Here is a 209166-nt window from a genome sequence, read left to right as displayed (position 1 = left end):
TTTTTTTTTTTTTTTTTTTTTTGAGACGGAGTCTCGCTCTGTCACCCCAGGCTGGAGTGCAGTGGCCGGATCTCAGCTCACTGCAAGCTCCGCCTTCCGGGTTCACGCCATTCTCCTGCCTCAGCCTCCTGAGTAGCTGGGACTACAGGCGCCCGCCACCTCGCCCGGCTAGTATTTTTTGTATTTTTTAGTAGAGGCGGGGTTTCACCGTGTTCGCCAGGATGGTCTCGATCTCCTGACCTCATGATCCACCCGTCTCGGCCTCCCAAAGTGCTGGGATTACAGGCTTGAGCCACCGCGCCCGGCCAACATCTACTATTTTTAAATTTTTTGGTTATGGCCTTTCTTGCAGGAGTAAGTTGATATTTCATTGTGGTTTTGATAAGCATTTCCCTGATTATTAGTAATGTAGAGCATTTTTTCATATGTTTGTTGGGCCATCTGTATATCTTCTTTTGAGAATTGTCTATTCATATCCTTAGCCCATTTTTTGATGGGATTGTTTTTTTCTTACTATTTGTTTGAGTTTGTTGTAGATTCTGGATGCTAGTCCTTTGTCAGATGTATAGATTGTGAAGATTTTTCTCCCACTCTGTGGGTTGTCTGTTTACTCTGCTGACTGTTCCTTTTGCTGTGCAAGAGCTTTTTAGTTTAATTAAGTCTCAGCTATTTATCTCTGTTTTTATTGCATTTGCTTTTAGGTTCGGGGTCATAAAATCCTTGCCTATGCCAATGTCTAGAAGGGATTTTCCAATGTTATCTTCTAGAATTTGTATAGTTTCAGGTCTTAGATTTAAGTCCTTAATCCATCTTGAGCTGATTTTTGTATAAGGTGAGAGACGAGGATCCAGTTTCATTCTTCTACATGTGGCTAGCCAATTATCCCAGCACCATTTGTTGAAAAGGGTGTCCTTTCACCACTTTATATTTTTGTTTGCTTTGTTGAAGATCAGTTGGCTGTAAGCATTTGGGTTTATTTCTGGGTTCTCTATTCTGTTCCATTGGTCTGTGTGTCTGTTTTTATACCGGCACCATTCTATTTTGGTGACTATGGCCTTACAGTATAGTTTGAAATCAGGTAGTGTGATGCCTCCAGACTTGTTCTTTTTGCTTAGTCTTGTTTGGCTATGTGGGCTTTTTTTTTTGGTTCCATATGAATTTTAGAATTTTTTTTTCTAATTCTGTGAAGAATGATGGTGGTTCTTTGATGGGAATTGCATCAGATTTGTAGATTGCTATTGGCAGTATGGTCATTCTTACACTATTGATTCTACCCATTCATGAGCATGGGATGTATTTCCATTTGTTTGTGTCATCTATGATTTCTTTCAGTAGTGTCTTGTAGTTTTCCTTGTAGAGGTTTTTCACCTCCTTTGTTAGGTATATTACTAAGTATTTTTTTTTCTTTCAGCTATTGTAAAAGGGATTGAGTTCTTGATTTGACACTCCACTTGGTCGCTGTTAATTTGATAGATTCTCCTTTATAGGTTACCTGGTGCTTTTGTCTCACAGCTCTTAAGATTCTTTCCTTTGTCTTAACTTTAGATAACATGATAATGTGCCTAGGTGATGGTCTTTTTGTGATGAATTTCCCACATATTCTTTGTGCTTCTTGTATTTGGATGTCTAGGTCTCTAGCAAGGCCAGGGAAATTTTCCTAAATTATTCTCCCAAATATGTTTTCCAAACTTTTATATTTCTCTTCTTCCTCAGGAATGCTAATTATTCTTAGGTTTGGTTGTTTAACATAATCCCAGATTCCTTGGAGGGTTTGTTCATATTTTCTTATTCTTTTTCCTTTGTGTTTGTTGGATTGGCTTAATTCAAAGACCTTGTCTTGAAAGACTTTGTCAAATGTAAATATGATTTACATTTATTTTAATACCAATCACAAACAACAGCTCTGAATTTCTTTCTTCTATTTGTTCAATTCTATTGCTGAGACTTCTAGAGCATTTTGCATTTCTATAAGTGTGTCCAATGTTTCCTGAAGTTTTTATTGTTTCTTCTTCCTTTTGTTATTGTTTTTCCTTTTTTGAGATGGAGTCTTGCTCTGTCGCCCAGGCTGGAGTGCACTGCAACCTCCACCTCCTGGGTTCAAGTGATTCTCCTGCCTCAGCTTCCTGAGTAGCTGGGAGTACAACTGTGCGCCACAACACCTGGCTAATTTTTGTATCCTTGGTAGAGACTGGGTTTTGTCATGTTGGCCAGGCTGTTCTTAAATCCCTGACCTCAGGTGATTTGCCCACCTTGGCCTCCCAAAGTGTTAGGATTACAGGAATGAGCCACTGCATCCAGGCTGTTTTTCTTTATGCTATCTATTTCCTTGACTATTTCTCCCTTTGCTTCTTGTATTGTTTTTCGAATTTCCTTGCACTGGGCTTCGCCTTTCTCTGGTGCCTCCCTGACTAGTTTAATAACTAACTTCTTGAATTCTTTTTCAAGTAAATCGGTTATTTCTTCTTGGTTTGGATCCATTGCTGGTGAACTAGTGTGATTTTTGGGGGGTGTTAAAGAACCTTGTTTTGTCGTATTACCAGGGTTGGTTTTCTGGTTCCTTCTCCTTTGGATAGGCTCTGTCAGAGGGAAGGTATAGGGCTGAAGGCTGTTGCTTAGATTCTTTTGTCCCATGGGGTGTTCCTTCCCTTGATGTGGTACTCTCCTCCTTTTCCTATGGATTTGGCCTCCTGTAAGCCAAGCTGCAGTGATTTTTATCTCTCTTCTTGGTCTAGCCACCCAGCGAGTCTTCCTGGCTACAGGCTGGTACTAGTGGTTGTTTGCACAGAGTCCTGTGACGTGAACCGTCTCTCAGCTGTGGATACCAGCACTGTATTTGGCATGTCTCCTGGGTCCTGCAGGAGAAGTCCACTTCCTTCAGAGGGTCTGTGGGTTTTCTCGGGATTCCTGTTTTTTTTCTAGCAGTCATTCTGGAGCTAAAGTTCTCAATGCGAGCATCTGCACGCTGCTCTGTCTGTCTGAGTCAGAGCTACAATCTAGTCCTGCCTCCCATCTGCCATGATCATCCTGAAGTTTTTTTAAATAAAAAAAAAATGATTATTTCTTTTACTTTTAAAAATAGAGATGAAGTTTCACCATGTTGCTCAGGCTGGTCTTGAACTCATGAGCTCAAGCAATCTGCCCACCTTGGCCTCCTAAAGTGCTAGGATTACAGGCGTGAGCCACTGCTCCAGGCCAAGAATGAAAGTTTTTAGTGCCTCATAATGAAGACTTGGAGCTAATAATATTAAAGAAAACTATAAGCATAACAACATGGTCCAAAGAGCTGCAAGTGAAGGTGTCTTATATTGATTTATATTTATTTTGCTACCAATCACAGACCACAGGACTGAATAACTAATGTAATGTCCCAAACAAAAGCATTTTATAGTTTTATGACGATTAAGCTTTGGATGTCGTGCAGCCACATGGTTATAATATACTTTCATTAAATATACATATATATTTAATGACATATATAATATATAATATATTATATATATAATGTTAGTGAGAATGACAGGCAAACTATAAATGATTGGAATTTCCAAATCATAGCTGTTCCATAAATATTTGTGGAAGAAATGAAGGTTCTAAGCATGTATGTCTGGAGATGAAAAGAAAAAAAATTATAACAATTTCTAGCATTGTAGGTATGTGTATATTTTCTTTACTTGATTTCTTTTCTCATTGCATTTTTAGGTTGTTAATTACCATGAATTCATACTTATTCATACTTAATCTTTTCTGCTAGTGAAACAGCTTGTTAATGCTCTAAACACATAAATTTTAGAAAATGCTTATTAGCATTGCTCTTCCTCCAAGTGCCTTACATTTATGTTCCATGTTACAGTTTGCAAATTATGTTTTGCCCTTTGATTTGAACAATTCTCTTGATACAAGCAGGTGATGTTAGTTCTCTTTTACAATAAGGAGACAGAGTCAGAAATGTTAAATGACCTATCTAATCTTATATAACTAGAGATAAACTTTTAAGTTTCTGACTCTCAATTTTTTTTCTAACAACAATGTAAAGCAGCATTTCTACAAATTCAATTGTGATATTTCTATATATTTCTGTATGATTTTCTAAGTATTCACAATTGAGCATAATGTAGATAAAAACCATAGAATTTTATATTTTGTCGACTTTTTATGTAATTGGAAAATAGCAGGAATATTTATGCAAGGTTTTTCTGGTTAGGAATAAAATGTCTTTAGCCAAGGCATTTCTTTACAAATTAAAGTTTATTTATTTACTGTGTTGAGCACTTCCTTACTATGTGCAAGATGGTATGCTAAGATGTAGACATACATACACACACACACATACACACACGAATGTATCACACAATCCCTCTATTCTCTTACCTCAAAAGCTAGTCTGTTACCACATTAAGAAAAGGCAAGTGGGTGGGTTCCAAAGTGAGCATCTGAGGAGCCTGATTTAGAAAGAGGTTCTGAAAAGGAGATCTAGTAAGCAATCAACAACATTAGACAATTCAGGTTGAGGTGACACACATGTGGGAGAGCATAGTGACAGAGGATTTCCAATGTATGGGAGTGTCGTGGTGGACATTCAGCATTAGGCGATACTCACACGGGTCCTGGCAGGCACCGACTAGTGAGGACTGAAGTGAGATCATGCACCCAGCACAATCTGACTTTGTACAGCACTCATGAAATGTTAGTCTTGTTCTTTTCAATTTAATGGGAAGAACAATGCACATTACACATAATGTCATTGAAAATTATGAGATGAAAATATCTTGGGTAATATTTTAAGAACTAAACTATAGAAATCCAAAGAGATCGTTCTTAGCCAGAGTGATTAAGGAAAGCCTCATGGAAGATGAAGTGACTTCTATGCAAGTCAATTCACTTCCAGTTCAAGTTTCTCTTTGGCAAAATGAAATATTGCGATCATGTGGGGCCTAAAGGCAGAGAGGGATATCAGGTTTTGTACTGGGATCGATAATACAACAAATGTGGTCCAGGAATCACCGAGTCTGTAAATTCAATGAGTACTTTGGAAAATTTTGATGTCTAAAGCAATTAATTTTATGTCAACCTCAAATACAATTCCTAAATAAACAAACAAAAAACATATGGATCAACCAAAGTTTGCCAGTAGGTGCTTAGATACCTTTTATAAAATAGGAGTCAAAGTAAAATAAATACCTAAGAGTAATTATGCTTGATAATATATAATTTTAAACCAAGAGTACTGTATTACCCTATGCTGCCCGCTTTTTTTGTATAGCCTACCCAAACATTATTTACCTCTATTTTAAGAAGAGTTTGATGAGTTTTGGCAACTATATACTCATGTAACTACTGATACAATAAAAATTTAGAATATTTCCTTTACATCCAAGAGTTCCCTGTCCCCACTCTCAGACCCGGGCAAATATGGATTGACTTTCTGTCCACTGGAGGTTTACCTTTTCTAGAATTTCATATAAATGGAATCATATGGTGTGTACTTCTTTTGGTCTGGGTTTTTTTCCTTAGCATAAAGTTTCTGAGATTCATCCATGTTGTCACGTATGACAGTAGTTTGTTCTTTCTTATTGCTGGGTAGTAACTTATTATATAATGTACAATAATTTTTGTTCTTCCATTTGGCAGTTGATGAATACATTTAGGTTGTTTCCCTTTTTTGGATATTGTTGTTGATGCTGCTATGAACATTCATGTAGAAATTTTTGGGTGGACCTGTTTTCATTTCTCTTGGGTAGATGCCTAGGAGTGGAATTTCTCGGTTGCATTGCAAATGTTATGTTTAACTTTCAAAAAATCTGCCAAACTGGTTTCCAGATTGACTGTTACCATTTTGCATTCTCATCAGCACTGTATTAGGGTTCCAGTTGTTTCACTTCCTTACCAACACTTCATAGTCTTTTGAAGTATAATCATTGTAGCAGGTGTTTGTAGTTTAAATGTGCATTTCTTTAGTGACTAATGATGTTGATAACCTTTTCTAGCGTTTTGTGGACATTTGTATTTTCTTTCGTGAAATGCCTATTCTTATTAACTACCCATTTAAAAAAACGAGTTGTTTGTCCTATTATTGAGTTATTAAAGTTCTTTATATATTCTGAGCACAAATTCTTTGTTAAATATATATTATGCAAATATTTCCCCTCGGTCTGTGGTTTGGCTTTTCATCTCTGAACAATCTTTCAGAAGTGACTAGAAGTATTTACATTTTATGAAATACGATTTTCTTTTTTTGGTTGTTTGTCTCTGTGTGTGTGTCGTGGGGGTGGTGTGTGTGTGTGAGGGGTGGGTGTCTGCGCATCTTAATAAATCTTTGCCTAACCTCAGGGTTTTCTCCTGAAATTGTTGTGGTTTAGTTTTTTGAATTAATTAATTTTTTGAGTTAATTTTTTAATAGAATGTTAGGTAAAGGTCGAGGTTTATTTTTTTTTCCATGCTGATATCCTGTTGTTAGTACTTGTTGAAAAGATTTGTTTTCCTATCGAAATCCTTGGCATCTTTATCAAAAATCAATTGACCACTTTCTTCACTTTCAAAATTGTCTTGGATTTTCTAGATATTTTGCGTTTTCATATAGATTTTAGAATCACCTTGTACATTTCTCCAAAACAGCCTGTTGAGATTTTGACTGGAAGTGTTGGAACTATAGATCAATCTGGAGATGATACTTCCTAGTTTTAAACTGCAACACATTTTTAAAGATTCAAATCTTATAAGAAACTTTTCAACTTATTGTATTGATTTCACTCTCCCTCATCCCCCCGCCATTATTTTATTTGTTTTTCTTTTTTGCTTTCTTTCTCAAAGCTAAATAATTATTTTGACTGAAAAGCTAAAATCCACTTGCCTGCAATTGGGAAAAGTCAGTCTAAAGGCTTGAACCTCAAAAACAAGGTATTGCTTTTATCTGGTGACAGAAACTTGACTTGTATTCATAAATCCTCATATAATGGTCACATGATATAGGTTAAGTGTTTGTGTTATGGCATTTTACTCTCAGGATATTTTGAACATCTTAACTACATGAGAATCTCATTTAATGAGGGCCCATGAAAGACATTTTTATTATCAGTGCTAAGAAAAGTTGTACTTCTGCTAAGCAACCAGAATATTTTAATTTCATGGATACTGAGTATTAAAATCATCATATTTCATTCCAGGCAATCAAAAAATTTGTGGTTTAATTCCAGCATTTGTGTAAAAACTTATGATTTCCAGTACATCCACTTCACCCTTACCTTCTTCTTACTATCCTATTTGTCTTGTCCTGATTTTATTTTTCTATTTATGTTATATTTTATTATATGTACTTATTTTTAAAAACAATGTCAATTATTTTTAATGATATTGTATGTGTATACATACACACATTATACATATATGCAACACGTGTACACATATATGATTCCATTGCATCATTATCAATCTTTGAGATAATAATTATGCCCATTGTTTAGTAGGAACTAACTAGTTTTTAGAGAGAATACATTCTTATTTTACCAATCAACTTATTATTATTTCAGTAACTGAATATTTACTTATTTGAGATTTATTTATTTTATCTCGGCTCACTGCAACCTCCGCCTCCCGTGTTCAAGTGATTCTCCTGTCTCAGCCTCCTGAGTAACTGGGATTACAGGCACCCACCACTACGCCTGGCTTATTTTTGTGTTTTTATTTTTTATTTTTTTATTTTTATTTTTGAGACAGAGTCTTGCTCTGTCGCCCAGGCTGGAGTGCACTGGCGAGATCCTGGCTCACTGCAAGCTCCGCCTCCCGGGTTTACGCCATTCTCCTGCCTCAGCCTCCGGAGTAGCTGGGACTACAGGCGCCCGCCACCACGCCCGGCTAATTTTTTTGTATTTTTAGTAGAGACGGGGTTTCACCGTGTTAGCCAGGATGGTCTCGATCTCCTGACCTCGTGATCCGCCCGTCTCAGCCTCCTAAAGTGCCGGGATTACAGGCGTGAGCCACCACACCCGGCCCCATTTTTGTATTTTTAGTAGAGATGAGGTTTTGCCATGTTGGCTGGGCTGATCTTGAACTCCTGACCTCAAGTGATCTGCCCACCTTGGCCTCCCAAAGTGCTGGGATTACAGGTGTAAGCTACCACGCCTGGCCTCAGTAACTGAATATTTAATAGAAGTAGCCTCAACTTAGTTCTTCAATTTGAAAAGATCCTTTAGGAAAGAGGAAGACTATTCGACGAAGATGAATAAAGTATATTATTGAAGCTAAATTATTTGCCCTCCATTCCATCCCCACTTCCCACCTCCCCAGCTGAAGAGCCCTGGAACTGCTCCTTCATCAGCAGCACAAACTCCTGTCTCCAAGTAGCCCCTCACTTGCCTTACTGCAGGGCTGGTGCTCTCCAGCAGCCCAGTGGAGTGGTGGATGCGATTCTTTCAAACCCCAGAGACTTTGCTATCTAGATGCAAGATTAGAAAACTTTCTGCTCCTCATTACATCTTTCAGATCATGACCCACCCAATCTCTTGTGAAAAGGAATCCTATTTCTTTAAGGCTTATTCCATTTTATCTCTATGACCTGCTAATTTTGTTTGTCATTGTCATCTATCATTTGATTACTTTTCTTTGCTTGTCAAAAGCTTTGCACTTGATTCAGTCTTTCCCCTGCTCTAATTCCTGCCATCTTTGTGGGTGGTTTCAATATCCACAGTGTCCTTTCGATTCTCTGATTTCTCATTTTCTTACCAAATTCACCTTTTATGGCCTTTTCTACTCTCAGTTATCTCTTTCCCTGGTCAAATTCTACATCTTTTAATGAAAAAGAACAAAATTATCAATATTCCAAGTAAATGGCTTTGACATTGAGCACTCTTACCATAATGTCTCATTTTTCTGGATTGATTCTTTAGCTATTGCCACCTTGACAATCCTTCAATGATGGTCCAGTCCCCATTTCTATATCCTCTCCCTAATTAGCTTCCTACTAAGTTTATAGTTCATGGCCCATAATTCTAAGAATAATTTTGTCAGTGCCATAAACTGTCTTATCTCTCCTGTTTAGCAAAAACGAATGCAGTGTGACCTCCACTCTTTCATTTTTGTATATCTTAACCTGGATAACAGACCAATTTTGGAGAAAAATCACAAAATAGGGCATATCCATTCAATAATACTGGAAATTTACCATCATCAACTTCAACTGGACTTTCAACATGGCCCTAAAACCCTAGTGTGTTTCCCTAAGCAAGTTGCTTTCTTACTTGCTGGACTATTTTACATTTTATGTGCTCTACTTTATGCCTTAGACTCTTATCCCGTTTTCCCTTTTAACCCAGATAAAATCAACTCCCCACTACCTCACCCTCTTCTGCTTATCTCTTCTCATTCTAACCTGGTGCATCTGCGGAGAATCCCCTTCTCTTGTCTTCACCTGTTTTCCACCTTTGTGCAGGAATTCTCCTACTCTTGCCTTTAAAGAACCTTAGATAATGGATTCTCCCTCCTCTCCACTGTGTCTTCAACTTCTTTGCTTTTAATGAGATTTTCTTATCAACATTTTAATTTGATCTTTGAGAAAGCTCACCTTAAAAAAAAATCCTTCCCCAACTACACGGTACATTTTAACATTTTTAATATCATTAGCAGTCTTACTATGGGTAAAATCTACAAGCCATTTTGAGGTGCAGCCTCATCAGTGCTACTTTTCCTGTGCACTTGAACCCAATTGCATGCTAAAATATATTCAGAATTAACATCCTCTTGCCAGCAGGTGGCTCTGTGTCAAAAAGGGAAAATGAAACACAACAAAAATGCAAATCATGAGATCTACAATCTAAGATTTGGGCCCAGGTCCTGGTCCCTACTACTTATTCTTTTTATACTTTAATAGTTACTACAGGAAAGCTATTTACTATCCAGAGAAGAAGAGATATCCATGAAGAAACAAATTAATAAAAAACTAAAGCAATTCTTTCAAGATTTCAAATGAACTTCAGATCTATAATATGTGTGTGTGTTTTTTTAATTAACATAGCCAAAAAGATAAAAGGAGGAAAAATGGTAGGAACATTTAAAAGGACTACACACATATCTCATTTTAGTGAGCTTTGCTTTATTGATCTTCATAGATGTTGCGTTTCTCACAAACTGAAGGTTTGTGGCAACCCTGTGTCAAGCAAGTCTATTGGCACTAGTTTTCCAAGAGCATGCCTTGTTTAATTCTTGTAATATTTCTAAATTATTATTACATCCGTTCTGGTGATCTGTGATCAGTGATCTCTAATATTACCACTGGAATTGTTTAGGGGTGCCATGAACTGTGCCCTTATAAGATAGTGAACTTAATCAATAAATGTTGTGTGTGTTCTGACTGCTCTACCAACCAGCCTTTTCCATCTCTCTCGCTATCCTTGGGCCTCCCTGTTCTCTGAGACACAACAATATTAAAATTAGACCAGTTAATAACCATAGCCTCTAAGTGTTCAACTGAAAGGAAGAGTCACATGCCTTTTACTTTATTTTTAAATTTATTTTTATGGAGTCGGAGTCTTGTTCTGTTGCCCAGACTGGAGTTCAGTGGTACAATCATGGCTCACTATAACCTTGAAATCCTGGGTTTAAGCAATCCTCCCGCCGCAGGCTCCCAAGTAGCCAGGATTATAGGTTCACACTATCACCCCTGGCGAATTTTTAAACTTTTTGTAGACACAGGGTTTCACTTTGTTGCCCAAGCTGTTCTCAAACTTCCTGTTTCAAATGATTCTCCTGCCTCGGTCTTCTAAAATGCTGGGATTCCAGGCGTGAATCGCCACATCCAGCAGTGCCCCTCACTTTAAGTTAAAGGCTAGAAATAAGCTTAGTGAAGTAGGTATGTCAAAAGGCTGAAAGCCAGGCCTCTTGTGCCAAAAAGCCAAGTTGTGAATGCAAAGGGAAAGTTCTTGAAAGAAACTAAAAGTGCTACCCCAGTGAACACATGAATGATACGAATGTGAAGCAGTCTTATTGCTGATAGAGAAAAAGTTTGAGTGGTCTGGATAGAAGATTAAAGCAGCCACAACACTCCCTTAAGCCAAAGCCTCATGCGGAGCAAGACCCTAACTCTCTTCAATTCTGTGAAGGCTGAAAGAGGTGAGAAAACTGCAGAAGAAGAGTTGGAAGCTAGCAAAGGTTGGTTCATGAGGTTTAAGGAAAGAAGTTGTCTCCATAACATAAAAGTACAAGGCTAAACAGCAAGTGCTGATGGAGAAGCTACAGGAAGTTGTCCACAAGACCTAGCTAAGATAAAGAACGAAAGTGGCTAAACAACAGATTTTCAATGTGGACAAAACAGTTACATTGGAAGAAGATGCCATCTAGGACTTTCCTAGATAGAGAGGAGAAGTCAGTGCCTGGCTTTCAAACTTCAAAGGACAGGCTGACTCTCTTCTTAGGGGCTAATGCAGCTTGTGACTTTATGTTGAAGCCAATGTTCATTCATCATTCTGAAAATCCTAGAGCTCTTAGAATTATGCTAAATCTACTCTGCCTGTGCTCTGTAAATGAAACAACAAAGCCTGGATGACAGCACATCTGTTTACAGCATGGTTTATGGAATATTTTAAGCCCACTGTTGAGACATATTACTCAGAAAAAAAAAGATACTTGTCAAAATATTACTGCTCATTGACAATGTACCTAGTCACTCAAGAGCTCTGATGAAGATTTACAAGGAGATGAATATTGTTGTCACTCTTCCAACACAACATGCATTCTGTAGTCCATGGACCAAGGAGGAATTTCAGTTTTCAAGTGTTATTAAATAAGAAAAACATTTCAGAAGCTATAGCTGTCATAGATAGCAATTCCTCTGATGGATCTGGACAAAGTAAATTGAAAACCTCCTGAAAAAGATTCACCATTCTAGATCCCATTAAGAGTATTCACAATTCGTGGGAAATGGTCAAAATATCAACATGAACAGGAGTTTGGAAGAAGTCGATGCCAACCTTCATAAATGACTTTGAGGGGTGAAATGCTTCAGTGGAGGAAGTAGCTGCCTATGGGATGGAAATAGCAAGAGAACTAGAATTAGAAGTGGAGCCTGAAGATGTAACTGAGTTGTTGCAATCCCGTAATAAAATTTGAATGGATGACGAGTTGCTTCTTATGCATCAGCAAAGTGGTTTCTTGAGATGGAAACTACTCCTGGTGAAGATGCTGTGAACATTGTTGAAATGACAACAAAGGATTTGGAATATGACATAAACTTAGTTAAGAAAGCAGTAGCAGGGTTTGAGAGGATGTACTTCAATTTTGAAAGTTCTACTGTGGGTAAAACGCTATTCATCAGTATCACATACTACAGAGAAATTCTTTGTGAAAGGAAGAGTTAATGGATGCAGCAAACTTCATTATTGTCTTATTTTTCAGTAATTGCCACAGCCACCCCAACCTTCAGCGACCACCACCCTGATCAGTCAGCAGCCATCAACATGGAGGCAAGACCTTCCACCAGCAAAATCTAACTGCAGATTTAGATTATCATCAGCATTTTTAAAAAATAAGGTATTTTTAAAATTAAGGTATGTATACTTCTTTATACATAAGACTATTGCACACTAAATAGACTACCAGATACTCAGTGAGTATACTGTAAATATACATTCAAGTGTATGTAAAGTTTATGGAATATTCTAAATCCTTCATTGTCATTTCAACAATGGTCACAGCATCTTCACCAGTAGATTCCATCTCAAGAAACCACTTTGCTAACCCATAAGAAGCAACTCCTCATCCATTCAAGTTTTGTTATGAGATTGAAGCAATTCAGTCCCACCTTCAGGCTCCAATTTTAATTCTAGTTCTCTATGTATGTTGTATTCTCATTATGTGTAAACATAATTTTTGCATGTGCTGGGAAATAAAAAATTAATAAGACTAGCTTTTTTGTAATATTTGTTTTATTGTGGTGGTCTGGAACTGAATCCACAATATCTCCAAGGATGTCTTGTGCTGTTTTACACTGATTTTCTGTGGCTAGGTTAGAAAGGCTTTGAATATCGCTTCTATGTCCAACAAATATACATATCATAAAATATTAATAAAACAAATATCTGTATATGCCACCCAGCCCAACAAATAGAAGATTATCTAACTCTTGAATGTGTAAATGTGTGAGCCTTTTTTTCTTTCCTTCCTTTCTTTCTTTCTTTCTTTCTTTCTTTCTTTCTTTCTTTCTTTCTTTCTTTCTTTCTTCTTTCTTTCTCTCTCTCTCTCTTTCTTTCTTTCCTCTCTCTCTCTTTCTTTCTTTCCTTCCTTCCTTCTTCTTCTTCTTCTTTTTTTTTTTTTGACAAATTTTCACTCTTGTTTCCCAGGCTGGAGTGCAATGGTGTGATCTCGGCTCACTGCAACCTCTGCCTCCTGAATTCAAGTGATTCTCCTGCCTCAACCTGCCAAGTAGCTGTGACTACAGGTACCCACCACCATGCCCGGCTAATTTTTTATATTTTTAGTAGAAATGGGGTTTCACCATGTTAAGCAGACTGTTCTTGAACGCCTGACCTCAGGTGATCCACCCACCTCAGCTTCCCAAGGTGGGAATTACAGTCGTGCTGGGATTACTGGTGTGAGCCACCATACCCAGCCAATGAACATATTTTCTTTTTTCTCAGAGGTAATATTGTTCTGCTTTTCATGTTTATAATTTTTGCACCTTCTTTTTGTCATTATAGTTTTGCTATATATTATATATGTAATACACGTATATATGAAATCCCTAAACATATATTGTTTAGCGTAAGTGATACCACCCTATGTGCCTTCTTTTGTTACTTTATCAACATTTATGTATGTGAGTTTCTTCCATTTTGAGACATGTATTTCATTGCATAAATAAAGCATAATGTATTATTTAGTCATCACATTAGATAAGTAAAGAACTCAGAACTTCTGAAGTGCAACCAAGGGAAAAGGGGACTGTAAAAGGGATATTGGAGAAACAAGCTATAAATTTTGGCCTTTGATCAGCTACAGAATGAGGATTGTAATGGTTATATTTCATCTTGCCTCATGTATGTCATATGTATATGTAACCAATTACATTTTTACTTCACTTTTTCCTTTCCCCTGTTATTTTACATGGCATAGTTGGTAGTAGCTAAGTTTATAAATTAGTCTATATGGTACTGGATATCAGCATATCATTTCAAATAAAACTAGTGAAGGAATGAACTGTCACGAATTGCAAAAGATATGAGATTTACTCCACTTGCAAGTTAACAGGTTAACCTACCATAGTTTCATAGATGCTGATGGAAGACACAAGACTCCTGGGTCAGAGATGAAAGACAGTTTATTACTCACCAATTGCAATAGCCAGAGAATGAGCATTTTTGGTGTCAGTTCCCTGAGACCGAATTCCCAGGGAACTGACAACTCAAACAGGGCCAGATGGCACCTGTTCATGCAGTGAGTTTTGTTATAGGAAAGGGGCCCTGAGCTTAGTGAATCTTAATCTTTTATAGTGAACAGAAAGCATGCCTACTCTTTGCTCTGGAAGAGACACTATTTATATCATCCAAGGTTGTTCACTTATATACATATTCTCAAAAAGAATGAATATCACAGATTAGAGACATTGTTTTAAATTCTGACTTCTACCATTGACATATGACAAGGGAGTTTAGGTACCTCTGAGGAAGTATTACTAATGTATACTTTGGTGCCAGATGTATTCATATCCACTAAGAACTTCTTTCCTCCTTTAGACATCAAAATATTTTAATAACATCATTTGTAGTGAAAAATTGCAGCCCAGAAACACATGTTGCATTTGATTGTTATGTCTCTTTAGTATGTTTTAATCTGAAACTACTCCCAATCCATTTTTTACTTTTATGACTTTGATACTTTTGAATATTATGGCCATTTATTTCATAGAATGTTCTTCATTTTTAAAAAAGTGTTTCCTCATGATTAAATTCAGTTATCTTTGGTAGGATTAGCACAGAATGATGCTATGGTCTTCTGATTGGAAGGGAAGGGAAAGGAAGAGCGAGGGAGGAGAAAGAGGCAAGCATTCATTTTGTAAATTCTGATGGGTAGCAAATGCATTCCCTGAGACGAGGAGTTCTGGGAAAACTTCTATCCATAGAGTTCCTGAGATCTAGTTCTGACTTCTCCCATGACTGTGTGACCTTAGGCAAATTATTGATTTGGAAAATATTTTATAAAATGGCAACTTATTAAGTTCTCAAGGTCATTAATAAAGTAATAGGTATGGGAAGTTCCTATAGCCAACATTAAACATGACGTTTTTGCATAAGCAAATAAGTCCCTTATTAGTGTCATAGATTATATAAAAACTCACTCATAAAAACTATAACTACTTTGGTCGATTTTGATTACAAAAGAAAAAAAAACAGTAACAACTGTAGCCAATATATATTGCCTTCTTAGAAAATTTAGAATTGAACATAGAATGTTTATTATTTTTTTCAGTCTACATATGTGTGAACAATAAGCTTCATACTTACTTACCTTGCCTGGTTTACTCAGATAAGATGAGCAGATGCACAGAGCTAAATTTTTATGCTTAGGGACATAAGATATGTTTTATCTTCTGTACTTTCAAGAGAAAAATAAAGGCTTAAATAAATGCAAACTGAGGGTAAGGCACTGTGGTTCTTATTGCTGGGAGTCAGTCTCAAACCTAGCTGTTATTGGCAGTTGAAATATTTTCACCCTATGAAAATATGCTGATCCAGGTGTCCTAGAAATAGTACTCTAGCTTTAGGAGGATAAGAAAATACTGAGGCAAAAATTGCGGCTCCCATAACATCTTTTGCGTGAAGAATAAGGCAATATTTAATTATGTCTAAAAATCCTACAAAGCTGTACTACTTTTAGAGACCAGTAAAAATGAGCTACATATATTTTAAAATGAATTATGAGTATTGTTTTAATCTTCAGAAGAAAAATGTGTGGAAGTGAGTAAAATTTTCAATCACTAAGACTTTATTTCTCAAAAATAAATAAATAAAAATAAATAACACAAAAACACAATCACCACCATGGAAATCTATTTGGGTGGAAATATTACATTTGATCATACTTATTGACTCATAAAGACAAGATTTGGAGTTACAGCCTATTTGAGTTATAGCCCTCTGTTACTCTGCAGCTCTATGGTGAGCTCATTGCCAGCAGATGGTAAAGCACTTTATGTTCTTAAGAGATAACCAGCGAAGGAGATTCTACATTGCCTCTCAGGAATTTGTTCAGTATATTGCAACCCTTGCTGTCAGGAAACTATTCTTCATATTTAACTTAAATCCCAGAAGTCAAAGTTTAGATACGCTTTCTTGGGTTTAGTCCTCAGTGGAGAGATGGAGAACAGCTGGGAACCATCTGCATAATATCTCTTCATAAATTAGATGGCTGAGGTCATCCCACAGTGTTCTCTTTTACTGGATAATAGTCACATTCATTCAGCCTGTCTCCATATCACCTATTTTCAAACTCTCAATCATTTTAATTCACACCTGAAAATTATATGTTTTTCATGTTTCTCATAAATGGTGTACAAGACACTTTGATATTTGTACCAGAGTTGAGAGTAATTTCTTTTCTCTGCTACATATATTATATCCACCTTTAAATAATATGATGTATTTCTAATATAGCATTATCTGTATTCTTCATGCTGTTTTCTTCACAGCTAAGTCACACATTCTTCAACTTAAAATGTGCATTTTCTTCTTCTTCTGTGTTTGTGTCACTTTAGGAACATAAATCTTATTGCTGAATTGAATTAAACTGAATTCTATTTTTTCTGACTAAGCCAAATATCCATTGCAGAGTGCAAATATCTTATTCTTCTATTTGAAATGACCTATGATTTTAATTTATATGCTCTACATTCCATTCATGTGATTATCAAATACAATATGAAAAAAAAACAGCTTATTCAACATAGATCCCAGAAAACATTGGGCTTCCATGTCAATGTTACCTTTGATGACTGCTTCTTTTTCCTAGGAAAATATTTCCACTGAGCAATAACATTAGCTTAGGCAATCTTTAGGGGCAACACACATACACAGTCTGAGCAGTGCTGATTTGCATTACAGCTGCACTGAGTTTGTTCCTGTAGCATCATTTGCTTCGCCATTGTAGAAAGATCAGAAATGGCTCAGTGTGAGCTGTGTCACCTGGCTTCAGTGTATGCTAGCTTGCTCTGCAGCATAGTTTGGTAGGTGTATCTCACTCCTTCTTTTGCATGCCTCCAAACCATGGCCAGGAGCTATCGCCACCAAAAAATTTTCCTATCACCACAAAAAGCGATATGTGTGGAAAATTTGTTTATAGTCTTGATCAGAAACTGACTGAAAGAAGGGGCTGCCACAAACATGCTAAACTGTAATATTTCTGGGGTCATGATTTTCATTCCTGTAGTGATCCTAATTCAAGGTAAGATAAGCTATATCTATTCTAATCAGTTCTGTCATTCTGGTCTCCAAAAAAGTTAGGTTTGTCTCACAGGATGCTTTGTTTCTCAGAGCCATGCTGTGTCTTATTTTATTGTTCCTAAGGTGTTTTCTAGTTGATTTTCTAATGATTCAATTTAGTTATTTGGAGGGAAGTTTTCCTTTTTAAAAAAAGGTAGTGCATTGGCTCTTGACTGACAAAATTTTAAGTTAATGAAAAACACTTAATCAGGATTGGCATTTAAAAAGCTAAGGCAGGCCGGGCGCGGTGGCTCAAGCCTGTAATCCCAGCCTTTTGGGAGGCCGAGACGGGCGGATCACGAGGTCAGGAGATCGAGACTATCCTGGCAAACACAGTGAAACCCCGTCTCTACTAAAAAAATACAAAAAACTAGCCGGGCGAGGTGGCGGCCACCTGTAGTCCCAGCTACTCGGGAGGCTGAGGCAGGAGAATGGCGTAAACCCGGGAGGCGGAGCTTGCAGTGAGCTGAGATCCAGCCACTGCACTCCAGCCTGGGCGACAGAGCAAGACTCTGTCTCAAAAAAAAAAAAAAAGCTAAGGCAATAAAGTAAATTCTTTTTTTTTTCTTTTTTCTTTCTTTCTTTCTTTTTTTTTTTTTCTTTTTGGAGACAGGGTTTCTCACTCTGTCACTCAGGCTGGAGTACAGTGGCACAATCTTGACTCACCACAGCCTTGACCTCCCAGGCTCAAGTGATCCTTCCACCTCAGTCCCCTGAGGACTACAGGGCCTGCCACCACACCTGGCTAATTTTTGTATTTTTTACAGAAACCAGGTTACACTATGTTGCCCAGGCTGGTCTCAAACTCCTGGACTCAAGTGATCTGCTCACCTCGCCCTCCCAAAGTGCTGGGATTACAGGCATGAGCCAACATGCTCAACCTAATAAATCAATTCTTGATTAAAAATACAAATATATATACATATATATATATTTATATAACCTCATAGTATAAAACTCCACAATGTAGTTCTCCATTCTCTTCTGAAAGCTGACACACAGAAAATGTTCTATTTTAGGTTGGCTATGAATTAGATGATAGTTATTCATTGCTCTGAACAAAAAAATAGTCTGCATCTTTGAGTGTTCATTCAGAAATACATTTCAAAAAAATGACTTAAAATAGTTTCCAATTTGAATATTGTTAAATTTAAAAAATCAAAACCAAAATTTGCCGTTAGAAGATTTTCATTTAGACGTGTCTCACTTGAACTTGTAGTTCCCTTACGAAATTTGGAAATCATTCCTAGTAGCAGTTTTCAAACTTATTTGCTTGCCTATTCCCTAAAGGATTTTTCATTTATTTATTTGACAAATATTTCCTATGCACCCTCTATAGACAGGTGTTATTCTACATTCTTGGAATACATCAGTAAACAAAAAAAAAAAAAAAAAAAAAAAAAAAAATCAAGATCCAGCCTTCAAAAAGCTTACACTCTAGTAAGAAGGAACAGATCATAAGCATAATAATTAAAATAAATTAAATTAAATAGTATATTAGAAGGTGATACGTGCTATGGCAAAAGGAAAAAGTAGAATAGGAAAAAGGAAGTCAAGAATGCAAAGGCAGTGGGAGAGGTTTAGGTGGTTTGTAGTATTAATAAGACCTGAGCAATGCCTTAAAAGAGGGGAGAGGATGAGGCAAGTGGGAGAAGACTATTCCAGACAAAGGGAACTGACAATGCAAAGGCCCTAATGTGGAAGTTCACCTTGCATGTTCAAGGGTGCCAGTGTGTCTGCAGTGTGGTAAGGGAAGGGAGAGCAGAAGAGGAGGTCAGAGAGATATTGGGAGTCCAGATGATGAAGGGCCCCAGCGCCACTGTAAAGACTTTGGTTTTAACTCTGAGTAGAATGGAGGAGGGGGCCCTCGAGGATTTTAAGCAGATAAATAACATGATCTGAACTACATTTTGAAAGGATCATTCTGGTTGCTTTGAGAATAGACTGTATGGATGCAAGGGTGGAAGTAGGGAGACTTCTAAGGAGCTTATCGAATAATTCAAGTGAGAAAATGACAATATGTCAGAAGAGACTGATGAGAAGTGGTCTGATTATCAATTTTTTTGAAGGTGGGTCACATGATTTCTAGATGCATTTGATGTGCAATGTGAGAGAAAGAAAGGATAAAAGATGACTGAGGGCTTTTATAAACGTGTGTGTGTGTGTGTGTGTGTGTGTGTATAAAATAAAATATATAATAAGTCTGAAGTTCAGGAGAGTGGACTGGGCTGGAAATATAAATTTGAGAGTCATTCGCATATGGACTATGTTATTTAAGGTGATGAGATTGGATGAGATCACAAATGGATTGGCTGTAGGGAAGACATGAAGGACTGAGTCATGTGGCAGGTCAACATATTCAGGTTGGATTGAAGAGAAAGAAAAAAGTAGGGACCTGAAAAATAGACCAGTGAGGGAGAAAGCAAATGAAGAGTTTAGTCGAATGGAAAATCTATATTAAGGAGGAAAGATTAATCAACCAAATTAAATCCTCTAAGACAAAATTGGTCATTGGGTTTAGTAACTGTGACGTGTTGAGTGAAAACCTAATTTTGTAGCACACAATGAGTTAAAGAGAATGGGAGAAGAGGGCTGGGCACAGTGGTACATGCCTGTAATCCCAGCACTTTGGGAGGCCGAGGCATGTGGATCATTGGAGGTCAGGAGTTCACCTGGCCAACATAGCAAAACCCCGTCTGTACTAAAAATACAAAAATTTGCTGGGTGTGATGGTGTGCATGGGTAATCCCAGTTACTCAGGAGTCTGAGGCAGGAGAATTGCTTGAACCCAGGAGACAGAGGTTGCAGCAAGCCAAGATTGCGTCACTGCACTCCAGCCTGGGCAACAGAGTGAGACTCTGTCTTTAAAAAAAAAAAAAAAAAGGAATTAGGGAAAGCAAGTATAGATGTATAGATGATTGTTTTGAGGAATCTTGTTAGAAATGAGAACAAAAAGGGATTGTAGTTTTCTGAGGAAGTGAGGTTAAGAGGATATTCCTAACACAGGAAAAATGACAGCATGTTTTGATACTGATAGCAAATAATTGGTAGAGGGGAACATTGATGATGTAGAAAAGAGTGGGAATGCTATTCTCAGTTCTTTACAATGTTTTAAAGAGATGAGGTCTTGCTCTGTCACCCAGGCTGGAATGCAGTGGTGTGATCATAGCTCACTCTTCCCAGTTCCTGAGCAGAGAAAGGTTGAGACCTGTACCCACATGGAGAAATTGGATTTTGATCAGAGCATAATATTTATCTTTACTAACAGGAGGGAATGGAAGATATGGTTACATTTCTTTATGGGTGAGTACCTGTGGTGGGGAGAGACTCCGGGGGTGTTGCAGTTATTGGAAACGACAAGGCATAATAAAATATAATCGATAATCCTGGAAGTTGATGGCTGAGGTAGGATGAAGAAAAAGATCATTGGAGAAGAGGAGTTCAAAAAACTGAATTTGCTGACAGGATAAAATAAGGTGCTGTGGTGGCATTTCATTTTGTATACATTTCTGACATTCTGTTTGCTTTGTTTTCATTGCCTTTTTTGTTGTTGTTGTTGAGACAAGGTCTCACTCTGTTGCCCAGGTTAAAGTGCAGTGGTGTGATTTCAGCTTACTGCAAGCTCCACCTCTCAGGCTCAAGTGATCCTCCTGCCTCAGCCTTCTGAGTAGCTGGGACCACAGGTGTGTGCCACCACACCTAGCTAATTTTTATCGAGACAAGATTTCGCCACGTTGCCCAGGATGGTCTCAATCTCCTGGTCTCAAATGATCTGCCTGTGTTGGCCTCCCAAAGTGTTGAGATTACAGATGTGAACCACTGTGCCTGGATGTTTTTATTGCTTTCTCTTTCAGATGAAACACATTTTCCTTGCCCATAATTAGGGGAGAGAAAATAAATTATCATTAAACAAAAACAGTCATCCCTCTTGCTGTTCCTACTCTATGATATGTCTAAATTCAGAACATTCCAACATGGGCCAAAACACCCCATTTCTAACACTATGCACAGAAACATGTGTAAGAGAGGGAAACACATAAAGTTCTACTGTGGATTTATGGTGACTTACTTAAATGAGGCTTCACGGACAGCAATATTTTGAACTTCTTCTATTTTGGCACTCCCAGAGATTTTAACACCCTGGCATAATGTACATATTAAATTCAGGATGGCTGGGCTGTTCACCTCACTTTTATATAGTGAAAGGGAGGGTGGAAGAGGAAAATTGGCAGACTCCTTGAACACAGTCATATTCTCAGGCAGATCAGTTTCAAGGAAGCGAACATATAAAAGTTAAGAAAAGAAACTTGATTCCCTTAAAACTTTCCATGTTCACATCCCCTATGAGAAGTCTTCATGCATCCTAGTGTGGAGACTACTGATAAAGAGTTGAAAATTTAACACAATCTGGTTCATTAACATCCTGTCTGGAAATAAAACCTATCATGGCTCACAATATTCAAGATGAAAGTTTAGTTCAATTAAGGTAGAGGGCACATTGAAGAAAAAGCAGTTTGGAACTCTCTGGAAAGGAAGGAACATTCTTTTTCTAAACAAAGAACTGTATTACCTTTTAGAGAACATTTCCATTTGGTGCCCATTCTTATAGTTTATGACGCTGTATGGCACTTGACTAGCTGGAACAGTAAATCTAGGGATGGCAATAAACCCTCCCACTGGAGTAGGATAGGCCCAAGTTCCGTCTGTAGCAGGTGATGAGACAGATTAAGTCTTGCAGGAAAGTCTGGTAACTAAGGGTATCTATAGTCTTCAAACACAATTCAAGCAAACACCAACAAATGCGTTAGTACAAACTGAGGCACCTGGATATTCTAGCAGGTTGGTGGAGCCCAGGACAGAGTTTGCAGCAAGGTTATTTATTATTTGAACCATGCAGACAATTGTCATCAGAGAAGTCTATCCAAGTGTAGTAGGGCCTCCAGTCAATGAAAACAACAACCTGTAACTAAGCACAGTACATACTTCTGCAGCTATTAACAAGATATATTGGCAGTAGAAGGAAAGGATGACAACTCTCATTGATAAATGGGAAACATCTAGGGAAGACCATTTGTTTCCATTGAAATAGAGATTTATTTACCTCCCAGGACACCTCTGTTCTCAGCTAAACCAACTCCTCCTCTGGTTGTGTTTTAGTAATGGGGCTAATAGACATTTGTCTGAGTCTGTTCCTGCTGCTATAATAAAATACCTTAGACTGGGTAATTTATAATTGAAATTTATGTCTCACAGTTCTGGAAGCTGGGAAGTCCAAGATCAAGGGGCCAGCAGATTTGGTGCCTGGTAATGGCTCCCTGTCTGCTTACAGGATGGTGCCTCTCACAGTGTTCTTACATGGTAAAAGAGATAAAAGGGTCGGGTGGCTCTCTGAAGCCTCTTTTATAAGGGCAATAATTCCATTCATTGTTATTTTATCACTTTCCAAAAGGCCTCACCTCTTAATACCACCACAATAGGGATTGTTTCAATGTGAATTTTGAAGGGACATACACATTCAAACCATAGCTACTTGATATCAAACCAATATTCTACTTGAAAGTAACTGATGGAGAACAGATAGTAGCAAGAGCTACCATGAGTTCAGCAACACTTTGATATTTTACAACTTTTAAGAATATCTCCAGAAATAATAGCATTATTTAATCTATATTTGCAAATACTTTTTAAATTCTGAATAAAGGTAGCATACCCCTTATAGTCAGGTGGGCTAGAGATTGAAAGTCACCATTCTAATCCAGTTCCTTCCCACCTTCTTGTATTATCTTGCATCAAGGAAGTCCTATTCTTCACTGGTTACTCTTGAAGTATGTCCTCTATATTCATGATTCTGAAACTGGGGTTCCTGGGAGGATTCCAAGGAAACCATCCCTATATATTTCAAAATGTGGTAGTGAACATATAGGCTTCTTATAAACTGGTAATTCCCAAAGCTGTGTGGAAATTTCCCTAAACTGAAGTTGTCATTTCAGGAAAGAGACAATACGAAATTTATGAAAATATAATCTTTTTGAAGTGTTTAAGACTTGTGAATTAGAATGTTTTGTCAAGAGTTCCAAAGAAAATTATACATTACTCTGATGCTGGGACACCTTAAAAAGTCAGAATATAAATGGACTTGAGTGATATGATATATAAAAATAGGCATTTCTTCAGTTTAAGCTATAGTCCCACAGAAATGTTTTCCTTTATAAGAAAGAACTAAAGTTATAAAGTACAGAGGAGAAAAACGATTACCAGAATTTTCTTGTCTTAAATCAAATCACCACCAGAGAGCTATAAAAGTTTCTTTTGTGCTTTCCCAAGCATTAGTAAGAATGTTTATGGTTGGAAAAATTCATTTCCAAATATTTTTATGTATTTACTTTGCCATATGTTTGAAACTAGGCTTCTAACTGTCTCCCTGGATACATCAGTGAGTTTACAACAGTGATTATTTCCAAAGGAATCTTGGAGAAATACAAGAAAAATAATAATAAATGAAACAATACATGTGTGGTTTTCAAATGTGGACAGGTTTAATATAAATTGAAGTGTTTGGTTTATTTTCCCTTTTGTAAAACCTTAGGAACAATTTTAATTGTAAAAATTAACTAGAGATCACCTAATGGTGTGTATTGGAATTAAGTTGACATTGAGACATACATTAGACAGCCTAAAAAGTCTTTAAGCTAAATTTACGAATAGCCCTTACACAGGAAAAATTGCTGGTGCTGAGCACTGAGATTCTCATTTCCTTCCAGCTGCTGATCTTGAGACCTCACTTCCTCTTCTTCCTCCATCCCCATTCCTACCCTTTTGCTAGCTCAGATTCCTCACACCCATTTCCCCAGTAGTACTTCAGTGGAGAGTCTGTGGGAAGAGATGGCTGAGGACAAGCAAGGAAGGGAAGGTGACCCTCTGAAAGCTCTGCTTGTCCTTTCCATTCCACTACTGGGCTCATCTTATCTGCAGGGTCTCAGTACTAGTGTAGTATCTCCTGCCCCATCCAGAGCCTCCAGCTTATCCGACTGCATCACTTCCACTCTAGCTTCAAAGGTGAAATGCTCAGGATGGCTTTCCTTTCTGGAAAAAGAAATGTCTGAGGAACAATTTTGAATAGACGCTCTTACTTTAATACATTATGAGGAGTACCAACATTATCACTAAAATGGTCTTGTATTCTCCCCTCCTTTCCTTCCTTCCTTCCTTCCTTCCTTCCTTCCTTCCTTCCTTCCTTTCTTCCTTCCTTCCTTTCTTCCTTCCTTTCTTCTTTCTTTCCTTCCTTCCTTCCTCTCTTTCTCCTTCCTTCATTCCTCTTTCTTTCTTTCTCTCTCTCTCTTTCCTTCCTTCCTTCCTTCCTTCCTTCCTTCCTTCTTTCTTTCTTTCTTTCTTTCTTTCTTTCTTTCTTTCTTTCTTTCTTTCTTTCTTTCTTTCTTTCTTCTCACATATCCACTTTCATTTATTGACTTTTCATTAGTTTAAATCCTTGAGGGGTCCAGCATCACTCAGATTCTGTGTCCAATAGCCTTCACAGGAAGGTTGCTTTGGAATTTGGCACGAACCATGCCACTGTCTCCATGGGCCGGAGTAACCTTTCCCCAGATTACTCTGGTTTTGTTTGGTTTGCCATCAGGAGTCACTGTGTTGTTCTTTGCTTTATATACATAAACTCATCTCTTGCTCAAATAGAATTCTGCTTCATCTCGGGAATAAACACCTTCAATTTTAAGAAGAACTGTGTGCTCCCTTTGGTTCCAGCGACCCCGCTTATAGCCCGCAAAATGGCTTGGACAACAGCCTTCCAGACATATTTCCTTTTAGAAGTCCTACTCCCAGCAGGCCTCCCCAGGATCCAAGATGGTGGGAAAACAAAAGTGGTGTTGTATTTTCTTACAGTGTATAAGTTAAAGAAGATAAATAGGAGGCAGAGGAGGGAGTCTTCCTTATCAAAACGGAGGGCACGACTCGTAAAACTAGAGATGTAGATAGGTTAGAGTGATCACTTCACATAAAATAAGGAATGGTTAAGTTTATTAGTGGATTCTCTCCTTCCTCCCTTCCTCCCTTTCTTTCATTTTTCTTTCTTTCCTTTCTTTTATTATCTTAACAAATATTTACAGAGATCTACTATATACTAGGCACTGTGCTGGGTTCTAGGTTTACAATGTTTAAAGGAAATAATTATGCTGCATTCATCAGCATATTACAATTTTCAGCAGCTCAATAAAAAATGGTTTATTTCTTGCTTATGTCAAAGTCTTATTATGTGTTTTGGATATGCTGATTCAGAGCTTCTGGTCTCCTAGAAGTCCACCCTTGGATACTTCACACTTAACAGGCTCATAAGTAAAAAGAGCACTTAAGGAAATGATAGCACGTGATGTTTTGTGGCCAGGCCTGGAAGTGGAGTGCATGATTTCTACCATTCCATTAACCAGAACCCAGTTGTGTAGCTCTACCACAAGTGCAAGGGAGGCTGAGGAATGTAATCATCTCGTGCGAACAGGAAGAGAAAATGAAATTAGTGAATATCTAGCCAGTCTCTGCTACATTTGCCCTTGTGAAGTTTAAACCTATATAATCACAAAACAATGCAAAGAATGGCTCCTCGCACCTACTAGGCATTGTTTAACTAAATTTGTTGGATGAAAAAGTAAGAGTGACTAGAGGACACGGTGTGATGAAGTGAGATGGAGAAAAATAGTGGGAGTTGTGTAAGAAGTTGGATAGGTTTCCAGTGTTTTCCAATGAGGGATTTTCTTAGAAATTTGGGTCAGGCAATTCTTGGTTGTCTTAACTCCTCTTTTCATTACGAGCACTTTCACTGTGTCAAGCGCTGTTATGAATGCTTTCTATATATTTACCTCATGTAATCTTCACAACAATCTTATGAGGTAAATACTATTACTCTCATAATGATAAGAAAATTGAGGCACAAAGAAATGTAACTTTCCAGTCACACTCCAGTCATTGTGACAAGGAAGACACTCCAAATTTCCAAGTGCTGCTTAAGGATAGAGTACTTGTCAACCTGGTTGACAACATCTAGATATTGTTTCTCTGTTATTGGATTTCTAATATTGCAGTTGAAAACTCAGTTGATCTGTATTTTAAGATGATCTGTATCTTTTCTCTGGCTACTCTTAAGATCTTCCTTTTGATACTTTGAAATTTCTCTATAGTATAACATGTATATTTCTTTTCATTTATTCTTTGTTAGATTAGTTAGCCTTCTGAATCTGAGGATTGATTTCTGTCATCATTTCTGGAAAATTTTCAGCCATTATCTCTTTAAATTTTCTCTCCCAGTCTCTTTCTCTTTGTTGAACTTCAATTAGATGCAGGTATGATTTTCTCTATCTATTCCATACGTTTCTGATCTTGTTCTTTCATATCTCCTAGATCCTTGAGTCTCTAGATTACATTTGTTATAATTTCTTTAGCTCTACTTACTTCCAATTTATTAATTCTCTTTCAGTAATTTCCAATCTGCAATTTAACCAAAACATTGATTTGCTAATGTCAATTATTATATTTTTCATTTTTGACACTTCTTTTGATAATTTTTACAAATTTATTTAATAAATTTTGATAATAGTTTGCTCTTTCATCATACTTTCAATTGATTATTTTATATTTTTAAATATACTAAACACACTTATTTCATATTTTCCTTTGTTAACAATTCTAACATTTATAATTTTAAAGATTTTAATGTAGTAGCCTGTTGTTTCAGTTGACTTTCACTCATGGTGTCTTACTTTAATTTTTATTTAATAATTTTTTCTTATGAGTTGATTTTCCTTGGAACTTTGGGAGAATTATTTGTTATTTAAGTGTAATGTACCTTTTTTCAGAGAACACTACAATCTGGAATTACTTTAAATTTTTTATTGTGTTTTTTGGGGGAGGGGCAAAAATGTTATGAATTTAGGCAACAAACCCATATGAGGGCAGACTTGTGATTACAAATTATTAGGATAAATTTTCTTTTTTTTAATCTTCCCAGAATGTGGCAACTATCTTTGTCTGTGAGGACCATTATTTTTTCTTATTTCACCTAATATAGATACTGTCCTTTAAGTGTACTGACTTTATGCCAAGATCTCTGTCCCAAACTTGTATTCTGGTCAGGACCCCAGTTTTGTCTCTTGGTGTTATTAGTGGTCCGTTAAAGCCCAGTAGAGCAAGACAGCTGAATAGAAGCCTTCAGCGATCATACCCTGCCCCCTGCAGGAACACCAAATTGAGCAACTATTAACACAAAAGAGCACCTTCTTCAGAACCAAAACTCAGGTGAGTGATCACAGTGCCTGATGTTAATATACCAAAAATAACAAAACCAGAGGAATCATATTACCTGACTTCAAATTATACTACAGAGTTACAGTAACCAAAACAGTATTGTACTGGCATAAACACACACACACATAAACCAATGGAACAGAAGAGAGAACCCAGAAATCAATTCATACATCTACAGAGAACTCATTTTCAACAAAGATGTCAAGAATATACATTGGGGAAATGACAATCTCTTCAATATGTGGTTCTGGGAAAACTGGATACCCATATGCATAAGAATGAAACTAGACCTCTATCTTTCGCCATATACAAAAATCAAATCAAAATGGATTAAAGATCTTGCACAGTGAAACTACTAAAAGAAAGCATTGGGGGAAATTCTCTAAAACATTGGACTGGGCAAAATTTTATTGAGGAATACCAAGACAGCACAGGCAACAAAGCAAAAATGGACAAATGGGATCACATCAAGTTATAAAGCTTCTGCACAGCAAAGGAAACAATCAACAAGGAGACAACCCACAAATTGGGAAAAAGCATTTGCAAACTATCCATCTGACAAAGGATTAATAACCAGAGTACCTGAGGAACTCAAATAACTCTATAGGAAAAAAGATAATAATCTGATTTAAAATGGGCAAAAGACTTGAACAGACATTTCTCAAAAGAAAACATACAAATGGCAAAAAGGTATATGAAAAGGTGCTCAAATCACTCATCATTAGAGAAATGCAAGTTAAAACTACAATGAGATATCATCTTACCCTAGTTAAAATGGCTTTTATCCAAAAGACAAAAAATGACAAATGCTGGCAAGGATATGGAGAAAAGGAAATACTTGTATACTGCTGGCGACAATGTAAATTTGTACAACCACTTGGAGAACAGTTTGGAGGTTCCCTCAAAAAACTAAAAATGTAACTACTGTTTGAACCAACAACCCACTGCTAAGTATATACCTAAAAGAAAGGAAACCAGTGTATTGAAGAGATATCTTCACTCTCATGTTTATTGCAGCACTATTCATAATTGCCAAGATTTGAAAGCAGCCTTAGTGTCTATCAACAAATGAATGGATAAAGAAAATGTGGTACATGTATACATAACAGAACACTATTCAGTTATAAAAAAGAATGAGATCCTGTTATTTGTAACAACATGGATGGAACTGGAAGTCATTATGTTAAGTGAAATAAGCCAGTCACAGAAAGACGCACTTTGTATATCCTCACTTATTTGTGGGAGCTTTAAAAAAAAAAGTAAAACAATTGAATTCATGGAGATAGAAAGTATAATGATGGTTACCAGGAGCTGGGAAGGGTAGTGGAGGTGGAGGAGGAAGGGGAGATAGTTAGCAGGTACAAAAATATAGTTAGAATAAAAAAGATCTAGTATTAATAGCACAACAAGGTAATGAAAGTCAACAATAATTTATAATACATTTCAATATTCAGTTATTTTAACTAAACTTTTAGTTATGTGTATAATTGGCTGTTTGTAACCTCAAAGAAAGGATGAATGAGGAGGCACAGAATCATGGCCAAATAGAAGCCTCCAGCAATTGTTCCCCCTATAGGAACACCAAATTGGAAAACTATCCACCCAAAAAACACCTTCATAAGTACCAAAAATCAGTCCTGTGAACCAGCTATGTGAGCTACCCTGTTACCCTGTGGAAGGACTCATATTACAAGAAACTGAGGGCAGCCAACAAGTACCTGATGCCCTCAGTCCAACAGCTCAAGGGGAGCTCAATCCTGCCAACAACCATTGTATAAGGAAAATAGAAGTCTTCTCATCATAAAATAATTTTGAGGAAAGGATCCAATATAAATATAACATATAAAATGCAAAATCATGAAGGAAGTGATAATAAAGACAAGAATGTAAGGCTCACTCTCACAAATTACAGTGTTGGAAAGCTTATTTTAAAGGAGTTTTTGAATCTTAACACCAAAACAAAGTAATCCAAAAGAAAAAAGGATAAATGCCTGAGGTGATAGATACCCCATTTCCCCTGATGTAATTATTATGCATTGTATACCTGTATCAAAATATCTCAGGTACCCCATAAATATACACACCTACTATTGTACTCACAAACATTTTAAAAACATGGCTCACTTACCATGTTCTTATTATTTCTAATCTCTGAAGGGTTCTTTAATTCCTCTGCCACTATTAATCAAGAATTCTTTTTGAAAAGTATTTTATACAATATTGTTCAGTGCTTCCTACTAGAAATAATTTTTCTGAACATCAGACTACCATATTTCTGGAACCAAAGGTTAGGACTGGATATCTTATCAGACCTTAAAGTCTTCACCTGCTGCGTACTGTACGCCTGCTTATGTGGACTGATTATACAATATGTTTTAAACAATCATAAATGGACAACACATGAAAAGATCTCTGCAAAGGAGCCATAAATGGAAAACATTAAAAATGCAAGCACAGACAGACAACAAGGAAATTACGAAGCTGACTTTCTTCCTGCCCATCTTCGACCAGCTATGTTAAGAGATAAAAAGCAAATGATAATCTAATTGAATATGAGAGGAAGTAGTCTAATAAAATTAGTCAAACAATCAAGAAGGCCATTTGAGAGATGAATTTAATCTACTATCATTAGCAATAAGGTCTGTGCTAAGCAATAATTATACTAGATATCATACTAGATATTAGATAATTATAGTAATATATGATTTTACACAGAGGCAATACATATTTGCATGCTTTCTTTTTCCTTACTTTGTTAGTCATGGCTGATTTTTTAACAAGTTTGGAGACCACTACTGTAATCAACTGGATTCCTTTTCTGTATGCAATAAAGAGCTACAAAAGGTTTTGAGCCAAAGAATAACATAATTATTTTGCTATTTGGAAAGATTAATTTAATTGTGAAAATTAAGATAAATAAGAAAGAGCACGAGTGGGGTGAAGAAGACCAGTCTCTAATAATCTGACTTAATATTCAGGACAGCTTCCTTTTCTGTGTCCTCAAATACAGTTTGATGGCAATTTCCATCAAACCTGAAGTCTGATTGTCAGTTCAATTAAAATTACCATTAGTTATGGCATGCCAGTGACTTGGCTTTCTTAACCTTGCTTTAAAAATCATTATCCAAAACAATTTATATTAAAAAAAAAAACCTGTTTCATAATCATGACCCAAAAAAATCAAACTAGTGTTCAAACGTAACTTTAAAAGAATGTTTACCAGCAGACATGGAACATGGTACATAATAATTAATTGAATTGAATTTTGTTTTGAGATTATAATTGCTACAGCAATTATAGTTGTGTTGTGATCCAAACTAAGAGAGTGAAACTTGTAGAAGAAAACTTACCAATTTTGGAGCTTGTTTCTCTGTGAGATGGTTCATATTTATTCACACAATTTATGATTCCTATTTATTTCCTTTGAGGAGATAAAAATCAGGAGAGGTTGTGTGCGGTGGCTCACACCAGTAATCCCAGTGCTTGGGAGACTGCTTGAGCCCAGGAGTTTGAGTTACAATGAACTATGATGGTACCACTGCACTCCAGTCTGGGCGACAGAGACAGACTTTGTCTAAAAACAAAAATAGAAAAAGTCAGGAGACTAGGACAAATTTACAGTTATGTGTCTTCACAGCATTATAGTTAGGTAAGTACATGCAGATTCAACATGACAATCCTGGACCTTTTCCCACGTTGTTATGTACTTTTTCTCTGAGCAGCCAAATCAGGAAGCAAGGTTGTATCACTTTTATCACCAACGGTGTTGACACCCTGAGTTTCTTGCTCAGGGTGTCTATATTTTTTTCTCTGGAATAAAAGCAGTAATTGATGGAAGAATTAAAGAGATAAGAGAAAAAAAGATACTAAAAGGAAATGAGACTAGTTTGACTTTTTTTTTGTTTTTTTTTTTTTTGTTTTTTTTTAGATAAAAGATAAAGAAGCCGGAAAAAGAGTTCTCAGTTTGACTAAGCCTGTTTACATGGTAACACTGAGGGTGGTCACATTCTTAGTCATTAAATATTTTGGTAAGCTGAGAATGAAGAAAAGCAAACACAATTAAGGAAATCAAGAAGATATTTTACTCTCTGGCACAAAAAATACCAATGATTCTCAATCCATTAAATAATTCCAAATTAAAGGTTTTTCCGAAAAAAATTAACTTCTTATGAATTTTATAGCAGAGCAAAATAAGACAATTTAACATTAATGCACAACTGATGATGAAAAAGTAGCATTTTATTATCTTCCCTATTGCCACTTACTCTTGTTTTTTCTCTAAGGAGACCTGGGACCTGGAGTGAATCTGCAGGCCTGAATTTTAGGTCGGTCATTTTCTAACCAGTGCACTTGGGCAAGTCACCTATTCTTTCTGTGCTTGGATTCTCTTATTTATAAAATAGAGATTATAATAGTACCAACCTTATGGGGTTGTTGGGAGGAGTCAATGAGAAAATACACTTGAAATACTGAGAAAAGTATCTTAAAGGTAGTAGACAAGGTAGTCAATAAATGTAGGAAGTGTAGTCAGTAAATGTCAGCTACTATTATTATTTCTGAGACAATGGTTTTGATAAACTTGCCAATGAATGTGTTGTTCATCAGGGTCAAATGCCAAAGCAAACTTAATTGAATTGTGAGACAGCAATTCATTATTTATGCAAATTATTTTTTCAAAGGCGCTGAGACTGTAACTGCAGAGCACTGCATAGGATTACCTTTCCCAGAGACAACTGGCTATAGCACTGTGCTCTGGACACGATGTGTGGTCAAACCGAAAATTCTTTCCTTCCCTTAACTCTTCATAGGTTCTTCGCTTCCTCTGTAAGGTACAAACAGACACAAGAATAGGATTTGACTTGATTCACCCCTGAATTCCCAGAGCCAATCACAATACCGGCACTTTGTATAATGCTTACTAGGTGTTGTTCAAACAAATGATTGATAATGACCACATTTCTATTTTGCCTTTGAATTTTTTTCTGAGCACCAGATGCACAGAACCATCTATCAACTAGATATTTCCGCTTGAATTTCTCGCAGTTACCTCATGGTGAACCTCTTAGTGGGCTCTTCACTTGGCTTTTTTTTTGTCTTGGTGTCATGCAACAGATACCTAAGGCATGTGTTTTCATAACGTCACCGTTTTCTTACTCTCTCTGGGATTTGCTCTTTCCTCTCCTTTGCATTGCAACAGTTTCCTCTTGTCTCTTTGCACCCCGTCTTTAGTCTTTACAGAGCTCTCTTCCCATCCCAGAGTCCAATACATTCTCTTACAGAGCATTCTTTCTAAACTGCAAATCTAATAGTGACACTTTTTTTTGTATACAATCCTCCAATATCATCCATAAAAGATTGGCTAAAATTTTAATTCCTCAGTATAGCATAATAGGCATATTTTTTTCCTCCTATCTATATCCGGTTTCCCCTTTCCCATTTTCCAGCTTACCCAGACATCTTGGGTTGTTTGCAATCTCTGAAGAGTTCCTCTGCATTCACAGACTTGGGATTTTAAAATATGCTGCTCTCACTGCATGGAGCATTCCCTTTTCGCCTTTACCTAGTCAGTTCTGAAGTTTGTATCTCCTCCTTTGGGAAATATTTTCTGGTCTCTATATATTTATTTTCCATTCTATGCTCACCTCTACCACATTCCCAGTTGTATAACTGTCTTTTCACTTCCATGCACCCATTATTAGACTATTAGCTCTTCAGGCAAGAAGAAGGAGCATTAAATAGGGGGTCAGGGGAGGTAGCCTCTACTTTCAGCTTTGCAATCAACTCAGCTCTTAGTTCCATCATAGACAAAGTATGAATGATGCTGGATCTCAGTTTTTCTTTTCTTTATTGCAGGTCTTACCTAGATTATCTTTATATGGAATCTAAGTAGTTCCATAGAGAACATTTAAAAATATATTTGTGGTATCTTTTATTCTGTTGCGTTTCTGCAAACACTGATTTCCATTTGACAAAGTCACTTCAGCAATCCTTATTGGCTGCAAGTCATAATCTACAAGGAGACCATGACCCAGAAGCAAAGCAAGTGAATCAGAAACACCTTTCTGCCCTCTACCATATAATTTTCCCTAAGCAAGTATTGGAAAGGTTCAAAGCAAAACAAAACAAAAACAACTATGAGTTTTGTAATGTATGAACACAAGGTGTTAAGAGGCAAATGCCAAGAGAGGAAGCTGGATACAGGTAGGAAATTTATGAGGATGTGCCTGGATTATAACGTAAGGATTAAGAGCAATGATTTTAAAGACAGACTGCTTGGATTCAAGTTCATATTCTTTTCATTATTAGTTGTATAATTGTAAGCAAGTTCTGATCCTCAGTTTTCTTACTTATCAAATAGGAATAATAGTAGTAATAATAAAAAAAGTAAAAAATAGTAGTGGTAATAATAATATAATATTTATCAAATAATAATAGTAGTAGTAACAATAATAATACATAACCCATAGTGCAGTTATGAAAATTAAATGTATTTATTAATATGAAGTACTTAGAACAATGCCTATTGCCAGTAAGTTATGCTAGCTAGCTAAGAGTGTTGTTAAGAGGTAATAAAAGACAGTAACTTAATCAAACCACAAAATAGGGCCACTGTATTTATCTCAAAAGAAAAAGTCAGTGATGTTCTTAAGAACTGACATATTTGATTGGAGATCATTCAGTAATAATTGATTGAAAGATTAACTAGAATCCTCAGCATTAATGGTGGTATTCTACATAGGGTGCCTCTACTTATATATATGACTATACAGGAGAAGATGATGATATTTTTCTTTGAAAACAACCCAAACCCTTAAGTATCACTGACCAGGAATTGAAACATTACTTTTGTTACAAACCTTTGGAATTTAGTTGAATAGTGATCATTTTACGTAGATCAGATTTAAACACATATTTAAATTAATAAAATACCAGTAACCAACTAGAATTAAACTGTTCATAACAGAAAATTATCTAAATAAAAATTCAACAAAATGAAACAAAAAAATTCAGTAATTATGCATAGAGTCACTGCATAATAGCCTGTCTCACCACACACACACACACACACACACACACACACACACACACACAAAACCACATGGAAAACAATATCCTGATTCTGTGATGGATGAAAACCTAGGTCAGATTTACGTTAAAAGCACTTAGCCACTTGGCTTAAGAATCCTAGTTAAGATACTTGACAATAATCTCCAGGACCTTAGGACCATCAACTCTGTATTACGCATTGATCCCAATGGTCTAAAATTGAACATCATTTGAGCTGTGCACATACTTTGGCTTGAAGATGGACATTGAACCATTACTTAGTTTTCCATACAAACATTTTTTGTAAGGTTTGGACATCAGATAAAGCAGTCCAACATTTTTCAACTTAAAAGCAGTCATATGACATCTCTGGGGGAATAATTGGCAAATACAAATACAAGTGTTGAACACGTATGCTAGAAAGACAATAGGCATTTTTCTTTGAGCTTACAATAATGACTTTTAATTCAAAACTGAGCTCAGTTTGGACAATATGTTTACTTATTTATTTATTTCAATGAATCAGAAAGGACATGAGTTATATTTTCTGTATCCAATAAATGTTATTATTTAAAACTAAGCCAAATACATTCAGAAAGATTTTGGCAGGAGCTGAAGAATCACTGGTGTGGTAGTCACTCAAGGCTCAAACCCAATAACATATGATGAAAGTTCAAGCTCAATTGGGATAATATTTTTAAGTTCTGGTTTAACTCAGAATATATAGGGTTTTTTTTTCCCCCAAATACTTTTATTGTGATAAAATATACACAACACAAAATTTACTTTTTTAACCATTTCTAAATGTATAGTTTAGGGGCATTACACTGTGTACATTCAAACTGCTGTGTAGCCATCATCACTATCCATTTTCAGATCTTTTTCACTATCCCAAAGGATGAGTAGAATATATACACGTTTGGCTTTTTCCCATTTGATTCCTTATAAATGTCTTTTGGAAGAAACTCTTGATTACTTCACAGTTCCTTTAAAGAATGTGTATCTGAGTTTACCATATGAGTTCAATTTGTTCAAATGGATGCTTTGCTGTTTGTTTTTTAATTCTCTGCTTGGGATCACTAATAAATAGCCCTACTGCGCATAAGGCTTAAGGCAGTCCCAATGAGTACAAGGTTACCTTGGATTTTATTTCCACTCAGCATGAAACAGTGTAAGAATTAAAAAATAGTGTCAGTACTTAGGCACCTGAATGATCAATATTCCACTTCATCAAATAATTTTTGGATCTATTGCCACAGTGATCCCATTTTTTAAAGATATATCTTGAAAAAGTCGAAAGAAAGAAAACCAATGGTTTGAGGCTAAGAATTCAGTCCCTGTCTCTCTAACCAAGCTAAATAACCATACGTTTCATTTCAAGACCACTGGCCTCCAAATGTTAGGCATAGAATTAATAGAGCTAATGGATGACTGCTTGAATTTGGAGTAAAGCTTTATGTTTTGAGTCTAGCTTGGGACAGGCATTACAATTTTACTGAGTTGGCTAGAGGGTTAGTGAGATTACCTTGATACTGAATCTGACTTAGAAGTTAGTTCCATAGAGCCTGATAATCCACAAATGACATGGAGTGTAACACCCACAGAACTCTAGAACATCAGGGAAAACCAAGCTCCATGTTGTTTCTACTTCACAGAGACTTCTTAGGTGTGTAACCTTTGAGGGAAGGAACTTCGTTTATTTTGTGCACGATTGATTTCTGGAATAGTGCCAGGCAAATAAAAGGTACTCAAGAAATAGTTCTAGACTGAAAGAATATCCCACCCCACCAGTTCCCCACAACCATCCCCTCCAACATGCACACACATCCTTTGTTTACAACAGCATGAAGGTACAAATGAGGTCATGTTAACATTAATTTTTCCAAATTTAACAGGCTCTGTGCTCACCTTCTTGACTGACAGTTATTAGCATCCCTTTTCCAAAATCTTCAGTTTCTTTTGTAACATCCCCAGAGTATGTCTGACATGTGTGTAAGAACAAGTCTGGTCTGGTTCTCCTGATTTGCCTTCCTTGTTGCTGCTGCCTGTTACCTACAAGCATCCTGAGGGAGTGTCTCCTCATGATCACTGCCTTAGCTAAACAATGTGAGGATGGGGAAATGTTGCTGCCTGCAACAAGGGTGTGTGTCCTGATGCTTCTGCAACTGGGAAATCTTGGGATGGCAAATGGTACAAGAAATAGAATCCTCTCCTCATCCCAACTCAGCGCTACACTTTGACACAGATATCAAAAACAGTACTCACAAAGTTTTTATGAAAAGAGCCCCTTTCTCTGCTTCCTGCCACGCTGCAAATCTAGTTTTGAGGCCAGGCAAGGAGAATATAAATCTGTATATTCTTTGTCTTCCCATCCCTTCTCTTTCACTCACTGATAGACTGGTACAAAAATGTTCTCCTCCCATGCTTATGAAATAATTCAAGTCAATATCTTAGATGAAGGACTGACTCATTGACCCAATGCCTACAACCAGACACTGAATCCTAGCTTGGGATCTGCTGAGATACCCCATCAAGTTGTAGAGCAATTTGTTTTCATTAAATGAATCATACTTGTCATTGATAGAAAAGTTAGAACTCAGATGGACTTTGCATAAGTCACATATCCATCTCTGTGTTTGGGAAGGTGGAGCAATGTGATGGAAAGCCCCATTAGAACCCAGTGGAATGGGGAAAGTGGATGCTAGATTGTTGAGAAAATAATAAGACCCACTATTTTCTTTAATTAGAATTAATTTTATGATAAACTGGGCATGGTGGCATGCACCTAGAGTCACAGTTACTTGGGATGTTGAAGTGAGAGGATCGCTTGAGCACAGGAATTCAAGTCCAGCCTGGGCAACATAGCAAGAATCTGTTTATTAAAATAAAAATTTATGATAAACTAAAAAGGCATCTCTTTCTCATCTAATGGGTTTGAAATCAGATAATCACTAAAACTGTGACTAGGACATTTCTTTTTTCAAAGACTGGACATTAAAAATTTGGATTTACTAAGAGAACTACAAAACACCTATAGTGGGAAGTATCTTACACAATGCCAAGAGCATAAAAAATGTGTACAAATCCATGTGTTATCAGAAGGCAAAACCCATATCCCTGCATGTTGGGCATCTATTATTTGCTGTCCAGTATCATCCTCTGCCGTCTAGAAACAGCATCCTAAAACCACAACCCCCATTCCCAACCAAGTGGTTGGCGTAGGATGGATCTTTAGATCTGGAGTGTGTCTTTATTGGTTTTCCCTGATCACCATACCCTCCACCGCCACTCAGGACTCAGTGATCGGTTCAGAGATGAGCACATAACCCAGTCACCCAGGAGCAAGGTAGGGCTTTTGTGGGCCCTGGGTACTTTTGCCTATGTGGACACCTTCCTCCATACAAAAAATTAAAAATCATATTTTAAATAGAACTGATATAAAGATAAATATATTGATATTGTTAATAAAACATTTTCCTTGAACTAGAAGTGTTTTTTCATCTGATTTTAAAAGAAATTAAAACATTTTCATGGGCTCCTGAAAATATTGCAGGCCCTAGGCACTGAGCCTTTATGTGCCTAATGGCCTGAGCCTTACTGGCCTTGCAGTCAGCCGGTGAGATACCAGACGACATTTGCCAGGCCTCTGGGAAACAGAAGCCTTCTATTCTGCTGGATTTGGTGGCAAAAGACCTTTGGGCTTGCACCTGCTCAGATGTTTTCAACCACAAGGGGTAATCTGGGAGTAGCTGGAAGCCATGAAGAGGAACCTGGGAATGGCACTAACTTCCTATAAGCAGAACCAAGAGATGAAGCTGGTGATAACAGCATGAGATCAGGCAGCCATTTCTATACCCAATACAATTTTTTTAAATTTTTTTTCTGAAGTCTGTGTAATTTGGGGTTGCTGTTGAATAGGGTCCTCCCTGAAACAACTGCCTAATGAAAACTTAAAAAACAAACACTTTGCTTGTGCTGTTACTGTAGGCATATTATGGAAGAGGCTCGATAACTCCATTTAACCTTTTATGATGTCTTAGTGCAACTTCACTGCTTTCTTTTCATGGTTCTTTTCTTTCTCTCATTCATATTGGTCAGAGCGATTGTTCACAAACAGAAATGAACTCCTCTTACTTCCTTACTTAAAATCCTTCAGCGATTGCTCACTGCCTGGGGCACAAACTCCAGGAGGTTCAGTCTAGTGGGTTAGGCTCAGACTGCACCTGCCTCCCACCAGGATCACTGCTTTACGTAGAGATTGGAATGTCTTCTTCACTCTTACTTTTGTACCTTTAGTTGAACCTTCCTTCTGCCTGAATGCTTTTCTTCTTCCCCACACCTTCTCATCTTCAAGTTTTGGTTTAAGTGTTATATAGTTGTTGCTCAGTAAAGTTTATCAAGTTGATTATATCTAAACTCTAAAATTAGAGAGTTGAGACTTAGTTGGAATGCACTGTTCCTATGACTGTGTTTAAACATCAAGTTAAGGCTTGGTTCTCTCTATGTATATAAGAAATAGTGGGTAGAGCATGGTATTAGCAACTGACAGAGTTCTCAAGGAGAAAAGTTTACATGTAGTTTCCACAGGCTTCTTTCTTTCCATCATGCCATGGGAGACTTGCTATGGTCTGACCTCTGCTTGCTCTTCAGGTTCATCTACCAACGATCATTGCTAGAACTCTGGCCCTGATCAATACTAACTTACCTCAAAGGCATTATTCTATTGGGAAAACTTTCCTCCATCCTTAGCAGCCAATTATCTTTCTCTCTGTTATCCTTGAAGCTTTTTTGTTTTTCAGACGGAATCTCGCTGCGACGCCCAGGCTATAGTGCAATGGTGCGATCTCGGCTCACTGCAATCTCTGCCTCCCGGGTTCAAGCGATTCTCTTGCCTCAGCCTTCCGAGTAGCTGGGACTACAGGCATGCACCACCAAGACTGGGTAATTTTTGTATTTTTAGTAGAGATGGGGTTTTGCCATGTTGGTCAGGCTGGTCTCGAACTCCTGACCTCAAGTGATCCGCCCACCTCAGCCTCCCGAAGTGCTGGGATTACAGCTGTCAGCCATTGCGCCTGGCCTATCCTTGAACTTTTAATTAACTGTTAATATTGCAGATGCTTATGCCACATTAGAGAAATAACTAGCAAATTTGAGCCTGGGGTAATACATAAGATTCTCAAATCCAAAACGTAATTCAAAGACTCTAATTTATTTTATTTAGTGTCCACTAGTATAAACATGTCTTCTTTGTGCAAAAAGTTCTTAGTTACTGCTATTAATTCCTCTTCCTTGTCACTACATATGTAAACATTGCATTTGACTGAGACCAGTTTCCTACCTGCTGTTTTGTTTTGCTTTCTCTTGGCTGTTTTCTTTATTTTTATTTTCCATGGTCTTAATGTTCCCAAGGAGGCTTATCAATCTGCATTTTAAATATGAATAAAGCTTGATTTTTTTTCCTATTCTTTTAGATAAGAAATATAATGGAAATCGATTTATTCTCATTTCCTAGTGGACTATCTTTTGCACTCCCTGGGTGCATGCACCCCACTTTGGAGATCTGCCAATCATATTTCTCCTTGGCTGGCTATCTGTCTATTAGGCTTTTGTCAGTAGAAGACACTGCAGGGAGATGTCAAGGCTGGAAGAGGAAGAAGGGAATTGCTGTTTCCTGTTTTTCCCTGTTCGTTTGCTATACCTCCCAGTCTCAAGCGTCACCCTAGCAACACTTCTTCACTCTGTAAGAGGCAGTTCATTCCAGTAGCAGCCCTTGATCTCAGCTCTCAGTTCTTCCAACCCTTGTAGAACGAGCCTCACTGTGCCCCCTCAGGGACACTATCAGCAGTTGACCTGTGTCTCTCCTCAGAGCTGTGTGTCCCAGCCTCATGGGTCCCTCCTCAGGGGTCTGAGCTTCAGCAGCATGGGGCATCTCCTTCAAGCTTATAAGTTTAAATAATGTCAACTTCTTTTCCTTTGTTCGTCTAGGCCAGGAGTGGTGAGTTGCTTCCTGTGTATGCTCACCTCCATGGTATTTAAAGGTGCTCTTTGAAATTTTTAGTCCTTCAATACCTATTTAGTATTTCCTTTTCTTAAGTTTTCTTGGTTAAAATAACTGGTGTGGTCATGGTCTCCTGATTGGACTCTGACTGATCCTCTCTCTCTCCATGGTTCTTTGGAGACTGTCCATGGCTTCGGTGTCCTTATATCATGCTTATCTTGCCACGTGCCCTGGTTACACTGGATTCATGTTGACCTTAAAATTCCAAGTTTAGCCTTATGGTCAACAATTATCTCAAAATGACTGTTGTAGTTAATTTATGTGTCAACTTGACTGGGCCACAGGGTGCCCAAACAGTATTTTAGCTGTTTCTGTGAGGAGGCTTCTAGATTAACATTTAAATTGGTGTACTTTGAGCAAAGCAGATTGCCCTCCATAATATGGTTGGGCTTTATCTAATCAGCTGAAGGCCTCAGTGTAACGAAAAGACCAGCCTTTCCTGAGCAAGAGGGAACACTCCAGCAGATGGTCTCCAGACTTCACCTGCAACATTGACTCTTCCTGGCTCTACAGCACATTGCTCTTAAACAGGAACTACAACATTGGCTCTTGTGGGTCTCCTGGACTTACCACCTTCCACAGTCATGCAAACCAATTCCTTAAAATAAACCTCTTTCTATATCTGTGCACATTGGTTCTGTTTGTTCTATATCTATTGGTTCTGTTTTTCTGGAGAACCCTGAGCTAATACAATGACCATTAAGTATTTCATGAAGAAATGGCTGTTCTGACTTTGCCTCCTAGAACACTCTGCTACACTGGCTGATAACGGTGGAAGCTGCTATTTCTTTTGCCAACCTTAGCAACTATTTGTGGGCAAAGTGTTCTTAGTATACCTCTTTCCTTGAAAAAGAGCAGTATATTTTTCTCTAGGTTATTTTCTTTTTCTTTCTTTCTTTTATTTTAAATTGTCCCCTCTTTTTGTAAGTTGACAGGAGCACATTGATATTTAGAGGAAAATTTCGCAGCATTATATTGCTGCCGTAATGCTGCATAACAAATTCTCAGTGGCTTATAACAACAAACATTTCAGTGTCCTCATTCACAAGTCTACAGGGTAGCTGGGATGGCTTCTTACAAGAATGCCCTTCTTATGTCACATCACAGGAGTGGAAGAGGAAAATCCAAACTGTGAAAGTACAATTAAAGCCTCTGGTTGTATCACATCTAGTATTATACTCTGAGCAGAGCAAATTGCCTGGCCAAGTTTCCAGCCAAATGATGAGAAAATACACTCTTCCTACTGAGAATCCACAGCAAGGATAGGTAAATATATAGAATATATATTCTCTGGCTTGCCCATAATATCTATAAGAAGAAAAGATGAAAACCACAATAGAAAAAATACTCCAGGTCATTAGCAGGACATTCACAAAAGTATACATATAAAAACAAAGAAACATAGGATGTTCAGTCTTATCTGTAATCAAAGAAATGCCAATATAAAATATTGTGAGACACTTTTTAACCCATGAGATTGGAAAATAATAAAATGATTCACATCAGCTCATTGGCTAGAGAATAATGTGTGCAATCTTTCTGGATATCAATCTGACAATAGGTATTACCATTTAAAAATGCATATAGCCAATTACTCAGCAATTCTTCTAGGAATTGACAACAAAAGTGATTGTGTAAAGACGTATGTACAAAGATGTACAAAGGTATTTACTTTGGGGAAAAAAAATGACCAAATTGAGGAAAGTTCTTTGTTCTCTTGCTTTTTCCTGAACATCACCATTATATACATGGCAGAGCTAAATCAATCATTTCATCTGTTGCATATAATCACAAATTTTGTAGTGCATAGTAGACTAAACTTACCAATAAAGTAACAGATTTACAACCAACATAATAAATTCTTTTTCAGAACTAAAATGTGTTTTTGCTGTGAAGCATTAAAAACTGTCTCTACAGGAAGGAGAATGTGAGATAGAAACAGAAAGATAAAGTTGGAAAAAAAGGAAAAGAGGAAGGTTATCAGGCAATTCATTTTAACATGTTCTCTGGATTTCATTGCAGACCTTTAAAAAGGTTGAATTTTACAGCATTTTGTACATAGATCATAAACCTTTGGACCTAGTACACTTTGTCGGGAGTTTCTTTAGCAGATCTTATGAAACTGCACTGGAAGAAAACACATGCAGCGTTGATGCAGAGCGTTTTCAGGCATTTTCTAATAAATAATGAACTGGGATGGTCAGCCCAGGCTCAGAATTGTGAAGATCCTCCCAGTTGGGCAGGCAGTTGGTGGGGCAGCTGGCATTGGCGTTACAGACTATTGAGGATGGAACAGGTTCAAGAGCTCACCCCTCCCCAGTTTAGGCATAAAGAGATGATCAGACGGCACTATCCCCACCCCATTAGTACAGTATCTTCACAAAGGATTTTGCTGTTCATATCTTTTCTCCTCTTTAATGCTGTTCTTGATACACTTTTCATTTTATTTAACTTGCCTAAAAATGCTGGACATGGCAAATGGGCAAAAGACTTGCTGTAAGGTTTTTTCTTCCAGATCTTCCCACAAATTGATCCTTCTACCCATTCTACCCAGTTCCCCACCCTCCACTTCAGCCAACTGTCCTGAGGGGTGATTCTGCCTGACTGTTACATATAGAGAAAATGGGAACTTAAAATCAAAATGTGAATACGCAAGCTGCTCTTTGGGCTACCTGACAAAGGGTGACACAGAATTCAACAAATATTCAGCTAATATTTATATGAATAGAAATCATATTAATTTGTCTTGGACCAAATATTAACCAGGGCAAAACTTTTATCAGGCAGATGAGTCCAGACCACATTAGGCAGAGAGAATAAGTGTCAGAGAAAATGACTAATGGAAACAAGATAAGAAACACTTGATAAGTTTGACCCACATCATTCAGTTTCATTTGTATTTCTAAATTTGATTTTGTGTACTTGCAGTTTTAGAAAAAAAAGTAATATTTAAAAGTATTTTTCCCAGCCTTTAAATTTCAAGTTCATCAATCTAATAAACACTCAAGTAACTGGAAGTTCTAAACTTGTAGGAAAGTTTCCTTGACACTTATTTCTTTACCCTAGAGAATCTCCCCTTGGTGCAGAATTATTGTGGACCAAAACTTTGTGAAGAATTTTGGGATAGTTGTAATTAACAGAACTGAGTTTGATCACTAATGCCGCTACTTCACAGTTGTATGACTCTGCCTAAGTTAATCACTCTAAGCCTTAATTTCTTCATCTGTAAAACTGGGTCTAATAATATCTGCATTACAGATTTGCTGTGTGCCTTAAATAGCCCCACAGCAATCATGACTATGAAATAAGCACACCAAATATTTGAATTCACTGCAATGTTCTCAAATAAGAAAATCTTCAAAAATTAGATTATTCATCCATACAATGCTTTCCATTTACTTTCTCAGTATGAAAATAATTGCAATTTTTATTGCAATTGTGATTGTGAAGAATTTATAAGTCTTTTTTTGGCAAAGTTTTTTCCAAGCAAAAATGAACTGGAAACAGCAGGTAGAGATGTCTATAAAAATCCGAGTTGACAGAAACCTTGGAAGTCCTCCCTTACCTTCCACGGTTCATTATCCGAGCCAGAGGTGAATGCATTCTTTAGTGAGCTTTGGAGTGGAGTCTGATGGGAATTTGGTCTGATGCCAACAGTCATTGTTTTTCAAATGGCATGAATGACTGATACTTTAATTTTTATCTTAGAGCCTGTATTTTCTCTGCTTCCTGAAGATTCTCTTATTCCTTTTCTTTTTAAGACCAAGGGATTTGTTGGTGGGCAGCAGTGGGTGAGAAGAGGTAGGGAAACCAGGTTCTAGTGCCTTCTATGCTGACTTTTAACTAATCTTTTCATTTTTGACCTCAAACATCAAATTCACGTATGTGGATTTTGGGACCCAGGTATTTCATGGATCCTTCAAAGGTGCTTGGGATGGCATTGTTCCCTTCAGTGTGTCTGCCCTAAACTTAGCTCATAACTTTGACTATGCAGTCCATTCAACTGCCACTCCTCCACTTGCTTCCTGTCAGATAAAGGGTTTTGTTTGTTTGTTTGTTTTGTTTTGTTTTTTGAGACAGAGTCTAGTTCTGTCGACCAGGCCGGAGTGCAATGGTGTGATCTTGGCTCACTGAAATCTCCACCTCCCGGGTTCAAGCAATTCTCTAGCCTCAGCCTCCTGGGTAGCTGAGATTGCAGGTACTTGCCACCATGCCCGGCTAGTTTTTGTATTTTTTGTAGAGACGGGATTTCACCATGTTGCCCAGGCTGTTCTTGAACTCCTGACCTCAGGTGATCTGCCCGCCTTGGCCCTCCCAAAGTGCTGGGATTACAGGTGTGAGCCACTGCACCCAGGTTTTTTTTTTTTTTTTTTTTTTTTAATGTTTCTTACATGCTTTTATACCCTTTCTCTTTGTCCTTGTTTACTACACCTTTTGTATAATTTTACTGATCTTTCATGGATCTTGGGGAAGGAAATGAGAGTAACATGTATTGCCAATATGTCATGCTTAATCAGATGCTTTGAAAAGAGCAAGTTTGGAAATTTAAACAATAGGATTTAAACTTGATATGAATAATACAAAAGAGAAAAAAATCTTAAACTTGATATGAATAATACAAAAGAGAAAAAAACCTTTAAAACTTCAAGTAAATTATATAAGAATTGTGACTTGTTTCCAGAGATCAATACATACATTTAATTTGTGTACTTCCACTATATAGCTCTTAAGATAACAACAGAACATTTTAAAATATTTATTTTTAAAAAGCATATTTTTCAGGAAAATTGCTGTGTAATTTTATTTCTTGTTTATAAACAGGGCTTTGTAAATATGATCCAAAGAATGAGAACTGAAGCTAAATACTCAATCAGCTTAAGCTCAAACTTTACTTTTTGACATTTGTGGGGTGTTAAAAGATGCCTTTGACTTTGATGTTTTGAAAAGAATGTAATACTATCCATTTGCTAAGACTGGAAAAATGAGTCACGAACAGTCACTTCACTTTGGTAGCTAATTTGTATCAGAATATCATCTTGCTTAAGCTGTGTAACTAAAGAGACTTTGGTGTAGTTCAGAACATATGTATTTGTAATCTGCTGTTATAAAACAGAAACAAATAGAAATTTTAAACTTGATGTGAGATTACCACTATATCTAAAGAAATAATATAAAAGTCAAATATTTTACTCTGAACATTTACAGAAACACAGTAGCACTTGAGCACGAAGTCAATGTGACATACAGTTTCATATGAATTTCTATCTGTTTACAGAAAAGAAAGCCTGCCTTTTCAAATTGGGCCTAATAAAATGTCTGCAGCCAGAAAGGGAATAGCCAAATGGTCAAATCCATCTAAAGTCATTAAACAAAAGATGCTGCGATCTCAAAACCATGTGTCTGACATTTGTTACATGAGTCATAGAGTCTGTGCTAAAATGTAGGAAACATTCAAGTTTTCAGAATCACATTTACACATCATCTTTCAGTTGATGTCCACAGGGGACAAATTTTACCATTTATATAAGTTCTTCCAAATCGCAGACCTAGTGGCAATTCTGGATCTTGTCTCCAAATTTTGATGATATATTGTAATTGAGGCCTGTAGCTTCCCATGAGTTATTTAACTATAAACACCAACAAAATGTACATACTGCTAGAAAATAGACCATTTCCAGCCTTTCATGGATTGGATCGTAGAGTTTTAGAAACAGCTGTTATTTTCTCTCTCAATGGCTCACTTTATGAAGAGCCAAAGTATACATAGTAAAATTGTATCTTGGAGGCCAGAAAAATATCTTTAGCATAATTTTGCTCATTGTTTTCTAAACAAAATTTCTTGTTACGTTGGTTCAGATGAACAGTTTTTCCTTTCCTTACATAGCTATATTTTTTTTATATTCTTGTATAAGTTTGTGTTGTAAGGATTGAAGCTTCATTTAATTACTGCAGTCATCTCTTAAAATTCTCCTTTCACTATAGAATTCTCCTAGGAACAGTGCAGCAAATGTGAGCTGTGTCATTAGAAACCAAGATTTCTTGATTTTCTTGTAAGTAGCTTTCTTTCTTTGTATCACAGGCCAATCTGAAAGTATTCTTCCAGAAATTCTGTGTTTGATACAAAGGCATGCAAAGCCAACTTTTTTTTTTTTTTTTAATACTTTAAGTTCTAGGGTACATGTGCACAACGTGCAGGTTTGTTACATATGTATACATGTGCCATGTTGGTGTGCTGCACCCATTAACTCGTCATTTACATTAGGTATATCTCCTAATGCTATCCCTCCCCCATTCCCCCACCCCAAGACAGGCCCCGGTGTGTGATGTTCCCCTTCCTGTGTCCAAGTGTTCTCATTGTTCAATTCCCACCTATGAGGAAGAACATGCAGTGTTTGGTTTTCTGTCTTTGTGATAGTTTGCTCAGAATGATGCAAAACCAACTTTCAGAATAAAATGGTGAACAAAAGCCTCCTTAGGAGAAAGAATTTAGATCTTAAATTTGCTTGATATGTACAGTTAGGCCAAGGAAAGTTGGATAATCCCAAGAAAATGTCAGCAAATGATTGTAACCTGTTTCTTTTCTTTCACTCTAGTAATCTATATTTTGGAGGCAATCTCATGCAGTAATTAATCACAAAGACTCTGAAGACTGACTACTAGGTTCAAATATTGGATCTTCTGCTTGCTAGGTTTGAGAACTTGGCACTAAAATCTTGAGTGAGTACCAGGTACAAAATAAATGCAAATGTCTGTGTTTGCTATTATTAGCCCTCTGTGGAGTCCTACAAATTTTCTGACACCTTCTTATTCTCCAAAATTTCCTTTTTCTAGACTTCATGAGGAAAACACACCCCTTCAGATTAATCTGTTTTTGAAATATAAGAAAATTCCAAATATACGAATTCCTTTAATAGGTACATTTTGGTTGCCTCTTCTTGATAACTGCTAGGAAGACACTTTAATCTCGACAAAAAAAAAAAAAAAAAAACAAAAAACAAAAAACAAAAAAAGCAAAACAAAACAAAAAAATTCTCTAAATTATACTTTTGTTTGCATTGTCTTAGTACCTATAAATAGTAAGTCCATCCTGTGACCTGGGATTATCAGAATGGGTGGCCTGCCTTTGATCTGAGAGTCTCGCCTTTCTTGCTAGACTTGGGGACAAAGATAACTTGTGCACCTGTAACTCTCAGCCCATAAGTTCTGTGCCTTTTTGGACTTAGTTTCATTCAATTATCATGTAAGACAGAGAAATGTCTTCAGGGGAAAAATTATATCATGAAATAATAGAGTAGGAAGTGACTTCAGAGATCACCAGGATATCTGTTTTATTTTCCAAGAACTGAGGTTCAGAGAGGAGATATGACTCTTTTGGGGGCCACAGGACTGGGCACAGGCAGAGGTGGGACTTACTGCACAGTCCTTCCTCCTACAGTACAAGTTGTAATGATACAGAGGTGACATTAATTGATTCTGGAAAAATCTTGAAAAAGAAATTAACTTAATGCTCATTTTCTTCATTCTTGACAGAAAAAACATGAACTCTTGTGAACGAGATTCAAATGTCTGAGGAATTTTCTATCTATAAATGCTTTCATGACAAGGCCTAGTCAGTTATGCAACTACACTCAAGGGTGCATGCACCATTTGTGATGTTGTTTTGTAGGCATTCAATGCAATGTAGGCCAGTGCTTGGTTCAATGCCTGGCCCACAGGAAATACTTAATGAATTTTAGCTATTTATATTACTATTATTTGCCTACATATGGGAATCCTCTTTTAGCCAAAAGGCTAGGTAGTGAAAGATTTGCTCATAATCTTGGATATAATTACCATATCATTCTTCACAGTATCTGAAGAGGCAGACAAGAAAAATAGCATTATCATTATTGAAATCTGGGAAAACACAGACACTAAAATATTTGCAGGCATGTTTCAATTACTCAAGGAGGTTAGAAGTAGAAAAACATATTCTTTATTTCCTGTCTTTTCAACCCCAGGTTTAAATAAGTCAGTTTAACATGTTTTTAGTTTTTCAAATAACTAACTATACAAAGGAAAACTGTTTTATTAGATAAAATACACAAAAGTAAACCAAACCACTCTAGAAGCTGAGCAAAGGAAGTTTTGTATGCTGCTCATGGACACTTCCTCCCTTCCCCATCAACAGACTAGCTAGAAAAGGAGAAATAGGTTTCTTTGAACACTTCTCTTTTACCAAAATAAATAAAGAGGAACAAATATGTGGGCCACTTTTAAAAAAAGGTATGTATTTTTCCATTACTTATCAAGCAACTGCTTGCTAAGCAAGGCACTAAGTGACTTAAATGCACAAACTCGTTGAATCCTTTCAACTCTGAGTAGAATGATTTTTATCATCACCATTTTACAGATAAGGAAACTAAGGGAGCTGCCTAAAGTCCCAGAGCTTGCAAATAATGGAACTGAGATTCCTCTAAGTGGTCATGATTCCAGGATGAAACTCTTTAATCACTATCTTGTATAGTCACATTACTACACAGGTGGGCAAATAAAGAAAACAAGGACAGAAATGGACTATGATTTAATGTTGGATTTTTAACAGCAGTTAGGAATTTGCTAATTCAATACCACAGGATTAAACATTTTCCAACTAGAAAGCCCTGGAGAAAATGAAGATATAGTCATTAAATTATAATAGGCCTTCCAATAACTGTGTGGACATAATCATACAACTTGACACATTTATTCACGGGTATTTGTCATGCAGTCCAGTCTGGATGCACAACATGATCCTGAAGGGTGTGTGGAGAGCAGGGAACTGAGAGGTAACAATCTGTGAGGGGTTTTCACTCTGCCCTTGCCCTTTTCCTCCTCGCTATTCCAGTAGACACTTGGCTCCGTGCTCATCTCCTCAGGAGAAGATGAAGCAGGATGAAAAATAAAAGTTGCCTGACAGCTATTTCTCTTCCTGCTGTTAGTGTTCAAAACCTAACCACAGAAAAGGAAAGAATTCCTGAGCATAGATTGTTGAAGGGAAATGATCTTCCCCTCAGGTGAACTGCGAATAACATTAACAATTGATCTCACTCATGGATCCCTAACTATGGATTAGGCATACTTTGAAGCACGTATCTGTGTACTCATTTAATTCTCTAAAAGCCTATGAGGGAGTTATTACTAATATTGTTAGAATGCTCCATGAAGATTTGTTTTTGTCTGATTTTATTTACTGCTATGTCTTTATTTATTTATGTATGTATGTATGTATGTATGTAATTTTCAGACAGAGTCTCCCTCTGTCGCCAGGCTGGAGTGTAGTGGCGTGATATCGGCTCACTGCAACCTCCACCTCCTGGGTTCAAGCGATTCTCTTGCCTCAGCCTCCCGCGTAGCTGGGATTCCAGGCATGTGCCACCACACCCAGCTAATTTTTGTATTTTTAGTAGAGACGGGGTTTCACCATGTTGGCCAGGATGGTCTCCATCTCCTGACCTCGTCATCCACCCGCCTCGGCCTCCCAAAGTGCTGGGATTACAGGAGTGAGCCACCACGCCTGGCCTCATTTACTGCTATATCTCTAGCATTCAGAATAATATCTGGCAAAGATTAGGAACAAATAAATATTTATTGTAGAATGAATCTCCATCTAAAGGTGAAGGAGCTTAGGCACAGAGAGATTAAGTTACCTGCCCAAAGTCCCACAGCTGGTAGAAGACTAGGAGAGTTAGGGCATCCCCACCTGGGCTGGGAGAAGAGACGAGAGGACGGGAAAGCTGTGCTTCCCAAGAATAGAGGAGCCCTGGGACCCTCTTGTGCCTCCAAGGAGGTGGCAAGACAACAGAGAAGAAGTGGCTCTGTTGGGTACTTGGCAGGTGGAATCTCAGGCAGCATTGTGATTAAACTGCCACACTGGGCAAGAAGGTAGCAAAATGAGAATGCTACAGGAGCTGCAGAGAGCTCCTGGAGTGGAGGCCATGCACACAAGGACAATGGATGCCTCTAGAGCAGCCTCTGTTGATTGGTGACCAAGGATCAAGTGGCTGCTCCTTCCCCAATCTATGATGTGTTGCTCTGCTTTCCTCCAGCCAAAACAACTGGTCGTAAAAGAGAAAATTTTCTCTTACAAAATGAGAAAAGTGCTATTTTTTGTATACTTTTTTTTAACTGAAGCAGCCTTATATTATATATAAGCAGCATTATGTAAGGAAAAATATTAAATGTATCATCAGAAGGCCTAGGTTTTAATCCTAGCTTGTCCCATCAAAAATTTGCAGGCAATTTACCTAATTTCCCTATGTCTCAGTTTCCTCATTTATAAAAATAGAGATTAAAAATCATTGAGGTGAAGATAAAATGATTTTTTTAAAAAATATAAGTTAAAGTTGTCAAAGACAATAAATGCATTGTGTTAATTTTGTATAACTCCCACTCCCATCCCATTTGCACTTGATTTTGACACACATGTATCATTTTTTGGTGGGTAAAGGGCTACACTGTGTCTTCTCTAACTTTTTACAGACTAGTATTTATATTTACTTTCATTTCTGATGTTTATACTAAGTGGATGTAAACATATTTTGCAAAATTAAAAGCACTTTAGAAAGAAATATTACATGATTGATAGGTTGCTATTGTTGCCTGTGGGAGAATTATCCAGAAGTTGAAAGCCAGTCAGTCATTGAAATGTTTCATGGACAATCCTCAGGCTCAGTAAGGCCCAGGCAGGCATTTTGTTGGATCTTTTCACTGAGCTATCCTAATATTATAGATGAAAATAATCCCTTTACTAAGAAGTGAAAAAATAAATTTCTAAAATGTCTAGGCATTTGTTACTAAATTGTAAAAGGATCACAAGCAAGATGAATTGGAAACTTCTACACCAGCTTTACTTTAAACACTTCGGCTTTTCTGAGAAATGAGAGTAAATGAAATAAACCAGCAGTAATGCAAATTTACAGTCCTTGCAAAAATGTGAACTATAAATTAGGGTCAGTCTATCATCAGATGTATATTAGTGGTCATGACATGCCTGGCACTCCTCTTAGAACTGAGGAGACAATAGTGAACAAGACAGTGAAGTCCCTGCCTTTACAGAGCTTACATTCTACTGGGAGAAACCAAAAACAAACAAATGAAATACACGACATTGTTAGACACTGCCTTGAAGGAACATACAGCAGGTACAGGAGAGACTGTTTCTAAAATAGGGAAGCAAGTCATGTGCACATCTGCAAAGATGACTTCATTGCATTCAGGTTTTCTTATTCTCCAGGAGCCTCTGGTGTAAGACTAAAAATAAGTGAACATGTAACAGTGGGCATACATGTGTAGCTATAACTTTGACTTTACCTTGTATGCAAATGTGTTGGGTGAGTTATACCCAGATATCCTGTATAACCAGCAGTCTTTGCAGGCTTGAACTGCCTGGCATGCGTGTTTTATCTAAGAAAAGAAGGAAGAGCGTTACGTGGAAGGAAGTTGCCTGTCCTCTCATTGGTTTGTGATTATCACTTACTCATCATATAAACTCAAGGTGCAGTCACATACCCAGGGATACAGGACACGACAGACTCCTGAGAGACACAACACAGGTAAGTAATATTATTGAACTCCACATAGATAAGAAATGAGATATGCTTTACTCTTTACATTAGAGTTTTTATTATTCTCATATCCTGTTTGTGACTGAGTAACTCTCTTGTGAGTTATTTTCATGATTGTGCTCACTTGGACCTTGTCTTACCCAGAGCCTCTCCATATATGTGAATATGTGAAAATCAAATAGTCATTTTTAAGAGAAATATAGGTACAGAAGATTTTAAAAGACCTCCTCAAGTGCATTTTAACATAGAAAATATAATCAATGCTAGAGGAAAAATCCTGTCTTAATCAGGGTTTGTGACTACTTCCAGAATTTTCCCAAGTGATTCTTCAATCACTTGGATTGATGGAACAGAGAATTTTATCTTATGGCTCTTCACTTTCTTTCCTTTTGTTTAAAGTTTAAGAATTTTACTGGTAATATTTTCTATTATTTTAAGGCACATTTTGTTGAAGCATCTCCATGTTTTGGTAAGAATTGCATTCTATCATCATTTGGCTTCAGAGATAGTTGAAGGGATTTACCCCAGGCCAGGAATTTCAACTCACAGCTCCCAAAGGCTATTTCAGTGATTCCTCTTGCTTTGGCTTTAATACGAAACAGTCACTTAAAATGATATTTAGTTGATATTTGATTAAAAAAAAAATAGAGCTTTCAGCTTGCTAATTCAAAGTTAAACATCCAGTGCTTGATGGAAATCAATATCTTACTCAGTCAACAATAATTCTTCTATTTCTCTATTGTCCTATAATTTAACTCCAACCTGGCAACTTTTCCAGAACTGAACTTGAAATGCCCAGGGACACTGTGACATGAGGGAAATTAACATTCTTTACCACAAATGTTAGGGGTAATAAAAAGCCATTATTTAATGTCAGTATATGCAAGAAGTTCCCACGTGGACAACAGTATCTCACATGATTGCCATCTGAATCCAATTTTTACATTTCAGAACACCAGGATCTATATAATGGGAGTGTAAACATGCTCTAGGGCACTACATTTTGTATAAGTTTATTACTGGGCAAGTTAAGATCTACATCTTACACTCAAAGAAGAGCTATAGCAAATTCACAAGTAATCTTTGTTTCTATACCTCAAAATCAGATTATTGCACAATTACTAAGCATGTAAAAAACTGTCTGGACTGCCCAAATATGTTTGAATTATTGATGTTTCTTATTTAAGAGTAAGAGCTTAAGTTGGCTAACATTTTGTACTGAATTGTAGAATGGCTAATACTTAATTCCTTATTTGTAAGTTTTCTAACCAACAAAATTATTTCAAAAGTTCTCTTTTTTGAACTAAAAATATTTTGGCTGAAGTCTTTACTAAGATGTTTAGTATAGGCAGTGGATATTGATTAGCCTGTGTTGTCAGAGAGTTGAAATTGGATTGTTGTCATCTTTCTAGCACAGAAACTAGAATTTTTGAGACAATTTTTTACTGTGCTTTTACAGCAATATACAGAATAGTATATTGTTAAATTGTTTTATTATAAAAGTTTGTAATTTTTTCAATGATTATGTTAAAATTGCCTCTGAGAATGAATTAATCAGATGAAATAAATCAGCATTGTATTAGTTTTCACGCTGCTGATAAAGACATACCTGAGACTGCGTAATTGATAAAGAAAAAAAGGTTTAGCTGGGCGCGGTGGCTCATGCCTGTAATCCCAACATTTTAGGAGGCTGGCGGATCACTTGAAGTCAGGAGGTCCTGGCCAACATGGCGAAACCACGTCTCTACTGAAAACACAAAAATTAGCCCGGTGTAGTGGTGGGCGCTTGTAATCCCAGCTACTGGGGAGGCTGAGGCAGCAGAACCGCTTGAACCCGGGAGGGGGAGGCGGCAGTGAGCCGAGATCGCGCCACTGCCCTCTAGCCTGTGCGACAGAGCAAGACTCCTTCTCAATTAAAAAAAAAAAAAAAAAAAAAAAAGGAAAATAAAAAGAAAAAATTAGCTGGGCGCGGTGGTGGGCGCCTGTAATCCCAGCTACTCCGGTGGCTGAGGCAGGAGAATTGCTTGAACCTGGGAAGCGGAGGCTGCAGTGAGCCAAGATCGCGCCACTGCATTCCAGCCTGGGCGACAGAGCGAGACTCCATCTCAAAAAAACAAGAAAAAAGAAAAGAAGGAAAGACAGAAAAGGTTTACACCGGGCACAGTGGCTCACACCTGTAATCCCAACACTTTGGGAGGCCCAGGCAGGCGGATCACGAGGTCAGATGATCAAGACCATCCTGGCCAACATGGTGAAATCCCATCTCCACTAAAAAATAAAATACAAGAATTAGCTGTATGTAGTGGCACACGCCTATAATTCTAGCTACTTGAGAGGCTGAGGCAGGATAATCGCTTGAACTCAGGAGGCGGGGATTTCAGTGAGCCTAGATTGGGCCACTGCACTACAGTTCCACATGGCTGGGGAGGCCTCATCATCATGGCAGAAGAGGAAGGGATGTCTCACATGGCGGCAGGCAAGAAGGAACCAGAGCCAAGTTAAAGGGGAAATCTCTTATAAAATCATCAGATCTCGTGAGACTTACTTACTACCATGAAGTCAGTATGGGGGGGAACTGCCTCCATGATTCAATTATCTCCCACCAGGTCCCTCCCATGACACGTGGGAATTATGGGAGCTACAATTCAAGATGAGATTCTGGTGGGGATATAGCCAAACCATATCAAGCATTATATAAAGTTAAAAAAAGCTACAGGAAAGAAAGGAAGTACCCAAGATAGTACTTTAGAAAACACTGTTATTTCCCATGTAAAATAGCTTATTTCCTAATGCATATATTAATATTAAAAGTTAAATCTTCTGCACTGGATAGCTGTGTTCATATGAGTTTATATATGTAAGTTTCTATCCAGGGTATTTATTAGTCATTTATGTATGTGTTCTTTGAGAAACCATATAGGTTATTTTTCAAACAGAATTCTAAAGGAGCTTTTTATCTATCTGCTGAATTAGTAACTTTACACGATATACTTTGGGGTGTAAGGAAGTCAGTGGTTAATTTTAGATGCAAAGATCTTTAGATGTAAAGATCTTCAAACACTATCAGCTTTCAAACTTCATGCTTCTCTATCATTTCAGGAAACATGCAGTTTTCTCTACATGAGATTCTTAATACAATGACAGTGGAAGGGTTCAGAAATGAAGCTAACAGGAAACATGGGACCAGAATGATACTGGAGTTTTGCTATGCTAGTCAAATCATGCCAAGATAACCTAGATGTTATTTCTGTGTACCATAGAAAGTTGGGGTCTAATTATGCTTATTTTCTCTCTATTGTTTCAGAACCATTTTAGTCTAGTTTCTTTATGTCCTCACTCTATGTCATGTCTGTCCTAAATGTGAGGTTCTGTTTTAAGACAACACACCTCTGAACAAATATTGCATTACAAGGCTTTTTATCTAAGTCTTGCTCTCTGGTACATCAGGTCTTCCTCTTCTGTTCTCTTTTTTTGTTTGTCTTGGCTATTTTGGTCCTTAGCATTTCCATTTGAAATCTAGGATCCAGTTTATCTGTAGAATCTCTTGAATTTTAAATATAGACAATCATTTTGATTGCAAATGGATGGCTGTGTTGCTCCCTTCCTACAACTTACAAATGTTATTTATTATTGTCTTACATTATTGAATTAGCTAGGCTGTCCAGCATTATGCTGAATAGTAGATGTTACAGTGGGATTCTTGTTATTCCTGACATTAAAGAAAATGCTTTTATTGGTTCACCATTATGTATGATGTTTGCTGTTAAGTTTTCAGTAGAGACTCTTTATACGGTTAAGGAAGTATTCTATTACTAGTTTGCTAACAGGTATTTTATTTTGTTGTTTTTTTCATTTTGCTGAGTTTTGATCACAAATGAGTGATAATGTTATAAATGCTTTTTAAAAGCATTTAGTATCTATTGAGATGATAGTATGTTTTATGATAATTCTCTTTCTTTTTTTTGAGAGAGAGAGTCTCACTCTGTCACCCAGGCTGGAGTAAAGTGGCGCGATCTTGGCTCACTGCAACCTCTGCCTCCCAGGTTCAAGCAATTCTCATGCCTTAGCCACCTGAGTAGCTGGAATTATAGGCTCATGCCACCACACCCAGCTAATTTGTATATATTTTTTATAGAGACGGGGTTTCACCATGTTGGCCAGGCTGGTCTCAACCTCCTGACCTCAAGTGATCTGCCTGTTTCGGCCTCCCAAAGTGCTGGGATTAGAGATGTGAGCCACTGCACCCAGCCTGGTTTTTCTCTTTTAATGTAGTTTATTATACAGATGGATGTTCTGAGGTAACATCTTGCATTCCTGAGACAAACAGAAAATATAATCATGCAAATAACTATAGAAATGTCATGTAAAAAGTACAGCTTCATTAATGAGTTACAACTGTTGAAAGAATATTTTAAAAGGCAAGATAAGCATTTGTTAGCTGCTATTGGGCCTCTGCCAAATCTTAGACTTCAAGATATTTTTGCAGAGAAATATAGATAGCTACCAACCTATGTAGAGAATTTTTAAATGTCTTCTTTACTTGAGTCAAATACAATATAAAACAGTATGATTTTGAAAATTAACAACAATAAAAAACAATCACTTTGTTTTCATGCAGAATTCATCAGGTGGACACTGATATCTATGTGGTAGTTGATCAAATGAGAAAAGGTTATATGTTTAACGTTTAATGCTGTTAACTTTTTTTTCTTTTTTTGAGATGGAGTCTTGCCCTGTCTCCCAGGCTGGAGTGCAATGGCATGATCTTGGCTCACTGCAACCTCTGACTACCTGGTTTCAGCGATTCTCCTGCCTCAGCCTCCTGAGTAGCTGGGATTACAGACGCCTGCCACCACCCCCAGCTCATTTCTGTATTTTTAGTGGAGCTGGGGTTTTACCATTTTGGCCAAGCTGGTCTCAAACTCCTGACCTTGTGATCCGCCTGCCTTGGCCTCCCAAAGTGCTGGGATTACAGGCGTGAGCCATGGCGCCCTGCGTAATGCTGATAACTTTTAATGTTGTAGGGAGAAAATATAATTTCTTCATGCTGTGGAAACGTTGACTATGCCAACAAAACCAATAAAAAATTTTATATAGAATGCTTTTCAAATAGAAGCTGCAGGCTGGGCACAGTGGCTCACGCCTGTAATCCCAGCACTTTGGGAGGCCAAGGGGGTGGATCACCTGAGGCTGGGAGACGAACCTGAGACCAGTCTGGCCAACAGAAGTGAAACCCCGTCTGTACTAGAAATAGAAAAATTAGCCAGGCATGATGGCGTATGCCTGTAATCCCAGCTACTCAGGAGGCTGAGGCCAGATAATTGCTTGCATCCAGGAGGCGGAGGTTTCAGTGAGCCAAGATTGAGCCACTGCACTCCAGGCTGGGGGACAGAGTGAGACTGTGCCGCAACAAAACCAAACAAAATGAAACGAAACACCAAATAGAAACTGCAACTACTAACCACACTTTTTCCACTCTATAGGTTTTTAAAAATTGTTTTGATATTTAAAACAAATAGGTCCAGGAATTATAACAATTATGATTTTCCTGGATAAGAATAATCTCTTAATTATTACATTTTTTAATTAACTATTTTGGTGCTCTTAGACCTTTTCCATTATTTATTTCTAAGCTCAACATTTCTAAGTAACCTGGAAAACAGTTCCATTTTTCTGATGGGCATTTCATTTAGTATCCTAAATTTGAACTCCTTTATATGTATATTTTTCCCCCAAAGAAATTTGTGGCTGTAAATCATGGAATTGTTATTAGTTTAGTCAGTTCTTGTCTCTTTCAAGGACATTTCCCCACATATCTATACATGTGGTGAGTGCTACATCTCAGTTGGGTGTAGACTAGACTGGCTGATGCAAACTGGGCAGGAATGATTGGCAGTAGTACCTCTCTCGTTTTAGCAAGGAGCACCAGCTTCACTCCACAACATCTGGACACAGAAACCAGGGCCAGAAAAAATGGTTTTGCTAGGAATTACCATCACCCTCACTTCCTGAACCTGGGAGCTTCTAGATAGGCAACGAAACAGTTATTTCCAGGTCATCCCCTTCCCAGTAGACTCCAGGAATATATAAACTTGAAGTCAGGACTTGGCAACCTGGATTTTTATGATTTGCGTTTAACCTTTTATGTGATGTGATTTATTTTTATTTTTTGAGATGGAGTCTCACTCTGCTGCCCAGCCTGGAGGGCAATAGCGTGATGTTGGCTCACTGCAACCTCTGTCTCTGGGGTTCAAGCAATTCTCCTGCCCCAGCCTCCTGAATAGCTGGGATTACAGGCACGCACCACCACACCTGGCCAATTTTTGTACTTTTAGTAGAGACATGTTGGGCAGGTTCGTCTCGAACTCCTGGCTTCAGGTGATCCTCCTGCCTCCAGGTGATCCTCCTGCCTCAGCCTCCCAAAGTGCTGGGATTACAGACATGAGCTGCTGCGCCTGGTCTGTGATGTGATTTTTGATGAAACTTTGTTTTGAGGCTTGAGCCCAACTTTCCTTTTTATCTAATTAGTATCCATTAATATTCTTTTAAAACTTTCTTAGTAGGGAATAAACTATTTAAACTCACCACTTTAAATAAATAATCATCTTTATACACTTTTATTCATTTAGGTACCATAATTATTATCTTTAGTGTGCTGTATTCATAGTGTTTATTATTGACTACAGAATGAGATCAAAGTCATTACTAATGCTAATGATGAAATTTGCCATTGTGCTATGTACCTTATATGCATTACCTCATTAATTTACAAATCCATGTTAATATCACTATTTATCAAAAGTGGTCTTTGACATTCAGGGAGATTTGGCCGGGCGCGGTGGCTCAAGCCTGTAATCCCAGCACTTTGGGAGGCCGAGACGGGCGGATCACGAGGTCAGGAGATAGAGATCATCCTGGCGAATCCGGTGAAACCCCGTCTCTACTAAAAAATACAAAAAACTAGCCGGGCGAGGTGGCGGGCGCCTGTAGTCCCAGCTACTCAGGAGGCTGAGGCAGGAGAATGGCGAAAACCCGGGAGGCAGAGCTTGCAGTGAGCTGAGATCCGGCCACTGCACTCCAGCCCCGGCGACAGAGCGAGACTCCATCTCAAAAAAAAGAAAAAAAAAAAAAAGAAATTCAGGGAGATTTTAACTGGCCAAAGGCCAAATTCAAAGAATTGGATTTCAAATGAAAACATTTCTTTCTCAGTTGTTTGATCTTACAAAATTAAAATATATTCCACTACAAGTGCTTAAAGTCACTAACCATTTATAAATAATGAAAATGAAGATACAAATCACTGAAAACCCGTAAGATTATAATGACTGAATTAGCCGGTATTAGCAGGCATTTTGAAATGTAAGAATAGTTGGCCTTCTTCCTCTACGGAGGGAATGAAGGAAGATTGTCAGCAGAGTTTCGAGATGGGGTGTGTTTTGTGGTGCAGGTAACCCAGTAAAACCCAGGAGCATGGATGCAGTCAGATGCAGTCAGAGGGGACCACAGAGCAGTGTTTTCCTAGGCCTTGGATGCCTAGAGGGAAAGCCGCAGGTGAGGAAAGAGAGGCAAAGACAGGTTGGCATGGCACTCACATTCCTCTTGCGTGGGCCCAGCCCTTGGCTGTCCTTACCCAGATGTCCTCATAAACTCTGAGCTGTGTCACAAGAGCAAACAGAACAGGCAAAATATCAAATATTACGCATTACCAGTGACTGAAAGCAGGGCAGGATCTTCTTAAAGTGGGAAGTTATTTTGCTCCATGCTCTGAAGGTTGGTGTGTAGCTACCCACTTAATCTGAATATTTTTATAAATAAAGTTTGAATTTGGTTATTTCACTGTAATGTTCTAACTAGTGCCGAGAGAGAGAGAGATTCATGATCTGATTTCAACCAAGTTTCCCCATATGTAATTAGATAGTGATTTATAATTTTGGTTTTGAAATATCCTCTAATGTCTCCAGTTATCTCAAGAGATGCCGTAAAGTTTTCCAAGAAATTCTGAAGAAAAATATTGAGACATCTCTAGAGGGCTCTAAAAATCATCCCTCCCTTTTTCTTTTTCCAGAATTGCACCATGCCAAACTACAAACTCACTTATTTTAATATGAGGGGGAGAGCAGAAATTATTCGTTACATATTTGCTTATTTGGACATACAGTATGAAGATCACAGAATAGAACAAGCTGACTGGCCTGAAATCAAATCAAGTAAGTAGCACAAATAATAAATGTAGGAAAAATATGGTTTCAGGACCTTTTGTTTTTCCTCAGGGAAATGAAAAAAAAAATCAAGGTTTTCGAAGCTCATGTAGCTTTAAATTGAGAAGCAGCAGTTCAGACAAACTAATTAAATACTGTGTGATCGAGCAAATTTCCTATTAGAGGTGAAAACACAAACCTTACAGAAAGAGAATATAAAGGTAAACCAGTATAAAGCTTTATCAGATGAGAAGACGAGCTGAAATAAACGTGAGACTTTTTTTTTCCTGTTTCATCACTGGGACAGATGAAGTGCACAGAGTTTAGATTATTTTTCCAGTTTCACGACCCTAGCAAGTAGAACTGAGTTTCAAATCCACGTCAGTTTAATACCAAGCTCAAGCTATTTGCACTAGACAATGCCAAAACAACAAGACTAGGATGACAGGCGTATTAACAACGAACGGCCACAGCCTTTGGAAGCACGAGCTCCTTAAAAGTCATTGCCCTTATAACCATTCTTTTTCTTAGCAGAGGCCTCTTCTCTGGTGAGATAGCGTATCTTATTTCTTATTATCATGACACTTTACCATTAATATCCACATGTTTCTTCTGATATCAGAATTTGCACATGGGATTTTAAGATGGTGAATATATAATAGGTGAACATTACTTTTATCCACGAATTAATTAGACCAAGATGGATAGAAAGGTGCAGATATTACATGTAACAAATTTTACCCATTAGCTTTGAGATGTAAGTTCACTGAGTGCCTCATTCCCTATTCTATTTGAACTTTTCATTGTTATTGAAAATGGAATTTCTGTATTTTCTTAATATTTCCATAGATTTTCAGAGTGGAAAGGAATCTTAAAGTTCATGATGGTTAGAATGTAGTTTCAAATGTTTTAATAGACAAAGACACAATGTAAAAATTTTCTTAAAAAGGATAGAAATTTCATTTACACAAAACCCCAAGTGGGTATCATGATTTTGCTCCATATAGTTGTCAAAGATTAGGTTTCTTGTTGATCTGCCATCCCTTGGTGTCTTATTTACACGGTGTGAGATAGCTCACGCTCCTTCCACATTGTGGCTCAGAGAAAGTATGAAAGAGGGAGGGGACACACCCCTTTTAACAGCATGACTAGAAAGTTGCATATGTCACTTGGTAAGCCCAATGGTCACATATCACTTCAAGGAAAATTGAGAGATGCTGATTTAATTGTGGATAATCATTTGCACAGCTAAAAATCCAGAGTTTTATTACTCTAAGAAGAAAGGAAAGAATAGGTACTACTAAGGAGCAGTTTCTATTACAAATGTTACTTGGTCTCATCTGCTGTCCAATTTAGCAGTGCTCTCTGGTGCTTGAAACCTGCTATGACACTCCCTCTGCTAGAACCTAGAAAATCTCCACTCAACACTTTCTATCATCGGATACTTGTATTAAAATGTTCTCCTGGACAAATTTGGTAAATTGCACACACGAGTTTACATTTTCTCTCTTTAAAACGCTTTTTCTCTCCTTTAATAACATTGAAGTACTTTTAAAAAGGGCCGAAGTCCATAAAGACAAAGAAATAAAGCTTGAATGTAGATATGATAGCACACAATTCTGGAAGCTAAAAAGCAGGCCAAAGAATGGTAAAGTGACTTAGTAGGCCCAAAGTTCAAACGTAAACCTCGAGGAGGAGAAGGCAAGCTAAATCGCAGAGATACAGAAAAAGGCTCATGAATATGTAGTAGCAGATAACTCTAAAAGTTGCACTGACAGAGGACTGAGTGGAAAAATGTTGATGGAGAGTTTTTCTTGACCCCTTTGTCGGACTTGTGCTGGGGTGCCCCATTTACTTCACCCACTGCACTCAATCCCTTGTGGGAGGGAGCATGTGAGTGAGCGAGCATGGGATCCAGCTGAGCACTTTGGGCACTGGCAGGAGCAAGCTCTGCACGGGCCCTGCAGTGGCACCCAGGTTGGGGTACCTGCGACCCCTGAAGCTCCAGAATGCATGTTACAATGCTCTCTTAGCCCTGCCATCCACGGACAGCAGTGTGGTATCAGCTCAGTGGGCCTCTTGCCTCGTCGCATGGGGTAGCTGCCCTCCCCCAGCAAGAGCAAAGGGCCAGTGTGACAGCCTTTATTGTGTCCCTGTACTTGGTGGGTCCTGAGCTGTTGTCCAGTGTCCAAGAAGAACGTCGTCATCCAGACACTTGAAGGATGGTGAAGGTGGAAAATTTTATTAAGTGAAGGAAATGGCTCTCAGCAGAGAGGGGAGCTGGAGAGAGGACAGAGTAGGCAGGTAGTCTTCCCCTGAAGTCAAGTCCTTTCTCCTCCGAAGTCCAGCCATCTCTCTGAAGTCAAGTCAACTCTCTCCAGCTGAGCCGCTTCTCTTTCCTCTGCTAACTGAGTCTGGGGTATTTATAGGCAGAGGATTGTGGGGCGGGGTGGGCCATAGGTAGTTTTGGAAAAGGCAACATTCAATTGGTAAAAAAGCATTATTCAGAAAGAACCAATCAGAAGACAGCAGGCAAACAGGAATAGATTTTCTCATGCTGGGTCACAGGTTTCAGGCTTTTTGGCTTGAAGATGGGGTTTCCCTGGGGACCTGCTGTTGTGTACCTAGAATTTCTCTGCCTCCTGCCTCTATCAATGTGAAGAAGCACTGTGACCACCATATCCCTTCTCCTCCCTAGAATAAGCATGGAGGTTACTCTCAGGGGAGGATAGACCAGAGGCTTCTGGGACAACAGACATGTCTGAGGACACAATTTTATAATAAAGGTGGGATTCAATGGAAGTCTAGAAACTAAATGGTGAGATCCATAGCACCTTTCCCCTGCTCTACAATCAGAATGCTACAACCAGGCTAATATTCCTCAAGCAGAAATTGGAGAAATTCTCTTTGGGGAAGCTGATCAGCCCAAGCTAATGAACGAATGAGAGTTTCTTAATGAAACAGCCCAGCCCAATCTGTTGGCAAGCCCCTCCCATGCATGCTGAGCTTATAGGTAGTTTTTATTTCTTTGCTTTTTAAAACATAAATGGCAATCAAAAATCAATAGGTATTTGAGAAAAATCTAACATAACACATACCTAAACAAAGAAGCAGAAAAAAAAGCAACTCTGAGGAAACCAAGATGATTTAGCAAGAAAAAAAAAAAAAACAAAAAAAACACTTCAAACATTTTAAAAAATCCTCAGAGAAATAAGAGAAGATACTCTATACATGAAACAAGAACACTGTAATAGCAAACTAAATATGACCTGAGAAGGACTTTGTACTACTATATTTGAGTCCTTGTAGATGAACTGTAACCTAACTTAATAGGTAGACAAGATTAAAACCTAACTTAGGAATATACATCTAAAAGAAGAGCTGAGTCTTGGCCAATCCCAGCAGCCACACTTCAACCACTCATATACTGCTGAGTGTTCAGATTGTGTTCAAATAAGGCAAACTGTGGGCTGTAACCAATCCAGTTGTTTCTGTACCTCACTTCCAATTTTTGTATGTCACTTTTTTTTTTTTTTTTTGTCTATAAATTTGATCTGATCATGAGGCATCCCCTGGAGCCTCTGTGAATCTCCTGTGATTCTGGGGGCTTCCCAATTTGCAAATCGTTCATTGCTTAGTTAAACTCCTTTAAATTTAATTCGGCTGAAGTTTTTCTTTTAACAACAGGGTGCTGTCAAAAGAAATGTTCAGAGACAAACAGTTCTTGAAAATTAAAAATATGATACAAACACATCAATAAAATGACAGAAAATAAAGATATTTTTCCAGAAAGCACAAAAATAGGATGAATAAATGAAAAATAAAAGAAGAAAAAAAGGAAACTTGAAGCTCAGTTTAGGAGGTCCAACTTTCAAATAAAATTCTGGTAAGGGAGAACAGAAAATAGAAGGGAGACTAATTTTGAAAGACTGTTCCTTATACAATGTTGAAATCTGTCTCCTTATAGCTTTCATAGATTGGTCTTGGACTTATAATTTTAATCCATGGAGAAACAGATTACTCCTTCTTTTACAACCAAATAGTTAAAGAAACCTAGTTTCTTTAAAGACATCATGGAAAAAAAGCTATTGCTGAGTGGTCAGTTTAATACAAATGTTCTGAGTGAAGATAAAGGTCTTTGGCAGAATTTGTAATTGGGTCCCATTTAATTCATGCATTCATACCTCTACCTAGATAACAAATTTTGGAACTTCCTTGTTAGTTTCTCTGGTCATCATTGTGAATTTTAGTCCAACTTTCCCATGCCTGACTCTACTTCTTGATTTAGATGCCATTTGCTCTGGACTATCTGAGATCTACAATCACATCCAGGTCCAAAGGACAATTCTCTTTTCTTCCTTGAGTGCTCATTTACATTCCCTGATTTGCATTTCTTCACCACTCAAGTAGGTGTCCTCCAAACAAGTTCCTTTTACTGTACATCTGCCATTTAATGTGTGATACCTATGGAGAACACAGTGTTTAAGGTACAAGAACAGCACAGAGCAAAATGGGACCATCATCCCTGTCACAAGACTAGACATCGTTGTAAGACATTCTACCAAGATCACAGTAGTTACTTTGCCAGCCACATCACATTGAGGCCTCATATTTAGTGTAACAAAATTCCTTAATGGTTTTTAAGCTTTAGAATACTCCTATTGACACCTCCAACAACACTGGGATTTTTTTTTTTTTTTTTTTTTCTGGGATCAAATGAAGGACTTAGCATTTGTCTTCTTAAACGTCTTCCTGTTAGATGCAGCCCAATGTTCCAGTTGTGGGCAGTTATCCCAGGGTTGGCTTGAACACTTCCAGTAGCTAAAAGCTCACTATCTCACAAGCAAACACATTCCATTGTCAATCGCTCTAAAGCAAACAAAATTGTTCCTCATCTGCCCTTTATTCTACTACCCTTTGATTCTAGTTTCACATTTTAGAGGTAGTCAGAATAAGTCAAATTTTTCTTCTATTTGATAGTTCTGTCCTATCTGAGGTGGTTTTGTTCCACTTAGCTAGTTTTATTTCCTCCAGGTGAATAGTGCCAAGGTTCTTCAACCAATCCTCAAAAAACCAAGATTTTCAAACCTCTTACTAACTTGGAGACTATTCTCTGAGCTTGCTCTGATTTTTAATATCTTTCTCAAAACATGGCTCATAGAACTAAGAAAACAGCTGAACAAGGGTTCCAGGTGACCTCAGTTTGAAGCCTACTTTTACCAGGTGCGTGACCGGGGCAATTTATATAACCTCTTAACTTCATCCCCTCATTTATAAAATGAGATAGTTATCACCTACTTCATAGGGTTGTTGTAAGTGAAAGAAGACCTAATGGGCATGCAGAATATTCAGTACAATGCCTAGCACAAAAAAAAACCCTCCCTGCCAAAAAAAAATAGGCATTTTGATTCCCTCTTGTTCACATATTTTGCTTCAAATAAGGCATCCCAACTCACTTCAATTTCATTTGAGACTTTGTTTTGCTCACTGAAGTATCTCAGGCACCGAAAATAGTAGTTGGCACACTCAATACTTGAAGGTAAGTACTTAGAGGTATTTTTATTCCACATGTGAAGAATGATTCTCTTTTACTTATTTAGGTGTGCATATGAAAGACACTCGAAGGAGATACACATAGTTTATTCTAGTAGTTGTGTGAGGGTCATCAGAGTGTGATTGCACTTTATTATTTTCTCTCTTTTAAAATAATTTTATGTCTGAAACTAAGGCACTGGTTGGGAAAGTTGTGATCAATACACATGGCAAAGTATTATGTAGTCATTAAAAAAATGATGTTTCATTGATTTAGAAAGATGTTTAAAAGACATTGTGAAATGAAAAATGATTTACAAAAGATTATATGCATTATAATTTGTTTTAAAATATATATGGGAAATCAATTAAAATATTAAAATGGTTAAAACTATGTGACTGAATTATTTTTATTTATCAGTTTATAATTTTTCTATAATGTATATTACTTTGTGACAAAAATATAATAGGTTTAGATAAGAAAACAGTAGGATTTACAGATAAAATATTAATATGGTATCTGCTATCAGTCTGTCCGATATTTGTGCAAAAATGCTTGCTGCCTTGCTATACATTTCAAATAGTCCGTCATCAAAATGAAGCGGGGCTTCAAAATTAATGACTAGAGGTACCTGACACTCACTTCCTCAAAGAAGGATCAAAATAGCAAATAAATAACCGCACATCTAATAGAGCATCCAAGAGAGAAGACTGGAATTCAGCTGGGAAGTGATAGGAAACTTCTGAGGCACAGAAAGAAAAGGAAGTGAAGCTGCTGAGTGGGCTGGAATCAGCTCGAAGCCAGGAGGGCCTCCCCATTGTTGGGAAAAGGTAAGAGAGATATCCCCAGTGGTCCACATTTACTCCACAGACTCCTGCAATTCTAGTCATGGGAGAGCCCCCTTGGGCCTCATGGGCCCTGAGACTAGGGTAGGGAGTGCCCGGAGTCCGTGTGAGAACATTTTTCCAGAGAGAAAGTTTGTGCTGTGTCCTACACACCCCCTGAGACCCAAGTAACTGCAGCATGGTGCCACTTGGAGAACCCAGTCCCCACCAGTCTATATTTTGCCCTGGAACGCAAAAGCCCCTGCATCTCCACATCCTTGGAGCCATGCTGACATCCCCCTACAACCACCCAGAGGGCTGCAGCATTGCAATGCTGGCTTCACTCAGTGTTGTGGCTGGGTCTCCAGCACTTTAGCCCATGTGGTGTCCTAAACCTGGGGGAATGGACAGTGTTGCATATCACAGAGGCTGCTGCTGTAACATAGGAAGCTAAAGCATGCACTCTCCAGAGTCTGAGAGCTGCCTGCCTGGGGCTGGTGCCACAGACAGCAAACATGCCTACTCTAACATCAGGGCCACAATGTACCTGCATGTGCCTTTATGAAGCCTGGGGACCAGCTCACCGATATGCCATTCCAGGACCTGAGGATAGTACTGCCCCATCCATCACCACTAGCACTTACATGCACCATCTGGGGGCCTGAGGACCAGCCCACCCCTCCCACGACCACTGCCACTGGCACCCAAGCACATTATCCAGGGGTCTGGGGAACAATGTGCCCTGCATGCTGCCACCAGTGCAAACATGCACTATCAGGAGACTTGAGGACAGGCCCATCCTGTCACTGCTGCTGCCAATTCCTGAATGCATTGTCCAGTGGCCTGAGGATCAACCTTCTCCACCAGCCACCACCAGTGCTTCTGCACATTATAAAGGGGCCTGAGGTCAGGCCTGTTCTGCTTGCCACTATCACTGGGACTCACATGCATTGTCTAGGGGGCTGGATCTGCCTTGCCCAGCACTGCTGGTACCAGTGCATCCCATTCAGGGGCCTAGGAATCCACATACCCAGCCCACTGTAGCCACTGGTGCCTGAGGACCAGTCCACTTGGCATTCCCTTCCCTAGCAAAGCCTCACCACAGCCTCCACTAATAACTACAGCCTAAGCCACTGAGAAACTCACAGACACCACTGACACTGACTATAGCTGAAGAAATCATATGAAGACTACATTATTGCACCCACTCAGAATCAAAGCTAAAGTACCCTACTCAACCAGCACTATAGATACATCTATAGGAAAAAGGCTTTCCCTACAAAAATCAATCCATAAAATCGAAAGGAGTGATTATCATACCAGATGCACAGAAATCAACATAAAGACACAAGAAATATGAAAAAGGAAGGAAACAAGACATCTCCAAAGGAACACAATAATTCTCCAGTAACCAATTCCATAAAAAAGGAAATACATAAAATGCCTAAAAAAAGAATTGATAATAATGGTATTAAAGAAACTCAGTGAGATATAAAAGAATAAGGATAATACAAAGAAATCAGGAAGACAATGACCTGATTGAGAAATTTTAAAAACCCGATGGATATTATAAGAAATATCCAAACAGAATTCTGGAGCTAAAGAATTCAGTGAATGAAATAAAAAAAAAAAAAAATACAACTAGAGCATCAACAGTAGACTAGATCAAGCAGAAGAAATTCTGAACTTGAAGACAGGTCTTTTGAAATAACCCAGTCATACTCAAGAAAAAAAATAAAATGGAAGAAAGCCTGCATTACATCGTTTGGGACACCATAAAGCAACCAAATGTTTGAATTTTGGGATTTGGGGAATTCCAGAAGGAGAAGAGATGGACGAAGACATAGAAAACCAATTAACCAAATGAATTAAAACTTCCCAAGTCTAGCAAGAGATTTAGACATCCAGGTACATGAAGCTTAGGTAAGATTCAACATTAAAGTCATTAAACATGAAAGACAAACTGTCAAAACTCAAGGACAAAGAGAATTCCAAAAATAGCAAGTGAAAAGTATCAAGTCATATGTAAAGGAATCCTCATCAGACTAACAGTAGATTTCTCAGCAGAAATCTTAGAGGCCAGGAGAGAATGGAATGATATGTTCAAAGTGCTGAAAGAAAAAAAAAAAACAAACCTACCAACTAAGAATACTATGACCAGCAAAACTATCCTTCAAAAATGAAGGAGAGATCTGTGCCAAGATGGCCAAAGGTGAACAGTTCTGGTCTGCAGCTCCCAGCGTGATTGATGCAGAAGACAGGTGATTTCTGCATTTCCAACTGAGGTACCTGGTTCATCTCATTGGGACTGGTTGGACAGTAGGTGCAGCCCATGGAGGGTGAGCCAAAGTAGGGCAGGGCAGTGCCTCACCCAGGAAGTACATGGGGTCAGGGGATTTCCCTTTCCTAGCCAAGGGAAGCCATGACAGACTGTATCTGGAAAATCAGGACACTGCCACCCAAATACTGTGCTTTTCCAATGTCTTAGCAAACGGCCCACCAGGAGATTATATCCCATGCCTGGCTCAGTGGGTCCCACGCCCAAGGAGCCTTGCTCATTGCTAGCACAGCAGTCCAAGATCGAACTGTGAGGTGGCAGCCTGGCTAGGGGAGGGGCGTCTGCCATTGCTGAGGCTTGAGTAGGTAAACAAAGTGGCCAGGAAGCTCAAACTGGGTGGAGCCCACCACAGCTCAGTGAGGCCTGCCTGCCTGTGTAGACTCTACCTCTGGAGGCAGTGCATAACTGAACAAAAGGCAGCAGAAACTTCTGCAGACTTAAACATCCCTGTGTGACAGCTCTGGAGAGCAGTGGTTCTCCCAGCATGGTGTTTGAGCTCTGAGAATGGACAGACTGCCTTCTCAAGTGGGTCCCTGACCCCTGTGTAGCCTAACGGGGAGACACCTCCCAGTAGGGGCCGACTGACGCCTCATACAGGCTGGTGCCCCTCTGAGATGAAGCCTCCAGAGGAAGGATCAGGCAGCAATATTTGGCGTTCTGCAGCCTCCACTGGTGATACCCAGGCAAACAGGGTCTGGAGTGGACCTCCAGGAAACCCCAACAGACCTGCAGCTGAGGGTCCTGACTGTTAGAAGGAAAACTAATAAACAGAAAGGAAGAGCATTAACATCAACAAAAGGACATCCACACCAAAACCCCATCTGTAGGTCACCATCATCAAAGACTAAAGGTAGATAAAACCAAAAGATGGGGAGAAACCAGAGCAAAAAGGATGAAAATTCTAAAAACCAGAGAGCCTCTTTTCCTCCAAAGGATTCCAGCTCCTTGCCAGGAACAGAACAAAGCTCAATGGAGAATGGCTTTGACGAGTTGACAGAAGTAGGCTTCAGAAGGTTGGTAATAACAAACTTCTCCAAGCTAAAGGAGGATGTTCGAACCCATAGCAAGGAAGCTAAAAACCTTGAAAAAAGATTAGACAAATGGCTAACTAGAATAAACAGTGTAGAGAAGACATTAAATGACCTGATGGAACTGAAAACTGTGGCATGGGAACTATGTGACACATGCACAAGCTTCAGTAGCCAGTTTGATAAAGTGGAAGAAAGGTTATCAGTGATTGAAGATCAAATTAATAAAATGAAGCGAGAAGAGAAGTTTAGAGAAAAACAAGAGTAAAAAGAAATGAACAAAGCCTCCAAGAATATTATGCAGGAGAACTTCCTCAACCTAGCAAGACAAGCCAACATTCAAATTCAGGAAATACAGAGAATACCACAAAGATACTCCTCAAGAAGAGCAACCCCAAGACACAAAATTGTCAGATTCACAAAGGTTGAAATGAAGGAAAAAATGTTAAGGGCAGTCAGAGGGAAAGGTTGGGTTACCCACAAAAGGAAGCCCATCAGACTAACAGCAGATCTCTTGGCAGAAACGCTACAAGCCAGAAGAGAGTGGGAGCCAATATTCAACATTCTTAAAGAATTTTCAACTCACAATTTCATGTCCAGCCAAACTAAACTTCATAAGTGAAGGAGAAATAAAATCCTTTACAGACAAGCAAATGCTGAGAGACTTTATCACCACCAGGTCTGCCTTACAAGAGCTCCTGAAGGAAGCACTAAACACAGAAAGGATCAACCAGTGCCAGCCACTGCAAAAACATGCCAAATTGTAAAGACCATTGATGCTAGGAAGAAACTGCATCAACTAACAGGCAAAATAACCAGCTAACATCATAACAATAGGATCAAATTCACATGTAACAATATTAACTTTAAATGTAAATGGGATAAATGCCCCAAATAAAAGACACAGACTGGCAAATTGGATAAAGTGTTAGGACCCATCAGTGAGCTGTATTCAGGAGACCCATCTCACATGCAGACACACATGTAGGCTCAAAATAAAGGGATAGAGGAAGAACTACCAAGCAAATGGAAATAAAAAAAAAAAAATCAGGGGTGTTGCATTCTAGTCTCTGATAAAACAGACTTTAAACCAACAAAGATCAAAAGATACAAAGAAGGAAATAACATAATGGTAAACGGATCAACTCTACAAGAAGAGCTAACTATCCTAAATATAAATGCACCCAATACAGGAGCACCCAGATTCATAAAGCAAGTCCTTAGAACCTACAAAGAGACTTAGACCCCCACACAATAATAATGGGAGATTTTAACAACCCACTGTCTATATTAGGTCAATGAGACAGAAGGCTAACAAGGATATCCAGGACTTGAACTCAGCTCTGTACCAAGTGGACCTAATAGACATCTACAGAACTCTCCACTCCAATTCAACAGAATATACATTCTTCTCAGCACCACATTGCACTTATCCAAAATTGACCACATAGTTGGAAGTAAAGCACTCCTCAGCAAATGCAAAAGAATAGAAATCACAATAAACTGTCTCTCAGACCACAGTGCAATCAAATTAGAACTCAGGATTAAGAAACTCACTCAAAAACCGCACAACTACATGGAAACGGAACAACCTACTCCTGAATGACTACTGGCTAAATAACGAAATGAAGGCAGAAATAAAGATGTTCTTTGAAACCAATGAGAACAAAGACACAACATATCAGAATCTCTGGGACACATTTAAAGCAGTGTGTAGAGGGAAATTTATAGCACTAAATGCCCACAAGAGAAAGCGGGAAAAATCTAAAATCAACACCTTAACATCACAATTAAAAGAACTAGAGAAGCAAGAGCAAACAAATTCAAAAGCTAGCAGAAGGCAAGAAATAGTTAGAACTGAAGGAGACAGAGAAACAAAAAAAACTTCAAAAAATCAATGAATCCAGGAGCTGGTTTTTTGAAAAGATCAACAAAATTGATAGACCACTAGCAAGACTAATAAAGAAGAAAAGAGAGAAGAATCAAATAGACTCAATAAAAAGTGATAAAGGGGATATCACCACTGATCCCACCGAAATACAAACTACCACCAGAGAATACTATAAATACCTCTACACAAATAAACTAGAACATCTAGAAGAAATGGATAAATTCCTGGACAATACACACTCCCAAGACTAAACTAGGAAGAAGTTGAATCCCTGAATAGACCAGTAACAGGCTCTGAAATTGAGGCAATAATTAATAGCCTACCAACCAAAAAAGTCCAGGACTAGACAGATTCATAGCCGAATTCTACCAGAGATACAAAGAAGAGCTGGTACCATTCCTTCTAAAACTATTCCAATCAATAGAAAAAGAGGGAATCCTCCCTAACTCATTTTATGAGGCCAGTATCATCCTGATGCTAAAGCCTGGCAGAGACACAACAAAAAAAGAGAATTTTAGACCAATATCCCTGATGAACACAGATGTGAAAATCCTCAATAAAATACTTGCAAATCGAATCCAGCAGCACATCAAAAAGCTTATCCACCAAGATCAAGTGGGCTTCAACCCTGGGATGCAAGGCTGGTTCAACATACGTGAATCAATAAACGTAATCCATCACATAAACAGAACCAAAGGCAAAAACCACATGATTATCTCATATATGCAGAAAAGACCTTTGACAAAAATCAACAGCCCTTTATGCTAAAAACTCTCAATAAACTATGTATTGATGGAACATATCTCAAAATACTAACAGCTATTTATGAAAAGCCCACGACCAATATCATACTGAATGGGCAAAAACTGGAAGCATTCCCTTTGAAACATGGCACGAGACAGGGATGCCCTCTCTCACCACTCCTATTCAACATAGTGTTGGAAGTTCTTGCCAGGGCAATCAGGCAAGAGAAAAAAATAAAGGGTATTCAATTAGGAAAAGAGGAAGTTAAATTGTCCCTGTTTGCAGATGACATGATTGTATTTTTAGAAAACCCCATCATCTCAGTCCAAAATCTCCTTAGGCTGATAAGCAACTTCAGCACATCTCAGGATTCAAAATCAATGTGCAAAAACCACAAGCATTCCTATACACCAGTAATAGACAAACAGCCAAATCATGAGTGAACTCCCATTTACAATTGCTACAAAGAGAATAAAATACCTAGGAATCCAACTTACAAGGGATGTGAAGGACCTCTTCAAAGAGAACTACAAACCACTGCTCAATAAAATAAAAGAGGACACAAACAAATGGAAGAACATTCCATGCTCATGGGTAGGAAGAATCAATATCGTGAAAATGGCCATACTGCCCAAGGTGATTTATAGATTCAATGCCATCCCCATCAAGCTACCAATGACTTTCTTCACAGAATTGGAAAAAACTACTTTAAAGTTCATATGGAACCAAAAAAGAGCCCGCATTGCTAAGACAATCCTAAGCCAAAAGAACAAAGCTGGAGGCATCACGCTACTTGACTTCACACTATACTACAAGGCTACAGTAACCAAAATAGCATGGTACTGGTACCAAAACTGAGAGAAAGACCAACAGAACAGAACAGAGCCCTCAGTAATAACACCACACATCTACAACCATCTGATCTTTGACAAACCTGACAAAAACAGGCAATAGGACAAGGATTCCCTATTTAATAAATGGTGCTGGGAAAACTGGCTAACCATATGTAGAAAGCTGAAACTGGATCCAATCCTGACACCTTATACAAAAATTGATTCAAAATGGATTAAAGACTTAAATGTTAGACCTAAAACCATAAAAACACTAAAAGAAAACTTAGGCAATACCATACAGGACATAGGCATGGGCAAAAAGGACTTCATGACTAAAACAACAAAAGCAATGGCAACAAAAGCCAAAATTGACAACTCGGATCTAATTAAACTAAAGAGCTTCTGCACAGCAAAAGAAACTACCATCAGAGTGAACAGGCAACCTACAGAATGGGAGAAAAGTTTTGCAATCTACCCATCTGACAAAGGGCTAATATCCAGAATCTACAAATAACTTAAACAAATTTACAAGAAAAAATCAAACAACCCATCAAAAAGTGGGAAAAGGATATGAACAGACACTTCTCAAAAGAAGACATTTATGCAGTCAACAGACACATGTAAAAATGCTCATCATCACTGGTCATCAGAGAAATGCAAATCCAAACCACAGTGAGATACAATCTTATACCAGTTAGAATGGCGATCATTAAAAAGTCAGGAAACAACAGGTGCTGGAGAGGATGTGGAGAAATAGGAACGCTTTTACACTGTTGGTGGGAGTGTAAACTAGTTCAACCATTGTGGAAGAGAGTGTGATGATTCCTCAAGGATCTAGAACTAGATCTAGATCCTTTGACCCAGCCATCCCATTACTGAGTATATACCCAAAGGATTATAAATTATGCTACTATAAAGACACATGCACACCTATGTTTATTGCAGCACTATTCACAATAGCAAAGACTTGGAACCAACCCAAATGTCCACCAATGATAGACTGGATTAAGAAAATGTGGCACAGATACACCATAGAATACTATGCAGCCATAAAAAAGGATGAGTTCGTGTCCTTTGTAGGGACATGGGTGAAGATGGAAACCATCATTCTGAGCAAGCTATTGCAAGGACAGAAAACCAAACACCACATGTTCTCACTCATAGGTGGGAACTGAACAATGAGAACACGTGGACACAGGATGGGGAACATCACACACCGGGGCCTGTCTTGAGGTGGAGTGAGGGGGGAGGGATAGCATCAGGAGAAATACCTAATGTAAATGACGAGTTAATGGGTGCAGCACACCAACATGGCACTTGTATACATATGTAACAAACCTGCACATTGTGCACATATACCCTAGAACTTAAGGTATAATAAAAAAAAAAAAAAAAAAAGAGGGAGAAATAGTCTTTCTGAGGAAATGTATCACCAACAGACTGGCCCTACAAGAAATGCTTAAGGAAGCCCTACATCTGGAAGTGAAAGGATGATATCTACCATCATGAAAATACATGAAAGTATAAAACTAACTGGTAGAGCAGATACATAAATGAGAAAGAGAAATAAATCAAAAGTTATTACTATAGATAACCACTAAATCACAAAGATAAACAATGAGAGGAATAAAGAAAAAAGTATACAAAACAATCAGAAAACGATTCACAAAATGACAGGAGTAAGCCCTCATCTATCAATGAATATAAATTATTTAAATTCCCCAGTTAAAAATATACAAAGTGGCTGAATGAAAAACAAAACAAAATAAAAGCCAGCTATCTGCTCCCTACAATTAACTCCTTTCACCTGAAAAAGACACACATAGACTAAAAATGAAGGAATGGGAAAAAAAATTCCATACAAACAGAAACCAAAAGCATGCAGGAGTAGCAATATTTATAGCAGACAAAATAGACTTTAATTTAAGAAGGAAAAAAATACAAAGTCATTATATAATAATAAAGTGGTCAATTCAGCAAGAGGATATAACAATTGTAAGTATATGTGCACCCAAATATATGAAGCAAATATTGTTAAAACTAAAGTTAGAGATAGATCCTAACATAATAAGAGTTGGGGATGTCAACACTCCCCTGTCAGCACCGGACAGATAATCTAGCCAGAAAACCAACAAAGAAACATTGGGCTGAATCTGTGCTATAGACCAAATGGAACTAACAGACATTTACAGAACATTTCATCCATAGGCTGGGAGTGGTTGCTCACGCCTGTGATCCTAGTACTTTGGGAGGCTGAGGTAGGTGGATCACTTGAGGTCAAGAATTCAAGACCAGACTGGCTAACATAGCAAAACCCCATCTCTACTAAAAATACAAAACTTATCTGGGTGTGGTGGCACACACCTGTAGTCTCAGCTACTCAGGAGGCTGAGGCAGGAGAATCACTTGAACCTGGCAGGTGGTGAGCCGAGATCGCACCACTGCACTCCAGCCTCAGTGACAGAGCGAGAGACTCCAGCCCAGTTGCAGTGAGCCGAGATCGCACCACTGCACTCCAGCCTCGGTGACAGAGTGAGACTCCATCTCAAAAAAATATGTTTTTTTATCTATAAGCTACAGAATCCTCATTCTTCTTAGCAGCACACAGGATAGGCCATAGGTTAAGCCACAAAATACATCTCAATAAATTTTTAAAAATTGAAATTATATCAAGTATTTTCTCAGACCACAATGGAATAAAACTAGAAATCAATAATAAAAAGAGCTTTGGAAACTATACAAATATATGGAAATTAAACAACATGGTCCTGAATGTTCACTGGGTCAATGAAGAAATTAAATAAGAAATAAAAAATCTCTTGATCATTACATTGTGTGCATGTGTCATGTACCCCATAGTATGTGCAATTATTATGTATTAATTTTAAAAAGGCTATGGCTAAGTTCTTACCATAACTCAATATGTAAATCAAACTCTTCATAATCCTCAGACTATGATTTTAATAATCTGCAATTGAGGCTACAAAAAATAATGAAGCTTTAAAAGAATTTTTTTTAATATTAAGCATGTAAAATACAGTACAGCATATGGTGTCACTATAAACCTGGGTTTAAGAACCAATTCTGTCACTAACTTTAAATCAGGTTTTCTAACAACTTAAACAAAACTTATAAAATGTAAATATTCCACTACAGGTTGTCAAGTGTTCCTTTAAAAATATTTTAAAATTTCATGATTTCATAAAATCATGCTTTGTTTTCACAATTATCAGTAAAAATGGAAGTAATATAACTTTTGGTTTTGTTATGAAGTTAATTATTTGCTCATTTTATTTTAAGCTCTCCCATTTGGAAAAATCCCCATTTTGGAAGTTGATGGACTTATCCTTCACCAGAGCCTAGCAATAGCAAGATATTTGACTAAAAACACAGGTAACATGTAATAAACATGTAATAAACACAATAAGTGCTTAAGATTTTTGATAACTGAAACAAACACGATATATATTCAATATGCATTAAATGAGTTTGGCATAGCATACTATAGTACAAATAAGAATGGAATTAAATAATAGAGAAAAGTATAAATATACCACCTGTATCAGTTTAACTTTCCACGAGTTCCCTAGACAATTAGACAATTTTATTTTATATTGCCTCCTGCTTTTCCTGCCTTATATCTGTTTGCTCTCCAAGCCCTTGCTGGAGTTTAGTTAAAAAATTGGACAGGTATGTTTCATTCCAAACTTTTGCTAGTATGCATATTACAAGTTATCAGAGAAAATTACTTAGCAGAAAATACATTTGGCATATGGAGGTTGAAATTTCTTACACTATTAAAATTATATAGTCAGTAATGTCCTTCATCCTAATCATGCTGAAAAAAATAGAAAGAGAGTTTCTTTGCTTCCACTCAGTGCCATCTGAGGAAGCTTGAAGGGGATAGTTGGCTTCTGGATTGTTGCATTAGTGCCCGCACCCACGATATTAGAAGAGCAACAATAGAAACTGTTCTTGCTTTTGCCTGACACGCTTTCTCCCATCCTATGCTCCATTGTCTGCTTCTCTCCTCCCTCATACTATTCTCACAGCCTTTTTGAGCCAAAGGCTACCTTTGGCTTCTTTTAAAACTCCTTTCTTTCAATCAATCTGTAGAATCACCATTCTCTCAAACCTATCTCCCCACCACCATTGCCACTGCTATCATCCAAGTCATAGACACATACATAGTTAGCTCACAAATAAAATGGGCCATGAACACTAGACCTCATTTTGGAATGAAATGGTGTATTTTAAAAATACAAAGGTTTGTGTTACACTAACATGTTTCAACAAATAAAGTTATTTTGCAAGTTTAGAAGAAATGGAAATTATTCATGACCAGGGAAATTAGGCCTTAAAGTGAAAATGACATTTAGGTTTAGGCTCAAAGATAGCTAGAATTTCAAGAGGAAGACTTGGACCTAGGCAGTGCTTTTCAAACTTTATGTGCATCAGGGTCACCTGGCTGCTCATTAAAATATACTTTGTGCAACTTTGAGTCAGTAGACCTTGGGTGAGGCCCAAGAATTTGCATTCTCAACAATTTCCCAGATGATGCAGGTGGTCCATGGATCTCACTTTGAGAATCTCTGGGCTAGAACATTCTAAGTAGAGAGAAAATGGCATGAGAAGAAGAATGAACTTCAAATTTGCAGGTGGAAGAGAATTAGAGAAATGCTTAGAATGGATTGGATTTGATTAGAAAGATCTAGAGTATTGACTCTTTTTCTTACGTAATTGTAGGTTTTTATCTAGAAAAGCAGCATAACTACTGCTATGCATTTTGGGAAGATTATTGTGATTACTTTGTATTTGTGGCTACTGCAGGGAAGCACATTAGGAGATAAGTGAAATGATCCAGATGGCAAAGAAGAGAGACCAAGAAAAATATGAAAAATTCGTGGATGTAGAATCATCTTAGAGACAGTAGATAGATGTTGCCATGTGGAAGGCAGTCTATTTAACCAGGAGAGGTATAGCATAGACAGAGTTTGCCATTCTCAATGCACTATGTACTGCTACGTCCTCCTTCTCTTCCTCCTTCTCCTCCTCTTTTCTTCCGTTTCCTTCTCTTTTCTGTTTAAAATACTTTTTTCAACTTTCAATACCCTCCTCAATGTCTGCCTTTTCCAGTTGACCATAAGTGCCATTCAGGCAAGGAATTTACCTCTTCTATTCAATGCTACTATATACAGCCCCTACTTGGGGCTGAGTCACAGTTGAGGCCTGTAATCATTTGTTGGGTAAAAAAAAAAGGAGAGCTGGTTTGAGAAATGGTGTGATGACTGCATTTGAGGATTTGTAGAAGAATGTTCAGGTGCCAAAAGAGTAATCAGAGATATATACAAAAGAATGCTGAAAAAATGAGCTTTAGGTTTAGGACTAAAAATATTGAATAAGGAGTCACCTCCACGAAGTTTTAGCTGAAGCTTTGAGGTGGAAGTCAAAGTAGGGATGAAAATGAGTGAAGAATTCTGAAGACTATTCAAGGCCAGAAAGAAGAATAATCAACCTTTGAATATTACACACACAAAAATACAGTTTACAGAGGAACTCTAAATCACTCAATAATTTTCTTTCGATTTTAACACCTTTATTGAGGTATAATTTACATCCAATTCATCCACTGTCAGTATACAGTTTCTTAATTTTTAATAAATTTATAAAGTTTTACAAAAGCAATCCATTTTAGAAGGCTTCTACACAGAAGCATTTTAAATTGGCACCATTGAGAAAATTTTTAGGAAGATCAATGATTTATTACCAAAAATAATGATTAACAAACAAGACAAAAGAAAAAAAAAAACCCTCTATTATTTAAAATTTTTAGTCTCCAGTCAGAAAACAAATGCTCCTGACAAAAACTGTCTGCAAAAATAATTATTTATACAAAATGAATTATAATGTAGGTACAGGTTATTTCTTGTGGTGTTGCTTATATTAATAAAAGACTGGAAACAAACCTAATCAGTTGAGGCTAGTTGAATAAATTGTGGCACATCTACCTCAAGAAATCTCATGTAGCCAGAAAAAAAAAAAAAAAGAGCAAGTACACCCTTTGGGTACTTGTAAAGAAAGATATGTAGGGGACATGGGATGAGGAAGCATATCTAATGGGATATATGTTTTTATTTGCTGTATTTTCATAAAGAAATAATGGAAGAATACTAATTAAAGTGGCTACTAGTAAGGTAGGTAGGTAAGGGAGCAAAATGTGGTAGATGGAAGCTAGTCTTCACTGGATATTGTTTTATGCTCTTTTGAATTTTCAACCATATGAATATACTATCTGTTAAAAATAAACTTTTTAATATAGTACATTAAACATATTGATGGGCCTCTCTCTATTCCATAGATTTGGCTGGAAACACAGAAATGGAACAATGTCAAGTTGATGCTATTGTGGACACACTGGACGATTTCATGTCATGTTTTCCTTGGGCAGAGAAAAAGCAAGATGTGAAAGTAATGTGATCCATTTGCTATTCCTAGTATTAATCACATACCACCTGTCAGACATTGTTAGGTGCCTTAGAAAGTTCCTTATATCAAAACAATATGTATAGTTTTAAAATATCAAATTATATTTTAAAAGTTTAAAATAAAGTACAGCAATTCCCTTCACATTAACTCCTCCTCAGATGCAACCCTTTAAAAAATTTGTTTAACAGTTTCTTTAGGATTTACACATTTCCATATTTCTATAGGATATGTAAATATGACTTCTTCTGATTGACCAATTGTAAATTATTTCTAAGGACTTATGATAGTACAGGTTAAGCATTCCTAACCTGCAAATCTGAAATCCAAAATGCCCCAAACTCCAAAACGTTTTAAGCACCAAGATGACAGCACCAGTGGAAAATTCCCCATGTAAGTACTTAACACAAACTTTGGCAAATGTGCAAAATTATTGAAAATACCGTATAAAATTACCTTCAGTCTATGTGTATAAGGTGTAAATAAAATACAAATGAATTTTGTATTTAGATTAGGTCCCATCCCCAAGATATCTCATTATGTATATGCAAATATTCCAAAATCTGAAAAAATCTGGAATTCAAGACTATTCTGTTCCCAAGCATGTTGGATAAGGGATCTCAACCTGTAATAACAATTTTTCTCTTACATAGTCTTCCTCTCTGCTTCCCTTTCACCAAGCTCCCAATATTGTGATGTGAAAATCTTTTGGTTAAATTAATATTCTGTGATTAGTATGCTATGCAAATAACGCACAGAACTGTGCACTGTAGTATGCTTTTATAGTATTTCCTTTCTCACTTTTCTTCCTCAAAATTAGTAATTGCTTTCTTTTGCTTCTTTTTACTTTTATTGCTGACTTTCCACAGTATCCAATAGCCTGCCAATATGATTTTCCACAAGATCAACGTAATATCAGTTCATCTGTTATTTCCAATATTTCTTGGAGTGCTCCGTCTAGGAGGCTTCCATTCTTTGCGGAGTTCTCTAGGTTTTCTGCACAGCTGTCATCATTGTAATTCCCTTTGCTGTCATTCCAGGGATGCCATTCTGTGGAGCTGGAGTCCTGTTCCTGGATGCTGCCTTCTTCCTTTGTTTACTCCATTGTTTATTTGGGGGCACATCCTCTAGTATTCCAAAAGTTAAAATGAAGGTTTGATGACAGCAGATATGACTATGACAGATGGTATGGATATGTCTATCTTGTGAGTCACACTGCTTCACTCTGGTATGGTTGTCCTAGATACTTGGTCACAGATGTCATCCTGAGATCTTTATTGTTACCCTGGAATTTTTTTTTTCTTTTTATCGTTTCCTGGGTTCATTCTCCTGTTTTCTTTCCTTGTTTTTGTGGAACAATCCTCTAAGAGCTTACTGGGCATAGGAAATAAAAGTTTGAGGCTTTGGGGGCCTTATTCGTCTAAAGATGTTTTTATTTTATTCTCAAACCTGTTTTATAGTTGGGCTGGGTGTAGAATTCTGATAAAAGTAACTTTTCATTAGTATTTGAAAGGCTGTTGAGAAGTTTGCATCCAATTTAATTACTGACCTTTTGTATGTGACCTGTTTTTTTTTTCCACTCTGAAAGATTATAAAACACGTGCCCTTACAGTTCTAAAATTTTGCAATGATAAGTCTTGTTATGATCTTGTTTTCATCCATTGTGCTGCTTCCTTGATGAGTCCATTCAACCTGGGACCCATGTCCTTTTAGTTCGAGGAAATTTCCTTTAATTTTTTCCTCCCCTTTAATGATTTCCTCCCCCTTTATTTTCTTTGTTCCATTATAGTAGAATTCCAATAATTCAGATGTTGGCTCTTTTCCTGTTTCCCATCTCTTTGCTTTTCTGCATTACTTTTAGAAAGCATTTCTCAACTTCATCAGTCCTTGAGTTCTAAATTTCTGATATTGTGCTTCTAAATTTATAAAAATTCTTAGGCTGTTTGCTGCTAAGAATGGGGAAGTGACAGCTGTCTAGCAACGTAAAATGAAGCACATCCCATGCTAAAAACGCTTAATAGTTTTCCACCAATCCTCATTTTATGCCCTCCCAAACCTCCTTAACCCCAGTTCTAGACATATCCGGTCATTTCCTGAGCCATTTAAGGAATTCGTGTTGTTGATGGGATTGGTTCTTGGCTTTCTTTTTGCAGGTGCCATTCACCCATCTGCTTACTAGCTTCAAATTTTGTTTGCTCTCATCTCCTCTCTTTCCACTTCCTTGTGAGATCTATCTTTTTAAAAATATTCATTACTGTGGTTTAGAGATGAAAGTCAAATGATAAATATTTGTCAAATTATTCATCTTTATGCAGAATTCTAAATAGACATCTTTATTACAGCTTCTAGTGGTTTCCTTTAGGACACTCATTACCGTCTCTATTTTAAAATATATTTACTCGTTTGTTGCTTGTCTCCTCAAGCTGTATGCATCGGGGGCAGGAATCCTGTCTGTGTTATTCAACTGATCCCCCACCGCCATCACAGTGCCTTTTATGTAGTAGGCATTACACACTTGTTGAATAAGTGATCAGAACCACACTCATCAAATGCACACCATGTGCTTTCCCTGTGTTATCTCAGTCAGCCCTCCTTCTCCTCCTTCAAGATAAGCGCTTTTTATTGTCATGCTCACTTTCCAGATGAAGACACTGAGAAACGGAAGTCACAGAGCTGCCCAAAGTCACACAACTGACAGAACTGTGAACTGAGCCCAGACAGCTGAATTTAGATCCCATAGTCTCATCACCTAGATATACAATTGCTTAAAGTAACGAATTTAAGCATCCCTTTAGAATGAAACTGTTGTTATCCTCATCTTTCAGGTAAGAGAACAGAGTTTCATGTAGCGTAAACAACTGACCCAAAATTGTTCAGCCAGAAGTGGTGCAGAAGGAATTCAAATTGTCACGGACTCAAACCCCAGGTTCTTAACCACTGGGTATAATACCACAGTGCAAGCAGCTGTTCAAAACAGCTGTGCATGAATATTTATGTACATGTTAAAGCTAAAGCCTATAGCCGAAAGCCACAGCACAAATGGCAGGCAGTCTTATCAATTTACTTAAGCACATATTTAAGCAGATACTATCTACTTAGCATTTATTATAAATACTATTTAATTAGCACCTTCTGATTTGAATAGAGATATCTGGACACAAAAGTATTTACATTGACTGACTCCATGATATAAATGTAAGGTGCGTAGGGTCTGCACACACACACACACATATATATATAGAGGCCTAGCCAGGAAATAATAAAGCTCAGCTTTGATGATAGAAATACAACTTTTTGACGTAAGTACATTTAGGCTCTGGAGTCAAATTGCCAGGCTTAAATCCTGATTCCCTTCTTACTAGCTGTCACTTAACTCCCTATTTATAGTTCAAACTCTTTGCAAAGTGGGGATATAATAGGCTCTACTTTGAAGTATGTTGGCAGGATTAAATGTTAGCATATGTGCCTATGGCTAGGTAAGAAGTGTTAAATAAATATTAACTATTATAATTAATAGTTATATACTTGCGTGTTGTTTTCACTATTTGTCAGACATGACATCTGAATTTTATATATCATTATAAATGTAGAAACAGATACTCTCCAATTTAGAAGTGTCTAAAGATTTTTGTTCCATGTACCAAAGACTCCCCTGATGTGCAGTCTATCAATTTATCAGTTTGCTCTTCTCTACTTTTCTATTTTCTTTCTGTGGCTGAGGTTCCATAACAGAGGCCACCTCCCAGAGGAAAATATTCTTCGAACATTTGTGATAAGAGTAACACTCTACCTTTGCATTAGAATAACAACTCTCTTATGTACCACCTATTTCAAAAAACAATTTCAAAGGACATAGCAATCCAAGTTCATGATTAAATCATACAAAGGCAGAACACGTTGCAGCAACATTGCTGATAGCTACAGACTACCTAATTAACAAGCAGGACTTGGTTAATAATATAATGAAAAATGCACCATTCTGTATTTCATTTCTTAGACTGTTGGTAGTGGGCTGCATTGCTGCCATCTGGTGGTCAGGTGAACATTTCAAAGGCAGAATATTGAGGCACTTAAGATGGATAGTGAATATATTCTTGTCACACGTGCCTTAAAAATCTACCAAATATACACAGTGTTACAGTATTTATTACTAAAAATTCCATTTCCAATTTAAAGAAAGAAAAACAAAAGATGTCCTTGGATATTGGTCACCATGACAATCCTTGAACTTATCATTAGTGTTACTTCGGTTATTTAATGGATCTGTGTTTCCATTTCCTCATCTAAAGAACAGGATGGGGAAGAAGAATGAGAAGGCCTGAGGATATTCTGATGTCCTGGTTCCAACATAAAATAATTTTGGTAGTGCATATATAAAAATGCTTTTGAGAAATATGCGAATCTCCCTAAAAGCCATTTGTTAGACTTTCATAGCAACAATTTCTCAGGGTGAAAAAACCTCCTTTATAACTCTCTGAAAAGGGAGGCTAGAAATTTCTGAATCCATCAAGTATAGGAGTGGCTGTCTAGGATGGATCAGGAAATGTATTTTTAAAAATATATCTGGAAAAAAAAAGTGTAATCAAATCTTATCCTCTATATTATTTTGGTTGATTGTACTTTAAAATGAAACTTAAATACTAATTATACTGTTTATTAATTTATATTTCATTAGACTGAAATAATTCACCAAACTTATAAAGAGAATCTGGGCTCAAGGAGAAGTCAATAGCACAGATATAATAGTTTTGACTCTGCATATACACAAACATTGGTGTACCTGAAACTCTGGAAATGCATGTTAGAAGAACAGAATTTCCCAGGAGTGCACACAGGAGTTTTTGGAAAGTTGTCCAACAATCAGTTTGGCCATCGCCTTTCTGACCGATGCCAACTGAGGTGAGCAGACCTGTGGCAAGCACCACATGGTTCTCGACTCACTGCCCTTCACTGGGATTACAAATTCTGTGTAAGCAGCAGAAAGACTCATACCTAATGTTTTTGTTAAAACTATGAACATACTGACCACAGAGCACTTTATAGAACAAGGGAAAGTACATAAAGTCAAAATAATGACAAGCTTTATAAGCTTCGGTTTTTAAATCTGGCAAACATATCTAAGTACATGTTGAGTATCCCTTATCTGAAATTCTTGGGACCAGAAGTATTTCAGACTTGGGGTTTTCTTCAGATTTTGGAATATTTGCATTATACTTACTGGTTGAGCATACTGAATCTGGAGAGCCGACATCTGAGATGCTCCCCTGAGCATTCCTTTGGGCATCATGCCCATGCTCAAAACGTTTTGGATTTTGGAGCATTTTGGATTTCTGGACTAGGGAGGCTCAACCTGTATGTAAGGATGCTTTTGCAAATTGTACTTTACAAATATAAGGCATTATGTGGTGGTAGTATATATCATCTGGCTAAGCCATAATCATAACAGCAAGTAAATCAGCAAATTGGTGTGGTATCCACTAGCTGACTTATCTTAATAAAGGCTGGATTTTATTATACATCATTTAGACATATTAATAAATGATATATACATTTTAATTTTTGAGTTTGGCTTCTATTTCATAACCAAGACTCAAACTGGCAGAATTCTTATATATAAACAAACATCTCTTATCAAAAGAGAGGCCTTGAGTAAATTATTTGGTCTTCAGAGCTTCAAGTAGAAAAATAATGACAATTTAAAAAATGGATGTTTTATATATATTTCCCTAAGGATGTTAATTTTTAAATAATATTAGTTTATATATTGAGAGGGGATAACTGGATGATGCATTTTGTAGATGATATTCAAGATAGACAAATCTGATAATAAGGCACAATGGTAGTCGAGAAAATACATAAAGGCCCAAGATCATGATTCATTATAAACGCAATAGTGAAATGAAGAACTGTCAAACTAGTAGAGTCTAGCCTTACGAAATAAAATAAGTTTATTTACCTTCAGTTACATTATTTAGCTTTAAAAAAGCTAGGTTAAGAAAGAGGGAAATTTTAGAAATCTAAAAAGACGATAGAATCATTTTGCTTTAATAAATTTAAGAAAAAATAAGACTGTGGGTATTCAGTCATTATACACAAAGAAACTGTAAGAACTGGTGACACACAACTATCTATTTTTTTTAATCCATGAGCAATAAAGAGATGACTCACATCTATAGAGAATCAGACCTAAATCTCCACGTCATAAAATTGAATAAAAAATCTAGCTACTTCTCTTTCTTCTTGAATTCATGTGGGAGAATAAAGATGGAGAAATCTACTTCCTCCTCAGATCATGTTACTTTTCTTCTCATTATTCTTAAAGTGGTATTTTCTCCTTCTCCTAGGAGCAGATGTTCAATGAGCTGCTCACGCATAATGCGCCTCATCTGATGCAAGACTTGGACACATATTTAGGGGGGAAAGAGTGGCTTATTGGTAACTCTGTGAGTATGTTTTGTATCTTAAAAAATTCAAGCGAATAAAAAGACAAACCAAAAAACTATGAAAACTTATTGAAAAAAGTTACCTATAGGGAGGGAATAGAATTTACAGCAAGAACAAAGGTTAAACTCCTTTAAACAAACCTTTTTAAAAAATAGATTTGACTTTGGAATCGTATTTTATATAATTATATATTAGCAGCAAAAACTTAAAAAGCTATCCTAAAAATCAAAGTGAAGTAAATGAACCTAACTGTGCAAAAGAGATGCATAGAGAACACACAGAATACAAATGTACTCTATTAGAGAATAACTATTTCAAGTATCATTTGTAAAACACACTAATTTGAATATACATCTAAGACAGATATCTCTTAGAACAACAAAAAATCATACACTATTTTCAGTAATCATATTGTTGGTGGTACTAGAAACAATTGTTATTTTTCTTCTGGTATGATTATACTTATATTGTGGGTACAAAAATAAATTGTGTTTATGTCACTGAGAACCAGGATCTTCAATGTGGGAGAAAGGAGATAGAGATGTAAGGTGAGTAAGGTCAAGTAAATATCCGATTCCTGAACTTGAACTACAGCTAACAATATAAACTCATATGTATTTTATATCAGGATAAATTATGAAGCATTTTATATCTCAACTGGAAAAAGTTTCTCTTCATGAAAGTATGCCAGTTGATAAGAAAGAAAGACTGATATAAACTATCACCACTTTCCAACCCCAGAAAAATTAATTGGCATAGTCATGGACCATTGATAATCACAAAAAAGTTAGACAACCAGATACTAGGCACACTACCACCTAGGAGTAGTCTTGACAAAAAATCCAATCTAAACTTGATTTACAAGTTGTGGCAAGTGGCAGTCCCTGCCTTCAGGGAGATTGCATTCTGGGAGATAAGACTGCTTTTTTGTAGCAGGCTGACACTCTGCTGTCTGCCCTTTTCAGCCCTTCTGGGTGATACAGAAGTAAACTTGCCACATCTTTTTCTCAACTTTCAACCTCTTCACATACCCCTTCATTTCTTCTGACTCCCCTCATAGCCTTTCCTAAAATGCTCTTCTCCCTGCCCTATTTAATGAATAATTTCTAAGAATTTATTTTTCATTTTCTATTAAAATTCCTTTGTAAATGATGTTCTGATCTCGTCTCTGAGCACTCTCTCCCTTCTTCACAGTGCTCCAAACACACTGGTGTGTGTGTTCCTCAGACTTAACTCAAACTCCCACCTAAGGGTCTTTACGCTCTTTCCCATATCTGGAACGCTTAATCCCCAGATTGATCACTGCAGGTCTCAATCCTTTTTTATATTTAAGCCTGGGCTTACGTGTCACCTCTTGAAAGTCTTCCCTGACCATGTCACAATCCATCACGACCTCACTTTTTTTCATAACCCCCATCGTTTTGCATATTTGATTGTTTGTCCCTTCTAAAATATAAAAGCTACATCAGAGAAGGGGCTTGCATCCTACCTTGCTCTCCAGCACCTTGACCTGGGCATGGCACACAGTAGGTGCTTGATAAATATTTGAAAACATTCTGGATTTATTCTGAATTCTGAATCTTCCAGCCAGTAGCTTCTCTTGGCTGACAGATGTTTAGTAAGTTCCTGAAACACTAGTAATCAGCTTTATTAAATTCTATACAAAAAGATGAAAGAGTAGTCCACATTTAAACTTCACTCTTTGATAATCATATGGAGCCAAAGTAACAGCATACAGATTGGTTTCTAATCACAAAGGTAAAAACATACAACTGTACAATGGTAGGACCAGGCTGTCATCACTAATCCAGTGGCCAATCTTGGCATACCCTAATGGTTAGACACCCATATATTCTTTTTATGTGATACAATGTATTTTAGCCACAAATATTTCACTTGAAACTATATACCCTCTAGGAAAAACCTGCGCCCCTTCCTTTATACTATGTAGTACAAAGGAACAAGGTAAGATGAAATACAAAGGTCCTGAAGATAGAACTTTCTGTAGGACTAGAGTGAAATCTTCAATAATTTGGTGATGTGAAAAAAAGGGTACTGTTTTGAAGGGTTAATGGACATAACCAGACGAAATGCATAGACCTGGAATAGATCCTGCTTTGTCCTGTAAAGGGCATTTTTAGAACAGATGGAAAAATACGTATTGGTTATTGGATAAGGAAAATGCATTGTCACAGGGAGGTGGAGACTGGACAAGGTTAAGAGTATGTACCATTAAGATTTCATGTTAGTAAAACAACATCTATCAGCATGGAAAAATATCTTAAACACGAAAATGTTTAATAGTAGTAACCTGAGTGTTGGAGTATGATATTATCAGTAATTTTCTGAACTTCTATCATATACACATTCTACTTTTGTAATAACAAGATTGTTTTGAATCTTGTAGATTAATAAACTAATTTTAATTTTGGAATGTCGATACAGCTATACTTTCTATGTTCAAATGAAAAGTTTGTTTCCTTTAAATTAGGTGACTTGGGCAGATTTCTACTGGGAGATTTGCAGTACCACGCTTTTGGTCTTTAAACCTGACCTGTTGGACATCCATCCAAGGCTGGTGACTTTACGGAAGAAAGTCCAAGCCATTCCTGCCATCGCTAACTGGATAAAACGAAGACCCCAAACCAAACTCTAGCTGATCCATGTTGCCTTCAAGTTTGTTGTTCTTGGGGCATCTCTCTCACCAGATAAGACAGGTACATCAGCCTGCCAGATAATCCATATGTTCCCTCCCCAACTCCACCAAGATTTCCACCTTAGCCATATTCTGATTTTTAAAAAGGAAAACACAAACAAATCTTTCTGCAGTATCTTTTTCTTTCAGAATAGCTTCACATCATTTACCATGGCGGAAAAATAGTATGTAATACAGGCAGACCTTGCTTTGCACAGGTTCTAACATGCACGAATTGCAGTCATATGGTTTAGCAACACCATTCTTCCCCTTCCCCAAAATGGTTTGGACTTCAGCTACCACAATTACCTGTAATTGCATAAAACACAAACTTTGCTCATAGCTCTCCAGTCCACATATCCCTGTGTAAATAACCTATGTACACCGTGACCAATGACCAGTCACGTCTTTCAAAGACTGCCAGAGGTACTGCACATCTCTTATTCCTGCATAGACAGCAAAGTGTGTAGTTGTATTGCTATTGCCTGCTTGTGGCCCAGTGATAAATCCCTTTGACATTTTACAAAAATGAAGAATCAAAAGAGGGAACTCTCAACAAAGATGAAAGTACAGCAAAGGAACAAAAACTGATAATCCTGGAATGAAATTCAACTGAACATAAAGGGAGCTATAGAGGAAAGAGCTGACTGTGGGAATCTGACATGGCTCAAGAGGCTGTAGATATGCAGCCAGAGAAACCTGTAAAGATGAATTTACTGACATGAATAAAGTTGTTGTGATGAGAAAAATGTAGATATCCCAGAGATCAAGAGAATGAGAAGACAAGCCAGACAAGCCACAGACTTGAAGAAAATACTTGTAAAACACGTATCTGATAAAAAAACTGTTATCCAAAATTATACAAAGAACTCATAAAACTCAACAATAAGACAAACAAACTGATCAAAAATGGGCAAAAGACCTCAACAGACACCTCAACAAAGATACAGGTAGCAATAAGCATATGAAGAAGTGCCCAACAAAATGTCATTAGGGAGCTGCAAATTAAAACAAGATACCACTATATGACTGTCAAAATGGCAAAAATCCAAAACAGCAGGTAACACCAAACGCTGATGAGGATGGGGAGCAAGGGTAACTCTCATCTGTTGCTGATGAGAATACAAATGGTACGGCTACCTTGGAAGACAGTGACAGTTTCTTACAAAACTAAACATACACTTACCAGACAATCCAGCAATTGTGCTCCTTGATATTTATCTCAAGGACCTGAAAACATGTCCACATAAAAACCTATCCACATATATTTACAGAAGCTTTATTCACAATTAAGAAGTCAAAAAAGAGATGAGGACGTGGGGGAGAAAGAAGAGGAAAAGAAAAGCCCAGATAGGTATGGTCTTATTTAAGGTGTTTCCTTCCTCTCAATGTTTTATGAAATTGAAAAAAAAGTTATTTAATACTTTAGGCCAGGCGCAGTGGCTCATGCCTGTAATCCCAGTACTTTGGGAGGCTGAGACGGGCAGATCACTTGAGGTCAGGAGTTTGAGACCAACTTGGTCAACATGGTGAAACCCTGTCTCTACTAAAAATACAAAAATAAGCTAGGTGTGGTGGTGGGCGCCTGTAATCCCAGCTACTCAGGAGGCTGAGACAGAAGAATCACTTGAACTGGGAGGCAGATGTTGCAGTGAGCTGAGATCACACCACTGCACTCCAGCCTGAAAACAACTACAACAAAAATATAAATTATTAAGGATTACACATAAAAACAAAGTGTATTTTCTAAGTTCCTTGATTCTTTGGATCAAATTTTCTTGTTATTAGTGGCTGTAAGTAAATGATAATAGGTTGTATGTGAATCTCATTCAAAGCCCTCCAACATGTAATCCAGGCAATCTGAAGAAAAAATGTTACCTTTAACAAAAGAAATGCAAATAATGTTCTAGATAATGAAAGTAGTTAACTTTTCTTCACTCTTCTGCACAGCTAAATTTCCCCATCAAGTTTTAATGAAGACAGAACTAAGTGATAATCCAATGCTTATACAAAATTATGAAAATTCAAAATAAGAGAATCAGTCCACATATTGATACAAATCACAATTCAAATATAAAGTATAACCACAGCAAGTTTCATAAGGAAATATTTGACATTATCATAACCTTTAGGTAATCTTTTTGCACTGAAGGACAACACATTCCATTATCCCACTGTGTATCCAAGTGAAATGTCTCCTTGCTTCTATACAAAGAGAGGGTGGCTAAGCGAGAGTGAAGTCAAGCAGAAAGTGAACTGCATATTGAATTTATTATTTCAAAAATACATTTTTGAGGAGTTAAAAGAATTCCTTAAATTTATGGACTGTGAAGTATCACACATAAGGTCACACAAATGGAAACCAAATCTCCTCATACCCCCGTCTACCCCCGTCTCTCCACTACATGATAATACCAACTGTTAGGAATAGCAGTAATGTTTCAAAATAAGTACCTACTGGCATAAAGTTAAAAGTCTATGGGGGTCCCAAACAGTTATAAAAATGCATAAGGCATGTCTCATGTAGCCTGCATTAAAAAAATGCTTCAGTTGGTCACGATATTACTCCAACTCTTGCTTCATTTGCTCTGCAGTGATAATGGGTTACAGTATTTACTGACATCAGTCCAATGAAGGAACCAATGGGAATACATCCTAAGTAGTACGTTCCAATTTACTAACAAACAGGCAATATTAAGCATATAAGATAATCTCACTTGTGCCCAAGATTATATATTTTTAAGGTTAAGAGGAGGGTTAGAAACTGTTAAAAAGGGTGTGAAAATACAACTTATGATCACAAATATTTTTATTAAGCCCAAGACATAATAGCGCATTACAGGAAGAACCCAACTACATTTCATTAGAGATAAAAGTATGGATAGAACAACAACAACAACAACAACAAAAAAAGAAACAGTCTATCATTGAAAATACATTAATACAGAAAACTTACGAGAAATTCATTATGAGATTTTAAAAGGTAAAATTCCTAACAATTTGAATAACTGATTTGGGTACGGTGATGTACAAGGAGGTAGTATTAACACATGAAGACTCCTTTTAGCCCTGTAATGGTATAAAATATATTCAGTCTGTTCAATATACCATCAAGACTGGGGTTATGCCATGAGTTCTCAGAGTCTTTACTATCTAAATAATCACTGTTTAAGAGTTTTATTTGCCTTCCTAATCCAGAGGGTCATATTACCTTAGCATCTTAGCGAGTTAGGATGCTTTGAAAGGTATGATTTCTATGATTTCTAAAAATTAACAAATCTTTGATTTATAAATAAGTTTATTTATAATGATATTTACATAATAAAAACAAAACACATGGAACTCACAAGTTATACAAAGAAACTGAAGTATAATAAAAACAGCAATATAGACTGACAGGCAGAAATTTAAAGAAAGAAAGAGTTAAATATCAAATAGACAACTTCACTTCTAAATTTCACTTTGTCACTCACACTGAATTGGAATTGAACAATGGCTCTCTCTTCAGGCGGTCCTGTACTGGAAATTCTGGAAACTGGTAAAATATATTTTGATAAGCGTTTCAAGTTAATGATCTATTTCCATGCAGTACCTAATGCTGCCTTTAGATGAAGTCACATTCAGTCTGCTTTGAAGTGAAATAGCTTTAAGTAATCTGTTCTGCCAGGCTAGAAAAATGTCACCAACATTTTGCTGATGCATGGAGATGTGGCAGTAATAAACTACTATTTAGAGAGGAAGAGAATTGGAGCAGAAGTGACTGGGCAACAGTTTCAAGAGAAGCAAAAGCCGGGAGAGGAAAATCAATGAAAACATGCACAAGATTAGGCAGAGTAATATGCACTATTAGTGCAGTTGGAAAATGAACAGAAGGAATTAATCCATGGAGCAAGGTAAGGGCTTCTTTAGTTACTATTCACTGGAAAACAACTTAGTGCCTAGCCAAACAAATTTGTTTCAGCAGAAGTACTTGAGAGGACCTGGGGGATGTTAGTATATGGAATGCCACCTTTAAATTCAGGTTGAGTTCTTGCTGACATTGGTGAACATCTGCTTCAAATAGCAATAAAATGAAAGCTATATAATCTATACAGCTGCATTAACATAATAAAAAAGAACTTCAAATGAGACAAGCAAAAACAAGACATAAGCATTGTCAAATAAGGCACATGTAAAAATCTACACACATTATCCAGTGAAAGACAATATATATATATTTGGAGGTAGAAATAATTACAAAAATACTGACATTTCTAAAGCATTAGCATATTTGTTACAAACAATCACCAACTAATCCCCATTCAGAAAACTGCTTTGTAAAATGATTATTCAACATCTTCAGGACTACATATTTGTGGCTTCTTTTTTGAAATTTCATGTGTGAGTATTTGGAGAATTCAGTTAGTGGCAAAAAGTTGTCCATACTATGAGAAATGTAATATGGAAATTATAAAAAGTTATAAATGTTCATAAACCCCATGGTCATCATAATGTAAATGTCCTTGAGTGCACCAAGTTGATATTTCCTCATCAATTGAGAGTTCACAGTTCTTATTTCACAGGCCCATTGATGTTTTTAGTAATGTGGCTATATCTGCTGGCATACTCCCTTCATCGCCTGTAGGTCAGAAAGTAGTATTAAAAGCTTTATAGAAGTATTTTATTTTATAAAACATTGTCTCAATTTTTTTTTCTTTGGTGAATTCTTACTCATCTTTCAAGGGCTAGTTTGCTTCAGTGTCACCCCTGTTAGAAATCTTTCCTAATCTCTACTTAGATTAGGGCTATTTCCTCTCTGTTCCTGTTCATACTGCCAACATAGCAATCTAAGGTTATGTTTCCAATTTTATAAAGCTATATAAAGATACACAGTAATACACTGGATCATATATAATTCTTGGTACTTCTCACATTTGCTAAATAAAAAACATTTATGTAAGAAACAGACCAGGGAAAACAAAGACAACAAAGCCAAACCTAAACCAACCAAAACTTATTTAATCTATATTCTTATTTTTCATCTAAAGATAGAACCACTGACTCAGACCCACACTGTATACATATAAACAGCATTCTGAGCACATGATACCAGCTGATGATTAAATTAGCCACTTTAAATTACCTTGTTTATCCAATGTTTGCCCTATATTTTAATTAAATGAGGCCCCATATTTATAAGTACTTACAGGAATTATTTGAGATTTTCTAAATCCCTTTGTGTCACAGTGGCAGATAATCTAGCCATCCCTGATTAATTCAATTCAGCACTCAGAATATTTTGAGATGAGTTATTTATTAATTTACCAGTTAGTGCAACAGAACAGCTGGCAATTCACAAATATCTGATCTGTGATAGATCTGTAACTATGAATAATTTTATAAATTAGATTGGCTGAAATGTAGCAAAACTAACCACTTCTCTCTTCCTCCCCTCTCTCACAAATATACACCTCAGTTATAATTTAAAATCATGAGTACTTTTATCTACTCTTCTTTTCTCTGTTACACACACATACACACACACAGGAATATAAAATAGTCCATCAACTCTTAGGAAGTTCACGGACATCCTTGCTTCCAAGCTCATCCATAGACTTGAAAACAGCCCATAAAATCCAAATTGACACCTCATAAATTACTAAATAAACTGATACCATGTTAGGAAGAACGCAGGGAGAAAAGGAAAGAAGGAAAAGAATAAGGAGATTCTTTTAAACTTAAAGATACTAAAGACAGAATACAATAAAATGCTGTGTGTGAACTTTGGACCCTGGTGTTTTAAGGAAAGCTATATAAGACATTAAGGGGACGAATGAGAGAAATCTAGATAAGAACAATATATGATAACATCTGAAAATTACTATTTATTTTATTAGATACTATAATGGTATTGTACCAACTTAGAGGAATGTGCTGTGATATTGAAAATAACTTGCCATGCTTGTAATTGACTTTATTAAGGATCAATGGGAAAAAAAAAGCAGAAAAAACAAACACTGTAAATGTCACAGCTGTTAAATCACTGTATTCTTCATTCATACTATACTTTCAACAAAAAAAATTATATATATATATATATATATATATATATATATATAGAGAGAGAGAGAGAGAGAGAGAGAGAGAGAGTGAGAGAGAGTCTTGCTATGCTGCCCAGGCTGGTTTTGAACTCCTGGGCTCAAACGATCTCCCTGCCTGTCTCCCCAAGTGCTGGCATTATAAGCATGAACCACATACCCAGCTACTGCTTTCATTTTTTGTATGACTATTTCTGTAATAAAAAAATTCAAAAAGTATGTAGTCATGATTGTGGTAATATATATTTTTTTAAAAGTTCAAAAAGGTAAAAAATGTATTAATACAAATAATCACATTAAGGGAAGTTAATGAAAAAAACCCAAACACAATCTTTATTTTAAAGCAGTGGCTCTCTGATTTTAGCTTTCTCAGAATCACCTGGACAGCTTGTTAAACCAAATATTATTAGGTCTCACCACCAGAGTTTATGACCAAGTAGGTATACAATGGGGCCTGGGAATTTGCATTTCAAATTGCCAATTTCTTAGAAGATGCTGCTCCTGCTGTTGCTACTTTGATAACCACTAAGGCAAGTTCTAGAAACACAAAAATCTGATAAGCATATTTGAGAGGAATCATGGTCTTTACCTTTCGTAGTTTCACATAAGGGGGGGCAAACAGATTGTTAACAAAAAGCAATACATAGTCAATTACAAATACACTTTTTGTGTACAGAGGAAACGGACCTCATTGTGAGAGATGGAAAGAAGGGCATACATGTATTGTCATTAGTTCAGTGTCAAAATTACCTAAATGAAACTAGGAACATAGCTGAAGACAAATGATTACAGCTAAATGAGTAAATAAGACACCATTACATCCTTAGTCTAGCAAATAAAATACACACTGGGAAAAAAACATATAAACAGCTTTAACAAGACAGGAAAACTTCTAGGAAAAGTGGTAAGGAGAGTGGTAAGGAGAGGGCAGGATTCTTCATAACTAAACATTTCAAAGCTATTGGCTTGACAGCATAGCTAAAAATACACTGCTATTTTAACAGACAATGCAGGTGAACATAACAGGCAAAATTTTAGACTGACCAAATTTATACAAATGCTAATAATTTACATTAATTATGACTGAAAATGATTCAATATACATATCACCTCTGTTCCCATCATTCGTAACACCATTAAAATACGATGGGAGAAAAAAGTGTATGGGGATTAGACAAAGGAGAAAGAATAGGCGAAAAAGACAACAGCAGAGAGGGAGCTGTTCACAAATTTTGAAAGAAAACAATAGATGAAAGCATGGAAACTGATTTTCGCACAATAAAGTAAAAGCTTAAGTGTCTGCAGGTGGGAAATGCAAGGCTCCTTCATACCAAGAATCCTTACCCTTCTACCCTCAAAGCTCAGGACATGGGGGTAAATGGGAAATATGAAGCTATAATCAGCTTGAACAGGTAAGATGACTACAGTTTGCCCAAGAAAGACAGCCATTTGCCCCAGATGTATAAAACTGAAGGTTTATTCTCTTTGGAGAACGTGAGTCTGAGGAACACTGGACTTGTCATAGTAGAGAACAGAGAGGCTGCTGAAAACAGGCAGATTAACTGTTAATATTTAAATATGAGAACAAACCTCCCTCCTTCACTTCTCAGGGCCATTGGCTCATACCACCCCTCCCCACCTCTCTTCACTTCACAGGAGGTTGAAAAATTTACCTCTGAGGAAATGAACTAGCCCATAAGAAAAGACTAATAGTTAATTTTATCAACTATTATGGTTCTACTATATTTAGAAACTTATTGTTAGAATAAAATCCATATATCTGGATATTTGCTAGTATTGCTAAAAAAGAATTTAAATGCTTTACTAAATTCTAAAAGCTGTCCTAGCAAAATAGTAAGGAAAACATTGCCCAAAGAGAATCTGCCTTACGCATTCACTTTACTGTATTTACTGGACAACCTGAAACTGCCAAGTTGCCACATGCACCAAAAGCCTAGTAATTAGTGTTAATTGTTTAACTTATGATCACCCTACTTATCCCTATTCTTAAAGATCTCAGTTGCTTCTTACTCAAACTTTCTCTACTGCCCGCCTCCCCAAGCTTCCATAGCACCCTGAAATAAATGTTATGCAAGAAAAACAATTATTTGATCATATGCATTTCTCTCTCGCTGTAGACAGATTAAAGTGTATTGACTTTTATAGTACAGAGTGCCTAATATAACACAGACCTAACAGTATCTGTCATGAACAGAAATTTGCTAAATTGAAATGAACCATTATCAATATTAGGAATATCCTTATTTATTAGAATGAAAAAACTTGCTTATTTCCAATTAATTTAACATTAAATAAGAAAAGGTGCAGAAGAGTGTATCGTAAGTTGACATGCACCCTTACTCCCATAAAAGAAAGAATACGTGTTTATTTCTACACACATAAAATAACTGGTCACACACACACAAAAACGAAAGGCTAACACTTGTCACCTCTATGGGGAAGTTGGGTGACTACGAGGTGTCTGTTCTTTCATTTCTGAGTTCTGAACATATTCTTTTCAAAAACATATACAAAAATTAAAATTTTGAGCTTAAGAAACTTTAAAAAAATTATTTTAGTAGTTTTGAAGTAAATATGCTTACCTTCTCCCACATCACACATCATCCCTAAACTGTAAGCTAGTTAAGGACTTTAGCCATCTTTGTCACAAAAATGTCTTTGTCATTCTTGCACTAATTAGATGCTTGGTCATATAAATAAATACTGAAGTTTCTGCTTACAAAAAACTTACCTTCATCTACTGTAGTCATATCCTGTTCTAGTTTCAATTTCTGTTGGTTAATTTTTAGCATGGATTCTTCAATCGTCCCTTGGCTTATTAGTTTTATAACTAGTACTTCTCTAAAAAAAAATACAAAATATGTCCATTGGTTACTAAATATAGTTATTTGGATATATGTAAACTATATTTAAGAGTTCAAAAAGAATACCTTGAAAATTATGACAAACATATCCTTAAATTCTTTTATTTAAGCCATTTGAGACTGACATTTTCTGAATATTTAACTTTTAGACACTCCTAAAGATGCAAGAAAAGAGAAAGATATTTGTATTTAAAGTAAATTACTGGCTGGGCACAGTGGCTCACATCTCTAATCCCAGCACTTTAGAAGGCTGAGGCGGGTAGACTGTTGAGGCCAGCAGTTCGAGATCAGCTTGGCCAACACGGCAAAATCTGATCTCCACTTAAAAAAAAAAAAGAAAGAGAAATACGAAAATTAGCTGGGTGTGGTGTCACACACCTGTAATCCTAGCTGGTTGGGAGGCTAAGGCATGGGAATTGCTTGAACCCAGGAGATAGAGGTTGCAGTGAGCAGAGATGGTGCCACTGCATTCCAGCCCGGGTGACAGAGTGAGGCTCTGTCTCAAAAACAAAACAAAACATACGTGTGTGTACAAACACACACATACACACACACAGATAAAACTACATTACAACAAACACTTCTGTGTTCAGATGGAAATTACTTTCGAGATGGAGTCTCGCTCGGTTGCCCAGGCTGGAATGCAGTGGTGCGATCTTGGCTCACTGCAAACCCTTTCTCCTGGGTTCAAGTGATTCTCCTGTCTCAGCCTCCTGAGTAACTCGGATTATAGTCGCATGCCACCAAGCCCGGTAAATTTTTGTATTTTTAGTAGAGACGGGGTTTCACCATATTGGTCGGGCTGGTCTCAAACTCCTGACCTTGTGATCTGCCCGCCTTAGCCTCCCAAAGTGCTGCAATTACCGGCGTGAGCCACTGTGCCTGGCCCGAGAAGCAGTGTCTCTGTACACTTAAGGCAGTGTAGTCAGATACAAAGTTTCACGATAAGTACTGGTATTTAGTCTATAAATGAACATACCAATACCTTTTGGACATATATTAAAATACTTAACAAAGAGGACACTGTCTGATCTTTATTTATGTAAGCAGAGTTGTAACTATCTTTATCTCTTTTTTTTTTTTTGAGTCGGAGTCTTGCACTGTCGGCAATCTTGGCTCACTGCAAGCTCCGCCTCCTGAGTTCACATGATTCCTGCCTCAGCCTCCCAAGTAGCTGGGACTACAGGTGCCTACTACCACGCCTGGCTAATTTTGCTTTTTTGTATTTTTAGTAGAGACGGGGTTTCACCGTGTTAGCCAGGATGGCCTCGATCTCCTGATCTCATGATCCACCTACCTTGGCCTCCTAAAGTGTGTGAGCCACCACACCCGACTATCTTCACCTCTTTACAGTGCTGTGACCAATGTAAAAATTACCATTCATCTAAAATAATTTACAACTCAGTTTACTTCCTAAAGGGTAACGGGACAGCCCAGCAGTAGTCTGTATATTACCAAGTTTGTCTGGGTCTTAAACTAGTCTAATAAGCAAGTCTTTTCAATTACTCATCTTTTTCAAAGGGGTAGACAATTGTTAATACTTCATGAACTGCAGAACTATTTGGAATGCGAGTGGATGGTTTTAATTAATAGAAAATGAAAGGGTTACTCAGTGCAGTCGATGTTCAACACTGCTGGCATAAAATACGTATGTAGCCATGCTTTGCTGAAAAAATACAAACTAAAGCAGGATATCCAACACTATATTCTAATGGTCTACCACAAGTTAAAGTGGCACTGAATTAAAAATACATTTCAACTAAAAACACTTACTTAGTCTGGCCTACTCTATGGCATCTATCTTCTGCTTGTTTGTCATTGTAAGGATTACAGTCAATATCGTGAAGTATAACAACATTTGCTGAAGTCAGATTTATTCCTAATCCACCAGCTTTTGTTGATAGCAGAAACACAAAGATATCCATATCGGTATTAAACTCATCAATTAGATGAATCCTGTAAGATAAACAAATTAGGTTAAATCTCACTAAAAAGTTGTATAATGTAATTAAAATGGAAAACAATCATTATCACATGCAAAGGACACCGGAAGATGTATATACATCCCTTGGTATTGCAGTTACTTCTCCTCTGGCTATATCATTGAAGAGCCTCCTCAATTCACCAACTTCTTTTCTACGATATTGCTACCCCTAACAACTCTTACTTCAATTCAACTACTCAGATTCAATTAATTCCTAAATGACTATTTTGTCCTTTTTTAACCTGTGGCTTAGCTAAATTCTGTGCATGGCTTTTCAATCTTTAACTTTCTCAGAAGTATATCAGCTCCTACTGGCAGACAACATTCCTGATGAATCAAGGACCTCACGATCAGTGTATCATTCTATCAGTGGATTCTCCTCTTTAAAAAAACAAAACAAAACACAACATTATTTTTACCTTTAGTCTAATGCTGGGGGGGAAAAAAAACCACTCTGGACAACAGAAAAAAAAAAAAACCAAAATATATAATTCAATTTAAACATACTACACAATTCCTTCCTTATTAAGACAATCCCTTGTTTACTAAGGTCAATCTTTACAACCTTTGGGAATTAAAAAAAACTTTACTCATAGATTATGAAAGATTTTTAAACAATCTTGATGAAAGATACAGTGTTTTAGACTTTGAAAAAATTTTAAAGGTGAAAATCATAAAAAATATAATTCTAATAGCTGTTTCAAAAGTATTTGTATGCAATTCAGAGAGAAAAATTAAAAGAAAATTATTTATTTATTTATTGAGACAGGGTCCCACTCTGTCACCCAGGCTACAGTGCAGTGGTGTGATCTTGGCTCACTGTAACCTCTGCCCACCAGGGCTCAAACAATCCTCCCACCCCAGCCTCCCCAGTTGGGACCACAGGCGTGCACCACCACACCTAGCTAGTTTTTGTTGCTGTTGTTGTTATTGGTATTTTTAGTACAGACAGGGTTTTGTCATGTTGTTCAGGGTAGTCTTGAACTCCTGAGCCCAAGCAATCCACTCTCATTGGCCTCCCAAAGTGTTGGGATTACAGGCGCGAGTCACCATGCCTGACCATTGAAATTACTCTTATTTTAAGGCAATGATTTGAAGTAATCAAACATAACAATAACAAAATTCCATCAAGTACTCTAGACATTTAAAATTCTAACAATAATAAATGAGTGGTTTTTTTGAACATGAAGTATACCAACCTTTCAGAAATCTGAGTCTTTCCATCTAATCTGAGGTACCTATGCTGATGATGTTTTAACAGAACCTCTAAGATATCCAGCATCATGGTAAATTGGCTAAATAATACAACTCTATCACCCTGTGAAAATAGATATATGAATTAGAAACAGAAAAAACTGTTTTACTACTCAAAGCCTTGACAGGTCTAAACAATTAGAAGTGTTACTTCTATCATGTCGATAAATTTGCAGAAAATTCTCTATGATCAACTGGCTTCTTTAATAGAAATCAGTAATACTGAAGATATACATCTTATTGTAGCCTATATATGAATATACTGCTTTAACCTCTAAACTTCAGGGCTAAAAGCTAGCTCTCAGTTTTGATTTTAAGAACAGTTAAATTACTTCCTTTTCGTAAGAAAAATGTCAGAAAATATGAACAACTGCATATGTGTGTCCTATCCAGACTGTGATTTTACAAATTTAGGCTATTTCACACATAAACGGCAGTATTACTTAAATAACTATTTAACAAATGGTGTCTTTAAAAACTGATTTTGAAGCACACATACAGATTATCACCTATGAAATAATGACAATTAAGATTTTTTCAAAGCATCAATACAGATACAGTCTACTAACTTTCTATTGTTTTTGTCTGAGGTTCAACAGAGGAAAGGAGGTAATCAAGAAAATATGTCAAGAAAATGTTCAAAACACTAAGTTCTGGAAGAATGCAGAACAGACACACACTAATTCAAGCAAGTCAGTGTGCCAGAATTGCTTTAAGAAGTTTAAGTAATTGAGAAAATACAAAAGAAACACCATTCTTCTTTAATACCTTCTGTTTCAATTCAGACAAGATGCATCCTAAAACTCGAAATTTTCCAGAATCTAAAATCAAGTCCATGTCTAACTGAAAGTTATTAATGTGTCGATATTGTTTACAAAGTACATGTAATTCAAAGTCTGTCATAACTTCCATATCTTCAAAGATCAGGTCAGGGTTAGCCTCACAATGTGTAGGTTCCTTAAAACAAAACAGAACACAGTACACTTCAAAATAAAAATAATTTATAATACGATCAGAAAAATTTAATAAAATTAACACCTGATAAAATACTTAAATCATAGAATATTTTAGTGTAAGGAAAATTAATGTTAATCTTTTAGGTATAATAAAGGGGGGAATTCCTTACTGTTTTAGAGATAATATATTAAAATATTTACAGATTAAATAACGCCTAGAATTTGGTTCAAAATAACCCTGGGGAGAAGTCTGGGGTATAGATGAAACAAGAGTGGTGTCATTATCAAATGGTAACTTTCAAAGGGGTGAAGTAACATATGGGCAGACAGTTTCATTATGCAATTTTACTTTTATAAATGTTTGAAATTCTCCATAAGTTTAAAATAATATTAAAAAAATTTAAAAAAGAAAATGGGTTGATGGGGCACAGTAGCTCAAGCCTATAATTCCAGCACTTTGGGAGGCCAAGGTGGGCAAATCACCTAAGGTCAGGAGTTTGAGACCAGCCTGGCCAACATGGTAAAACCCCGTCTCTACTAAAACTACAAAAAATCAGCTAGGCGTGGTGGCGGGCGCCTGTAATCCCAGCCACTCAGGAGGCTGAAGCAGGACAATCACTTGAACCTGGGAGGTGGAAGCTGCAGTGAGCAGAGATCGTGCCATTGTACTCCAGCCTGGGTGACAAAAGCAAAAATCTATCTCAAAAAAAAAAAAAAAAAAAAGAAAAGAAAGAAAATGAGTTGCTTTCAACACAAAGATCAGTAAGGATAAATAAGGATAAAATGTTAAAGAACAGGCAAAAATAAACAGTAATTGCTACAACTATAAAGAAGAAATAAAATGAAAAAGAAGTGCATTATGGAAGTCTAGACTAGGAGTTAGCAAACTGTTTCTGTAAAGGGTCAGATATTAGGCTTTGTAGGAAAAATGACCTGTACGGCAAGTACTCAACTCTGCCCCTGCAGTGAGAAAGCAGTCCCAGAAAACAAAAACAGGCATGACTGTGTTATGGTAAACCCTTATTTATAATAGTCACTGCCATAAGGCCATAGTCTGCTGACCTACGATGTAGGTTATCAGTCCTTCTTTGTTCTTATGTCCCCCAAATCATCTTGAACTTAATCCTAGACCTGGTCTCAAAACAAAAAGTTTTTCCTAAATATGTAGTTAAAGGTTCAGTATGCCCATTGGGTTCACCAATCTTATAGCCTACCAACTTAACCTCTTATTATAGCTTAGTGTTAACATAATATGAAATCCTTACCTTTAGCATAAGCTGAGACATTTCCTTGAGTTTTTCAGCTGTGTAATATTGGCGATGTAATAAAGGATGATTGGCCATTTTCCTCAACTGCATCATGACATTGCACATTTCTGTGTTTTTCTCTGTGACCCAAAGAGAACACAGTAAAAAATAAAACCAAGTGGATAACTGTTTGTTGAAACTAACAACTCAGTTTTTAAATTACTTCCTCAAATTCCAGATAATTTTAAAAAATGCACAAATACCATTATATAACTAATCAAAATGCAGCCCCAGTATAAGATTCTTTTTCACATAAAACAGTGAAAATCAGATTATACCCAAGTTATTGATAGATTTTTTCAATCTGTTGAAAAGACCCAAATAGAGTTGCTCCTGCTTCTCCGACATTGCACACAACTCAATCCGATCTTTCTTCGGGGGTAACTGCTTGAGAACCTGAGAAAGAAAAAACAGTTTAAGATAATCGTTCTAGTAAAGAGGAAAATGTAAGTTTTAAAAACAATAAAAATAAAAAACATGTAGATAAGCATTACCTCTTCTTTTACTCTTCTGAGAATAAATGGCTTTATAATTTGTTTTGCATGTGCTATTCTCTCCTTTTCATATATACTTTGCTCATCTGCTGATTTCTGAGCAAAATAAAAACATATCCTTTTAGGAATTATTCATTTAAATTATTGCAATAACAGTATTATTACACAACATAAAAATCTCCCTCACTAGAGTCTGAATTATTTTCTGTAGAAACATGATTCATTCTAGATGGAACTTCACATCTGAATTCTGGGCTGCCATGTACTTCTTGAAGCTCCATATTTGAAGTTTCATGATAAATAATTATGTACTCTACTGAAGTAGTCAATTTGAACTGTACTAGATTGGTGTTGAGAAGTCATCAACTGATGAGTTATGAATGGATTACCTAGATAACTCTCATTTAAAAATGTGTCTAAGTGTGGGTGAGGAGGAGTGTGGGGGGTAGAAAACTCTTTATTTCTTTGTGGAAAATGGCCCCAAAATGAAGCTAGCGCAGGCTGTTGCAAATCACGTGGTCTAAAAATGGGGAATAGTACCTAGTCAAAACTGGTGATTTTGGAGAATTAAGAGGTAGAATTTTGTTCTAGGATGTGAAGGAGTCCTCCATATATTATGAACTAAAAATAGAAAGTAGTTCATAAAATCTGCTAGGCCATTTAAAACACTGTACATTAAGTGGGAGGGAATTCAAATTAGTAAATGTTAAAAAGGAAGTTAATTTGCAGTGGATGAATATCACAGAAAATTCTTGCAAAAGATTAGTGATGTGGAAGAGAGCCAAGAATCAGTGTAAACACTGTGGTACTGAAAAATGTGGGAGTCCTTGAAGACTATACCTTACTTTTCCTAAACAATAAAGTAACGAAACTTTTCTTGTGAAGAGGATTTCTTTACTGTCGCTTTTAGTTGTGACTTTGGTTTTATGAACATTTATTTCAAAATATATTTCTCAGCATAGGCATTTTCTGGATATTCTAGCTTTGTCTAGTTTTATAGTTTACCCATAAAAGAATGTTACTAATTTATGTAGCCAATTTTGATACAGATGATGTAATGATCAAATTTTCCTCACATATTATATATTTGAGCTCTTCATCAATTTAAAATTGTCATCTTTCAGAAAATTAGGATATTAACCAAGACTTCTGGCCATCGATTAGGGAAATCGCTATTTTTTTTTTCTCCATTAAATTTTGGCTGACTTCCAACCCGGTCCAAATATAGAGTTATCACCTACTTAAAGTTATTTCATAGAGCATATGCACTATGAAAACAAAAGAGACCTAAAAGAAGAATGGCCCAGATAAAACACAAATAACATATTTTGGAGAAAATATGTATTTATGCTTACTGTCTTAGAGGAAAACATTCTTCGTATTTCACTGGTGCTACTACTAAACATGTGTGGCATAACAAAATTCAACAGCGACATGAGTTCTAACAGATTATTCTGTACAGGTGTGCCTGTGAGCAGCAAACGGTTATTTGCCTGTGAATGAAGGTAAAATTTATATTAGCTTTTTTTTAAAGAGCCACTCCTTTCATGTCTACCCTCCCCAGTGAAAAGTGAAGGGAGGAGATAAATTATAACCAATATTAATAACTTAACATTCTGTGATAAACGATTAGTAATTTAGATAATTGATGTCTGCTAATATCAATAGCAATGAATATGAAAACCACTGGTCTTATTTTATAAGTAGGTAACTTGTGTCCTCATATCACCTTTATGAGGTGATGAAAGATTATTTATAAAGTTTAACATATAGAACAGGTAAATTATGACCTAAGAATTTTTTTTCATTTTTTAAAGGGTTGTTAAAAAACAAAATCAAAGAATATGTGACAGAGGCCATTATCTGCCCTTTTACAGAAAAAACTTGCTAACACAGAATACTACATAATTACATAATACGTATTCTGCTAATAAACAATACTACATATATTAAATTATGTAATCTAAAATTTTATGGTAATTTGGAAAACTTTACAAACATTCTCTTACATTAATTGTCATAAGGTGCTGGTAGCGAATGGAGCCCATATTCTTCAGCATATGGCCCTCATCAAAAATAGCGTAATTAAGTTTCAGCCGTCGAAACAGACTACGGTCATCAGAACTGCTGATCGCACAGTTATATCTGTCACCAAAAGAAAAAACATCTCTAAAGTTATACTTTTAAGAGCTTGGAGTCTACTGAGATTTAATGTCTTATAAAATCATTTTTTATTCACGCATTTCTAACAGCCAGTACTTAAAGCACAGCACTAGACACAGTGATACTCAAATAAATACTGATATATCTGTATTTAATAATTATTGATGTATATTGTAACCAAGTTATGAAAGCTGCAATACATAACTGAAAGAAACTGTTAAAAGGCCGGGAGCGGTGGCTGACGCCTGTAATCCCAGCACTTTGGGAGGCTGAGGTGGGTGGATCACAAGGTCAGGAGATTGAGACCATCCCGTAATACAGTGAAACCCCGTCTCTACTAAAAATATAAAAAATTAGCTGGGAATGGTGGCGGGTGCCTGAATGGCGTCTGGGAGGCGGAGGTTGCAGTGAGCCGAGATTGTGCCACTGCACTCCAGCCTGGGTGACAGAGCGAGACTCAGTCTCAAAAAAAGAAAAAAAAAAAAGAAAATGTTAATGTTATAATCGGACAACTTCTACATATCAGGGAGGAGGTCAATTTGGGTATAATTTATAAGTAATCTGCTCCATGAAGTGTTATACTTTAATAAGCACAAAAAAGAACAGGAAGCTAAAACATGTTTCTCTTTAAAACCTAATAATATGTTATTAAACTAGCAGAGTAGATCCAATAAATAATAGTTAATAGCTAGCAGCTTGAGACTGCATATGGAGCCTGTTTTATTAAGAAAAAACAAAATTCTGCATGAATTTTTAAGGACAGAGTCCTACACAAGGAGCCAGTAGTGAGAAATAATAACTACAGTTAAAATAGAACTATAAATAAATCAAATAATAAATGTGACACAAGAGCATTAAGTTCTGTGCAAGATATTTACATCAAACAATTATTACCCAGTAGTAGTCAACTTATCCAAGGTTTTATTTTTCATTTTTATTTCTGCCCTAACTCAAATTTTTCACTAAGAACATGAAATTTCATTGTATTTATTATTGATACTTATTTGTAAGTTGAAAATATAAATAATTTTGGTGGGATATCTCAAATTTTACTTTAAGCTTACTGAGAAATTACTACAAGACGACTTTTTTCAATAAGTAGGCAAAACCTTTTTATCGTCACCATTAATGAGGTGATGCACTACAAAAGCTTCCTATACCACTGTAACACCTCAACATAAGCCATTCTATTACTTTTTTCTATTACTTTTGTATCACAGTTAACAGCATAAACTTTCCTACATAGTACTACTACAATTTCTTTTTTAAATTTGGGGGCTGCATAAATATCCACCCTTCCCAAATTTCTCAGTACTTACGTGGTCACAATTACATTGTAATCTTCATATCTACTATGAATGTTAAATCTAATTTGTTTACGTTCTTCTTGAGAACCTAGAGTTTAAAAACAATGAACACATTTTGACTGTATTTATTGTGCTGTACTTTATTTTTAATTTCCAAAGTTAAAAGCAGAATGACATATTCTTACCATAGTAACAGAGCACCTTCAAAGTAGGGCACCATAAATTAACTTCCCTTAACCAGTTATCTATGGAACAGAAGAAATATTATTTGCATCTGCTACAACAGGGTATGTTCACACGGTTAAATGAACACTAAACTTTGACAAGTGCTACTTAGAAATTAGTCTTTTATAAAATGCAAATACTGGCCAGGCAAGGTGGCTCACGTTTGTAATCCCAACACTTTGGGAAGCTGAGGTGGGTGGATCACCTGAGGTCAGGAGTTTGAGACCAGCCTGGCCAACATGGTGAAACCCCAACCCCACTAAAATACAAAATTAGCCAGGCATGGTGGTGGGCGCCTGTAATCCCAGCTACTTGGGAGGCTGAGGCACGAGAACCTGGGAGGCGGAGGTTGCAGTGAGCCAAGATTGCGCCACTACACTCCAGCCTGGGTGACAGAGTGAGACTGTCTTAAAAAAAATAAATAAAAATTAAAAATTAAAATATAAATACCATGATGATTGTTTTTACCACAGACACTTTACAATATTACTCCTTATGAAACTTATGTAAAATGATCTTGAAGTTTTGTGAGGTATCAAAATGAAGGGCAGAGGACCAAATACATTTACAGTTGATTATTAAACTCCAATTTAAAGAGAAGGGGTTTTGCTACATTCCCATGTGCAAATACTCTCTTATTGTAACTTCTGCATCCAACAAATTGAGAAAGAATGGAACAGTTATATGAGTAGGAATTAATTACATACCTCCATCCAATAAATGTTTAATTTTACATTTAAAAGTGCTCATTTTCTCTTAGTCATTTTAAAAAGTAACTAAAAGTATTATGAAACCAACATAAATGGCACTTGGTCTATAATTTTAAAACTGACTTACATTTGAGTTATTTTCTTTTTAAAAGACTGCCAATATAATCAAGCACATATATAAACAAAGCAGAAAAGTATAAGGAGACCATAAAATTAATATTCATCTCTACAAACTTTTGTTTCAGTCACACAAATGAAATCACATTACCCCTCCAACACACAACCTTACACACACTCTCTTCTACCTATATAAAACACGATAACGTTAAATACAGTTGTCTCCAGTATTACAAACCTATAGTTGAAGCTGGAACAACGATCAAATGAGGACCATTATTACCCTCCTGATAGAGGTATGCCAGAAATGCAATGGCTTGAATAGTTTTTCCTAGGCCCTAAAAAGTTTAAAAGACAATATATAGAATTTTAAAACAAAAAATAAATACACAAAAATACAAAAGAAAAAGCAATACTTCTACGCTGTATTCACTTTTGATTTCCCATAATGCAACTCTAAAGGAATTTCTACTATGTTCTTAGTTCTCAAATGACAGAATTGATCATAGTCTCCAAATGATGCTATAACTTACTTTACTGAGCAGGATGGACAGATCTTCATTGCTAGTTCATATACAATACACATTAATATGGAAGACTTTTTGCATTGCAAGGAAAGGATGTAATTTTGGTTATTGTTTATACACACTGAACGTTTAATATCCACTGAACGGTTTGAGGACAATGTCCCATGACTAAATGTAGGAAACATATGCCTAATCTATCCCGGCAATTCTACCCTTAAGAATATAATGAGATATGAGAGCTAATGTTGGCAAAAGGACTTGGGTAGAATGTTCATAGTTTTATCGTAATAGCCAAACACTGGAAATAACCAAAACAGGTTGGGTGCCATGGTGCGTGCCTGTAATCCCAGAACTTGGGGAGGCTGAGGAGGGTGGATCACTTGAGCCCAGGAGTTCGAGACAAGCCTGAGCAACATGGCAAAACTCCATCTCTACAAAAATTACAAAATTAGCCAGGCATGGTGGTGAATGTCTGTGACCCCAGATACTTGGGAGTGCTGAGGTGGGTGGATTGCCTAAGCTCAAGAGGTCGAAGCTGCAGTGAGCTGAGAGCGAGCCACTGCACTCCAGCCTAGGCGACAGAGCAAGTCCCTGCCTAAAAAGAAAGAAGAAAGAAAAAAGAAAAGAAAAAAGAAAATAAAAAAAGAAAAGAAAAGAAATAACCTAAATACCCATATCCAACAGAAGAAGATCAACAAATTACAGTGTATTTATAACATGGACTACCATCCCACATGGCAATTAAAAAAAAACAAATACAAAAACATCCCACTGACAATACATATGTTGAAGTCATAACTCCCGATGTCACTGTATTTAGAGACAGGGCTTTTCAGGGAGAAATTAAGGCTAAATGAGTTCATAAGTGTGGGGCCTGAACCCAATATGACTGTCCTTGTAAGAAGAAATACCAGGCATGTGTACATACACAGAAAGGACCACATAAAGACAGAGTAAGAAAATGGCTGTCTTCAAGTCAAAGAGAGGACTCAGGAGAAATCCAAGCTACCAATAAATACATTGATCTTGGACTGTCTATCTCGAGGATTGTGAAGAACAAATTTCTGTTGTTTAAGCCACTCAGTCTGGGGTATTTTGTTATGGCAATGCTAGCTCACTAAGCCACCAACTTATGAATATTGTGCTGTGCTTTGGAGGTTACAAAAATAGTTTCACATAATATATACCTCATTTGATAGCAAATGCAATCTTATGATAAAAATTATCTGTATTTTATTATTAGTTTTGAGATTAGGTCAATTGGCAAGGATCAGATAGCTCCTGAAAGGCAAAGCTGGGGACCCCAAACCCAGGTCTGATTTCCAAGTGCAGTCACACAACTGAAATGCTATATATTCTGTAATTTCTGTAATTATTTTGAAATCCTGTGTATATTATTCACTTTTCTATTACATAAACAGTTATCTTTGTTTCAATGACAATATGAAATACGTATGGGAAAATATCTTACAATGCTAAAGATTACTTTTCTAGAGGCTAAACAGGGAACAAATCTGTGTTAATTTTTATTATAGGAATCCAACGCACAGTGTAACATTTTCTTTGCTGAACATTTTAAACATATACTTCAAAAAAGTATAGCTGAAGGAATAGAGATGTTAGATTAAAGGTCAAGTTTCCACATGACAACACCTAGACTACTGGCTATAACAAACTTAGTGAGCTTAGCTTTAAGGAAATGTGATTTGAGAAAGAACAGAGACTCGAGTGACCTCTAATAAAAATAAAATAGCTGAAATGATGTTGCTGATACATGTGGATTTATTCATTGACAAGGACAGGGATCTAAGTTAAAATTTTAAAGGCAGCTGTAGAAAAAGCACATATATTACACATATGTATGTGCATACACATGTACATACACAACATCTGCAGAAGGTAGTATCTAGAAGACACCAAACTAGTTCTTGTTTAAGTGGTGGAATTATAGGTGACTTTGATTTTGATTTTTTTAATTTGTATTTTTATGTTTGTAAGATGTATTTACTAATTTGATAATCAGAAAGACAATAAATCTATCTTCATCTTGGGGAGGAGTTACGAGGGTAGAACTAACTCTATCAGAAACAAAGATGAGATAAAATATAAGATACTGAGCTGGCAGGAGTTAACTACAGTAGCAAGAAAAAATTTCATGTTTAAATGACAGCAAGAATACCTTTCAATGACATTTTGAACAACAAATCCTAGAAATAAAGTACACTTACCATTTCATCTGCCAAAATGCCATTAAGTCCATGTTTATGTACCAATGCCAGCCAATTCAAACCAACCTTCTGATAGGGCTTGAGTGACAAACTGGTAAAGAGAGAGTTACCAAATATTACACATTTATATTTCTGTTAGTTTTCTATTAGTTATTACAATGCACATAAAAACTAAAAGGCTAGGTCTAATCTTACCTTTTAACTGTTAGACGCAATGTACACCTACTTAAAAAAAATGAACCCAAGACATAAATGATTTTTCAGATCTTCCCAAACTTTACTCTCTATTCTTACTTATTTCTTCTGGCAAGAAGAATCAAGCATTTCCATATTTGGTCATAATATAGTACCTCCAAATTAATTCCATAAATGATTAGAATATTAAGTATGATAATATATTACTAAGCTAGCAATTATACTAGAAAATTGAATTGTGTTGATTTGATTTTTAGCACATTAAAAAACTTAAAAGTATTAGACAAAAAAAACACAAACATAATTTGCTACTTTGGCCAGGTAGGTTTAATTAACACTTGCTGAATGTGTGCCAATCACTCCTAATATCAGTGGTATGTATAATTCTGGAGCACGCATGTATGTGTGTATTATGTGCATACTATGTACAAATGTACACAGCACATGTTTAGCAAAACTATTTGTTTTGACACTTGCATGCTAACTTTCTACTCACTGATGTTCACTGATGTTTTAAGGACAGTGAACATCAGTGAGTGGAAAGTAGCATGCAAGTGTCAAAAACCTTAATTTGGAAACAAAAACAGACTAATCCCTGAGAATGAATTGTCTGGAAGGTAATATGGCAGAGTTATAAGGAATGAAAACAGTGGCTCATGCCCGTAATCCTAGCACTTTGCCAGGCTGTGGTGGGCAGATTGCTTGAGCTCAGGAGTTCGAGATCAGCCTGGACAACACGACAAAATGTCTCTACCAAAAATACAAAAAAAATTAGCTGGGCATGGTGATGTATGCTAAGTAGCTAAGCATACATGGGCATGGTGATGTACGCTAAGTAGCTAAGTCCCAGCTACTTAGCTACTTAGGAGAGACTGAGGTGGAAAGACCACTTAAGCCTGAGCCTGGGAGGCAGAAGTTATAGTGAGCTGAGATCATGCCATCGCACTTCAGCCTGGGTGACAGAGCCAGACCCTGTCTCAATTACCAAAAAAAAAAAAGAAAGGAATGAAAACAATAGTTCGAATCGTTAAAAACTATTAACAGTTACCATTTATTGAACATCTATTATTCATAGGCACAGATATCATTTTTCAAACATCACCTCATTTAACCCTTTAAAAATTCCATGAAGTAGTTACTATCATCACTTTAACAGATTAAAAAAACTTAATTTGCCTGAGGCTGCATAGCTAGAAAGTGTTAAGGCTAGGATTTTAACTCAGGATGTCCATCTCACTCCAAAACCTATTCTCATATTCACTAGAACACCTTGCATTAATGCGAAAACATAGGACAAGGCCATGCCTCCCATTCTCCAGCTTGTATCCTGTCCCCTTAATTTCCTCTTGCATATATCCTGTTTGCACACAGGGAAGGGTCTGGACATAGCTATAGTATAATACATTGTTAAAAGATCAAACTCTGAAATCAAGACATAATTAGAACTGAGTGAAGAACAGGCAGTTTGAATGATGTCCATCTTAAATCAGAATCTATGTTTTAACTGTGGGGTATGCAAATTATAAAACATTTCTCATTTAATACAATTAAAAGTATGGGTAGGAGGAAAAGCAGTATTTCAAAGGTCTTTATAATTCTTCTGCTGAATTTTTATAAAAAGTCTTTTGCTTTCCCAATCAATGTAATTTCTATGCTACTACTATAAAACTATAATAAATATAACATGTTATCATAGATATTTTAATTTCCAGGTCCAAAAGAATTCTTTCTACTATAATGGTGAGAGTAAATGCTATAACTGGAATATTTACCATATTTCAGACTATGCTATGGGCTTTATATACATTATTATTTCATTCAATCCATACTAAAAATAGGAAATATTAATTATCTGCATTTTACAGATGAGAAGTTCACTGGGGCTCACAGAAGTTAAATAACCTGCTCAAGGTCATGCAACTAACCAAATCTGTATCTGCAATGGTAGTGCCAGTATCCAATCCAGGTGTGATCCAGAGCTTAGCACTTAACCAGTAAATAGCAGAAATGAAAAAATTCTCTTTCATCCTGACCCACCTATCCTACAGTCAACACAACACTGAGTTCTCCATTATTTTAATGCATCCTTCCCAATGCTTTAGTCATCCTATTCACATAAGGCTCACAATTTACGACTAATGAAACTAGATAAGGCAGACATACATCACTTACAAATGCAGCCGAGGGCCCACATGTCATCTCAACATATGACCTATCACAAATGGCCAAGAAATAATCTTAATAAACAAAAATTATTGAAATTCTTCATCACCAACATATATTGAGAAAAGAGTCTATTTATAATGAGTCAAAATACTCACTATAACATGAAATTTTAAAAAGTGATGATGAAATCTAAAAAACTACACACATTTTTAAAATGTAAATAAAATTGCTTTATTCAAAATCACAAAGAAATGATGGTAAGGTGTTTTGATCAGGGCATGAAATGGTTTTATTATATTGAAATATGTTATAAAAATATAAAGTATTAATGTATATATATGTTTGCTGTTCTGTTAGATTTGTCTAAATTTCAAGTAGCTTTGTTGCTTACTATCACGGAACTGCTGCCAATTCCAGATCCTTTCTCAGCATGTGAAAGGACCAAAGAAAATGCAATTTTGATAGACTCTGAACCCATTTATTGTAACATTTAAAAATAGGATACCTATATTCTTTTCTAGTTGGTTCTACTATTTAGATGCTATATAATCATACTTCCCATTTATTTTGACGCTTCACAGTTTTCTAAGAATTTTCATGACTGAATATACATCTGAACCACCAATTTACTGGTAAGAACAAAAGGATTTGCCCAGGTCTTCTGAATAAGTGCTTTCTTCTCAACAGAGTACTAAAATATCTCTGAACTGAAGATTTTTTATCTCTAAGGAAAAAAGTGATTTAAAGATTTTCTGAGATGATGAAAGAAAATGAGGCAACAGGCTATTTTGAAGTTATTGTTTTGTTAGGGGAAAAACACAAACACAATTCCCTCTAGAGTTACTATGATTTCTTCACAGTCTGAAAATTCAACTGGGTTTAAATCTGCCAGAGAAACTAGTTTCAAAATTATTTTCAAAGGTGAGAAAGGCATAAAATAGAAACAACAGGGGTACATATGATGTGCTAAATTTGAGTTTAAAATACAGAAATACAGAGCTAGAGAGACTTGTTTAAAGTAGTTCATAGAAAACAGGTTAGGGATGCTGTCCAACCAAAAGTTTATGTCCTGTAAGTATGACATGGCTGCTGCAAATACTACCATAACATGTTTGTACTGACAGAAAAATGTTCAAACTAAAATATTTACATCCTACTACTTTTGAGCTAGTGAAACCACATCTGCAGTGTTAATTTGCATTTGCATCACTGTCAAATGGTCTCAGAGCTCCTGTGTAAGAACAGGGTAGGAACCATGCTCTCAAGTTCAGGATGAACAAGATCAGAAGAACCTTGGCAGATTTAGCTCAAAAGGCAAGACACATATGATTAAATATATTGTATTTTGAACATGTGAGAAATCTTTTTAGTTTAAGGCTGATAAATTATGGATTAATTAAATAGAGTTTTAGAGATGGCTAAGTTTATAGTAAGAATAAAACAGGAGAAATACTAAGGATTTTTTTCTTTTCCCTATTTTAAGCAATTTAAATTTTGACATTTTAAAATAAAGATTATGAATGTAATGCTTTTGAAGTACATATGAAAATTAACTTTTCCCTACAGAGATTTTATTTTTCACGAGGAATTCTGGAATATCTATATTTCTAAAAGGCAAACTTTCTTCTACAATTCACATAAATTTGCAACAGTTTGTAGCAAAATAAACTTTGTTACAAAGAATATGTTCTGTTTTGAGAAAAATGCAAGCATGATAGGTTATTCATCAGGGTAGTCTAATATTTTCCCCTGTGCTAATAAATCCTTTACTAAAGCAAGGAAACAACTTTCAATGTGTACATACTAAGTACCCACAATGCCTGGCCAGTACAGCAAGTAAAAATTGCTTATGCAACTCTTACCCTGGCTGAAGAACAAAAATTAAGATAACAAATTGTAACCCCTAAAAGTGCACTTAAATAAACTCTAAAGAGACTATCTATACAGGTTTTAGAAGTTGTACTTTGGATAAGATCCAACAAGCACTTAAAAAAAACAACAACTATTTTTCTCATCTATTAAGTATTTCATTTAAAAAATCCTCAGTCTAATGGAGGATAGTTTATTACCTGATCAAACTATTTACAAGTAACAGGACTTTGTGAATGTGGTTTTGAGAGAGAAATTTTTTAAGTGATGCAATAAAGCACTTGATTTTTAAAAATCCAAATTATGATAAAGTAGACTCAACTGGGTAAGTCTTGTAGAGTGAAGAACTCCCCATATCCAATGCTGGAGAACAAGAAGCAGCAGCTCCAACTACACTTTTAGGAGATGAAATTTGCTGATATAGTTCTTTCTATGCAACAGAGAAAAGAGCTTCTTTGTGGAAACTGCATCACGTTTCCCTACATCATCCCATAGCACCCTAGAAGGGCACAGAAAAGATTGTAGCTTACTATTAAAGGCCAGTAATCATCTTGTTTTTTTTTTTTTTCCATACCTTCATTTTAAATTATTAACCAATGATCAGCAAATATGCTTTGATCATTAACTTAGAAAAATATCGGAAGTAAATAAAATCAGCAACTAAGGCAATTAATTTTAATGAGATCCTACTGCTAATCTTAACCTATCAGAAATACTCTGAACAGATGTAACTCATTTTGAAAGTTGTGTAACATTGCAAAGTATGGATATACCATAATTCATTTCAATTATTTCCTAATTTTAGGAACTCCATTTGTTTCCATGGTTTTGCCACTATAAACATCGTACTATTAACAGTTTTATATTATTTTTTAAAAAGGGGAAGTATTCTGAACAGTTCTGAGTCTCCAAATTACTTAGAAATATACACACTTTTAAAGGAAATTCAACACAATTTCCCCCACCCCAATCCACCAACAACATGCAAAATGTGGGTGATCACAATTACGAAAACCATTTTAATATGTACTGGCCACTAGACGGTATTTTTTTTTTTTTTTCATGAATTCTGGCAAGTATTTTATTGAAAGTAGCAAACTGGGGAAACATGTAGACTTATATGGTCTATTTAATCACCTGTCCTTTCCCTTACTAATGTATTTCTACCCCAAAAGGAGATTTAAAAAGCTGGCCTTTATCAAAGCATTTAAAACATTTCATCACAGTATGGGATATCATTTCATTTTATTTATGATTAAACACAAAATGGGATAGGAAAGCAATTTTTACGCTAATGCAATTAAGCAGCTGACTTTTTTTAGGACATCAAATTTGTGTATAGAAACAGCTAAAACCACTTTTTCATTTTCTGTAATTATATAAACAATTATCTGTTATCAGGCAAAAAAAGACACTGGTCATATAGCATCATACCATCCCCCCCTTTAATTTATAATGATATGATAGAATAAAATACCCTACTTGGGGGTGGGGGAAATGAATGAAAAACAGTTCATAGTCCACTTATGTGCCATTACAGAAAATCTGGGGATTCTCTCCTACCACTAGTTGCCATATCTTTCTAGGCATGATACAGAAATCAGTAAGTTCAGATATTTTATACAATTGAGATAAAATATGAATAAATATATTCAACAAAGATTACCTTTGGTTTAGAATGGAAGGTTGTTCTATGTTCCATCCACCTCCATTTCCAGTAAGCATGGTAACTTGTTTGGTCAATTTATTTGAAATGTCTTCACATTTGTTCATAAGCCTTATAACTACATCTCTTTCTTGGATCAGTGTTTTACAGTGCCATATCAAATCTTCTGATAAGCCATTAGTTTTGGACATCTTTGTGAACTATGGCATAAAAAGAAAAATAATTGAATAGTTCAGATCTAGGAAAGAGAAAGGCAATCCTGATTTCTGTATGAGGAAAACAAGCTTGATAATTTAAACCTTTACTTAATGAGCTTATAGTCAACTACTAAGAGAATCTGATTCTTCATGTTTATATTTGAATTGCTACATGTTTCACTTTTATATTCCACTGTCGCATATCAAACTCATTATGTTAAAATAAAATATATCTTCCCTCAAAAAATGCATAATCCCAAACTCGTTACTTTGCCCTCACAGCTATTCTCTTATAGGAGAAACGCTAGCAAGTAATTGTTACTATCTCCTATGAAGGTTTTAAAAACATTTCAAAACCTTAAATTCACTTTTCCCTAATACCAAAGGTAATAGTATCAAATGTAGTCACTGCAAATCTGATCTCTCACCTCTATGTGTCATTTCCTATCACTATTACATATTAAGATTAATCTTCTTAAAAGATATTTTTCCACATCTATCATCAAAGTGTAGCCCTTCAAGTTTTCAAAACTCCAATTATTTGTTACTTGATATTTTACTTCTAAACAGAGACTATTACATGCAGAGATATTACATGAATCAAAAGTTAACTATGACCTATTCAATAATTAGATAAGGTTTTTAAAAACCAGTTTCAACATAACACTACAAACAGTTCTCTGTGAAAACTCACAGAACTTCTTTCAAAACACAGTTGTATTTACTTTTCAAAAGGAGGCACTGAATACTTCATATGTAAAAGCTGTATCAGAATTAGAATTTTTCAGATAGATAGCTGAAAATATATATTCTAAAAAACATGACAAAAAATATTTTTAGTGGAAAGGATGAGAAATCCCAAAAGCTATCTGAAATATCTGGGGCAAAAATGAAAATCCCATAAGCCAGAACTAAATACAGGAAACTAAAATAAAACCATCTATTAGGAAAATACCACACATGATTTTTATTCATGTCATCCTATTTAGCATATTTTTCCAAGTTATAACAAGAATCACATTAACAACTCTAAGTAATCACAGTATTTCTAAGTTGAGCGAAAAGCTCAAGCAATAGTAATTAAGTGCTTTCAGGATAAACTAAGATAATTTAATAAAACAGTTTATAACAATATACATTTTCCATATTTATCCCAGAATAACTTGGAAATATACAAAATATCCAATCTATTCTTAGCACTTCAAAAATGGCATTGTAAAATACTAAGTTTATTTGCACACTACTCTACATTTTCCACAGGGACAACATTCATAATCACAATGTGATCTCCCACTCCGCCTACTTTGTGCTTTTCCGGGGAAAGATCTATACATAAGCAGCAGTATAGATAAGAATCAGTGTCTTAAGGAGGTTCTAACTAGAACTTTTAGTTAAAATACTTTTATTTTTCAATGCAACCAAAAATTAGAGGCCAAAAAACCAATGTCATGCTGATCGTAGTATGTGTGTGTAATATATGTACATGTGAGAGAAACCCAACAAATTAACCAGGAAATAAGGAATGAACACACATTATGTGCCATTTAGGTGCTAGGAACTATTAGATACCTTTTATTCAGTAACTCATTAAATCCTCATAACTACCACCAAGAGTAGTCTACCAAATCTAGAAGAAAAAACTAAGGTTCAATTTCTAACATCACAAAGTTGGGTAAGAGAAAAAGTCCATGCTCTTTTCACTGTAACTAGTACCTCCCTAAATAAAATAATTTAAGATCTTAAAAATTCAAAATAAACACTTTTTTCTGTAACCAACTACCATTTATTAAGTTTTTTTTTTTTTTTTTTTTTTTTTTTTAACACAAATTACTCTAACTGTTGAATTATCTGGGAGATAGACACAGCTCCTGTCCTTGTGGTCTATGATCATTGGGAAACACAAGTTAACAATTTCAAGCATAACCACTGGTATAAACAAGGGAAATAACAAAAGTTCATGGGCACTCATCACAAAAAGACTAATAAAATCTAAGACCTAGGAATTCGTTATGGAGTAAGAAGCTAGAAATAATAAAAGAACTGTTTTAATGGAAAGATAAATTCACATGTCAGAACCTAGAGAAGCAACAGACAAGTCTGAACAGGAAGGCAGTAAGGGTATGAATCATTTTGATGAGTTCTAAACTGAACTTATGGGCATTAAAAAGCTACTGAAGGGTTTTAGAGAGTTCCTGTTTAGAAAGAACTCTATGAGAGTAATGTGAAGGAGGTTTGAGAGCAAAAAACGATTAAGGTGGCTTTGAGTTGAGAGACAATAGTGGCCTGTGTTAAACACGGAGAAACTGATAGATTCATGATCTTTAGGAGGTAGAATCCATTAAGTGTAGGGAGATGAGCGAAAAGAGTTAAGCCCAACTCCCAGACTTCTGGCTTCAATGCTAACAGATTAGTAGTACCATCTATCGAGATTAAAATTTACCAAGTTGGCAAGGGAAGTCTCTTTCTGGATATATTAAAGTTGGGATAGCTACCAAATTTTGGAGAGAGAGCCAGTGGTTAAATAAAGATCTATATCTTAGGGAGGAGATATAACCTGGAGAAAAAGATGGCACACAGGTGACCATCAAAGTCAAAGATGCTGACGAAATTACCTAAGGAAAAGCACATGAAATTCAAGATTAGAAAACTGAAAGCAAAACCTTGAAGAACATCAACATTTAAAAGCGTTTTAAAATAGAAAGAGCAAGAAGAAATGTAGGATGTGGTATCAGAGAAGCGAAGGAAGAAATAATTTCAAAAAGGAAAGTGTAAGTTTTAACTGACAAAAAAACAATAAACTGGCCAGGTGCGGTGGCTCCTATAATCGCAGCACGTTGGGAGGCCAAGGCAGGAGTATGGTTTGAGCTCGGGATTTCAAGACCACCCTGGCAGCATGGCAGAACTCCGTCTCTACCAAAAATACAAAAATTAGTCAGGTGTGGTGGCACGTGCCTGTGGTCCCAGCTACTCAGGAGGCTGAGGTGGGACGATGGCTTGAGCCTGGGAGTCAGAGGCTGCCATGAGCCAAGACGCCACTGCACTCCAGCCTGGGTGATAGAGACCTTGTCTCAAAAACAAACAAACAAACAAACAAACAAACAAACAAACAAACAGACTTACTTAATCTTTCACTGATTATAATGAATTTGTATAAAATACACCACATGGTAAATAATTTCTATAGTATTTCTCATGGACAGTTCTGAGTAATTAAATATGTAGCTAATTCACAGTGGTTATAAATGTGTAATTTTATTCACAATAGTTACGCTTTGAAGATATGTGCCAGAAGCACATGGAGATAAATACTCATCTAATTACATATTCATAATTCAGTAGAAATCTAAAGATGTTACTGTATTGCTGAAGGTTAGTGCCTAAGCATAGTATGAGTTTAGTGATAACAGTCACTATTTTCTGAGAAACAGATAAAAAGTAAAATGTAAAGATTCCTAACATGTAAGTCACATAACCATTTTTACGAAAACCAATGTTAGGTTACACTAAGTGAATATATTCAAAGTGAAGCTGAAGCACACTGAATCTTTATAAAGCAATTACAGGTTTCACTTCCTTTTCACTTAAAAAAGAATATACTACTATTCCTCAAATATTTTCAAAAGCTTGTTACACAAGCGGTAACTCTGAAAAAAATTAGTATATTGTGATCTAATCTTATGATTTTTGTAATATAAAAATTATTTTATTATAAAATAATATAATCATTATATTATTTTCTGCCACTGAACAGCTTTCTGAAATATAAAATTTCCTTCATAGCTGAAACTTCCTAATATAAAAAAATTACAGCAGACATAAATCACAAATTCACTTAAGTGGTCCCATTTACACATTTAAGTTTGATGTCTTTTTATTTATTAAAAAAAATTTCTCCCTTTTACTTATTTTTTAAGGGCATAAAGTAATTATGGTCATTTAGAAGCCACAAGAAAGGGTTAAAAGGTGGGGGTGACCAATCATTATTTTGAGAGCTGGAAAATTAAAGGAAAGAATAAACACTCATTCTGAATTCTGTATACGAACAGCAACATTTAGAGTCGTAGATATAAGGAAGTTCTTTTATAGATAGTTCCTAAAGAAGCAGCAATAACAGTATTAAAATATTATTTTTGCAGGCCGGCATGATGCCTCACACCTCTAATCCCAGCACTTTGGGGGCCAAGGTGGGTGGATCACTTGGGGCTCCAGGAGTTCAACACCAACACAGTGAAACCCTGCCTCTACTAAAAATACAAAAATTAAGTGGGTGTGGTGGTGCACGACTGTAATCCCAGCTATTCGGGAAGCTGAGGCACAAGAATTTCTTGAACCCGGGAGGCAGAGGTTTCAGTGAGCCAAGATCACGCCACTGCACTCCAGCCTGAGTGACGGAGCAAGAGACTGTCTCAAAATAAAATAAAAAAATAATAAAAAGTATTAATTTTGCAATGGCTAATGAATTATGGATCCAGACATGTAGCACCAACAGCTGGTAATGTTACAAAAAGTAACAATCAGATATTACTGTCTTCTGATGAAAGAACACATCACTAACTATGTAACAATATTGGTGGGTGCATTTAACCCTCTAATTATCATTTTACAGAAAGTACTAGTCCAGTGGAACATGTTAAACTATACTGGGGAGGTATAATCAGAAAAGTTTAGACATGGGAGTTATAGAACAAATGACCCAGTTTCCTTACCAAAAACTGGAAAAAGAGAAGGGGAGAGAGTGGGGGATGAGGAACCTACAGATTAAAAGACTTAAAAGACCTATCAAGCAATCTCAGTTAGTGGACCTTACTTGGATCCTAATTCAAACTAACAAACTATAAAGCAAATGAACCAATACTATGGCATTTATGAGACAACTGGAAATTTGAATTTTGAATATTTTGATATTAAGAAAGTATTGATTTTTATTAGATATGAGAATGTTATGGTTTCTTCAGGAGATACATATTTAAAATTGTAAGGATAAAATGACATCTGAGATGTACTTCAACATAATATGATGGAAGGAAGTGGACAAGAGTATGGAAGAAACACATAGGGGTTCATTATACTATAACACTGTGTGCTTAAATTTCTTGTAAAAACAAAATGGGGGAGGCAATGAAGGGGAGTGCAAGGTCATTCTTACTTCAGGATGCTTTAAAAGTCAAGGGTTGGTTATGAGATTTTTTAACTGAACTTCACTTTTTGGCTATTTTGAAGTTGAAATTTCAGAACAACTCCTTAGGACTTCCTAACACTCCCTACCTCTTCCCTCCCACACAAGTAAACCAACTTTAGAGATGATCAAAATGACTGTTGCTGATTTAGAATTTAGATCTATCTAACAACCACCCACTAATCACAAATGTAAAACAGAAGTAGACAGTTTTTCAAAGGAAAAAGAGTTTAACTGAATGATGAATTTACTATGATTTGATTCAGTTGTGACAGTAAACCCAAAATACGAGGGGTTTAAATAAAAGTTATTAATCTCTCATGTAAATAAAGACCTGAGGAACTGATTCAGATTTGGTATGTTGGTTCCAAAAGTAAGGATTCTTTTAACTCTGTTGCTTCAATAACCTCAACATCCACCATCATACCGACCCTTCTATTGGCAGGAAGAAACAACACTTTCCAAAAGTCGTAACATACCACTGCTCATAGCCCAGTGGAATGAGCTTTGTCAAACTATCACAAGGGAGGCTAAAACACTTAGCCTGGCCATAAATCTGATTTAAAAAGCTATAGGGTGGGCATGGAGATTTAACAAAAAAAAAGAAGAATGGTTTGATTTTTAAAAGTTCGATTCAATACGGCTAGAACTTAGATAGTGGACAAACAGAAAACAACAGCTTCTCAGTATTTCATTAATAATACATACAACATTTGCAGTGCAAATTATTGTGAATATCTGCCGCTAATGTTTTTAAAGAGCCAGGCAACTGATGGCATTTCATTTTTAGACTTTCCCACAGGTAGGCACTATAATTACACCCCACTTACAGATGTTTGCTTACAGATATGTAAGCTGTTAGAAAATGGCAGACATGAATTCAAAATCAGGTCATCTAGCTTCACTATATTATTCACCTATCACCTAGTATGCACTCACAAAACCAATGGAATAAAAAAGTGGCATGCACTGAATTCAGAAACAAGAGACTCAAAATGAGAGAGACTAAAGGATTCTCCAGGATGTCAGGAAAATGAAATCCTAAGGACACAACTGATAAGCTGGCCTACAGTGTAACTAGTCCAAATCGGAGCAGGTGATAAAATTCCTGATTTTCTAAAACAGATGAAACTGACAGATTACCAGAGGTGTTTAAAATCTCAGGCCCAGGTGCAGTGGCTCATGCCTGTAACCCCAGCACCCTGGGAAGTGGAGGTGAGCGGATCACTTGAGGTCAGGAGTTCGAGATCAGCCTGGCCAACATGGTGAAACTACTCCGTCTCTACTAAAAATACAAAAATTAGCCGGACGTGGTGGTAGACGTCTGTAATCCCAACTACTCAGGAAGGTGAGGCAGGAGAATCACTTGAACCTGGGAGGCGGAGATTGCAGTGAGCTGAGATCTCATCACTGCACTCTAGCCTGGGTGACAGAGCGAGACTGCCAGAAAAAAGAAAAAGAAAAAGAAAAAAAAAATCTGACAGGAAATTTAGGCAACTGGAAAAGACTTTAGAGTTGACATAATGACAAGTACATAAGAAAATAAACAGAAAAACCAAGACAAATAACAACTAGAAAAAAAATGAGAAAAAAAAAATCCATGTAGTATACTACATGGTTCATCTATGAAAGGAATATGCATAGTCTTAACAATGCAGACACTAAAAATGATCTTCAAAATCACCATGTTAACATATATTAATAGAACTGTGGAACAGAAAATGGGTATGTGAAGTGAGGTAGACAGTGAGAGCTAAATCCTATTGTCTATAACGTTAAGTTATTTTAGACAAAATGACAAAAAGTACATTATAATTATATTACATAAAGATATGGAGGTGATCAGATCAGACAAAAAGTCATGAAAGAAGTTATCTGCACTGCGGGCAACAGGCTGGGGAAAAGGGTGGATACAGATTTTTTGAGGTGGGGGGGAGAACAAGCCTATAGAATTATTTGTTAATCTAAGTGTATGTGTAAATAATAAAAGTATAAACATTAACAGAAAGTAAAGAAATCCAATAGTTAATATCTTCATTAATTTGGGGAGGGGGAAAGAGGGGCTCTCACTTAAGGAAGGGTTTGTAAGAACACTGCTGCCACCATGTTACTGTTTTCGAAACACAAAAATCACTTAATCCTGTAAGTTACCTAACTTTCCCCCAAAATAGATTTAAGAAATACAAAGTACCCTATAAATGTGGGATCTAATAGTAAATCTGAAGTTATTGAAAAGCACAGATGATCCTGCTTACATGGTATGAAGTATACAAATGTATACATAAACAGATGATGCTCAAAACATCTTAAATGGTGGGTATCTTTGGTAGAATTTGGGGTAAACTTTACTTTTTCATTTCCGCACATACTGTTTCAATTTTAGGTAAAACAAATTGTTTTCAAAAAATGATAAATCTCTTTTCAGAAGGAAGAAAGTAAAAAAGCTAACTGCTACTTCCTAAATAATTACATGAAAAAACTCATCAATATGGCCCTCATCATGATCTCTTCTTTAAAAACTCGAGTGACTATTCAAAAGACTTTTTTCTTTCAAAAACAGTCAGTATCTGAAGTATCCCTCTCTTGCCACAGTGTGTCACTCTTACTGTACAGTTATTTTTGAATTTCCATGGGAAGGGGGAAACTGTTTAAAAGTAGATTTAATTTTCAAATTATTAAATCCCCACTTACCAAAGACAGTCCTGAGGACAGAGTCCTAAGCTTATTCATTATTATAAATACCTGGCAGCAGCCTACAAAGTACTCAAAATGCACTTGTAGTTTTAATACAATTATCAAACTTATACAAATTAAAACAAAGCCTGAATATACAGTAATCTTACAAATAAATTCACTGGTGCCACCTTATCCAGAAAGAAGAAATACCTATTACCATGCTTTAAGTGGCCAATTTAGGCCAAGTATTTTACAGAAATCACCAGTTAAAACAAAGCAAAGGGTCGGGTGTGGTGGCTCATGCCTGTAATCCCAGCACTTGGAGAGGCTGCAACAGGTGGATCACCTAAGGTCAGCAGTTCTAGCCCAGCCCGGCCAACATGGTGAAACTCCATCTCTACTACAAATACAAAAATCAGCCAGGTGTGGTGGCGGGCACCTGTAATCTCAGCTACTAGGGAGGCTGAGGCAGCAGAAACGCTTAAACCTGGGAGGTAGAGGTTGCAGCAAGCTGAGATCATGCCATTGCACTCCAGCCTGAGCGACAAGAGCGAAACTCTGTCTCAAAACAAAACAAAACAAAAACCAAAAAAGAAAATCCGCAGTCTAGTAGATGAGAATAACACAATGAGGAGCATAGTGTTTGACATGAACTAAACCTGAGTTGCTTGGTTATTAGCCAAGGAAGACTGGATCTACACTGATCTAAATGTTAACAAAGTAGATGCATATATAAAAGTTTTCAGGTTGAGTTACTGATGCATATTGCACTGGTCAGCATAAAAACGTTACTAATCTGATTAACATATAAAGATGCAACAGAGTTAGATTTTTCACAGACATAATAATATTCCCTACCCTACTGTGTGCAAGGCTAGACAAAAATCCAGTAAGTGGATGGTGAACTGATGTCATCAACTGTGTGAAATTTGGCAATAAAAATTCCAATTTTAACACAGTAAGAATACAAGTTTTTAAACTAATGACATTTTTGGCTTGCTATATTTCTGAAGCCTACTTGATTTAATGATGAGGTTTTCTCACAATGGGCACCTACATTACTGATGTCATGCAGAAAAATTGTAAGTAAAATGGAAAAAATTATGAAGAAAAATTTAAAAACAATATTTAAATTTTGAGTCATAGAAAAAATGATTATAAAGCTACAAGCATAAATATCCTCTTAGGTAATATAATTTAAAAAAAAATCAAACTTTCCTCATGTAAAATGAGGGTGACTAGAATATCTGGAGTGTTTTAGTTTCAAAAAGCATTAATTATCTGACAAATAAGTCATAACAGTAGAGAAAGGTAGTAACCTCTAGATTTAAAATTACTGTAATTAGATTACCAAGTAGGTGATATTAATAAGTATATTATACTTACATTTTATATATCATATCTATTACACTTATATTACATTTATATGTCTACTACCTTGAAAACAACTCAATGATCTACAACTTTTCAAACGTTGTTTTAAAAGGCATAACATAATTTTCACATTCAAATTACTTTTATAAGACAATGAAATACTAATTACGTTTAATCATTTAATAATCACCAATGGTAAAGAAACCTCACTTTTAACAAAAATTACTATTGTATATATGTACTTTATTCATGGGCTCAAGTATGCATTTTTTAATGAAATATTTATGAATTTCACAGTTTGTAAATAGAAATTCTCCAATTCTTAAGACTAAATAAGATTAAACAATGATTTCAAGAAAGAGAAGACTAGTTGTTAGCAGGTTGTTCTTAATATATTTAATACCTTGTAATTTTCACTAAAATATGACTGAGCAATATGATTAAAACCTCAACGAATTCTCAAAGAAATTTCTAAATATGGCAGCTACCAACACAAAACAATTTTTTTGGCTTTTGTTTCCTTTTGAAGTTGTTTAGAGGTACATTATCAAACCTCACTGATTAACAGGAAAGAAGCAAATTATATAGCTTTTAACTAAAATATTCATAATATTGACTTTTGTTTTGATAATTTTATTAAGATATTAAATCTGCTCTACGGTAGGGTTTGGGCTAAAAAAGTACCCTGTAAATAAGTCACATTTAAAATTCTAAAGATTTCTCAAGTAGAAGCTCAAAGTTCTAAGCAAATTAAAATTTAAAGCATATACATATTTACTTGCTAATTTACACTATTAATTTGAAAAAGCTCATTCCCCTACTTTGCTAAGGATGGCAAAGCACTGTACTCACTGAATTCAAGTAGAAAGTTTACTTTTCAGATACGTTTAGACTGTTACATAAAATATTTCACATTTGGACGGATGGTTAGAACAAACAATAGAGTCCTTATGTTCAACTTTTAGAAAGGGGCAAGATGTTAGGAGGTTTAAGCAAGTAATGCATAATCTCCAAATTCATGTCAAGACTAATTTAAACTCTGCTGATTAATTAGTAGGGGAAATAAGATTTCTACATGTTAAGTGGCGAATATTTTTTAAAAACATCTGGCACATATACCTCTGGTAAAATTGTATAATTTACTTTTACTATAAGATATTCGGGCAAGTAGTTACAGCAACTAAACAAACTAGTGCAGATAATTGCATATCTTATTAAATAAATTAGAATCCCAACAAGCCTGAGCAACCCAATTCTGCAACAACATAGGAGACCATTAAAGATTAAAAGAAAGAAGAAAAGGAAGAAAAGAAGAACAAGAAAGCCCTTCAGCAAATACTTTAACAAATAAATCACTCAGGCAAAGTCAAACAAGTTTTGAAAGGGCCTGCTTTGACAGATGTTCTCTGGAAAAGCAAAGGCTTCAGGCAAAACAAATGGTTTTATTATTATTTTTTAAAGCTATGGAATATTATTAATGTTGTTTCTGTATTTCTCAAATATTTTAATTTAAAAAAATGCATTTACAACCATTGTTCAAGGACTCTCCCCTATTGCCACTTCGAGACACTTATCGAGGGATTTAATGCTCATTTAGATTTGTTACAAGTATAAAATTAATCACAAAAGCAACTTTGCTCCCTAATTTAGGGAATAAAACTTCCTAAAAAATGTTATAAAGCATCAAGAGTTGCTGCATCTTTTAAAGCTGTAAAAAATCATCCATATTGCTTTTACAACAGGCCTATATATAATTCCTGCCATAAAAGCCCACACAAGAGTTGAAGCAAAATTTTAGAGTTCTTATATTTATCTGTATGAATAAGATTTGATGACTATTGGTATTCATAAAACTCAAAATGCAGGTATCCTGGATAAAACCTGTTTATAGAAAGTCAAATTCCAGAAAATGATCATACAAAGTGTACTTACCAGTGCTTATGCCTTCCCTTCACCTAACGCTTGAATTCTAGGCTTCCAGAAATTTTTCTATCTTTCCAATTAAAAACGCTGCAGCCTGCTACACTCCATAAAATGGCCGCGTTGTTTAACCAAGAAAAACATGTTAGAGATTGAGCTGTCACTTTTAGAAGAAAAAAAGAATATAAACAATTGCTTCTTTTGTGGTGAAGCATAAAACACTTAAGCTGGCACTTTGAATCATGGAGCTCCCCTGGCCGTTGCTATTGCTCTTCAAGTAGTTGTAGTAAAATTTCTGCCACATTCTTGCTTTCTGCATGGTGTCTCAGCAGTAACAGATCAGAACAGGCTAGCAAACAACTCCTTCCTAAATGTAAGCTCTAATTTCTTCTTCTGCAGTGAAATGAACCAAGTTTCTATGCAAAAGAATGAGTGACAGTATTCCCAGCCAATCAGCTTGGGTTTTTTCAGGAAAATCACCCCTTAATTCATTCAAAATTAGGTCATATGACACTATTTGAAATACTATTGGCTTACCATGAAAGTAATGTTTGACTTTACACAGGATAAGGCCACCCATCTATGCTTCCCTGGGCTGAAGACAACTTGACTATAACCGGTACTGTGAATTAAATACACACACACACACATACAGGGGAAAAAAAGAATAAAGCCTTACCAGAGTCTCCCAACTATTAAAGGGCCGGAGCTCTGTTATCTTCTGAGCCTTTTTCTGAGAACACTGAGGAATCAAAGTAAGTTCACCAATTGAAGCATCTTGAAGGAAGTGAAGAATTTTACCTTTATAGCCATCCTCCATCACTTCTTCACCACTACTATAGTCCTCATCTAATGAACTACCGACATCAGAACCTGAATCATATTCAGAGTCTTCAACAACTCTCTTTGGATTAAATACATTTTTTTTACGTTTCTTGTTAAAGCCATTTTGTGCTTTCATTGAAAATTTCTGTTTTAGTTTTGTTTTAGTTGCATTTTTAGGGTAATTTTGACTTCTTGAAGAAACTTCTTTTCCATTTGGAACCTCACTTTGTGATGCATACTGCATATCTGCATATAAAAGACAAAACAGTAACTAAATTAGAAATACATAAATATAAAGAATATTTCAAATAAAAACTTAAAACATTTACTTATTCCTTTTGAATACAGAAGAATTCAACCACAATTTATTGTTAAATTTGATACATTTTAAAAATACTTAAGTAGAATTTGAAGTTAAACAATTAGTTTCAAAAGCAGGCGATAACTTGTTTTTTAAAGGAATTAAATATAAATTTCTCTTTTCTAACAAAGGTCCTGAGAACATAAATGGCAGCTGCATATCTGTATCATGTCTCAGATATTCCTAGCTGCCCCACTCAACTATACCAACACTGAATATAGCAGAACAATGCTAACACGACTATAAAGCTTACTAATAAAAAGTGTGTATGTTTCAACTATCCATAATTTTCCAATACTATCTTCAATAGTCTAAGTTTCATCGTTACTTAAAAAATTATTCAAATAGTCTGGGCATGGTGGCTCACGCCTGTAATCCCAGCACTTTGGGAGGCTGAGGCAGTCAGATCACAAGGTCAGGAGTTCGAGACCAGCCTGACCAACAAGGTGAAACCCCGTCTCTACTAAAAATATAAAAATTAGCCAGGCATGGTGTTGCATGCCTGTAATCCCAGCTACTCAGGAGGCTGAGGCCAGAGAATTACATGCATCCAGGAGGTGGAGGTTGCAGTGAGCCGAGATTGTGTCATTACACTCCAGCCTGGGTGACAGAGCGAGACTCCGTCTCAAAAAAAAAAAAAAAAAAAAAATTATGCAATATGGTATTACCAAAAAGCCCCACTACTTTATCACTATCAGTTTACAGAATTCTAAGATGCCTGTGAATGAAGGTACACCATTATTTTATGTACCAGTGAGAAAACATGTACCAATCTATAATACAATACTTTATTCAGAAATTTTTACTTACTCAGAAAGCTATTAGACTTACACAGATTATCATACCTTTATTTTTGTGCATTTATAAAAAAAATAAGCAAAATAAGTTGGCTAAAGTATTCCTCAAATCTTTTCACATTCATAACATGGCTCTTTTGACTCATTTTTCAAACTTAGATTTGGTGGCTTTCTTTTTGCCACAGAAAATCATTTTCTGTGCCATCAAGAGCATTGGTGGTATAGCCTTTCTTTTAAAACAATTTATTAAAAAAAAAAAAAAATCCAAAACCCCTAAAGCTACCATGCTGGGCTTTTAAAACTGGCTTTGCAATTATGAAGAGCTAGTCTACTTGATTCTTCCTTAGGTATGTTACTAAACATGTATGACTCAACTCTTCCTTACCACCTCTCCTCTATCATTTGGTTCCTAGAATTAAGAGTGTTCCAAAATGCGTTCATGCCTATGATTAAGTTTTTGATGCTAGTGCTTTTAATATCTGTGCAAGTATAGTCTAAGACATCTATATTACAGTAATGACATGATACCACCAATCACAAGATCCATCTTGACAGTTCTTAAAAAGTTTCTTTTACACTAAATAAAACATGCCAGTTTAAAAGTAGTCTTAACTATCGAGAAAGACTGAATAGAAAGATATTTATTGTTTTGTTTTACACTACGATAAAGAACAGGCAGGTAGGTCAAAACATTTAAAAACTGGTTGTTAAAGAATGTTTTTATATCATTACTTTCAACATCTTTTGCAATCCCACCCTCTGATTAACAGCTAATAGGTTTTCTTATATACCATTTTCTTATACACCAAAATATAGACTATAATGAGAAGTATGTACTTTCTATGACACAGAATAATTACCTTGGTCTTCTGCAAACACTTTTAGAGATTCTAAAGCTTCTGTGTACATCCATTCATGTTCCTTGAGTACTTCTCTTAGTTCCTAGAAATAAGTCATTTATCTTTTTGTTAAAAATCTCAAATTAGCAACTTGAAGAAAATGTCTATGCTCTTTTAAAAATTAGTTAATCACCTGAAAACAGAGAATTCATATCTGATTATTTTGCACTTGTTTTTACACTCCTTTACAAATGCTTTCTGTGTAATTTCACCTCCACAAATACACAATAGTCTTCAAAGGAAAGAAAACTTGACATTTTTATTGCATTTCTAACTCTCACTATGAAGTACTGTGAACACTAGAGGATCAAGAAGTGTTTGCTCAATTAAAATGAAATTTCAATATGCAGCTAGGCTTTTACAAACTGCCAACTTCAAAACATGCAGTTTCAACACAGGTGACGAACCAATATGGCAACAAGATTTTGCATTCAGCTCATCAGAATTTAGTAGATGCACTATCTGAGCATATATACTCAAATAAATCAATGCAAGTGTAAATGTACTCTAAATGCTAAACAAATATGTGCTTCTATATATGATCATGGGATTAAACAGAGGGCCTTTTAGCAACACCATGTGTGGCATGAGTCTTTAATGACTCTGAAAATATTCTTACTACCTGGGAAGTAGAAGAAAGCTTATGAAATATTAAAACACTGAAATGGAATACTTTTTAAATTCTTATAAGACATTTCAAGAAAGAGAACATGAAAAAAACTAGGCAGTTACTTGATGGAGCAGGGTTACAGATGATTTTCTAGATGACTTACATGTTATAAATGAGTTCACAATTTTTATTACGGTTATTTTTTAATGACTTAGGGATACAGTATAGATACTATAGTAAACAAGGTAAACAACATAAATAAACAGCATGAAAATACTTTATAACATTGATAAAAGGAGAACATTTAATTAGAAGAATGCAAAACTCACCCTAAGCTTTTATGTGGTTGAACTCTAACACTATTTTATAATAAAAACACTTAGTACACACTGATTAAATTTTCATACACGACTACTCACCTGTTTATCAAAATTGGGAAATTCCTTTTGCAATTTCAATACAATACTTTCCTGCTTTTCCCAATTACTGCTAGATTCTGCAGACTCATTTGATTCCTCTCCCTAATGGGGAGAAAAAAAAGAAAAAAATTTAAGAGAAATCAATAACAATGGTCTTAAGGCAATTATAATTGTATTTTGACTTGATCTGAAAATTATCACAATCAATCAGAAGAATCCAAAATGTTTCTTTTTGTTTCTGTGAACATTAACAAATGTATGTCTTTAAGGATAAAAAATCCTGCTAACTTAAGATCACTGAAAGACTCTGACTGCATATCCAGTAACTCAAACTTTATTCTCAGTGCTTAAAATGAGATAAATCTGCTAAAAGCTAGAATGATCCTCAAATTAACTCAATATAATTCAAGTATACCGATATCTTCTCCAAGACAATGGTAAATTTTAAAAGGATACAAAAGTATCTCATCTATGTTCACTATTATATACCCACCTAAAAATTTCAAATTCTGAGAAGTTTACTTTTAGTTCACTCTAGATTCACAGAATGGCTTAAATATTAATTAGTCACAATATAAAACTGAAACAACGATAAAAGGAATTTAAGTGGAACTAAATAATGTATAAACCAAACAGATTAATATGAGAATTGTGGCTATAGTCTCACTTTTCCTTCTTCTCTGTCACTTAACTTCGCTTGAAGAAAAAGGTTAAAGTCCACATTTAAGCAAGGAAAAGACTCCTTGTGTTCACGCATAGGAAAAATTCTAGTCAATCAAAAAGCATTTATCTACTTTGCTTAGAACTGTACCACATGCAATACACACAAGATGGAGAAAAATACAGTCTTCTTCTTCAACCTCCTTTATTATCCAACAACTGAATTGCTTTCTTCTCTTTCAATACCTTAGATAGAAATAACTAAATTCTGATACCTCCTCTGCACAATGGAGTAAAATAAAATTTCATAAAACAGAGACCAGTAAAATGCTATGGATATTTGCACTAAAGAAAACTGCATGTATTTCATAATAGTTAAGTAGTTCACTTGGGCTCCAGTGCAGAGAATGTAGATAGGTTACAAGGATGAAGAGTTAAACCAGAGCTAACACGGAATAAAGCCTAAGGTTAGTCTTTTCTTCAGAAGCAACAGGATTTTGAGCAAAGGAATAAGACATATTGGTGAAACACATCTGGAGAAAACATTTCAAAATCCTCAGAAATTCATACTGCCACCTTTACAGCCCAGGCACACTGAAATTCCAAGAACAGTATTTTAAAGCTCACAGATGGACAACAATCAGCTGAGGAGTGAACAGATGCAAGTATCTAACTCTAGACCACTGCTTTTTCACTACGTAAGTGTTTCATAAACTTCAGTTTAGGAATCAAATAAATTGTGGTAAACACATAAAATGGAATATTACTAAGTCATAAAAAAAGAATGAAGTACTGATACATATTACAACATGAATGAACATTGTAGTATATTTGAAAGCATTATGCTATGTAAGAGGCTAATAAAAAAAGAACAAAATCATGTCCTTCACAGCAACATGGATATAGCTGGAAACCATTATCCTAAGCCAGCTAATGTGAGATCAGAAAACCAATTACCACATTTCTCACTTATAAATGGGAGCTAAACATTGGGCACACATGTTCATAAAAATGAGAAAAACAGACACTGGGGAACACAAGAACGCGGAGGGAGGATGTGGGGGGAAGGGTTAAGGAAAACTACCTACTGAGTACTATGCTTACTATCTGGGTGACAGATTCATTCACACTTCAAACTTCAGCATCACACAATATACCTCTGTAACAAACTTGCATATATACCCCAATTTCATACATAAAAGTATGAAAACATAAAACATAAAAACAAAACACATTTTTCTGAAATTAAAAAATAAGAGGCTAGACCTAAAAGGTTACATATTATATAATTCCACCTATGTGAAATGTTCTGAATAGGTAAATCCAGAGACTGAAGACAGATTGGTGATTGCCAGGGGTTGGGGTAGGAGGGAATGGGGAGAAACTGCTTAATGGGTATAGCATACTATTACGAGGTGATGACAGCATTTGGAACTAGACAGGCATGATGGTATACAACATTGTAAATGTACTAAATAGCATTAAATAGTTCACTCTAAAATGGTTAATTTAATGCTACATGAATTTTACCTCGATAAAATTATTTGGAAAACAGTAAACAGCTCTTGGGAATCAAACATATGATAGCATAGTATTTAGTAGATGGTGTGCCTATCATGTGCTGTTTGCTCTTGGATCCCACACTTCTGCCAGCTGTAATTCCTGGTGGCTGAATATACTCATGTGGTACAGGAGGTTACACAGACGCTTTACAAAAGCTAGTTGATAAAGTTTGGGCCCCTATCTATCTCAGTGGGCCCAAGGGATATGATTCAACTCAGTGCTTATTTTTCCATCTCCAGAATCATAGTTGGAACAGACATATTTGGCACTGGCAGAAATCCCCTATTATATTAGTTCCCTGACCCATGAGGTATGGGCCACTATTTCGGAAAACACCAAATCCAAGTCCCTAGAATTGTCCCTCTCAATCAAAACAACAATAATAAACAAGTACTACAGTTCTAAAGGAACTGCAGATATTGACATCACCATCTCATCCCAATGTAAGATGCTTCCTTGACCTATACAAAAAGTAGATGAGTCTTGGGAGAATTATTTAAGAGTATCATAAACAATCAAACTCCACCTGCAGCTGCTTTACAGGATGTGGTATTTTTGCTGGAGCAAATCAATATGGCTATGCAGTTATCAATCAAGCACTTGCTTTTTCTCCTTTCCCAATTAGATCAAACGGAAGCAATCTGTTTTTATCTTGGCCGGTTTAATGATATACCTTCAGTCTTCAGAGTTACAGTAACTTTCCTGGCTCTCTCAAATAATACAGTACTCACGGACTTCGATGGTTTTGCACAGTCCAGAGAGTATCACTTGATCCACTATACTGAAGATATCATGTTGACTGGACTTGAAAAACAGGTAGTGGGTATTTTCAATGGTACTGGTCAGATACGTACATGCCACATATCAGGGTGAAGGAATAACCATCCTCACTCTGAGGCCCACCACTTTTATGGGAGTGTAGTCTGGAGCATGTTGCAAACTCCATTCTTAAGAAAAGAAAGGCTGTACCTATCTGCCTCTTTAGACTGTTTGGACATTGGGAGCTCACTGCACACTGGAGGCAAGATATACTTCATTCGGGTGTGTACTGATTGATTGATTTTATAAAATACCTCTTAAGATTGTCAGCTATGGCTGGGCATGGTGGCTCACGCCTGCAATCCTAGCACTTTGGGAGGCCGAGGCAGGTGGATCACGAAGTCAGGAGTTTGCGACCAGCCTGGCCAACATAGTGAAACACTGTTTCTACTAAAAATACAAAAAATTAGCCAGGCTTGGTGGCAGGCACCTGTAATCCCAGCTACTCGGGAGGCTGAGGAGGGAGAATTGCTTGAACCCAGGAGGCAGAGGTTGCGGTGAGCCAAGATTATGCCATTGCACTCCAGCCTGGGAAACAGTGGGAGACTCTATCCCAAAAAAAAAAAAAAGATTGTCAGTTATGAATGGGGCCTGGGTTAAGAGAAGGCTCTGTACCATGTCCAGAGTGCAGTACAAGGTACTCTGCCATTTGGGTTTCATGACACCAGCAGATGCAATGATTATCCAAGAATCTGTCGCAGGTAAGGATATCATATGAAGTCTCTGGCAAGCCCCAATGGGAAAATTGTTGCAGAGCTTTAAAGAAAGGTCATCATGTCCTCTTCTATTGACCAGAGTCACTTTTGCTGTGACACATGCATTTGCAAAAATTACACTATGTAAAATTGTTAAAGTAAAAATTGTAGCTGTTAGGAGAAAAACTGTTAGAGATACAATGTCAAAAACTTCATCAGTGACACATAAAAAGAGAAGGAAATCTAATAAAAACGATACCACAATTTTACACACACTAAATAGTTAATACATAAATACTACAATAAATATGAGCTGAAGTTTACTTGTGGACATTGGGAGGGTTACAGCTTATGAGTTATTGTGAAGTGGTAAAAGATGGGTTATCTGAAAATGAACGGAAATGTGTAACACCAGATACAGAAGGTTGTAGCTCATTGTCCTTGTGTTATGTCCGCTGTACTAATTTAAAATATAAAGAATAAATAAAATTTCTGTGATGTTGTTGGCCTCCTCCTTTTACACTAAAGCTGCCTGTATGGTTCCAAATTCGTCCAGATGCCATACAAGACTATTCTAATATCTTCAGCAGTAAAACCATTATCTTCAAGGCAGTCCAACTTTTTTCACAGCATTTAAAACAACTGATCACTTGTATTATGTCATGGCGTACAGACTTCTGACTTTCATCATCACTATCATCATCATCTTCTGTATCCATACAGCCATCAGCGGCAAGTTGCTGAATGTTTTCTACAGTTAGATCATCGGGATAGGACCCCAGAAACTTTTCAACATCCTCATTTTTAACTGCTCCAAGTCCAAACTCTTTTCTTAGATCAATATAGCTTGTTTTAAACTTTTAAAATTTCTCTGAAGGATCAAATTCTTCAAAATAAAGAATCAAGTCAAAGGCAATTTTCTGCCACACACAACACAAACACTCTTGGTATATTACTCCAGGCTTCAACAATGACATTGCAATGTTAAACCTCTTCCAACATTCTATAACCACTTCTGCATCCCTGCCTTAGATAACATCAATTAATATCTTAAACGTTCATTTTAAAATAGTAAGCTATAAACACTGCTATCACACCTTTAAAAAGGGGCTATTATCAGAGAGGCAGTTTTTGGAGGCAAAAGGAAGAATGTGACATAGGCTGAAATCTGCTTTTGGAGAGAGAGAGCTTTGATACACTGTAAGAATTTTTAAAGTTTTTTTTGTTTTTGTTTTTTTTTTATGTTTTGGGGCATTCATCCTCTTTAACAGAGAACTAAGTAAAAATATAAATGCAAATGTGGGCAGTCATCCATACATTTCGCTATACCTGACATGATCCTCAAATTCTGACTTGAACAATTTCTTTTAAAAGGCTCACAGTTTGGTGAGTGATATTATTGGCTTCAGCTTCAGCTTCAAATCTCTATTTGGCACTGGTGCCGAATATTAGTTATGTCACCTTTAGGAGCCTTAAATCCCAGAGCATGTTTTCCGTCTTTCATATTTGGGTTGGGTTATTCAAGGCATGCGTTCATAACAGGTTATTTGTTTAATCATAACCAAGAATTTAACACCATGCACAGCTGCCTTCTTCAATTTACTTCTGTATCACTGCTGAAAAACTCTTTTGCAGCTTTTATATCTACACTAATGGTTATGTCCCACAGCCAAAGGCTTAGAAAACTATAGCATTGTTTGAAATCATTAAAGCAACCACTACTAGCACTAAAAGGAGCCACTTATGCAGGGTACAGCGACTTCTATTTTAGATCTGTGTATATAATTACAAAGATCTATATAGGAAAGGTTGTCCCTTAGTTTATCACCCTTTGGTCTTGAATCCAAATATTTGACAATCTTTCCTTTTCTTCTGTTTCTTTAGGCCTTGCTCTTATTGACTTTCCAGCACTTGAACCTGGTCCAGCCATACATACACTTTTATTTTTGTGGCATTATCTTTGATGGTCCATAATGTGGATTCCTTTATATCTCTTGCTTGGGATCTATCGTATGTTCTTCTTTCTTTCTAAATATTCTCTTGTTTTGAGCTTCTCCTTAATACTCAAAACATTCCCTCTGCATGCACTGTGTGGCATTTTTGAACCAGAATGCTTAGATAGGATTGGGATGTTGAATGAGTGCTTTTTTCAAATAGAAAAGATCACAAATGTCAAAGAATAGCACATCACCACCTAACAGGATAATATACATGGTAAAAAGAGGCAGCCAGTGGATACTGGAAACGTGTGTGTTTTATGCATTCCTATGTAGCTTGGTTCAGCAGGAAGCAACTTTCTATGATCACCTACTATTTCTCACGGGCAAAACTGCACATAAACACATGCAAATTTCGGATTATACTCAAATCGTTCTCTAATGTATTAACACTGGAATAAATTCACATTAAAAAAAAAATGACTGATGTATTCTTGTGAAATAGCTATTGACTTGATAATAAATCCTGATAAAAGCAGAACAGTTGACCACAGAACATCAAATGATCATGAGACTTGAGTTGTTATGTGATCTGGTATCTGATTTACCTAACCTAAACCTTAGCAGTGGCAGCAGCAACCCATCAAGTAGAATGGTATACTTGAGACTGGACTTCAGTAGGTTTAAGAGACACAAATAAATTGCATGTGCAGGTGTCTCAGACTCTCACGGTACCTGCTTCTGCATCACAGCCGCCCCTTCTTCAACCAATACCTGAGGCATTAGAAAAAATTCTTTATGACCTGATAGGTTGGGCACAGTGGCTCCCGCCTGTAATCCCCGCACTTTGGGAGGCCAAGGCAAGTGGATCACTTGAGGTCAGGAGTTTGAGATCAGCCTGGCTAATATGGTGAAACTCTGTCTCTACTAAAAACACAAAAATTAACTAAGCATAGTGGACGCCTGTAATCCCAGCTACGTGGGAGGCTGAGGCAGGAGAATCACTTGAACCCAGGAAGCAGAGGTTTCAGTGAGCCGAGATCATGCCTGGGTGACAGGGTGGGACTATGTCTCGGAAAAAAAAAGAGAAAATTCTTTATTACCTGATAAAGAGGGGGAGAAATCTTTAAACTTCAAGTGTTTGTTATGAGACAGGTCTCACTGTGTCACCCAGGCTGGAGTGCAGTGGCATAATTATGGCTCACTGAAGCCTCAACCTTCTGGGCTCAAGTAATCCTTCCTCCTCAGCCTCCGAGTAGCTGAGATTATAGCTGCCTGTAAGCATGCCCAGCTAATTAAAATTTTTTCTTCTTCTTCTTTTTTTTTTTTTTTGCAGAGACGGGAGTCCCACTATATTGCTCAGGCTGGTCTTGAACTCTTGGGCTCAAACAATCCTTCTGCCTCGGCCTCCCAAGGTGCTGGGATTATAGGCATAAGCCACTGCACCCAGCCTGAACTGGCTTGACTTTACAAAAGATTTGCGTAATTTTAGAACCAGTCAAATGTACAACTGCTATAATATAAACCCAACTCAGAGAGTAGCCCTGTGTACAACTTTGGGCAGTACATCTTGTTGCCCATTTTGTGTACCAAGAGACGGCCGGGGTAGAGATCAGCAATATATCATGGACAGAGGCTAAGGAGAAGAACAAGACTGAAAAACTGGTAACCAGGAAGTCTGGGGAAGAGGTACATTGTTGAACATCTCAGAATTAAAGTTATTCTGAGAATACAGCCAGGCGTGGTGGATCACACCTGTAATCTCAGTGCTTTGGGAGGCCTAGGTGGGTGGATCACTTGAGGTCAGGAGTTCGAGACCAGCCTGGCTGACATGGTGTAAACCCATCTCTACAAAAAAATTAAAAAAAAAAAAAAAAAAAAAAAAAAAAAATAGCTGGGCATGGTGCTGCATGCCTGTAATCCCAGCTACTCGGGAGGCTGAGGCACGAGAATTGCTTGAAACCAGGAGGTAGAGGTTGCAGTGAGCCAAGATCACACCACTGTACTCCAGCCTGGGCCAGAGTGAGACTCTGTCTCAAAAACAAAACAAAAAAAGAAGGTATCCTGAGAATAGAATATAAGGATAACAGTGTTCATGTGAATGTTCAGCCAAGGGTGCACATGTGGCAGAGAAAATTTTTAAAGATCTGGTATACAAGATCACCCATTTTGTGAACACCAGTTAAGTCCACAGCCACTTGAATGCCTGCTCAATAGGCCCATTTACAAATGGCCATGGCAACTGGGTTTGAGTCTGTGCATGCAAGTCAACAAGGTAAGACTTTCTACACCAAGATTAATCTGGCTACTGCTATGGTCAGTGCTCAACCTGCAAGGAACAGAGGCCAACAATGAGTCCCCATTATAGCACCAATCCTTGGGAGATTCAGTCAACTGCCTGGTGGCAGGATGATTAGACCTTCATAATTCATCATGAAAGACACAGTAACAGATAACTTACTCTAAGTATGAATTTGCCTTCCCTATCTACCTGCTTCTGGAAACACCACTATTATGGGTTAATTGTGTCCCCTCCAAATTCATATGTTGAAGTCCTGCTGCCCAGTACCTCAGAATGTGACCTTATTGGAGACAGGGTCACTAGTGAGATATTCAAGTTAAAATGAGGTCATTAGAGCGAGACCTAATCTGACTGTTGTCCTTATAAAAAGGGGAAATTTGGAGATTAACACGCACACAGTTCAGAGAACCCAATGTAACGAAGAGGGCAGAGATAAGCAATTAATACTGGATAAATTTAAAAGAAAGCAAAAACAGTCACAAATTATATAGAAGCATAAATTATCTGGCTTAGTTGTGAAAGAAAAGAATGATTCATTTAGACAAATTTTCAGGTCTGATATCCACAGACACAAAATAGTCTTTGCTTAAACAGGCTTCATACTGGATAAATTAAAAAGCAAAAACAGTCACAAATTAAATGTAGACATAAATTCCCTTAGTTGTGAAAGAAAGGAATTCATTTAGGTGGATTTTCAGGTCTAATAATATCCACAAACTCAATATATTCTAAAGTTAAGCAGTCAATTTTGATACTGTAATTCAAATGTAAACTTACATGATCCAGTCTTGTCTTTTTTATAGATTGATCATCATTAAATTCATCTTCCTCATATGGCTCTGAAGAAGAAGATAATTTTCTTTTCCTGGGCCCACCACCTTTTAAAGCAGAGCAGCACACTCAAACTTTGCACAGAAACAGCAAAAAAATCAATTTAATGTAAAACAAAGGCAAAAAATGTATTATAATGAATTACTAGACAGTTCTCTTGATATCAGGCCCAGTGTTTGTTGTTCTACATATGACCGAATTGAAAAAAAAAGTCAACATTCTTTGCAGTCTTTCAGAAGGAGAAATCACTGTAATACTATATTCATAAACCATCACATTATTTAATCTAAAAATACACATTTCTAAATTAGTGAGTAATTCTACACAGCAACATTAGGAAGGAGGGTTTCTTCCCAGTGGCTGAATGTTGAGCAGTGAAAAAAAGCTGACTCCCACCAAGTGTAAGTTATCTGAATACCATCACAGAAACCAGTAATTTCTGTGTCTACTATGTACCAGGCTTTGCGCAAGGTCTTTTATAAACTATTGTTTCATTTACTTTCCACAAACAAACCTACAAAGTAAGTAACATTTTTATTTCCCAAATGAGGACAGAGATACAGAGAGCTTAAGCAACAAATGCTTTTAATGTAAAAACAAGAGACTATAACATAGGGTACAGCAGTAACAGGAAATCTGCATACTGTCATGATTGGAAGACAATAAACTTGAGCTACATATGCTACTTATGTATGCTTGTATACATTTTGTATACATTTACCTATTTCTTAAATACTTTTGCTTTCGGAGAACAAATTTGTCAGACATATTGCTGTGCTACTATGAAAGCACCTGCTAAAGACTACAAAGGTTTAAGATCTCAGCATTAATTGTATCAGAGCCCTAACTATGAAGTTGAAATAAATACATACATGTCAGCTTAAACATTTCATTAACATGGCTATTACAAAATAAAATGGAATGTTATTAACATTTTAAAGCACAGTATTCTTGTCAGTACAAATACTAACCACAATATTCTAAATGTAATATTTTAAGTCTGAAAAAAAAGCTTCCAATCAGATAATTTTGCCACATCACCTAGACATGCTGAATTCTTTCCTAAAAAGAATAGAACAGAAGCCAGGTGCAGAGCTCATGCTTGTAATCCCAGCACTTTGGGAGGCTGAGGTGGGCGGATCTCTGGTGCTCAGAACTTCGAGATCAGCCTTGGCAATATGGTGAAACCCCACCTCTACTAAAACAACAAAAATGAGCTGGGCGTGGTGGTACATGCCTGTAGTCCCAGCCACTTGGAAGGCTGAGGTGTGAGGATCACTTCAGCCTGGGAAGCAGAAGTAGTGAGCTGAGACTGCACCACTGCACTCCAGTCTGGGTGACAAGAGTGAGGTCCTGTCTCAAAATAAAAAACAAAAAAAGAACACAACAGAACAGCTAGAGAGACTCCTGACAACATCAATAAATTCGTACTCTTACTTTGTGAAGCAGAGTAAAAACTTTGGATATGCATTTTTTTTGTTTCTGTAATTTCATATTCAAAAACAAAACTTCAAAAGAAACAGCATAAAAACATCCCTAGTGTTTAATATGCAGGCTGACAGCTGTCTATAAGACTGCAATTTGTGGTTAAAAAAAAAAAAGTGAACTGTCACAATTTGCAGATCTGTTAAAGATCACTTACAGGTATTTGAAAAGGTCTTTTGTTGAAAACTGTCCTAAAATGGCAAGTATAGTTTCCTGTCTTAAAGACATAGTATATTGAAGATTAACCTTATCTTCAAGGTTAGACAAAGCTGCCATTCTATATACTACCTCAAAGTGCACTACACTAAAAATGAAGATGTCTGATGAGATTGTTCTGTCTTTTCCATGATGCAGCATGGAAGTTTAAAAAGTTTAAAATTAAAAAACAAGAAAATCCTAAATTTTTGTTTCCTTGTAATTTGCCACTTAACATTTTTTTTAAATGAAATAATCTGAAGTACAATGGAAGAATAAGAAAAAACTCAGCTGAAGCTAAATAAATTTAATGAGGATTGTAAACTCTATGAGGGCAGAGGTTGTATTCATTTTGTTTCCTCATGTAGCCTCAGTACCTAAGCCACAGCCTGTGCTACCTAGTAAAGAAGCATAATAAATATTTGTGAAATTAATGAACAAGTTGAGTAAGATGAAATGCTCAAGAGAAAAAAGATTAGATGCTACTGTGGAATAAAGTAATTCCATAACCTGTTTTTAATGAAATGTTTATGGACTAATGAGATAATGTGACAGCAAGAATGTATTGGGAAACTGCAAAACTTCTCAAACATTTTGCAGCTCAACAAATGTTCACCGAGCCTATAATTTTTCAGGAGGTTTTTTTTTTTTTGAGACAAGGTCTTGCTCTGTCACCCAGGCTGGAGTGCAGTGGCATACTCCTAGCTCAGACGCTTTTAAAATAAGTGCTAGGGACGCAGTAATGTAACATTCTCCTGTAACTTTTCTTTAATCATCAGACGACCCTTAAACAAATAGCTGCTAACACTTGGTATGCACTCACTATGTACCAGGCACCCTAATAAGAAGTATACATTGTTAGTTCTTCACAACAACCTCTGAGTTTGGCATTATATACTATTTTACTGCTAAGGAAACAAAGACAGAAGAGTCAGCAACACTGCTGATGGTCACACAGCTATTAATAATAAACAGAAGACAAAAAAGTATCTTGATACTTTGTGTAGGTAGCACCCACAAAATACTGTCTCCTTGCTCAAACTGGAGGAAATTAAAGATTTAAAATATTTCATATGGATAAAATAAAATCTTATGTAGATGTCTACTCAAATGCAATCCACTTAGTGGAAGAAAAATTAGGTAGATAATTATTGAAGAATGATGGGTCCATGGGAACTCATACTGTTTTCTATTTTTGTACATATTTTAAACTTAAAAAAAATTAAAAGTAGAAAGAATCCACTTAGAAAAAATGAGCATTCACAAACATACTGTTGATAAAAGCATAAACTGGCATAACCTTTAACAAAAGGACATGGAAATACATGTACATACATACACTTGTATGTACAATACATACCTCACAGGTTCCTATAAGAATTCATAAAAGTGTCTGATAAACTGTGGAGCAGTATTAATGAGACGGTACTATTATTACTATGTAACAACAAATCGACAAGGCTTAAAAGTAAGTCAGGCATACCTGCATCACCAAACATCAGCAAGGCAGCAGCAATTGCCCCATCCATAGTGCTTGTTGATTCAATCAACTAACAGAACGAGAAAAGATTAATGTTTTAAATCAGCACTTTAAGAATTATTTGTTACTGAAATATTCAAAAACAAATATATTAAATATAAACATGTTAGGAAAGTATGTGTGTCATAGTTTAAGTTCATTAAGTCCTATGATAAATTTTCAGAAAATCTGTTTTACGTAAAAGGTCTGAACTTTAAGCGTATTTTACAATGTATCAGGTTGACTCATCCTTACTATAAAGGAAAAATTAAAATATAATCACATATATACAGTATATTCCAGGTTTTTTCTATTTTAATTACAAAGTTTTACACAAAATTTCCTACTTAACACTTAACATGTAGGCACTCTGTGCATGTGTGTGCATGCTCACATTTGTGTACGTGTGCGTGTCAGATGGAGACAGAAAGGGGAAACAGGAGACTGACAGACATCTATTTATATTTTTTAAAATTTTTTAATTTCTAGGAGAAAAAGGACAATTCTACTCTTTAAAAAAATCTAATACTGCTCAAGATAAATGGGATAAGGGTTCTTAAATTTTACTCCATTTCTGAATTGTTTGAATTGTTCAAGAACATATGCATATATTACTTGCACGACATCATTCTAATACACTGTTTAGTAATTTTAGATTTCAGAAGAAACTAAAATCCCCTATTTTTCTCTTGTTATAGCTTCCCATATTTCAAATGAGTTACTTGTTTTAAAAAGATCTTACTTTTAAATAAGGTACTTTTTGTATTAAATCAAGTAGCCTCAAATCAAAGTGCTCTCTTCCACATTAATTTTTCCTAATCTTGGATGCTCAGATATATCCTATTGGCCCCTCTTCATTTTCAAAATAGCCAAAGCATACTCTTAGCAAGCCTAGAACTATTTCACAACCTCTTGAATTCTTTTATATGGATTTAAAACCTTTTGTTGAGTAATTTATAAACATTACCTTTAAATCTCTAGAACTGAGGGGGATCACTTGAAATACAGATTACCTCAAGAGAGTGCTCTGCTTTGGAGTGTGTGATATGCTAAATTTCACAATTTCAGATACTGATTAATGAAACGTTCAGGGAAATTATGCATATCAATCTTATCTTTCCAATAAAATTACAAAATTAGAGAAAGATATTTTTACAAGAAAAAACAACTCTGAACTACATTAAAAATTGGCAATCAAGTGAAAGTATTTTTAAACTGAGATTTGGCCCTTTATGTTAAATATTTTAATACTCCATGTTTATTCTATTGGAAGCTCTTTCTTTATTACTGCTTTAAAATATGTTAGCCCTTGGGTCTACACTTGTTTCCATTAAAAAAAAAAAAAAAAGAATCACATTAGCAGATAAGTAACACTGCTGTCAGAGAAAATGCCTACTCAAGATATCACTAAAGTTTCATTTAGCTAATAGTAAGACAGTTATCAAAATGGTTTGGGGGAAAAATCCAGTGGATTCATGGCAAAAATAACATAGAATAAAAATAATGTAATCTACACTTAAGAGTTCAAACTGGCAGGCACAGGACCACCTATGGTTCATAGACATATTTTGTTTGGCTTGAACTGCATGTTTATCTTTTTTTAAATTAGTTAGCATTAAAAGGAACAAAGTACATGCTGCAACAGCGATGAATCTCTTCCACTAGGTGAAAGCAGCCAGTCACAAAATATCAGATATTTGGTCCCATTTATATGAAATATCAATAATAGGCAAAAAAAAAAAAATAGATTGGTGGTTGCCTGGAGCTGGGACAGAGACGAAAACTGGAGAGTGAGGAAACTGGAGAGTGACTGCTAATGGATACAAGGTTTCTTTTGGGTGTCATTGAAATGTACTAAGATTATGGTGACAGTTGCATTATTTCATAAATATAGGAAAAACCACTAAATTGTACATTTTAAATGGGTGATTTTAGGCATAGGAATATAGCTGTTAAAGTGGTGACCAACCCTCAACAAAAATCCAGCCTTATGGCTTTATTTGAAAAATGTGAGCATCCAGTAAAAATGGGCTATCACTGATAGTTCACATGGCCATGTCCTGCTGGAGCCAGACAGCAGCTACCTCTTTCTAAAAGAGTATGTACTCTATAGTTACCACTTAAAAGTTACCTGCCTAGTCCATACAGATATGGTTAACTCCTAAGTCTCATATTGTGGGGAGGAGAACTGGTAGTGGTAGTAGCGATGACAGATACAAAGAGGAAAATACAAAGGACCTGCAATTAAATGATTCCCCTAAGATAATTAAACTAATAAGTGACAGAGCTAGGAATAGACTGTTTATTAATCTTCAGAAATTTATTCTCTACCTAAAACTTAATTGGTCAATTTTTTTTTTTACTCTTATAATTAGAGATACCTTAACATCACTTTATAGTTCAACCATACTCCTTTACTTTGTTTCTGTAGTTAAATCAGTATTTCTCAGCAAGAGTGCTACTGGCAGGACTATCCTTAGTTACGCAGGACTGTCCTTTGTACCGTAGGGTGTTTAGCATTGCTGGCTTTAGGGCACTAAATGCCACTGCAAACACTTGTCACAGTTTTATGGAGTGGTTCCTGACATTTCTGAGTATTTCTAATGGAAATGGGGAGGTTATGCATTTTAGAAACACTCAAACAAAAAAACTCACAACCTATGTTTGCTACTAAGGCTACAGTTACTGCATTATTTACAAATGAATAACCTCATCTATCAAAAAGTTAAGACTTTCAATAAATTTCTGGCATTTACTTCCTCTAATAGTTAATATCTTCAAACATAAGATATCTTTAGAAAAATGACTATCCACTACTAACTATAGCACTGGACACAGGAGAGATTTTATCTCATTACAGCTACAATAACCAATTACTATAAAAGAATATAACCTTAAGTAAATCATTGTCACTTCTTTGTGGAAAAAGTTCCTTCAAAGTCTGAAGTTTAGCATCTTTAAGATCTTCTAATTCCGAAAGGTCTTCCAATTCTGAAATATCATCATTTCTACGTGCCATGGTAGGAAGGCCTTGGGACTCTTCATCTTCGGATGGCTCAGAACTAAAAATATTTTTAGAGGAGGAAAAAACATTTTTAATGTATCACTAATGTTATTTCATTATACAGTCTATGTATATACATAGTACAACACATCTGCAGTTCTTTTCAATAGTAAATGTAATCTATACTTGTCAGAAAGGGAACTTTGTTTTTCCATTTCAGTGTAGTTACGTGAAAAACCTACATTACCAACGTCAGTATACACTGAAAAAAATCTCAACCCTGAGCTGGGATGGAAAAGAACAAAACGAACTTCTAGCATTTATTTTGTTAGGATTCGCACACATTTATTGCATGCCCACTTCCTCTACTCATCTTCTTTCACCAATACCCTCCATATCAGACAAAGTTATGCTGCTCCTGAGAAATTATGAAGATTGAACAGATACAAAGATAAAGTAATTTTCAGGCCTACCTAGGTGTGATCAGGATCTAACTGCTAAAATCAGAAAGGTCCCATTCAATAAAGGAATCTCTGCCAGAAACAAAACATTACCTGAGCAAACAGAGAACATTTATTTCATATGAGGATTTATTCTACAACAACTAACTTTATTCCTGTTCGATTTAACTTTATATGTTTATCCTTTATAAAAGACATTTTGAGTCAAATTTTACTCATTTATTTCCTAGACAAAACAATCTCATTTTGAAATTTTGGTTTTCAAACATGGTAGGCATTCTAGAGATCAGAACTAGAACAGTAACAAACGAATATAAGTGCTAGAGACCAGAGAATGAAAGCAAGATGGGTCTATACTAAGGTATATTCCTAACATCAGCAAACTCAGACTTGGTTATGCTGCTAATTCTATTTCTGAATAGCTCTCTTAGACACATATCCAGAATATTCAATTTCTCTATATGTACTTACGTTATTTCTGTTGTGTCCTTTATGGTACAATATGTGATGCTTAAGAACATCTAAAAGCAAATTCCCAAAGATCAGGAATATGTGTGGCTTTTTTTTTTTTTTTTTTTTGAGACAGGGTTCCACTCCCTGTCACCCAGGCTGTTGTGCAGTTGTGCCATCTTGGCTCATGGCAACCTTTGCCTCCCAGGCTCTAGCAATCCTCCCACCTCAGTCTCCTGAGTCGCTAGGACCACAGGTGCTTGCCACCACACCTCGCTAATTTTTTTGTGTTTTTTGTACAGACAGGGTTTCTCCATGTTTCCCAGGCTTGTCTCAAACTCCTAGGCTCAAGCGATCCGCCTGCCTTGGCCTTCTAAAGCGCTGGACTAACTAATGGGTGTGAGCCACTGCGCCTAGCCAGAGTATGTATTTCAAAAGCTTCTAGGTTGAATTCCTAGATCAGCTCTGAGAAACTGCTCTAAAGTAACGAGGCAAATACACCTCTTCATCACTATGCCCGTCCTTCAAAATTTGAAGACAATCACATGTATTTCCTTTGCATTATTATACCTAGACTTCTCATTCCTGATGTACTCAACTGTGAATTTTCATTTTGCCTCTCTGTATTCCCTGCTCCCTACTTGACTTTGCCTCTTAGCTGACTGAGAAAATGAAAGCATTCAGGTTGAAATCCCTCTATAATTCCTGCCCTGGATAACCACTTTCAAAGATATTTACTCTTCTGGCTTACCCAAGATATTTACTCTTCTGGCTTACCCAGTGATCAGACTCATTGATCTAACAAATTCACGTGCCTCATGTGGTATTAAATATTGATGTTGACGATGAGTATCATCATGGCTTGGATTTATCTTCCAGACTATAGGAAATACAAGTGATAGAAAATAATGTCATGAAGAAAAAGAAAAACCAGCTGGGTGTGGTGGCTCACACCTGTAATCCCAGCACTTTGGGAGGCCAATGCAGGTACATTACCTGAGGTCCGGAGTTCAAGACCTGCCTGGCCAATATGGCGAAACTCCACCCACTAAAAATTTAAAAAATTAGCTGGGCGGGGTGGTGGTGCTTGTAATCCCAGCTACTAGGGAGGCTGAGACATGAGAATCGCTTGAATCCAGGAAGCAGAGGATGCAGTGAGCCGAGATCACACCACTGCACTACAGCCTGGGCAACAGAGCAAGACTCCATCTTAAAAAAAAAAAAAAAAAAAAAAAAAGGAAAGAAAAAGAAAAACCTATTTTTTCCGAGGAAAGACTTGATCTCTTTAGAGAAATAGAAAAGGGGAGTGGCCCATTCTAGATTAACACAGTTGAAGCCTAATAGCCAAATGTAATTTAGGTCTTGGTTTTAAAAAAAATCAGCTATAAAAGACATGAAATCTGAACATAAGGTGCAAATTAAATGATACTATAGAATTGTTCACTGATAGATGGCAGATACATAATCAGTAATAAGGGAGAAATGCTGGGATGTCCGTAATTTAAAACACTTCAGGTAAAAATAGTAACAGATGACACAATAAACAAATATGGAACACAACTGTTAAATCCAGGTAGAAGGTACACAGGTGTTCATTATATACTACTTCATTTTCTTATATGCTTGAAACTTTCAAAGAAAAAAACCTGTAAGAACAACAGAGTTGACCACTTGCTCTTTTTTCCAGTCTAAGATAAAGAAGTACCTTCCTGTTAAAGACAAAGTCCCCTCTCACCACTAAGGCATTCTAGTCCCTTCTACATCTACAGGACTCTGCTTTAACTATCTACTGTCTTCCGAATCTTCTCTCTCTTCATAAGCTCTTCCTCCCCAGACGGCAATCTGCTCAAAACTGCATTAATTAATTCAAATTAATTCCATGTGCCAGGGTTTCCAGGCACTATGGACACAGCAGGAAAAAAAAAAAAAAAAAAAAGCCAATTCTCCTCTATTTCACAGATTTTATTAGACTGATTTTCTACCTCCTTTCTTATGGAGTTGTCAAACTTACTGTTTTTATTTCTTTCGCACAACTACTTAGTGAAACTGCTCTCACTAAGGACAATAATGTCTTCTAAACTGCTGAATGGAATAAAAACTTTTCATAGCTTACCTAAGTTTTCCTTTGTTGTCCTGTACATTGTTGACAAATATATCTTTGAATATTTGGCCCCACCCTCACCTCACGGATTCTGCAACATTACTTCTAATTTTCCTTTCACCTTTCAGTCTGTCCTTCTGAATCTCGTTAACAGGCTCTTCTTCCTTTGTTCACCTTCAACTGCTGAAGCTGCCTAGGACTCTGTCTTCAGTTCTTTCTTGTCTATGAATGCTTCCTAGGAGATTTTATCTACCGCCAGAGTTTCTAGCATCTACTTCAGTGGGTTCTCAAAGTTGGGCGGGGGGTAGTTTTGCTGCAAGAGGATATTTGGCAATGTCTGGAGGTATTTCTGATTGTCTCGACTAGGGAAATGCTACTGGCATCTGGTGGGGTGATGTCAGAGATACTTAACTAATCATCCTAAATGTACAGGACAGTGCCTCATAACAACGAATTATCTGGCTCCAAATGTCAATAAATGTCAACGTTAAGAAACTGATAACCAAAATGCCCATACATGGGGAATGAATGAATAAAATAAGGAACGTTCACACAATGTAGAACTATGGAGCTGCAAAAAATAGTAAAAATTTCTAGAACTGATATAATTTCCAGGAGATACATACATAAATGCTAAGTAAATAAAGAACAAATGAATATACACACATGTAGTATGCTATCTTTGTGTAAGAAACAAGAAAAAAATACACGAAAGTATGACAATAAACTAAACAAACTGATTAGTTCTAAGGTTTGAAAGGAGAAGGGATAGGAAAGAGAGTGAGAGAGTGATACTTTTCTTGAGTATATTCTTTGTAAAGTTTTTATTTTTGGAATCTTATTCATATTTTAAAAATTAGAAAGTAAAATTTAAAAGAAAAGAACAAGGTAAAAAACCCTAAAAGGAATACAAACTAATTAATGGTATTTCAAATGAATAACAAAACATTTAAATTAACTAATTAATAATCCAAGTGCACTGACTGTATACCCTCAATCTACAGACAAAAATAAAACTTATAAACAAATCTTAAACTGTACTTAGTGGGCTTAATGGTCAAGTAGTATGGGTGTAGCTATTCTAAAACTATTTTATGCATACTAGATGACTGAGCAGATTAGTAAATACACTGACATTGGTAGAAGTCAGGGTTCTCACTGTCAGAAGACAACACAGAATAAGAGGCAAAGAAAAGCCCTGTAGTGACAGATTAGAATTATCAGAATCATTATAAACAAATGATTAAAACACACACACACACACACACACATTTTCACATATTTCCTTCTCTCTCTCCCTAACTCCAACCCCCTACACCCCAGTATTTCCTAGGTCCTTCCACAGAAAGGGCAATGACATTAATTCCTACCTCATCAGCAGCAAAGAACGAACACAGAACAAGTTTCTCGATTTCCGAGCATCATTTCCTACTAAAAAGAACCAGAACTACTTGGAGAAATAGCTAATTTTAATTTCAGGCTTGAGGTAGGAGAAGTACAAGTCTGGAATACCTTCTTCCAGAAAGGAAAATGATAGGAATCCCTCACACAAACACAACAGTCTGTTTGAAGGGGCCCTCATCTGTCAAAACTGAGAAATTTGTGCACCAAAATGAAGAATAACAGTAATAAATTATAAACCACTGAATAAGTACACATCTATAATTTCATTTTGATATTTATTGTACCACATAAACACATGTGTAAATGGGGAGAAAAGGGAACATTTCTTTACAGACTACCAAATACAAGTATAAGTTCTAGAACACTGGTTAGTATATCACCATTTTGCAACCATCATTATCATAAATTTTAATCAGGCAAAAATCAATAGATACTAAAACTACTGAGTAAAAGCTGGCTAGGGAATAGGACTATTACCCAGTCTCAAAGTATCTCTCCACAGATAACTTACTTATTACAAAGGGAAAAATGGTAACTTGATAGACAAAACCTAGCAGGGGCCATGTTAATTGAGTCATCAAAGTTCAGCAATAATGGGACAAATGGATATCATGTGCCTCCTGACACATGCCTCAGGGTGATATGACACACTGAGGACACAAGATCATTTAGGTAGTAGTATGTGCTATCCTTTCCACTTAACCTAAATTTAACCATGAAGAAACATTAGTTAAATCCAAATTTAGAAAAATCCTAAAAAAGCCTGGCCTATTATCTTCAAGGGTCAGTATCCTGAGAAACAAAAAAAGACTGAGAAACAGTTTCAGAGTAAATGAGTTTAAAGAGACATCACAAACTAAATCCAATGTAAAAAAAAAAATTACTACAAAGTACTACTGAAAATACGGTCCAGGGACTGACTGCTAGTTCTCCAACTGTAGTCTGTCCATGACAACATAAGGAACAAGCAACAGAATGTAAACAACTACGTTACTGAGCGCATTGCTTAGTTCAGTTGTCTTTTTTTTTTCACCGCAAGATATTCTTGGTGAGGGAATCAGTACCTGATTTGCATTTTAAGACATATTCCTCATTTATAAATCAGTATTTTCAGTAGCAAGGCTCTAAAGGACATTATTGGTATAACTGGCAAAATGAAATATGAAATGTGTATAAGATAATAGTATTGTACTAGTGTTAACTGGTATTTCTGGGTTTGAAATATTACTGTTAATATGCAAATGAATGAATGGCCTTGTTTTTAGGAGATAAATGAGAAAATACTACAGGCAAAGTGTTCAGTAATAATTGCTGTTTACGAAGAGAGTGATAATGCAATTGTGGGAAAATGCTATCAATGGGTAATTCTGAAAAGACTGTGGGAGTTGATAATGCATTACTTTTTTGCAACTTTTCTACAATTTTCCCAAAATACGTCAATTTTCTTCAGGGTTAACCATGCAGGATCTTCCCTACATTTTATCTTGGAGTAAATTTCAGAATGAGGCATGTTTATCACAGCTTCATGTGAAAAGTTCATTTTAAGATGAAGTCCTCATCTTATCAGAAGTAGACAGTCCTGATCTCTTGCTCTTTCTTACAACACTTTATCTTCACTTAACTTCTACAAGACCGTGTAGCCTTTTACCTCAATGGCTGCTCCTTCTTAGAACCTTCTACAAGTTTCTTCTCATCTCCCTGACCCTAAAAATCCAGAGTTCCCCTAGCCTCAGTATTTCAACCAAGAGGACTTCCCTTCTTCAGCTATACTGTACTAGTGTTCCTTACACTGATTTCATCTAATCATATGGCTTTAAAAGCAAACCAATACTCTGTCAACTAGTAAATTCAGACATGTAATCTCTCCCCAGAACTCAAATGTCCCAAACCTAATTATACCTACTTGACATCTCTATTCAGATGTCTAGGAGTGTTCTCAATCACAGCATGTTCAAGAATGAATTGCTAACTTTCCTTCAAAAGGTGTTTGCCCACCCACGCCAGAAAGCCACCTTTATCTGAGTACCTAGTAACTCCATCCTTCCAGTACGCTCAGTCCAAAAATCTTAGGATGACCCTTGACTCCTTTATCTCCCAATACACATGATCCCCAGCAACAAATCCTCTCTTGCTTCACCTTCAAAGTATATTCCAGAATCTAACCATTTATTATCCCTCCCACAGGCACTGGCCTCATCTACGTCTCCGTCATTTTTTGATGGCTTATTACAACAATATTTATGCTTTTACTACTGCTCCCTTACAGTCATTAAGACCTTCTAAACATCTAACTCAGATAATTTTACCTCTCTGTTCAATATTCTCCCAGGAATTCCCATCTCAGTCAGAATAAAAACCAAACAGCCTATGGAACTAATGTGATGAAGCCCATCCTTCATCTCATCCTTTACAATATGACTTCAGATCCTTCACTCTGCATCATGTCCCTCCCTCAAAACACCAGGCATAATACAGTCACTGAACACGATATTCCCAATGCCTGGAATACTCTTTCCCCCACATCTACATGGTTCACTTTCTCACCCCCTTTATGTCTTTGTTCTGGCACTGTCTTCTTAATCAAGCACTGTCTTCTCAATTGAGGCTTTTCTGACCATGCTCTTTAAAAACCATTGCCTGACCCTCGAGCCAGGTGTAGTGTCTAACGCCTGTAATCCCAGCACTTCGGGAGGCCAAGACGGCATGAGTGCTTGAGGCCAGGAGTCCGAGAGCAGCCTGGTCAACACAGCAAGACCCCATGTCTAGAAAAAAAGAAAAAAAACCAAAACCATTCCCTGACCCTAGCTCCCTATTCCTCTTCCCTTTGCCCATAATACTTATCTTTTGACGTACTACATCTTTTATTTATTACTTTTCTACCTGACTAGAATATAAGCTGTGTGAGGGCAGAAAGGAAGCTGCTGTGAGGGCAGAAAGGACACTGTTTGTTCACTGTTATATTCCTAATCATAAAACAGTGTCTAGCTCAGAGTGTTTCCAATAAACATGTTAAAATGACTTGATTCATGGACTGAAGAATAAATCATAAAGCAGTTATATGTGATCAAAGGTACTAAATAATTCTTTTAAACTTCTATAATAAGGAAATTAAGTATCTGTTCTCAGAATCACTGTTAACCGTACCTCCCCCCACCAAAAAAATCACTGTTATCCAGAAAACACACACATTGTACCTCTCCATGTCTGTAAGTTAGAGAAAATAACCAAGATGTGGCCAAGAAAGGCAGGCAGGGCAAAAAAAAGGGGGAAGTCACCAAAATATCTCAAATTAGGTAGGGTTTTCCTTGGAAAATCTCGTACACATGCAAATACAATAAATCTATTAATCGGCTTACACAATAATCACTGTATCTTTGCTGAATGCTTTCTCTTGAACTGTATTGGAGCAATTTGGGGAAATGACATCTTCACTATCAGAAGACAAATCAATATACTGTATTCCTCTTTGATTTTTGAAATATGATATACTTGCTTTTCTCTCATTATCTGGAGTTTCTGGAACACTAGAATCTTCTGCAAGAGAATAAAAAGGAGAAAAATGTTTTGAGCAACTGGAAAATAAATCTGTTGTTAATTACAATCATGTGCTAAAATCTCACATTTCATTCACTGTTTCCAATCTAAAAACCAAAATTCCCACCACTTTTTAAAGAAAAAACTTAATCGCCAACCAGGGCTGGTGTTAAATTTTCTGTTTCACAGGTTGTTTACTAACAAGACTTCACTGGAAATTGCAAAATAAACACAGGTTTGTGTTTTATATTCTAATCCTTTTCTCTTGTGCTTTTATTTTGTAGCTCTTAGGTTTTGCTTGAGACAGCATGAACACCATAGCCCAAAAGATTTCAATCCCAGCTCTTCATCTTATTAATTTCTCTAAGCCTTGATTTCCTCCTCTGTAAAACAGATACTAATAATCACAAAGTTAATATGCATGTAAAATCAGATTATATATGCAAAGCATTTAGTTCAGTAATTGGCACATAGCCAGCATCCCATAAACATTAGCTCCTATGTTTACATGGTGTATGGGCTAAACTGTGTACTCCTCCCCATCATTCATAAGTCCCAATCACCATACCCCAAAATGTAATTGTATTTGGAGATAAGGCCTCTAAAAAGGTAATTAAGGTTTAACTGAGGTCATGTAGGCCCTATTCTTTGTGACTGTATTTGGAGATTGGACCCTCAAAAGGATTACGTTAAAATGAGGCCTACAGGATGAGCTGTGAGTCCAATATGATTGATGTCCTTTTAAGAAAAGGGAGGCTGGGTGCAGTGGCTCAAGCCTGTAATCCCAGCACTTTGGGAGGCCGAGACGGGCGGATCACGAGGTCAGGAGATCGAGACCATCCTGGCTAACACGGTGAAACCCCGTCTCTACTGAAAAATACAGAAAAATTACCCGGGCATGGTGGCGGGTGCCTGTTGTCCCAGCTGCTCGGGAGGCTGAGGCAGGAGAATGGCGTGAACCTGGGAGGCGGAGCTTGCAGTAAGCTGAGATCCGGCCACTGCACTCCAGCCTGGGCGACAGAGCAAGACTCCGTCTTAAAAAAAAAAAAAAAAAGAAGGAAAAGGGAGATACACCAGGGATGCAAAAGAAGGAAAGGCCATTGAAGACAAGGCAGGCAAGAGATCACTTTACAAGCCAAGAAGCCTAAGAAGAAAACACTTGCCAAGTTGATCTTGGACTTCTAAGCTCCAGAATTGTGAAAAATAAATTTAAGTTGCTGAATCTGTAGCATTTTGTTATGGAAGTTCTAGAAAACTAGTGTGACTGGTATCATCTGTCTGTTCAAAACAGGTCAATAAAGTATTGCACCAAGATCTCTTCTCTCCAAGGGGTGAATTCCAATATTACTTTCCCTTTTCCCAATAAAACCACCATTTACCCTTACATATTTTAGGAGGAAAGGATCAGATTGAAGGGAGTCATATTAAAGTAAACATAGTGCCTAGTCTGGGAAATTAATTTTAAAAAGCAATAACCAGTTGAATCTTTAGTTCAAAGGTTAAAAATGACAGCTGTCATTAACTCTCTCATAGGTCATTATCAAGTCTTCAAATATAACAAACATTTAATCCTTACAATAATCATGAGGGACACATATCCCTCATGAGAGAAATAAACCCTGAGAGAAAAAGCAACTTGCCCAAAGTCATACAGAAGAAAGTAGATCTGAAATCCAAGTCCAAAAGTCTGAACTGTTATACCCTAAAACTCTTAGTCACCTCCATTAAATTGTAACACTAGATTATAATGATCATTATTGAGGCTCACGAGCCATATCTGTAAATACAGATTGAACATCCTGATCCAAAAACCCGAAATAAAAAATGTTCTAAAATCTGAAATCTTTTGGGCACTGACATGACTCCAAGAGTGGAAAACTCCACATCTGATCTCATATAATCAAAAATGCTGTAAAAACTTCGTTTCATGCACAAACTTGATGTATGTGAAATACAGATCAGTTGTGTTTAGACTTGGGTTCCATTCCCAATCTCATTATGTATATGCAAATATTCCAAAATCTAAAATGAGAAACATTTCTGGTCCCAAGAACTTCAGATAAGGGATACACAACCTGTAACAATAACCAAGTATTACACAACTACTATCTGCTCTGGAGAGAACCAAAACACAAACATCTCTCTATTTCCTACAAAGAAGTCCTGGGAACAACAGCAAAATGCAAATCATACTTTTTCCCAAAGGAACAATTTTATAAACATCGCATGCAAGTTGAGCAAACAACTCTGTACTGGAGTAAGTCACAGCCATGTTAATTGCGATAAACATGAAGAAACCTACATATAATCATCATATACAAAGTAACAAAATTACAGTCCAAACTCCTATATAGTAAGTATAGAGGTACTTTATACTCTGATTTTACAAAGTGTTCCTGATAATCACAAATCTAAAAATATATATAACTAAAAATTTAGATCTTTACTGTATCAAAAATGGGAACTAAAGCTAATGTATGTCAATTGAACACTTAAACGATAAAGTCCTACTTTCTGATACTTCAGAAAGGCTATGAGACCTGGGTGCGGTGGCTCATGCCTGTAATCCCAGCACTTTAGGAGGCCGAGGTGGGTGGATCACCTGAGGACAGGAGTTCAAGATCAACCTGGCCAAGGTGGTGAAACCTCGTCTCTACTTAAAAATAAAGAAAAAAGGCCGGGCGCGGTGGCTCAAGCCTATAATCCCAGCACTTTGGGAGGCTGAGACGGGTGGATCACTAGGTCAGGAGATCGAGACCATCCTGGCTAACACAGTGAAACCCCGTCTTTACTAAAAAAATACAAAAAACTAGCCGGGCGAGGTGGCAGGCGCCTGTAGTCCCAGCTACTCTGGAGGCTGAGGCAGGAGAACTGCTTAAACCCAGGAAGCGGAGGTTGCAGTGAGCTGAGATCCGGCCACTGCACTCCAGCCTGGGCGACAGAGCAAGACTCCGTCTCAAAAAAAAAAAAAAAAGAAAGAAAAAAAATACAAAAAATTAGCCAGGAGTGGTGTCGTGCATCTGTAGTTCCAGCTACTTGGGAGGCTGAAGCAGGAGAATCACCTGAACCCGGAAGGCAGAGACTGCAGTGAGCCAGGATGGCAGCATTGCACTCCAGCCTGGACAACAAGAGCTTAACTCTGTCTAAAAAAAAAAAAAAAAAAAAAACGCTACGAGAAAATGAATTGTCCAGTTTTCCTTAAAAACTCTCTTTATTTTTATTTATTTATTTATTTATTTAGCCATGCAACGATGTCTTTTATTATGTATGCGGTTTTAAAGTTATTTCTTGAATCTCTCCATACAGAGGCAAAAATAGGTGTATTACTTAACATACTGGAACTTGTCTAACTTCATTATTGCCTAGAGAAGAGAAAATTATCCCCAAAACGTGCTTAACCAGGAGGCCAATGCATCTGCCGACCTCCAAGAACATGGAGATGAACGTGACAGACAGACTGTCCACCAACTGAACCTTCATTCACCACCATTCGATAACCCTTATTCAGGCCCAGATCAGCACATTTCTTGCCAATAATCATTAAGTGTCCAAGAAGACTTTCATCATCATCTGCTGCTGCAGAAATCTGAGATGTATGTTTCTTGGGTATCACCAGAAAATGTGTTGGTGCTTGAGGGGAAATGTTGTGGAGAGCAAGGCACCGGTCATCCTCAAAAATGATTTTGTCTGGTATTTCCTTGCGCATGTCCCGAAGATCGTGTCTCCACCAGGCCGAACGACCTAAGCCTTGGCAATCTCATTGGCCATCTCGGCCTCTCTAACGCACGGCAGCCAGGGTAGAGGCTCGAAAGGTTATTTATTTTTGAGACAGAGTCTCGCTCTGTCATCCAGGCTAGACTGCAGTGGCGTGATCTCAGCTCATTGAAACCTCCACCTCCTGGGCTCAAGTGATTCTTCTGCCTCAGCCTCCTGAGTAGCTGGGACTACAGGCGCTCGCCACCACACCCAGCTAATTTTTATATTTTTAGGAGAGATGGAGTTTCATCATATTTGCCAGGCTGGTCTCAAACTCCTGACCTTGTGATCCACCCGCCTCAGCCTCCCCAAGTGCTGGGATTACAGATGTGAGCCACCGCGTCCTCTTTATTAAAAACGAAGACAGGAGGGAGTAGAGCACTGGACTGCAGATCAAAAATGAATAATCTTTTCACCTGTTGGGGGCCTACATTTTATTAGTGAGGATTACGAGAACTAGAACATTCTGAACACGACTTTTTATTGACCTTTTCTTTGTTTTTCTCCCTTACACAGACTGTGGTACAAAATACCTGGTGAAGACATACCTATTTTTATTTTATTTTTTTTGAGATGGAGTCTTGCTCTGTCGCCCAGGCTGGAATGCAGTGGCACGATCTCAGCTCACTGCAATCTCTGCCTCCTGAGTTCAAGTGATTCTCCTACTTCGGCCTCCCTAGTAGCTGGGATTACAGGCGCCTGCCACCACGCACGGCTCATTTTTGTGTTTTTTGTAGAGACAGGGTTTCACCATGTTTGCCAGGCTGGTGTCAAACTCCTGACATCAGGTGATCTGCCCGCCTCGGCCTCCTGAAATGTTGGGATTACAGGCGTGAGCCACCATGCCCAGCCCCCATTTTTAAAATTAACCTTTAATGTGTTTAGTTAACAGAACAGAAAAAGAATACAGAAAAAAAATAAAATTTGGCTTACTTCCCATTATGTATTCAACTACTTAGCATTTATCAGATATGTAATAATATACTCTCAAAATGTATACATTAAGCATGTAGACTGTACTGAACCAAGTAGCATCCTCACAGCCTGCTTGGCAAGTGATTAACAGAGGAAATAGTATAATTGGGCTGGGGGTGGGGGGTGGTGAGGGAAAGCTATGATACAACATTTCTTCAACTCAGAACCGTCGTACTCTAAGTCCCAAAGAGTTTTTCCTTAAGTCAGTTGTATTTCTGATACTTACCATACTAGAAAATAAAATTAAAAGTGAATGTTTAAATATTTATGTATCTAAAACCAAACATTTCACATATTAACATAATATATTGAAGTCATGAAAGATGTCATTTCGAAATATGCCAAACCATTGATATAATTGACAACACCTGAGAAATTGTAGTTTCAGAAATGGGTAGCTGACTTGTCTCTTCTTGCATGCAGCAAGTCAAGGAGGCTCCTCTGGGAGGGGTACCCTCCCCGTACCAAGGCGAAACTATAGCCCTTATCACCACTGACTGAGAATTCGGGGTTGCAACAGACCTGATTAAATATATTTACCAAAGTAACACTTATCTTCCACCAGTTTTACACCTCCCGTTGTCTCCTAGTGACTCCCCTAAAAGTTTGCTGCCCATTGCCAGATCCCCTTTGGCCTATCATTTCTTCTCAAATTTATTGTTCTTTGTCTAAAAAGTAAAAAAGCATTTGTTTTGGTCAGTTCTTCTGATTTCTCTCGGGTAGATCTCCATGTACATATAAACCTAATAAAATGGTATGCTTTTCTTTTGTAATCTTCCTGGTGTTGATCTGGTTTCTAGATTCAGCCAAAAGAGCCCACATAAGAGCTAAAGGGGAATTGGAAGTGATCTCTGGCTCCCTTACAGTATCTTCATGAAAACTGTATATCCCTACCACAAGTAATTTATTTAGTCAGATGAGTGACACTATTTTATATTTGTCAAAATCTCAGGTTTAATACAAGATGGTTGGATTCTCATATCTGTTTCTACCTTTAATCTGTTGCAATACATTATTTTCATTTCATTTTATGAAAAATTATGCCTCACAAAGTAGTTGGAGAAGTGAGGGGTACTTTCATAGCCTTTTTAGATTATTGTGAATATTTTTCTTTGATACTAAACCCAAACTTGACAGGTGGTAATTTCTTAGAGTTAGTTTGCAATGTGGAATAAGGAACCATAAGAAAAAACATTTTGCATTCTATTACATTAAAACCGTTAACCATGTATTATTTCCCAACACTGTGCTTTGGTCATTTGGAACATACTGGTTCACTGAGTAATACACATTTTCCATCTTCCAAATGTTGATACATTTCATGGTATTATATTAAAAAATTACTTTCGTTAATATCACCATTGATCTTATCAGAAATGTCTAAGTATCTGGAAGCTGTCAAACTCACAGCTGTGGACACTAGTTTTCCAAAATTCAAACTTTCCTTTGAAAACTGGGGTTTTATCACTGGCAATACATACTGTGTTGTTTTCTTTGTACCACTTCGTTCATTTTGAGAAAACATCTGCCAAATTCCTAGGTTTGTATAACCATACTTTGTGAATCAGTGTTCTGGGAAAGAAAAGTGACTGGTTAGTGCAAAGCAACTGCTCAAATGCCTTCCCTTGAGATCACTGCTGTACAGTATACAGTAATGTGTACTTCACATTTTGTTTCACAAAATACTAAAAAGACATCTCTTAAGTTGAGATTTAAAAAAATTACTAATTTTTACTGCTTCATCAAGACTCTTTAAGTGAAACCAGCATTTACACAAGTTTAAGAAAAACTGACTACTAGAATAGTCTAGAGCCTCGCCTTGTTCCGTGGTGCTAAGGCACCAGTAATTTCACCTATGATTGCTTCCGCACCATGAATGCAAATATAAATATAGTGAAAAAGGCAAGCGGTGTCTTAATATTATTATGACAATAGTTTTGACCTTGTGGACACCCTCAGAAGGCCTCAGGGAACACTGAAAAGTTCACAGACCACACTCTGAAAACTAATGAGGGCCGGGCACAGTGGTTCATGCCTGTAATCCCAGCACTTTGGGAAGCCAAGACAGGCAAATCACTTGAGGTCAGAAGTTCGACAGCAATCTGGCCAACGTGGTGAAACCCTGTCTCTACTAAAAATACAAAAATTAGCCAAGTGTGGTGGCACACGCCTGTAGCCCCAGCTACTCGGGAGGCTGAGGTGGGAGAATTGCTTCAACCTGGGAGACGGAGGTTGCAGCGAGCCGAGATCACGCCACTGCACTCCAGCCTAGGCAACAGAGCGAGACTCTGTCTCAAAAACATAAAAATAAAAATAAATAAATAAAACAAGGAAACTGATGGGATACAGTAAAAGCTGTTTATAATATATCAACTTACTGGTATAGTCAATAATCAGAATTAGAATAGTGCTGAACACAAGATTTGTTTATTTGAACTATTTTTAGAAGTAAGCAACAGCAAAATAGCTAAGAGCTAATGGCTAAAAAGATATTCCTGCTGCAATGATGCTTTTTAATTCAAAGCAAGTAAGTACTTTTAAGTAGTACCATAAAGGAGACAGGAAGCAAAAAAGAAAACTACAAAAACAGAGGAAAGAACAGGGAAAAGCAGAAACAGTTATAAAGAAAAGACATTTGCTACTATTCAATTCTGACATATGCTGAATATGGTCTGTGTTTAAGGCATTGTACCAGGAGGTGGGGGATATTAAAGCAAAACAATTGCAAGTTACAGTTCAACTTGCCCTTTTGAAATAGGAGTGAAGTAGCCACGTACATGAGTAACTATGTTATAAGCGTAATTTGTGCAATGAGAGAATACACAAAATGCTAAATGAACAGGAGAGAAAACAGCCTGTCCTTTCATATAAAAACAATAGGAAAGGCTAACCTGTTTTAAAGATATTTCTTATTACCAAAGGTAATGGGAACCTACATCATCAGCATACGCAGGAAGACTCCATGGCCCTAGGGAGTAATTCCAAATGAAATTTCCCATTAGTGGTATGAGTAGTATGCATAAAAGAAGACAATCTTATACCCCAAGTTTATCCAGTACCCTTTACCCATTCTCGTATCTAAGTCTACCATAAAACAAGCATTCAAGCTTGCCACTGGTTTTACGTTTTCAATGGTCCAAGATCAAGGCTCCTTCAAACAAAAAATCACTAGTGGGAGATTATGAATTCACATAGAAATAGTTTAAATTAATTTGATAATCCATAAACAAAGGCAATCTCCCAAAATAGAATAAAAACATCTAAACCTTTACACCTGTCCTACAGAATTATAAATCCCTGCCATTTCTGATATTCAAATCATGTATTGCTCTACCCTGTTCAATCCTTCACATGGCAACTGATTTTCAAGGCAATTTCTTCAAATACCAACTAAAAAACATCATATATTTGCCCTCCTGGAAGATTATCAAAATATGGCCAGGCACAGTGGCTCACACCTGTAATTCCAGCACTTTGGGAGGCCAACATGGGCAGACCACTTGGGGCAGGAATTCGAGACCAGCCTAGTCAACATGGTGAAACCCTGTCTCTACTAAAAACACAAAAATCAACCAGGCATGGTGGTGCACATCTGTAATCCCAGCTACTTGGGAGGCTGAGGCACGAGAACTGCTTGAACCCAGGAGACAGAGGTTGCAGTGAGCCGTGATCCCACCACCACACTCCAGCCTGGGTGACGGAGCAAGACACCGTCTCAAAAGAGTTATTACCAAAACAATAGAGTATAAAATCTGTAGTCTTAATTTGCATATCATAGTAGACAGGAAAATACCTTTAGTATTCTAACAAAAGATGAATCAAACTCTCTAATACTCTAGAAAAGTAATACACTAAATATAAGATTAAAAAGTAGTTTCTAATACATCGTTCTAAGATGAAATGAGGGAAAAATCCCATTTCAAATTTAAGCCAAAAGAAAGGGTGAAACATAAAGGAGGCTGGGTGCAGTAATCCCAACACTTTGGGAGGCCAAGGCAGGTGGATCACTTGAGGTCAGGAGTTTGAGACCAGCCTGGGCAACAGGGTGAAACCCTGTCTCCACCCAGCTTCTCAGGAGGCTGAGGCAGGAGGATCAGTTGAGCCCCGGTGGGGGTTGCAGTGAGAGAGATCACCCCACTGCACTCCAGCGTGGGGGACAGAGTGAGACTCTGTCTCAAAAAAAAAAAAAAAAATTAATTAAAATGTAAAGGAAAAGAAAGTCATGCAATTAATATTGAACAAGGCAAAAGTGTAAAACCCAAAGGAGGGACTTCTAAATAACAGATTTCATACCTACAATAAAAATATAACTGACGTATCTCAACTCCATACTAATAATGAAATGCATAAACATTGCAGGATATATAAGGCAAAGAGTCAAGAGACAAATACGAGGCATTAACTTTTCTCCATGCTCTTAATAAAGCAAGAGCACAAAAAAAAACCAAGATATAGAACAGTGTTTTTCAAACATTTTTGACTGAAACCCACTGTAAGGGACATATTTCAGATTATGATCCTAAGCACACAGATTGTTAGATTTGCAAGTGTAACTAAAAGAAAATGTGAGAAGCTCTTACTATAAGCAATACACTTTGGTAATTTTCTATTTGTTCTACTCCATTAAAAATTGTAGCTATACATATTTAGTCAGGACCCAAGAAATTGATCTTATGACACAATAAATGTTAATGATCCACAGTTTGAAACACAAAGATATAATAAAACTCATCTATTATTTGACATATAATTAAATCTGTAGTTAGATTATGTCTTCTTTCCAAGCACCCTTGAATTTTTATAGAAAATAATATTAGGCCACAAAGAAAATCTGATTTCCCCCAAAGAAGAAATACTACAGACCACATTCTCTGGTCACTAAACAGTGAAATTAAAAGTAAATGTTAACAAAAATATGCAAGCAAAATTTCTGCCAGTTGGAAATTTTTTAAGGAGGGACAAAATCCCATAAAAATTGCTTCTAAACAACTTTCAGGTCAAAGAGAAAACAACGACAACAACAAAAACACATCAAAATCTAAGATACATCAAATATATAACACCATAAAAATTAACATAATCTAGTAAATTAAGATTAGAGGAACAGATTAACAGACCCAAAGATGCAAACAGACATGGGAATTTTAGACTATAATGATGACGTTTTAATGCAAGAAAAAGGATTTTTCAATAAATGAAAAACTGAGTAGTAACTGGTGAATAATGAACAAAGGAGAAAACGACATCATCCTTTCTTTAGTCCCTATAATGAAATAAAATTCAGATGAGATTTAAAGCTAAAATTCAACACAAAACCCACAGTGAGATACAAACTTCTCATGCCCATTATGTTAGCTATTATCAAAAACACAGAAAATAACAAGTTTGGAGAGGATGTGGAGAAACTGGAACCCACTACACCGTTGGCAGAAATGTAAAATGGTGGAGCAACTATGGAAAACAGTATGGAGGTTATGCAAAAAATTAAAAATAGAATTGCCATATGATCCAGCAATACCTCTTCTGGATACACAAACAAAAGAATTGAAAGCAGGGTTTCAAAGAGATATTTACACATTCATGTTCACTGCAATACAATTCACAACAGCCACGATGTGGAAGCAATCCAAGTGTCCACTGATGGATGAATGGACAAACAAAATGTGTATATACACACAGTGAAATATTATTCCGTCTTGAAGGAAATTCTGATATATGCTACAACACAGATGGATTATGCTAAGTGATGATTCCACTTTAACGAGATACTTAGAATAGTCAAATTCATAAAAAGACAACATAAACGGTGGCTGCCAAGGGCTGGCTGGGGGAATCCAGAAATGGGGAGTAGTTGCTCAATGCGTATACAGTTTCAGTTTCACAAGATGAAAAGAGTTCTGGAGAATGGCTGCATGACAATGTATATGTATTGAACTGAACGTACTGAACTGTACACTTAAAAATGGTTGAGACGGTAAATTTTCTTGTGTATTTTATCACAATTTTTAAAATTAACACACATACTAGAGGAAAATATGAATGAGTATATTTATAGTGTGGCAATGGGGAATTCAGAAGACTTAGAGGAAAGGAAGAACAAGCTGACCGCATAAAAATGTAAAATTTTTCTATGGCAAACAACAAAGGGGGTGCTATGGTCTGTTTGTGCCCCACTCCCCAAAACGGTATGTTGAAATTTTAACCACTATGGTAATGGTATTAGCTGGTGACATCTGCTGGAAGGAGGAAGGGCCATTAGGTGATGGCGGCAGAGTACTCATGAATGGGATTAGTGCCCTTCTAAAAGAGGCCCAAGAGAGCCCTCACTCATTCAGCCACATGGGGTTACAGCAAAAGGATCGTGGTCTAGGAATACGGCCCTCAGATACCTAATCTTGCAGCACCTTGATTTTGGACTTCCCAGTCTCCAGAACTGTCAGAGTAGATTTCTATTGTTTATAAGCTACCCTGTCCATGGTAGTTACAGCAGCTCTAACAGACTAAGACACATGGAATTTAAAAAATACTTACAAATAATTTATCAGAAAGAGACATTTATTAGAAAAACAGAAAAGCATAAAGAAACACAAAAAATCCAAATGGCCAGTAAATTTATGAAAACATACTTAACCTTAAAAATAAAGAAAAAGCAACAATAACATACTTCTGCCTATTAGCCTATTAAAGACAATAAAGGTTTGCAATATTTTAGACAGGTATGAAAAAGCAGACATCAGAAAACCAAGATGTAGTCTGATACAAACCAGTGAAATTTTTGTGTAGGGTGAAGTGGCAATGACTAAAATAACACTTATATCCCCCTGTCCCAACCAACCCCCCTTTTTGGGAGATTCTGGGAATCTCACTGTGTTGCCCGGGCCGGAATGCAGTGTAGTGATCATAGCTCACTGTAACCTCAAATTCCTCTCAAGCAATTCTCCTGTCTCAGCCTCCCAAGTAGTTAGGACTACAGGTGCACACCACCATGCCTGGCTAATTTTTTCATTTTTTGTAGAGACAAGGTCTCACTACGTTGCCCAGGCTGGTCTTTAACTCCTGGTCTCAAGCAATCCTCCCACCTTGGTCTCCCAAAGGACTCTATAGGTGTGAGCCACTGTGCCCAGCCAAAAAAATGTACATTTAAAATGCACTTAAAGATTCCTACTTACGTTTGAGTACTTATTGTATTTTCTGTTACAACAGTTCAGCACTAACCCTTTAACCAAGTATTGCTTTTCAATTGACATTAAGAAACCAGAATGACTATCTACAGGTTTAACGATGATTCACATTTTGGCCACAGATACCTACAAAAAGACTGAGTATTGCTCAATGGTCATGGAATTATGAAGCTAAAATGATACATTCAGTTTCATTATTCAAAGGATAATAACCATTTTAATGTGGGCAAGGAATACAGAAAACTAAGCATAGCCAGGAAAAGAGAGTAAGAGCCAAACAGTTGACTTTTTACTCATGATCATACAATCTGTATGTGGCAGAGTAATACTCTCAAGAAATCCTTTTGACGACTGGTATAGTTTTAAAAATGTCTCTCACTTACCAACAAGTGCTACTTTCAGTAGGACAACCACCTTGAAGAGGCAACCATGCTAGAGGACTAAATCTATTTCAGCAAAAAAAAAATAAATTCATCACACATACACTAAAACTTTCCTCCATTCCTCCAATGCCACAATAATCTATGAACCCATCTATTTTTATCTCCTTTAATTATTCCCCCCAGGTAAAATATGTCTTTATTCTTTTGCACAGTTAAACAGCCCAACTGTTCTTCAGTTCCCATCACTTGATGCCTCTCTTCAGATACCTCCCTCCCTCAGTCCTTCCCTTTCCACTAGCTTCTTGCTCTTGGTTAATAAATACGCTCGGCCAGATGCAGTGGCTCATGCTTGTAATGCTAGCACTTTAGGAGGCCAAGGTGGGCGGATCACAAGGTCAGGAGATTGAGACCATCCTGGCTAACATGGTGAAACTGGGTTTCTACTAAAAATACAAAAAAAAAAAAAAAAATTAGCCGGGTGTGGTGGCGGATGCCTGCAGTCTCAGCTACTTGGGAGGCTGAGGCAGAAGAATGGTGTGAACATGGGAGGCAGAGATTGCAGTGAGCTGAGATCCTGCCACTGCCACTCCAGCCTGGGCGACTGGAGTATATTTATAGTGTGGTAATGGGGAATGCAGAAGACTTACAGGAAAAGATGAATAAGCTGACCGCATAAAAATGTAAAATTTGTCTATGGCAAACAGTGAAATATTATTCCATCTTAAAAAGGAAGGAAACGAGTGACACTCTGGCTCAAAAACAAAACAAAACAAAAAAACGCTCAATTTTCAATAATCCTGAAACATCTTTTCTTGACATTGCTTCCCAGTCAAGTTACCTATTTCTCTCTTCCCTGAATGAATAATCTCTATCTCATCACCCATTCTACTGAAACTGTTAAAGGCTGGTAGTTACTTTTAATTTCCAAGGAAACTGGTCACTGATCAGGCCCCACTTAACTTGACTTTTCTACAGGATTTGTTACTGGACAACTAAATACCAAACTAGGTATTCAGGTATCCAGGACACTATCATTTTCTATGACTATTCTAGTCATCCTCCAAATTTTTCATCGGTTTTCCTGCCTTTGCTCATTGTCACATGATGTTTTTTATTGTACACTCTGCTTAGGACATTTTTTGTTAACTACCATAATGATGAGTCTCAAGTTGACTTCTAAGGTTTAGACCACTCTTCTGAGCTCTAAACTCTAATATTCAACCATCCACTACCTTGGTACTAAAATAGGATGGACAATGCAAACACAGCATACTTCTTAGTATCTTTCTCCTAAACTCACCTCTTATTTCAGTCCATGGTGTCAATCCTCCAGCTGTCCAAGCAAGGAACATTTGAGTTATCTGTAAATCCTCCACATTCAACTGATCACCTAATATCATCAAATGCATATCATTTACAACTCCCCTCAGTTGCCTCTTCTGTCATCTCTACAGTCATTTCCCTACATTGAGACTTCAATTAATTCAACAGCTTCACTAATAACCTTTCCATAATGAAATGCTCTATGATGTGTACCGAGTAAGATCTATCTTCCCTGATACAGGATATAAAGGCCCCTCACAACCCAACAGTTTACACTTCTATCTTCTCGGTTTCATCTATATTGTCTAAAACTTCCTGTTCTATAATCCACCCCCCCCGACCCTCCATACACATATTAGACTCTTCAAGGCAACATATATTTTCAACTCTCTTGTCATTTGTTCCCCCAGGAAACAATGATTTCATTATTTAGAGTCCACTCCAAAGGTCGTATCTCTGTGACTTTTTGTGATCCTCCCCTGAAGAATGGATAATTTAATCATTTGTGAATTATAGATAGTGATTCTACTTTGTTTAGTATTTTGCCCTATTATATGGTTTTATCACACCATATTATTTTAACTATATATTTACATACCATTTTCTCCTGGTGCTCTTGGAGGATCAGGCTTCACTCATTTTTATTCTTTATTCATAAAATATAGTAGGATCTCTCTTCCCTTTCACCTGCCATTATTTCAAATCCCTCCAAACTCACTGTACTCCCAAAAGTCAAAGAAAAAAAGGAGAAATAATGTGTAAATAACAATCACTAACAACTTTGGGCACCGAGAAGAGTAAAATAAATCAGGGGGCAGAGGTTAAGTGTAGGCCCTCAAATCCAAAGGCTGGTTGGGATTTAGAGGGGCATTAGAAAGGATGTCCTGTACCAAAAGAAGCTTCAAGCAACCATGGCCAAAGAATGTTTTATGGCTAAAGGGACTATTTTAAGGTCATATTTTAAAATATGGGCGTGGTGGCTCACGCCTGTAATCCCAGCACTTTGGGAGGGCGAGGAGGCAGATTGCCTGAGGTCAGGAGTTCAAGACTAGCCTGGCTAACACGGTGAAACCCTGTCTCTACTAAAAATACAAAAATTAGCCGGGAGTGGTGGTGCACAACTGTAGTCACAGCTATTCGGGAGGCTAAGGCAGGAGAATTGCTTGAACCCAGGAGGCGGAGGTTGCAGTGAACCGAGATCGTGCCACTGCACTCCAACCTGGACAACAGAGCAAGATTCCATCTCAAAAAAAATAACAATAATAAACAAACATGTATAGGGCTGGGCGTGGTGGCTCATGCCTATAATCCTAGCACTTTGGGAGGCCAAGGCACGTGGATCGCTTGAGGTCAGGAGTTTGACACTAGCCTGGCCAACAGTGAAACCCCATCTCTACAAAAAATACAAAAACTGTCTGAGCATAGTGGCAGGCACGCTCCTCGGGAAGCTGAGGCATGAGAAGCACTTGAACCCAGGAGGTCGAAGTTGCAGTGAGCCGAAATTCTGCCACTGCACTCTAGCCTGGGCAACACAGTGAGACTGTCTAAAAACAAATAAATAATAAATTTAACAAAACGTATAAAGTACTATTATTAACCCACTCATCATGCAATAATCTTTACTTCAATGCACTTGAGGGCCTACTACAAGCCAGTCATTGCCCTGAACAATGGAGATAAATAGGTGAACATGACAGACAAGGTCCTGCTCTCATGAATCATACATTCTAACAGGGGAGACACAACTATATAATGTAATGTTAGCTAGTGATACACAACTATATAATGAAAGGTTAGCTAGTGATAAACACTATGAAGAAAAATCACAGTAAAGCTGGGGTAGGGTGGGCTGGGGTGGGTGACTATTTCACAGGGTGATCAAAGAAGGTCTTCTAAAAAAGGTGACATTTTACTGAGATTTAATGAAACAAAGCATCTGAATCATATGCAAATATCAGCAGGAAGAGTTTTCCAGGCAAAAGAGCAAACTGGAAGGAGCAAAATGGGACCTTGCTTGACAGATTCAAGAAACTATGTGGTGGTGGCACAGTAACTGAAGGAGGGTCGTAAGAAATGAAGTCAACTCACTAGATAAAATAACAGGATTAGTCAAAAAAGAGTGATTACAGGTAATTTTGACTGCATACAATTTCTGTCCTGTAAGCTAACTTAGTTCGACCTGACACTTTACTGTAAATAAACTAACATAGCATTATCCCAAAATGGCAGTATGAAAAGTTACCACATGTTAAAGTAAGGTCAATAGTCATATCCTACTCATAATTCACCAGTCTTCATCTCTAGTACCGACCTTAAAGTCTAACTTCAGTACCTTGTACTTTCCACAGATCCAACACTCAATTCCGAATCCCCGCTTCCTCAGTTCCCCCTAGACCCTATGCTCAATTAGCACCTGGGGGCAGGAACTTTGTTTTTTTGAGACGGAGTTTTGCTCGTTGCCCAGGCTGGAGTACAATGGCATGATCTCTGCTCACCGCAAACTCTGCTTCCAGGGTCCAAGCAATTCTCCTGCCTCAGCCTCCCGAGTAGCTGGAATTACAGGCACGCACCACCATGCCCAGCTAATTTTGCATTTTTAGTAGACTGGGATTCTCCATGTTGGTCAGGCTGGTCTTGAACTCCCGACCTCAGGTAATCAGCCTGCCTTGGCCTCCCAAAGTGCTGGGATTATAGGGGTGAGCCACCATGCCTGGCGGGACCTTTGAGTCTTACTTGAACTCCTGACCTCAGGTGATCTGCCCACCTCTGTATCCCAAAGTGCTGGGATTACAGGCTTCAGCCACCCCGCATAAAAATCTTACCATTCATCTTATCTCATTCCTATCAGGGATCTAAACCCTGCCCTTAGCTACTTTGAAATCTCTTGTATCTCCTTCTTCTCCATTTCTACAGCTATCATTAACCTCAGATTATGGGAGTTGCCTAAATGACTTCTTTCCCTTCAATCCCTACCCTCAATCAGTGTGTATTCGTTCGTTACTACTGCTAAACTGACTTTCAAAACTTTTTCATCATCTCCTCATTCAATCTGTAACGTCTTCAATGGATACCTAATACTTACTATGTAAAATCTAAACTTCTCAGTTTTCAAGATTCTCCAAAGTTCATAGTATCATTTACAACAATCTTTTATTAAAGCAAAGTGCTCCACTCCTACAAGGATTAATTCTCAACATTCCTAGAACAAACTTAGTTTTCTTATTTCCCAAAGCCATCAAGGCTGACCATGTAATTCCTAAAGCAATCTCAGTTTCTAAGCAGAATTTATGTATGGAAAAAAGTCCCAATAAAGAGAAAATGAGTGGTCTCATTAGAAAAAATTTAAAACAGAAAAATATCTTTTGATCAATAAAGGAAAGTAAAGATTTCACATGACCAATACTGATAAATAACTAAAACATTCCACTGAAATCCAGTTTATAAATGGCTTTTACTTTCAGAGAATAAAAAATTGTGGATCATAAACTTCAAGTGACTTCTCCAATGTCCCATATTTAACAAAAATAAAAGCATAAGCTTCTATGGACTCAAAATCCCGTGTAAAAACCTTGGCCTGTCTGCCCTGTCTAATCAGAGGAAACAGATGAATATATTCACCGGAAAAGCATTAAAATACCTGGATGTCAAGTATCTATTCAAAGAGTGGACACAGGGTTTAAAATCCTGGTGCTTAAAATCCTTCAGTTGTTTCCTATAGCATTTAAATGCAAAACTACTTAGACAAAGCCTTTGTAAATCTGACTCCTAATCCAATCTACCAAATCATTCCGCCAAGTTCCAATTACACCAAAGTATTTAAAAATGTTATTCTAATGATAATTTGTAGAGGATCTGCCATCATTATTACATTTAAGGAGAAGAGTAGCAAACAAAAAGATACCAAGGATAAACGTGGGTGTTACAAATCTTTCAGTCTACCTTAGGTTAAAAACTGTTTACGAAACATAGTTTTGCATAAAAAAGATATTACTGAAATAAATATTAAAATACAACTTCTAACATTCCTTTCACCTTTCGTAAGAAACTATATAACTATTGAGTTTATGCTCAGGAATCATACTGCCAGGACTTGAGTTCAGGCTCTACCAAGTTCCTAATAACCTCTCTGAAGGTTCCTAATAACCTCTCATTTCACATTAACCTCAATGTCAGTAATACCTATCTTGTAGGATTATTGTGCAAATTAAATGACAGAATGTGAAGCACTTATCACTATGGCTATAATACAACAAGAGCTCAAATATATTCCTCTAATAGTTAACTGTTCAATGAACATAGATTCGAGTGGAAATCTTAATTTTTGGCTTATCCTCAAATCCTTTTGTCTCTGACAATCTACTGATGAGGTTAAAAATGTTCATTCACCATGAATACCAATTACTCATTTGCATTCTGAGGACATCCAGGAAGTCAGGTGGATGCAATAACTTGATGTGATCTGATCTTCCCTTGTGTACAGAGGTTGTCTTTAGGCACCTTGCTCAATGTCTAGCTCGTAGTAGATGATCAATATTTTGAGGGAATACTGGAATGAATGAAACTGTCTGGCCAAATAGCCTCAAAGCTTATCATAGAACTGAATCACTTACATGGCTCTTCCAGAAGCAACCATTCTGACCTATGGATGACCTAAATTCTAATTTCAACTTCCACCATGGAGCCATATTCCAATAACTCATATAAAAGTGGAGCAACAACGGATGGATGCTCAGTTGAGAGTACATGGTGCTTATGGCAGTCCCAAAGCTGAATTTAAAAGGGCACACCGCAGGACAATGCATCAATATATATGACATCAAGAATAAAAATGTTAATCCCTTCTGCCTTTCATCTTTTAAAAACTGTCCTTGATGTTACATCAATTTCAACATTGTAACTCACCTGTTTTTTCAGTTATATCTGAATCAGGAGTGTTTGCCCTGCTAACTTCCCCTTCAGCATTCTCTTCTTCAGCACTAAGAGAAATTGGTGAAGAAGGGCCAGGCTGGGAAGGTTGAGGGGTTGCTTCGGGCGCTTCCTCAATCTTATTCCTTTTCTCAAAGCGAAAACGGTCCAGGTTGAAAAGATTCATATTGGTAGAAACCACCACCTTGCAGGGATAGGGGCTTTAAATGAACTATCTGCAGGGGAAAAATAAAGAAAGGAAAAAAGACCATGAAAACAATATAATATACAATGCCACAGCAGTTTATTCCCAAGGCAATAAAGGGCCCGCAAACATGCCAGTGGCTCAGGACTATTATGGCTGCGCTTCATTGTTAGGCCACAACGATTAGAAGGTGGACGAGAGTATCTTTTAAAAATTTCCATTGCTTTTCACTCCCCTTCGTCCGCCTCCCCCGCCCGCCCCTCCTTACTGAAACCACGAGCTGACCCTCGTGCAACCTCCTCTTACCCCAGCACGCGCAGGCACGTTCCCCAGTATAACCCCCTAGCGGGCCTCGCGCCCGCCCACAAAGAGAGGCTCCCTGTGCTACCGTGCCCCCTGCCTCGAGAAAGGACCTGCCAGGGCCCGCGCCTCGACACCGCGGGGACACAAAGGTGCCAAAGAAGGGGAGCGGCGGAGGCCGTGCTGGCGGGCACCCGCCCGGAAGTTGACGCGGCGCGATCCCAGCTGAGAGGAAGCTGATAGGATTAAGAGCACACAGGAAGGTTCAGAGGTTCAGAGGTATGCTAAGACATCTTTTTAACGTTCAATCGCTCGCTTGTTTTTTCTTCCCTCAGTACTTACGATCTTGTAGCCTCAGAGCTATGTAACAAAGGTTGAAAATAAAAAAATAATTCCTGGCGTGGGCCGACGGTAGCCGTGCCGGGACCTTCCAAAACAGCACGGAGAAACCTTACGAGCGCGTAATGATGACGCAACACGCAGCCTAGGCTTTTTCTTCCCAAACAACGCGCGAGCCGAAAATGTCTAGGCGCGCGCTGTTGTCATGGTAATTCGTACCCGTCTCTGTCGGCTTGTAAGGGCCAGATTGATCTGTACCTTTGTCCTGTTAAGTTAGCTACAGAGTTGTCAAATAAAACAATAGTAAATAGCATAATGACAAAATATATATATATAATACAGTTAGTATATATTGTATGTATTATAATCTGTAGTGTTTCATCTATAATGTAGATAGCATAATAGTAATAATATTGTGCTAAGCATTTTAAGTGTATAATCCCAGTCCTTACAAGAAGGCTATGTTTACAAAGCAAAGAAACCGAGACCTGCAAATGTATAGGTAATTAGTGAGGGATAAGAATCCGCTTCAAAGCATTTGAAGTAATTCCTCACTTTCGGCTTGATTGTTCTTAGAGTGGAATTTGATTAATTAATTTATTTTTAAAAAATTTTTAATTTTTAATGTTTGCGGGTACATAGTAGGTACATATTTATGGGGTACGTAAGATATGTTGATTCAGGCATGCAATGTGTAATAATCATATCAGGGTAAGTGGGGTATCCATCACAAGCGTTTACCCTTTGTGTTTCAAACAATCCAGTTATTTTAGTCATTTAAAAATGTACAATAAACCGGGAACGGTGGCTCACGGCTGTAATCCCAGCACTTTGGGGGGCTGAGGCAGGCGAATCACAAGGTCAGGAGTTCGAGACCAGCCTGGCCAGCATGATGAAACCCCCGTCTCTACTAAATATACAAAAAATTAGCCGGGCGTAATGGCGGGCAGGCGCCTGCTACTCGGGAGGCTAAGGCAGGAGAATAGCTTGAACCTGGGATGCGGAGATTGCAGTGAGCCGAGATCATTTCACTGCACTCCAGACTAGCAACAGAGCAAGACTCCGTCTCAAAAAATACAAATAAAAATACAATAAATTGTTGTTGACTATAGTCATGCTGTTGTGCTATACTAAATCTTATTCATTCTAACTGTATTTTTGTACTCTTTAACCATGCTCACCGACCACCGAGGCCCTCCCACGCCCCACACTACCCTTCCCAGCCATTGTTCTACCCTGTTTCTCATGCGTTCAATTGTTTTAATTTTTTAGCTCCCAAAATATAATAAGTGAGAACATACCAAGTTTGTTTTTCTGTGCCTGTCTTATTTCCTTTAATATAATGACCTCCAGTTCCATCCGTATTGCAAATGACAGGATCTCTTTTTTTTTTAATGGCGTATATGCACCTCATTTTTCTTACTCATTCACCTGTTAATGGACACTTAAGTTGCTTCCAAATCTTGGCTGTTGTGAATAGTGCTGCAACAAACATGAGAATGCAGATACCATTTCGATATACTGATTTCCTTTCTTTTGCATATAATTCACCGATCTTGATGGAAATATTACCTTAAGAATATATACTCCTGGCCGGGCGCAGTGGCTCACACCTGTAATCACAGCATTTTGGGAGGCCGAGGCGGGTGGATCACGAGGTCAGGAGATCCGGGCCATCCTGGCTAAGACGGTGAAACCCCGTCTCAACTAAAAATACAAAAAATACGAAAATACAAAAAATTAGCCGGGCTGGTGGCAGGTGCTTGTAGTCCCAGCTACTGGGGAGGCTGAGGCAGGAGAATGGTGTGAACCCGGGAGGCGGAGCTTTCAGTGAGCGGAGATCGCCCCCACTGCACTCCAGCCTGGGCAAGAGAGCGAGACTCCGTCTCAGGAAAAAAAAAAAAAAAAAAGTATACTCCTGGGCTAAGAGCAGTGGCTCAGGTCTGTAATCTCAGCACTTTGGGAGGCCAAGGCTGGTGGATCACTTGAACCCAGGAGTTTGGGACCAGCCTGGGCAACATAGTGAGATGAGACCCCATCTCTAAAAAAAATACAAACTTATCCAGGCATGATGGCACAGGTCTGTAGTCCCAGCTACTTCGGGGGCTGAGGCAGGGGGATCACCTGAGCCTGGGAGGTTGAGGCTGCAGTGAGCCATGTTTGCATCACTGCACTCTGGCCTGGGTGACAGAGCGAGACCCTGTCTCAAAAAAACAACTAACATACACTCCCTTTGTTCCAACATTAGACAAGCAATTTTCTGAGTTATAATTTGATCTTCTGGTTGGCATTTCCCATAAACAGGAATTGCTACAAATGATCATTCTGCCAGATACGTTAGCCATTGTAAACTTAAATTGGCAGTCTGTTTGATAAGTCAGTGTTGTGAATTGTATATTTACAACACATACCCACAGTTTTATCAAGTGTGGGCACATTTATAAAATCTGGTGTTTGGGCCCATAAAACTCAAGGTCAAAGCCTGAACAGTTAGGACTTCCTTTATACCTGTCTTTAGTATCCCATGAAATGTATTAGTTTATGCATACATATTAAATTATATGATCAGAATATATTTACTTATGGCCAGGCACAGCAGCTCATACCTGTAATTCTAGCACTTTGGGAGGCTGAGGTGGGAGGATCACTTGTGGCCAGGAGTTCAAGACCAGCCTGGGCAACAAAGGGAGACTTCATCTCTCTCTTTTTTTTTTTTTTTTTTTTTTGAGACAGGGTCTCACTCTGTCACCCAGGCTGGAGTTCAGTGGTTCAATCTCGCCTCACTGTGGCCTTGACCTCCCAGGCTCAAGCGATCCTCCCATCTCAGCTTCTCAAGTAGCTGTAACTACAGGTACTTGTCTCCATGCCTGGCTAATTTTTACATTTTTTGTAGAGATGGGGTTTTGCCATGTTGGCCTGGTGGTGGGGGTGGGGGGAGGCGGGTTGGGGGCATCAAGGCTGAAGTGAGCCATGATTGAAAGAAAAAGAAAAGAAAAAAATAATATATTTACTTATAAGTAGTAAATTATTTTTGGTGATGAAGACAATTTGATTCTATTTAGAGAGATCTGAGATTGAAAATGGACTCCTCTAGCTGAATGACCTTTCTAAGTCTTAGTTTCATCATTCTTTAAATGTGATTAACAATAATATTGACTCTTAGAGTGTTTTCTGCAACAGTACCACCTCTTGACATTATGGCTGGGACAAGATTGAAAATGAACCACATAAATAAAAAATGTCTAAATATTCAAACAGTATAAATATAGCTAACAAAATGTAAAAGTTACATATGTTCTTCCTATTTTGAAAATACCAGGGAAGCCAAGTTGAATTTAGAATTTCTATTGTGTCAGAATATGGGTTAATGAAAGAGAACTGGTTGGCTCATATATCCTGCCTTCCTAGTGTCACCTTTTCATACTCAATTTGATACTAATGTTATCAGAAATGATATCATAATGGGCCATGTGCTTATGCAGATAGATGCCCAGCATATGGACACCCAACTCTGGCCCCCAACTAGGGTTACCATATTTGTTTTTTTAAAAAAGGGACGTACAGTTAAATTTGAATTTTAAATAAACAATGAATATATTCTTAGTATAAAGTTGTCTGATGAAATACTTGGAATTGATACTAAGACATTATTTGTTTTTTATCTGAAACGCAAATTTAACAAGTCTTGTATGTTATTTGGCAAACTTACTGCTCTCCTACTCCTTTGTCACCTCTTGGACCTTGGGGCCTTTTGGCTACATTTTTGCCCTAGGATTATAGATACTGAAATCACTGTTTGCCCTCAGTAGGGAGGACCTCGGGAAAAGTCACTGTAAGACTTCTTGGGGCTGTGTAAGCAAAGAATTTTAGGGACCAGGTACTCGAATTATTGTCTAAAAGTGAAGGCACAAGTTCTGAATGAACATGTCTTCTTGGCCCCAAAGATTCCTTTAGGGCAGGGCATAGCTGGAAATAACTAGATTTTGCTCTTTAAAGCACTAGACCAGGATAGGGACCCCTCTTGACCAGTTCTAAGGGTAGGATTTTTCTGCAACCTTCATTGACCTGGGAGAATTATAATGATTCATGATTGGGGTTTTCTTCGAAAGTGAAGTAGAAGTTTAAGGAGATGTATTAGTTTGCTAGCGCTGATATAGTAACAGCCTGGATGACTGAAACAACAGAAATTTATTTTCTCATGGTTCTGGAGGCTAGATGTCTACTATCAAGGTGTTGGTAGAGTTAGTTTATTCTGAGAGCCATGAAGGAAAGATCTGTTGCAGACAATAGATGAAATCGATGAATTAGCCAGGCGTGTTGGCACATGCCAGTAGCCCCAGCTACTCAGGAGGCTGAGGCAGGAGAATTGCTTGAACCCAGGAGGCAAAGGTTGCAGTGAACCATATCATGCCACTGCACTCCAGCCTTGGTGACAGAGCGAGATTCCATCTCAAAAAAAAAAAAAAAAAAGAAGTCAATGAAATGTGAAGAAATGATAAATATAAGATTCAGAGAAGTGAGAGTGAACCTTTGAATAATAGGTGTAAACAATCATACATACTCATCTACACATGCCAAAAAAAAAAAAAAAGAAATAATGAAAAACGTGATAGAAAATGTTCATGGACTTTCATTTAGTCTGCAGGTGAAAGAGCTTAATGAAGTCAAGGCAGAATCTATTGAAAGAGACTATATCATAAAAATATCCTGCAGAATTTGTTTTAATTTCAATAATTTAAAAAATGTCTTGCAAGCATTTTTCAGAAAACATCTACAGCCTACAAAGGGAAATAAATCAAGCAAAAGCTTTTTTGTTAAATGTCAGAAAGTAATGATGCAACATTTATAAGGATTTGGGGAAAAGGATTGTGACTCAATAATTTTCTAGATCACAAATATTCATTTGTGGAAGAAAAAAATTCAAACTTTTAATTTCCTGAAAATATATCTTCCTTAAAATATTCCTAAAGACATAAATCCAGCTGACAATGTCAAAATGAGAATTTCAATATGGTGAATTCATGGTGTAAAAGCATCCTGTTGAGACTAAACACATGACTTAATGATTATAAATATGTTGTATTAGTCAGCTATTGTTGCGCAACAAACTACAAAATTTTAGTTGCATAAAGCAATAAGCTTTTATCTCTCTTTCATTTATCTAGTGATTGGCTAATGTGGCTCAACTTCAGACTATAATGCCTGCACATAGTAGAGGATCAGTGAATATTTGTTGTGTGAATTAATGATATTAATAACTAGATAAATTGTATAAGCATATGGATAATCAGAAATAAAATGTAAGGCAAACTACCATTCAAGTGATATATGTCACATTGTATAAGCATACAGATAATCAGAAATAAAATGTAAGGCAAACTACCATTCAAATGATATATGTCACAAAAGTACAACATAAATCAGAGTTCATAAATCTCAGAAAAGGGGTGACAGATCTCAAGAAAGGAAGAGAAAAAAATATATGTGTTTTAGAAATGGAGATTAAAGTAGACCTAACAGATAGACAGGCAAACATAACAGATGATGCCTTTAGAGAAATATAGGGTGGAAAGGGAAAAAACTTTAAAAATAGAAATAGAAAGGTAAATAGATTTAAAATAATAATTATTGAAGATAAAGAAGATCCAATATAATTATAATAGGAGTTATTACAGAAGAAAACCAAAGCAAAGGAGTAGAATCACTAAAAACTATAATTCAAAAAAAATTTCCTGAAAACTATAAGGATTTAAAACTATATATTGAAAGAAGACATTATTTAGCTAAGCATATCAACACGATGGCCAACCCTAAGACATTTCTATTAAAATTTAGATTTTAAAGGAAAATAAAAACGTTTCTTGGACATCTAGGATTTAAAATAATAAAATGTGATTCAAGAATTTTATATCAAGCATAAGTGCCTTCCAAATATAAAGGCACACACTACTAACATCAGGTAAAATTCTGCGGATATTGTTTCCATGAGTACTACTGAGGTATCTATCAGAGAATAAGCTTCACAAAACCGAAATGTCTATAGAGACAATGTTGTAAGGATAGGTATAGAGCATTAACTTGATAGTTACTTGCAGAACAAAGATAATATGATGTTTAAAAGAAAGAGAGTACAGTTTATAATGGTTATATGATCTGTCAAAGTTCACCTCCTAAAAGGCAAAGAATGACAGGAACATATGAAAAAAATGTTTAAGTGGTTTTCAGTAAAACAGTTGAAGTGTATTTAATGTTGCTATTCTGAGACCAGTGTGTGTATATTGTTGGGTAAAGCAAATTAATAATTATATTCTAATTCTATTATTTCTTTTTTTTTTTTTTGAGAACCACAATTCTCAGAGTAGAAGAAAGGAAATAGAGATGTAATAGAGAGAGGTTATAGTACACACCCTAGAGTGCAAGTGGAATGGTGTTTTATTTAAATTGGAAATATCAATATGAACTTATGAGATTTTATATACACACAGACACAATGTGTGTTTGTTTCCCATCTTTGTCCACTGAAAAGGCCTAGGAAGTGACTAGCCCAGTACACAGCCCTAGCACCATGATCATACTCTTTGAATATCATTTACTGCTAACAGAAACCTGGACTTCTTGGAAAAAGAGCAGATTACAGTATGCAATGGAAAATGCACAAGGTGAGACTGAAATATCTTCCTATACCAAAAAGCAAGGAAATTATCAAAGGCCATTAATGTCATGTCAAAAGGATTCAGAGGTCAACTTGAGGTTCCTATGGGCCAAAGATGGGTCAGTTTGAGCTTCAATGTGATTAAAAATTGCAGTGATTTGAAAGCCATCAAATATGTTGAAATCCAGGAGTTCTTACTGATTTTTTCTTTAAACTGGTTGACTTTGGAGGATGAAAGGAAAACAATTTATTATCATGAAAACTGATAAACAGATGGAAAGAATCAAGCTTTATCCTGTCTTTACTCTTTGAAGACTTTTACCAGGTAATTGAAGAAGAGGTAAGGGAAAGTGTTTCTTTATAAAAGTATTCCAACTAGTAAATGAGAAAAAAAGTATAAATTGGAATTACTTAGCAAGCCTGGCTCATTTACAAAATCATGAGATAGGATAAAATGGCTATTGTTCTAAGCCATTAAATTTTGGGAGTGGTTTGTCATGCAGTTTTAGATAATTGAAACATATCCAAATATTTTCTACATTTTTGTCTTGAGTGTAACAATTCTTCCAGTTAAAATTAAAATGTTTTCTTTTTTCTATCTTAAAATCCCCATACTCAAAAACTGCCTGAAAATCTTATGCTCTTTTTGTCAAGTTTTGAGTAGTTCAGTCTAGAAATCATCTTTTAATATACTTTGTGTCCTCATACTTTCTCTATCTTCTTTTGCATAAAAATTATTTCCCACAATAGTGTCTAATTCTTCTTTCTCAGGAGTGTAAATGAGATTGAAGGCATCTCTTCTTTAGAAATAGCCACTGAATCATAAAAAAGCATCATTATTTCTAATTTTTGTTAAAGGGCTTTATGGGATTAAACATGGCCATGAAGAGAAACTTCCTAGAATACAGACCATAAAATAGAATTTTGTCAGCAGGGCAACTCAAATGTGGCTAGAATAAAATATTGCTTCAAGGGTCCCTATCGGGATAGAATTCACCTTTCTTTTATTCTTTTTCTGTTCTTTTATTATTATTTTAGACAGGGTCTCACTCTGTCACCCAGGCTGGAGTGCAGTGATCATGGCTCACTGTAGCCTTGATCTTCCCAGACTCAGGAGCTCCTCCGATCTCAGCCCCCTGAGTAGCTGGGACTAATGTTGCACACCACCACACCCAGCTAATTTTTGTACTTTTTTCTAGACATGGTGTCTCACTGTGTTGCCCTGGTTGGCTTTGAACTCCTGGACTCAAGCAATCCTCCCACCTCAATCACACAAAGTGTTGGGATTATAGGCCACCACGCCCCACAGAATTCACCATTTAAATTAAAATACTTATGTATGGCTGCAAAAATCATTTTAATTTCCTGTTGGTTTTAAATGGGCTCAGTGAAAATGTTTGATAGAATCCTCAAATTTCTTAAATAGGAGAAAAGACTGTGGAAATTTTACTGTTATTTCTTTTTGCTTCATGCTTACCAAAATAAAACCATGAAGAGTTTGAGGAAGCAGCAGCCCTTCCAAAATTGAACCGAGTTGATTAAGAAACCAAACAAAAAAACGAACAGCAACAGAGATTAAAAATGAGATTTGTAAACTTGGATCCTTTCTTAACTTGATATCTTAGAAATGTAAACCACACCTAGTTGGTAATGGAAACTTGTGTAAACTAATCTTATCTCCCACACGTGAATATAAAATGGAAAACACAAGATGCCAAGTCATAAAACTAAAAATCTTTCTTCCTTGGTAACAAGAAAGTAAGCCAAATATTACCAGTTTGTAAGCAAATACTTCTTTAAGGAATGATTCTTGATTTGGGAAGGTAGAGGGCATGGTATAAACCTCTTTTAGGAATCCAGATTTTAAAAAGTCACAAACCCCTTCCAAAAAAAAAGCTGCATATGCACATGACAGGTGGCACATAATTTCAGGGGGCTCATGGAACCCTAGTGCTCTGTGAGCTTCACATTAAGAAGTTCTGACAAAGATGTCCACAATCCTCATAACTCGGGTAGAATTCATGGTGATTATATCCATATATGTGCCTTCTTAAACTTAAAACTTCTAGCAACTATCATTACCAATTTAGGAAACTGAAAAATACTGAAAATTTTCATACTTCTGGTTTGGTAACTATCTGCCATGTTTTGCTAACATAATTTGTTTTCTTAAAAAAAAGTAGGATTTAAATTCTAAATAAATTACATCATGCTTGATTTTTTAGAACTTGAAGAACAAATTCCATATTGTAACTCTTCTCTTTTTTGAAACGGAGTCTTGCTCTGTCGCCCAGGCTGGGGTGCAGTGGTGTGATCTTGGCTCACTGCAACCTCTACCTCCCAGGTTCAAGCAATTCTCCTGCCTCAGCCTCCGGAGTAGCTGGGATTACAGGCATGCACCACCACACCCAGCTAATTCTTTTTGTATTTTTAGTAGAGACAAGGTTTCAGCATATTGGCCAGGCTTGTCTGAAACTCCCGACCTTGTGATCCGCCCGCTTTGGCCTCTCAAAGTGCTGGGATTACAGGCATAAGCCACTGCGCCTGGCCTGTATCTCTTTTTCACCTGATTTTTAAATCGTATGTTTTCCCTTCTTTTTTCTGCTTATGCATATCTTAAATTTTCAGGATACTCTCAACTGGCAAGTTGAGTTCATGCTCACATATACACAAGATTTTACATTTTCTCTTCTAGTGGCCTTGCAATTCAGTTTCCTCATTATGTTATATAGTCACTTTTTTTTTTTTTTTTTTTTTTTTTTTTGAGGCAGTCTTGCTCTGCTGCCCAGGCTGGTGTGCAATGGCATGATCTCGGCTAGGCTCACTGCAATTCTGCCTCAAGTTCGAGCAATTCTCCTGCCTCAGCCTTCTGAGTAACTGGGACTACAGGTACATGCCACCATGCCCAGCTAATTTTTGCATTATTAGTAGTGATAGCGTTTTGCCATGTTGCCCAGGTTGGTCTTGAACACCTGAGCTCGGGCAATCAGCACACCTCAGCCTTCCAAAGTGCTAGGGTTACGAGCATGAGCCATCACGCCTTTCCTTTATAGTCACCATTTTGTTGTACGTACCCACAATGTCAGGATCATGTTTGATACTTTGAGTCATTAAATTCATATATCTATGTCCAAATTTCATCACATGGGTACTTGTGGTATTTATCTTTGTTGTAGTAACTCTTTTCTTGAAAATTATCCTCTTATATGTGTCATTTCGCAAAAGTCATGTTTCACAATATATTTAACTCAAACAGGATCACTGTAATCACCCTAATCCTGTACATATACATTTTTTCTTCTTGAAATGGTCTTTACAAAAAGATTCCAAGAGAAAATAAATTATTTCTTTTTTCAATCATTTAAAATTCCACAAACATTAAACGTAATTCAAAATTCTCTTACTGCCATATCTACTTAGATATAATCAAATCACAGTTCTGGGAATAAGTTACATGTTAACATTTTACATTTTTTGCACAATGTATGTTGTCTAGACTGTTCCTACTTAGGTATTTGCTAATAGTGTAAATGCCTTATGTTGTACATGTCTGTTCTCTTGAAGGTGGAAGTATTACTGAATCAAAAACATGGGCTTCCACAAATGATCATAAAACGACACATTTATAGTCAGCTATAATGAGGAAAATGAACTCTTAAGAAAGTAATTTCAGTTTGAGGTCCCACGTTCATTCCCTGGCACCTCCACGAAAAAAAAAAAAAGTAATTTCTAAATTACAAAGTCATTATGAAATTAGAGACACCTGAGTGCAAATCCCGTGTCTTCTGTTTACTAGCTGTGTGATATTCTCTCAACTCCCTCATCTGTAATACGGGGAAAATAGTACCTATGCTAAAGGATTTCTGTGAATTAAATTTGAAATAATTCATGCTTAGGGCCAGGATTGGCATATAGCTAGGACTACCTAAATAATTCTTATTTTTAGAGTGGAATTTTTTCTTACTTAGGAATTAAGCTCCCAGAAAGCAAATAAAGTGAAAAAAAAAAAAAAAACTTTTAATTAAAATTCTCCTTGTATATATTGTATACTTGAAAATTGTTGAGAGTAGATTTCTAAGTGTTTTTACCACAAAGCAATGCTAAATATGTGAAGTGATGCATATGTTAATAAGCTTGATTAGCCATTCCACAATATATAAATATGTCAAAACATCATGTTGTATACCATAAATATATACAATTTTTGCCAATTTAAAAACTAAAGTTTTTTACTTTTCTAAAAAACTAAAAGTTACCCTTGCAAATTTTCATAAATCAGTTATAAATTACAGTGTACATGGATTTGTATATGGTGCCTAACTCCCATTAATCTTTATTCCGGGCCTACTCTGTGCCCAGAACTATAAGAGATGCTGAGACATGTAAGAATAAACAAGACTTATGAGACTCCTCTCCTCAGATAGCTCAGTCAGTGAGAAGACCTTAAATTACAAAATAGCACAAAATATGCTATGATAGTGGAAGTATAGTGCTAGAGCGCTCTTACAATTTTTGTGGAAGCCAGGGAAAAGTGACAGCTGAGTTATGAAAGATGAGTAGAAGTAAACCAGTAAAGAAGGTAAAATAGAGACAAGGAGAGAAGAGGCTGAAGTACTTAAGAGGTTATGTAGACTAGCGAACAATATATTCTTGGTTTCTTGACCCCAAGAAACCAAAGGGCAAGATCTCTGCTTTTGCCTTCTTTGGGCAGACGTGCAGAGAAGAACATAAGAAGAAAAACCCAGAGGTCCCTGTCAATTTTGCAGAATTTTCCAAGAAGTGCTCCGAGAGGTGGAAGACAATGTCTGGGAAAGAGAAGTCTAAATTCGATGAAACGGCCAAGGTGGATAAAGAATGCTATGATCAGAAAATGAAGGATTATGGACTAAGAGAGGCAAAAAGGAGAAGGAACCTAATGCTCCCAAAGGCCACCATCTGGGTTCTTCCTATTCTGTTCAGAATTCCTCCCCAAGATCAAATCCACAAACCTTGGCATCTCTATTGGAGATGTGGCAAGAAAAGCTGGGTGAGATGTGGAATAACTTAAATGACAGCAGCCTTACATCACTAAGGCAGCCAAGCTGAAGGAGAAGTATGTGAGAAGGATATTGCTGACTATAAGTATAAAGGAAAGTTTGATGGTGCAAAGAGTCCTGCTAAAATTGCCTGGAAAGAGGTAGAAGAGGAAGATGAAGAAGACAAGGAGGAAGAAGAGGAGGAGGATGAATTAAAAAAAAAACTGCTAATCTGTAAAAAAAAAAAAGAGAGAGGGGCTATGTAAAGGAGTTTGTACTTAATCCTCAGGGCGGGGGAAAATATCAATAGTTTTTTAGGCAGCTATAGTTAAGTTGACTAATGTACAAATATTAATTTGGAATGCAGAACAACTGAAGGCCTCTTTTTACAGAAAAAATGACAGTTAACACATGTAGAGAGAAATGATTGGCAAACCACTGCTTTGCCCCTTTAAAATAATAATTTGGGCAAGGATCATTAATGGATGGCAAAATTCATGGGTGAAAGGATGGTGGGGAACAAGACAGTCACATGAAGGTCTTCAAGTTTTCATTCCACAGATAATTTACTAATTACGAAGAGAATCCTTACAATGGAGAGATTTGGCAAATTTGACATTATATGCCCCCTGATTCAATGCAGCAACAAGTTGTTATGGGATGAAGTATGTGTCTCCAAAATCTGTATGTCGAAGTCCTAACCCAGTTCCTCAGAATGTGACTATATTTGGAGGCAGTGCCTTTAAAGAGGTAATGAAGAAAAAATGAGACCATATGGGTAGACCCTAATTCAATATGATTGGTGTCCTTATCAGAAGAGGAGATTAGGGGCTGGGCATGGTGGCTCATGCCTGTAATCCTAACACTTTGAGAGGCCAAGGTGGGCAGATCACTTAAGGTCAGGAGTTTGAGACCAGCCTGGCCAACATGGTGAAACCCTGTCTAATAAAAATTTAAAACTTAGACGGGCATGGTGACATGCACCTGTAGTCCCAGCTACTGGGGAGGCTGAGGCAGGAGAATCGCTTGAACCCGGGAGGTAGAGGTTGCAGTAAGCCAAGATCATGCCATTGCAGGCCAGCCTGGGCAATGCAGCAAGACTCCATCTCGGGAAAAAAAAAAAAAAGGAGGCAATTAGGACACAGACTTACCCAGAGGAAAGATCATGTGAAATGTGAAGCCACCAGGAGAAGATCTCCATCTACAAGCCAAAGAGAAGCCCTCAGAAGATGCCAAGCCAGACGACCCCTTGATCTTAGGCTTCCGGCCTCCAGAATTGTGAGATAGTAAGTTTTTGCTGTTTAAGCCACCCAGTCTGTGGAACTTTGTTAGGGCATCTCTACCAAACTACTACAGAAGTACTGACTGTTGTCAAAATTTTTGCCAAAAATATTTTGAATAACCTAGTTAGGTCTCTACCTTACTTCCAATCTACAGGAAATACAAGAGATATAAGTTTAAGTTAAATAACATAATAAAGGAGCAATCAGGCCAGGTGTAGTGGCTCATGCCTGTAATCCGGGCACTTTGGGAGGCTGAGGCTGTCGGATCGCTTGAGCTGAGGAACTCAAGGTCAACCTGGGCAACATAGCAAGACCCTGTCTCTACAAAAAGATTACAGAAATTAGCTGGGCATGCCTGTAGTCCCAGCTACTTGGGAGGCTGCGCTGGGAAGATCTCTTGAGCACAGGAGGCAGAGGTTGCAGTGAGCCAAGATTGTGCCGTTGCACTCCAGCCTGCACGATGGAGCCAGAACCTGTCTCAAAAAGAAAAAGAAAAGGAATGAGACAAAATCAGAATGTGGCACATTTTATGACAGCTAAACTGAACTTGTCAAACAAGGCAAAGTTTGAAAAACATAAACAAATAAATGTTGGAAGCAATGGCTATTCTAAATGAAAAGACATTAAAGAAATCTAATAACCAAACACCATGTGTAGACATTTACTGGAGTCTACGTGGGAGAAGGAGGATATTTTTATAATGTAAAAACATTTTTGGGACAATTGGATAAATTTAAATATAGTTTGTATGTTAGGTGATATTATGGAATTATTGTTCATATGCACAGGTGTAACGATGGTACTATGCTTATGTAAGAGAATGTCTTTATCTAGATATTCATGCTGAAACATTTAGGGGTAGAGATATTGCCAAAGTTATTTTCAAAGAGTTTAGCGGGCTGGGCGCGGTGGTTCACACCTGTAATCCCAGCACTTTGGGATGCCAAGGCAGGTGGATTATTTGAGGTCAGGAGTTGGAGACCAGCCTGGTCAACACAGTGAAACACCATCTCTTCTAAAAATACAAAAAATTCAACTGGGCATGGTGGCATGCGCCTGTAATCCCAGCTACATGGGAGGCTGTGGCTTGAGAATTGCTTGAACCTGGGAGGGGGAGGTTGCAGTGAGCTGAAATCGCGCTACTGCATTCCAGCCTGGGTGAAGAGTGACTCACAAATAAACACCACCACCACAACAACACCCTCCCTCACAAAAAAACCCAAAGAGTTTAGGGGAAAAAATTTACAGATGTATATATGGAGAAAAAGTGGCATAAAGCACATTTAGCAAAATGTTAAATGGTGAATCTGAGAGATATGTGAGAGCCAATCACATTATTTTTCAACTTTTCAAATAATTTTATTGAAAAAAACAAAAACAAACGACAGACCAAAGGCCACCCAAAGTTGAGAGAGAATATCATTGTAATATTCCAAGGGAAACATGACAGTTATCTAGACTAGGGCAGTGCTAATGGAGATGGAGAGAAGAAGATGAATTTGGAAACAAATTCTTAAAATAGAATTGATGGGATTTGCTGATAGTTTGAGATGTCATAGGGGGCATTGATTATGAGGAGAGGAGAATTCTGGAATGGACAATGATGTAGATGGATGATGGTTTTCCTGAGATAGGAAATAAAAGTGGAGGAGGAGGAGCTACCTTGGGGGAGATGATTAAATAAACTTTGGACAATAACAACGGTCAATCAGGATTTCCAGACCTACAAAGCTGTCATGGTTATCATGTGGTGAGGACCTGTTTGGAAGGTCACTAATTTTTCCCTAGATGATGTTTTAGTGTAGTTTTTTTTTTTTTTATTTGAAACCCAGTCTCACCCTGTCTCACTCTGTCGTCTGGGCTGGAGTGCAGTGGTGAGATCTCAGCTCACTGCAGCCTCTCCCTCCCAGGTTCAAGTGATTCTCCTGCCTCAGCCTCGGAAGTAGCTGGGGTTACAGACGCCCGCCACCACTCCCAGCTATTTTGTTTTTTTTTTTTGTATTTTTAGTAGAGACAGGGTTTCACCATATTGGCCAGGCTGGTCTCAAACTCCTCACCTCAGGTGATCCACCCGCCTCAGCCTCCCACAGTGCTGGGATTACAGACATGAGCCACTGTGCCTGGCCTTAATGTAGTTTTGTAAGACCAAGAACTATGCTGGGCACTTACAAATACGTTGCACATATGGTCCTAATAGAGTCCAATGAAGTAACTACTTGGCATATATATTGTATTTTTTTCTCAGCCCTGGCTCCTCACTGTAAAGCAGGGATAATACTTACATAAATACTTACTATAATAAGTTCAGGAAAGCAGGAATTATATTGTTTCCCAGGTGCGTACTATTCTATCTTTCTGTATAGTAAGTGCTTAATAAATATATGTTGACTTAGCTACAACAATCTCTGAAATTTCCCCATATTCACTCTTCGTTTTACCAGTAGACAGGCTTGTGCTATGACTAGTTACAACAAAGCTATCGATTTGTCCATGTCCTAAGAATCCAGGATAAAATAATGGAGTATATTAAGTTTATAAAAGTCATCTATAATTTCATTAAATCCTGACTATAATCATGACAATGTTATTTCTTCAGTTATAAATGAAGAAATTGACTCTTGGAAAGTTTACATGGCAGTAACTTAGCCCATGTTTTAGCTGGTAAGAAAGAAGTGGAACTAAGACTGGAAAATAAACATAAGCTGTTTCCAACTGCCCCAGGGTGCTGTAGAAAATGCTGGGTTTGAAAATTATGGAAGAAGAAATGAAATAACTGTGAATTATATGTAATGCTAGACATTGCTTCAGGTAATGTACCATGATGCTTGACACAGGCCTCAAGTTTCACTTTTTATTTTAGGAATATTTTTATAATGTAGAAAAGCATTTTTGGTACAATTGGAGGAATTTAAATAACGTTTCTGTGTTAGATGATATTATGGAATTATTGTTCATACGCTTAGGTGTAACAATGGTACTATGTTTATGTAGGGGAATATCCTTACATCGCTGAGCAGAGATTGAAATTCGTGAGAGGTGAGGGTGCTGTATGTGCATGCCTGCATAGACACCACATTTCACTGGTGATTAAATTAGAATAGTAAAACATTTAAATTTATGTCCTAAGACAAATTTAAACCTAAGTCTTTAGAGAGGGAGAAACAGGTTAGTAACCCATCACAACTCTAACTCAACATCGGTTTAGTTTGTTGTCAGATTACCATAATTTTAAAGGTGTCTAAGGATAACTTGATAAATAGATCATCTTAAGGCACATGTAAAAAGATCACAAAATTAATGCAATTTTTTTCTTTTTTTTTTGAGACAGAATCTCACTCCCTCACCCAGGTTGGAGTGCAGTGGTGCTATCTTGGCTCACTGGAACCTCTGTCTCCTGGGTTCAAGTGATTCTTGTGCCTCAGTCTCCCTAGTAGCTGGGAGTACAGGCATGCATCACTATGCAAGGCTAATTTTTGTATTTTTAGTAGAGATGATGTTTCACATGTTGGCTGGTCTCGAACTCCTGAGATCGAGTGATCCACCTGCCTCTGCCTCCCAAAGTGCTGGGATTATAGATGTGAGCTATCATGCACCAGGTCCAAAATATTTTATAAATTCTACATGTTCAGAGTTTGGCTTCATTTGAAATTTCTGTAGCACACTTGTTGTCTTCTCTTAATATATCTCTGAGACTTACTGGAAAAGCACTTTTGAGTTAACTATACCAAAAGGAATACTTTATTTTTGTGAATTATAAATGACTTATACTGTATTAGAAGTAATACCAAAGTTGTCTCAGAATGATAGATATTGGCCAGTAACTTTTATACTTAGCCAAATTAGAATAATGTAAAGAATTTATAGAAGTGCCTGTATTCAGAAATCTCACTGGTGTACCTAAAATACCCACCATTAAAGTTCTGTTGGTGCTAAGCATTGCCCTGGTTTCAGATGTTACTTTAAAAAAAGCAAGCACTCCTAGCAAGGAAATTAAGTCTCAGCTAAATGCTTCATTGTGTCTTTCATTCATTCATTCATGTTTATTCCCTTATTCCTATGCAGTTTTTTTTTATGATACATGCTTTTTGGTGTATAATATGCATACAGTAAAATTTACCTTTTTTAGGTGAACAGTTTGATAAGTTTTGAAAAATATACATGGTCATATAACCACTGCCACCCCTGAGATATATCACCCCTGAGATATATCCCCTGAGACATATATCTATATCAAGAGGGTACTATATCATCCTCTTGTCTTATCATCAGTCTTCTCCCTTCCTTCCCCAGTCCCTGCTAGCCACTGATTTGATTTATGTTTCAGTAGATTGACTGAGACATGCCCTCACTATGTTGTCCAGGCTGGTGTGCAGTGACTATTCACAGGCTCCATCATAGCAGACTGTGGCCTCCAATGATCCTCCTGCCTCAGCCTCCTGAGTAGATGGGAATAGAGGCACTCATCACCACACCCAGCAGTTTTATGTCTGATAGGCTAGTTACAATGCTAGGTGCTAGGGATACCAAGACAATAAGATCTAGTCCCTGTAGAGAAGGAGTTTGTCATTAAGTAAGGAGATGGACTTGTTAACAGAATATTACCACAGAGTAAATGCTATTACAAAAGTATGAATGACGTACTTTGGTAGCACAAAAGGCATAGAACTAACTGTGTAAATTGAGAATGCCTCATTAAGGAGATGGTTATTCAGCTGGGTCCTGAAAGAATGTGTTGAAATAGGGCAAACGAAGAAGGTGGGATAAGACTTTCCAACTGGAACCAGTATCTGCACATAGACATTCAGTTATGAATGTTTCTGTGTCTTCTGAAAAGGAGATGAAGACGAGTGTGAAATCTATCTGTCCACGGTGTAAGTAATAAAAGGCTAACGTTCTGGCCCTCATAAATTCGCACCCCAATTTTAAGCTTCTAGACTCACCTGTATGCCTGAGCTAAAGGCATACTCTGTTATTAATGCTTCAGCAGCTATTTCTACCACGTGTCTTTGCAGTTTAAATTTAATTTTTAATTACGTAATGAAAGGCTCGAGTTTGAATCATCAGCAAACCAGTGAGCAAAGTAATGGAATCTGAAGCATTGACAAATAGACAGGAAGCCTCTGTATTGGAGAAAATTAATTGGGTTCTCTCTAGTCTCATGTTCAGTTATGACCCTCCCCAACCAACTCCATCCATACTGAACTTTTGCTCCTTCCATGCAACACTCTCACCCTTTAAACATATACCGTTATCTTCTTTGAAGGTGAACGGCACTCTTCTTTGAAGGTGGTTTATCTCCACCCACCTTCACCCAGCTGATTGTCTTTCATGCCCTTCCTCAGCCATTCTCAGTGTTCAGAGAATACAGTGTTTTCCTATTGTGTGTCCTTATCACTGTGTCATAATTGCTTGTATAATTCTCTGTCACCCCCATAGACTCTAAGCTCTGTGACAGCCTATTGAAATGCTTTTTGAAACAGATGCTCTATAAATATTCTGGGAACGAAGGAATGAATAACTTGAGTTCAGACTTAAATTTACACAATTTAACTGGATTAAATGAGAAATAATTTGGAAATGTATAAACGTACTTTGAACAATTTGGTATACAAACACCTTTGATATTTAGGGCTCAGTTTGGGGATTAAATTGTAAGGAAGAACAGAGATCAAAATGTAATTAGTTAAATGTAAATCTTTTGTAAAAATTCTGGGAAATGCATATTAACAGCATAACCTCGTATCTATTTTTGCAATATTTAGCTTACATAAGTTATGTTATTTAAGTGTATTTATCAATTTGATGAAGGATTTCAAAAGTGAGGGGAAAAAAAATCATCATTCCAGCAATGATTTGCCATTACAGGCCTGAAGTGCCACAGGCACCAAACCACCCAAAATCTATATAGTATGAGTCACAAACCAAACAGGTCTTTACTCTGCCTGAATTCCAGTCCCTAATCACAAGTTAACTGTGAACATAACATTTTAAGATAAAAGAACTAATCCTAAAAGGGGCATTTATTTCACACATTTCTGTATATCTAGAGTAGCCAAACAATAAAATATGTATTTTAGTCATGAAATAGTTAATAATTAATATAGGTTCATATTCTAAATACACTCTCTTTAAGAAAATAAAAAAATTTTAGAATCATTTCTAAAGCACTTTTCTCCTTAAAAATTTTTATATTTCCAGTAAGATAGGGTCAATTGGAGGCAGGGCACGGTGGTTCTTGCCTATAATCCCAGCACTTTGGGAGGCCAAGGCAGGGGGATCACTTGAGGTCAGGAGTTTGAGACCAGCCTGGCCAATATGGTGAAAACCCATCTCTGCTAAAAAACAAAAATTAGCTGGGCATGGTGGCGGGTGCCTGTAATCCTAGCTACTCAGGAAGATGAGGCAGAATCGCTTGAACCCAGGAGTATTTCATGACAGACCAACACTCTGTCTCAAAAAAAAAAAAAAAAAAAAAAGAAGCAATTTGGCCTATGGATAGATTGTGTTCTGGTGCGTAGTAGGCACACATTTGTTGATGGTCTCAAATAGGCTCAAATAGGTGTAAGGAAATCTAGAATCTAAACCCAGCTCAAGCTCCATGGGAGTAGGTAAATTACTTAACCTAACACTAGACTAATAAATGATATAGATTATGTGGTATATTAGAAAGTGATCATTACTTTTGGAAAGAAAAGGAAGGCAAAATTGAAAAGATCAAGAGAGGGGGTGTATGCTTAGGTGGGAGCTTTGCTTGACACATATGAGCCCTCAGTAAAATATTATCATTATTATTACTTTCATTTACTCATATGTAAATAAAAACATTAGGTTGAATGATTCTTAGAAATCGAAAAAAGTTGTGTTTAGGTGGGCTCTGTTGCAAACTATTTAGAGTTATTCGAAGTTTTATAAAGTTATTATAGTTCTGTTTGTTGCTTAAACATTTTTTGTTTTCATGTTCCTTGTGGTTTCTGTAAAACTGTCTTCCAATGATGTAAGAATAATCAAATAATTTAAAAATTAATTTTTTAAGTGATATAAACTCAAAATACAATTTTTAGTGTACTTAGGAAAAATTATGTAATAGTATTAGATAGTATCTATTAGGCCCATTTCCTTTAAATCTTATCTTTTTGGTTGTTGATTCATGATTATTTTAAGTTTTCAACAAATATTGACACAGTCCTATTCTAACACATTTCTGTTTGAAATTGATGTAGTTATCGTTGTTGTCTTGGAAATAGACATTTGCAGCACACCTGTTAAGACTAATTCCCAAAGACTGTTGAGCATCATGAAAGTAGATGTTCTGTGTTCTATAAATTGTAAGCTAGAAGACAGTCAGCCCCAGATGAGTTTCTACATGATTATTACTTTTTTAAAAAATTTAAAAAAAAAGGAAAAAAGGAGAAACCCTCAGATGTTTAAACCAGCTTAATTATCTTGGGTTAATATAGGACATAAGAAAAGGTGTATATCATACATGTTGTTTCTACAGTAATCTTACTATTCCTTTGCCTGTATAGGTACCTAGATTCTAGCAAAGTAAAATGTATGATAGTCATAAATGTTCTAATATCCTAATTATCCTCCATTGTTTATCCTCTTTTATTTATTTTAGCTGGTTTAAATTATACCTTCATGAGTTCCAGAAATTTGGTAGAAATATTTCAATAATTAAAAATATATATGTATTAGTTATCAATTGTCACACAACAAGTTACCCACCAAATCAGGGAGGTTAAAGCAACAAATGCTTATTATTTTGCACCATTTCTGAGAATCAGGAATCTGGGAATGACTTAGCTGTGTGGTTCTGCATCAGGGGTTCTCCAGTTTTTAGCTGGGGCTGCAGTCATCTCCAGACTCAAGAAGGACTGGAAGATCGACTTCCAAACTTATTAATGTTATTAGCAAGCCACAGGTCCTCAACAGTGAGCCTGCGTGTCGTAGCTAGCATCATCATCCAGTACAAGGGATCTGAAAAGAGAGTAATGAAAGCTGCAATGTCTTTTACAACTGAACGTCATTACTGACATGCCATCACTTCTGCTGTATTCCAGTGGTCACGCAGACTACTCCTAATGCAGTGTGGGTGGGAACTATACATAGGTGAGAGAACTGGGAGACAGAGATCACTGGGGACTACCATGGAGGCTGGCTACCACAATATATATTTAACTACTAGGTCTATAAAATGATCTGAATCTTAATAATAGTAATAAATGTGATTAATATGAAACAAGTTGGAATTTAAGATAAAAGCACTAAATAGAATAAATAAGTATATTAAATCATTATTCCTTCTAAAATGCTAATGACTTGTAGTAGATACTGTGATACGTGTTCTATTCATTCCTCACTTCACGACTGAAGCACTAAGTCCTTCTGGCTGCTGGTAACTTATAGTTCCTATTCCAGATGCATTCTCCCTCAAAAGATTGTAGACCTGCCGTCTGCAAAGTGAAAGTGTGTGGGGAGGAGGAAGCCCACATCGATGACTGACTACTGTGTGAATATAAATGTCCTTTTGTTTCAGTTCAGCACAATTCTGCAAGAATATCCCACAGTGGTTGTTTCCCAAAGCATTTCTCAATGAACTCCCTGCACCCTCCAACTCAGAGTCAGCTTCCCAGGGAGGCCAAACTGCAACACTGAGAAAACTTCAGTGTGTATGTGTATTCACTAAAAATCAAGACTAGGCCGGGCATGATGGTTCACACCTGTAATCCCAGCACTCTGGGAGGCCGAGACGGGCAGATCATGAGGTCAGGAGATCGAGACCATCCTGACTAACACGGTGAAACCCCGTCTCTACTAAAAATACAAAAAATTAGCTGGATGTAGTGGTGGGCGCCTGTAGTCCTAGCTACTCGGGAGGCTGAGGCAGGAGAATTGCTTAAACCCAGGAAGCGGAGGTTCCTAGTGGGAGTTGGTTGATGGGGTTCTTTTTGTTTTGCTTTGTGCAATTACACATGCTTCTATATAACAATGTAACAGGGCCAGTGTGATGGCTCACACCTGTAATCCCAGCACTTTGGGAGGCCGAGGCAGGCAGATTGTCTGAGCTCAGGAGTTCAAGACCAGCCTGAGCAACATGGTGAAACCCCGCCTCTACTAAAAATACAAAAATTTGGCTGCACATTGTGGTGCGCGCCTGTAATCCCGGCTACTCAGGAGGCTGAGGCACGAGAATAGCTTGAACCTGGGAGTCAGAGGTTGCAGTGAGCTGAGGTTGCGCCACTGTACTCCAGCCTGGGCTAGAGAATGAGACTGTCTCAAAAAAAAAAAAGAAAAGAAAAAGAAAAAATAGCCGGGTGTGCTGGCACACGTCTGTAAGTTCCAGCTACTCAGGAGGCTGAGGTAGGATAACTGCCTGAGTCTGGGAAACAGAGGTTGCAGTGAGTGTAGACTACACCACACTGCACTCCAGCTTGGGTGACAGAGCCAGACCCTATCTAAAATATATATATAACATATACACAAAATATATATAAATATATATTTTATACATACATATAAAACAAATGGAAATGAGAAACTTTACTCAGCTTGGGTACTGTGATAAATGTTCATCATACTCAAATATAAACACGTACAATACATATGCTAATATACACATACATATATAGTGGGATGTTATGGTTGCAAGATTGATTGCTGAGACACTTTCCTGCATTTTGCATTTCTTGTCAGAAATGCTTCCTGGAAACCTTTCTGTGTCAATAGCTCTAATTCTTTATTTTTAATGATTACATAATATTTCATAGTGCAAACATACCATTATCTCTTCAGAGGGAACATTGCATAATGAAAAGGAGCTTTAAAAATGGTTGTTCTTACTCTTCTTGATCTAGCGCACCTGGAAGCTCTCAGCCAAGGGACCTCCACTTGCAAATTGATTGGTTGCTACTGGAAGGGACAGATTATCCCTTTGGGATAGCTCTTTTTCAAGTGGGAAAAAATGTCAAATATTTGGAAATAATAGCTGAGGTTCATAGGAATCATGATTATAAGGATTTGTGAAGTTGCTTGATTTGAAGAGTACTTAAAGATATTTAGTCTTTCTAAAAACACAGGTCTTAATCTTGTTTTAAAGCTTAAGACTCTTCAAGATTTCCATCCCCCTTAGACGATCCAAATTCCTTAAATCAGCTTATTAGGCATTTCAAAATCTGTCTAGCTCTCTGTAGCCGTTATCTCCTCCTTTGCACTCAATTCTTAAACCACTCTGAACTATTGAACGTTACCTTTGAAGCTTGATTATGTCACTGATTTCTGCACTTTTTAATATGCTTATTATCCCTTTGAACTACCCTACTCATTGCCTTCCTAATTTTTATTCATTTTTCAAGTCTTGACATTGCCATCACCTTCCTTGAAATGCCTTAGCCTGATTTCTATACCTGTTAAGGGCTCTTTACTAAGTGCTGCTACAATGCCTATTATTGCAATTATTTATTCAATTATACATCTTTCCTGGACTCCTACATCCCAGAGGTAGTGTCTGTTCGCTGCATGTCCCCAGTGCCTGGCACATAAGAGGTACTCAATACAAGCTGTTGAATGAATTAATAACAAAAAACAAAGGCTGCTAAGAAGAATGTGAGGCTGATTTAAGAACTAACGAGATAATCTATCCAAACATGTAAGGGTGCCACACATTGAATTTAATGTTTAGCAATCCATGGTGAAGAATTTTGTTAATCTTTGATGAAATGATTCAGCAATGTTTTATAATTAAAATACCAATAACTGCATGATTTTGTAAGTATGGACCAAATAGAGGACCAAAATATCAATGTCACATTAAAATATGAGTATAGAGCAAAATTCAATACAATTGGTTTTAAATCATTTGAATTACGGAAGTATAAGCACCATGAAATAAATCAATTATAAGACAATCCTACAGTAATACAATTCCAAGAAAAAAGGCCAGTCTACATTATACCAAAATGCTATAGTTTTTTTTTTAAATAAATATTCTTTATCAATCAATTAGGTACATGACCAATTTCCCATCTTCTTGTAATATGACTAATAACAATTATTTGGAATAACAGATACAGGTTCTGAAATATTTTCTAGCGGGTTACTAAATTGTTAATAACTATCATGATTTGAGTTGTTAGTACATTTTAGGTCCCTTAAACATGAAATCAGTAAATTTTTAAAAAACAGCTTTGAGATATAATTCAGATACCATATAATTTCCACATTTAAGGTGTACAATTCAATATTTTTTAATATATTCACAAGGTTGTGCAACCATCATCACAATCTAATTGTAGAACATTTTCTTCTCCCCTAAAAGAAACCTCATCACTCTTCATTCTCCTCCCTCTCTCCGCTAGCTCTAGGTGCCATAATCTACTTTGTGTCTCTATAGATTTGCCTGTTCTGGACATTTCATATAAATAGAATATATATGTTGCCTTTTGTGTCTGGCTTCTTTTACTTCACGTGTTGCTTTTTTCCCAAAGTTTTTCCGTGCTACAGCATGTATCAGTGCTTTACTATTTTTTTATCCCCAAATAATATTTCATTGGTTATACTACATTTTATTTATTTATTCATCAGTTGTTGTACTGAATAAACATTTTTTCTACCAAGACTTTGCTGGAGAATGAATAAACTTTTTAAATCATGTTTGAGTAAATTACCCTAATCCTTAGCTATAAAAGGCTTTACTGTAGAAGCAGATCCATCTGCAATACAAAATTAAAATAAGGCCGGACATGGTGGCTCATGCCTGTAATCCCAGCACTTTGGGAGGCTGTAGTGGGCAGATCACCTGAGGTCAGGAGATCGAGACCAGACTGGCCAACATGGCAAAAACCCATTTCTACTAAAAATACAAAAATTAGCTGGGCGTGGTGGTGGGTGCCTGTAATCCCAGCTACTTGGGAGGCTGAGACAGGCGAATCGCTTGAACCCAGGAGGCGGAGGTTGCAGTGAGCTGAGTCACGCTACTGCACACTAGCCTGGGTGACAGAGTGAGACTCCATCTCAAAAAAGAAAAAAAAAATTAATAAAAATTTCTAGGAAGAATATTTTCTGTACAAGATCAGGGATCCTGTGGCTTCTAAAATATGTCACTTCATCTCAGAGGGTGGATGCAAGGATTAAGTGATTTACTATAACAAATGAGTTGTTTAATAGTTTAGGTTCAGATTAGGAGCTGGGGTGGTCCTATCCTTCCAGCTATTTTAGGCTGTCCCATTATTCTTACTATTAATTGCACAGAGCCCTCCACTCTTTTGATTCCTCTTTAGATTTGTGTCTCTTTAGTCCACTCCAGGTCTCACATCTTTACTCATCCATAATCTACCTTCTCCACTCAACACAATGGCTTTTTGGCCCTGCTAGAGAAGGTTCCAATGTGGAACCTGATTGGCGTCTCCAGAAATATTATCTCTACAATACATGGTGGGGATCAGTGCCAATGGAAAGTGCTTTTACAGTCTTTGGACACTATTCTTTTCATTCCTGTTTTCTTTGGCAACTATTTCAAACATTTATAGCCAATCTTCAAATCTCTAATTACTGTATGAATCACACTTGGCAGAGGACATCATTATTGGGAAAATTCTACTTATTAGGGAGGAATTTACCTATCACTTTACATTAAAATTCACATTTGTATTTCAGAGTTGCTTTTTATTATTTATTTATTTTACTTTTTATTTTATTTTATTTTTATTTTTTTTGAGACTGAGTCTCGTTCTGTCACCCAAACTGGAGTTCAATGGCACAATCTCTGCTCACTGCAACCTCCGCCTCCTGGGTTCAAGAGATTCTCCTGCCTCAGCCTCATGAGTAGTTGGGATTACAGGCACCCAACACGACACCCGGCTAATTTTTGTATTTTTTATAGAGATGGGGTTCCAACACATTGGCCAGGCTGGTCATGAACTCCTGACCTCAAGTGATCCGCCTGCTTTGGCCTCCCAAAGTGCTGGGATTACAGGTGTAAGCCATCGTGCCCAGCCTGTATTTCAGTGTTTTTAATTTGTGCTCTTGATTTCTGTCTCTTAAAGGATCTTGGTCATCTCTTGTCTATACCTTCATCACCTTTCTATCTACTCACTCCATGAAACTCTTTTAAGAGAAGTCTACATAGATACCCTTTTACTCTTCCTGTTCATTCTTCAAACTACATAAAATCATTTAGGGATCATTTCTCCAAAAGCCATACATAACCCACCTTCATTACCTCTCCTTTTCTCATTCTCCTCACTACTCTGAGTTTGGGCACAGAGTGGCTAGTCTGTGCTTCTTGTAACTCCTATTAGTGTATTTTCCCCACTACACTGTAAGACAAGAATCTCTGGAGAAAGGAATTGTGTCTTGCTCACCTTTGAGTCCCCAGAGCCCCTATTCATTTTTGGCCCATAGTTGCTAAATGGAACTTGGGGTGGGGCAATTGCTAAGTAGGAAGTTATGATTAGTCTTCCCTAGATTAAACGGTAAAATGTTATTAATACAAATATTTCAGAAATTGTAAGCTGTATGGGAAGTTGCTGGAGAATTGTCCGTGCCTTTACTATCCGTGGTATGTTTCTGTTTATCAGAGTCCTGGTGCTGCTTTGCCTCATATTAAAAAAAGCAATAGTATAGTGTTGTTAGTCATAATTTCGGTTATTTAAAAAATGTTGGCTACAACTGTACTTCTTTAATTTGAATCTAGCGTCTTCTGATTAGGACTTACTCTAGACTTACAGAATCCTCTTACTTGATATTCTTGATGTATTCTAAATATGTGCTTGGCATCGTCATGGTATAGTATATGTCAGGATTATTATATCTGGAGTTTTTTCTTCATAAAGATCATGCATATCCATATGTATAAATTAAATGTAATAGCCACACTTTTTGGAAAGTAGGCTTCATCATTATGCTTATATTTTGTCTAAAATACTTTTTTGGATTGATTTTATTATCTTGTTTTATATAATACAGAAATACCCAAATGTTCTTCTCACTTGCACTATTCTTGTTAAAAACACCCATCAGATCTTCCACTTTTGAAAATTATCAGTAATAATTTAACCATGATCATTTTTAATCTTTGGACATCAATAGACAGATTTTTTGTTTTTCTCTAATGCTCCTCTGAAAGCTCTTATAATCAACTACAGGCCTAAATATTTCATCTTCAGCAAAGAGGGACTGTCTCATGTGCTGTGGAAAAGGATGATGCCAGATGTTTTGAGGTACAGACTTTTGATGGTATCACTTAAACAACTTTCAGACCATACCAGCAGACTGAGTCAGGAATGTTCAGGTATTTCCAGAAGCCACTCAAGAAGGAGGTGGACTCATGAGGCTACTAATCTAAAACTGGGCATTAATTCTTATACGGGAATTAATTACACTGGAATGAATGAATTACACTGGAATGAATGAATTACACTGAAAGGAGTGAACTGATGAGAGATAATTATGATTTGTGTTTGGAGTATTGTTGATGCTTTAATGTTCTAGTTTTCGGAAATATAAGAAACCAGTTGCTTTTCTCTTAAGCTATCTATAACTCATAACAATTTAATAGGCTTTGCTTTTTAAAATAAAAACATTTATAAATGATCTTTTTTTCCATTTCGACCACTCCAAAATTCAGAAACTGTTACTGAGTATTCTTGTTCTAATGACAATACAGTTATCTGGATAGGTTGAAAATGAGTCTGTCATCCTTGTTATAAGGACATAACTAGAAGTATTGGTTATGCAACCAAGATCTTGGCCTGGAACATCATATTTGAGAATGATGCTATTTTTATTAATATCACTAGGCACTTTTAAGGAAGTAAGGTTGACTTTGTGGACCCAGTGCTTACATAGCCCTCTTGAGAAACTGGCCTGGTTTCTGGCTTATAGTAATTCTAGCCTTATAGATAAGAGAGAAAAGTTATTTCCCAGCAAGCCCAGGAGCCTGAAGATAATTTGGGAAACCCAAGAAGAGAAGAATTCTCCCAAATTTATAGCCTCTGCAGGTGAAATCTAGCTTCTTGGCTTAGCTTTCTAGCTTCAATAAGCTTTTAAAAGTCTAATTCTCAAATCCTTATTGAAAACATTCAGTAAAGCAAATTTAGAAAGGTCTAAATGATAAGTTATTATTATTACTACATCTATATAAATAATCAAGTCAAATCTAATTAGACCAGTTTTATTTTGCAATCAAGAATAATCTTATTGGCCGGGCGCGGTGGCTCAAGCCTGTAATCCCAGCACTTTGGGAGGCCGAGACGGGCGGATCACGACATCAGGAGATCAAGACCATCCTGGCTAACATGGTGAAACCCCGTCTCTACTAAAAAATACAAAAAAAAAAACTAGCCGAGCGAGGTGGCGGGCACCTGTAGTCCCAGCTACTCGGGAGGCTGAGGCAGGAGAATGGCATAAACCCGGGAGGCAGAGCTTGCAGTGAGCTGAGATCCGGCCACTACACTCCAGCCTGGGTGACAGAGCGAGACTCCGTCTCAAAAAAAAAAAAAAAAAAAAAAGTAGAACAAGCAACATAAAACATAATGAAGGAAAACCTCACTTGAAGGCCCAGGTCAGCATCTAAGCCCGCTGACATGTACCCTAGAACATAAAGTATGGTATGGTATGGTATGGTATGGTATGGTATGGTATGGAATGGAATGAAGAAATACTTTCTTTAGCCTGAAAAAAAACTCATCTGCTCTTCCAATGGCAGATTGCATATGATCACTCCCAACTTTGGGTAATCAGATCTCTAGTTTGTTTAAATGGCATTTAGAGCCATTGGTCATTAGAAGGAGAAAATAAAGAGTGCTGGTTGGGTAATCAACACTGTTATAAGAGTCATCTTTAGGCAAGATAGAATCTACATTCAGCCAAGAGAGTACTAAACCTTTATTTTGCAAAAAGCAAGAGCACCAAAAGAATGAGAAAAAGATGCTGCTGTAAATGTGATGCCAAATTCTGCAATTCCTACTCGCTTACTCATGCAACTTCAGAAAGCTGAAGTTGAGCAAATTCTTCCAAATTTTTGCTTCTGGAAGTCCCAGCAGGGCACCCTAGCAGTAATACTAAGAATTACATCTAATATATTGAGTAATCTCTTTCAATAAATGAACATAGAAAGTCAGTGAGACATGTAAAAAAGATATACAATAGGTTTCATGTCAAATGAGGTAGTAAAGAAATCCATTGTAATTCTGATAGGAGTGCAGAATCTCAACAATTTAAACATGGCAATTAAAAGGTGTGAAAAGGCCAGGCATGGTGGCTTACGCCTATAATCCGAGCACTTTGGGAAGTTGAGGCGGGTGGATCACCTGGGGTCAGGAGTTCACGACCAGCCTGGCTAACATGGTGAAACCCCATCTCTACTAAAAATACAAAAAATTAGCTGGGAGTGGTGGTGGGTGCCTGTAATCCCAGTTACTTGGGAGGCTGAGGCAGGAGAATCACTTGAACCTGGGAGGTGGGGGTTGCAGTGAGCAGAGATCGCACCATTGTACTCCAGCCTGGGCAACAAGAGTGAAACTGTCTCAAAAAAAAAAAAAAGTCACATTGCAGTAAAATGAATTTTAAACAGGGGCTTGAGGGGAAAATCCTATAAGTAGTAGTGTCAATATCCATTTTGAAACTGTATCTGTATAAAGTTCCTAAGTTCTAACGAGTTACATCAGAGATGGGAATGAGTGGGCAGGCAATATTGCTTCTGTGCTAATCCAAAAAATTTAGTTTGTGATTTAATATGAAATATTTAAAAGAATACATCTAAATAAATTTAAATGCTATTAGACTTATGGATTTAATTTGAAATGTATAAGTTTGACTGATATTAGACTTGCAGCTTTAATTCAAAAATTATAAAATTCTTTGTTCATGAACATTATTTCAAATTTTAAAATAATTCAATAGTAAACCCTCGAGTTTAAATTTATCAGATATGTAAGTAATAGTCAAATGCTTGCACAGACTTATTGGATTTGCAAGCCTTCCTTGATTTGTTGTTTTCTTCCCTCAGACATTAGAAAACTCCAACTGAGCCTTCTCTTCACACATGCCGTCTTTGCCTTTGACCTTCTCTGTCAATGTTTTGACTTAGCACAAAAGCTCTCACCAGAAGCCTAGCAGATGACAGCACCACGCTTCTTGTACAACCTGTAGAACCATGAACTAAATAAACCTCTTTTCCTTATAAATTACCCAGCCTCAGGTATTCCTTTTTAGCAACACAAAATGGAAAAAAAAAAAATCCTCAATTGACTGTCTTCTGACTAGATAGTAAGAATATGTGAGAGAGAAAAAAGAGAGAAAATACTGTGTATTGGTTTTGTTAATGTGTCTACTAATTTCCTCTGTTTGGAATGACTGGCATTTCTTAATGTTTCTGCTTCTATTAACATTGAGTGGAATACCTAAAATGTTTCTGACTTTTGTCAGATGATATACAAATTTAATCAAAGTTTATAATTAGGTGAACACAAATTTCATTCACAAAATTATTTTAATTTTATTCCTGATTACCTAATGTATATTCCTTTAAAACAAAAAAGAGAAAGGAAGGAAGCAGGGAGGAAGGAGGGAGAGGAAGGATAAAAGAAGAAGAAGGAAGGAAGGAAGGAAGAGAGGGAGGGAGGGAGGAAAGGAGAGAAGGAAGGTAGGTTGGGAGGAAGGTTGGGAAGGAGGGAAGGAGGGAAAAAGGCAAAATTCCCATCTTTCAGAGTGCTATGATCTGAATGTATCTCCCACATTTTTGTGTTGAAACTTAATTAACAATGTGATAACATTAAGAGGTGATGTCTTTAGGTGAATAAGTCAAGAAGGCAGAGCCTTCATAAATGATTAGTGACCTGTAAAAGATGTGAGGGAGCTGTTCATCCCTTCTGCCCCCCTTGTTTTTTTCACCCCTTCTGCCGTGTGAGAATGCAGCAACAAGTTGCCATCAAGGAAGCAGAGAGCAGCCCTCACCAGGCACCAAACCTGCCAGCACCTTGATCTTATATTTCCCAGTCTCCAGAACTGTGAGAAATCAATTTCTATTACATATAAATTACCAGTCTGGGGTATTTTGTTTGACCAACACAAATAATCTAAGACAAAGAGTTATTCAAAATGCAATCCTTTTACTCTTTTCTCTTTTGGAAATATTCAGTCATTCACCAAATACTTTTCAGGTGCCCAAGTGCCACATCCTGTGTTAGATGCTAAAGATACACTCCTGAGCCATACAGGCATGGCCCATACCTGTGTAGAATTTAAACAGAACTTCATAAGGTACAATAGAATAGACTAAAAAACCACAAAAGACAAGTAGATATTAATTTTCTAATTAACTTGAAATATCTCTAAACTATATTTTAATTCCTCACTTTATCAATATTTACTATATTTACTATACTAATAGATATATTGAATTTAAAGGGTAGATGTGGAAAAAAAAGTTCTATTACACCAAATGCCTTATAGGTGGATTTTTAAGATAAATATTTTCATATTTCACTCTTTCAAACTAGTTATTGTTATTAAGCAAGGGACAAACATAACAGACTAATTATGCTGTTTGGGGCAATGGTTTTAAAAACGGTCACAATTGGCTGGGCACAGTGCCGCGCCTCCACGTGACCCCCTTTCCCAGGATCCTGGGAGCTCCTTCCAGCTCCTACATCTGGACGACGACAACTCAAGACAGCCAGTTGGGGGCCCCGAAGGAGGCATGGGACCGAGTGGATTACTAGTAGATAAGGAGGAGGAAGAAGGAGTCTGGAGGAGGGGAGGAGGAGGAGTCTGGGCAGGAAGGGAGGGGGTGGAGAGAAGGAGGAGTATAGGGACGAGAGCTTAAGGCCCAAAAGCCTTGTACGTAATTAATTTCGGACCACTTGCCTAGCCGCTGGCAGAAATTGCTGAGGTCGATCACACCACAGTGGAAAGGAAAATTAACCGCTTCCTCCTAAGGTCTTGTTCAAGCTGTAAGGTTTTTAAATTGGCTAGGAGGCACCCTAAGGGGGTGCTCTTTGGAAATTTGGACTGGGGGCGTTTCCCGTTTGTTTCCTCTTTACTTACACAATGGACACAATGGAAATGGAAGTGGATCTCTGCCTGGCTTCAAAGTGTCCTTTGGAACCAGCAGAGACAGACTGGAGGCTCATGGAGCCAAAGTGGAGATTCCCTTCAGGCGGACGTCTCTGTGCTGAACGGGTCTCCCAAGCCACTTGGTGGCTCAAAATGGACCTCGGACCCGCGTAGGATTTCTGGCCGAGGGAGGTAAAGAGGAGACAAGGGCACTTACCCCAGAGAGGCCGTGAGAGTGAGGGAAGCGGGTCTCAGGTCCTGGTCCCTCTGCGGCGTAGGAGCAGGAGGAGGTTCCTCAACCCCTAGAGGCCTGAGGAGGGGTCTCCCCCTGGGTCTTCCGCACCAACTGATTTGTTTTTCTAAGACCAGCCGAGCGAGCGCAAAAGAACCAGCGGGTAGGCAAGTGTAGGAGCAAAACTGCAAGTTTATTTTTGGTCACTTAAGATGTGGGGAAGAGGTCTGTTGGCCTCCGGCAAAGGCGGCCGGCAGAGTCCCCCGGTGGGGCTCTCGGACAGAGTTTGGGCAGTCCCGACATCCCGACAGGAGTGGGGCAGGGAAGTCTGCCTGGGACCCTGGCCAAGAGTGGCTTTTCTAGGAGTGGGAGGGCAATAGGTGGGGCAGGGGCGTGTCGGGGGCGTTCCGCAGGTGCCACCAGGTAAATCTTGGTCTCTTCGGATTGACGTCACCTGGCGCATGCCCAGTTGGTCTGCACCCTCCCTGGGCGCCCTGCATTTTTGCGGGCGCGGGAAAAGCTGGTGAAGAAGAACCCGGAAGTGCACCATCTTGCCTCCGTTCGTCCAAACAGTAAGTATTATTGGGCATCATGGTATCTATCACTGTATGTGCTAACTTGGGGCATATTTCTTTTAGGGAAGATTTTAAGATAGCCACCATTTTCATTTGCATACTGATGTGCATGGGGTTTTCTATTGCTGCAGAGTTAATTCTACAAATTACAAATAAGACCAATATCAGTCTTAAAAAATTCATCATATCTGCTGTGGAGTTTTACATTAAAGTTTATGAGCAGAAATATTTTCATACTCATGTTAGTAAACATGCGGGATGCACAGAGCTTTTGAATAGAAAAGACCAGGATAATTTAAAAATATACTTTGAAAGCAAGCAAGAACCTCCTTAATCTTACATGTGCTTTAATTTGCTTTCATGTGCTTTGTCTAGGTAAAACAAATTTTTCCATGAAAGAAAGCTTGGACAGAAAATATGCTTGGTAAATCAGTCTTCTAAAAGCTGCTGGAGGTAAGGAAAAAAATTAGTAATATAATGCTGATGCTAAACTGCCCATCTAATTAATTCTGGGTAATATATTAACAACAATTTTTTTGCTTTTTTTGGCAGAAGATTTGCCTTTTTTCACTAATCCTATCTCAATTTACTTCAAGAAGATTCCTTTAGTTGGCTAGGCAAGAAAATGTTCCTTGCCTCTCTTATATAACTTAGTGTTTCCACTTAAATAAAATGCCTTAAGGAAAAAGCAGTTGCAAAGGAGGTGGGAAGAAAGACAAGAACAAGGCTAAAAGAACTTGGTTTTAACAGGCATATACATGAGAACCTTTATAGACTAAGAACTTCTGGAGGGTGGGGTGTGGTCATCCTGGGATTAATATTGAAAGGAATCTGTCACCTTTGAGCATGAGTACTTTTTACCTGTGGCTCTGTAACAAAGAGGCTATTGTGTTTCAAAACAGAAGCTCCAAACAGTGACAAAGAAACCAGGCAAAGGGGGCCAGAGGGGTTGTTGCTTACTGAACATTTTGGTAGCATTTTCAAAATAATTGGCTTAACTACACGACCAAACTAAGTTGTAATTTCAAGGGCACCACAATTTACAGGGATTTATGTTAAAGTTCTGTTAAGTAGCTCTTCTTTTTTTTTCTTTTCTTTCTCTCTCTTTCTTTCTTTCTTTCTTTCTTTCTTTCTTTCTTTCTTTCTTTCTTTCTTTCTTTCTTTCTTTCTTTCTTTCTTT

General features: G+C 37.0%; 2 protein-coding genes and 2 pseudogenes across 4 annotated transcripts; 2 read left to right on the top strand and 2 right to left on the bottom strand.

Moving 5' to 3' along the window:
- The first annotated feature begins 52275 nt into the window (after positions 1 to 52275).
- Positions 52276 to 89598, top strand: HPGDS (hematopoietic prostaglandin D synthase). Its single transcript, XM_023193333.2, has 6 exons — positions 52276 to 52439; positions 60517 to 60658; positions 77141 to 77233; positions 80199 to 80308; positions 86668 to 86766; positions 89259 to 89598. The coding sequence occupies exons 2-6, from the start codon at positions 60526 to 60528 to the stop codon at positions 89421 to 89423; spliced, it is 600 nt and encodes a 199-aa protein (XP_023049101.1). The 5' UTR covers positions 52276 to 52439; positions 60517 to 60525; the 3' UTR covers positions 89424 to 89598.
- Positions 89599 to 92253: 2655 nt separating this feature from the next.
- Positions 92254 to 175303, bottom strand: SMARCAD1 (SWI/SNF-related, matrix-associated actin-dependent regulator of chromatin, subfamily a, containing DEAD/H box 1). 3 transcript variants are annotated; one of them, XM_023193330.1, is made up of 24 exons: positions 175177 to 175303; positions 174327 to 174565; positions 155629 to 155806; positions 147746 to 147914; positions 144817 to 144883; positions 141600 to 141700; positions 132847 to 132948; positions 131779 to 131860; positions 129615 to 130006; positions 117593 to 117792; positions 111697 to 111787; positions 109180 to 109279; positions 108075 to 108134; positions 107902 to 107977; positions 106429 to 106564; positions 105775 to 105912; positions 104420 to 104515; positions 104204 to 104321; positions 103884 to 104005; positions 102431 to 102619; positions 101608 to 101726; positions 100198 to 100380; positions 98292 to 98401; positions 92254 to 94080 (listed from the first exon to the last, which is right to left on the bottom strand). In XM_023193330.1, exons 2-24 carry the CDS (start codon positions 174514 to 174516, stop codon positions 94019 to 94021), a joined length of 3081 nt encoding a protein of 1026 aa, XP_023049098.1. In that variant the 5' UTR covers positions 174517 to 174565; positions 175177 to 175303; the 3' UTR covers positions 92254 to 94018. The 3 variants fall into 3 exon arrangements, with proteins under 3 accessions (XP_023049098.1, XP_023049099.1, XP_023049100.1); XM_023193331.2 differs by lacking the exon at positions 175177 to 175303 and adding an exon at positions 174841 to 175066; XM_023193332.2 differs by lacking the exons at positions 174327 to 174565; positions 175177 to 175303 and adding an exon at positions 162019 to 162111 and having other exon boundaries at positions 92743 to 94080.
- Positions 159201 to 159574, bottom strand: LOC111527136 (annotated as a pseudogene).
- An 8510-nt stretch (positions 175304 to 183813) lies between the features above and the next one.
- Positions 183814 to 187495, top strand: LOC111527141 (annotated as a pseudogene).
- The last annotated feature ends 21671 nt before the right edge of the window (positions 187496 to 209166 follow it).

Source organism: Piliocolobus tephrosceles, chromosome 3 (assembly GCF_002776525.5).
Source record: "Piliocolobus tephrosceles isolate RC106 chromosome 3, ASM277652v3, whole genome shotgun sequence".
Classification (NCBI taxonomy): Eukaryota; Metazoa; Chordata; class Mammalia; order Primates; family Cercopithecidae; genus Piliocolobus; species Piliocolobus tephrosceles.
The sequence above is the reverse complement of the archived record's forward strand: the minus strand, read 5'-3'. Positions and strand labels throughout refer to the sequence as shown.

What these genes read in the sequence shown, in the direction of transcription:
- HPGDS (XM_023193333.2), top strand. Translation starts at nt 60,526, where the DNA reads ATGCCAAACTACAAACTCACTTATTTTAATATGAGGGGGAGAGCAGAA. An exon ending in AGAAAAAGCAAGATGTGAAA is followed by an intron (nt 80,309 to 86,667) that starts GTAATGTGATCC and finishes TCCTTCTCCTAG; the next exon opens with GAGCAGATGTTCAATGAGCT. An exon ending in AGTGGCTTATTGGTAACTCT is followed by an intron (nt 86,767 to 89,258) that starts GTGAGTATGTTT and finishes CCTTTAAATTAG; the next exon opens with GTGACTTGGGCAGATTTCTA.
- SMARCAD1 (XM_023193330.1), bottom strand. Translation starts at nt 174,516, where the DNA reads ATGAATCTTTTCAACCTGGACCGTTTTCGCTTTGAGAAAAGGAATAAG. An exon ending in GTGACAATGATTTACTTAAG is followed by an intron (nt 144,884 to 147,745) that starts GTTATATTCTTT and finishes TCGTTCTGTTAG; the next exon opens with TTGATTGAATCAACAAGCAC. An exon ending in AAGACTCAGATTTCTGAAAG is followed by an intron (nt 100,381 to 101,607) that starts GTTGGTATACTT and finishes TTTATCTTACAG; the next exon opens with GATTCATCTAATTGATGAGT.